This window comes from Ranitomeya variabilis, chromosome 2, assembly GCF_051348905.1.
Source record: "Ranitomeya variabilis isolate aRanVar5 chromosome 2, aRanVar5.hap1, whole genome shotgun sequence".
In the NCBI taxonomy this organism is placed as follows: Eukaryota; Metazoa; Chordata; class Amphibia; order Anura; family Dendrobatidae; genus Ranitomeya; species Ranitomeya variabilis.
Genome location: NC_135233.1, coordinates 1,004,446,105 through 1,004,665,045, shown reverse-complemented (window position 1 = coordinate 1,004,665,045; position 218,941 = coordinate 1,004,446,105). Strand labels below are relative to the sequence as shown.

At 45.8% G+C, this 218,941-nt stretch overlaps 3 protein-coding genes across 3 annotated transcripts; 1 reads left to right on the top strand and 2 right to left on the bottom strand.

Annotated features, from left to right (window-relative positions):
• The first annotated feature begins 10,710 nt into the window (after positions 1-10,710).
• AQP12B (aquaporin 12B) lies at positions 10,711-47,334 on the top strand. Its single transcript, XM_077291223.1, has 3 exons — positions 10,711-11,332; positions 40,206-40,322; positions 46,125-47,334. Exons 1-3 carry the CDS (start codon positions 10,726-10,728, stop codon positions 46,331-46,333), a joined length of 933 nt encoding a protein of 310 aa, XP_077147338.1. The 5' UTR covers positions 10,711-10,725; the 3' UTR covers positions 46,334-47,334.
• Positions 47,335-55,794: 8,460 nt separating this feature from the next.
• LOC143808495 (galactose-3-O-sulfotransferase 2-like) lies at positions 55,795-119,928 on the bottom strand. The gene is made up of 4 exons (XM_077291222.1): positions 119,798-119,928; positions 79,545-79,637; positions 65,160-65,562; positions 55,795-57,083 (listed from the first exon to the last, which is right to left on the bottom strand). The coding sequence occupies exons 1-4, from the start codon at positions 119,821-119,823 to the stop codon at positions 56,208-56,210; spliced, it is 1,398 nt and encodes a 465-aa protein (XP_077147337.1). The 5' UTR covers positions 119,824-119,928; the 3' UTR covers positions 55,795-56,207.
• Positions 103,856-105,305, bottom strand: LOC143809001 (uncharacterized). The gene is made up of 4 exons (XM_077292181.1): positions 105,191-105,305; positions 104,875-105,031; positions 103,912-104,116; positions 103,856-103,870 (listed from the first exon to the last, which is right to left on the bottom strand). Exons 2-4 carry the CDS (start codon positions 105,000-105,002, stop codon positions 103,856-103,858), a joined length of 348 nt encoding a protein of 115 aa, XP_077148296.1. The 5' UTR covers positions 105,003-105,031; positions 105,191-105,305.
• Positions 119,929-218,941: the final 99,013 nt, after the last annotated feature.

The following is a 218,941-nucleotide window of genomic DNA, read 5'->3' as shown; positions in this document are numbered from 1 at the left end:
GGCAAACGGGCTCTCTCCATCTGCCTATCAAAAGGGATGGTGGATTGAGGAAGAATGGAGTGGCACTGACCCTTCCCTTGTGGACACAGCACTCCCGACTCATTGTGAGTACCTGGAGGTGGGGGATTGCACCTCCGCCATGGCGCACCAGCAAGACACAGCCGCTGACCGTGGCCGTCACCGCCGCCTCTGTTGCGATAGTTTCTGCTACTGCAGCCTTCACCGCTGGCCGCGGCCACTAATTTAGTCCCCGGCTTCTGGCTGCGGTAGGCCCAACAACTGCCCATGGTCCTGGCTGGCTTCCCGAGCACTTCTGAATGGGTGGAGACTCGCACTGCATATTCTTCCTGGCCTCCCCTGCCTTTTCCAAGCCCACTGTCGCAATTCATGAGAAGCGCCAATTCTATCGGACATTACTTCCGGCACGTCCTAGGCAGGAAGCTGGTGGGGGACGCCATTACCCTCTCCAGATCTGCGGCACAAGCACTTCTCTGGGAGCACGCAGGACCTGGGTAAGATAGCCACACACCGCTGCAGGTGCACGCTGCTTAACCCCTCCGCCGCAGGCATTCACCCCTCCGCTGCAGGTTCACATAACCCATATGCTGCAGGCACATCCCTGCAGCCTTTCAACAGCCTTTTGCAGCTTCCCTCGGAAATGTGCACTATGTCTCAATCAAAAGCTAATAAGAAGGCGGATAAGACGCACACTGTGATCTTTGCCTCATGTACCTCATGCAATGTTTCCCTATCTCGGAAACACCATAAACCTCTCTGTACAGACTGTGAAGCTTCAGGCTCTCAGAAGCCCCCCGCTACTGTTGAACTCAACGGTGCCAGCTCCCCTGAGTGGGCTTCTTCTTTGACACAGTCCATGGCTTCATGATTCCTCCTCAAGCCAGGGCATCTCCTTACCCCCTGTACAGAGTCCCTCAGCCGCACAAGAGTTTTCAGACGGGCTGGACGGTGACGGAGGGTACACATTCCTCTGGAATTCCTCTAGGAAGCGTACCCGTGACACATCCCCACGGAACTCCGATGCCTCTGCATCCGCTAGCTATGTGTCTCTTTCCTCTTCACCAGGGGTTTTCAGAGAGCATGACTCAGAATACGAGTCAGATGTAGCCCCAGACCTGGACTCCCCTGAGTTCCAGGAGTCTATAGATTCCCTCATCGAGGCGGTTAATCACGCTCTGAAAATAGGTTAAGAACCCGGTGCTAATCAGGATCACCCAGTGTCCTTTAAACTAACAAAACGGCCTCACAGGGTTTTTGCTAACCACCCTCAGTTTACGGACATTGTTAAGAGGCATAGAAGTCACCCAGATAAGCGTTTCATGGGCCTAAAGCCGCTAGAAGCACGGTACCCTTTCGCACCTACTCTAAGACAGTAGATCCACCTATATCGAGACTTGCTTAAAAAACTCTTCTGTCTCTGGCGGACGGATCTTCCATTAAAAACCCCACTGATCGTCAGATTGACAACCTGGCCAGGTCGGCTGCCGGAGCCACGCTATTTCCTTCATTCGCCACCACTTGGGTAGCTAGAGCTATGGTAGCCTGGTCAGAGGCCATGGTGAAAACCAGTAGGGAAAATAGCCTGCCACCCGATGTGTCCAATCGTGCCTACCAGATTGCCCGGGCAGAGGATTACGTAGTTTATGCCTCCCTAGATGGGGCTAATTGTGCCGAACTTGCGGCCGCCAACGCTGTGACCATCAGGAGAGCATTATGGCTCCGAGAATGGCGGGCAGACTCCGCTTCAAAGAAATATTTGACTTCCCTGCCGTACCAGTACGGGCGTTTGTTCAGAGATAAACTTGATCAGATTATCTCAGATGCTACTGGTGGAAAAAGCAAATTCCTCCCTCAGCGTAGGCCTAGTTGCCCCTTTTGGAGCCAATCCCAGGCTCGCTTCCGACCTTTTTGCAATACAACAGACTGGTCATCCACAGCCGCTTCTGCTAGCTTGTCTCGCCACCCAGACAGGGGTTCGCAACCTTCCTTCAGACCTTCTAGCTCCTGGAGAAACAGATCTCCCCGATCCAGACCCAAAAGTGCCCCTTCCTGCAAATTCTCTTCTCAATGACTTCTTGCCATGTCCGGAGGACACAGGCTGGGTAGGCGTCCGTCTGATTTTGTTTCGCCAAGTCTGGTTAATGGTCGTTCACGACCAATGGGTCAGACATCTCGTGTCTTCCGGATTCAAGATCGAATTCCTGTCCCCCCCTCCAACATGTTTCTTCCAGTCTCATCTTCCAAAGTCCAAGGCGCACGCAGTCTCCTTTTACCAGGCCTTACAAGCCCTCCGCAACAGCTGTCATCGTTCCAGTTCCTCCCACGGAAAGGTTCAAGGGCTTTTACTCTAACCTGTTCATGGTCCCAAAGAAGGACGGAACCATGAGTCCCATCCTAGACCTAAAGTTGTTGAACAAATTAGTCTCAGTGGGCCACTTCAGGATGGAATCCCTCCGTTCTGTCATCGCTTCTCTGGAGAAAGGGGAATACCTTGCGTCAATTGACATCAGACGCATATCTCCACATTCCAAACTTCGAAAGTCATCAAAGATTCCTATGCTTTGCGGTCGGAGACAAACATTTTCAATTCAGCTCTCTGCCCTTCGGGCTTGCCACCGCCCCCAGAGTATTCACAAAAGTCATGGCAGGGGATGATCTTGGACGCTTCCCTAGGGTTGGTAATTCTCCCACGGGAAAAGATTTCCTCTCTAACCCGGGGAGCCCAATTGCTATCTCTGGCCCACTCTCACTCCCTGCGGTTCATCATGCAGGTCCTCGGGAAAATCCGAGCGATAAGGCTAGCTCTTCATCAATTCAATCACCTTTTGGCCGGATGTCCCATCTGGATCCAATCAGACAACGCCACTGCTGTGGCGTACATCAATCACCAGGGAGGCATGCGAAGCAGAAGCGCGATGATCGAAGTGACGCACATTCTACAATGGGCCAAGACAAATCAATCACTCATCTCTGCAGTTCATATTCCGGAAGTAAATAATTGGGCGGCGGACTTTCTCAACTGCCAGGGCATAGCCTCAGGAGAGAGGTCTCTTCACCCGGAAGTCTTTCATCAGATTTGCCAGCGTTGGGGCACTCCAGATGTGGACCTCATGGCCTCCAGGCTGAATGCCAAGGTTCCGGCATTCGTAGCCCGATCAATCGATCCGTTAGCCATCGGCTCGGATGCTCTAGTACTTCCATGGAGCCAATTTCGCCTCCCTTACATCTTTCCACCACTTCCGTTGATCCCAAGGGTCGTCTGGAAAATCAAAGCGGAAGGCTTTCGGTGATCCTCATCGCTCCAGAATGGCTTCGCCGAGCTTGGTATCTAGTCGCCGACGTTCCCTGGCGGGTACTGGATCTTCTGGATCTACTCTCCTAGGGACCCATTTGCCACCAGAATTCGAGAGTCCTGAGTTTAACGGCCTGGCCATTGAATCGTGGATCTTAGCCCAGGCCGGGTTCTCGAGTCAAGTGGCATCTACCATGATCAACGCTAGGAAGCCTGTTTCCATGCGTATTTACCATCGCGTTTGGAAAACGTTTTTCTCATGGTGCAAAGATAAGGGTCGTTTCCCGTTGGTGTTTCCCATCCCCTCCATTCTGGAGTTTATTCAAGCGGGATTGGATTCAGGCATAGCGTTGGCCTCTCTCAAGGGTCAGATCTCTGCTCTATCCCAGCGATGGATAGCTTCCAAGATACAGGTTAATACCTTCATGCAGGGAGTTTCGCATCTTGTTTCTCCATACAAGATGCCTTTAGAACCTTGGGACCTTAACTTGGTCCTCAGTGCCTTACAAGAGACCCCCTTCGAGCCAATACAGGATGTTTCTCTCTCTCCTTTCATGGAAGGTTAGATTTCTTGTGACAATAACATCCATCAGACGAGTCTCGGAACTGGCGGCTTTGTTGTGCAAACACTCCATTTCTGATTTTCCACGAGGACAAGGTGGTGCTCAGGGCGTCCCCATCCTTCTTGCCTAAAGTCATCTCGGCTTTTCATCTGAATGAAGACATTGTTCTACCCTCATTCTGTCCAGCTCCAGCCCAATGTACTGAGAAAGCTCTTCACACTTTGGACCTGGTGAGGGCTCTCAGGAAGTACATTTCCAGAACAGCGTCTTCCCGCAAATCGGATGCCATTTTTGTGCTTCCGGAGGGACACAGAAACGGTTTGCCTGCCTCTAAGGCCATGATAGCCAGATGGATTCGTTCAGCAATCCAAGAAGCTTACCATGTCAAAGGTCAGCCTATTCCCGTGGGGTTTAAGACACACTCCACTCAGTCAGTAGAGGCCTCCTGGCCCATTCGGCACCAGGCATCTGCACAGCAAGTGTGTAAGGCTGCGACTTGGTCCAGTCTTCACACGTTCACTAAACATTACAACTTTTACCCTTCGCCACGACAGCACCCCACATGAGAGAGGGATCCGCCCATAGGAACAGGAAACCTACAGAATAAAAGGAGGCGGTCCCCTCTCCTCCTCAGTTTAGGTTTCCTGTTTCTATGGGAACCCGAAGTACCTGCAGTCCAAGAGGATTCCTGGGCCATGCACCCGCCTGCGTCGGTCTCTGTGGGAACGGCAGGGGCTGCGGTACCAGAGGCAGCGGCGGGGGAGCCACTGTTTGCAGCCTCCCCCCTCGTCTGATCATCGCCATGGTCCGGGTTCGGTGCCGCTGGTCCGCCCGGATCCATGAGGACGCGCGTGCTCAGCGGCCGGCTTCTTATCCAGCAGCCGCCGCATGGTAAGGAGGAGCGGCGCGTCTAACCCGGAAGCCGCTGGAGCACTTCCGGGTTGGGTCCGGGGAGGCAGGAGATTCGGCGCCAGATTTAAAAGTGCAGCACTAGCGTCGGCCGGTGTGTGTAAGTATGGCTTCACCGGCCGATGTAGCGCACTTGTCTGCAACAGAGCAGTCTCCCAGTAAGGAGACAAGCGCCAGGAGCAGCACCAAAAGTGGAGATCGATCCCAGGAAAAGCGATCTGCCACCAAACAGAAAGGTCTTTCAGCTAAGAATCCGCCTCCAGAACCGGTACCTGTCAGCTTCACTGGGTGAGTTTTAAAAGAGTCTCTTCCCACATGCTGATATATGTTCCTCCTATATCCCCTTCCTCTAGACTAAGAAAAGGACACATAAAACCAAACACAGAGAATGTGCCTTATGTTTGCAACACCTCCCGGACTCATATACTAAGAGGTTATGTGCAGAGTGCATCGTATTGACCTTACGGCAAGAAAACGTAATGACTCCGTCTGACGTTAGAGCCATAATTCGTGAAGAGATGCAGGGTCTGGCCCATACAAGTAGCACCAGTACCCGTCAGCCTAGCAGGTCCCGATCTCCAGTAAGCTCGGAGTCAGAGGTAGTACAAAAATCCTCTGATGAAGAGGAGTCCCAGCCAAGTTCATCGGAATATGAAGGAGGGCTTTGTCTACCAAATAGTAGTGTAGACAGTTTAATTAAAGCCGTCAGGAGCACGATGGGGTGCCCAGATGAGAAGGGAAAGAAGTCAGCGCAGGACATCATGTTCGCGGGGTTAGGACAAAGAAAACGAAGGTCCTTCCCCGCCATACCCACAATTAAGGAGCTGGTTAAAAAAGAGTGGGAGAAACAACATACAAGAGGATTCTTACCATCCTCTGCTAAAAGACGCTACCCCTTCAGTGACGAAGAACTTAATTCCTGGCAAAAGATACCAAAAGTTGATGCGGCAGTGGCTTCAACTTCTAAACAGTCGGTCTTGCCTGTGGAGGACTCAGGGACTCTAACTGATCCGTTAGACCGAAAAGCAGAAGCCTTACTTAAGAGGTCATGGGAGGCTAATACGGGGGCATTCAGACCAGCCATCTCTAGCACCTGTACTGCAAGGTCACTGCTAGTATGGACAGAGCAGCTGGAGGAACAAATTAGAAGTGGAGCTTCGAGAAATACAATTCTGTCGAAAATCCCTCTAATGAAAGATGCAGTAGCATTTCTAGCCGATGCGTCGGTGGATTCGCTACGTCTAACAGCCAGGTCAGCCGGCCTAGTAAACACAGCCCGGCGAGCACTCTGGTTGAAAAATTGGAAAGGGGACGCACAGGCCAAGGCAAAACTTTGTGCGATCCCCTGCCAGGGTGAGTTCCTATTTGGGAAAACTCTGGACGAGCTCTTAAATAAGGCAGGAGAGCGGAAGAAAGGCTTCCCTAACCAGTACCTTCCCTCTTACAGGAGAGCTTTCAGGAGGCGCCCCTTCACCAGGAACAAACCTACTGAACAAAGGGAGCGCTGGGAAGCAAAGGATCCAAAACAAAGAGGTGCTCTGTTTTCCGGATCCTATAACCAAAAACGTAATAAGTACCGTTAATTATGAAGTGGGCGGTAGATTGAAATATTTCTTTGCTAAATGGAAGTTGATAACATCTAGTCCTTGGATTCTGGACATTATTGGAAACGGATTAAGATTAGAATTTGATAGGATCCCTTGGGATTCTTTTATTGTAACATCTCCGAGAGGTCAACAACAACAAGAAGCTCTGGAATCAGAGATCCTGTCGCTTCTATCTAAAAAAGTATTGATAGAGGTTCCACGAGATCAAGAAGGGAGGGGGTTCTATTCCCCTTTATTCTTGATCAATAAACCAGATGGTTCATTCAGAACCATCATAAACCTCAAAAAACTAAATTCCTTTTTACGTAACCACACTTTCAAAATGGAATCCATTAGTTCTACCATCAAGCTTTTGTTTCCTAGGTGTGTCATGGCCGGGATAGACCTAAAAGATGCTTACTATCACCTTCCTATACATGCCGAACACCAGCAGTATCTAAGAGTAGCGGTCATCCTGGAGGGACAGGTTCGTCACTTCCAATACGTAGCAATGCCATTTGGGCTTTCTATGGCCCCCCGCATTTTTACAAAAGTGATGTTAGAGGTAATGGCTCATCTACGCCAACGGGACACTTTAATAATACCCTACCTGGATGACTTTTTAGTGATAGGGAATTCTGTGGCTCAATGTAAATTGCGGTTGTCTAACACAATCTCATCCCTGCAGGAGTTGGGTTGGATTATCAACTTCGAAAAGTCCAGACTGAATCCAGACACTACTCAAATGTTTCTAGGGATCCAGCTAGACTCCGTAAGTCAAAAAAGCTTCCTCCCGCATTCAAAGAAAACGACTATACAGTCAAAGGTGTCAGAAGCAATAAAAAACCCCTACATGACACTGAGAAAGGCTATGTCCTTACTAGGATCATTGTCCTCATGTATCCCGGCTGTACCATGGGCTCAATTCCATACCCGCCAATTACAGTACGAAGTACTGTCAGCCCAGGGACGGAAAGGACACCTAGAGAGTAAACTAACTCTCTCTAGAGATGTCATAGAATCTCTATCCTGGTGGCTAGATATGGGACACCTTTCAGGGGGTGTACCGTGGATAGTAGATCCATCCAAAATAATTACTACAGACGCCAGCCCTACGGGATGGGGTGCACATATGGAGGATGACATAGTCCAGGATACCTGGAATCAGTCAGAATCATCATGTTCGTCAAATTGGAAAGAATTAACAGCAGTAGGAAAAGCCTTAGATTATTTTCTTCCACAGATTCAAGGAGCAGATGTAAGAGTTTTCTCAGACAACTCCACCACAGTGGCCTATGTAAACTGTCAGGGCGGTACACGGTCAGGAAGTCTGATGACCATCGCAGGGGAGATCTTCCAGTTTGCAGAGACTCATCTTACATCCCTAACAGCCCTACACATCAGAGGAGTAGAGAATACCAAAGCGGACTACCTCAGTCGAAACAGGCTGCGCCAGGGAGAATGGTCCTTAAACAGAACCGTGTTCAGACTAATAACAAGAGCATGGGGAGTGCCTCAGATAGATCTATTTGCCACAAGAGGCAACAGACAGGTAGAAAGATTCGCTTCCCTGAACTCCATGGATCATCCAGACATGCTGGACTCCCTACATCATCCTTGGGAATTCAGACTGGCTTACGCCTTTCCTCCAATGTCTCTAATTCCGCTAGTGATCAGGAAGATCAGGAGGGAACGTGCAAGGGTGATCCTCATTGCACCCTTCTGGCCAAAGAGGCCGTGGTTCTCCTGCCTCCAAAGCATGTGTCTATGCGATCCATGGATTCTTCCATTGGACAGGGAACTACAGTTCCAGGGGCCGTTTTTCCACCCGCAAGTGAAAGGGCTTCACTTGACGGCGTGGAACTTGAGCGGCAGTTACTAAGCTCAAGGGGTTTTTCAGAACAGCTAGTAAAAACCCTGCTACTAAGTAGAAAAAGATCTACCACCCTGATATATAGCAGGGTTTGGAAAAAATTCTTAGAATTTCATACAATACCATTCACTAATCAGGTTCCGATAACACCTATTCTAGAGTTCCTACAAAAAGGTAGAGAATTAGGATTATCAGTGAACACCTTAAGAGTCCAGATATCAGCGTTAGGAGCCCTATATGGATATAATATAGCCGCTGATAGATGGGTCTCCAGATTCATTAAGTCTTGTGAACGAAGTAACCCGGTACATATTCCCCGTCTACCTCCGTGGGATTTAAATCTAGTGCTAGAAGCCTTAACCAGCTCCCCATTTGAGCCTCTAGATTCTATACCTCTAAATGTCCTCACATATAAAGTAGCCCTCTTGGTAGCCCTGACCTCAGCCAGACGTGTTAGCGACATCCAGGCCCTATCAGTAGACCCACCATTCTTACTGATATTTCATGATCGAATAGTCCTAAAACCAGACCCCTCATACCTCCCTAAGGTAGCATCCACCTACCACAGGTCACAGGAAATATTTCTCCCTTCCTTTTTTGATTCTCCTGTAACCCCTGAACAACATAAGTTCCACACCTTAGATGTCAGAAGAGCCATCCTGACTTATATAGAAAGGTGTCAAACATGGAGGGAGAGTAGGGCTCTGTTTATCTCCTTTCAGGGCCACAAGAAAGGACATGGGGTCACGAGAGCTACCATATCTCGGTGGATCAGAGATGCTATCTGCTTGGCCTATACATCAAAAGGCGAGATTCCTCCAGTGGGTATTAAAGCGCACTCAACACGAGCCATGGCTTCCTCCTGGGCGGAACAAGCGGATGTCCCGATCCATCTAATATGTAAGGCCGCAACTTGGTCTACACCTTCTACCTTTTACAACCATTATAGACTTGATCTATCTTCATCTTCTGATTTGACCTTTGGTAGAGCTGTGCTTAGTACAGTAATCCCACCCGAATAATGACTCTCTGAAAGTCTCTCATGTGGGGTGCTGTCGTGGCGAAGGGTAAAAAGCCGGATTACTCACCGGTAATGCTCTTTTAATGAGTCCACGACAGCACCCATTTACAACCCTCCCTGATTATGCACAGCCCTTTCTTTAATTCACAAATAATGGTTGTATAGAGTTTTTAAGATATTTTGCTGAATAAGAATTAATACTAAAGCTTTTGCGGTTCCCTTTTTATACTCTGTAAACTAAACTGAGGAGGAGAGGGGACCGCCTCCTTTTATTCTGTAGGTTTCCTGTTCCTATGGGCGGATCCCTCTCTCATGTGGGGTGCTGTCGTGGACTCATTAAAAGAGCATTACCGGTGAGTAATCCGGCTTTTCATTCTCAAGCCTCTTCAGATGTGGCCCTCGGCAGACAGATTCTGCAATCGGCAGTTTCGCATCTGAAGGCTTCATTTAATCACTCAATCTTTTAAGCATTGTGTGCGCAAGGTTTTCCCACACAGGGACTGCTTTAGGACGTCCCATGGTCCTATGTCTCCCAATGAGGCGAAGGAGAAACAGGGATTTTTGTGTGTACTCACCATAAAATCCTTTTCTCTGAGCCAATCATTGGGGGACACAGCACCCACTCTGTTAGCCCATTGGCTTTTAGTCTGGGTTGGTTTTGACATACTGCAATTCTGTTTTTGAGCTCCTACTGCTTTGGCACCAAATTGGTTCACGAGAGAGCCAACAGAGGGTGTATACTGTGGAGGAGGAGTTAACTTTTTTGTGTATTTGCTTAGTGTCCTCCTAGTGGCAGCAGCATAACACCCATGGTCCTGTGTCCCCCAATGATTGGCTTGGAGAAAAGGGTTTAATGGTGAGTACACACAAAAATCCCTGTTTTAGACTACGCTCTCACAATACGTTTTTGTAAGTTTTTCACTTTGCGTATTTTTGAAAAAAATGCCGGTTTTACTTAATGGGTGCAGAAAATCTGCAACATCAAAAACTCACCAATTGCTCATCGTGGGAGCTTGGCCTTACACACTGGGTTCACGACACTTATTTCTACAGATTTATGTGCTTAATTGCTTATTTAGAATTTTAATTTAATTTATTTTTTAAAAAATGTGGGCATTGGTGAAGTAAATACAGCTTTCGCTGCTGCTTAAACATCCGATTTTACATTACATTGAAATGCATCATTTTTCATTTTGAGTTCCAGTTCTAGAATTATTGATTATTTTATAGAACTGTAAAGCGGTGAGTGTAGCTGATTTCTATAATTCTGCTCAGTGTCATTACTACTGTAATACTTGGGTTAGAAGCGCTTTGATGTGCTGCATGCACAGCTGCGTTGGTTCCCGCCGCTGTCCTTGGTCCAGCTAGTAGCATTGAGCCACGTTTACCAACACTAGACCCGTATAAATACAGAGTCACTTCTTCCTAAGTCTCCTCTATCACTGACCCTCCTCCCTACCACCATGGCCGGACTGAACATAGTAGTAGGCTTCTTTGTTTCAGTCATCGCCTTATCTCAACTTGTTCGTTGGATAAGTAAAAAACTGCTGCCAGTCCGGATTTATGGATGCACCGTCAGTGAGTTTGCCAGTTCTCTGCAGCTATGTGCCTGCTATATGGAAGTCCGCATGCTGTCAGAGATTGGTATGTGGGGTGGTGGATTTGGCCCAGATGTGGTGTCAACGCTTCTCTTCTTGCTGTTTTTGGTGCATGGATTCACTTTTGATGGGTCATCGGCCAATTCTTCCGTCTCTCTTCAGGAGTTCTTGCTGAAGGATAGCCCATTAATAGACACAATAATTAAGTTAGTGGCTCAGATTGGGGGCATGGAGGTTGCCAGATTTTTAACCAGCCACTACTGGAGACTGGAGCTGACTGAATTTCACACAATCCAGATGATGATGATGGATGATTGCAGCTCCTCTTTACAAACCACGGTGGCTCAGGGAATTTTCGTTGAAGCACTGAGCGCCTTCTGCTATCACATAGTGCTACTTCACTTCCAAAACTCAAGGTTGATTTACAGATCACCAATTCTTGCCCTGACTGTCACTTTACTGGCATATGCAGGTAAGTTGTCACTCACCTCTTTTACTGATTTATTATTTGGATTATTGTATTGTTTAACATCAGATTATTGGAGAGAGGGGCCTATCTAGCTGCTTATAGTCCTGACATTGCCTGATTATCCACCAACCTAAAGATTCCTTGTAACCATTATATCAGTCAGCAGAACCATCCAAATTCAGCAGGATCTCCTGACCTTCTGAAGAGTAAGTGAATCTCCTGACTCTACCCTGTCAGATGTTGTTGGGGGTGAAGAAGACATGAAGGATGTTGAGTAGTGTTGAGCGATACTTTCCGATATCGGAAAGTATCGGTATCGGAAAGTATCGGCCGATACCGTCAAAATATCGGATCCAATCCGATACCGATACCCGATCCCAATGCAAGTCAATGGGACGAAAATATCGGAATTAAAATAAACCCTTTATAAACTTGTAGGTTCATTCTACATGAAGGAAAACAACTAAGAATAATGTAGGATGTATTGGGGGACGTGGCGGAGATATTAAAGGGACAGAGGTTTAGCCCAATGTAATAGAATAGCAGGATTTTTATTTTTTTTTTATGAAGTTCGGCGTTAGAAAGAATTTGACTATGTTATTTTTTTTTTTTTTTATGTCAGATATTGATGTTTCACTACTTCCACGCCCTTCACCTTCTTTTTTACTTCTCCCACGCTTTCTTCTTAATTATCCTCATCATCAGCTTCTTTGACATCAACTTCTTCACCTTATTCATCTTCTTCTTCATCTTCTACCTATTATTTTTTGGGTTACATTGTTCATATTCTTTTTATTTTACTATTATCTTCATCATATTCAACTTCTTCATCATATTCTTATTTGTGACAGGCATTCCCGTAGTTGTTATCTATAAAAGTTTGAAGATTACACCTTCCGTTCTGCCTGTCACAAACCAGTTACATTTGTCCGCGTTCAGTTTGGCCTGCAGCATCAGGCTTTATCCAGGGGCACCACGAGGAGGAACGGACTCACCCCCATACACTGCTTAGTCTTCTTCTGCTTATAATTTACATAATATTTTTTTGCTCTGATATTTTGTGTTATGCTTAATGTCCTTCTGCTCTTTGTTCTGCAGCCTCTTGTTCTTCTGCTTCTCGGTCTTCCAGGTCGTCGTCGTCTCCAGGGTCGTCGTCTCCGGGGTCGTCGTCATCGGGGTGGTCTCCGGGGTCGTCGTCATCGGGGTGGTCTTCAGGGTCATCGTCTCCAGGGTCGTCGTCATCACGGTGGTTGTCGTCTCTGGTGTCGTCGTCATCTTAGGGGTGTTCTTCCGGGTCATCGTGTTTAGTCTCTTGAACTTGGAAATGTAGCAGAAGGTACAAGAAGGCTGAGAAAATGCCGAGAACCAGCTGATGGAACTGGAACTCGGATGGCTACCCGAAGGTCCAAGAGCCAATGGAACTACCGAGGACCAGCTGACGTTACTGGAACCCGGTTACTAAGCAGGAGGTACCCGTGCCTGAAAGCACTACCAAGGACCACCTGACGTTGGTGGAACTCGGATACCCAGAGGGAGGCACCTAAGCCAAAGGCTCTGCCCGGAACCAGCTGACGGTACTGGAACCAGGATGGGGAGCAGAAGGTACAAGAGCAAAAGACACTGCCGAGAACCAGCTGACGGTGCTGGAACCCGGATGGGTAGCCGAAGGTCCAAGAGCCAATGGAACTACCGAGGACCAGCTGACGTTACTGGAACCCGGTTACTAAGCAGGAGGTACCCGTGCCTGAAAGCACTACCAAGGACCACCTGACGTTGGTGGAACTCGGATACCCAGAGGGAGGCACCTAAGCCAAAGGCTCTGCCCGGAACCAGCTGACGGTACTGGAACCAGGATGTGGAGCAGAAGGTACAAGAGCAAGTGTCTGCGTGGCTTTTGCAGAAAAACGTTGCCGGCTGCACAGCAGGGGAACAGCTGGCGGTGCTGGACCCCACTGACACATTGGCGAGGTGTTTGGCTCTGTGCAGCCAGCACTTCCGGACAGCAACGAGCGGTGTTGTAGCCCGGGCTCTGCAGGGGGAGCAGAGTGTAGGCCGAAGCCTACTTGAACCAATTTCAAAGGTAACCTTTAACCCCCCCTCAGGGGTTAGAAAGTAGAAGAGCCACAGCTTATGCAGCAGTAGTGCTGCACAAGTCAAAGGTTGCTCTTTTAATTTCGCTCCTTGCACACGCTGAATGAAACACGTATAACATTTAGCCCTTTATACAGTCAAACTGTGTTGGAGGCGCGAGTTCCCTTTGTAATGAGACGCAGCACAGATGTCAAGAATCCCACCTTGGTGCTGGGTGCAGCCTCCTGAGCGTTGTTATTTGCTGTACAGGAGTCTGCGCTGTCGTGTTATCCCCTGGCCTAGCGCCGTTAGCGCTGCCCATCTTCTGACCTCATTTAATGTTGGCCGGTGCGGTTCGCGATGCCCATGAATCACAGCCCCGCAGTGTATTGACATAGTTTAAACACTGCGGGGCTGGGATTCATGGCCTGGCGCAGTACATATGTTCGCCTCTCGCTTGGGTTCTTACACCCGCTTCAGACTATGCGGCGTCATCTGATCCCTTATCGCATGCCACGGCCATGAAGCCGCACAGTCCGAAGAAGGCGGAAGGAGAGGAGGGACAGGCGAACTGATGCACTGATCCTGCCCATCAATCACACCCTCGCAGTCCCAATAAATAAGACACCGAGGGGCGTTGTGTGGGTCAGGGCGGCCGCAGAGGCGCAGGCAGCCAAACCATGATGCCAGAAGACGGGCAGCGCTACCAAGGGGGTTGCAGCGTGTCATTACAAAGGAAAGTCACACCACCGGGACGGTTAAATGGTCACACAGAGGACACATTGCAGACGTGTTTTCAGTTCCACATGTGCGAGGAGAATACGTTTCTGAGCCACCTTGCACACATGCAGCATTACCGCTGTACAAGGTGGCTGGATAACGTAAAAACGCCTGGGGGAGGGGGGACAGGTTCCCTTCAATTTCAGTTCTTGTGTCTGCGTGGCTTTTGCAGGACACGTTGCCGGCTGCACAGCAGGGGAACAGCTGGCGGTGCTGGACCCCACTGACACATTGGCTGGTGTTTTTCTCTGTGCAGCTAGCACATCTGGGCAAAAACTGGCGGTGTGTTAGAGCCCAGGGACAGCAGGAGGAGGAGCAGGAGGAGGAGGAGCAGGGGGAGGGGAGTGTAGGCCGAAGCCTGCACAGGCGGCAGCTTTGGGTGTGTTGTGTCTGCGTGACTTTTGCAGGACACGTTGCCGGCTACACAGCAGGGGAACAGCTGGCGGTGCTGGACCCCACTGACACATTGGCGAGGTGTTTGGCTCTGTGCAGCCAGCACTTCCGGACAGCAACTAGCGTTGTTGGAGCCCGGGCTCTGCAGGTGGAGCAGAGTGTACGCCGAAGCCTAATTGAACCGATTTCAAAAGTCACCTTTAACCCCCCCTCAGGGGTTACAAAGTAGAAGAGCCACAGCTTATGCAGCAGCAGTGCTGCGCAAGTCAAAGGTTGCTCTTGTAATTTTTCTCCTTGCACACGCTGAATGGAACACGTATAACATTCAGCCCTTTAGACAGTCAAACTGTGTAATGGAGGCGAGAGTTCCCTTTGTAATGAGACGCAGCACAGGTGTCAAGAATCCCACCTTGGTGCTGGGTGCAGCCTCCCGAGCGTTGTTATTTGCTGTACAGGAGTCTGCGCTGTCGTGTTATCCCCTGGCCTAGCGCCGTTAGCGCTGCCCATCTTCTGGCATCATGTAATGTCGGCCGGTGCGGTTCGCGATGCCCATGAATCCCAGCCCCGCAGTGTCTTAACATTGTTAAAACACTGCGGGGCTGGGATTCAGGGCCTGGCGCAGCACATATGTTCGCCTCTCACACTCGGGTCCTTACACCCGCTTCAGACTGTGCGGCGTCATCTGATCCCTTATCGCATGCCACGGCCATGAAGCCGCACAGTCCGAAGAAGGCGGAAGGAGAGGAGGGACAGGCGAACTGATGCACTGATCCTGCCCATCAATCACACCCTCGCAGTCCCAATAAATAAGACACCGAGGGGCGTTGTGTGGGTCAGGGCGGCCGCAGAGGCGCAGGCAGCCAAACCATGATGCCAGAAGACGGGCAGCGCTACCAAGGGGGTTGCAGCGTGTCATTACAAAGGAAAGTCACACCACCGGGACGGTTAAATGGTCACACAGAGGACACATTGCAGACGTGTTTTCAGTTCCACATGTGCGAGGAGAATACGTTTCTGAGCCACCTTGCACACATGCAGCATTACCGCTGTACAAGGTGGCTGGATAACGTAAAAACGCCTGGGGGAGGGGGGACAGGTTCCCTTCAATTTCAGTTCTTGTGTCTGCGTGGCTTTTGCAGGACACGTTGCCGGCTGCACAGCAGGGGAACAGCTGGCGGTGCTGGACCCCACTGACACATTGGCTGGTGTTTTTCTCTGTGCAGCTAGCACATCTGGGCAAAAACTGGCGGTGTGTTAGAGCCCAGGGACAGCAGGAGGAGGAGCAGGAGGAGGAGGAGCAGGGGGAGGGGAGTGTAGGCCGAAGCCTGCACAGGCGGCAGCTTTGGGTGTGTTGTGTCTGCGTGACTTTTGCAGGACACGTTGCCGGCTACACAGCAGGGGAACAGCTGGCGGTGCTGGACCCCACTGACACATTGGCGAGGTGTTTGGCTCTGTGCAGCCAGCACTTCCGGACAGCAACTAGCGTTGTTGGAGCCCGGGCTCTGCAGGTGGAGCAGAGTGTAGGCCGAAGCCTAATTGAACCGATTTCAAAAGTCACCTTTAACCCCCCCTCAGGGGTTACAAAGTAGAAGAGCCACAGCTTATGCAGCAGCAGTGCTGCGCAAGTCAAAGGTTGCTCTTGTAATTTTTCTCCTTGCACACGCTGAATGGAACACGTATAACATTCAGCCCTTTAGACAGTCAAACTGTGTAATGGAGGCGAGAGTTCCCTTTGTAATGAGACGCAGCACAGGTGTCAAGAATCCCACCTTGGTGCTGGGTGCAGCCTCCCGAGCGTTGTTATTTGCTGTACAGGAGTCTGCGCTGTCGTGTTATCCCCTGGCCTAGCGCCGTTAGCGCTGCCCATCTTCTGGCATCATGTAATGTCGGCCGGTGCGGTTCGCGATGCCCATGAATCCCAGCCCCGCAGTGTCTTAACATTGTTAAAACACTGCGGGGCTGGGATTCAGGGCCTGGCGCAGCACATATGTTCGCCTCTCACACTCGGGTCCTTACACCCGCTTCAGACTGTGCGGCGTCATCTGATCCCTTATCGCATGCCACGGCCATGAAGCCGCACAGTCCGAAGAAGGCGGAAGGAGAGGAGGGACAGGCGAACTGATGCACTGATCCTGCCCATCAATCACACCCTCGCAGTCCCAATAAATAAGACACCGAGGGGCGTTGTGTGGGTCAGGGCGGCCGCAGAGGCGCAGGCAGCCAAACCATGATGCCAGAAGACGGGCAGCGCTACCAAGGGGGTTGCAGCGTGTCATTACAAAGGAAAGTCACACCACCGGGACGGTTAAATGGTCACACAGAGGACACATTGCAGACGTGTTTTCAGTTCCACATGTGCGAGGAGAATACGTTTCTGAGCCACCTTGCACACATGCAGCATTACCGCTGTACAAGGTGGCTGGATAACGTAAAAACGCCTGGGGGAGGGGGGACAGGTTCCCTTCAATTTCAGTTCTTGTGTCTGCGTGGCTTTTGCAGGACACGTTGCCGGCTGCACAGCAGGGGAACAGCTGGCGGTGCTGGACCCCACTGACACATTGGCTGGTGTTTTTCTCTGTGCAGCTAGCACATCTGGGCAAAAACTGGCGGTGTGTTAGAGCCCAGGGACAGCAGGAGGAGGAGCAGGAGGAGGAGGAGCAGGGGGAGGGGAGTGTAGGCCGAAGCCTGCACAGGCGGCAGCTTTGGGTGTGTTGTGTCTGCGTGACTTTTGCAGGACACGTTGCCGGCTACACAGCAGGGGAACAGCTGGCGGTGCTGGACCCCACTGACACATTGGCGAGGTGTTTGGCTCTGTGCAGCCAGCACTTCCGGACAGCAACTAGCGTTGTTGGAGCCCGGGCTCTGCAGGTGGAGCAGAGTGTAGGCCGAAGCCTAATTGAACCGATTTCAAAAGTCACCTTTAACCCCCCCTCAGGGGTTACAAAGTAGAAGAGCCACAGCTTATGCAGCAGCAGTGCTGCGCAAGTCAAAGGTTGCTCTTGTAATTTTTCTCCTTGCACACGCTGAATGGAACACGTATAACATTCAGCCCTTTAGACAGTCAAACTGTGTAATGGAGGCGAGAGTTCCCTTTGTAATGAGACGCAGCACAGGTGTCAAGAATCCCACCTTGGTGCTGGGTGCAGCCTCCCGAGCGTTGTTATTTGCTGTACAGGAGTCTGCGCTGTCGTGTTATCCCCTGGCCTAGCGCCGTTAGCGCTGCCCATCTTCTGGCATCATGTAATGTCGGCCGGTGCGGTTCGCGATGCCCATGAATCCCAGCCCCGCAGTGTCTTAACATTGTTAAAACACTGCGGGGCTGGGATTCAGGGCCTGGCGCAGCACATATGTTCGCCTCTCACACTCGGGTCCTTACACCCGCTTCAGACTGTGCGGCGTCATCTGATCCCTTATCGCATGCCACGGCCATGAAGCCGCACAGTCCGAAGAAGGCGGAAGGAGAGGAGGGACAGGCGAACTGATGCACTGATCCTGCCCATCAATCACACCCTCGCAGTCCCAATAAATAAGACACCGAGGGGCGTTGTGTGGGTCAGGGCGGCCGCAGAGGCGCAGGCAGCCAAACCATGATGCCAGAAGACGGGCAGCGCTACCAAGGGGGTTGCAGCGTGTCATTACAAAGGAAAGTCACACCACCGGGACGGTTAAATGGTCACACAGAGGACACATTGCAGACGTGTTTTCAGTTCCACATGTGCGAGGAGAATACGTTTCTGAGCCACCTTGCACACATGCAGCATTACCGCTGTACAAGGTGGCTGGATAACGTAAAAACGCCTGGGGGAGGGGGGACAGGTTCCCTTCAATTTCAGTTCTTGTGTCTGCGTGGCTTTTGCAGGACACGTTGCCGGCTGCACAGCAGGGGAACAGCTGGCGGTGCTGGACCCCACTGACACATTGGCTGGTGTTTTTCTCTGTGCAGCTAGCACATCTGGGCAAAAACTGGCGGTGTGTTAGAGCCCAGGGACAGCAGGAGGAGGAGCAGGAGGAGGAGGAGCAGGGGGAGGGGAGTGTAGGCCGAAGCCTGCACAGGCGGCAGCTTTGGGTGTGTTGTGTCTGCGTGACTTTTGCAGGACACGTTGCCGGCTACACAGCAGGGGAACAGCTGGCGGTGCTGGACCCCACTGACACATTGGCGAGGTGTTTGGCTCTGTGCAGCCAGCACTTCCGGACAGCAACTAGCGTTGTTGGAGCCCGGGCTCTGCAGGTGGAGCAGAGTGTAGGCCGAAGCCTAATTGAACCGATTTCAAAAGTCACCTTTAACCCCCCCTCAGGGGTTACAAAGTAGAAGAGCCACAGCTTATGCAGCAGCAGTGCTGCGCAAGTCAAAGGTTGCTCTTGTAATTTTTCTCCTTGCACACGCTGAATGGAACACGTATAACATTCAGCCCTTTAGACAGTCAAACTGTGTAATGGAGGCGAGAGTTCCCTTTGTAATGAGACGCAGCACAGGTGTCAAGAATCCCACCTTGGTGCTGGGTGCAGCCTCCCGAGCGTTGTTATTTGCTGTACAGGAGTCTGCGCTGTCGTGTTATCCCCTGGCCTAGCGCCGTTAGCGCTGCCCATCTTCTGGCATCATGTAATGTCGGCCGGTGCGGTTCGCGATGCCCATGAATCCCAGCCCCGCAGTGTCTTAACATTGTTAAAACACTGCGGGGCTGGGATTCAGGGCCTGGCGCAGCACATATGTTCGCCTCTCACACTCGGGTCCTTACACCCGCTTCAGACTGTGCGGCGTCATCTGATCCCTTATCGCATGCCACGGCCATGAAGCCGCACAGTCCGAAGAAGGCGGAAGGAGAGGAGGGACAGGCGAACTGATGCACTGATCCTGCCCATCAATCACACCCTCGCAGTCCCAATAAATAAGACACCGAGGGGCGTTGTGTGGGTCAGGGCGGCCGCAGAGGCGCAGGCAGCCAAACCATGATGCCAGAAGACGGGCAGCGCTACCAAGGGGGTTGCAGCGTGTCATTACAAAGGAAAGTCACACCACCGGGACGGTTAAATGGTCACACAGAGGACACATTGCAGACGTGTTTTCAGTTCCACATGTGCGAGGAGAATACGTTTCTGAGCCACCTTGCACACATGCAGCATTACCGCTGTACAAGGTGGCTGGATAACGTAAAAACGCCTGGGGGAGGGGGGACAGGTTCCCTTCAATTTCAGTTCTTGTGTCTGCGTGGCTTTTGCAGGACACGTTGCCGGCTGCACAGCAGGGGAACAGCTGGCGGTGCTGGACCCCACTGACACATTGGCTGGTGTTTTTCTCTGTGCAGCTAGCACATCTGGGCAAAAACTGGCGGTGTGTTAGAGCCCAGGGACAGCAGGAGGAGGAGCAGGAGGAGGAGGAGCAGGGGGAGGGGAGTGTAGGCCGAAGCCTGCACAGGCGGCAGCTTTGGGTGTGTTGTGTCTGCGTGACTTTTGCAGGACACGTTGCCGGCTACACAGCAGGGGAACAGCTGGCGGTGCTGGACCCCACTGACACATTGGCGAGGTGTTTGGCTCTGTGCAGCCAGCACTTCCGGACAGCAACTAGCGTTGTTGGAGCCCGGGCTCTGCAGGTGGAGCAGAGTGTAGGCCGAAGCCTAATTGAACCGATTTCAAAAGTCACCTTTAACCCCCCCTCAGGGGTTACAAAGTAGAAGAGCCACAGCTTATGCAGCAGCAGTGCTGCGCAAGTCAAAGGTTGCTCTTGTAATTTTTCTCCTTGCACACGCTGAATGGAACACGTATAACATTCAGCCCTTTAGACAGTCAAACTGTGTAATGGAGGCGAGAGTTCCCTTTGTAATGAGACGCAGCACAGGTGTCAAGAATCCCACCTTGGTGCTGGGTGCAGCCTCCCGAGCGTTGTTATTTGCTGTACAGGAGTCTGCGCTGTCGTGTTATCCCCTGGCCTAGCGCCGTTAGCGCTGCCCATCTTCTGGCATCATGTAATGTCGGCCGGTGCGGTTCGCGATGCCCATGAATCCCAGCCCCGCAGTGTCTTAACATTGTTAAAACACTGCGGGGCTGGGATTCAGGGCCTGGCGCAGCACATATGTTCGCCTCTCACACTCGGGTCCTTACACCCGCTTCAGACTGTGCGGCGTCATCTGATCCCTTATCGCATGCCACGGCCATGAAGCCGCACAGTCCGAAGAAGGCGGAAGGAGAGGAGGGACAGGCGAACTGATGCACTGATCCTGCCCATCAATCACACCCTCGCAGTCCCAATAAATAAGACACCGAGGGGCGTTGTGTGGGTCAGGGCGGCCGCAGAGGCGCAGGCAGCCAAACCATGATGCCAGAAGACGGGCAGCGCTACCAAGGGGGTTGCAGCGTGTCATTACAAAGGAAAGTCACACCACCGGGACGGTTAAATGGTCACACAGAGGACACATTGCAGACGTGTTTTCAGTTCCACATGTGCGAGGAGAATACGTTTCTGAGCCACCTTGCACACATGCAGCATTACCGCTGTACAAGGTGGCTGGATAACGTAAAAACGCCTGGGGGAGGGGGGACAGGTTCCCTTCAATTTCAGTTCTTGTGTCTGCGTGGCTTTTGCAGGACACGTTGCCGGCTGCACAGCAGGGGAACAGCTGGCGGTGCTGGACCCCACTGACACATTGGCTGGTGTTTTTCTCTGTGCAGCTAGCACATCTGGGCAAAAACTGGCGGTGTGTTAGAGCCCAGGGACAGCAGGAGGAGGAGCAGGAGGAGGAGGAGCAGGGGGAGGGGAGTGTAGGCCGAAGCCTGCACAGGCGGCAGCTTTGGGTGTGTTGTGTCTGCGTGACTTTTGCAGGACACGTTGCCGGCTACACAGCAGGGGAACAGCTGGCGGTGCTGGACCCCACTGACACATTGGCGAGGTGTTTGGCTCTGTGCAGCCAGCACTTCCGGACAGCAACTAGCGTTGTTGGAGCCCGGGCTCTGCAGGTGGAGCAGAGTGTAGGCCGAAGCCTAATTGAACCGATTTCAAAAGTCACCTTTAACCCCCCCTCAGGGGTTACAAAGTAGAAGAGCCACAGCTTATGCAGCAGCAGTGCTGCGCAAGTCAAAGGTTGCTCTTGTAATTTTTCTCCTTGCACACGCTGAATGGAACACGTATAACATTCAGCCCTTTAGACAGTCAAACTGTGTAATGGAGGCGAGAGTTCCCTTTGTAATGAGACGCAGCACAGGTGTCAAGAATCCCACCTTGGTGCTGGGTGCAGCCTCCCGAGCGTTGTTATTTGCTGTACAGGAGTCTGCGCTGTCGTGTTATCCCCTGGCCTAGCGCCGTTAGCGCTGCCCATCTTCTGGCATCATGTAATGTCGGCCGGTGCGGTTCGCGATGCCCATGAATCCCAGCCCCGCAGTGTCTTAACATTGTTAAAACACTGCGGGGCTGGGATTCAGGGCCTGGCGCAGCACATATGTTCGCCTCTCACACTCGGGTCCTTATACCCGCTTCAGACTGTGCGGCGTCATCTGATCCCTTATCGCATGCCACGGCCATGAAGCCGCACAGTCCGAAGAAGGCGGAAGGAGAGGAGGGACAGGCGAACTGATGCACTGATCCTGCCCATCAATCACACCCTCGCAGTCCCAATAAATAAGACACCGAGGGGCGTTGTGTGGGTCAGGGCGGCCGCAGAGGCGCAGGCAGCCAAACCATGATGCCAGAAGACGGGCAGCGCTACCAAGGGGGTTGCAGCGTGTCATTACAAAGGAAAGTCACACCACCGGGACGGTTAAATGGTCACACAGAGGACACATTGCAGACGTGTTTTCAGTTCCACATGTGCGAGGAGAATACGTTTCTGAGCCACCTTGCACACATGCAGCATTACCGCTGTACAAGGTGGCTGGATAACGTAAAAACGCCTGGGGGAGGGGGGACAGGTTCCCTTCAATTTCAGTTCTTGTGTCTGCGTGGCTTTTGCAGGACACGTTGCCGGCTGCACAGCAGGGGAACAGCTGGCGGTGCTGGACCCCACTGACACATTGGCTGGTGTTTTTCTCTGTGCAGCTAGCACATCTGGGCAAAAACTGGCGGTGTGTTAGAGCCCAGGGACAGCAGGAGGAGGAGCAGGAGGAGGAGGAGCAGGGGGAGGGGAGTGTAGGCCGAAGCCTGCACAGGCGGCAGCTTTGGGTGTGTTGTGTCTGCGTGACTTTTGCAGGACACGTTGCCGGCTACACAGCAGGGGAACAGCTGGCGGTGCTGGACCCCACTGACACATTGGCGAGGTGTTTGGCTCTGTGCAGCCAGCACTTCCGGACAGCAACTAGCGTTGTTGGAGCCCGGGCTCTGCAGGTGGAGCAGAGTGTAGGCCGAAGCCTAATTGAACCGATTTCAAAAGTCACCTTTAACCCCCCCTCAGGGGTTACAAAGTAGAAGAGCCACAGCTTATGCAGCAGCAGTGCTGCGCAAGTCAAAGGTTGCTCTTGTAATTTTTCTCCTTGCACACGCTGAATGGAACACGTATAACATTCAGCCCTTTAGACAGTCAAACTGTGTAATGGAGGCGAGAGTTCCCTTTGTAATGAGACGCAGCACAGGTGTCAAGAATCCCACCTTGGTGCTGGGTGCAGCCTCCCGAGCGTTGTTATTTGCTGTACAGGAGTCTGCGCTGTCGTGTTATCCCCTGGCCTAGCGCCGTTAGCGCTGCCCATCTTCTGGCATCATGTAATGTCGGCCGGTGCGGTTCGCGATGCCCATGAATCCCAGCCCCGCAGTGTCTTAACATTGTTAAAACACTGCGGGGCTGGGATTCAGGGCCTGGCGCAGCACATATGTTCGCCTCTCACACTCGGGTCCTTACACCCGCTTCAGACTGTGCGGCGTCATCTGATCCCTTATCGCATGCCACGGCCATGAAGCCGCACAGTCCGAAGAAGGCGGAAGGAGAGGAGGGACAGGCGAACTGATGCACTGATCCTGCCCATCAATCACACCCTCGCAGTCCCAATAAATAAGACACCGAGGGGCGTTGTGTGGGTCAGGGCGGCCGCAGAGGCGCAGGCAGCCAAACCATGATGCCAGAAGACGGGCAGCGCTACCAAGGGGGTTGCAGCGTGTCATTACAAAGGAAAGTCACACCACCGGGACGGTTAAATGGTCACACAGAGGACACATTGCAGACGTGTTTTCAGTTCCACATGTGCGAGGAGAATACGTTTCTGAGCCACCTTGCACACATGCAGCATTACCGCTGTACAAGGTGGCTGGATAACGTAAAAACGCCTGGGGGAGGGGGGACAGGTTCCCTTCAATTTCAGTTCTTGTGTCTGCGTGGCTTTTGCAGGACACGTTGCCGGCTGCACAGCAGGGGAACAGCTGGCGGTGCTGGACCCCACTGACACATTGGCTGGTGTTTTTCTCTGTGCAGCTAGCACATCTGGGCAAAAACTGGCGGTGTGTTAGAGCCCAGGGACAGCAGGAGGAGGAGCAGGAGGAGGAGGAGCAGGGGGAGGGGAGTGTAGGCCGAAGCCTGCACAGGCGGCAGCTTTGGGTGTGTTGTGTCTGCGTGACTTTTGCAGGACACGTTGCCGGCTACACAGCAGGGGAACAGCTGGCGGTGCTGGACCCCACTGACACATTGGCGAGGTGTTTTTCTCTGTGCAGCTAGCAGTACCGGGCCCCAACTGGCGGTGTTGGAGCCCAGGGTCAGCAGGAGGAGCAGGGGGAGCGGAGTGTAGGCCGAAGCCTGCACTCGAGCAAGTTGAAAGGAAACCTTTAACCCCCCCCCCCCAGGCGTTTGTAGCTGAAAGAGCCATTGTGTACAGCACTAATGCTGGAAAAGGTAAACTTAGCTCTTTTAATTATGGTCCTTGCACATGCGGAACCTAACAGTTATGAAATGTGTCCCCTCACAGCGTTAAACCGTCCGGTAGGTGGAACTTTCCTTTGTCGTGTGACGCAGCACAGCCATCATTTTTACCCCCTTGGCGCCGTGCGCCGCCTCCTCAGCGTTGTTTTAATCTGTCCCGGAGCCTGCGCTGTTAGGTTAGCCCTTGGCCATGCACACATTTTGCGCTGCCCGTCTTCTGACATCATTTGGTGTCAGGCTGGCTGCGCCTGTGCGGGTGCGCTGGCCGAGATCCCGCCTCGCAGTGTCGTCTAATGTAATCCCACCGCGGGCCTGTGATCCGTGCCCGTGCGCAGTGCATATCCTCTCCTCTCACTCCCCTCCCTACGGCTTTTTCAGACTGTGCGGTGTCACGGCCGTGGCATGCTATTAGGGACCAGCTGACATCGCACAGTCTGAAGAAGCCGTAGGGAGGGGAGTGAGAGGAGAGGATATGCACTGCGCACGGGCACGGATCACAGGCCCGCGGTGGGATTACATTAGACGACACTGCGAGGCGGGATCTCGGCCAGCGCACCCGCACAGGCGCAGCCAGCCTGACACCAAATGAGGTCAGAAGACGGGCAGCGCAACATGTGTGCATGGCCAAGGGCTAACCTAACAGCGCAGGCTCCGGGACAGATTAAAACAACGCTGAGGAGGCGGCGCACGGCGCCAAGGGGGTAAAAATGATGGCTGTGCTGCGTCACACGACAAAGGAAAGTTCCACCTACCGGACGGTTTAACGCTGTGTGGGGACACATTTCATAAGTGTTTGGTTCAGCATGTGCAAGGAGCATCACGAAAAGAGGCACTTTTTCCCTTTGCATCATTACTGCTGCACAAGGTGGCTCCTTCAGTAACAAACGCCTGGGGGGGGGGGGGGGTCAGGTTCCCTTACATTTAACTTGTTGTGCCTGCGTGGCGGTCGCAGTACACGTTGCCGTATACACAGCAGGGGAACAGCTGGCGGTGCTGAACCCCACTAACACATTGGCGAGGTGTTTGGCTCTGTGCGTACAGCACTTCTGGACGGCAACTGGCGGTGTTGGAGCCCAGGGACGGGTGGAGGAGGAGGAGGTTGGAGGAGGTAGGAGGGATTGCCACACACACAGCAGGGGAACAGCTGACGTTACTGAACCCCAATAACAGAGGAGGGACTGTTGACTGTGCGTACAGCACTTCTGGACGGCAACTGGCGGTGTTGGAGCCCAGGGGCAGGTGGAGGAGGAGGAGGTTGGAGGAGGTAGGAGGAGGTAGGAGGGATTGCCACACACACAGCAGGGGAACAGCTGACGTTACTGAACCCCAATAACAGAGGAGGGACTGTTGACTGTGCGTACAGCACTTCTGGACGGCAACTGGCGGTGTTGGAGCCCAGGGACGGGTGGAGGAGGAGGAGGTTGGAGGAGGTAGGAGGAGGTAGGAGGGATTGCCACACACACAGCAGGGGAACAGCTGACGTTACTGAACCCCAATAACAGAGGAGGGACTGTTGACTGTGCGTACAGCACTTCTGGACGGCAACTGGCGGTGTTGGAGCCCAGGGACGGGTGGAGGAGGAGGAGGTTGGAGGAGGTAGGAGGGATTGCCACACACACAGCAGGGGAACAGCTGACGTTACTGAACCCCAATAACAGAGGAGGGACTGTTGACTGTGCGTACAGCACTTCTGGACGGCAACTGGCGGTGTTGGAGCCCAGGGACGGGTGGAGGAGGAGGAGGTAGGAGGAGGTAGGAGGGATTGCCACACACACAGCAGGGGAACAGCTGACGTTACTGAACCCCAATAACAGAGGAGGGACTGTTGACTGTGCGTACAGCACTTCTGGACGGCAACTGGCGGTGTTGGAGCCCAGGGACGGGTGGAGGAGGAGGAGGTTGGAGGAGGTAGGAGGGATTGCCACACACACAGCAGGGGAACAGCTGACGTTACTGAACCCCAATAACAGAGGAGGGACTGTTGACTGTGCGTACAGCACTTCTGGACGGCAACTGGCGGTGTTGGAGCCCAGGGACAGGTGGAAAAGCAGAGGAACACAATGTAGGCCGAAGCCTGAGAAAGTCGAAAGGGAACCTTTAACCCCCCCCCAAGGCGTTTGTAGCTGAAAGAGCCAGCTTGTGCAGCACAAAAGATGCAAAAGGAAAAGGTGGCTCTTTTCATCATGCTCCTTGCAAACACAGAACTAAACACTTATAAAATGTGTCCCCTGCAACCGTAAAACCGTCCCGGAGGTGGGACTTTCCTTCGTAATGTGACGCAGCCCAGCCGTCATTCCTACCCCCCCGGCGCCGCGCACCGGCTCCTCAGCGTTGTTTTATTCCGTCAAGGAGCCTGCGCTGTTATGTTATCCCGTGGCCAGGCACACTTAGCGCTGCCCGTCTTCTGGCATCATTTGGTGTCTGGATGGCTGCGCCTGTGCGGCCGCGCTGGCAGAGAGCCCGCCTCGCAGTGTCTTCTGATTTAATCCCACTGGGGGCCTGGGATCCATGGACATGCGCAGTGCATATCTGAACCTCCACCTCTCACTCATCTCCCTATGGCTTCTTCAGACTGTGCGGTGTCACGGCCGTGGCATGCTGTTAGGGACCAGCTGACACCGAACAGTCTGAAGAAGCCATAGGGAAATGAGTGAGAGGTGGAGGTTCAGATATGCACTGCGCATGTCCATGGATCCCAGGCCCCCAGTGGGATTAAATCAGAAGACACTGCGAGGCGGGCTCTCTGCCAGCGCGGCCGCACAGGCGCAGCCATCCAGACACCAAATGATGCCAGAAGACGGGCAGCGCTAAGTGTGCCTGGCCACGGGATAACATAACAGCGCAGGCTCCAGGACGGAATAAAACAACGCTGAGGAGCCGGTGCGCGGCGCCGGGGGGGTAGGAATGACGGCTGGGCTGCGTCACATTACGAAGTAAAGTCCCACCTCCAGGACGGTTTTACGGTATCAGTGGACACATTTTATAAGTGTTAAGTTCTGCGTGTGCAAGGAGCTAAACAAAAATAGCTACCTTTTCCTTGGGCAGCATTACTGCTGCACAAGGTGGCTCTTTCAGTAACAAACGCCTTGGGGGGGGGGGGACAGATTCCCTTACATTTCAGTTGTTGTGTCAGCGTGGCGGTCGCATGACACATTGCCGGCTACACAGCTGGGGATCAGCTGACGTTACTGAAACCCAATAACACTGGGTCGTATGTTTTGACTGTGCAGACGGCACGTCTGAGCCTCAACTGGCGGTGTTGGAGCCCAGGAATTTAAGTTCAGGTGGTAGAAAGATGAACACAACAGGAGACCTGGATAACGTATACAGTGACCTAATTATTCAATCAGGAGGAGGAGTGGCAAATTCCGGCGAGATCCAGGCCTTGTTCATTTTCAGGAAAGTAAGCCGGTCAACGTTATCGGAGGATAGTCGCATGCGACGGTCAGTTAGTACACCACCTGCAGCACTAAAGACACGTTCCGATAATACACTGGCCGCAGGGCAAGACAGCACCTCCAATGCATACTGGCTTAGCTCTGGCCATGTATCCAGCTTTGAGACCCAAAACTTGAAAGGGGAAGAGCCGTCTGGGAGTACAGCAAGAGGGCAAGACATGTAGTCTGTCACCATCTGACGGAACCGTTGCCTCCTGCTGACTGGAGCCGTCTGTGATGGTGTAGACTTTTGTGGCGGGCACAGAAAACTGTGCCACAGTTCGGCCATACTGGTCTTGCCTTGGGCAGAGGCACTGCTTCTGCTCCCTCTTTGTGCAGAGCCTCCACCACGGCCTGGACGCACTGAGCTGCTTTGGAATGCACTAGCAGCACTTCTCTCAGTTGGAATGGAGAAGATGATGGAATTGACCAGTGTGTCTTGGTACTCCCGCATTTTTCGCTCCCGGTTCAACGGTGTGATGAGGCTTTCTACGTTGTCCCGGTAGCGAGGATCGAGGAGGGTGAACACCCAATAATCAGACATGTTGAGAATGTGGGCGATGCGGCGGTCGTTTCTCAGGCACTGCAGCATGTAATCCACCATGTGCTGCAGACTGCCAACTGCCCAAGAAACGCTGTCCCCTGCTGGAGGCGTGATCTCTGCCCGCTCGTCATCACCCCACCCTCGCTGTACACACTGAGTACTGGACAATTGTGTAACTCCCTCCTCTGGACGGATGTCTTCCTCCTCCATTGACTCCTCCTCATCCTCCTCACAAACGGTCCCCTGCCTACGCGTTTGTGAGGAACCACGTGGCGCTGACTGTCCAGAAGATGATGGAAATGGTGAATCCTCATCCTCCACCTCTTCCACAACATCATCCCTTAGCGCTTGCAGTGATTTTTCAAGCAGGCAGATAAGGGGGACAGTCATGCTGACTAGTGCATCATCTGCACTCGCCATCCGCGTGGAATAATCAAAGGGACGCAAAACCTGGCAGACGTCATTCATAGTGGCCCACTCTGTGGTTGTGAAGTCTGTACGGCGCTGACTGCGACTTTTTTGCGCCTGAAGCAGCTGGTACTCCATTACAGCTTGCTGCTGCTCACACAACCGCTCCAACATATGTAACGTGGAATTCCACCTGGTAGGTAGGTCACATATGATGCGATGTTCCGGCAGGCGGTGTCGGCGCTGCAGAGCCGCAATGCGCGCTTTTGCCGTGCTGGAACGCCGCAAGTGAGCACACTCTAGGCGGACCTTGTGCAGCAGTGCATCAAGATCCGGATAGTCCCTCAAAAAGCTCTGCACGACCAAATTGAGCACATGTGCCAGACATGGGATGTGAGTGAGGTTGCCGAGGCCCAGAGCTGCCACCAGATTTCGGCCATTATCACACACTACCATGCCTGGCTGGAGATTCGCTGGCACAAACCACACATCGCTCTCCTGCTTGATGGCATTCCAGAGCTCCTGCGCTGTGTGGCTACGATTCCCCAAGAAAATTAATTTCAAGACGGCCTGTTGACGTTTGGCCACGGCTGTGCTCATGTCGGTCGTAACAGGTACACGTTCATCACGGGTCCATGTGGAGGTGGACTGTGACGGCTCCTGCAGCGATGATTCTGAGGAACTGGTGTAAGAGGAGGAGTCAATGCGTACAGAATGGATTCCTGCAATCCTTGGAGTGGGCAGGACACGTCCTGCGCCACTCGCACGGTCTGTACCCGGCTCAACGACATTAACCCAATGGGCAGTGAGGGAAAGGTATCGCCCCTGTCCATGTTGACTGGTCCACGCATCGGTGGTGAGGTGGACCTTGCTACTGACGGCGTTCAGTAGCGCGTGTTTTATGTGTCCCTCCACATGCTTCTGCAGGGCAGGGACGGCTTGCCTGCTGAAGTAAAAGCGGCTGGGCACTTTGTACTGTGGGACTGCCAATGACATGAAGTCACGGAAGCTGTCAGTCTCCACCAGCCTGAATGACAGCATTTCCAGTGACAGAAGTTTGGCAATGCCTGCAGTCAGAGCCTGTGCTCGTGGGTGGTTTGACGAGAAAGGCCGCCTTTTCTCCCATGCCTGTACTACCGATGGCTGTAGACTGGGCTGGGAGTGTGTGGATGACTGGGAAAGTGGCGCTGCGGGTGGAATTACAGCGGGTCTCTGGACAACAGGGGCAGAGGTTCTTCCACGGCGATCCTGGGAGGACGCCGAACCAGCTGCGTGTGAGGTAGAGGAAGAGGCAACACGAGCTGAAGAGGTGGTAGCTGCCGCTGTTGGTTGGCCTACCTCTTCAGTGTGTTTTTCTAACTCCGCCGGGTGCCTGTTGCGCACATGTTTCCACATGTTGGAGGTATTGAGGTTGCTGACATTTCGACCTCTTTTGACTTTTTGATGACACACGTTGCATCTGACATAGCAAATGTCATCTGCAACTGTGTCAAAAAAGGACCAGGCACTGCAAGTCTTGGGAGCGCCCTTTTTGGCTTTTGGAAGAGACATGCTCCTAACGGGTGCCAAAGCGGAGGCTGCAGGATCCGCAGTCTTCCCCCTCCCTCTCCCTCTTTGGGCCGTACGGGGAATCTCTTCCTCAGAGCTGCTCCCACCACCTTCCTGTCCCTCACGCCAAGATGGGTCGAGGACCTCATCATCTACACTACCCTCTGCCCCCAACTGCTCCTCCTGGGTAGTCTCAGCAGCAGAGCACGCACCAGTAAGTGGCACCTGAGTGTCATCATCAGCTGATGCGGCCTGCGATGTGGTGACCGGAGCCACTGGCCCACCCGCCTCTTCAGAGGAAGACAGAAAAAGCTGTTGGGCATCACTGCACCCTGCCTCTTCTTCCATTTCTCCAATGCTGCTTGGCTGGCCCCCTGTTTCCAAGCCAAGAGATTCAGAGAACAGAAGTAGAGACGGCTCCTGTCCTGGGCTCTCTGTCTGCCTGGGCAATTTGGCAGGTGGTGAAGAGACAGATGGCTGCTCTCCAGTGCTCTGTGTCTGAGAGGATGTGGCACTAATGGAAGTTGATGCATTAGCTGCCATCCATCCGACAACAGCTTCAATTTGTTCTTCACGCAGCAGCGGTGTACGGCGCTCGGACACAAAGCTTCGCATGAACGACTGTTGCCTGGTGAAAGTGGGTGCTGATGAGTCACCGGTGCCCGCAGCAGGCACAGAATCCCCACGTCCCCTCCCTGCTCCGCGACGGCTCCCACGCCCCCGTGCCTTACTCACTGCCTTCTTCATCTTGGTTGACTGATAAAGATAAGCAGAAAAGTACTAACGGATTTGTGTGCTTATTCCTGAGCAACTCCTCCTAACAGGTATAAGAAGCACTAATTATCTAAAGTGTGGACTAGACACAAATATGAGCTAATGTGGCCTACAGAAATGTAAAGTGGTGTAACTGGTGTGTTTGGTGAACTTTATTATTTATTTATTTTTTGGGGGCTGAACTGACAACAGATAGAGCTGCAGTCACACGGAGACCGTGCAGACAGACGTAAACGGCGCTACAAGGCCCAAAAACCCTCCTCTACTTTATCCTATGTAGTGTTTTTCCACAAATTAGCTGGAGACGGGTGGAAAGACACTAATAGGATTTTTTTGAATAAATTAGCAGCAGACTACACTATTTTGAAAAAAAAGAAAATTGATTTGGCGGTATGACGCAGTGAAAAACCCTGAGCTGGAGACAACCAGGCTATAGCTGCTCACAGATTACAGGGCGAGCTGCAGTCACACGGAGACCGTGCAGACAGCCGTAAACGGCGCTGCAAGGCCCAAAAACCCTCCTCTACTTTATCCTATGTAGTGTTTTTCCACAAATTAGCTGGAGACGGGTGGAAAGACACTAATAGGATTTTTTTAAATTAATTAGCAGCAGACTACACTACTTTGAAAAAAAAGAAAATTGATTTGGCGGTATGACGCAGTGAAAAACCCTGAGCTGGAGACAACCAGGCTATAGCTGCTCACAGATTACAGGGCGAGCTGCAGTCACACGGAGACCGTGCAGACAGCCGTAAACGGCGCTGCAAGGCCCAAAAACCCTCCTCTACTTTATCCTATGTAGTGTTTTTCCACAAATTAGCTGGAGACGGGTGGAAAGACACTAATAGGATTTTTTTAAATTAATTAGCAGCAGACTACACTACTTTGAAAAAAAAGAAAATTGATTTGGCGGTATGACGCAGTGAAAAACCCTGAGCTGGAGACAACCAGGCTACAGCTGCTCACAGATTACAGGGCGAGCTGCAGTCACACGGAGACCGTGCAGACAGCCGTAAACGGCGCTGCAAGGCCCAAAAACCCTCCTCTACTTTATCCTATGTAGTGTTTTTCCACAAATTAGCTGGAGACGGGTGGAAAGACACTAATAGGATTTTTTTAAATTAATTAGCAGCAGACTACACTACTTTGAAAAAAAAGAAAATTGATTTGGCGGTATGACGCAGTGAAAAACCCTGAGCTGGAGACAACCAGGCTACAGCTGCTCACAGATTACAGGGCGAGCTGCAGTCACACGGAGACCGTGCAGACAGCCGTAAACGGCGCTGCAAGGCCCAAAAACCCTCCTCTACTTTATCCTATGTAGTGTTTTTCCACAAATTAGCTGGAGACGGGTGGAAAGACACTAATAGGATTTTTTTGAATAAATTAGCAGCAGACTACACTACTTGGGAAAAAAAAAAAAAAAAGGAACAGTATGAGGCAATGAACCACCCTCCCTGAACTGAATACAACCAACTATGGATGGCCTATGTGGCTGCACTCAGACTGGAGACTGGGCTGCACTCACACACACACACACACAGACCCTGCAGATCGCTGTGAAAACAGCGCTACAAGGCAAAAGCAAGGTGAATAGTAGGTGAACACAGCGGTTGCTAAATTAGCCTTTGGAAAGCACAAAGAAGCAAATCGCTATCTCTAAACTGTCCCTCAGTCAGCAAACAGCGTCCTGTCACTAACTGAATTCACAGCAGAGTGATCGCAAAATGGCGCCAGCGACTTTTAAACTGCATCATGACATCATTACACCAGCCAATCACAGCCTTGCCAGTAGTTTCATGCCCTCCATGCTAAACAGGATGTGCCCACACTTGGAATCAATCTCATTGGCTGAATTTCTGCTTTTTGAATCTTAGAACTTCCGATTCCGGTATCCGATACGCGGCAAGTATCGGAATCCCGGTATCGGAATTCCGATACCGCAAGTATCGGCCGATACCCGATACTTGCGGTATCGGAATGCTCAACACTAATGTTGAGTTTAAATGCCTGATACGTCTGTTCTTGCATGAAATAAGATACTGGAAACACTGCACGTTGCTCCACTCCTCCCCAAATAAAGTATGCACATGTACAAAGGGTCCAACACCTACCTAACGTCTATGGCTCCTAAAGTCCACATTTGTCCACAGGATGAAAAATGGGACGAGTGTAGGAAAAATGCCAGAGATCACTAGTTCTCATTCCTACTAATTGTCTCATTAAAATGAATGCAAGTTAGTCTCATTTTCTATAAAATAGGTTGTTGGTGTCACTACTGCTGTTGGTAAGATGTAGTATTGGCCTCTGGTGTTAATGTCTTTGTAACCAATTTTTGTCCAATCTCTTTAGAAGAGATGAGCTGATAACTGGGCACACACAGAAAAAGCAGCCTAAATTGGTGAATGCATAAACCTAAAAGGAGGTTGCAGTCTTTATTAAGAGCTGTCATGAGATATTTTGGCACCATGTTGTGGAATGACATCCTAGCTTTCTAAGAAATTTGCTTTAGAGGATGAATATTATACAAATGTTGGATTGTGATCTGCTTGAGATGTTTACATGCATTTCGAGTTTCATATATAGATTCCAAGTTCTTTTCTGATGACTTTTATCTATAGTGTACTGATTATTTATTTATACTGTATTTTTATAGGAAGTCAAAGTTCTGATTTCCTGGTACAGAGCCCCAAATTCCCTGCAGGCAAAGGATGTTTATTTATGATAAAATTTAGGCAGTCTGCTATAGGAAAAACCTTACTGCGTATCAATTTTTATAGATTTTTATAGATGATGTTGCTGTAGAGTACAGGTCCTCTTCCTCTCTGAGGAGGCAATTTGCATATTAAATTTCCCAGAGTAGCACGTCAAATAACTTTGTCATGCCAGAGCCAGGATGTCACTCTCCACAAGGAGAAATGTTACCCCTTATCCTCGGTCCAGAGCCTCTCACCTAACCAAATTGGTTCTCATATTTGGCACTGATGAGGGGCAATACCCCAAAACACTGTGTCTGCAAATTGAGATTCTGATTTGACTTTTGTACGAAGTCACATTTCAATGGGTCAAGAATGACTGGTAAGATTGCTGCTTCCCACAAGTGGCGCTATAGAGTTCAATTCCTCTTCCTCTCTGAAGAAGCAATTTGGATATCGATGACTTTGAAAGCAATATTAAGTGCATACATTTTTCATTGAATAGTCGAAGTCAGGGTTGCCAGCTTGACTGTATATTTTTTTCTAGACAGCTTACCATAAAATCAGACTACCGTATTTTGCGTCATATAAGACGCACTTTTCCCCCCTCAAATTCGGGGGGGAAATGAGGGTGCGTCTTATATATAGAATGTACCTTTAGATGGGGTTCGCAGGAGCTGGGACGGAGGTCTGTCAGCGCTGCCAAAGCCGCCGGCGGTGGAGCGGCCACTGCGGGAGCCGCCGGCGGTGTTACAGCAACTGCCTGAGCCGCCGACAGTGGAGCGGCCCTGCCGGAGCTGCCAGCAGTGGAGTCACGGACGCCTGTCCCGGAGCGGCCACTGCGGGAGCCGCCTGCAGTGCAGTGGCCCAGCCGGAGCCGCCGGGAGTGAAGCGGTAGTATGGGAGCCGCCGGCGGAGTTACAGCCACTGCCGGAGCCGCGGTGGAGTCACTGAAGTCTGTCCGGAGCGGCCCTGCTGGAGTGGCCACTACTGCCGCCGCCTGCAATGCAGCAGCCCAGCCGGAGCCGCCAGCAGCGGGGGAGCCTCCGGCGGAGTCGCTGTCTGTCGGCGGTGCAGCGGCCACTGCGGGAGCCGCCAGCAGTGCAGCGGCCCTGGCGGAGCCGCCGGCGGTGGAGCGGCATTGTGGGAGCCGCCGGTGGAGTCGGTGAGGTCTGTTGGTGGAGCAGCTCCTGGAGGTGTCTAGAGCAGCCGCTGTACTGCGGCGACGCTAAACAGGAAGTAGGAGGTCTCTCACATCCGGTCACGTGCTGCAGTGACATACTGGCCCTGTCTCACCAGCTACTGTTGTCACTGCGGCTTGTGATCTGGATAGGAGAACGTCTTCCCTTCACGGTAATTTGAGTTAAAAGTTTAAAAAAAAAACGTTACACTAAAACACTCACACTCCTGAACTCTAAGGCTAGGTTCACATTGCGTTAGGGCAATCCGTTAAGCGCATAGCGCTAGCAGATTGCGCTAACGCACTGTTTGCTTAGGGTCCGCGTTCAGTGTCCCCGCTAGCGCAGCGTCCGAGGTCCATCACAAAAGAACGGCACATCGCTAGCGCGTGCCAAAAATGGCATGCGCTAGCGATGCGCTACAGAGAAAAATCACATTGCTGTCAATGGGTGCGCTAACGGACCCGTTGCATGGCGTTAATTGCGACAATTTTGCCGTGCAACGCAGTCCGTTAGCGTTAACCCATTAACGCAATGTGAACCTAGCCTTACTCCCAGCATGTTACAGGAGCTGCATGTTGGGAGTTAGGGCCTGTTTCCATGTGGCATAATACATCCGGATTTGCTGCGGATTGGAAGCTGCGTACATCCATAGCATCCAATCCGCAGCATCCAGATGTTACAGCATAATGGAGGGGATTTTATGAAATCCCATCTCCACTATGCGTGCAGGGCCGCATACGGCGGCCCTGTGTATCCGGACATGCGGCGCGTCTTTATAGACTGCAGCATGTCTATCTTGCGGAGACGATGTGGTGCTTCCGCATGTGCTCAATGAACACATTCGGAATCACCACGCTTACAACAGGGGGTGATGCTTTGGGTGGAGCGGGGCATCCGCTGCGTCCAAAGCACTGCGTTTCCTGAATGAACGTGGAAACATACGGTACAATAAATGGCACCTATGACATACGGTATTAAAGGTGATGTTTTCTAAATATAGGCTGTCCAATGCGTAGGCAGCATGCATTAGTGTAGCAACAAGCTGTATGACTTTAGCCACTTTTTTCTCTGAAATGCCACAGCATTTCAGAGGAAAAAAAAGTGGCTAAAGTCATACAGTCCACTGTTACGCTAATACCGTACATGATAACTATGCATTGAACAGCCCGTACTTTAAAAGCCACCTAAAGACTAGTCTGACAGGTCCCCATCCGCTCCCAATGAGTGACAATTTTCTTACTGCGTGCTCATACAGGAAGAGACCTGTCAGTGATTGGCAGCAGGAGGGGAAAAGCCAAAGGTACGGTACAGTGTGTTTTTCTCTGAAATGCTGTAGCATTTCAAGTGAAGCATACCATACCTGGCTTTCGGTACGGTAGATCATACTGCCAGTGTCTGATGCATGCTGTCCGTGGATTACGGTAGCATGTATCAGCTGTCAGGTTCCCTTTATACCATAGTGTTTACGGTTCTTCCGCATTGGGAGGTGAGCTGCATTCACATGTGGACAGATGCATGATTGGTACGGTAACTACAGTGTCATGCCGGTGCCTTGGTTCACTTTGATGGTAGGATGTCAGCACTACTCACTTCCCAATCCAGAAGCAAATGGTGCCTGAAAAACCCTTTTAATCCATCAAAAAATGTCACCAATCTGTACACACACTTTTTTTTCATCCCGCCGCATAAAAAAGTGATTGAAAATCATACCGTAAGTACGGTACCATACCAATAATTGGTACCAATAAAAACTCCAGCTTTCTAAAAAAAACTCACACATACGGTGAACTGAAAAATTACCGTACCACAGAGTTACGGTGGTGGTCAATTACGGTATCGGTATTACCGTATTTTTTATTATGCATTGCCTACGGTACCGTATATTGGACTATCCTATTCCACAGCGCTTTACAGACATTATCATCACTGTCCCCATTGGGGCTCACAATATCTCTATCTGTATATGTTGGAAGTGTGGGAGGAAAGCAGAGAATATGGAGGAAACCCACACAAACCTGGGGACAACATACAAACTCCTTGCAGATGTTCTCCTTGGTGGGGTGTTGTTCGGTAAAAGAGTGTAGCACTACCTGTGGCCCTCCAGCAGCAGATCCCCCACCATAACAGTGTCCGCAGCAGGACAAAGTACCGTACTGATACCATAATTTTGTATTTTCTTGCAGAAAGATACCGTACGTTACCGTACTCTCCTGGAAAGATGTCAAAGCAGAGAAGGATTTCATATAAAATCCCTTTTAAACTAGAGGTAGTGAAGTATGCCAAAGAACATGGCAACAGGGCAGCAGAGAGACACTTCGGGCCACCTCCGACTGAAAAAATGATACGGGAATGGAGGAAACAGGAGGATCAGCTGCAGAAAATGGACAAAGATAAAAAATGTTTACGTTGGCAAGCTGCAAAGTGGCCACATTTAGAAGTGGATGTGAAAGAGTGGATCATACGTCACAGGAACAATGGATATTCTGTATCGACAAAAATGATCATTTATGAAGCTAAACGTCTTGCTGCAGAGAAAGGCATTCAGGACTTCACAGGATCACCATCATGGTGCTATAGATTTATGAAGCGATGTGGCCTTGCTATGCGCACAAAAACTAGGATTGCACAAAAAATGCCTAAAGAGTACGAAACCAAGATTGTGTCTTTTCACAAATTTGTACTGGAAGCAAGAAAGAAAAATGGATATGAAATGACTCAGATTGGCAACATGGATGAAGTCCCATTGACCTTCGATGTTCCGTCAAACAAAACGGTTGATGTGAAAGGTGCCAAAACTATAGCCGTGAAGACGTCAGGGCATGAGAAAACCCATTATACAGCTGTGTTGTCCTGCTGTGCAGATGGCACCAAATTGCCTCCACTGCTGATTTTCAAGAGAAAAACCATGCCAAAAGAGGCAATCCCAAAAGGAGTCATTGTCCATGTTCACGACAAGGGATGGATGGATGAAAATGGCATGAAGATATGGATAGAAAAAGTGTGGTCCAAACGTCCTGGAGGGCTTCTGAAAAAAACTGCTCTGTTAGTGCTGGACCAGTTTAGGGCACATATCACTGAAGCCACAAAAAGGAGATTTAAAGAAGAGAAAACCCATATTGCCGTAATTCCTGGGGGGCTTACCAGTCAGTTGCAACCTTTGGATGTTTCCATCAACAAGCCATTTAAAGTTTTCATGAGAGAAGAGTGGAATAAATGGATGGCTGCTGGAAACCATGATTTGACACCAACTGGACGAATGAAGAGGCCCACAATCACCAAGTTTGTGAGTGGGTGAAAACCTCATGGCAGTCCGTTAAGGATGAAACCATTGTAAAGTCCTTCAAAAAATGTGGCATCAGCAATGCCTTAGATGGCTCTGAAGATGACATCCTCTATGAACAGAGTGAAGACAGTGATACTAGTGATTCTGAGGAACCGAGCTTCTTAAATTCGGACAGTAGTGATGAGGAGTTCTTGGGGTTCCCTGATGACTGAGGAGTTTCTGTACTTAAATCAGTAATGGTTGTTAATGTTGCTGCTGAGTTCTGTTTACATTTGCATTAGTGAAATATTATGTTATTTATGTTATTAAATATTTTACCCCGTTATTTGATTCAAAATATTTTTTTTCCTATTTTCAACCTTTAAAACTTAGGTGCGTCTTATGGTCCGGTGCGTCTTATATGCCGCAAAATACGGTATATTATTTTTTGGACATATTAGTAAACTATATTAAATCTTTATGATTGATACATGTCTACAGCCCATAATTCTGAGAAGACATCTTCTCTATTTTGAAACATTGTAATATATCTCACATATTCATTCTCGGGGATGACTGGACCCTGTTAAAAACGACTTGCTTAGGTTGCTTAGGATAAAATATATATATATATCTGTATCTCCATTTTCAGAAAAATAAGGCTAAAAGCCACAGCCAGCTCACCGACAGACCGAAGGTCACTGGTCACTGGGGCTATTTTGGACTCGTACTTCGGTTCTTGAGTTATAGCCTTTTCAGAAGTCTCATTATCCTTGCAGTCAGGAATGCAATGACAGGTGTCACCTCTATACACAGCTGATAGCATATGATCCACCAATCACAATAGGTGATGATGTCGCATCCCCCCCCCCCATGCAGACAAGGATGGGAATATGGAGCCACGCAGACAAGGATTAAGAATAAGGATCATGCAGACAAGGATGGGAATAAGGAGCCATACAGGCAAGGATGGGGACGAGGAATCATGCATACCATGCTTAAACTGACCTGCAATTATGATTCTCCAGGTCATTACGAGTTCATAGACACCAAACATGTCTAGGTTCTTTTTTATCTAAGGGGTGGGAAAAAAAATTACAAACTTTGTTTAAAAATAATAAATAAAAATTGCGCCATTTTCTGATCCCCGTAGCGTCTCCATTTTTCGTGATCTGGGGTTGGGTGAGGGCTTATTTTTTTGTACGCTGAGCTGACGTTTTTAATGATACCATTTCGGTGCAGACACATTCTTTTAATGGCCATTACTGCATTTTAATGCAATGTCACGGCGATCCAAAAAAATAATTCTGGCGTTTTGACTTTTTCTTGCTACTCCATTTATCTACGGCACTTTTAGTTTATTTTGGATTTTAATATGTTCAATAAAAGTTAATTTTTATGGTATTAGTTTTGTGATAAGCCTTCTTTCTACTAATGCCACCTATACAAATTTTCGTTAAACCCAAAGAGTGATATGATTAAAGTCTAGCAGGCTTGCTAAGATGCTGACTGGTGGCTGGGCTGCAACCCCATAGTATCTGTATCACAGCTGATAATAAACGTCCTCTTAGTGAAATGGGCAGAAAATTGGCGCCATTTTGAAAAACCAATTTTTGAAGGCAACACCTTTGCAAAGGATCTAGATTTACTAAGATGACTGTTTTTCACTGGATTTCTTCTTTAAAAGGGGTCATTCACGGCTGAGATGGGAATATCCGTCTTTGTGTGGCAATGACTGCAGTAAATAGCTGAGCATGCTGCGACTACCCTTTTCCCACAACTATCTTTCACATCTATTGAAGTTATGGAGGAGATCAGCTCACTTAGGTAGTCCCATCTCAGTCATGAATGGCTGCTATGGGAATAGTTATATAACTGGTAAAATAATTCCTCTCACATAATGATGACTGTTTTATTCTTAAGTAATTTACTTCTCATTGTGTTTAATTCTTTTCTTAGGTGGTCAGTACACTGCAGCTTACTTCAACCCAATCCTGGCCTATGCCTTGACCTTCAACTGTCCTGGGAAGACGTTACAGGAGTACTCTGTTGTTTATTTTGCTGGTTCTATAATTGGTGAGAAGAGGATTTTCTTTTTATGTGTAGTTAGAAATTTAGTGAAAGTGGTGATTGTGTATTTCTATATAAATTCTATTTCTTAGAATATTTGATAACTCACCGTATATTGCCTATTGGCCATAGATTGATTTCATTTATTGCTTTGAACCAGCAGGTATATTTTTTATTAAGATGCTAGTCCACCGTGGATATTAGGACACAGACCATTAGACCACCAGGAATACTACATATGATTCCACTGGACCTTAAGACATATTAAACCAAGACTGGTAATTGGATGTTCAGGGATGGACTCTTGATTGCTGGTGTTGGAGGCAAATCTACGGGGCCACCAGAGATTAATGAGTTGATCACCTAATCTTTACGTATGGACACTTATTATTTGGACATCCTTGGCTAGATCTACACCAGGTCTTTACATATATATGTATACAGTGTACATACAGTTAGGTCCATATATATTTGGACAGAGACAACATTTTTCTAGTTTTGGTTATAGACAATACCACAATGAATTTTAAACAAAACAATTCAGATGCAGTTGAAGTTCAGACTTTCAGCTTTCATTTGAGGGTATCCACATTAAAATCGGATGAAGGGTTTAAGAGTTTCAGCTCCTTAACATGTGCCACCCTGTTTTTAAAAGGACCAAAAGTAATTGGACAGATTCAATAATTTTAAATAAAATGTTCATTTTTAGTACTTGGTTGAAAACCCTTGGCTGGCAATGACTGCCTGAAGTCTTGAACTCATGGATATCACCAGACGCTGTGTTTCCTCCTTTTTGATGCTCTGCCGGGCCTTCACTGCGGTGGTTTTCAATTGCTGTTTGTTTGTGGGCCTTTCTGTCTGAAGTTTAGTCTTTAACAAGTGAAATGCATGCTCAATTGGGTTGAGATCAGGTGACTGACTTGGCCATTCAAGAATATTCCACTTCTTTGATTTAATTAACTCCTGGGTTGCTTTGGCTTCATGTTTTGGGTCATTGTCTATCTGTAGGATGAAACGACGACCAATCAGTTTGGCTGCATTTGGCTGGATCTGAGCACACAGTGTGGCTCTGAATACCTCAGAATTCATTCGGCTGCTTCTGTCCTGTGTCACATCATCAATAAACACTAGTGACCCAGTGCCACTGGCAGCCATGCATGCCCAAGCCATCACACTGCCTCCGCCGTGTTTTACAGATGATGTGGTATGCTTTGGATCATGAGCTGTACCACGCCTTCGCCATACATTTCTCTTTCCATCATTCTGGTAGAGGTTGATCATGGTTTCATCTGTCCAAAGAATGTTCTTCCAGAACTGTGCTGGCTTTTTTAGATGTTTTATAGCAAAGTCCAGTCTAGCCTTTTTATTCTTGATTCTTATGAGTGGCTTGCACCGTGCAGTGAACCCTCTGTATTTACTTTCATGCAGTCTTCTCTTTATGGTAGATTTGGATATTGATACGCCGACCCCCTGGAGAGTGTTGTTCACTTGGTTGGCTGTTGTGAAGGGGTTTCTCTTCACCATGGAGATTATTCTTCTATCCTCCACCACTGTTGTCTTCCGTGGACGCCCAGGTCTTTTTGCATTGATGAGTTCACCAGTGCTTTCTTTCTTTCTCAGGATGTACCAAACTGTAGATTTTGCCACTCCTAATATTGTAGCAATTTCTCGGCTTGTTTTTTTCTGTTTTCGCAGCTTAAGGATGGCTTGTTTCACTTGCATGGAGAGCTCCTTTGACCGCATGTTTACTTCACAGCAAAACCTTCCAAATGCAAGCACCACATCTCAAATCAACTCCAGGCCTTTTATCTGCTTAATTGAGAATGACATAACGAAGGGATTGCCCACACCTGTTCATGAAATAGCCTTGGAGTCAATTGTCCAATTACTTTTGGTCCCTTTAAAAACAGGGTCGCACATGTTAAGGAGCTGAAACTCTTAAACCCTTCATCCGATTTTAATGTGGATACCCTCAAATGAAAGCTGAAAGTCTGAACTTCAACTGCATCTGAATTGTTTTGTTTAAAATTCATTGTGGTAATGTCTATAACCAAAATTAGAAAAATGTTGTCTCTGTCCAAATATATATGGACCTAACTGTATATATACACTGCTCAAAAAAATAAAAGGAACACTAAAATCCCACATCCTAGATATCTCTGAATGAAATATTCCAGTTGCAAATTTTTATTCATTGCATAGTGGAATGTGTTCAGAACAATGAAACATAACAATTATCAATGTAAATCAAAATGAATATCACATGGAAGTCTGGATTTGGAATGATACTCAAAATCAAAGTGGAAAATCAAATTACAGGCTCATTCAACTTCAGTGGAAATGCCTCATGACAAGGAAAAGATGCTCAGTAGTGTGTGTGGCCTCAACGTGTCTGTATGACCTCCCTACTGTACAACGCCTGGGCATGCTCCTGATGATGCGGTGGATGGTCTCCTGAGGGATCTCCTCCCAGACCTGGACTAAAGCATCCGCCAACTCCTGGACAGTCTGTGGTGCAACGTGACGCTGGTGGATGGAGCGAGACATGATGTCCCAGATGTGTTCAATCGGATTCAGGTCTGGGGAATGGGCAGGCCAGTCCATAGCTTCAATGCCTTCATCTTGAAGGAACTGCTGGCACACTCCAGCCACTTGAGGTCTGGCATTGTCCTGCATTAGGAGGAACCCAGGACCAACTGCACCAGCTTATGGTCTCACAAGGGGTCTGAGGATCTCATCTCGGTACCTAATGGCAGTCAGGCTACCTCTGGTGAGCACATGGAGGTCTGTGCGGCCCTCCAAAGAAATGCCACCCCACACCATTACTGACCCACTGCCACACCGGTCATGCTGAAGGATCTTGCAGGCAGCAGATTGCTCTCCATGGCATCTCCAGACTCTGTCACATCTGTCACATGTGCTCAGTGTGAACCTGCTTTCATCTGTGAAGAGCACAGGGCACCAGTGGCGAATTTGCCAATCCTGGTGTTCTGTGGCAAACGCCAAGCGTCCTGCACGGTGTTGGGCTGTGAGCACAACCCCCATCTGTGGACGTCGGGCACTCAGATCATCCTCATGGAGTCAGTTTCTAACCGTTTGTGCAGACACATGCACATTTGTGGCCTGCTGGAGGTCATTTTGCAGGGCTCTGGCAGTGCTCCTCCTGTTCCTCCTTGCGCAAAGGTGGAGGTAGCGGTCCTGCTGCTGGCTTGTTGCCTTCCTATGGCCCCCTCCACGTCTCCTGGTGTACTGGCCTGTGTCCTCCTGGTAGCGCCTCTGGACACTACGCTGACAGACACAGCAAACCGTCTTGCCACAGCTTGCATTGATGTGCCATCCTGGATGAGCTGCACTACCTGAGCCACTTGTGTGGGTTGTAGAGTCCGTCTCATGCTACCACAAGTGTGAAAGCACAACCAACATTCAAAAGTGACCAAAACATCAGCCAGAAAGCATTGGTACTGAGATGTGGCCTGTGGTCCCCACCTGCAGAACCACTCCTTTATTGAGTGTGTCTTGATAATTGCCAATAATTTCCATCTATTGTCTATTCCATTTGCACAACAGCATGTGAAATTGATTGTCAATCAGTGTTGCTTCCTAAGTGGACTTTTTGATTTCACAGAAGTTTGATTTACTTGGATTTATATTCCGTTGTTTAAGTGTTCCCTTTATTTTTTTGAGCACAGTACATACATATATATATATATATATATATATATATATATATATATATATATATATACACACATACGTACGTTCGTTCGTTCGTACGTACATACATGCATACATACATACATACATACATTCCCAGTGAATAGCATACCTTAGGCCGGTATCTGCCAGTACACTATTGACTTCAAATTCAAGGATGACGACTCCATCACACAATCGCAGGAACCTGGTAGGTTATGGTCATAGCATTCAGAGGACCTTCAGGTGGCCAAATTAGTTCTTTGCTGTGTGGCACATGGATTCCTATGTACACTATTGGGCAGTGGCGTAACTACAAAGTTATGGGCCCCGGTGCGAACTTCCAAATGGGGCCCCCCCCTACCCCCCACCTTCCCCCGCCCCCGCAACCCCCCCACCTTCCCCCGCCCCGCTTCCCCTAGATACGCCTCGGACTGTTGCAGGAATCTCCTGCACTGCAACATGGTGTTGGGTGCCAGCACAGCCCGCACAGTGGTATATCCAGCACAGCCCGCACAGTGGTATATCCAGCACAGCCCGCACAGTGGTATATCCAGCACAGCCCGCACAGTGGTATATCCAGCACAGACCGCACAGTGGTATATCCAGCACAGCCCGCACAGTGGTATATCCAGCACAGCCCGCACAGTGGTATATCCAGCACAGCCCGCACAGTGGTATATCCAGCACAGACCGCACAGTGGTATATCCAGCACAGACCGCACAGTGGTATATCCAGCACAGCCCTCACAGTGGTATATCCAGCACAGACCGCACAGTGGTATATCCAGCACAGACCGCACAGTGGTATATCCAGCACAGACCGCACAGTGGTATATCCAGCACAGCCCGCACAGTGGTATATCCAGCACAGCCCTCACAGTGGTATATCCAGCACAGACCGCACAGTGGTATATCCAGCACAGACCGCACAGTGGTATATCCAGCACAGACCGCACAGTGGTATATACAGCACAGCCCGCACAGTGGTATATACAGCACAGCCCGCACAGTGTTATATACAGCAGAGCCCGCACAGTGGTATATAGAGCACAGCCCGCACAGTGTTATATACAGCAGAGCCCGCACAGTGGTATATACAGCAGAGCCCGCACAGTGGTATATACAGCAGAGCCCGCACAGTGGTATATACAGCAGAGCCCGCACAGTGGTATATACAGCAGAGCCCGCACAGGGATATATACAGCAGAGCCCGCACAGGGATATATACAGCAGAGTCCCCACAGGGGTATATACAGCAGAGCCCGCACAGGGATATATAGAGCACAGCCCACATCTCATCTCATCCCCCCCCCCCCGATAATGGCCCCACAGTCCGGTTAAAAAGAAAAAAAAAAAAAAAAAAACTCTCCTCACCTTTCCTTTTGCCCGCGCTGCTCCTGGCGGCTGAAGTCTGCCCAGGACACTGCAGGTGCGCGATGATATGACGTCATCGCGCACCCGCAGTGTACTGTCAGAGGCAGAGCGGGGAATGATGGGAGAGGAAGCGTCAGGTGACGCTCTCTCCTCCCATCATTGCATTGAACTATACCGGTGTCATAGACGCCGGTATAGTTAAATGCGGCGGCGGCGGCGGCGGCACTGGGGGGGTTCCGGGGGAGGAACAGTGCAGCGGCCCACTACTGGCATCGGCTCTTCTGGCATTTGCCAGAAGTGCCCGATGGCCAGCCTGGCCCTGCTCAGACCTGCCGGCCCGGGGCCCCTGACCTGCGGGGCCCGGTCGCAATGGCGACCGCTGCGACCGCGGTAGTTACGCCCCTGCTATTGGGTATTTGTTTGCGCTACAAAGCAACGGTGCTAACGACTAAGTCACCGAGCTGCCCTACATTGGATAAATCTGGGGCTTATAGCCATCACCACTTTTCAAACATAAAAATGGCATAATATTAACAAATTCACTATAACATCTTTAATTTTGAAGCATTTGTTGACTATTTTCACACTTACTTAACTGTTTGGTTTCTGTGAATATTATACTTGATGTTTTATGAGCGTAAGATTTCTACCACGATAATGGACAATGTATTGTGCCATGGACAACTACGGACGCTCTTTATATTCTACTTCAACTCTTTTTATATGGTTCTTTTCTAGGAATGGTTTTGGCCCTTTTCCTGTATCTGGGACACATCCCGCGTCTCTTCCAAAAGAACCTTATCTACAACCAAAAGAGCAAATTCAGAACCCCAAAGGCAAAAAGTGTTAAGTCAACCGTTTCAAAGAATGTCCCGTCTTCACCAAAAAGCTTGGAGAAAAAAGCTGGAAAAAAAGTGAAGACGGTCACTAAAGAGAAGAATAACTAATCGTACTAGAATATGAAAATCTGAATTTACAATATTTTTCAAAGAGTCAAAAAATGAACAAATCTCATATAGCTACTTATATTGCAGTTCTCTGGGTAATGTAAACGTGCATGGTTACTAAAATATTTAATGCAGCATGAATGATGTGAAACTCATGGGATGGTGAACTACGGGTAACGGCTAGTAATCAGTTAGGATGGTTGCACAGTTCTAGGACCCCAATGCAAATTTTGTATTTCTGTGAATGACTGCTATTCCTCCACTGCACTTCTCATTCATACCTTTGCACCTCTATAGCTGCACTACTTGACTGTCTTCCTTGAGTTATGACAATCTGGGCTCTATAATGACTTTAGGGCTTCCACAAGTTTTTCCAAGGGTCCAAAAGTAATGATTGATACTCCTGACAATTTTTCCCAAAATGATGCAGCATTAGGTTGTGGCTACACAGCGATCTTGGTTGCGACACAGATTGTGTAGCCAAACAGCACTATGTGCCACTGCTATATTGCAGCGTAATGCAGGTGAATGTGGTGAATTATTATTATTTATTATTATAGCGCCATTTATTCCATGGCGCTTTACATGTGAGGAGGGGTATACATAGTAAAAACAAGTACAATAATCTTAAACAATACAAGTCACGACTGGTACAGAAGGAGAGAGGACCCTGCCTGCAAGGGTTCACAATCTACAAATTATGATCCCAGAGACCTGTTTCATGGCCAAAGTTGCCGCGTAGCCCCAGCCTTATATAAGTTATCCCACTAGGACAACTTCTCATGCCCCATGCTCGGCCCCAATAAATAAAAAATTCTACACTCCCCTTCCGTGCTGGCGCCGTGTGGTGTCGGCACTTGCTCTCCCCAGGGCTCCCGTGCTGTTGTTGTGACACTGGTGTCCAGTCGGCGCTGGCGTCACTGTTCCCGCCTCCTGTCTAATTGAGCCTGAAGAGGAAGTCAGGGCTGCAGCTCATCTCAGACTTCCTGTTCATGTTCAATCCATACGAAAGCGGAGACAATGACGCTGGCACAAATTGAGCATTACGTGTCATAACAGCAGCACGGGAGACCCAGAGAGAGTAAGTGCCGACGGTGTCGACACGGGATGTGAGTATAGTCTTTTTTGCTTTATCGGGGCCAAACATTTAGATCAAGAAGGGGTTGCCCAAGTAGTGGACAACCCCTTTAATGTTGCAATTTAAGAACTTGCAGGCAGCAACAGTTGCACCATGCTGATCAGACCTCTAAAGATCATATACCTTTGTAACTCACTACGTTGTCTTTTTTATTTCATCCCTGACTCTACGTATAGCTTATATGGTGTTATTAGGAAAATTAAACATGATGACATATTCTACTCTTTGGAATCATCTTTTAACCCCTTCATGACCCAGCCTATTTTGGCCTTAATGACCTTGCCGTTTTTTGCAATTCTGACCAGTGTCCCTTTATGAGGTAATAACTCAGGAACACTTCAACGGATCCTAGCGATTCTGAGATTGTTTTTTTGTGACATATTGGGCTTCATGTTAGGGGTAAATTTAGGTCGATAATTTCTGAGTTTATTTGTGAAAAAAACGGAAATTTGGCAAAAATTTTGAAAATTTAGCAATTTTCACATTTTGAATTTTTATTCTGTTAAACCAGAGAGTTATGTGACACAAAATAGTTAATAAATAACATTTCCCACATGTCTACTTTACATCAGCACAATTTTGGAAACAATTTTTTTTTTTGCTAGGAAGTTATAAGGGTTAAAATTTGACCAGTGATTTCTCATTTTTACAACAAAATTTACAAAACCATTTTTTTTAGGGACCACCTCACATTTGAAGTCAGTTTGAGGGTTCTATATGGCTGAAAATACCCAAAAGTGACACCATTCTAAAAACTGTACCCCTCAAGGTGCTCAAAACCACATTCAAGAAGTTTATTAACCCTTCGGGTGTTTCACAGCAGCAGAAGCAACATGGAAGTAAAAAATGAACATTTAACTTTTTAGTCACAAAAATGATCTTTTAGCGAAAATTTTTTTATTTTCCCAAGGGTAAAAGGAGAAACTGGACCACGAACGTTGTTGTCCAATTTATCCTGAGTACGCTGATACCTCATATGTGGGGGTAAACCACTGTTTGGGCGCACGGCAGGGCTCGGAAGGGAAGGAGCGCCATTTGACTTTTTCAATGAAAAATTGGCTCCAATCTTTAGCGGACACCATGTCGCACTTGGAGAGCCCCCGTGTGCCTAAACATTGGAGCTCCCCCACAAGTGACCCCATTTTGGAAACTAGACCCCCCAAGGAACTTATCTAGAAGCAGAGTGAGCACTTTAAACTCTCAGGTGCTTCACAAATTGATCCGTAAAAATGAAAAAGTACTTTTTTTCACACAAAATTTCTTTTAGCCTCAATTTTTTCATTTTCACATGGGCAACAGGATAAAATGGATCCTAAAATTTGTTGGGCAATTTCTCCTGAGTACGCTGATACCTCATATGTGGGGGTAAACCACTGTTTGGGTGCACGGCAAGGCTCGGAAGGGAAGGCGTGCCATTTGACTTTTTGAATGGAAAATTAGCTCCAATCGTTAGCGGACACCATGTCGCGTTTGGAGAGCCCCTGTGTGCCTAAACATTGGAGCTCCCCTACAAGTGACCCCATTTTGGAAACTAGACCCCCCAAGGAACTTATCTAGATGCATAGTGAGCACTTATAACCCCCAGGTGCTTCACAGAAGTTTATAACGCAGAGCCGTGAAAATAAAAAATTATTTTTCTTTCCTCAAAAATGATTTTTAGCCCACAATTTTTTATTTTCCCAAGGGTAATAGGAGAAATTGGACCCCAAATGTTGTTGTCCAGTTTGTCCTGAGTACGATGATACCCCATATGTGGAGGTAAACCACTGTTTGGGTGCACGGCAGGGCTCGGAAGGGAAGGCATGCCATTTGGCTTTTTGAATGGAAAATTAGCTCCAATCATTAGCGGACACCATGTCGCGTTTGGAGAGCCCCTGTGTGCCTAAACATTGGAGCTCCCGCACAAGTGACCCAATTTTGGAAACTAGACCTCCCAAGGAACTAATCTAGATGTGTGGTGAGCACTTTGAACCCCCAAGTGCTTCGCAGAAGTTTATAACGCAGAGCCGTGAAAATAAAAAATAATTTTTCTTTTCTCAAAAATGATTTTTTAGCCCACAATTTTTTATTTTCCCAAGGGTAACAAGAGAAATTGGACCCCAAAAGTTGTTTTCCAGTTTCTCCTGAGTACGCTAATACCCCATATGTGGGGGTAAACCACTGTTTTGGCACACGTCGGGGTTCGGAAGGGAAGTAGTGACGTTTTGAAATGCAGACTTTGATGGAATGCTCTGCGGGCGTCAGGTTGCGTTTGCAGAGCCCCTGATGTGCCTAAACAGTAGGAACTCCCCACAAGTGACTCCATTTTGGAAACTAGACCCCCAAGGGAACTTATCTAGATGTGTGGTGAGCACTTTGAACCCCCAAGTGCTTCACAGAAGTTTATAACGCAGAGCCGTGAAAATAATAAATGTGTTTCCTTTCCTCAAAAATATTTTTTTAGCCCAGAATTTTTTATTTTTGCAAGGGTAACAGAGAAATTGGACCCCAAAAGTTGTTGTCCAGTTTCTCCTGAGTACGCTGATACCCAATATGTGGGGGTAAACCACTGTTTGGGCACATGCCGGGGCTCGGAAGGGAAGTAGTGACATTTGAAATGCAGACTTTGATGGAATGGTCTGCGGGCGTCACGTTGCATTTGCAGAGCCCCTGATGTGCCTACACAGTAGAAACACCCCACAAGTGACCCCATTTTGGAAACTATACCCCCCAAGGAACTTATCTAGATGTGTGATGAGCACATTCAACCCCCAAGTGCTTCACAGAAGTTTACAACGCAGAGCCGTGAAAATAAAAAATCATTTTTCTTTCCTCAAAAAATATGTTTTAGCAAGCAATTTTTTATTTTCTCAAGGGTAACAGGAGAAATTGGACCCCAATATTTGTTGCCCAGTTTGTTGTGAGTACGCTGATACCCCATATGTGGAGGTAAACCACTGTTTGGGCACACGTCAGGGCTCGGAAGGGAAGTAGTGACATTTGAAATGCAGACTTTGATGGAATGGTCTGCGGGCGTCACGTTGCATTTGCAGAGCCCCTGATGTGCCTAAACAGTAGAAACACCCCACAAGTGACCCCATTTTGGAAACTAGACCCCCGAAGGAACTTATCTAGATGTGTGGTGAGCACTTTCAACCCCCAAGTGCTTCACAGAAGTTTATAACGCAGAGCCGTGAAAAAAAAAAATAATTGTTCTTTCCTCAAAAATTATGTCTTAGCAAGTAATTTTTTATTTTTGCAAGGGTAACAGGAGAAATTGGACCCCAACAGTTGTTGCCCAGTTTGTCCTGAGTACGCTGGTACCCCAAATGTGGGGGTAAACCACTGTTTGGGCGCACGTCGGGGCTTTGAAGGGAGGGAGCACCATTTGACTTTTTGAATGCAAGATTGGCTGGAATCAATGGTGGCGCCATGTTGCGTTTGGAGACCCCTGATGTGCCTAAACAGTGGAAACCCCTCAATTCTAACTTCAACACTAACCCCAACACACCCCTAATCCTAATCCCAACTGTAGCCATAACCCTAATCCCAACCCTAACCCCAACACACCCCTAACCACAACCCTAACCCCAACACACCCGTAACCCTAATTCCAATCCTAACCCTAATCCTAACCCTAATCCCAACCCTAACCCTAATCCCAACCCTAACCACAACTGTAACCCCAACACACCCGTAACCCTATCCGTAACCCTAACCACAAGCCTAATCTTAACCCTATTTCCAACCCCAGCCCTAATTCCAACCCTAACTCTATTTCCAACCCTAACCCTAAGGGTATGTGCCCACGTTGCGGATTCGTGTGAGATTTTTCCTCACGATTTTTGAAAAATCTGCAGGTAAAAGGCACTGCGTTTTACCTGCGGATTTACAGCAGATTTCCAGTGTTTTTTTGTGCGGATTTCACCTGCGGATTCCTATTGAGGAACAGGTGTAAAACGCTGCGGAATCCGCACAAAGAATTGACATGCTGCGGAAAATACAACGCAGCGTTTCTGCACGGAATTTTCCGCACCATGGGCACAGCGGATTTGGTTTTCCATAGGTGTACATGGTACTGTAAACCTGATGGAAAACTGCTACGAATTCGCAGTGGCCAATCCGCTGCGGATCCGCAGCCAATCCGCTGCGGATCCGCGGCCAATCCGCTGCGGATCCGCGGCCAATCCGCTGCGGATCCGCAGCCAAATCCGCACATGCCATAACCCTAACCCTACCCCTAACCCTAACCCTACCTGTAACCCTAACCCTAACCCTACCCCTAGTTCTAACCCTAGTTCTAACCCTAACCCTAGTGGGAAAAAAAATATATATATTTTCTTTATTTTATTATTGTCCCTACCTATGGGGGTGATAAAGGGGGGGGTTTATTTATTATTTTTTTTATTTTGATTGCTGTGATAGAACCTACCACAGCGATCAAAATGTACTTGTAATGAATCTGCCGGCCGGCAGATTCGGCGGGCGCACTGAGCATGCGCCCGCCATTTTGGAAGATGGCGGCGCCCAGCAAGGAGACGGACCGACACCGGGAGCCTCGGTAAGTATAAGGGGGGAGATCGGGGCACGGGGGGGGGCGTCGGAGCACCGGGGGGTGACATAGGAGCTGGGGGGGAGCGGGCAGGAGGACGGGGGAGCGGAGCACAGGACGGAGGGGACCGGACCCCATAACGGAGGACTGGGGGGGCGATCAGTGGGGTGGGGGGGGGTCACTTCAGGTTTTCCAGCCATGGCCGATGATATTGCAGCATCGGCCATGGCTGGATTGTAATATTTCACCAGTTTTTTAGGTGAAATATTACAAATCGCTCTGATTGGCAGTTTCACTTTCAACAGCCAATCAGAGCGATCGTAGCCACGGGGGGGTGAAGCCACCCCCCCTGGGCTGAAGTACCACTCCCCCTGTCCCTGCAGAACGGGTGAAATCGGAGTTAACCCTTTCACCCGCTCTGCAGCGACGCGATCATTCCATGACGCCACATAGGCGTCATGGGTTGGATTGGCACGGGTTTTCATGATGCCTACGTGGCGTCATGGGTCGGGAAGGGGTTAAAAGAGATGGAATGTTATTATCCAGTGCGACTTAAAAAAAAAAAAACATGAAGGAATCAGATTACATAATTGTAAATTGTCTTAATTCCACATAAATGACCATTATAGCACAAAATAGGGTGAGCAACCAGTCACTCTGACCCTTTATTTTCCTATATGCGTAAAGGAGTTTTCCCACATTCAAAGTACACTATAATTAATAGATCTTAGAATAAATATAATTTCTATAATTGGATGTGTTAAAAATATTGTCCCGGTGCTGAGATAATCTTATAGATGTGCCCCTGCTGTGTACTGTGTAATGGCTGTGTCTTACTGTACAGGAACATGGTCTGATCATACCACAGCTCCTGCGAAGACTTTAAAGAAAGTATACAGACAGGACAGCCGGGGATCACAGCTGACCTTTTTCTATGAAGTTAAACAAGTTTTCAAACAGGAAGGGAAATGTTTTTCCTTACACAAACCAACAGCTGTGATCACGTGCTGTCCTGTCTGTATTCTCTCTTTTGCTTCTCCCCTTCCCAGGAGCTGTAGTATGATCCGACCATGTTCCTGCAGGGTCAGACAGACATTACACAGTACACAGCAGGGGCACATTTATAAGATTATCCCAGCACAGGAACATTTTATTTAAACACATCCAATTGTGGAACTTATTACTATTCCACGGTCTTTTGATTAAAGGGTACTTTGTTAGTGGGACAACCCCTCTGAGAAAAATGGGGTATTTAATCTGGTGATCAACTCATGATTTCTTCTTTTTTTTTCTTCAACTTTTACAATGATATCGAAATTATTCTGGTTGAAATTGTGTGCATTTTACCAGGAAATTTGATTTGCAGCAAAATTATTCTCTGCCAATTGAATTTTCCTTATTATACTGCGAGGTATCTTCAGGTCCAGAACACAAGAGTATAATAAACATAGAGTTTAAAAAATATATATATATTTTCATCTCACTGCTCACTGGTCCTGCCATCCCAGCAGGACACTCTGGGCCTATTCTTTTCCCCTTACCATATTGCAGGCATTCTCTTCAAACTCTTCACTCCAGGCCCTGGCTTTACGTAAGCTTCGTAAGTCATTGCGCACCGGTCTGTTACTTGGGTGATGCTCGCCATAAAGTTGTGACTTCACGGTGTCCCCCATATCATAGAGCACAAAGTGATATCAGAGGCCTAGGTGAGCTGGAAGCCAGGACCCAGACTGAAAAGGTTGAAAGGAATGCGTGTAATGGGGAAGGAAAATGAAGAGGTACAGAGATCGAGATGGCATGTAAGGGAAGTGGTGAGGTATTTTGATTTTTTTTCTCTAACTGTTTGCATGGCGCTCAATGGTTCAGCAAAATAGTGGCAGCATTTGGACACTATTTCCAAAAAATGAATTGCAAAAAATCAGCGTTCTGGAAAATGCTAATTTTGTAAAATTCAAGGAGTGTTCAAAAAAATTAATTCATCTCATTTTTAAAATAATGCCTCCTAATCGATAAGCCATTTTAGTATCCTCTTCAATATTTAGATTTTTTTATTAGGAACTTTGCCTGGTACTCAGTAATGTAAAAAAATGAAAACCAACACAATTTACAGATACAAACTTTTTGGTGGATCTGTGCTTAAAATGGTTGTCTTATGATGTCTACTCCTTTTTCTAAATGAAGCTGGAATGGTGATCAGTTGATTGCCATGACTCTGGCTTATATTAACTGCAGCCATGAATTGTTGTAGTCTAAGAAGGTCACTGCCCATAAGCATCCACATTCATCACTGCATGGTTGCAATCCATGGCTGTCCCTGCATGGATGAGCTGAGTGCATCAAGGCAGGAGTCACCTCCAAGATGTCAGTAAAGACTAATGAGGCATAAACAGAGGAGTTATTCCAAAGAACAATAAAAAGGTGCCAAATTGATCCGTACAGAGCTATAGCTCATGAGTCATTTGAATAATATATATATATACACACATGGTCAAAATTGTTGGTACCCCTCGTTTAATGACAGAAAAACCCACAATGGTCACAGAAGTAACTTGAATCTGAAGGAATTGAGGGTACCCTGATTAAATTTGCTGATGACACAAAGCTAGGAGGGATAGCTAATACTAGAGAAGAGAGAGAAGATTCAAAAATATATAAATAAACTGGAGCAGTGGGCAGCAACTAACAGAATGCTTTTTAACAAGGAAAAATGCAAAGTACTACATCTGGGCAATAAAAATGAAAAAGCATTTACAGAATAGGAGGAATAGGGCTAAGCAACAGCACATGTGAAAAAGACATGGGTATACTAATATATCATAAATAGTGATGAGCGAGTGTACTCGTTGCTCAGGTGGTCTCCGGGTATTTGTTAGTGTTCGGAGATTTAGTTTTCATTGCAGCAGCTGAATGATTTACAGCTATTAGCCAGGCTGAGTACATGTGGGGGTTGCCTGGATGCTAGGGAATCCCCACATGTAATCAAGCTGTCTAGTAGCTGTAAATCATTCAGCTGCTGCGCTGAAAACGAAGTCTCCGAACACTAACTAATACTCGGAGGTCACCCGAGCGTGCGAGTATACTCGCTCATCACTAATCATAAACTGAATGAGTCAACAGTGTGATGCAGCAGCAAAAAGGCAAATGCAATTCTGGGATGTATTAACAGAAACATACAGTCTAGATCACGCAAAGTCATTATTGCCCTCTACTCCTCTTTGGTCAGACCTCATCTGGAATACTGTGTCCAGTTTTGGGCACCACATTTAAAAAAAAAAAATCAACAAACTGGAGAAAGTTCAGAGAAGAGCGACCAGAATGGTGACTGGTCTGCAAACCATTTCCTATGAGGAACGGTTACAGGATTTAGGAATGTTTAGCTTGCAAAAAAAAAGACTGAGAGGAGACTTAATAGCTGTCTACAAATATCTCAAGGGCTGTCACATTGTAGAAGGATCATCTTTATTCTCATTTGCACAAAGAAAAATTAGAAGCAAAGGGATGAAACTGAATGGGAGGAGAAACAGATTAGATATTAGAAAAAGCGTTTTGACAGTTACGGTGATCAATGAGAGGAACAGGCTGCCACGAGAGGTGGGGAGTTCTCCTTCCATGGTAGTTTTCAAACAGAGGCTGGACAGACATCTGTCTGGGATGATTTATTGAATCCTGCTTTGAGCAGGGGGTTGGACCAGATGACCCAGGAGGTCTCTTCTAACTCTACAATTCTATGATTCTGTGATCATATTCTGTCCCAGAAGAATTGGAGGGGCTTGACTCATATCAGATGCTTGGCTAGGTCAATTGAAATCTGCAGGTTTGGATGACTTTTATCTGCGGTGTATGGGGTCTTTTACTTTGAGCTCTAATGTTTTAACACAAGAAAACAATATGAAAAATAAAAGAGATCAAACTGGAAAGTGTGACTGCTCATCAATCATTGCTTACTGTTTTTCTTCAGTGCCCCAGAGACTTTGAATGTATTGGCATAGAGCATGTGTGATCACTTGCGTCTCATAGCAGCGGTCTGCTCCTTAGGGAAATGGAGGTTCAGTTCACCTCAATATGTCAATTAGGAAGAGTCTCTGTGGTTGAAACCATTCTTGATCTAACCTTTATCACCTAAGTGGATGGGTGATAAATACCCTTTTAGTGCAGTCTTAAAAATTAAAGCCGTTATAGTCAATAACTACAACATGGTTCAAGTTTCAGAGTCTTTGCCATATCTTGTTCCTGTGTATGGCCCATTGCTTTAACTTTTCTCTACGTATATGACGTTTTTGTTGGGAAGTCTTTTTGGCTTTAATTGTCCTTTGCCTATTTTGCTTGATAAACAATTGTTCAGTATACTGAAGTTCTGGGGTGACCAGCCTGCGACATAAACGTTCCTCATCCTTTTGGAGTCCTGGCTTCAGATTGTAACCAAGGATTTTATGTATTCCAGCCTGAAATGGTCTTAGGGAGTTGTCTTTTATGTTTGCTGGGTCGTCTACTTGACCCTGTAGACAGATCTCAGATTGTGCTGCTCTCCTCCTCTGAAGTTCCTGCACCTCACTCTGCATCCTGTCTTGTCCAAACTTGTCTACCATCTCCCAAAAAGACTTATTGAAGTAAATATACAGCTGCCAATCAAGCTGGTTCCAAGTTTTAATTTTATCCTGAGTCTCTTCAGAAAGGACTTTTCGGTTGGAGTCATTCCTGCTATTTAGAGGAAAAGACAGGACATCGTCAAAGTTCCAACAAAGGGCATCTTTCAAAAGAATCAATGATTCATCAAAGTACTCTGTGATCAGGACCAAGTTAAACATGGTTTCTATAGTTTTTTGAGCCAGCTTGAAGTGTTTAGGAGTTTCAGGCCCATGTTGGTCAAGGCCAAGATCAAAGGCCATAAGGTTTTTGCCATAACCGCTGTTTATACTTGTTTGGTTGTAATAATTGTAAGGATTATTCAAGAATTCTTCTAAGCTGCGAGCATTAACAAAAATGTCTAAAGTCTTGTAATACGAAAATGATGACTCCATGAGAGACACGGGATTTCTCATTAAGGTGAAATAAAAAGTGTCCTTGGGCATCACTTTTTCCACCTGTAATAAATTAAAAAATAGAGATCAGTAGAGATCAAATTGATATAGGTAGAAATTATATAGGTTGTACCCATATGGGGTGGCATGTTCCCCTTGTGAATGCTACCTAAACCATGATTTGTTGGTAAGAATAGGAAGGAACTGGCATAAGGCCCACAGTGGAATACAACAGACTGGAGATTTATAAATGGTAGTGCGGTTTTTCTTCTGCCAGTTGATTGTGTCTCTTGAATTCATTCCAATGTTTATAGGTACTAGATACACCTGAAATGTGAGTTTCCAAAGTGCATCATAACCAAACTAGGTTTGTGCAGAAGAGGTGCCCAAAAAACAACAAACCCCTTCTCAGACATCACAGTGTTCACTATTGTCTGAAGCTGGACAGAGTTTCTGCTCTTTCCTCCTGCATTCATTCTGCACATATTAATAACAAGTTATTCACGCATTTGCATTATTTATCACAAATCACAATAAATGCATACCTATTGTTAATATACAGACTAAGCCCAACAAAACATTTATTTCTTGTACCTTTGTGCCTTTTTTCATATTTATATGCCCCTGTGTGCATCCAGCTTCACATAGCAGAAGGAATGTCCTATTCGTACGCTGCTGAAACTCACATTTTCCAGTGGAACCCTGCTTCTCCTCAGTACTGCAAACCCCTTCCTCTGTCTCCAGGGTGTTAGTGACTAACCTCACCTCTTGAGTTGATGACTCGGCTGCATCCAACACAGATATTTGTAATGTTATCAAGCTAATCTAAGTGTAATATTCACTTTATTTATATGTGCACGGTGTGGTGTGCTCCTGCAAACAAATCTGCCTGGCCGATATTATCTTTTGCCAGCTACATGAGTACGACTGCCTGTGTGTTTTTACATCATTGTTCTGTTAGCTGTTCCTCAGCAGAGCTTGCTGTCCTGCACTCCTCCACATTGGAGCTTGTAATAACTCAGCTCATCAGAGATGACTCCAGCAGAAGTCTGCCATATACATAGCAGCATTTGCAGTTTCACATCACATCTGTTGCATGCACATTGTGATTAGAGCTTTACACCCCCTTGACATTCTCTCAAGTAGCTTCATCCTATAGTAACCTGGTATTGCTTTCCAACACTCTTGAAGAGGTTCTAAGAGGTCCTCCTGAGCACTTCTTGGATGCTTTACCTTTACTCGAAACCATTTCAATAGGGCTGTGGTCATTGTGGGGGTTATGTCATGTGATTCAGCACTTCATCTCTCTCCTTCTTGGACACATAGCTTTTACATATCCTAATTGTGTATTTTTGGTCATTATTCCATTGCAATACAAATGATGGCCCCACTAAGGGTAAACCAGATGGTATGGCATGTCATTACAGAATGCTATGGAAGCCATGCTGGAAAAGTGGACCTTGAATTTGGAATAAATCATCAACAGTGTCACCGAAAAAGAACACCCACAACAACAGACTTCCCCCTCCATGCTTCATGGTGGGCACAACACATATATCAGCCATCTGTTTACCTTTTTTTTGCGTCTTATAAAGGCATGACAGGTGGTACCAAAAATCTTCAATTTTGGGGCTCCTTTGACAGCATTTCTAATAATGTCTGTATGAACCAGTATAAACTAGAAGAACTTTGTAAGATAGCTTCAACTCAACTGAAGAGGCATGTGTGAAGATTCTAGAAGAAGTTTTATTCTCAGGCTGAATTCTTGTCTTATGTTCAATAGTAACAGCAGTAGCTGCAGCAACTGCAGTAGGTAAAAAGACAATTCTCAACCAGAGATGTAAATAGATCAACCTAGCAAGATGGACGACTAACAATGAGGAGGAAGAAGGGAGGGGTTACTTAAATCAGAGCTGGACTACAGGGAGAGAGATGGGGCAAACTTCTAAAACGTAAATCTCACTGTATAGCAGAATGCCAGCAACAACGCAATGGCAATACAATGAAAATACAATATTGTATGATTCTCAGTCGTGGGACATGGCAATTTATGAGCGCTCTTATCTGATGGGCTACCAAATATTGGTTTCTGAGGTGGGTAACTGATTAACTTATCCTCTGCATCAAAGGTAATTCTTGTTCTTCTTTTACAGGAGAAGTCATCATAAGAAACAGTTTCATTATTGGAATTAATGTTTTTTTTTATAACTGCACTTGAGGATGCCATCAAGGTTCTTTGCACTTTCCAGACTGACTGACCTTTATATCTTAAAGTAATGATGGGCTGTTTATAATAATAATAATCTTTATATAGCGCTAACATTTTCCGCAGCGCTTTACAGTTTGCACACATTATCATCGCTGTCCTCGATGGGGCTCACAATCTAAATTCCCTATCAGTATGTCTTTGGAATGTGGGAGGAAACCGGAGAACACCCACGCAAACATGGGGAGAACATCCAAACTCCTTGCAGATGTTGTCCAAGGTAGGATTAGAACCCAGGACCCCAGCGCTGCAAGGCTGCAGTGCTATTTACTGAGCCACCGTGCTTAGTAGAGTGGTTCTTTCCACAGTCTGATTTAGAACAGTTGTGGAATAGGGCTCAGCAATGTATGGAACTGTGTCCCAACCATGCAAAACCCCTGATGGTCGAAAACCCTTTCTGAAGGCAGATGATTCCACAAATAAGCTCTAGACAAGTCGTACCTGTTCATTGGAAGTCATTTCAAATGACTACCTGATAAAGCTGCTTGAGAGAATGGCAAGGGTGTGTAAAGCAGTCATCAAAATAAAGTGGGGGCACTTTGAGGAACCCAAGGTTTAACATATATCCTGTTTTTATTCACACGTTTCTTTAATCTTTGCTTCCTTATGTATGTTCGTTTGTGGTTTTTCTCCCATCAGTCTGAATCTACAATGTGCACATTTCAGTAAGATCAAGTAAAACCATTGCCTGAAGAGATGTGTAAAAACTGTAAGTGTATACTATTAGAAGACCACATTGTTATTTTGTGAATAATGTGGAAAATATACAGTTTGTGTAGTTACCGACGTGGTGTTTATTTTTTATTTTTATATTTTTTATTAAATATATTTTGTTCATAGTTTACAACTGTAAAACATATTTTTTACTTTTTTTAGTCCCACTAGGAGACTTCAGCATGTTACCACTTGCATGATATACTGCAATATTTCTGAGGTCATGGGGTAATAGAGAAAGCCTCCAATCTCTGCACACAACTTACATGCTGCCGACAGCATTGACCAATATTTTAAGATTGAATTGGTTGAGACCATTGTCTCCTATCCCAGATGGTATAGCAGTTACCCAGCTTTCAGTCCTTGCAGGACTCCTGAAGCAATCCCATAGGCATAGGTCTTCTGCCCCTGTAATCACCATGATGTACATGTCTGCTATTTTCTAAGATATAAGACATGCATCATGTCTTTCACCATATGTCAGCAATGGGTGAAAAGGGGACATAATAAGCTGATTCCTTTGATCTTTGAGACTTAAATGGATAAATTTTGGCATCCACGGACACTTTTGTTATCATGCATAATGGTTCTTGGTTTTATCAAGGGGTTAATAGATTGGAGAGTTGTCTGGTACCACAAACAACTAATCGTGGGGATACGAGGCGCTGGACCTCCACTGATCTGATATTGATGACTTATCCAAAGGATACAGTGGTGATTGAAATACTGTGAACTTTTCACAATTTTTCATATTTCTGCATAAATTTTACCTAAATTTATAGCTGATTCTCACTACAAGTACATATACATTAGAGAACCAAATAAAACAAACGGGTCAAAAATATTAGACTTTTTTTTTTAAATGTGAAAAATGATCCAATATCAAATATCTGTGAGTGGGAAAATTATGTGAACCTTTTGGATTAGCAGATAATTTGAAGGTAAAATTAGATTCTGGTGTTTTCAATCAAAGGGATAACAATCAGGGGTGAGTGGGTGACCTGTTTTAATTTAAAAAACAAGGATGTGTTTAAGACTGAACTTCACAACACATTTGTGGACGTGTTTTGTGACATAAAAAAAGGAGATATGCAAGGACCTCAGATGAAGAGCTGTCGATGCTGTTCATGCTGTAAAAGATTACAAATTAATCCCTAAATAGATTGGACATCACCAATCTATAGTCGAACATATTGTGTACAAATGAAGGAAATTCAAGATTATTATTACATTCCCCAGGAGTGGTGGATCAACAAAGATCACTCCCAGAGCAAGTTATATAATAATCTGCAGGATCACTAAGGAACCCATGGCAATCTCTAAGCAACTAATGGCCCCTCTGACAGGGTCGGCTCCAGGTTTTCATGGGCCCTGGGCGAAAGAGTCCCGGTGGGCCCCTTTAACACATACCACAATTCATAATGCACGGATACGGCAGAGAAATATAGGTATAGTACAATGCCAAAGATTTCACATACTTCTTACATTACATGAGTGATATCTATTGTGCATTCTACATTAGCTCAGAAACAGGACAGTATAGTCCTCTATACAGAATAATGAGCCCCATATATTGCCCCATACAGTATAATGGGCCCATATAGTGCTCCATACAGTATAAACTGGCACCACATAGTCCTCTTTACAGAATAATGAGCCCCATATATTGCTCCAAACAGAATAATGAGACCAATATTATGCTCCATACAGAATAATGAGCCTCATATAATGCTCCATACAGAATAATGGGCACCACAGAGTGCTCCATACAGAATGAGCTGCATATATTGCTCCATACTGAATTGACCCCATATAATGATCCATACAGTATAGTGAGCCCCATATAATTCTCCATACAGTATAGTGAGCCACATATAATTCTCCATACAGTATATGATGGGCCCCATCTATTGCTCCATATATAATGGGCCTCATATAATGCTCCATACTGAGTCCCATATAATACTCCTTACAGAATGGGTCCCATATAATGCTCCAAAAATAATTGGCCCCATAAGATGCTCCATGTATAATGGGCCCCATATAATGCTGCATATATAATTGGCCATATAAAATGCTCCATATATAATTAGTCCCATAAGATGCTTCATATATTATTGGCCCCATATACTGCTCCATATGTAATTGGCCCCATATACTCTCCATATTACATTGGCCGCATATAATGCTCCCTATAGAATTGGCTTCATAAGATGCTCGCTATATTATTGGCCCCATAAGATACTCCATATAGAATTAGCCCCATATAATGCTCCATATATGGGCCCCTTCTGATGGTCCCCATATATTACTCCAAATATTAAAAAAAACAATGAAATACTCACCTCTCGTTGCTTGACTCTGCTCTGCTCTTGACTCCTTACCATCGGCGTCTTCCTGCTCTCTGTGCTGCGACTGCTCAGGCAGAGGGCGCGCACTGGTGACGTCATCGCGCCCTCTGACCTGAACGTCACATTCAGAGGATGGAAGACGCTGCAGCGCTGGAACCAGGAGAGGTAAGTATCGCAAGTGCCGGGGCCCGGAGCAGGCGGGGGGTCCACTCGCGGGGGCTGGCACTATAGCGCGCCAGTGTCCCCGACAGCGAGTGGGCCCCCTGCCTGCTCAGGGCCCCGGCACTTGCCCGGGTGCACCGGGTGCTGACGCCGGCCCTGCGATATTGGCTGATATTAATGTTCATGAGTCCCATCAGGAAGACACTGAACAGCAATGGTGTGATTGGCAGCATTGCAAGGAGACAGCCACTACTCTCCAAAAAGAACATTGCTACCTGTCTGCAATTTGCTGCAGTAAGACAAGCCTAAAAGATATTGAAACAATATTTAGTGGATGGATAAAACCAACATAGAGCTTTTTGGTTTAAGTAATAAGTGTTATGTTTTGGAAAACACTTCATTATTGCATAAAAATCTAATACCATCTGTGAAATATGGTGATGGTAGGCAATAAAGAAGCGGCAAAATTGCAAATTTTGCTGCTTTTTTCTTATGCTACATTTGTCTCTTGTGCATGCTGATAAAGATTAGTGCAAAAAAAATCTCATTCTGTTTAATCAGGTTTTATCATGAAAAATGCTGCAAAACCTGATACCTGCATTTTTTATGTGCTTTGTAAGCATTTTTTTCACCACCTATTACTTTCAATAGGTGAAAAATGCTGAAAGAAGTGACATACTCTATTGTGCAAAAAAAACCATGCAAAGCACAAAATACTAATGACAGAAAAACCAAGTAGAGATTTCTGAAATCTCATAGACTTTGCTGGTACTGTAAAATGCAGCTGAAAATTTGCATAAAAACAGCTGAAAAAATGCCTAGTGTGAACATAGCTTAAACGAACATGTCAGGACATTTGCTAATGCGCTAAAGCTATGTTCAACACATTGTGTTTTTTGCTACGGTTTTTATGCAAGTCATATGCACACACATTGGATTTTTTCCCGACTGAAATGGAAAACTGCTGGGTTTTTGAAAACTGTATCATGTCACTTCTTTCAGCGTTTTTTCAGCAGTATTTTTCACCAATAGAAAGTAATGAGTAAGTTAAAAAATGCAGCAGAAAACACAGGTATCAGGTTTTGCTGTGATTTTAGAGAAAAAAGCATGTACAGCAGTATGTGAAACCCATTTATTTTTGTGATTTTCCTAAGTTGAAACCAAAATGTTTTGGTCTCCTCACCTGAGCATGACACTGAGGATTAATACCGATTAATGAAATTAGTGATGTGTGAAAAGTAAATATTGGCCAACCAAGGTGTGAAATTGAAAAATGCCTGATCAACTCAAGGGCCAACCAAAGTGTGAAAGTAAACAGTCCTACAAACTCAATGCACTGCCAGTGTCTGAGGTAAATGATTCCAGACAAATTAAACCCCCCCCCCCCCCGATGTTACATTTGTCATCCTGTATTTTTTCATGAACTCATGAACTTTTTTGATCAGAATAGTCACTATTTTTCAGTCATAAAAATATTTTTACACTAAATAATTTGATCAAATTGCCCTTTTTTTCCAAAAATGGTTTTACGGTTGCACATATGTCTTGCATTGGTGACCTGCGTTTATGCTTCTGTGCTGTTAGCAGAGCTGAACTTTGGGATCTTGAAAAATGCAGCAAAAAACGCAGTAAAACCTGGCTTTTTGTAAGCAGCTTCTTTACTGCCAGTAGAGCAGGTTTAGCCTGCAGAAAAAAAACACAACGTGTGAACATATCTGCATTCTCCTGAGATTTAGGCTAACGCAATACGAAAATGAGGCAAAGAACCCAAATTTCTCTACAAAAGAATGGTTAAAGAAGAATAAAGTTAATGTTTTGGAATGACAGAGTCAAAATCGTAACTGTCCTATGGACATATTGTGACCTTTCATCCAATGTCCATGTAGAACTGAACACATGATGTAATAGATGCTGCAGAACAGAATAAAACTTTTTCATTATTCTTAAATTTCGCGCCTCTGATGTGGAGATTAGGGATGGGCGAACCCGAACTCTAAAGTTTGGGACCATACCGAACACGCACGGTCCTGAACACGGGTTTCCAATAAAAACGCCAGCTCATGGAGCGCAACAAATAAGCCATCACAAATAAGCCATCATTCAGCCTCAGATCCCCAAAAATGGAACCTCTATGGGTCTTAGAAAATGGCGACAAATGCCACGGCGACATACAAATGTCAGAATTTTTTTTCACAACTTACATAAAAAAATAAACTATACATGTTTGGCGTCTGCGTACTCATACTGATCTGGGGAATCGTATTGCCAGATCAGTTTTACCATATAGTGAACATGGTAAATAAAACCCCCCAAAAACATGTGTGCAGTTGCACTTGTTTTGCAATTTCACTGTACTTGGAATTTTTTTCCCCTTTTTCTAGTATAATATGTAGTAAAATAAATGATGCCATTCAAACGTACAGCAAGTACCCAAAAACAAGCCCTTATATTCCTATATTGATGGAAAAAAAATGTAGGAATGTAGGACTCAGGGGCCCACTGGAGGATCCCCCTGTTCCCCATGGTCCAGTCCGGGTCATCGGGCACGTACATGAATACTCGGAAATTCCCAGTTGTTAGTAGAACATACCATATCTGGAGCTTAGTTCATTTGTCATTATCACTATAGATTCAGAGTGAGCGTACCTCTGTGAGATGGAAGCGCATGTGATGACACATTATATCGTATTTAGGCCGGGTTTTCGTTATGTAGCCTTCCACAAAGTAAGCCTTGAAATAGTAGGGATAAAAGAGCTGGGTTTGGTAATTAGCTGGTAGAGCAAACGTTAAGTTGTGTGATTCCCCAAACCGAAAGAGAATGTTCATGATGGTGCTACTGGCTGTTTTATGGGTTTTCAGGAAAAATATGTGTGTGTGAGGCTGGCAAGATCGCTCCTCTTTTCTTTCCATGTTTGATAGTCTCTTTTCACCCTTTGGCACTTGTTCCGGTGACTGCACCACAAGCTTCTGTATAACACTGACATTCTTCTCATTAACAGGACCAGTGTCTAGATATGCCGAGGATGGCAAAATAGCGTTCTCAGGGTACCTGTAATAAATAAAGCATATTTAGTAATTTTATATAAAGGTTCAGAAACAGAAATTTGTGGACAGTGCCCAGTTTTGAGGCCTAAAATAACTTAAAAAAAAAAAAAAAAAAAATATACATACGCTCACCGGCCACTTTATTAGGTACACCATGCTAGTAACGGGTTGGACCCCTTTTGCCTTCAGAACTGCCTCAATTCTTCGTGGCATAGATTCAACAAGGTGCTGGAAGCATTCCTCAGAGATTTTGGTCCATATTGACATGATGGCATCACACAGTTGCCGCAGATTTGTCGGCTGCACATCCCAAAGATGCTCCATACAAGGCAGGATGGATCCATGCTTTCATGTTGTTTACGCCAAATTCTGACCCTACCATCCGAATGTCGCAGCAGAAATCGAGACTCATCAGACCAAGCAACGTTTTTCCAATCTTCTACTGTCCAATTTCGATGAGCTTGTACAAATTGTAGCCTCAGTTTCCTGTTCTTAGCTGAAAGGAGTGGTACCCGGTGTGGTCTTCTGCTGCTGTAGCCCATCTGCCTCAAAGTTCGACGCACTGTGCGTTCAGAGATGCTCTTAGGCCTACCTTGGTTGTAACGGGTGGCGATTTGAGTCACTGTTGCCTTTCTATCAGCTCGAACCAGTCTGCCCATTCTCCTCTGACCTCTGGCATCAACAAGGCATTTCCGCCCACAGAACTGCCGCTCACTGGATTTTTTTTCTTTTTCGGGCCATTCTCTGTAAACCCTAGAGATGGTTGTGCGTGAAAATCCCTGTAGATCAGCAGTTTCTGAAATACTCAGACCAGCCCTTCTGGCACCAACAACCATGCCACGTTCAAAGGCACTCAAATCACCTTTCTTCTCCATACTGATGCTCGGTTTGAACTGCAGGAGATTGTCTTGACCATGTCTACATGCCTAAATGCACTGAGTTGCCGCCATGTGATTGGCTGATTAGAAATTAAGTGTTAACAAGAAGTTGGACAGGTGTACCTAATAAAGTGGCCAGTGAGTGTATATATAGAGCTGTTCCGTAATTAAAGTGTCTGGAGAAACTGCAAGAAAAAAGTAGGAATGCATGGCCCTGCTCAAATCAATGGGCAGACAAGCCATGGCTTCCAGATGGAAGGCAACATTTTTTTAGCAACTCTCTTTATTTTAGCTGAATTTTTTTTTAATTATATCCATAAAGTGAAACCTCTCTGAGTACAGGTAATGTAGTATTAATGGGATGCAGTTGAGTTCTTTCATGGTCAGTTTTAGGGTATGTGCACACGTTGCAGATTTGTCTGCAGAATTTGCACAAAATCTGCATCTCTTGATCTATTATTTAACAAAAAAAAAGAATTATGTCATTTCTTTTACAACTTCTTCATTTACATACTCCATTGAATAATTATGTTTACACACACAGAAAGATAGATAGATATATCTATAATTAGATAGATATTCAATAGATACAGTACAGACCAAAAGTTTGGACACACCTCATTTAAAGATTTTTCTGTATTTTCATGACTATGAAAATTGTACATTCACACTGAAGACATCAAAACTATGAATTAACACATGTGGAATTATATACTTAACAAAAAAGTGTGAAACAACTGAAATTATGTCTTATATTCTAGGTTCTTTAAAGTAGCCACCTTTTGCTTTGATGACTTCTTTGCACACTCTTGGCATTCTCTTGATGAGCTTCAAGAGGTAGTCACCGGGAATGGTTTTCACTTCACAGGTGTGCCCTGTCAGGTTTAATAAGTGGGATTTCTTGCCTTATAAATGGGGTTGGGACCATCAGTTATGTTGAGCAGAAGTCTGGTGGATACACAGCTGATAGTCCTACTGAATAGACTGTTAGAATTTGTATTATGGCAAGAAAAAAGCAGCTAAGTAAAGAAAAACGAGTGGCCATCATAACTTTAAGAAATGAAGGTCAGTCAGTCCGAAAAATTGGGCAAACTTTGAAAGTGTCTCCAAGTGCAGTGGCAAAAACCTGTTATGACCCCAATGGCGAGGGTCTCAGAGGAACGTGGAAGTCTGCAGAATACAAAAATCCAGCTCATAGGGCAGTGGTAACTGGGTTGACCATATATCTACTCCTAACGCCAACACTAGAAGTAGCCGGGGATCATTCCTACGTTGATTCTAGATGACACGCTCCAGCCGGAGAATCTAGCTACCCCTAGTAGAGGAAAACAAAAGACCTTTCTTGCCTCCAGAGAAGGGGACCCCAAAGCTGGATAGAAGCCCCCCACAAATAATAACGGTGAGGTAAGAGGAAATGACAAACACAGAAATGAACCAGGTGTAGCACAGAGAGGCCCGCTTACTGATAGCAGAATAAAGAAAGGTAACTTATATGGTCAACAAAAACCCTATCAAAATCCACACTGGAAATTCAAGAACCCCCGAACCGTCTAACGGTCCGGGGGGAGAACACCAGCCCCTAGAGCTTCCAGCAAAGGTCAGGATATAGATTTGGAACAAGCTGGACAAAAATACAAAACCAAAACAAATAGCAAAAAGCAAAAGGCAGACTTAGCTGATATAACTGGAACCAGGATCAGTAGACAAGAGCACAGCAGACTAGCTCTGATAACTACGTTGCCAGGCATTGAACTGAAGGTCCAGGGAGCTTATATAGCAACACCCCTAACTAACGACCCAGGTGCGGATAAAAGGAATGACAGAAAAACCAGAGTCAAAAAACTAGTAACCACTAGAGGGAGCAAAAAGCAAATTCACAACAGTACCCCCCCCTTAGTGAGGGGTCACCGAACCCTCACCACGACCACCAGGGCGATCAGGATGAGCGGCATGAAAGGCACGAACTAAATCGGCCGCATGAACATCAGAGGCGACCACCCAGGAATTATCCTCCTGACCATAGCCCTTCCACTTGACCAGGTACTGAAGCCTCCGCCTGGAGAGGCGAGAATCCAAGATCTTCTCCACCACGTACTCCAACTCGCCCTCAACCAACACCGGAGCAGGAGGCTCAGCAGAAGGAACTACAGGCACAATGTACCGCCGCAACAAGGACCTATGAAATACATTGTGAATAGCAAACGACACAGGAAGATCCAGACGAAAAGATACAGGATTAAGGATTTCCAATATCTTGTAAGGCCCAATAAAACGAGGTTTAAATTTGGGAGAGGAGACCTTCATAGGAACAAAGCGGGAAGAAAGCCACACCAAATCCCCAACGCGTAGTCGGGGACCCACACCGCGGCGGCGGTTGGCAAAGCGCTGAGCCTTCTCCTGTGACAACTTCAAGTTGTCCACCACATGATTCCAGATCCGCTGCAACCTATCCACCACAGAATCCACCCCAGGACAGTCAGAAGGCTCCACATGACCCGAAGAAAAGCGAGGATGGAAACCAGAGTTGCAGGAAAAAGGCGAAACCAAGGTGGCGGAACTAGCCCGATTATTAAGGGCAAACTCAGCCAACGGCAAGAATGTCACCCAATCGTCCTGATCAGCAGAGACAAAACACCTCAAATAAGCCTCCAAAGTCTGATTGGTTCGCTCCGTCTGTCCATTAGTCTGAGGATGGAAAGCAGACGAAAACGACAAATCAATGCCCATCCTACTACAAAAGGATCGCCAGAACCTGGAAACGAACTGGGATCCTCTGTCTGACACAATATTCTCAGGGATGCCGTGCAAACGAACTACGTTCTGGAAAAACACAGGAACCAGATCGGAAGAGGAAGGCAGCTTAGGCAAAGGAACCAAATGGACCATCTTGGAGAAGCGATCACATATCACCCAGATAACGGACATGCCCTGAGATAGCGGAAGATCAGAAATGAAATCCATGGAGATATGTGTCCAAGGTCTCTTCGGGACAGGCAAGGGCAAGAGCAAACCGCTGGCACGAGAACAGCAAGGCTTAGCTCGAGCACAAGTCCCACAGGACTGCACAAATGACCGCACATCCCTTGACAAGGAAGGCCACCAAAAGGACCTGGCCACCAGATCTCTGGTGCCAAAAATTCCCGGGTGACCTGCCAACACCGAGGAATGAACCTCGGAAATGACTCTGCTGGTCCACTTATCCGGGACAAACAGTCTGTCAGGTGGACAAGACTCAGGCCTATCAGCCTGAAATCTCTGCAACACACGTCGCAGATCCGGAGAAATAGCTGACAAGATAACTCCATCTTTAAGAATACCAACAGGATCAGCGACTCCAGGAGCATCAGGCACAAAGCTCCTAGAAAGAGCATCGGCCTTCACATTCTTTGAACCTGGTAAATACGAGACAACAAAATCAAAGCGGGAGAAAAACAATGACCAGCGGGCCTGTCTCGGATTAAGGCGTTTAGCAGACTCGAGATACATCAGATTTTTGTGATCAGTCAAGACCACCACACGATGCTTAGCACCCTCGAGCCAATGACGCCACTCCTCAAATGCCCATTTCATGGCCAACAACTCCCGATTGCCCACATCATAATTTCGCTCGGCAGGCGAAAACTTCCTAGAGAAAAAGGCACAAGGTTTCATAACAGAGCAACCAGGGCCTCTCTGCGACAAAACGGCCCCTGCCCCAATCTCCGAAGCATCCACCTCAACCTGAAAGGGAAGTGAGACGTCAGGCTGGCACAAAACAGGCGCCGAAGTAAACCGGCGTTTCAACTCCTGGAAAGCCTCCACGGCAGCAGGAGCCCAGTTAGCTACATCGGAGCCCTTCTTGGTCATATCCGTCAAAGGTTTCACAATGCTAGAAAAATTAGCGATAAAACGACGGTAGAAGTTAGCGAAGCCCAAGAACTTCTGAAGACTCTTAACTGACGAGGGCTGAGTCCAATCAAGAATAGCTCGGACCTTGACTGGGTCCATCTCCACAGCAGAAGGGGAAAAAATGAACCCCAAAAAGGGAACCTTCTGTACACCAAAGAGACACTTTGAGCCCTTGACAAACAAAGAATTTTCACGCAAAATTTCAAAGACCAACCTGACCTGCTCCACATGCGAATCCCAATCATCAGAAAAAACCAAAATATCATCCAGATAAACAATCAAAAATTTATCCAGATACTTCCGGAAAATGTCATGCATAAAGGACTGAAAAACTGAAGGCGCATTGGAGAGCCCAAAAGGCATCACCAAGTACTCAAAATGACCTTCGGGCGTATTGAATGCGGTTTTCCATTCATCACCTTGCTTAATGCGCACAAGGTTGTACGCACCACGAAGGTCTATCTTGGTGAACCACTTGGCACCCTTAATCCGGGCAAACAAGTCAGACAACAGCGGTAAAGGATACTGAAATTTGACAGTGATCTTATTTAAAAGCCGATAATCAATACAAGGTCTCAAAGATCCGTCCTTTTTTGCCACAAAAAAGAATCCCGCACCAAGAGGGGAAGAAGACGGACGAATATGTCCTTTTTCCAGAGACTCCTTGATATATGAACGCATAGCGGTATGTTCAGGTACCGACAGATTAAACAGTCTTCCCATAGGAAATTTACTGCCTGGGATCAAATCTATAGCACAGTCACAGTCCCTATGAGGAGGCAGTGCACTGGACTCAGACTCACTGAAGACATCCTGATAATCAGACAAATACTCCGGAACTTCCGAAGGCGTAGAAGAAGCAATAGACACAGGCAGGGAATCCTCATGAATACCACGACAGCCCCAACTTGAGACTGACATAGCCTTCCAGTCCAGGACTGGATTATGGGTCTGTAACCATGGCAGCCCTAAAACGACCAAATCATGCATTTTATGTAAAACCAGGAAACGTATCACCTCGCGGTGTTCAGGAGTCATGCACATGGTAACCTGAGTCCAATACTGCGGTTTATTTGCTGCCAATGGTGTAGCATCAATACCCCTAAGAGGAATAGGATTTTCTAATGGTTCAAGAGTAAAACCACAGCGCTTAGCAAATGAGAGATCCATGAGACTCAGGGCAGCACCTGAATCTACAAACGCCATGACAGGATAAGATGACAGTGAGCAAATCAAAGTTACAGACAGAATAAATTTAGGCTGCAAATTACCAACGGTGACAGGACTAACAACCTTAGCTATACGTTTAGAGCATGCTGAGATAACATGTGTAGAATCACCACAGTAGTAGCACAAGCCATTCCGGCGTCTATGAATTTTCCGCTCATTTCTAGTCAGGATTCTATCACATTGCATTAAATCAGGTGTCTGTTCAGACAACACCATGAGGGAATTTGCGGTTTTTCTATCACATTGCACCGAATTAGGTGTCTGTTCAGACAACACCATGAGGGAATTTGCGGTTTTGCGCTCCCGCAACCGCCGGTCAATTTGAATAGCCAGTGCCATAGTATCATTCAGACCTGTGGGAATGGGAAAACCCACTATAACATTCTTAATGGCTTCAGAAAGGCCATTTCTAAAATTAGCGGCCAGTGCACACTCGTTCCAATGTGTCAGCACGGACCATTTCCGAAATTTTTGGCAATACACTTCAGCCTCGTCCTGCCCCTGAGACATAGACAGCAAGGCCTTTTCTGCCTGAATCTCAAGATTGGGTTCCTCATAAAGTAAACCGAGCGCCAGAAAAAACGCATCAAGATCAGCCAATGCCGGATCTCCTGGCGCCAGCGAAAAAGCCCAATCCTGAGGGTCGCCCCGTAAGAACGAAATAACAATTTTTACTTGCTGAGCAGAATCTCCTGATGAACAGGGTCTCAGGGACAAAAACAATTTACAATTATTCACGAAATTCCTAAACTTAAACCTGTCTCCGGAAAACAGTTCAGGAATCGGTATTTTAGGTTCTGACCTAGGATTTCTGATAACATAGTCTTGTATGCCCTGCACACGAGTAGCCAGCTGGTCCACACTTGTAATCAAGGTCTGGACATTCATGTCTGCAGCAAGCATAGCCACTCTGAGGTAAAGGGGAAGGAGAAAAAAAAAAACTCAGAATCTTCTTTCTTATAATCCCTCTTCTGCAATGCATTAAACATTTAATACTGGCCTGGCAAACTGTTATGACCCCAATGGCGAGGGTCTCAGAGGAACGTGGAAGTCTGCAGAATACAAAAATCCAGCTCATAGGGCAGTGGTAACTGGGTTGACCATATATCTACTCCTAACGCCAACACTAGAAGTAGCCGGGGATCATTCCTACGTTGATTCTAGATGACACGCTCCAGCCGGAGAATCTAGCTACCCCTAGTAGAGGAAAACAAAAGACCTTTCTTGCCTCCAGAGAAGGGGACCCCAAAGCTGGATAGAAGCCCCCCCACAAATAATAACGGTGAGGTAAGAGGAAATGACAAACACAGAAATGAACCAGGTGTAGCACAGAGAGGCCCGCTTACTGATAGCAGAATAAAGAAAGGTAACTTATATGGTCAACAAAAACCCTATCAAAATCCACACTGGAAATTCAAGAACCCCCGAACCGTCTAACGGTCCGGGGGGAGAACACCAGCCCCTAGAGCTTCCAGCAAAGGTCAGGATATAGATTTGGAACAAGCTGGACAAAAATACAAAACCAAAACAAATAGCAAAAAGCAAAAGGCAGACTTAGCTGATATAACTGGAACCAGGATCAGTAGACAAGAGCACAGCAGACTAGCTCTGATAACTACGTTGCCAGGCATTGAACTGAAGGTCCAGGGAGCTTATATAGCAACACCCCTAACTAACGACCCAGGTGCGGATAAAAGGAATGACAGAAAAACCAGAGTCAAAAAACTAGTAACCACTAGAGGGAGCAAAAAGCAAATTCACAACAAAAACCATCAAGTGCTACAAAGCTCACATGAGGACCGCCCCAGGAAAGGAAGACCAAGAGTCACCTCTGCTTCTGAGGATAAGCTTATCCTAGTCACCAGCCTCAGAAATCGCAGGTTAACAGCAGCTCAGATTAGAGACCAGGTCAATGCCACACAGAGTTCAAGCAGCAGACACATCTCTACAACAACTGTTAAGAGGAGACTTTGTGCAGCAGGCCTTCACGGTAAAATAGCTGCTAGGAAACCACTGCTAAGGACAGGCAACAAGCAGAAGAGACTTGTTTGGGCTAAAGAACACAAGGAATGGACATTAGACCAGTGGAAATCTGTGCTTTGGTGTGATGAGTCCAAATTTGAGATCTTTGGTTCCAACCACTGTGTCTTTGTGCAATGCAGAAAAGGTGAACGGATGGACTCTACATGCCTGGTTCCCACCGTGAAGCATGGAGTAGGAGGTGTGATGGTGTGGGGGTGCTTTGCTGGTGACACTGTTGGGAATGTATTCAAAATTGAAGGCATACTGAACCAGCATGGTTACCACAGCATCTTGCAGCGGTTTGCTATTCCATCCGGTTTGCGTTTAGTTGGACCATCATTTATTTTTCAACAGGACAATGACCCAAAACACACCTCCAGGCTGTGTAAGGGCTATCTGACCAAGAAGGAGAGTGATGGGGTGCTACGCCAGATGACCTGGCCTCCAGTCACCAGACCTGAATCCAATCGAGATGGTCTGGGGTGAGCTGGACCGCAGAGTGAAGGCAAAAGGGACAACAAATGCTAAGCATCTCTGGGAACTCCTTCAAGATTGTTGGAAGACCATTCCCGGTGACTACCTCTTGAAGCTCATCAAGAGAATGCCAAGAGTGTTCAAAGCAGTCATCAAAGCAAAAGGTGGCTACTTTGAAGAACCGAGAATATAAGACATATTTTCAATTGTTTCACACTTTTTTGTTAAGAATATAATTCCACATGTGTTAATTCATAGTTTTGATGCCTTCAGTGTGAATTTACAATTTTCATAGTCATGAAAATACAGAAAAATCTTTAAATGAGAAGGTGTGTCCAAACTTTTGGTCTGTACTGTATGTCTAAAGATAGACAATACCAAGACCGATGATTAGTACTAAACATAATAAAATGTACTAAAGAGTTAAATAAAGACACACACACCCACCCACCAACAAAATCTGCATTAGGCCAGGGTCACACTTGCGACAAACTCGCACGAGTCTCACACCTCAGTACCCAACACTCCGCCAATAGATCTATCTATCTATCTATAGATCTATCTACCTATAGCTATATCTATCTATCGATATACTGTATAAACGCGAGTATAAGCCGACCCGAGTATAAGCCGAGACCCCTAATTTTGCCACAAAAATCTGGGAAAACTTATTGACTCGAGTATAAGCCTAGGGTGGGAAATGCAGCAGCTACTGGTAAACTTCAAAAATAAAAATAGATACCAATAAAAGTAAAATTGATTGAGACATCAGTAGGTTAAATGTTTTTGAATATCCATATTGAATCAAGAGCCCCATATAATGCTCCATACAGTTCATGATGGGCCCCATAAGATGCTCCATATAAAAATATGCCCCATATAATGCTGCACAAAGGTTAATAATGGCCCCATAAGATGCTCCATAGAATAATATGCCCCTTATAATGCTCCATAAAAGTTGATGGCCCCATAAGATGCTCCATAGAATATTATGCCCCGTATGCTGCTCCATAAAGGTTGATGGCCCCATAGGATGCTCCATAGCATAATATGCCCATATGCTGCTGCTGCGATTAAAAAAAAAATTACATACTCACCTCTCATTGCTGGGCGCCAAGTGCGAGGGACCTGAGCAGGCAGGGACACCGACGTGCTATGAGGGCTAGGTCAGGAGTCATCGCTGGCTCAGTCTCCCAGCACTTGCGATATTCACCTGTCCCTGTTCCACCGCCATGCACCGCTGTGTCTTCCGGGTCTCTGCAGTGACTGTTCAGGCAGAGGGCACGCACTGAACATGTCATCGCAACCTCTGACCTGAATGTCACAGCCAGAGGACGCGGAAGACACAGCGAGGAGGTGGAATGGGGACAGGTGAATATCGCATGGCTTACCCTCCCCCATCCTACTCACCCCATCCTGGCGTGGTCTCTCTGCAAGTTCCTGCTTCTCTGCGCCAGCAGCTTGTTCCTGTGTTGAGCGGTCACATGGTACTGCTCATTAAAGTAATGAATATGTGCGCCACACCTGTGGGAGTGGAGTTGTGTCCATATTCATTACTTTAATGAGTGGTACCATGTGACCGCTGAACACCGGTAGAGCTGCAGGCACCATCTGAGAGGCAGGGAGGTGCAGAGACCGCGCCGGGAGGGTGAGTATGATGTAACAGCCACCACTCCTGCCGCTTCCCCTCCGACCCCTGGGACAATGACTCGAGTATAAGCCGAGAGGGGCACTTTCAGCCTAAATAAAGTGGCTGAAAATCTCAGCTTATACTCGAGTATATACGGTATCTATCTATCTATAGATCTATCTATAGATAGATGGATAGATATATCTATAGATAAATGGATAGATATATCTATAGATAGATAATACCAAGACCGAGATTTAGTAATAAACATAATAAAATGTACTAAAGAGTTAAATAAAGACACACACACACACACAAAATCTGCGTTAGGCTAGGGTTACACGTGCAAGAAACTCGCACAAGTCTCGCACCTCAGTACCCGACACTGCCACTGGCATTGGGACCGGAGCATTCAGCTACATAGAAATACATGCAGCTGCACACTCTGGTCCCGAATGCCGGCGGCAGTGCTGGGTATTGAGGTGTGAGACTCATGCGAGTTTCTGGCAAGTGTGACCCTTTAATTTAAAAAAAAATTGAAAAAAAAAATGGTGTGGGCTCCTGCTCAATTTTCTGCGCCAGAAAGGGAAAGACGATGGCAGGGGGCCGATGTTTATAGCCTGGGAAGGGGTTAATACCCATGTATCTTCCCAGGCTATGAATCTCAGCCCGCAGCTGTATGTTTAGCCTTTACTGGCTATTAAAAATAGGGGGACCCCCCAAAAAATGATTTGGGGTCCCCCTATAATTATTAGCTAGAAAAGCTATGCAGACAGCTGCGGGCTGATATTCATAGCCCAGAGAGGGGCCATGGATATTGGTCCCCCGGCTACAAACACCAGCTCCCAGATCCTCATCTGTAAGATGTGCCAATTCAGGCACTTAGCCTTTTTTTTTACACTTGAACACAGTAGTCGGATGATGAGACTACTACTGTCCCATCATCCGATTACCTGTCACTGTAGCAGGCATAGCCTGAAGGAACTAGTAGTCCCATCGGATGATGTCTGACGCACACACACACATAGCCCCGCACACACACATGTACAGCCCCGCACAGCCTCGCACACCCTTGCACATACACACAGCTTCGCACACATACAGCCTCACACACCAAACACACACACACACACACAGCCCGGCACACACACACATACATACAGTCCCGCGCACACACAAACACCCGCACACAGCCCCACACATCTTCTCCGCCCACACACACAGTATCCGCCCACACTCCACGCACACACTCTTCCCCCTCCCAATCTGCAGCGTTTCTTGCAGGCACATCAGCAGCAAAACCGCAGATCTTTTTTAAACCTGCGGTTTTGCTGCGGATTGGCCTGACACAATGGAAGTCAATGGGTGCAGAAATGCCGCAGATCCGCAAAAAGAATGGACATGCTGCGGAAAATAAAACGCTGCGTTCCGCGAGTTTTTTTCCGCAGCAAGTGCACACCAAATGTCAATTTCACATAGACTAACATTGCTTGTGCACTACACTGCGGATTTGATGCCATTCTGCGCGTCCAGAAACGTTGCTGATCCGCATCAAAATCTGCAAATTGTGCACATAGCCTTAGTGTAACGGTACCGTCTCACAGTGGCACTTTAGTCGCTACGACAGCACGATCCGTGACGTTCCAGCGATATACATACGATCTCGCTGTGTCTGACACGCTACTGCGATCAGGGACCCCGCTGAGAATCGTACGTCATAGCAGATCGTTTGAAACTTTATTTCGTCGCTGGATCACCCGCTGTCATCGCTGGATCGGTGTGTGTGACACCGATCCAGCGATGTGTTCGTTGTAACCAGGGCAAACATTGGGTTATTAAGTGCAGGGCCGCGCTTAGTAACCCGATGTTTACCCTGGTTACCATTGTAAATGTAAAAAAAACCAGTACATACTCACATTCTGATGTCTGTCACGTCCCTCGCCGTCAGCTTCCCGCACTGACTGTGAGCGCCGGCCGTAAAGTAAAAGCAGAGCACAGCGGTGACGTCACCGCTGTGCTGTGCTTTACGGTCCTGCACTTAGTAACCCGATGTTTACCCTGGTTACCCGGGGACTTCGGCATCGTTGGTCGCTGGAGAGCTGTCTGTGTGACAGCTCCCCAGCGACCACACAACGACTTACCAACGATCACGGCCAGGTCGTATCGCTGGTCGTGATCGTTGGTAAATCGTTTATGTGCTGTCACGTTCATACCCCTGAAGACATTAATTGCATTATGTGTATTGTGTAGTGTGAATAATGTCTTGCTTCTTTTATATGTATTGTGTAAGGTGCATTGTATTGTATATGTGTGAAGTGATGTCTGATAGGTACAGGCACCTCCTGGTTCCTATATTTTTCTGTTTAATGGTGATATTCCTCTCTTTTTATATCACGTTAAGACTTTAAATAAAGGTTATATTTAAGTACAGCATTTTACACGGTGAATGAAAATGGAATAATTAAAAACGTTAGCTTGGCACGCAAAAAATAAGCCCTCACCCAACCTGAGATGATGAAAAATGGAAACGCTATGGGTCTCGGAAAATGACAAAATTTATTTTTTTTAACAAACTTTGTTTTTTTTTTCCACCATTTAAATATTAAACAACCTATACATGTTTGGTATCTACAAACTCGTAATGACCTGGAGAATCATAATAGCAGGTCAGTTTTAGCATTTGATGAACATGGTAAAAAAAAATCCAAAAACCGGTTGTGGAGTTGCATTTGTTTTGCAATTTCACCACACTTGGAATTTTTTTCTCATTTTGAGTACATGCTATGGTAAAACCAATGGTGTTGTTCAAAAGTACAACTCGTCTCACAAAAAACAAGCTCTTACATGGCCATATTGACAGAAAAATAAAAAAGTTATGGCTCTGGGAAGAAGGGGAGCGAAAAACAGATACACAAAAAACGAAAAAGGGCTGCGGCGTGATGGGGTTAATACCCTGTCTTGACTTATTCTTGTTGATTTTTATACCTGAAGGCGGCTTCCAAATCAAATTGAGATAAAGTGAGAAAATATACCTTGCAATAAATTCACACTGATAAAATGTTATCAGAATATGTTTGAATGAACAATGCAATTATTAGGACCACGCAGCAAAAATAGAAAATCTGATGAGCATGAGGTAGTAAAACATATAGGTAGAAAAACCTTCATGAAAGATGTTCAGAAATAATGGTTCTCTTTTATGTGACGGCATTCTTTGTTTTATTTTTTTTACAAATAATTTTCAAAAATTAACCATAGCGATATTTAGCACCCATAGAGATGCACCACGAAAGTGAAAGGGGTTATCTGGTGAAAACGAGTTGGATAAGTGATAACTGACTGATCGATTTTGGTCTGAACTCTGAGACCTTCACCAATCGGCAGAACTGGGAACGTTTATCCCAGTTAGATTAGAGCGGCACTGTACATGATCTACCGCAGCTCCAATAATTTCCTATGGTGCTACCGAGCGCTGTGCTTTTTTTTACGAACACCAAATAGAGGATGAATGGAGCAGTGCTTTGGCATCCGACCTGCCAGTCCATTTTGTAATGGGGATACAAGTTTGCCAATGGGGATACAAAAATCCTGTTCTGCAATTGGTGCAGGTCCCAACGGTCAGACGCCACATCAATTACCGGTAATAGGTAATAGGTGATCATTTGTTTTCAGCAGACAACCCTTGTAACTTTGTGTTGCTTAATAACACTAGATAATACTACCAATAATAAATAATACAGCAATATGGATGTGAAAGATCAATTATAATAGTCTAATATAGATAAAACAATGCATAGAAGTAGATTTTTGCAACAAAAATCATTAAATTCTCTAATCTAAATTCAATTTTCTCAAACTACTCACCTTGTCAGATTCTGGAATAAAATCACAATGGAGATAATTCCAGAGACGATAAACACAATATACAATTGCCTCAGATGTTTGATTTTCCTTTTCCTGTAGGTAAGATAAAAAGTTAATTCAAATCCAAGGAAGGTAGATGACCTGATATGGGGTGGGTAGGTTATATGGTGACTGTTGGGAGCTGGATTATCTAGTGTCTACTGGGGTATGTTTGTAACGCGGGGCCGTAGCCGTGGATGAGGTACTCCTCTTCCATGCTCCGCCATGCTGCATGAAGACGGGAGTCCTGAATGGATGTTCGTGGTGGTATTACTAATGTGGACACCTTCAGGTTCAGCTCTGCCCCAATTTGTGCAGCGCTGAAACCATTTATACCCACGATGAGGAAACCAGACAAGTTTGTAAAAATAAAGCCCTTTTTACTGACAATAAAACTTATGTACAGAGGGTAGTAGGAAATAAGCTTGCTGTTTTCTTCTGCATACTACAGAGGCACATTCTTATCGATTTTGGACGGTGTCACCTTACTTGTGGTGAACATTGCAGATGATCAACAGGACAAATTAGGTAACTGCATCTTCCTGGTACAGGGCCACATGGGTCAATGTGTTTCGTTGTGGCCACTGCACTCATGTGAAACAGTGTAAGGGAGCTCTCACTAGCTATCACGTTATTGACGTACCCCAGCCTGGCTGACTCTGGCTTCCTTGATGACTGGTCTCCAGGTCTGCTAACACCACTGCTTCCTTTAGGTTTTCTAGTACCTAATTGCCCCCAGCTTGCCTGCTATGAGAAACTGCCACCACTGAAGATCTCTTGCTGAAACTTGCTCCCTTTTCTTGTCTCTTCTCACACACACACACACACACACACACACCCAAAGATGGTAGTCGTCTTTTGAGCGTGTCCTCTATTCTCTCTTGCTCATTAATGACTCGATCACCGCAAGAACTAACACACAGGTCCCTATTACTTCCCCTCAACTGTAGGCCGGCCCTATAGTTAACCCTGACCCCCTAACAGGAACTGCCACCTCTAGAAGAATAACACATACAATAGAGTAGATTTTCATATATTTAAAACAGGGGTCTTCAGAGGGGTGTTACGCCATCTTCTCCAACCTTTACAGGTTGATTAATTCTGTTATGTTTGTGGGGGATTATTGGTAGATCTTAACATCAAAAGGTTATTCCAGCTTTGCTGACTTCTGTATCTACAGGTGACAGTGATGTCACAACTACAAATACCTGCCGGGACACACTCTACAGTTATAGTGCAATTATTATAATCACCAGAATAATACAGGAGCAGACAAGCAGAATTTCATTGAGCCATTCGCAAATCAGTTTTAAAAACGGATGTGTCTCCGGTTTGTGAGACTCTGAGCTTGTCCTATTCTCATCTGTTCTGATGATCAGACTCGGCCATTAAAGTCTATGAATATCCATGAGAAATGGATGACAGATTGAAGACAGACTTTGTACTTCAGTGTTACATTTGGGTTCCTTTTGTTTTTAACTGATACATTAAAAGGCAGTGAATGTAAAATATAATATATATATTATATATTACATTATTTATACTGTATAATATAAAATATAAGTCTACCTGCTTCAGTGAAAAAAAGATGAAGACAAAAAAATGGAAGCAACTATGATGACACCTCAGATCCATTTCTCTCAGATGGTAACAATCACATGGATTTGTGAATCTAAACTCAGGCCGAGTGTATAAAAAAATAATCCAACTTTGCGCAAGTCCAAAATGGAAGATGGATGAGAAGATTGTTGGCTCTCTTGCTTATTGGTCTACATACATCTCAATTAATCCTATGGATCCTCACTCAAAGAGGAACACTACTGCTAGTCTAGTGAAAAGTGTCAACGGTATCACAAAAATGAGCAATTGTTGATAACATAATATAGTTTCGCCGTAGTCCTAAAAGGGAACCTGAATTGTTATAAAGGCAAACTGATCTGCCAGCAGCAATTTATGTAAAGGAGGTCAGCAAATAGCAGATTAATAAAAAGTTTTGTGCAAAAAGATTCAGTAACATTTATAAAGTATTGATTGAAATCTCCGTTGATTTTTGACTTGTGAGTCCAGCGGGCGGTCTTATCAGTAATTATTAGCTATCAATGAATACATGCTCACATAGTGATGGTTGTCAATCATTGAGTGACAACGCTCATAGACTTCTTAGCCAAGAAGCAGCAGAGATTTCAAGAAACTATTAATAAGTTAGGACACGTTCACATGGCAATATTGTGGATAGAAGTTAAAGCTAGGAGTTGAACAGAGTAATTTATAATGGAAAGGCTTAGTTCACACAGGTGTGTTCTCGGTCTGAGTGCCGTCAGTAAAAAATATTCAAGTCTTTCCATGGGGCGTGGAGTGCAGTGAATATTCATTTCTCTTTAGTACAGGCACAGGAGTTAGGAAACAGCCACCGGCTCCTGCCTCCTGTGACCCGCTCCTCCACCCCTGCCGCGCCCCCACCTCATCCAGAGCAGGTACATCAGGACTATAAGACGCACCTCCCATTTTCCTAGACATTTTTGTAGGAAAAACCTGCGTCTTATAGTCCAAAAAATACGGTAGGACTAAGTGGTGGAAAATGATGTTCAACAGAGAACAGATTGTCTCTGTCTGCATTATTATAGTCACTGGCCCTGTTAGTGCATACGATGTTTTCCAGGGCTTTAAATGTAGGTCCTGAAAGTGCCCCTGATGTGGGGATCACAGTAATTGCAAAAAGGCTCACCAAAAATACGGAAAGGAGGATTTCAGTGAAAGGTGTGCCGCAAAAGCTTGCAAGATATTTCATCCTTCTCATTGCGTAATAGAAATGTGGTTTTACAAGTGAGGTTAGATTATAAAGCATGCCAACACTATAGATGTGACATATAATTTTTGCTAGTAGAACAGGTAAAAAAATGTGACCCTAAAGCTATGATTTGGAAAGAAACCTCTAGAGCATGAAAGCAATTCCCAATGACAACCAAAGTGAAAGACATTTGAAATAATACTTGTTTAAAAAAGTCTCCATGAGTCCAAGCATTATTGTTGTATCATATCATAGCGGTCTATCAATTGTCACTGTCAAAGTTTCCCTGTAGTCACATGGAGCATTCTGAGGCTCTACCATGACAGGGCAAGATCAGGGTCTGTAGGGCCCTCTCCCAATGTTGTTGACTAAGGCCGGCGTCACACTCGGCGTAAGACAATACGGTCCGTTTTTTACGTCCGTACTACGGCCGTAATACGGAGAAATGTTCCCAAAATAGTGATCCGTAGTCAGGGTGTGTCAGCGTATTTTGCGCATGGCATCCTCGGTATGTAATCCGTATGGCATCCGTACTGCGAGATTTTCGCGCAGGCTTGCAAAACCGACATCTAATGGATTTATGTGCTCAAATGTTCGGGAAAACATATATACAGTGTATATATATATATATATATATATATATATATATATATATGTCATTGAGACACATATATATATATTCTGTATTTAGATTTCATTCAGCGCGATATCTGTGAACAGCCGGTAATTCAATTACCGGCTTTTCATTTCTCCTGCACAAACCCGACAGGATATGAGACATGGTTTTCATACAGTAAACCATCTCATATCCCCTTTTTTTTTGCATATTCCACACTACTAATGTTAGTAGTGTGTATGTGCAAAATTTCAGCGCTGTAGCTGCTGAAATAAAGGGTTAAATGGCGGAAAAAATTGGCGTGGGCTCCCGCGCAATTTTCTCCGCCAGAATGGTAAAGCCAGTGACTGAGGGCAGATATTAATAGCCAGGAGAGGGTCCATGGTTATTGGCCCCCCCGTGGCTAAAAACATCTGCCCCCAGCCACCCCAGAAAAGGCACATCTGGAAGATGCACCTATTCTGGCACTTGGCCACTCTCTTCCCACTCCCTGTAGCTGTGGGATATGGGGTAATGAAGGGTTAATGCCACCTTGCTATTGGAAGGTGACATTAAGCCAGATTAATAATGGAGAGGCGTCAATTATGACACCTATCCATTATTAATCCAATTGTTGGAAAGGGTTAAAAAACACACACACACATGATTTAAAAGTATTTTAATAAAATAAACACAGCGGTTGTTGTAATAATTTATTGTTCTCTCAATCCATCAGGAACACCCTCGCTTGGAAAAATAATAAACGCACAAGATACATACCTTCTGGTGAACCGTCTCATCCCACGAAGTAATCCATCTGAAGGGGTTAACTAATATTACAGGCAGGAGCCCTGCTAAATGCAGCTGTGTGCTCCGTGCCTGTAATCCCCGGGTGCTGAAAGGAAAGCAGTGATCTGTACTTACATTGAGTCGCGGTGATGCGCCCCTGCTGGATGTTCTCATGAACTGCAGCCTGGGAATTTTTTCCCACGCTCCAGGTCATATGAGGACATCCACCAGGGGGCGCATCACCGCGACTGAAGGAAATGTAGGTCAATGACCTACATTTCATTCATTCGCCGGGGATTACAGGCACGGAGCACCGCTGCATTTAGCAGGGCTCCTGCCTGTAATATTAGTTAACCCCTTCAGATGGATTACCTCGTGGGACGAGACGGTTCACCAGAAGGTATGTATCTTGTGCGTTTATTATTTTTCCAAGCGAGGGTGTTCCTGATGGATTGAGAGAACAATAAATTATTACAACAACCGCTGTGTTTATTTCATTAAAATACTTTTAAATCATGTGTGTGTTTTTTAACCCTTTCAAACAATTGGATTAATAATGGATAGGTGACATAATTGACGCTTCTCCATTATTAATCTGGCTTAATGTCACCTTACAATAGCAAGGTGGCATTAACCCTTCATTACCCCATATCCCACCGCTACAGGGAGTGGGAAGAGAGTGGCCAAGTGCCAGAATAGGCGCATCTTCCAGATGTGCCTTTTCTGGGGTGGCTGGGGGCAGATGTTTTTAGCCACGGGGGGGCCAATAACCGTGGACCCTCTCCTGGCTATTAATATCTGCCCTCAGTCACTGGCTTTACCATTCTGGCGGAGAAAATTGCGCGGGAGCCCACGCCAAATTTTTCCGCCATTTAACCCTTTATTTCAGCAGCTACAGCGCTGAAATTTTGCACATACACACTACTAACATTAGTAGTGTGGAATATGCAAAAAAAAAGGGGATATGAGATGGTTTACTGTATGTAAACCATGTCTCATATCCTGTCGGGTTTGTGCAGGAGAAATGAAAAGCCGGCAATTGAATTACCGACTTTTCACTAACACCGCTGCGTATTTCTCGCAAGTCACACTGCAGGTCCGTGTGGAATCCGTATTTTTCTCGCCCCCATAGACTTTCATTAGCGATTTTTTTGCGCAATACGCTGACAAACGCAGCATGCTGCGATTTTGTACGGCCTTAGAAAGCCGTATAATACTGAACCGTAATATACGGCTAATAGGAGCAGCCCCATTGAGAATAATTGTGCCGTATGTAATGCGAGTTTTACGGACGTAGTTTCTGCGCTCTTACGTCCGTAAAACTCGCTAGTGTGAGGCCGGCCTAAAGGGGAGGAAGAAGAACTCTGGAAAACTGGGCAGAAGGTGAACATTGGAAGTGACACAGCTAAAGTACGTAACTATCCTGGTCATCACAGCAATTTTCTCACTCTCAACTCTTGCACTTTAAAGAGGATCTGTCAGTAGGATCAACCCTTCTAAGCTGTCTACATGGGTCATAGGAAGCTGAATAAAATTATACCTTAATATCTGTGATCCAGACAAATCTGTATTTTTCTTATATGTTAATATAATTAAATGTAATTCCAAAACGTGTGTCGGGGTGTGTGCCGTGTTAGGAACAGGCGGACCTTAAAGGTACAGGCCCTCTCTTCTTTCTTCATTGATCCTATATTGTTATCTTTTGCACTTCATGCACAATACGTGCTGCATTATATTTTCCCTGTTTTGATTATTCATTACCATACATATTTTTTCTTACACTTTGTGCACCGTATGTGGTGCATTATATCTATTTAACTCTTTTTACCTATGCACTTTAATTACCTCACTATTATGTATATTTACCTTCTAATAACCATGTTAGGTGTTTTGTACTAACTTTGATATATATTACTTCCTCCCCCTTTTTTATTTCTATATTTTTTCATTTTTTCTTTTTGCTTTTTTCTTTTTCGCTTTTTCATACTTCACAGTCACAAGCACATATGTAGCCTTCAGGCACAATTTTCATTTTTATTTATTATTTATTATTTATTTTTTATATGTATGTTTTTTATTGATTTATTTTTCTAAATAAATTTAAAATTAAATGAAGAGGGGCTCTGTGTATATGATCATAAATTTATTTGACATTGTGTCGCTTGTGTGATCACAATTGATTGGATATATATGTTTTTTTTTCCATATTCTCCCTTTTTTTGGTCTGCTGCTTATAATTCTATCTACTATATAATTGTCTAAGGGGTACTTCCGTCTTCTGTCTGTCCTTCTGTCTGTCTTTCTTTCTTTCTGTCACGGATATTCATTGGTCGCGGCCTCTGTCTGTCATGCAATCCAAGTCGCTGATTGGTCGTGACAAAACACCCACGACCATTGCCATGACCAATCAGCGACACGCACAATCCGGAAGAAAATGGCCGCTCCTTACTCCCCGCACTCAGTGCCCGGCGCCCGCATACTCCCCTCCGGTCACCGCTCACACAGGGTTAATGCCGGCGGTAACGGACCGCGTTATGCCGCGGGTAACACACTCCATAACCGCTGCTATTAACCCTGTGTGTCCCCAATTTTTTACTATTGATGCTGCCTATGCAGCATCAATAGTAAAAAAAAATGTAAGGTTAAAAATAATAAAAAAACAAAAACCCTGCTATACTCACCCTCCGTAGTCCGCCGAGCCGCTCGCGCCGGCCGCCATCTTCCGTTCCCGGCGATGCATTGCGAAATTACCCAGAAGACTTAGACAATGTGGCGGACCGCCGGCAGCAAAAAACGTTACATGTAACGTTTTTTGGTGCCGACGGTCCGCCATTTCCGCCCCCACCTCCCCGCACCTCACAATGGGGCAGCGGATGCGTGGAAAAACCGCATCCGCTGCCCCCGTTGTGCGGCGCTTGCACAGTATGCGTCGGTACGTCGGGCCGACGCAGCGCGACGGCCCCGTACCGACGCTAGTGTGAAAGTAGCCTTACTCAAAACTATACCTATAAAGAGAAAAATCAGACAAATTGAACATTTTGCAGTGGTCTCTTAATTTTTGCCAAAGCTGTATATCCGTCATTCTGATATATATGTCCCTTATCCTGGGCCGCATCCTGGTATAGATATCCGCTATGCTGGTATATATGTTCCGTATCTTGCCTGGACCCCAGTCTGTTATATATATCCCCCATCCTGGTATATGTTCCCCGTTCTGACGCTGTTCATTAATGCATAGAAAAAAATAAACAATTATACTCGCCTCTCATCCGCTCCTCAGCTGTGCCGCGTCCTCTTCAGAAGCTGATGTCAGAGTGCAAGAAACGGGAGCGCATGAAGTCACTGCCATGCGCCCCCAGTCACGTGCACGCCCATGTCATATTCTGGCTTCTGATTGGCACACATGGACCCGACAGATCTCTGCGCAGCAATACAATCAAATCATGCATTTTATTACTATATGAATTGCATTAAAATGAATCTGTCACCAGGTTTTTGCTACCTAATCTGCGAGCTGTATAATGTACAGACAGAACCTGGATCCAGCGATGTGTCACTTACTGGGCTTCTTTCTGTAGTTTTTATAAAATCACTGTTTTGTCAGCAGGAGATTATCACTAGAGGACTAGTAAACGTGCTGCCAGGCAGTCATCCATAATTATAAGCTTTGAATAACCCCAACCCACCACTGATTGGCAGCTTTCTGCCTATGCACAGTGTACATAGAAAGCTGCCAATCAGTGGTGTGGGCGGAGTTACACAGAGCTCGGCATTTAGAGAACTTCTGGATCTGCACCAGAGAAAACAGGGATTTTATCAAAATGACAAAAAGAAGCCCATTAAGTGACACATCCCTGGAATCAGGGTCTCTGCCCCTACATCATCCTGCTCACAGATGGGGTAGCCAAAACATTGGGAAAGATTCAGTTTGACACATTTCCGGTCTCATCAATGCTTTTAATGCATTCTTTTAAAAAAAAGTCAGATCAAAAGAAACACTGCACCAAAGGACACAGCAGAGATAATTTGTTTGGGTCGTTTCCTCTTCCCACATTAGCATCTTTTCCTTGACAGTAATATTATTATTTGTCAGACAGGCTTTCTGATAATAAAAATATATGGTAAAATATTGAGGTCTGGTGGAGTCCACCAAAGCGGTGACCCTGGAGCTGCAGGAGTTCTAAACAGGGAGTAATGATTTTTTTAATCAACTTCACTTCACTCAGACAATTGCTTTTTTTAAAATCTTGAACAGCCCCTCTATGGAATAATACAGTGGAGCGCTCCCCTTTACCACTAACTAATGACTGTTATGTATCTGCACGTATACTTGGAGGTCAGCAGTCACTATTGAGGGGGCAGAAGCATCACTCCCATAATGGCCGCAGAAGACATATAATTATTAATTACGTATTCTTTGTTACTTGCTATTAGCCAAATGCCACAATGTTTTTTCTGCTATTTTTTTTTTCTGTAATTACAGAAGTCCAGTCCCTATACGATACTGCTCTTACAGAGGACACCATAGTCAGATAACAGGTCATCTAGAATATCCCTATGTTATTTTACACCAGACCCATGAACATGAACATGTACTGTACAAGGGCGCACTCAGATGGCAGTGATTTTCCCATATATGTAAAAATGCACCATTTCCATTAGCGTTTTCAATCAGATTTCCATCAGCTTTTGGTCCATGGGTCAGTTTTTTTTACTTTGTGCAGAAGAAGTTTTCTCAAGCTTCTCCTATCAAACATGAAAATCGTACGTCACACTGATGGCACCCGCATGTCATGCCATGTTCATTAAGAGGTGAGTGCCACTTATTGGATTTGGCGCATCTTGCCAGTGACGCACCTCACCACAAATGTTACTCAAATCAAGAACCGGAGTAACATGTCTGGAGTAAGTAACGACGGCACTTTTGATGAATTTGTCAAGTTGGTGTTATCACGACTTGTCCCTATCCATCCGCCCCAAATCAAACCACATTGACAAAGCTGGCAGAAAGTGCCATTAAAATGCTAAAAATTGCAGTTTTCTTGAACTTGACGTTGTGCAAAATTTTTGCAACTTTTCAAAGTTTTTTTTGCCATCATTCTGGCATAAATACTTTGATGAGTTGGATCCAGAGTTTTGCATTGGCGGGTTTGATCCATGAATCAGATTAAAGTCGGACATGTGTTCATGTTTTGGTGTGGACTCGGTCTGCTAAAATACAAGGACACGTGACAGCCCTGTAGGCTATCACAGGAACGAGTTCTGGCAGGGAAAGACTTTGAATTTTTAGCCCTAAGGTTGCTTGATGCATGCGGGTTTGTGGTTCAGTTGCTGAATGTTTCCATAAAGAACAATTTTGCTATTATAGATCATACGCCATTATGTGTATGCAAATATTACACATCACAGGTGTAAAGGAATCTGCAATAACCTTTCCTCTGTCCTCAGTACATTCAAATATGCTTCTCCAGATACTTTATACAAGCAAATTCACCCCATTTGTGTACGGTATGTTCTCATTTTTGTGCTTTCATTTTTCTCCTCTTCTTCCTAAATACATACCTTTTTAATTTTCCAATTGATATAGCTACATGAAGATTTGTATTTTTAATTACACCATTTATTTTACTCTATAGCGTACTGAAAAATAGGACAAAATAAAGGTTTTGAAATGATGACAAAAATACAATTTTTCATTGCTTTTGGGGTTTTCTTTTTTTATGGTGTTCAGTGGGCTTTAAAAAAAAAAAAAATGACCTGGTAACAATATTCTCCAGGTCGTAAACTGATGGTGATGCAAATCTTGAATAGGCTAGATTATTCCAATAAGGAAAAGAAAAATGCAGTGTTGGAGTCATCTGATGGCTATGGCTGCCATAATAAACCATCAGATTGCCTGGTGGTGGGGTGAATGATGACAGCGCACAAGCAGCAGAAAAATCTGAATATTGTTAAATAGAGTCCTATGTAAATCTGGAAAAGCGTTGACTTGTAAACCGATGAAATAAAAATCCTTTGATTTCATCCGGCCATCGAGCTTTTATCAGCAGCAGATTGAATGACCGCTCCTTCCTGCTCTTCATTTTCTCTGGGTCCATATGTGACCGGTGTCCTGCAGGAGCTGTAATACCTGCTGCTTATCTCATGTTACCGAATTTCACCGCACCAGGTGAGTGGCTTCACGTTTTTACTCTTCGTATCATCGGATAAGACCCTGTCGTGTTCTTTTGTCTCTTAGTTTATTCCTTTCCATTTAATTAATTAGCATATTTATTTTACTCATTTATATGTCGCCATTAATTCCACAAGATATTATCTTATTAAGCCTCACAGTTTCTAAAATATCTTGTACTTTGAGAATGACCTCTGGAATATTTTGCCATAATAGCTCTTCATAAATATTAGCTTTAGATAAAGAGGCAGATACCCAAAATGATTTATTACGGGCCAACGACAATATAGTTATCTTGATCTTTTTGTTCTCAAAGTCATGTTCCTTAAAGGTGAAACTGTCAGGTTGTATACAGCTCCGAAACTGCCAGCGATATTCCACAGAGCCCCATCTCTGTGAGCTGCAAAAAGCCCACCTTGGTTTCACCAGTCATAGTTACATAGTTACATAGTCATTAAGGTTGAAGGAAGACTGTAAGTACATCTAGTTCAACCCATAGCCTAACCTAACATGCCCTAACATGTTGACCAGAGGAAGGCAAAAAAACCCCATGTGGTAAAGAGTAAGCTCCACATTGGGGAAAAAAATTCCTTCCCGACTCCACATACGGCAATCAGACTAGTTCCCTGGATCAACGCCCTATCAAGGAATATAGTATATATACCCTGTAACATTATACTTTTCAAGAAAGGCATCCAGTCCCCTCTTAAATTTAAATAATGAATCACTCATTACAACATCATACGGCAGAGAGATCCATAGTCTTACTGCTCTTACAGTAAAGATTCCGCATCTGTTATTATGCTTTAACCTTTTTTCCTCCAGACGTAGAGGATGCCCCCTTGTCCCTGTCTCAGGTCTATGATTAAAAAAATCATCAGAAAGGTCTTTGTACTGTCCCCTCCTATATTTATACATTAAAATAAGATCACCCCTTAGTCTTCGTTTTTCCAAACTAAATAGCCCCAAGTGTAATAACCTATCTTGGTATTGCAGACCCCCCAGTCCTCTAATAACCTTGGTCCCTCTTCTCTGCACCCGCTCTAGTTCAGCTATGTCTTTCTTATACACCGGAGACCAGAACTGTGCACAGTATTCTAAGTGTGGTCGCACTAGTGACTTGTATAGAGGTAAAATTATGTTCTCCTCATGAGCATCTATGCCTCTTTTAATGCATCCCATTATTTTATTTGCCTTTGTAGCAGCTGCCTGACACTGGCCACTGAATATGAGTTTGTCATCCACCCATACTCCCAGGTCTTTTTCATTGACGGTTTTGCCCAGAGTTTTAGAATTAAGCACATAGTTATACCATACCTCCCAACTTTTGAAGATGGGAAAGAGGGACAAAGTTTGTGGCGCGCAACGCGCGCCGCGGCAAATTTTAGGCCACTCCTCTGACCACACCCATTCATAATTAGTCACACCCATATCCACGTCCCAACCACACCCATTTAGCACTGCTGATCACACTGTTTCATATACAATAATTAAACAAAAAAATATGGCCACACAGTGCTCCATACCGTATAATGGCCACACATGATGCTCAATACTGTATAATGGCCACACATCATGCTCAATACTGTATAATGGCCACACAGTGCTCCATACTGTATAATGACTGCACATGATGCTCCATAATGTATAATGGCCGCACATGATGCTCCATACTGTATAATGGCTGCACATGATGCTCCATACTGTATAATGACCGCACATGATGCTCCATACTGTATAACGACCACACATGATGCTCAATACTGTATAATGACCGCACATGATGCTCCATACTGTATAACGGCCACACATGATGCTCAATACTGTATAATGCCCACACACAGTTCTCCATACTGTATAATGATCCCACATGATGCTCAATACTGTATAATGACCCCTGTCATGATTCTCAATGGCGAGAGAACATAGCCCAGCATATATGAGAACTAGCTCTTGGAAGATGGAAACTATACTGACCATGAACTAAACCTGCCGCACAACTAGAAGTGGCCGGGTAGCATGCCTACGTTTTTTATCCCTAGATGCCCAGCGCCAGCCGGAGAACTACCTAATCCTAGCAGAGGAAAAGACAGTCCTGGCTCACCTCTAGAGAAATTTTCCCAAAAGGCAGACAGAGGCCCCCACATATATTGGCGGTGATTTTAGATGAAATGACAAACGTAGTATGAAAATAGGTTTAGCAAAATTGAGGTCCGCTTACTAGATAGCATGAAGACAGAAAGGGCACTTTCATGGTCAGCAGAAAACCCTATCAAAACACCATCCAGAAATTACTTTAAGACTCTAGCATTAACTCATAACACCAGAGTGGCAATTTCCGCTCACAAGAGCTTTCCAGACACAGTAACGAAACAGCAGCTGTGAACAGAAACAAAATGCAAAAACACACAAGGACGAAAGTCCAACTTAGCTAGGAGTTGTCTAGTAGCAGGAACATGCACAGAAGGCTTCTGATTACATTGTTGACCGGCATGAAACTGACAGAGGAGCAAGGTTATATAGCGACTCCCACATCCTGATAGGAGCAGGTGAACAGAGGGGATGATGCACACAAGTACAATTCCACAAGTGGCCACCGGGGGAGCCCAGAATCCAATTTCACAACAGTACCCCCCCCTCAAGGAGGGGGCACCGAACCCTCACCAGAACCACCAGGGCGATCAGGATGAGCCCTATGAAAGGCACGGACAAGATCGGAGGCATGAACATCAGAGGCAGTGACCCAAGAATTATCCTCCTGACCGTATCCCTTCCATTTGACCAGATACTGGAGTTTCCGTCTGGAAACACGAGAGTCTAAGATCTTTTCCACAACGTACTCCAACTCACCCTCAACCAACACCGGAGCAGGAGGCTCAACGGAAGGCACAGCCGGTACCTCATACCTGCGCAACAATGACCGATGAAAAACATTATGAATCGAAAAGGATGCAGGGAGGTCCAAACGGAAGGACACAGGGTTAAGAATCTCCAATATCTTGTACGGGCCGATGAACCGAGGCTTAAACTTAGGAGAAGAAACCCTCATAGGGACAAAACGAGAAGACAACCACACCAAGTCCCCAACACAAAGCCGAGGACCAACACGACGACGGCGGTTGGCAAAAAGCTGAGTCTTCTCCTGGGACAACTTCAAATTGTCCACCACCTGCCCCCAAATCTGATGCAACCTCTCCACCACAGCATCCACTCCAGGACAATCCGAAGATTCCACTTGACCGGAGGAAAATCGAGGATGAAACCCCGAATTACAGAAAAATGGGGACACCAAGGTGGCAGAGCTGGCCCGATTATTGAGGGCGAACTCCGCCAAAGGCAAAAAAGCAACCCAATCATCCTGATCCGCAGACACAAAACACCTCAAATATGTCTCCAAGGTCTGATTAGTCCGCTCGGTCTGGCCATTAGTCTGAGGATGGAAAGCAGACGAAAAAGACAAATCTATGCCCATCCTAGCACAGAATGCCCGCCAAAATCTAGACACGAATTGGGTCCCTCTGTCAGAAACGATATTCTCCGGAATACCATGCAAACGAACAACATTTTGAAAAAACAGAGGAACCAACTCGGAAGAAGAAGGCAACTTAGGCAAGGGAACCAGATGGACCATCTTAGAGAAACGGTCACACACCACCCAGATGACAGACATCTTCTGAGAAACAGGCAGATCCGAAATAAAATCCATCGAGATGTGCGTCCAAGGCCTCTTCGGGATAGGCAAGGGTAACAACAATCCACTAGCCCGAGAACAACAAGGCTTGGCCCGAGCACAAACGTCACAAGACTGCACAAAGCCTCGCACATCTCGTGACAGGGAAGGCCACCAGAAGGACCTTGCCACCAAATCCCTGGTACCAAAGATTCCAGGATGACCTGCCAACGCAGAAGAATGAACCTCAGAGATGACTCTACTGGTCCAATCATCAGGAACAAACAGTCTACCAGGTGGGCAACGATCAGGTCTATCCGCCTGAAACTCCTGCAAGGCCCGCCGCAGGTCTGGAGAAACGGCAGACAATATCACTCCATCTTTAAGGATACCTGTGGGCTCAGAATTACCAGGGGAGTCAGGCTCAAAACTCCTAGAAAGGGCATCCGCCTTAACATTCTTAGAACCCGGTAGGTAAGACACCACAAAATTAAACCGAGAGAAAAACAACGACCAGCGCGCCTGTCTAGGATTCAGGCGCCTGGCAGACTCAAGGTAAATTAAATTTTTGTGGTCAGTCAATACCACCACCTGATGTCTGGCCCCCTCAAGCCAGTGACGCCACTCCTCAAAAGCCCACTTCATGGCCAAAAGCTCCCGATTCCCAATATCATAATTCCGCTCAGCGGGCGAAAAATTACGGGAAAAAAAGGCACAAGGTCTCATCACGGAGCAGTCGGAACTTCTCTGCGACAACACCGCCCCAGCTCCGATTTCAGAAGCGTCGACCTCAACCTGAAAAGGAAGAGCAACATCAGGCTGACGCAACACTGGGGCGGAAGAAAAGCGGCGCTTGAGCTCCCGAAAGGCCTCCACAGCATCAGGGGACCAATCAGCAACATCAGCACCCTTCTTAGTCAAATCAGTCAATGGTTTTACAACATCAGAAAAACCAGCAATAAATCGACGATAAAAGTTAGCAAAGCCCAAAAATTTCTGAAGACTCTTAAGAGAAGAGGGTTGCGTCCAATCACCAATAGCCTGAACCTTGACAGGATCCATCTCGATGGAAGAGGGGGAAAAAATGTATCCCAAGAAGGAAATCTTTTGAACCCCAAAAACACACTTAGAACCCTTCACACACAAGGAATTAGACCGCAAAACCTGAAAAACCCTCCTGACCTGCTGGACATGAGAGTCCCAGTCATCCGAAAAAATCAGAATATCATCCAGATACACAATCATAAATTTATCCAAATAATCGCGGAAAATGTCATGCATAAAGGACTGGAAGACTGAAGGGGCATTTGAAAGACCAAAAGGCATCACCAAATACTCAAAATGGCCCTCGGGCGTATTAAATGCGGTTTTCCACTCATCCCCCTGCTTGATTCGCACCAAATTATACGCCCCACGGAGATCAATCTTAGAGAACCACTTGGCCCCCTTTATACGAGCAAACAAATCAGTAAGCAGTGGTAACGGATATTGATATTTAACCGTGATTTTATTCAAAAGTCGATAATCAATACACGGCCTCAAAGAGCCGTCTTTCTTAGACACAAAGAAAAAACCGGCTCCTAAGGGAGATGACGAAGGACGAATATGTCCCTTTTCCAAGGACTCCTTTATATATTCTCGCATAGCCGCGTGTTCAGGCACAGACAGATTAAATAAACGACCCTTAGGGTATTTACTACCCGGGATCAAGTCTATGGCACAATCGCACTCCCGGTGCGGAGGTAGTGAACCAACCTTGGGTTCTTCAAAAACGTCACGAAAGTCAGACAAGAATTCAGGAATCTCAGAGGGAATAGATGATGAAATGGAAACCAAAGGTACGTCCCCATGAGTTCCTTTACATCCCCAGCTTAACACAGACATAGCTCTCCAGTCGAGGACTGGGTTATGAGATTGCAGCCATGGCAATCCCAGCACCAAAACATCATGTAGATTATACAGCACCAGAAAGCGAATAACCTCCTGGTGATCCGGATTAACACGCATAGTCACTTGTGTCCAGTATTGTGGTTTATTACTAGCCAATGGGGTGGAGTCAATCCCTTTCAGAGGTATCGGAGCCTCCAATGGCTCCAAATCATACCCACAGCGTTTGGCAAAGGACCAATCCATAAGACTCAAAGCAGCGCCAGAGTCGACATAGGCGTCCGCGGTAATAGATGACAAAGAACAAATCAGGGTCACAGATAGAATAAACTTAGACTGTAAAGTGCTAATAGAAACAGACTTGTCAGGCTTCTTAGTACGCTTAAAGCATGCTGATATAACATGAGTTGAATCACCACAATAGAAGCACAACCCATTTTTTCGTCTAAAATTCTGCCGCTCGCTTCTGGACAGAATTCTATCACATTGCATATTTTCTGGCGTTTTCTCAGTAGACACCGCCAAATGGTGCACAGGTTTGCGCTCCCGCAGACGCCTATCGATCTGAATAGCCATCGTCATGGACTCATTCAGACTCGCAGGCACAGGGAACCCCACCATAACATCCTTAATGGCATCAGAGAGACCTTCTCTGAAAATCGCCGCCAGGGCGCACTCATTCCACTGAGTAAGCACAGACCATTTGCGGAATTTTTGGCAGTATATTTCAGCTTCATCTTGCCCCTGAGACAAGGACATCAAGGCCTTTTCCGCCTGAAGCTCTAAATGAGGTTCCTCATAAAGCAACCCCAAGGCCAGAAAAAACGCATCCACATTGAGCAACGCAGGATCCCCTGGTGCCAATGCAAAAGCCCAGTCCTGAGGGTCGCCCCGGAGCAAGGAAATTACAATCCTGACCTGCTGTGCAGGGTCTCCGGCAGAGCGAGACTTCAGGGACAAAAACAATTTGCAATTATTTTTAAAATTTTGAAAGTGAGATCTATTCCCCGAGAAGAATTCAGGCAAAGGAATTCTAGGCTCAGACATAGGTGCATGAACAACAAAATCTTGCAAATTTTGTACCTTTGTGGCGAGATTATTCAAACCTGTAGCTACACTCTGAAGATCCATTTGAAACAGGTGAACACAGAGCCATTCAAGGATTAGAAGGAGAGAAAGAGAGGAAGGCTGCAGCATAGGCAAACTAGCAAGTGATTCAATTAAGAGCACACTCAGAACTAGAGGAAAAAAAAAAAAAAAAAAAAATTGTAGCAGACTTCTTTTTTCTCTCCTTTCTCAGCCAGTAATTTAACCCTTTTTTGGCCGGTCAAACTGTCATGATTCTCAATGGCGAGAGAACATAGCCCAGCATATATGAGAACTAGCTCTTGGAAGATGGAAACTATACTGACCATGAACTAAACCTGCCGCACAACTAGAAGTGGCCGGGTAGCATGCCTACGTTTTTTATCCCTAGATGCCCAGCGCCAGCCGGAGAACTACCTAATCCTAGCAGAGGAAAGGACAGTCCTGGCTCACCTCTAGAGAAATTTTCCCAAAAGGCAGACAGAGGCCCCCACATATATTGGCGGTGATTTTAGATGAAATGACAAACGTAGTATGAAAATAGGTTTAGCAAAATCGAGGTCCGCTTACTAGATAGCATGAAGACAGAAAGGGCACTTTCATGGTCAGCAGAAAACCCTATCAAAACACCATCCAGAAATTACTTTAAGACTCTAGCATTAACTCATAACACCAGAGTGGCAATTTCCGCTCACAAGAGCTTTCCAGACACAGTAACGAAACAGCAGCTGTGAACAGGAACAAAATGCAAAAACACACAAGGACGAAAGTCCAACTTAGCTAGGAGTTGTCTAGTAGCAGGAACATGCACAGAAGGCTTCTGATTACATTGTTGACCGGCATGAAACTGACAGAGGAGCAAGGTTATATAGCGACTCCCACATCCTGATAGGAGCAGGTGAACAGAGGGGATGATGCACACAAGTACAATTCCACAAGTGGCCACCGGGGGAGCCCAGAATCCAATTTCACAACAGACCCCCCCTCCTGTATGCATGGCTCATCTCCCTCCCATCCCATATACATGGCTCATATCCCCCCTCCTGTATGCATGGCTCATATTCCCCCTCCTGTATGCATGGCTCATATTCCCCCCCTGTATGCATGGCTCATATTCCCCCCCTGTATGCATGGCTCATATTCTCCCCCCTGTATGCATGGCTCATATTCCCCCCCCCCCGTATGCATGGCTCATATTCCCCCTGTATGCATGGCTAATATCCCCCCCTATGCATGTCTCATATTCCCCCCCCTGAATGCATGGCTCATATTCCCCCCCGAATGTATGGCTCATATTCCCCCCCCCCCGAATGTATGGCTCATATTCCCCCCCCCTGGATGCATGGCTCATATCCCCCCCTGAATGCATGGCTCATATTCCCCCCCTCTGAATGCATGGCTCATATTCCCCCCCTGAATGCATGGCTCATATTCCCCCCCCTGAATGCATGGCTCATATTCCCCCCCTGAATGCATGGCTCATATTCCCCCCCTGAATGCATGGCTCATATTTCCCCCCCCTGAATGCATGGCTCATATTCCCCCCCCCCGAATGCATGGCTCATATTCCCCCCTGAATACATGGCTCATATCCCCCCCCCCTGAATGCATGGCTCATATTCCCCCCCTGAATGCATGGCTCATATTCCCCCCCCTGAATGCATGGCTCATATTCCCCCCCTGAATGCATGAATGCATGGCTCATATCCCCCCCCCTCTGAATGCATGGCTCATATTCCCCCCTGGATGCATGGCTCATATTCCCCCCCGCCCCCGCTCCCATCTTGCATGGCGCGCCTTCATCCCCCGTCCCCCCGTCCCATACTCACCTGTGCCACACTGCACAGCCGCGCCGACATCCCTCTCGCTCTGTCCCAACTCCCGGCGCAGCACCTTCTTCCTGCGTGAGCGGTCACATGATACCGCTCATTAAGGTCATGAATATGCGCATAATTCATGACCTTAATAAGCGGTACCACGTGACTGCTCATTCAGGACGAGCTGTGTACACCGAAACCAGGCATCGCTGGAGCAAGGTGAGTATCGTCTTCAAGGAGGGCAGGTGGGAAGGAGGCGGGCGGGAGGGCGGGGGGGGGGTGTGTTGGTCAGTCGGGAGGTGACCCAGGACTTGGCTTAACACAGGGGCGTGGCTTAACACAAGGGGGCGTGTCGGTTCGCTTTTCCTGCTGTCTGCGGGATCAGAGCGTCCCGTGCGGGACTGCGGGGCAAAGCATCAAATCCGGGACAGTCCCGCACAATGAGGGACGGTTGGGAGCTATGGTTATACATCTTATTATTTCTACCCAAGTGCATGACCTTACATTTATCCCCATTAAAGCTCATTTGCCATTTATCAGCCCAAGCTTCTAGTTTACATAAATCATCCTGTAATATAAAATTGTCCTCCTCTGTATTGATTACCCTGCAGAGTTTAGTGTCATCTGCAAATATTGAAATTCTACTCTGTGCTAATTAGCCAGAACCAGTCCTGCAGGGAGTCGACATCCCCTTCCAAGTCCCGGCCTCGGGTGCTGTAATCATGGCCTCTCAATGTGATTAACGGCTTTTTTTTAGTGAGCCCAGTTATAGCCTCATTGAAGGACGTTGTGCCCCTGTGTGTCTCGTCCTGCACTGAAGCTTTGACTTGGCGCTAAGCTTGAAAGAAAAATAGAACTACTGAGTAATGATTTCATCATGTCTGAATGATGAGTATTAGAAATATTAGTATTCGGAATTAAAGATAATAGTACTAAATATAAATGACTACTAATACTACAACTACTACTGCTAGTACTACTACTACTACTACTGCTAGTACTACTACTATTACTACTGCTACTACTACTACTACAGCAAATACTGCTGCTATTACTACTAATGCTGCTACTACTACTGCTATTACTAATGCTACAGGTATTACCTATAATACTACTACTGCTATTAATACTGCTACTACTGGTATTAGTAATACTAATGCTACTACCACTGTTACTTTTACTACTGCTATTCCTACTACCACACCATACTTCTACTACCATCATTACTACAGCTATTATTGTTGCTACCACTGCTATTACTAATGCTACTGCTATTACCTATATTACTACTGCTATTATTACTACTACAAATACGAATGCTACTACCACTGTTACTATTACTACTGCTGTTACTACTGCTACTACCATACTTCTACTACCATTATTTCTACTGCTATTACTGCTATTACTACTTCTATACTACTACTATTTCAACTAGTGCTATTACTAATTGTACTGCTATTACCACTATTACAACTAATGCTATTACTACTGCTATTACTTGTACTTTTCCTATAGCAAAAAATATTTCTGCTGTTGCTACTGCTGATATTAACACTATTAAAACTTCAACTACTACTGCTACTGCTATTACTACTACTGCCATTACTCCTATGACTACTGCTACTATTACTGCTATTACTAATACTACTACAATTATCACTACTCTTACTACTATTACTACTGCTATTACTACTAGTATTGATACAATGAAGAAGGATAACACTACTATTAATAATAGCATATTATGTACCTATGCTAGGGCTTCTTAGGCTACTTTCACATTAGCGTTTTAATCTGCAGCGTTTAATCCGCAAACGCAAGGACACGAAAAACGCATGAAAACGCGTGTAAACGCAGCGTTTTTAAAACGCTTACGGTTACCGCATGCGTCATTAAAACGCAGCGTTTACATGCTTTTGCTTGCGTTTTCTATGCGTTTGCGTTTTTTGTGCGCATGTCGCAAAAAATTACCAGAGAAAAATTCTAGATGCAAGAACCAGCCAATGGGACTACAGAGGGCGTGTATTATGTGAAATCTATATATAGACCCTAGGACAGCTGAAATCTTCAGATTTTGCTCCTGTGTCCTGTGAGAAGATGGATCTTCACATGGATAGCTATTACTTCAAACTGGATCTGAGCATGAAGATTTTTCTGGCATGTGCGTTTGCTTGGGAGCAACACCGAAACCGGGAAAGACAGAGAAGGACAAGGCGTAGGCGGTTTTGGCAACACCCCATTGTAGAACTGCGTGAGAGCCGTGGTGCATATCACACCCTGTATGGTGAGCTCAATGAGAACCCAGAAAAATTCCCGGAATATACCAGGATGTCACAAGACTCTTTCCGGGATTTGCTTGATCGTGTCCAAGGAGCCATCCGGAGACAGGACACACAGCTCCGTAGAGCCATTCCACCAGCGGAACGTCTCCTGGTTACCTTAAGGTACGTAATAATTCTAAACAAAAGCTAACCAAAATTTTTTGCAGGTCTGATGTTTTTTTGCCTATTTTGTAAATTATTTATTCTTACTACAGATTTCTTGCAACTGGAGAGAGCTTGTCATCCCTTCATTTCCAGTACCGCCTTGGGATTTCCACGCTGTCCGGAATTGTTTTTGAAACCTGCCGGGCTTTATGGACCATTCTCCGTGAGGAATTTATACCCATACCCACGGAGGACATGTGGAAAGAAATTGCTGACAAATTTTGGACTGTTTGTGATTTTCCCAACTGTTTGGGTGCGGTGGATGGGAAGCACATCCGGATTACCAAACCAGCCAGAACGGGATCACAGTTCTTCAACTACAAAAAATATTTTTCAGTAGTTCTTATGGCAATAGCCGATGCGGACTGTCGCTTCATTGCTGTGGACATTGGTGCTTTTGGCCGTGGCAACGATTCACAGACTTTTAAAACCTCTGATATGGGCCGACGTGTTTATGGCAAAAATTTTAATTTCCCACAGCCACGACCACTCCCCTACACTCAAGGCCCACCGCTGCCATTTGTAATGGTTGGGGATGAGGCCTTTCAGATGAGTGAAAATCTCCTGAAGCCCTATTCAAGTCGGGACTTGAACCGCACAAAACGGATCTATAACTACAGACTAACCAGGGCACGCAGAACAGTAGAGTGTGCCTTTGGGATTATGGTGTCCAAATGGCGCATTCTAGCAACTGCAATAAATCTAAAAATGGAGACAGTGGATGAGGTAGTTAAAGCCTGTGTGGTTCTCCACAATTTCATTCTGGCTAAGGAGCGACCCACCATAGAACTTGATGAACCTGTTGCAAACCCTTTGCCTGATTACCGTCATCACCCGCTGCGGTCAACAGTTGAAGTAGGCCACATGCGGAACCAATTTGCAGCGTTTTTTGATTCTGACATTGGACGTGTGCCATGGCAGGACAATATGGTGTAAAATGTACTGCTGGTTTCGGGTCTGCAAATTTATGTTTGGAATGTTAATGTTTTTTCAAATAAAATAATTGTGATTTACTTTCTTCACCATTTCTCCTATCTATTTCCTTAACAAACCACTTTGGGTTTTTGGGCTTAGGTTGTTGACGTAATTGAGTCCTGTCTTGGTTCACCATTAGCTATTTGCCGCAGACTGTATAGACGATGTCCGTTATTGTCGCAGTATTTGTCCAGTACTTAACATCAGTATTTGTAAGCCAAAACCAGGAGCGGTAGTTAAATTCTTTTAGTGGTGCATATCTGTTTAATGTACTTTTCCTCACATAGTTCCACTCCAGGTTTAGGCTTACAAATAGTGCTGTAAAATGCAGAGCGAATACTGACAGTGTGACGGCAGCCTACACCAGAGATCTATAGTCATCAAGTCAGGTGTCTGAACTAATGAATTCATGATGCTATTTGCTCTTGAATTCATTTTTCCTGACACTTGTCCGGGTGAGTATAGATATGCCATGTATGACGTACATTGTTCCTTCACTTTGTGTGAAATATATGTATATGTACCAATAAGATAAAATGGAGGTAATACAATGCATTTCTAAAATCAGCAGGTCAGGGGTCATAAATAATGTTTCTGATAAGACACGACCTGTTGAGTATAGTTGTGCTGTGTATTACCACCATTTTGTCTTCTGTGTGCGACCAAAAGTCACGGAGTAAACAGAAAGAACTGTTTTTGGAGAAAATACAAGTGTTATTTTTGGGGGCAACCTCATATCTCTCAACCAAACACACACCAAGCTTCAGTGTTCTGCTAAGTAGGTACTGGAGGTTGGAGGTGGCCCCCAAAAAAGTGTTTGACGCATAATTTGTTATTGGCGCATGCTGTGTGGTGACGGCGGCGAAATACACAATTAACCAAACCTTATTGGGGCAAAACACAGGTTTATTAAACACACACAAACCAAAAACTTAACTGCGCCTGCTTGGGGTTGAGTGCCGATATTGTGGGGTGTTGAGTTGTGAGGTCTGGCTTACTGTAGCCGACATAGGGGTGGCAGGAGAAGGCGCTATGAAACTACTGGGGTCAGGATATTCAGGGATAGGGCTAGACACATGAGAGGGTTGAGACACACTGGAAGGGTGAGACAAACCAGACATTACAGACACATTGGGAGGTGAGGGGGGAGGGATAGCTATGGTTTTTTGTTTTTTTTTGCCTTTCCCCTTCCTTGTTTTGCGCGGGCACGTTGTCGTGGTGGCAGGGAACGCCAGGGCAGGGTCCGGCAATGGCAGTCTGGTAGTGGTGGTGCCAGGAAACGCCAGGGCAGGGTCCGGCAATGGCAGTCTGGTGGTGGTGCCAGGGAACGCCAGGGCAGGGTCCGGCAACGGCAGTCTGGTAGTGGTGGTGCCAGGAAACGCCAGGGCAGGGTCCGGCAATGGCAGTCTGGTGGTGGTGCCAGGGAACGCCAGGGCAGGGTCCGGCAATGGCAGTCTTGTCGTGGTGGCAGGGAACGCCAGGGCAGGGTCCGGCAACGGCAGTCTGGTGGTGGTGCCAGGGAACGCCAGGGCAGGGTCCGGCGGCGGCAGCATGCTGGTGGCAGTGGAGGAGGCCCAAGCAGGAGCAGCAGTTGTCATGGTGGTGGCGGTGGGCTGACCCACTGCACTGGGCATGGTGGTGGTGCTATAATACGGTCCGGAAGTGTTTGGAATGGAGGTGGCCGTGCAGTGGTATGCAGCAGATGTCGGCATTGATGTAAAGCGTGACAGTGTGGGCACTGTTGGAAATGCCCCCACTGTCTGCTGAAAATACCGACTCTGCTGCATAGCCTGCACGTAAGCAGCATTGCAGGCCTGCATAACAGTAATCTGGAGCTCAGGACTAAGGTGTTCCGACATGCCCTGTTCTATCTGATTAAAAAAATGATGTGCTGGCCTCTGGAGGTCGGCTTTCACTTGGGCAAGGGCTGTGGTTACCTCCTGGATACGTGTGCTCATATGACTAATGGCAGTATCCAGTCGGTCACCCATCGCCTTGAGTCCCTCATGGAAGACCGAGCTCAAGTGCAAAAACTCGAGCATGAGTGACCTGTCCGTGGCCCTCTGCCGCTGCCGGGAGGAGCCCATAAAAAATTGGCTAGAGGCAGAGGACTGGGGAAGGGGAACATCTGATGGACCAGCTTCCTGGTCTCCAGGTTGTGTGGCAGGCCCACTTGCTGCAGCGCTGGAGGATGGCTGGGACGGGTCCGTGGCTGACTGATGAAGGACCGCTCCAGAACCTGGGCCAACAGTGGAGCTCCAAGTGCTGCGGAAAAAAAAAAAAAATATTACAAAACATTTACAAAAAGATAACTGAACAGTTAGATACACATTCAGATAGGGAAAGGTCACACTAACACTATTTGTAGTGAATTTTACATCAGAATTTGCAAGCCAGGAGTTCAACAGTAGGAATAAAAGTTTCATAAAACAACATGCTATACTTCTGCATGCATCGACCAGTCCTTGGGGATTAAAAAAACTGATGTAAAATATGAAGAGACGATGGAGGCAATACAAGCCATATCTCTATACAAGGTATTGGTAAGCCAAAACCTGGAGAGGAACTATGTGAGGGAAAGTATTCAAAGAACACGTACCCCACTTCTGCATCTATCAACCACTCATGGTTTTGGATTACAAATACTGATGAGAAATACGAATTGACGACAGAGGACATACAAGCCACCTGTATACTCACCAGGACAAGTGTCAGGAAAAATGAATTGAGGAGCCATTGGCATCCTGAATTCATTATTTCTGACACCTAACTTGCTGAGTATAGATCTGTTGTGCAGGCTGCCGTCACACTCTCAGTATTTGCTCAGTATTTCAAATCAGTATTGGTAAGCCAAAACCTGGAGAGGAACTATGTGAGGGAAAGTATTCAAAGAACACGTACCCCACTTCTGCATCTATCAATCACTCAAGGTTTTGGATTAAAAATACTGATTTGAAATAATGACCCCCAAAAAATTGCATTATACACCACTTTTTTTTTTCTTTTTTAACCAATATACTTACGTTCTTCGTGCAAGGACCGGTCTCAAAAACGCAAGGATGCGGTGGTACTTGTATTTGCGTATCCTTGCTGCAGAACCACTTGGAAGCTGGCTCTCTTGGCGCAGGTCCTTGTTGAAGCGGTCCTTCATCGATCTCCAACGTGTTTTCACTTTTGACACTGTTGGCAAAACAAAACATAATAGTTAGGACAATGGTCTTTTGACCATGGTCACACAACTGTATGTGCTGTGAAAAAGTAATGACTTTCTCACATCATACACAGTTGTGTGAGCATGGCCAAGGTATTGACTACATCACACTGCATTGCGATACTTACCAAATGCAGAACGGACCCGAGCCGGGGCATTGGCCCAGCCATCCCACAACGCTGCGGCCACCTCATTCCAAAGCCTCCGGATCGTCACATTGTTGGCGTGCAGTGGATCCCGGGTGTCCCACAATTCGACTCGCTCGTGAACCAGGGAGATGAGGTGTTCATTCTCAATTAGGTCCTCATCCTCCTCTGGAACCTAACAACAAAAAGTACATTAATATAGGAGGCGTTCACATACGGAAGACAGAAAACAGAATCAGAGGAATGGCATGAATATTGAAGTAAAAAAAAACACTGGTGCTGAAGCAAAAGGGAAAGAAAGAGAGAAGTAGAAAGAAATGAAGATTCAAGAATTATAAAGTGAGGATACAATACACATTCAGCCAGCTATACTTACACGATGCCGCCGTCTTGCCCGGCCGTGACTACGCTGCTCCTGCCCAGTCTCCTGCCCAGTCTCTTCCGCTGTAGAAGAAGTGGTCTGAAAAAGGGAAAATATACATTGTCATATGTGTAGATGTGACAGTGAATACAATCTGAGGAGGTGAATACTCACTTCGCTGACATGTTCCCCTTGTGCAGGCCCAGGCGTTTCCTCATCAGAAGAAGAAGACATTCTGATGTGTGCAGAAAGAAAGGAATGACAGAAATTAGGGCACATAGACACAGATTATAGAAAAGAAATGCATTGGATAGGATATACTCACATAGTTCTGAGGCTTGTTTGCTGATCCAAGGGGCTGTGGGGCGTCTCGTCTGCAAGGCAGTCTAATGAGTAGTGACCTGCAACTGTCCACACCCTCCCTTTATCACCTTGTATGTGGGGGGTGGCTTATCAGTGTCTAGACATGTTTTTCTCAATTGAGACGCATGCGTCGGCAAACGCAAGCAAACGCATGTACTGAAAAACGCATGCGTTTACATAGACTACAATGCGTTTTTTGGGCGCAAACCTTGCGCAATCAGCCGCATACGTTTCCAGGCGGCAAAATGACGCCTCTAAAAATTACTACATGTTGCATTTCCGCGCCAAGACGCAGACGGCTAGACGACGCATGCGTCGTCAAACGCGGCAAAACGCGAACATAGAAAAACGCATGCGTCGATAATGTTAAAGATAGGAATACACAACGCATGCAGATATTTGCGGAAGAAACGCTGCGGACACAACCGCAAATGTGAAAGCGGCCTTAAACAGGGGTGTTTGGGTTGATTACTGGGGGCCAATACAATTATGTGAAAGAGTGGTGGACAATAAGGGTATGTGCACACGCTGCGGATTCTGCTGCGGAATTTTCCGCAGCGGATTTGGAAAATCCACAGTGCAAAACCACTGCGGTTTTCACTGCGGATTTTCACGCGGTTTCTACTGCCGATTCCTCAGCGGTTTTTCAACTGCACTTTCCTATTGGTGCAGGTTGAAAACCGCTGCGGAATCCGCAGAAAGAAGTGACATGCTGCGGAAAATAATCCGCTGCGTTTCCGCGCGGATTTTTCCGCAGCATGTGCACAGCGTTTTTTTTTTCCCATAGGTTTACATGGTACTGTAAACTTTGGGAAAACTGCTGCGGATCCGCAGCATCAAATCCGCTGTGGATCCGCAGCAGAATCCGCAGCGTGTGCACATACCCTAACTGTTGCGTTCTTACCCCTGAATACCCCAATCGCGTTATGTGTTGTATTGTAATGTGAATAATGTCCTGCGCCTTTGTATGTATCCTGTATCGTGTACCCGTGACAAAGGAATTTGATTCCAAAACGCGCGTCGAGGTGCGCGTTATCAAGACCTGACGGCTCTTAAAGGTATACTCCCCTTGTTTTTAATTTTATGGCATCGTAAAGCACTTGCACTTTTTATATGCTGCTACTTATTTTGACACTTGTGCACTTTAGTTTTTATCCCTATCTGTGCCCCCCATTTTTTTTTACTGATTTTCAATTATTTTTTACACTTGTGCACTTTAATTATTAATTTTTATTTATTTTACTGTCACATGTTTTATATATATATATATATATATATATATATATATATATATATATATATATATTTAGATTGTTAGCCTCATATTGGTGCAATTTGGAGGGCTTTTATTAATTACTAGATGGTGGCCCGATTCTAACGCATCGGGTATTCTAGAATATGTATGTAGTTTATTTATGAAGTTTTCAGAATAATGCAATTTATACACAGGATTCGGCCATGACCAATTAGCAAAGCGTGGTTCAAATTCCTTGCCAATTTGCGAGCGGACTGCACCTGTCGCTAATTGTTCGCGGCCAGGCGTGACTAATCAGTGAAGCCAGGGCCGGCTCCAGGTTTTTGAAGGCCCCGGGCGAAAGAGTCTCAGTGGGCCCCCTCTTCAACACATACCACGATTCATGATGCATAGATACAGCAGAGAAGTATAGCACAGCCAAGTAGTGTATAACACAGCCCACGTAGTATATAACACAGCCCATGTAGTATATAGCATAGCCATATAGTATATAACACAGCCACGTAGTATATAGCACAGCCACGTAGTATATAGCACAGCCACGTAGTATATAACACAGCCCACGTAGTATATAACAGCCTACGTAGTATATAGCACAGCCACATAGTATATAGCACAGCCCACGTAGTATATAGCACAGCCCACGTAGTATATAGCACAGCCCACGTAGTATATAACACAGCCCATGTAGTATATAACACAGCCCACGTAGTATAGAACACAGCCACATAGTATATAGCACAGCCACATAGTACTGTATATTGCCCAGCCACATAGTATATAGCACAACCCACATAGTATATAGCACAGACACGTAGTATATTGCACAGCCACGTAGTATATAACACAGCCCACGTAGTATATAGCACAGCTGCGTAGTATATAACACAGCCACATAGTATATAGCACAGCCACATAGCATATTGCCCAGCCACGTAGTATATAGCACAGCTCATGTAGTAAATAGCGTAGACACGAAGTATATTGCCCAGCCACGTAGTATATTGCCCAGCCACGTAGTATATAGCACAGACACATAGTATATAGCACAGACACGTAGTATATTACCCAGCCACATAGTATATTGCCCAGCCACATAGTATATAGCACAGACACGTAGAATATAGCACAGACACGTAGTATATTGCCCAGCCATGTAATATATTGCACAGCCATGAAGTATATAGCACAGCCACGTAGTATATAACACTGCCAACGTAGTATATAACACAGCCCACGTAGTATAGAACACAGCCCACGTAGTATAGAACACAGCCCACGTAGTATAGAACACAGCCACTTAGTATATAGCACAGCCACGTAGTATATTGCCCAGCCACATAGTATATAGCACAACCCACGTAGTATATAGCACAGACACGTAGAATATAGCACAGACACGTAGTATATTGCCCAGCCATGTAATATATTGCACAGCCATGTAGTATATAGCACAGCCACGTAGTATATAACACTGCCAACGTAGTATATAACACAGCCCATGTAGTATATAACACAGCCCACGTAGTATAGAACACAGCCACTTAGTATATAGCACAGCCACGTAGTATATTGCCCAGCCACATAGTATATAGCACAACCCACGTAGTAGATAGCACAGACACATAGTATATTGCCAAGCCACGTAGTATATAGCACAGCTCACGTAGTAAATAGCATAGACACGTAGTATATTGCTCAGCCACATAGTATATTGCCCAGCCACGTAGTATATAGCACAGACACATAGTATATAGCACAGACACGTAGTATATAGCACAGACACATAGTATATTGCCCAGCCACGTAGTATATAGCACAGACACGAAGTATATAGCACAGACACATAGTATATTGCCCAGCCACCTAATATATTGCACAGCCATGTAGTATATAGCACAGCCACGTAGTATATAACACTGCCCATGCAGTATATTACACAGGGCACGTAGTATAGAGCACAGCGATGTAGTATATTGCCCAGCCACGTAATATATACCATAGCCACGTAGTATATAGCACTGAGACTTAGTATATAACACAGCCCACATAGTATATAGCACAGAGATGTAGTAAATAACACAGCTCACACAGTATCTAACACAGCCCACGTAGTATATAGCAATGTGGGCACCATATCCCTGTTGAAAAAAGAATTAAAATACAAAATAGTTATATACTCACCCTCCGTTGGCCCCCCCGGATCCAGGCGAGGCGTTTACCGATGCTCCTCGTGACTCTCCAGTCCCAAGAGTGCATTCCGGTCTCGCGAGATGATGACGTAGCGGTCTCGTGAGACCGCTACGTCATCATCTCGTGAGATCGTAATGCATGGAGAGGTCACCGGAGCGTCGCGAGGAGCGGGAAAGGCCTGTTCTGGATCCAGGGGGCCGACGGAGGGTGAGTATATAACTATTTTTTATTTTTTAAATTATTTTTAACATTAGATCTTTTTACTATTAATGCCACATAGGCATCATCGATAGTAAAAAGTTGGTCACACAGGGTTAATAGCAGCATTAATGGAGTGCGTTACACCGCGGCATAACGCGGTCCATTAACGCTGCCATTAACCCTGTGTGAGCGCTGACTGGAGGGGAGTATGGACGGGGCACTGACGGCAGGGGAGTAGGGAGCAGCCATTTCGCGGCAGGACTGTGCCCGTCGCTGATTGGTCGTGGCCGTTTTGCCGCGACCAATCAACGACTTGGGATTTCCGTGACAGACAGAAAGACAGACAGAAAGACGGAAGTGATCCTTAGACAATTATATAGTAGATTAATTTGTATTTACCATATATCATCACACTATACCTTTAATCCGCCACTTATAAAATTGTTTTTTAATATACACAGTGAAAAATTGTATATTTTCTTTTTTATGCCATATGTTTGTAGCTTTAGGCTACTTTCACACTAGCGTTAACTGCAAACCGTCACAAATCGTCTTTTTTCAGAAAAAACGCATCCTGCAAAAGTGCTTGCAGGATGCGTTTTTTCACCACAGACTTGTATTGGCGACGCATTGCGACGGATTGTCATACGTCGTGTACGACGTATGCGTCAAAATTTGGCGACACGTCGTCGGCAAAAAACGTTGATTGTAACATTTTTTGTCTCCGCCTAAAAAACGTGTCGCGACGCATCCTGCGGCATGCGTCGCTGGCTACAATGGAAGCCTATGAGCGACGGATGCGTCGGGACACGTCGTATGACGCAATGCAGCACTGCAATACGTATTTTTACACTGAGCATACTAAGAAGCAGGATTTTGTTGCCAATTGGCCAGACACCCCCAAATCTATATAAACCTGGCCTGGGCCTTCAACCCCACATATGCCAGCAAGAAGACAAAGAGAGGAGAAGCCTGCCAGCAAGACTCCAGACTGCCAGCAAGACTCCAGACTGCCACAAGACTCCAGACTGCCACAAGACTCCAGACTGCCAGCAAGACTCCAGACTGCCACAAGACTCCAGACTGCCACAAGACTCCAGACTGCCACAAGACTCCAGACTGCCAGCAAGACTCCAGACTGCCAGCAAGACTCCAGACTGCCAGCAAGACTCCAGACTGCCACAAGACTCCAGACTGCCAGCAAGACTCCAGCCTGCCACAAGACTCCAGACTGCCAGCAAGACTCCAGCCAGCCTGCCACAAGACTCCAGCCACCATAGAGCCAGTGTGAGTATTGCAATTCTTGTGTGCGTCTGTGTGCCTGTGCATTTGTGTGTTTATGAGGTACTGACTACAGCAAGAGCTTAAAACCTGAAGAGAACCAGAGGCCTGCCATCGTCCTGCAACAGCCAGTGCCATGCTAGAGTCTAGATCCACCCTGATGACAGCCACTGTGAAGACATGCAGCTCCAGCCACAGGATTGTCAGCCTTTTTTACGTGTGTGTGTATGTGTGTGCGTATGCGTCTTCTGTTTGGGTCCGCCTTTGTGCCTTTGTACATATGTGTGTTTGCATAAAGCTTATGTGCTTTTGTGTGTGTGTGTGTGTGTGTGTGTGTGTGTGTATATATGTGTATTTTCGTACGGCTGTGTGCTTTTGTATGTATGTCTTCATGTGCCTGCACCTTATTATGCCTTTGCCAATCTTATGCCTGTTCATGTGTTATGCTTGTATTATGACTGCGCCTGTGTGCTTACAGGCATGTTTGTGTGCGTCTTGTTGATTGCATGTGCATTTGTCCATGCCTTAATTGGTTAATTGCCTTTTTCTGATGTATTTACTAAGTATAGTGGTCTGTGCAGCATGTGGTTTAAATGTGTTTTTTTTCTTTTCTCTTAAATTTTTATTTTTTTTTTTAAATCGGATGTATTTTTGCAAAGTCTAGTGGTCTGCAGCTTGTGGTTTGAATGTGTGAGCATGTGTTTTTTTTTTCTATTTAAAAGTGTTGATTTTTTTTATTACTGTTGAAACCATTCCCAGTTGATGTACTTGTATTTAAAATAAAGAGCATTTCAGCTCCTAATTGTGATGTAAAAAAAAAAAAAGAAAATAATAAAATGTTTATTAAAAAAATGTCCGTAGTATCATTTCAGAAAGGTAAATTTAAAACTGGTGTATGTACCAATGGTTACACATGCAATACAGAGTTGGTTGAGGGCTCATTTTTTAATAAAGGTTATACTTTAAAGGTTTTTTGGGGGAGGTGATTTTTGAAAATAAAATGTGGTAAATATATTTTTACATGGTGGGTTCACATTTCAAAATATTTTTTTTTGGACATGGAAATGAATGGTATAACGTGCACCTGTTTTGGGGTTTTGGTGTTCACCTTAATGAACATTTCTAACATCATTTTAGCAGGGTGTTTATCGTTAAACATTACCTAGTTCGGGGGGTGGTCTAACTATAAATCCATTATATTTATTACAGATACACCAGGGACCACATCCACGGACCAGCCCACCAGGACCACATCCTCACATCTTTAAAAGTAAGTTTTGAAGACCCCAAATCTGCTACTTCAATGTGTAGAGCAGATTGCAAGTGTCTTTTAACTTACAGAGACACCAGGACCACAGCCACCGGCCTTCCCACCGCCACAATGTCCTCTTCTGACAGCCCTCCTCCACAGCAACAGCGTGTATCGGTAAGTTAACACAAAAATTGTTTTGTTTTTTTTTTTTGGTTTTTTAATTTACATTTTTGTTGATCACTACATGCATAAATTATGTTTCAACAGGAAGCTGAATCAGATGAGGAGCTGTCAGAAGGGGGCGAGACGGGGGGAGAGATGCAAGTGGAGGGGGAACCAAGTGTAAGTAGTGGTGAAACAGTTGCTTCACACATCACACTGCACCATACACAAAACAGATTTTCATACATAACTAAACACAGAAAACATATGCCTACATTAAAGAGAATTTTTTTCCTTTATTTCAGTCTCCTGCTGCTGCTGGCCATTCAGCAAACCGTGAAGGTTCTCCCAGCCACTCCCAGAGTCGGCGGAATCGTCGCCGCGGTCGGCCATCAGTGAGTTTTTTTTTTTGGGGGGGGGATTCTATTGGTACTTTTGTGTTTCAGTGTACTAATTTTTTTGTTTTTCTTCTTCTTTTTTTTACACAGGCTTCACAGCGTGCTCCCGCCGAAGACTTTGATGACAACATTGATATAGACTGTCTCATTGAGGAGGTTCGCGAGCGGGAGCCGCTGTGGAACATGGCTGACCGCAGGCATGCCGATAGCAGTGTTACCCGTCGGCTCTGGGACGAAGTATGCCATAACATCTTTCCGAGGTGGGAGGACCTTCTTCCACAGCAGCAGAGCAAACTATGTAAGTATTCACTTTTCAGTGATGTTTTGAGCTGAATGTAATGTATTGTATTTAACAATTTTTTTTTCTTTTCATTCTTGTCTTCACAGGTGGAAAGGTTAGGAAGCGGTGGCGGTCACTGAGGGATCGCTTTAAGAGGGAATTTAACGAGGAGATGCAGGCCCCGAGTGGCTCAGCAGGAAGGAAGAGGAGCAAATATAAACACGGCCCTGCCTGTTATGATTGAACTGGTGGTTAGGAGCACTAGAAATGACCCGATGAGCAAACTAATAATACAGGACGAGCTCTGGGAAGTGGGAGCTTTGCTGACCGCAACCCCTAATCCTATCAAAACAACTAGAAATAGCCGTGGAGCGTTCCTGACTCTGCCTAGACGCCTCTTCACAGCCTAAGAGCTAACTACCCCAAAAGAGAAAATACAGCCTACCTTGCCTCAGAGAAATTCCCCAAAGAAATAGGCAGCCCCCCACATATATTGACTGTGAGTTAAGATGGAAGTCACAAACACAGGAATGAAAATAGGTTTAGCAAACGAGGCCAGACTTAACTAAATAGACTGAGGATAGAAAAGGTATCTTTGCGGTGAGCATAAAAAACTAACAAAAAAACACGCAGAGTGTGCAAAAGAGAGCACCGCACCGACTCACGGCGCGGTGGTGCCACTCTGCATCCCAGAGCTTCCAGCTAACAAGACAAAATCATAATAGCAAGCTGGACAAAAACATAATGGTAACAAATAAGCTAGCAGGGACTTAGCTTTTGCTGAAGCAGACAGGTCATCTGAAAGATCCAAGAAAACTGAACCAGTACTAGGACATTGACAGCTGGCATCAGGTAACGATCTGACTGGAGTTAAATAGAGCAGCCAGCCAAGGCCTAAACGAGATCAGCTGGAGAAGGAACCTCAGAACCAGCAGCTCCACTCACAGCCACCAGAGGGAGTCCATGGACAGAACTCGCCGAAGTACCATTCATAACCACAGGAGGGAGTTCAAGAACAGAATTCACAACACCTGCCCTCTCCTTCCTGAGGCGAACCATGCTGAGTAGAGTGTAAGTATTCTACAGCCCACTAATAACCATGTTAACCTGTCTAACTAGTTTGGTTTCAGTCAGGGCTTTTTCATATCAATATATTAATTGTTTTTGTTTTTTCTTTCACAGCACCTTCTCCAGCCACCGGACGCCTGCATCTTCCTCTGCGCCCTCTGGGGCGATCCCTCCTGAGTCCGCCACCGAGGGCCACGTCGGTAGGCCCCACACCTCTGACCCCTCCTCTGACCCCTCTGTCCCCTCCACTTCATCCGCCCCAAGCACTGGAGCATTATTGCAGCCTTCCTTACTCGAATCTGATGCTCAACAGATAGCGTTCCCTTTACCCCACCCCTCTGATCCTGCCACCTCTAGACCACCATTAGGTTCGTGGCGGCAGCGACAGAGGGGTCAGGAAAGGAGCTATGCTCCTCAGTTCTTACATCTGAATGCATCCTTCCAAAGCTCTTTCAAAATTTTGGTAGAGAAAGTGACTGCTGGTTTCAACATGGTGCAATCACGCATCAGTGAAACAAGCCATGAAACCAGCAGTCGCTTGGATAGGCTGCATTCAGATGTAAGTCAGTCTCCGGCCAATCTTTTTTTCCAATCCATGCTCAGGAGCATGGAGAAGCTTTCTTTTGAGCAACAGATGCGGGTAATGAATACCTGCCATAATGCTCTACTTAAGGCCCTTCACGAACCCCAATCTACCCCCACACCTCCCCACACATCCACTACATTTCCACCCCAGGCCCCACCCCAGGCCCCATTTCCACCCCAGGCCCCACCCCAGGCCCCATTTCCACACCATGCCCCACCCCAGGCCCCATTTCCACACCATGCCCCACCCCAGGCCCCATTTCCACACCATGCCCCCCATTACCCAACCCAGTCCCAATACCCACGCCAGCCCCAATACACAACCCAGCCCCAATACCCAACCCAGTCCCAATACCCAACCCAGTCCCAATACCCATCCCGGCCCCCAAACCAAATTTCTTCCCCAATGTTTTCTTCTTTGCCCAGCTTTTCTTCCCCATTAAGTATTCCCCCTACCCCAACACCACCCCCCTCTGGTCAGCCTCCTGCTTTTACCCCCCCTTCCACTGCACCCCAACCAAGTAGGGTTTCCCCACCTATCGACGTGGTCCAACCTTCCAGCCCCTCCTCCCCTCGTATCTCAACCCCACACTTTGAAGATTTGTAACATTATGTACAAATGTTAAATTTTGTAAATTTTATAAAAAATTTTGAAAAGTTAAGAAAAAAAAAATTGAAAATAACAAATATCTCTATATGTTTTTTGCAAAGAAAAAAAAAATTAAAAAAAGAGTTCAAATAAAATTCGGTCTGATTTAAATTCTACTCTTTGTGTGTGTGGATTCATTAAGGTAATATGGTAACTAATAAAAAAGGTAAAATAAAAATAAACACCAGATGTTTGAAAGGTATAACATATTGGTTTTATTACCAAGAAAACCACGCTTTTGGAACTTTTTTGGGGGGAGAAACACAATTTTTACATAAACAAAAACCATGAAAAACATGTCACACAATGATGTCTTGCCATGGAATCCGCCCAACAGGTGACACAAAATAATCCGCAAACTGGCCCTCATCCTGGTAACAGAACCTGTGGAGCGAACAGAGCTGCTGCGGTAGTCCCACAAGGTTGTCTCCAATTCTTCGTCATCCAAGGAAACGGGCTCCTTTGAAAGGACAAAGTTATGGAGCACCACACATGCCTTAACAACCTCGTCTACAGTTTTGGTTTGCAGTTTGATTGCCGTCAGCAGAACTCTCCACTTTGCCGTCAATATACCAAAAGAACACTCTACTACTCTTCTTGCTCTAGTAAGGCGGTAATTAAATACCCGTTTGGTATGGGTTAAGTCCCGGCTACTATATGGTTTCAGTAGGTGCGGCGAGAGTTGAAACGCTTCATCACCTACACAAACATATTGCATGGCTGGTTCACTTGTTCCTGGGAGTGGTCTGGCTGGCGGTAAATCGTAGGTCTCTCCATACAGGCACCGACCCATTGGAGAGTTTTTAAAAACTTGAGAATCGTTGGACCGGCCATAGGCTCCTATGTCCACAGCAAGGAACTTGTAGTTGGCATCTGCTATAGCCATGAGTACGATGGAGAAGTATTTCTTGTAATTGTAGTACTCAGAGCCTGTTCCTGCCGGTTTCGCAATCCTTATGTGTTTCCCGTCAACGGCACCAACACAATTTGGGAAATGGCAAATTTGCTCAAACTGTTCTGCACTTCTCAACCAGATGTCCATGGATGGTTGGGGGATATACTCCGGCTGTAAAGTGTCCCAAATAGCCCGACATGTCTCCTTCACTATTCCGGAAATAGTGGAAATGCCCAGCCGGAATTGGTAATGGAGCGAAGTCAGAGATTCACCCATAGCTAGGAAGCTGTAGAAAAAAAAAATGTTAGAAAAAATTGCACAGACCAACAACATTTTGATTTTTTTGGTTTCCTGGTAAAGTTTCAATAAATGGCACTGTGAATTTTTTTTTTAGGACGGGACGCACAATAAAACCTGCATGAAACAGGTGTAAAATAGTGGAATGGCCTCAAACAATACAAAAATTACATGCAGCAGAAAATGGTACGCAATGTGTCAGCGCAGTATTGTCTGCAGCATGTAATATAACATTAAATATGAGCAATGACATAAAAAAAAGCAGTGGAATGTCCACAAACAAAAAAAAAAAACATTCTGCAGAAAATGCAACGCAATGTTTCAGCGCAGTATTTTCTGCAGTATGTTATATGACATTCAATATGAGCAATGACATAAAAAAAGAGGCTTACCGCAGGGTCACCATCAGCCGCTCCGCCGGTGTGATGGCAAGCCTCATCCGTGTGTCCTGCCTTTGGATGACATCCCCTAGTTTTTCAAGCAAATAGTCAAAATGTTCCATCCTCATCCGTACGTAATTGTAGAATTTGTCTGGGTTGTGCTGCAACTCCAGGTACAGAGTGGACTGGACACCCCGGGTCATCCGCAGTTCATTTATCGGATGTATCCAGAGTCGTCTCCGTCTCCGTTGCTGCAGAAGCATCCTTCGTCTTTCTGCTGCCGCCTCCTTCTCCCGCACTATAATATCCAGGCGATTCGTCTCAAATATAACGTCAGTTACCAAACTCGCAATCCTACCAAGTACACCTTCCATCTCTGCCACTAAACTAAAGCCCTCAAAGATGGGCTGTAAAAACAGTCACTATATAGTTTTCCATATTTTCCAGTAGCCAATCAAATTTGGGAGCCTCCCATTTTAAAAACGGATCCGTCGTAAAACGGATGCAACGGATGGTAAAAACGGATGCAACGTATGCAACGCATCCAGTATTTCGACGGAACCGTTTAGCGGATTTGCGACGGATCCGTCGAAATCCTGTATGCGTTGCATACGTTTTTCACTTTTTTTGACGCATCTGTTTTTTCTGAAAAAAGACGATTTGTGACGGTTTGCAGTTAATGCTAGTGTGAAAGTAGCCTTATACGTGCACATTACATTGTGCCACTCTTATGTCAATTCTTGGATTTTATTGAATAAAGATATATCTTTTTATTATATATTTCCTGTCTGGTTATCTCTTGGCCTGCCATGCTTTGAGTCCTTAATTGCGTTCTTACCCCTGAATACGCACATTGCGCTATGTGTTGTATTGTAATGTGAATAATGTCCTGCGCCTTTGTATGTATCGTAAAATAAAGTACTTGGCACTCAACTTAGTATGTCATTGCAAAAGGATTTTTTATTATTTTTGCAGTCTGTAAACGTTTCGGTCTTATCTAGACCTTCATCAGTCCGACTGCTTGTCAAAGATAGAATGTGGTGTAAAATTGTATACACAGGATTGGAGTAATGAGCTCCTCAATATGTTTATGAATTTCGGTAAAGGAGTTACTCCTATCAGAATTCACATGTAGAGAATAGGTATAACTGTAGTAAGATAGCATTTGGTAGACCTTATTGGGTTGCAGTCTTAGTACTGGCATAGAATGTTCCTATAATAGGATCACAGTCCTGGTGCCACAGGGGCTTAATGTGCACCCTATAAAGGGAAGCATGGTTGAAAAGCAATGTCCGACTTTCATTTGTTCATTTTCATAGATCTTTTATTTATTATTACTTTTGTCAGATTCAAGTTATTTCTGTCACCATTGTGGGTTTTTCTGTCATTAAACGAGGGGTACCAACAATTTTGACCACGTGTGTATATGTGTATATTTGGCGACAGGGTAACTTAGGAGTTAATGTTTGGGACTAGCCAATAGTTGGAGAGTTTAGGGTTAGGAAAAAGTGACTGCTTCCTGTTAGTTGGGAGAGTTTTGGAGTGCAATGTGAGCAGAGCTGAAAAATAGTGACTCTGAGTGAACAGAGAGTAAAAAGAAGGGATAGTGTGATCCTGAAGAAAACTGGAAATAAAGAGGCAGAGTGGCCTCCCAGAGACTAGGAGAAGGCACCTAGCCCTGAGACTTTCACTTGAACAAAAGTTAATAGGACTGAGATGGAGACTAGTGAAGGGTCCCGAGCGGTAGATCCAAGGTGCCAGTAGTGGAAGAGATATGATACAGAATGGCTAACCTAGGAAAGGGAATTTCTGACTCATGACTGTGGCATTAAAGCTGGCTTGTGGTGAAGTAGGGAGAAACAGTGTGCCTTCAAAACCCTGGAGTATACTACAGAGGAAGGATGCTGTGTGGAATAATGCTTCATTCTGTAAAGGATGCGTCCATAAGACTTTGTATCCGCTATCCCTTGTATATAACCATTACCAAGTTACCATTCAGTAAAGAGTATACTATGGAGTAGTGGTCTCCCTCATTAAACTGTGCAACATCTGGTCCTGGTCAGCCCACAACAGCGGTTACATGTAGCCTGCACTGGTGTAAGACCCCCACAGCACAAATCCACACACCTAGCCAGGACCTACACTTTCATGTAATGTATCGGGACGCTGAAGATGAGTGCCTCGCCCAGGGCTCCCGCCCCGCGCCACATTACTTATGGATGGAAGCAACAACTTTTCATACCCAAAGAAAAATCTGCAGATCTTCACATATCCCAATAGCTAAATCACTCTACATGACAAAAACGATATTAAGACATTATTCTGAGAAAAGGACCCAAAGTGTTCATATAAAAGAGCCCATGATGTACAAAAGCTAGGAGCCACTGGCGTACAGTTTATATACAGTAGATACTAGTAAGCAAACTGCAGCCAGAAATTCTAAATCTTGCCACTCTTAGAATCACCACTTATCATCTATACATTATACATAGGATATGTAATGAATGTCTGATCGCTGGAGGTCACACCTCTGAGACCCCTATGATTCTAAAAGCGGGAGACCCCTACCATTCACGTGAAAAAATAGGGCTCCTGGCTAAATCTATCAGTCTAACAGGTTTTAAGTAGATTAACAATGTAGCTGCAAATCAATTTAAACAGGGGAAGGGACCTTTGAATCATTATTAGTGGGGGTCCCAGCAGTATTACCCTCCCCGCGATCAGCCCCAAGCTGTCTTGCGTATGGCAAGGATCACAGACTGTTTTTCTGTAAAAACTAGGCTAGATTTGAAAAGATAAGACAAGATTTATATTTGCTGACTCGGTAACATTTATCACGTTGCTTCCTATAGTATAGGAAGGTAATATAGTATAAAATACTACAAAACTCAAGATATATTTATCCCAAACCTGCACAGTTCCATTTACAAGATGCTCATGTTTCCTGTTCCCCCAGTTTGTGTACTCACCAGTACTGCCATCTCAGCACGAACATCACACTTATAGGGCCAGCAGCGAACACGTATTACCCTAAGTGCACATCGGGGATCACTGAACCAAGTGTTACTTGTCTACCTGTTCTCTTCTCTGGATATTTGACTGCAGGCTGCTTTTAAGTTGTTCTGTGCTGTGCCCTCCCCAGTGCTCACACCACTCCTCCTGCTCCAACCAGTGTAGTAGTACAGGTGAGAACTGCAGCCTGGAGCAATACTGTCTCCAACTGTGCTACACCAGAGTTAGGATGAATATTCAATATATTCAGTGCATTTTCCCCAAAATGAATACCAAGTATTAGAGCAACAGAAAGGGAAAAGCTGTCATTTTTTTACTTTCTTGGAAGGAAACAAGACCCACAGTGCAAACATTTTACAGAACCAGACTGCACTGTTTTATTCTTGTGAAAAATTTCATCCGTCAAATAAATATCAAGAACATTATTGGTAAACCTTAAAATCTGTCCATTTTTCAGTTTTATTTTTTCCTCTTTTTCTTCCAGGAGACATAATAGAACCATTTCATTATTGTATCGCCTCTAGTGATGGGCGAACCCCACGATGTTCATGATCGGCGGGTTTGCCCAAGTTTTTTTGTAAAGTTCGAGTTCGGGGCCGGACACGACACGAACTTGCATCCAAACCCCAAACTCGGACTTTACATATATGGCATGGGGCGAAGGGGAGGGTTGTAAAAAGAAAAAAACAGAAAATTAATAATAAACATTACAATTATACTTACCTGTCCAGCGACGCGTCCTCCCGTCCCGCTGACTCCCGGCTGCATCTGCTTCCAGGACCGCTCATTAACTGCCGGCAGTATTCACTGCACTCGGCAGTCTTCAGCTTTTTCCGGCAGTGTTTGTAAGGTGATGCCACCGCATGAACACTGCCGGGAAAAAGCCGCAGACTGCCGAGTGCAGTGAATACCGGCAGAAGGTAATGAGCGGCCCCGGAAGCAGATACGGCCGGGAGACAGCGGGATGGGAGGACGCATCGCTAGACAGGTAAGTATAATTCTAATGATTATTATTAATTTTCTGGGTTTTTTTACAGCCTGAACTGGACCCAAACTGTAACACGGGTTTCCCATGGAAACCCGTGTTCAGGACCGTGTTTATTATAATTATTATTATTTATTTTTATATACCATTAATTCCATGGTGCTGTACATGAGACGGGGTTACATCAAAATACAAATATCACTTACAGTAAACAAAACTACCAATGACAGACTGATACAGAGGGGCGAGGACCCTGCCCTTGCAGGCTTACATTCTACAGGATTGTGGTGAATAATATTATCAAGTGCCCATAAATAGTAAAGTGCATACCTCACGATAATCATATCAAACCAATTTCCTCATCCAAAGTAAATGAAGAAAAACGAGGTTTTTAGCATTAATTTAAAATATATCTTTTATTAACAATACATAAAATAATAAATATAACAGAAAAACCTCTTCATTAAAACAAAGCTGGGAGCAATCACTCAGTGCGAGAAATACAAAAAATAAGCATTAAGCTATAAAGGCTAACTGTACCAATATGCACACCCACAGCACTTATACCAATAAGAATAATAAAGGATTGGGAATAATGAATAATATCAACGGACTATAGTGGAAACATAAAATCTCCTACACGTTCCATGGCTGTGTAAGCCTATGTGTGAATGTCCCAATACCTAGATTGAGCTAGATAGAGCTGGAAAAAAGTGCATTGTGCTTGTAAAAACTGGACAGTGCCCAAAAGTAACGCAAAATAGTATAACTTACATGAATGTAAACTCGCAACAGGGAGTGTTCCACAGCGACCCCGACAGTGCCGTTTCGCCTGACTGGCTTCCTCACATAAGGGGCGTAAGTGTCTATCACCTGCTACTCTACCTTATATATGTCAAATGCACAGCTGTTTTAAGCGTCGGTATAATGGAGGGACAGTTGCGCATGCGCCCGCAATATGACGCCACCAGAAAACCGGGACTTCCGTAGCCCTGCGCTTGGAACGCAAGCGTGACACGCTTCGCCCTCCTATGTGCGCAAAGCAGGAAGTCACCGTGACATCATCAGCTCACGCATGCGCAGCCCATATACAGAGGCTGGAGGAAGAAAAAGATGCCGATAAATGAACACAAGGGGCAAAGAAGGAAAAGAGATAATATATGTATGAAACGGCCCTACTAATGACCTAACTAATGAATATGTGCACCAACTTTAAACAGTCTTATATTAATTAATGACAATAATATATCAATATAACCCTATAATTACCAATGAACAGTGAGACATGTAAAAATAAATAGCGCTAAAATTGATGAAACTTATTAATATAAACATTAACTCTCTCCACATCCCCTTAATGTAAGCAATCTATGAAACCTAGACCAATATGTTCTAATAAAGTGAATAGTGTATAAATAGTATAATAATAATAAGTGTAAATGAATTAATAAATATATCAATAATTAACATATACAGAAAAGCTAGTGTATATTAGATAAAACACCCAATAGATATATAACAAACTCTAAAATATTTAATCTATAAACATCATCATGTAAATTTATACTGCTAATACTACTTTTCCATTCTTCTCAGTATCTTGTCTTTTCTTCTATTTTCCTCTTTCAGCTCTTTTATTCTCATCGACTACAGCCAAAGGAAAGGAACACAACGAACCAAAAGGACAAAGTGCCATAAGGTAAGTAGCTGCCAAAAGATGTCCTATATTTTTTGTATTTCTCGCACTGAGTGATTGCTCCCAGCTTTGTTTTAATGAAGAGGTTTTTCTGTTATATTTATTATTTTATGTATTGTTAATAAAAGATATATTTTAAATTAATGCTAAAAACCTCGTTTTTCTTCATTTACTTTGGATGAGGAAATTGGTTTGATAGGATTGTGGTGAAGTAGACAGTAGGTCGGGGGTTGCGGTAGTGACCGAACACTGGTCCCGATCTTTACAGTTTGGGTTCGCCCATCCCTAATTGCCATTATTTTTTTTTGTTAGACTTGATTTTTTTTTTTTATCGCTATAGTCATCTTTCCATTTGCACCTTTTTTTAACCCCTTAAGCCCCGAGGGTGGTTTGCACGTTAATGACCGGGCCAATTTTTACAATTCTGACCACTGTCCCTTTATGAGGTTACAACTCTGGAACGCTTAAACGGATCTTGGCAATTCTGACATTGTTTCCTCGTGACATATTGTACTTCATGATAGTGGTAAAATTTCTTCTATATAACTTGCGTTTATTTGTGAAAAAAACGGAAATTTGGCGAAAATTTAGAAAATTTCGCAATTTTCCAACTTTGAATTTTTATACCCTTAAATCACAGATATATATCACACAAAATACTTAATAAGTAACATTTCCCACATGTCTACTTTACATCAGCACAATTTTGGAACCAAAATTTTTTTTTTGTTAGGGAGTTCTAAGGGTTAAAAGTTGACCAACAATTTCTCATTTTTACAACACCATTTTTTTTAGGGACCGCATCTCATTTGAAGTCATTTTGAGGGGTCTATATGATAGAAAATACCCAAGTGTGACACCATTTTAAAAACTGCACCCCTCGAGGTGCTCAAAACCACATTCAAGAAGTTTATTAACCCTTCAGGTGTTTCACAGGAATTTTTGGAATGTTTGAAAAAAAGTTAAATGTTCATTTTTATTTACACAAAATTTATTTCAGCTCCAATTTGTTTTATTTTATCAAGGGTAACAGGAGAAATTGGACCCCAAAAGTTGTTGTACAATTTGTCCTGAGTACGCTGATACCCCATATGTGGGGGTAAACCACTGTTTGGGCGCATGGGAGAGCTCGGAAGGGAAGGAGTGCCGTTTGACTTTTCAATGCAAAATTGACTGGAATTGAAATGGGACGCCATGTTGCGTTGGAGAGCCCCTGATGTGCCTAAACATTGAAACCCCCCACAAGTGACATCATATTGGAAAGTAAACCCCTTAAGGAACTTATCTAGATGTGTGGTGAGTGTTGTGAATTCCATTCTGGAGCTCCCTCCTGTGGTTGCTAATGGTATTTTTGTGAGTTCTGCCCTTGGGCTCCCTCTGGTGGTTTCGAGTGGAACTGCTGCTCCTTTAGGTAGCTGTGGCAGCTGCCTTCACTAATCGCCTTGCCTGGGTTTGTTATTTAAACCTGCTCTGGGCTTTAGTTCATGCCAGCTGGCAATGTTCTTGGTTGGATTTGGTTCTCTCCTTGGATTTCTCATATGGCCTGTCCTTGTCAGCAAAAGATAAGTTTTTGCTAGTTTTTGTTTGTCCATTTGCTTGGACTCCATTGCTCTGCAAATATGTCTCTTTTTGTCCAGCTTGTCACTATGTCATATTCAGGCTAGCTGGAAGCTCTGGGAAAGCAGATTTGCCCCTCCACACCGTGAGTCGGTGTGGAGTTCATTTTTGTAAACTCTGCGTGGATTTTGTAGTTTTTTAATACTGACCGCACAGTATCCTTTTCTCTCTGTCTATCAAGTTTAGTATTGGCCTCCTTTGCTGAAATCTGATTTCATTTCTGTGTACGTCATTTCCCTCTTCACTCACAGTCAATATTTGTGGGAGGCTGTCTTTCCTTTTGGGGTTTTCTCTGAGGCAAGATAGCTTTCTATTTCCTTCTTTAGGGGTAGTTAGTTCTTAGGCTGGGAAGAGGTGTCTAGGGAGAGTCAGGAACATCCCACGGCTATTACTAGTGTTGTTGTTAGGATTAGGGACTGCGGTCAGTAGAGATACCACCTTCTCAGAGCTCGTCCCATGTTGCGTTTTAGCCACCAGGTCATATCAGTGTGGCCTCTTAACCACCAGGTCATAACAGTACAGCTGGCCCACAATGTGTTAAATGCATCTCAAAAGAGGGAAAAGAAAGTTCTGAGCCATTTTTTTTCCTTTGCAGCTTGTTTTGTCTTTTTTTCCCCTTAATCTCTGGGTGGTTCAGGATTTTGGTGCTGATATGGAGGTTCAGGGTCTGTCCTTGCACGTGGATCAACTCGCTGCAAGGGTACAGAGTATCCAAGATTATGTTGTCCAGACTCCGGTATTAGAGCCTAGAATTCCTATTCCTGACTTGTTTTCTGGGGATAGATCTAAATTTTTGAACTTTAAAAATAATTGCAGATTGTTTTTTGCTCTGAGACCCCGTTCCTCTGGTGACCCCATTCAGCAGGTGAAGATTGTTATTTCTTTGCTGCGTGGCGACCCGCAGGACTGGGCATTCTCCCTTGAGCCACGAAATCCTGCATTGCTTAATATTGACGCATTTTTTCAAGCGCTCGGATTGCTGTATGACGAGCCTAATTCTGTGGATCAGGCAGAAAAACTTTGCTGGCTCTGTGTCAGGGTCAGGAAGCAGCAGAGGTATACTGCCAGAAATTTAGAAAGTGGTCTGTGCTCACAAAATGGAATGAGTATGCCCTGGCAGCGATTTTTAGAAAGGGTCTTTCTGAAGCCCTTAAAGATGTTATGGTGGGGTTTCCTACGCCTGCTGGTCTGAATGAGTCAATGTCTTTGGCCATTCAGATTGATCGGCGCTTGCGCGAGCGCAAGGTGGTGCACCATATGGCAGTGTCCTCTGAGCAGTCCTGAGCCTATGCAATGTGATAGGATTTTGACTAGAGCAGAAAGGCAGAAATTCAGACGTCAGAATGGCCTGTGTTTTTACTGTGGTGATTCTGCTCATGCTATTTCTGATTGCCCTAAGCGTACTAAGAGGGTCTCTACGTCTGTTACCATTAGTTCTGTACAGCCTAAATTTCTCTTGTCTGTTACCCTAATTTGCTCATTGTCGTCCTTTTCTGTTATGGCATTTGTGGATTCTGGCGCTGCCCTGAACTTAATGGACTTAGAATTTGCCAAGCGCTGTGGTTTTTCCTTGGAGCCTTTGCAGAGCCCTATTCCCTTAAGGGGGATTGACGCTACGCCATTGGCCAAGAATAAATCTCAGTACTGGACACAGTTAACCATGTACATGGCTCCAGCACATCAGAAAAATATTTGCTTTTTGGTGTTGCATAATTTGCATGATGTTGTTGTGCTGGGTTTTCCATGGTTACAGGTACATAATCCAGTGCTGGATTGGAGATCTATGTCTGTAACTGGTTGGGGTTGTCAGGGGATACATAGTGATATTCCTTTGATGTCCATTTCCTTGTCCCCTTCTTCTGAAGTTCCTGAATTTTTGTCGGATTTCCAGGATATATTTGATGAGCCCAAGTCCAGTTCCCAGCCTCCTCATAGGGACTGCGATTGTGCCATTAATTTGATTCCTGGCTGTAAGTTCCCTAAGGGCCGACTTTTCAATCTGTCTGTGCCAGAGCATGCCGCTATGCGGAGTTATGTAAAGGAGTCCTTGGAGAAGGGGCATATTCTCCCGTCTTCGTCACCATTGGGAGCGGGATTTTTTTTTGTTGCCAAGAAGGATGGCTCCTTGAGACCCTGTATAGATTATCGCCTTCTCAATAAGATCACTGTCAAATTCCAGTACCCTTTACCTTTACTTTCTGATTTGTTTGCTCGGATTAAGGGTGCCAGTTGGTTTACTAAAATCGACCTTCGAGGGGCGTATAATCTCGTGCGTATTAAACAAGGTGATGAATGGAAAACAGCATTTAATACGCCCGAAGGCCATTTTGAATATCTTGTGATGCCATTCGGGCTCTCTAATGCTCCATCGGTATTTCAGTCCTTTATGCATGATATCTTCCGGAATTATCTGGATAAATTCATGATTGTGTATTTGGATGATATTTTGGTTTTCTCCGATGATTGGGAGTCTCATGTGAGGCAGGTTAGGATGGTATTTCAGGTCCTTCGTGCTAATGCGTTGTTTGTGAAGGGGTCTAAGTGCCTTTTTGGAGTTCAGAAGATTTCTTTTTTGGGTTTCATTTTTTCTCCCTCGGCTATTGAAATGGACCCTGTTAAAGTCCAGGCCATTCATGATTGGACTCAACCTACATCTGTAAAGAGCCTTCAGAAATTTTTGGGCTTTGCCAATTTTTATCGCCGCTTTATTGCTAATTTTTCTAGTGTGGTGAAGCCTCTGACCGATTTGACGAGGAAGGGCGCTGATGTGATGAATTGGTCCTCTGCGGTTGTTGAGGCCTTTCAGGAGCTTAAACGTCGTTTTACTTCTGCCCCTGTGTTGCGTCAGCCAGATGTTTCTCTCCCTTTTCAGGTTGAGGTTGATGCTTCTGAGATTGGGGCAGGGGCCTTTTTGTCTCAGAGAAATTCTGATGGCTCTTTGATGAAACCATGTGCTTGCTTCTCCAGAAAGTTTTCGCCTGCTGAGCGTAATTATGATGTCGGCAATCGGGAGTTCTTGGCTATGAAGTGGGCATTTGAGGAGTGGCGACATTGGCTTGAGGGAGCCAAGCATCGCGTGGTGGTCTTGACTGATCATAAGAATCTGATTTACCTCGAGTCTGCTAAGCGGTTGAATCCTAGACAAGCTCGGTGGTCTCTGTTTTTCTCACGTTTTGATTTTGTGGTCTCGTATATTCCGGGATCTAAGAATGTGAAGGCTGATGCCCTTTCTAGGAGTTTTTTCCTGATTCTCCGGGAGTTCTTGAGCCGGCTGGGATCCTCAAGGAGGGGGGTGATTCTAGATTGATAGATTGATAGATGGACTAGCAGGGTAATTTCTGAGGTTCATTGTTCGGTGTTGGCTGGTCACCCTGGGATTTTCGGTACCAGAGATTTGGTGGCTAGGTCCTTTTGGTGGCCTTCCTTGTCGCGGGATGTGCGTTCGTTTGTGCAGTCCTGTGGGACCTGTGCTCGGGCTAAGCCTTGCTGTTCCCGTGCCAGTGGGTTGCTTTTGCCTTTGCCTATTCCTGAGAGGCCCTGGACGCATATTTCCATGGATTTTATTTCTGATCTTCCTGTTTCTCAGAAGATGTCTGTCATCTGGGTGGTTTGTGACCGGTTTTCTAAGATGGTCCATTTGGTACCGTTGCCTAAGTTGCCTTCCTCCTCTGATTTGGTTCCATTATTTTTTCAGCATGTGGTTCGTTTGCATGGTATTCCGGAGAATATTGTGTCTGACAGAGGTTCCCAGTTCGTTTCTAGGTTTTGGCGGTCCTTTTGTGGTAGAATGGGCATTGATTTGTCTTTTTCTTCAGCATTCCATCCTCAGACAAATGGCCAAACGGAGCGAACCAATCAGACCTTGGAAACCTATTTGAGATGCTTCGTGTCTGCTGATCAGGATGATTGGGTGACCTTTTTGCCGTTGGCCGAGTTTGCCCTTAATAATCGGGCTAGTTCGGCTACCTTGGTTTCACCTTTCTTTTGTAATTTTGGTTTCCATCCTCATTTTTCTTCAGGGCAGCTTGAGCCTTCTGACTGTCCTGGTGTGGATTCTGTGGTGGACAGGTTGCAGCAAATTTGGACTCATGTGGTGGACAATTTGACGTTGTCTCAGGAAAAGGCTCAACGTTTTGCTAACCGTCGTCGGTGTGTTGGTCCCCGGCTTCGTGTTGGGGATTTGATCCGGTTGTCTTCTCGTCATGTTCCTATGAAGGTTTCTTCCCCTAAGTTCAAGCCTCGCTTTATTGGGCCTTATAAGATTTCTGAAATTATCAATCCGGTGTCTTTTCGTTTGGCTCTTCCAGCTTCCTTTTCCATTCATAATGTGTTCCATAGATCCTTGTTGCGGAGATATGTGGTACCTATGGTTCCCTCCGTTGATCCTCCTGCTCCGGTGTTGGTTGAGGGGGAATTGGAATATGTGGTGGAGAAGATTTTGGATTCTCGTTTTTCGAGGCGGAAGCTTCAGTATCTGGTCAAGTGGAAGGGTTATGGCCAGGAGGATAATTCTTGGGTTGTGGCCTCCGATGTTCATGCTGCCGATTTGGTTCGTGCTTTCCATTTGGCTCGTCCTGATCGGCCTGGGAGCTCTGGTGAAGGTTCGGTGACCCCTCCTCAAGGGGGGGGGGTACTGTTGTGAATTCCGTTCTGGAGCTCCCTCCTGTGGTTGCTAATGGTATTTTTGTGAGTTCTGCCCTTGGGCTCCCTCTGGTGGTTTCGAGTGGAACTGCTGCTCCTTTAGGTAGCTGTGGCAGCTGCCTTCACTAATCGCCTTGCCTAGGTTTGTTATTTAAACCTGCTCTGGGCTTTAGTTCATGCCAGCTGGCAATGTTCTTGGTTGGATTTGGTTCTCTCCTTGGATTTCTCATATGGCCTGTCCTTGTCAGCAAAAGATAAGTTTTTGCTAGTTTTTGTTTGTCCATTTGCTTGGACTCCATTGCTCTGCAAATATGTCTCTTTTTGTCCAGCTTGTCACTATGTCATATTCAGGCTAGCTGGAAGCTCTGGGAAAGCAGATTTGCCCCTCCACACCGTGAGTCGGTGTGGAATTCATTTTTGTAAACTCTGCGTGGATTTTGTAGTTTTTTAATACTGACTGCACAGTATCCTTTTCTCTCTGTCTATCAAGTTTAGTATTGGCCTCCTTTGCTGAAATCTGATTTCATTTCTGTGTCATTTCCCTCTTCACTCACAGTCAATATTTGTGGGGGGCTGTCTTTCCTTTTGGGGTTTTCTCTGAGGCAAGATAGCTTTCTATTTCCTTCTTTAGGGGTAGTTAGTTCTTAGGCTGGGAAGAGGTGTCTAGGGAGAGTCAGGAACATCCCACGGCTATTACTAGTGTTGTTGTTAGGATTAGGGACTGCGGTCAGTAGAGATACTACCTTCTCAGAGCTCGTCCCATGTTGCGTTTTAGCCACCAGGTCATATCAGTGTGGCCTCTTAACCACCAGGTCATAACAGGTGAGCACTTTGACCCAACAAGTGCTAAACAGAAGTTTATAATGCAGAGCCGTAAAAATAAAAAAATCATATTTTTTCACAAAAATGATCTTTTCGCCCCCAATTTTTTATTTTCCCAAGGGTAAGAGAAGAAATTGGACCCCAAAAGTTGTTGTGTAGTTTGTCCTGAGTACGCTGATACCCCATATGTGGGGGGGAACCACAGTTTGGGCGCATGGGAGAGCTCGGAAGGGAAAGAGTGCCGTTTGACTTTTCAATGCAAAATTGACAGGAATTGAGATGGGACACCATGTTGTGTTTGGAGCGCCCCTGATGTGCCTAAACATTGAAACCCCAAACAAGTGACACCATTTTGGAAAGTAGACCCCCTAAGGAACTTATCTAGATGTGTTGTAAGCACTTTGACCCACCAAGTGCTAAACAGAAGTTTATAATGCAGAGCCGTAAAAATAAAAAATCATATTTGTTCACAAAAATGATCTTTTCGCCCCCAATTTTTTCCAAGGGTAAGAGAAGAAATTGGACCCCAAAAGTTGTTGTGCAATTTGTCCTGAATGCGCTGATACCCCATATGTGGGTGTAAACCACTGTTTGGGCACATGGTAGAGCTCGGAAGGGAAGGAGCGCCATTTGACTTTTCAATGCAAAATTGACTGGAATTGAGATGGGACGCCATGTTGCGTTTGGAGAGCCCCCGATGTGCCTAAACATTGAAACCCCCCACAAGTGACACCATTTTGGAAAGTAGACCCCCTAAGGAACTTATCTAGATGTGTTTTGAGAGCTTTGAACCCCCAAGTGTTTCACTACAGTTTATAACGCAGAGCCGTGAAAATAAAAATTATTATTTTTTTTCACAAAAATGATTTTTTAGCCCCCAGTTTTGTACTTTCACAAGGGTAACAGTATAAATTGGACCCCAAAAGTTGTTGTCCAATTTGTTCTGAGTACGCTGATACCCCATATGTGGGGGGGAACCACCGTTTGGGCACATGGCAGAGCTCGAAATGGAAGGAGCGCCATTTGGAATGCAGACTTAGATGGATTGGTCTGCAGGCGTCACGTTGCACTTGCAAGGCCCCTGATGTACCCAAACAGTAGAAACCCCCATAAGTGACCCCATATTGGAAACTAGACCCCCCAAGGAACTTATCTAGATGCGTTGTGAGAACTTTGAACCCCCAAGTGTTTCACTACAGTTTACAATGCAGAGCCGTGAAAATAAAAAATCTTTTTTTTCCCACAAAAATGATTTTCAGCCCCCCAAATTTTTATTTTCTCAAGGGTAACAAGAGAACTTGGACCCCAAAAGTTGTTGTCCAATTTGTCCAGAGTACGCTGATACCCCATATGTTGGGGTAAACCCCTGTTTGGGCGCAGGGGAGAGCTCGGAAGGGAAGGAGCACTGTTTTACTTTTTCAACGCAGAATTGGCTGGAATTGAGATCGGATGCCATGTCGCGTTTGGAGAGCCCCTGATGTGCCTAAACAGTGGAAACTCCCCAATTCTAACTGAAACCCTAACCCAAACACGCCCCTAAGCCTAATCCTAATGGTAACCCTAACCACACCCCTAACCCTGACAGACCCCTAACTCTAATCTCAACCCTAATCCCAACCGTAAATGTAATCCAATCCCTAACCCTATCTTTAGCCCCAACCCTAACCCTAACTTTAGCCCCAACCCTAGCCCCAACCCTAACCCTAGCCCTAAACCTAACCCTAACCCTAGCCCTAACCCTAGCCCTAAACCTAGCCCTAACGGGAAAATGGAAATAAATACATTTTTTTAATTTTACTATTTTTCCCTAACTAAGGGGGTGATGAAGGGGGGTTTGATTTACTTTTATAGCGTTTTTTATAGCGGATTTTTATGATTGGCAGCTGTCACACACTAAAAGACGCTTTTTATAGCAAAAAAGTTTTTGCGTCTCCACATTTTGAGACCTATCATTTTTCCATATTTTGGTCCACAGAGGCATGTGAGGTCTTGTTTTTTGCGGGATGAGTTGACGTTTTTATTGGTAACATTTTCGGGCACGTGACATTTTTTGATCGCTTTTTATTCTGATTTTTGTGAGGCAGAATGACCAAAAACCTGCTATTCATGAATTTCTTGTGGGGGGAGCGTTTATACCGTTCCATGTTTGGTAAGATTGATAAAGCAGTTTTATTCTTTGGGTCAGTACGATTACAGCGATACCTCATTTATATCATTTTTTTATGTTTTGGCGCTTTTATACGATAAAAACTATTTTATAGAAAAAATAATTATTTTGGCATCGCTTTATTCTGAGGACTATAAGGGTATGTGTCCACGTTCAGGATTGCATCAGGATTTGGTCAGGATTTTCCATCAGTATTTGTAAGCCAAAACCAGGAGTGGAACAATTAGAGGAAAAGTATAAAAGAAACATATGCTCCACTTCTGTATTTATCAGCCACTCCTGGTTTTGGCTTACAAATACTGATGGAAAATCCTGACCAAATCCTGATGCAATCCTGAACGTGGACACATACCCTAACTTTTTTATTTTTTCGCTGATGATTCTGTTTGGTAGCTCGTTTTTTGCGGGACAAGATTATGTTTTCAGCGGTACCATGGTTAATTATATCCGTCTTTTTGATCGCGTGTTATTCCACTTTTTGTTCGGCAGTATGATGATAAAGCGTTGTTTTTTGCCTCCTTTTTTTTTTTTTTTTTTACGGTGTTCACTGAAGGGGTTAACTAGTGGGACAGTTTTATAGGTCAGGTCGTTACGGACACGGCGATACTAAATATGTGTACTTTTATTGTTTTTTTTATTTAGATTTAGATAAAGAAATATATTTATGGGAATATATATATTTTTTCTTTATTTAGGAATTTTTTTTTTTTTTTACACATGTGGAATTTTTTTTAAAACTATTTTACTTTGTCCCAGGGGGGGATATCACAGATCGCTGATCTGACAGTTTGTGTTGTGAATTCTGCTCTTGGGCTCCCTCCGGTGGTTGTTGGTGGTAGTGCAGTTTGTTGTGTATCCGCTTTTTGGGCTCCCCTGGTGGTTGTTGGTGGTACTGGTGACTTGTTTGCACTTTGCTTCTTCTGTTCACCTGCTTCCATCAGTGTTTGGGAGTTTCCTATTTAGCCTTGCTCTCCAGTCATTTCCTTGCCGGTCATCATTGTAACCAGAGCCTTCGGTTGCATGTTCCTGCTACTAGTCTGCTGATCAGCTAAGTGGATTTTGTCCTTTTGTTTTGTACCTTTTGTCCAGTTTGCAGTTTTTGTAATTCTCTGTAGCTGGAAGCTCTTGCCGGCTGAAATTGCCACTCCTGTGTCATGAGTTGACACAGGAGTCTTAAAGTAATTTCAGGATGGTTTTTGAAAGGGTTTTCAGTTGACCGTGAAGTCCTCTTTTGTATCCTTCTGCTATCTAGTAAGTGGACCTCTCTTTGCTAAATCTACTTTCATACTGTGTATGTCTTTTCCTCTTAATTCACCGTTATTACATGTGGGGGGCTGCTATCATCTTTTGGGGTATTTCCCTAGAGGTAAGCCAGGTCTGTTTCTTCCTCTACCAGGCGTAGTTAGTCCTCCGGCTGGCGCGTGGCATATAGGAAGCCGTAGGTATGCTCCCTGGCTACTGTTAGTTGTGTGGTAGATTTAGCTCACGGTCAACTCGAGTTTCCATCACCCGAGAGCTCGTTCGTTACTTATATGTTTCTTACGTTCCCTTGCCATTGGGAACCATGACAGTATGACCGGCCATGTGTTAAACTTATTGGCAGAAGAAAGGAGAGAAAAAAGAAGTCTGTAAATTTTTTTTTTTTTTTTTCCCTTTTTCCTCTATGCTTGCGCCATAGTTGGATCTGTTGTCTTTCAGCTTTAATTACAGCCTTTGCCTTTCTCTCCTTATAATCCTTGAATGGCTCTGAGCTCACCTGTTTAAAGATGGATCCTCAGAGTTTGGCTGCAGGTTTAAATAATCTTGCTACGAAGGTTCAAAATTTACAAGATTTTGTTATACATGCTCTTATTTCTGAACCTAAAATCCCTACACCAGAGGTGTTTTCCGGAGATAGATCTCGGTTTTTGAATTTCAAATATAATTGTAAATTATTCCTTTCTCTCAGACCTCACTCCTCAGGAGATCCTGTCCAGCAGGTTAAGATTGTAATCTCTTTGCTGCGAGGTGACCCTCAAAATTGGGCATTTTCATTGGCACCAGGGGATCCTGCGTTGCTCAATGTGGATGCCTTTTTCCTGGCGTTAGGGTTGCTTTATGAGGAACCTAATTTGGAGATTCAAGCTGAAAAAGCTTTGATAGCCCTATCTCAAGGGCAAGATGAAGCGGAGATATACTGCCAAAAATTTCGTAGGTGGTCTGTGCTTACTCAGTGGAATGAGTGCGCCTTAGCGGCAAATTTCAGAGAGGGCCTTTCTGATGCCGTTAAAGATGTTATGGTCGGGTTCCCTGCGCCTACTGGTCTGAATGAGTCCATGACAATGGCAATTCAGATTGATCGGCGTTTGCGGGAGCGCAAACCCGTGCACCATTTGGCGGTATCTTCTGAAGAGACGCCAGAGAAAATGCAATGTGACAGAGTTATGTCCAGAAGCGAGCGGCAGAATTATAGGCGTAAAAATGGGTTATGCATCTATTGTGGTGATTCTGCTCATGTTATATCGGCATGCTCTAAGCGTACTAGGAAGGTTGACAAGTCCATTTCAATTGGCACTTTACAGTCCAAATTTATTTTGTCTGTAACCTTGATTTGTTCATTATCAGTTATTACCGTGGATGCCTATGTGGACTCTGGCGCCGCTCTGAGTCTTATGGACTGGTCCTTTGCCAGGCACTGTGGGTTTGATTTAGAGCCTCTGGAAGTCCCTATACCTCTGAAGGGTATTGATTCTACACCTTTGGCTTGTAATAAACCACAGTTCTGGACGCAAGTGACTATGCGTATGACCCCAGACCATCAGGAGGTGATTCGCTTCCTCGTGTTGTACAATTTACATGATGTTTTGGTGCTTGGATTACCATGGTTACAGTCTCATAACCCAGTCCTTGACTGGAAGGCTATGTCTGTGTTAAGCTGGGGATGTCGGGGGGCTCATGGGGACACTCCTATGGTGTCCATTTCGTCATCTATTCCATCTGAGATTCCGGCATTTTTGTCTGATTATCGTGATATTTTTGAAGAGCCTAAGATTGGTTCACTCCCTCCTCACAGGGATTGTGATTGCGCCATAGATCTGATTCCTGGCAGTAAATTTCCAAAGGGTCGTTTGTTTAACCTATCTGTACCTGAACATGCTGCTATGCGCGAGTATATTAAGGAGTCCCTGGAAAAGGGACATATTCGTCCTTCTTCATCACCTTTAGGAGCCGTTTTTTTCTTTGTCTCTAAAAAGGATGGCTCTCTGAGGCCTTGTATTGATTATCGTCTCCTGAATAAAATTACAGTCTAATATCAGTATCCGTTGCCTTTGCTGACTGATTTGTTTGCTCGCATAAGGGGGGCTAAGTGGTTCTCTAAGATTGATCTTCGTGGGGCGTATAATTTGGTGCGAATTAAGCAGGGGGATGAGTGGAAGACCGCATTTAATACGCCTGAGGGCCATTTTGAGTATTTGGTAATGCCTTTCGGCCTTTCTAATGCACCTTCTGTCTTTCAGTCCTTAATGCATGATATTTTCCGTGAATATTTGGATAAATTTATGATTGTGTACTTGGATGATATTTTGATTTTTTCTGATGACTGGGAGTCTCATGTTCAGCAGGTCAGGAGGGTTTTTCAGGTTTTGCGGGAGAATTCTTTGTGTGTAAAGGGTTCAAAGTGTGTTTTTGGGGTTCAAAAAATTTCATTTTTGGGGTATATTTTTTCCCCTTCTTCTATTGAGATGGACCCTGTCAAGGTTCGGGCTATTTACGACTGGACGCAGCCTACTTCTCTGAAGAGTCTCCAGAAATTCTTGGGCTTTGCTAATTTTTATCGTCGATTTATAGCTGGTTTTTCTGGCGTTGCTAAACCTCTGACGGATTTGACTAAAAAGGGTGCTGATGTTGCCAATTGGTCCCCTGCTGCCGTGGAGGCCTTTTGGGAGCTTAAGCGCCGCTTTTTGTCTGCCCCTGTGTTGCGCCAGCCTGATGTTTCTCTTCCCTTTCAGGTTGAGGTCGATGCTTCCGAGATCGGAGCGGGGGCGGTTTTGTCGCAGAAAAGTTCCGACTGCTCAGTGATGAGACCTTGTGCGTTCTTTTCGCGAAAATTTTCGGCCGCCGAGCGAAACTATGATGTTGGTAATCGGGAGCTTTTGGCCATGAAGTGGGCATTTGAGGAGTGGCGTCATTGGCTTGAGGGTGCCAGACATCAGGTGGTAGTTTTGACTGATCACAAGAATTTAATTTATTTGGAGTCTGCCAGGAGCCTGAATCCTAGACAGGCACGTTGGTCGTTGTTCTTTTCCCGGTTTAATTTTGTGGTCTCGTACTTACCGGGTTCTAGGAATGTGAAAGCAGATGCTCTTTCTAGGAGTTTTGAGCCTGACTCTCCTGGGAATTCTGAACCTGCTGGTGTCCTTAAGGATGGAGTGGTTTTGTCTGCTGTCTCTCCAGATTTGCGACGTGCTTTGCAAGAATTTCAGGCGGATAGACCTGATCGTTGTCCGTCTGGTAGACTGTTTGTTCCTGACGAGTGGACCACTAGAGTCATCTCGGAAGTTCATTCTTCTACTCTGGCAGGTCATCCGGGAATTTTTGGCACCAGAGATTTGGTGGCTAGATCCTTCTGGTGGCCTTCCCTGTCTCGAGATGTGCGTGTTTTTGTGCAGTCTTGCGATGTGTGTGCTCGGGCCAAGCCTTGTTGTTCTAGGGCTAGTGGGTTGTTGTTGCCCTTGCCTATTCCAAAGAGGCCTTGGACGCACATCTCTATGGACTTTATCTCGGATCTCCCTGTTTCTCAGAAGATGTCTGTCATCTGGTTGGTGTGTGACCGTTTTTCTAAAATGGTTCATTTGGTGCCATTGCCTAAGTTGCCTTCCTCATCTGAGTTGGTCCCTCTGTTTTTTCAAAATGTGGTTCGCTTGCATGGTATTCCGGAAAACATCGTTTCTGACAGGGGTACCCAGTTCGTGTCTAGATTTTGGCGGGCAGTCTGTGCCAGGTTGGGCATTGATTTGTCCTTTTCGTCTGCATTCCATCCTCAGACCAATGGCCAGACGGAGCGAACTAATCAAACTTTGGAGACTTATTTGAGGTGTTTTGTGTCTGCGGATCAGGATGATTGGGTTGCCTTTCTGCCATTGGTGGAGTTTGCTCTTAATAATCGGGCTAGTTCTGCCACTTTGGTTTCTCCTTTCTTTTGCAATTCAGGGTTTCATCCGCGTTTTTCATCTGGTCAGGTTGAATCTTCGGATTGTCCTGGAGTGGATGTGGTGGTGGATCGGTTGCATCAGATTTGGGGACAAGTGGTGGATAATTTGGAATTGTCCCAGGAGAGGACTCAGCAGTTTGCTAACCGTCGTCATCGTGTTGGTCCCCACCTTCGCGTTGGGGACTTGGTGTGGTTATCTTCCCGTTTTGTCCCTATGAGGGTTTCTTCTCCCAAATTTAAGCCTCGGTTCATCGGTCCTTATAGGATTTTGGAGATTCTTAACCCTGTTTCCTTTCGTTTGGACCTCCCGGCATCTTTCGCTATCCATAATGTGTTCCATCGGTCGTTGTTGCGGAGATATGAGGTACCGGTGGTTCCTTCTACTGAACCTCCTGCTCCTGTGCTGGTGGAGGGTGAATTGGAGTACGTCGTAGAGAAGATCTTGGACTCCCGTATTTCCAGACGGAGACTTCAATATCTGGTTAAATGGAAAGGCTATGGTCAGGAAGAAAATTCTTGGGTAACTGCCTCTGATGTTCATGCCTCGGATTTGGTTCGTGCCTTTCATAGGGCTCATCCAGATCGCCCTGGCGGTTCTTGTGAGGGTTCGGTGCCCCCTCCTTAAGGGGAGGGTACTGTTGTGTATCCGCTTTTTGGGCTCCCCTGGTGGTTGCTGGTGGTACTGGTGACTTGTTTGCACTTTGCTTCTTCTGTTCACCTGCTTCCATCAGTGTTTGGGAGTTTCCTATTTAGCCTTGCTCTCCAGTCATTTCCTTGCCGTCATCATTGCAACCAGTGCCTTCAGTTGCATGTTCCTGCTACTAGTCTGCTGATCAGCAAAGTGGATTTTGTCCTTTTGTTTTGTACCTTTTGTCCAGTTTGCAGTTTTTGTAATTCTCTGTAGCTGGAAGCTCTTGCCGGCTGAAATTGCCACTCCTGTGTCATGAGTTGACACAGGAGTCTTAAAGTAATTTCAGGATGGTTTTTGAAAGGGTTTTCAGTTGACCGTGAAGTCCTCTTTTGTATCCTTCTGCTATCTAGTAAGTGGACCTCTCTTTGCTAAATCTACTTTCATACTGTGTATGTCTTTTCCTCTTAATTCACCGTTATTACATGTGGGGGGGCTGCTATCATCTTTTGGGGTATTTCCCTAGAGGTAAGCCAGGTCTGTTTCTTCCTCTACCAGGCGTAGTTAGTCCTCCGGCTGGCGCGTGGCATATAGGAAGCCGTAGGTATGCTCCCTGGCTACTGTTAGTTGTGTGGTAGATTTAGCTCACGGTCAACTCGAGTTTCCATCACCCGAGAGCTCGTTCGTTACTTATATGTTTCTTACGTTCCCTTGCCATTGGGAACCATGACAGCAGTTGTCTTGGGGTTGTAATCCGGGCAGGTGTTTCTGCTGATTGCAGCTCTATTAGGTATTTAGGTGTGCAGGATACATGAGTCCATGCCAGTTGTCCATTGTACTTGGAGGGATTGCATCTCTCTCTGGCTCCTCATGCCCTGCTGCCAATTCATCTAAGATAAGTGTCTGGTTTTTTGTCTCTGTGCACACATGCAGTGTGCTTTGCAATTCAGTACAATTCATTGTGTTTTTGTCCAGCTTAGACTTTGTTTGGATTTTTCAGTCATGCTGGATTCTCAGGAGATGCAGATATACTTTCTATGTCTTTAGTTAGATGTAGAATATTTGTATTATCTGCTGTGGATATTTTTAGGATTTTAATACTGACCGCTTAGAATTCTGTCCTATCCTTTTCTATTTAGCTAGAAGTGCCTCTTTTGCTAAATCCTGTTTTTCTGCCTGCATGTGTTTTTCCTCTTATACTCACAGTCAATATTTGTGGGGGGCTGCCTATCCTTTGGGGTTCTGCTCTGAGGCAAGATAGAATTCCCATTTCCATCTATAGGGGTATTTAGTCCTCCGGCTGTGTCGAGGTGTCTAGGACGTGTTAGGTACATCCCACGGCTACTTCTAGTTGCGGTGTTAGTTTAGGGTTTGCGGTCAGTACAGGTACCACCTACTCCTGAGAAAGTCTCTCATGCGGCTCCAAGGTCACCGGATCATAACAGTACAACTGGCCAACAATGAGTTAAATGCATCTCAGAAGAAGGGAAGAAAGAGCCATTTTTTTTTCTGTAGCCTGCTGTCTTTTCTTCCCTCTTTTCCTCTGGGTGACTGAGGAGTCTTGTGCTAGCATGGATGTTCAGGGATTAGTTTCTCGTATAGACCAGCTTGCTGCTAAGGTACAGGGTATTTCGGATTATATTGTTCAGACTCCGCTTTTGGAACCTAGGATTCCTACTCCTGATTTGTTTTTTGGGGACAGGTCCAAATTTTTGAGTTTTAAAAACAATTGTAAACTGTTTTTTGCTCTGAAGCCTCGTTCCTCAGCAGGTTAAAATTGTCATCTCCCTGCTGCGTGGATTGGGTGTATTCCCTGGAATCTGGGAATCCGGCCTTGCTTAATGTAGATGCCTTTTTTCAGGCTCTAGGATTATTATATGATGAACCAAATTCTGTGGATCAAGCGGAGAAGACCTTGTTGGCCCTGTCTCAGGGTCAAGAAGCGCCAGAATTGTATTGTCAGAAATTTAGAAAATGGTCTGTGCTGACTAAATGGAATGAGGATGCTTTGGCGGCAATTTTCAGAAAGGGTCTTTCTGAATCTGTTAAAGATGTTATGGTGGGGTTTCCCACGCCTGTTGGCCTGAGTGATTCTATGTCTCTGGCCATTCAGATTGATTGGCGCTTGCGGGAGCGCAGAACTGTGCGCGCTGTGGCGTTGTCCTCAGATCAGATGCCTGAGCCTATGCAGTGTGATAGGATGCTGTCTAGAACGGAACAACAAGGATTCAGACATCAGAATAGGTTGTGTTTTTATTGTGGCGATGCTTCTCATGTCATTTCAGTCTGCCCAAAGCGTACAAAGAGAATCGCTAGTTCAGTTACCATCGGAACTGTACAACCTAAATTTCTGTTATCTGTGACCTTGATCTGCTCATTGTCGTCATTTTCTGTCATGGCGTTTGTGGATTCAGGCGCCGCTTTGAACTTAGTGGACTTTGAATTTGCCAGGCGTTGTGGTTTGCCCTTGCAGTCTTTGCAGAACCCTATTCCTTTAAGGGGCATTGATGCTACACCTTTGGCTAAAAATAAACCCCAGTTTTGGACACAGGTGACCATGTGCATGGCGCCAGCCCATCAGGAAGATTGTCGTTTTCTGGTGTTGCATAATTAGCATGATGCTATTGTGCTGGGTTTTCCATGGTTGCAGATACATAATCCTGTGTTGGATTGGAAGTCTATGTCTGTGACTAGTTGGGGTTGTCAGGGGGTTCATAATGACGTTCCTGTGATGTCAATCTCCTTTTCCTCCTCTTCTGAAGTTCCAGAGTTTTTGTCTGATTTTCAGGATGTATTCGATGAGCCCAAGTCCAGTTCCCTTCCACCGCATAGGGACTGTGATTGTGCTATTGACTTGATTCCAGGCTGTAAGTTTCCTAAGGGCCGACTTTTCAACCTGTCTGTGCTGGAACTTACCGCCATGCGGAGTTATGTTAAGGAGTCTTTGGAGAAGGGGCATATTCGGCCATCTTCTTCACCGTTGGGAGCGGGATTTTTTTTTGTTGCTAAGAAGGATGGCTCCTTGAGACCCTGTATTGATTATCGCCTCTTGAGTAAGATCATGGTCAAGTTTCAATACCCTTTACCTTTGCTTTCCGATTTGCTTGCCAGGATTAAGGGGGCTAGTTGGTTTACTAAATTTGACCTTCGGGGGGCATATAATCTTGTTCGTATTAAGCAGGGTGACGAATGGAAAACTGCATTTAATACGCCCGAAGGCCATTTTGAATACCTTGTGATGCCATTCGGGCTCTCTAATGCTCCATCTGTTTTTGAGTCCTTCATGCATGATATCTTCCGGAATTATCTTGATAAATTCATGATTGTATATTTGGATGACATCTTAATTTTTTCCGATGATTGGAAGTCTCATGTGAAACAGGTCAGGATGGTATTTCAGATCCTTCGTGATAATACTTTGCTTGTGAAGGGGTCTAAGTGTCTCTTTGGAGTGCAGAAGGTTTCTTTTTTGGGCTTTATTTTTTCTCCCTCATCTATAGAGATGGATCTGGTTAAGGTTCAGGCCATTCATGATTGGATTCAACCCACATCTGTGAAGAGCCTTCAGAAATTTTTGGGCTTTGCTAATTTTTATCGCCGTTTCATTGCTAACTTCTCCAGTGTGGTTAAACCCCTGACCGATTTGACGAATAAAGGCGCTGATGTAACGAATTGGTCCCCTGTGGCTGTCTCTGCCTTTCAGGAGCTTAAACGCCGATTTACTTCTGCCCCGGTGTTGCGTCAGACAGATGTTTCTCTTCCGATTCAGGTTGAGGTTGATGCTTCTGAGATTGGGGCAGGGGCCGTTTTGTCTCAGAGGAATTCTTATGGTTCCTTGATGAAACCGTGTGCCTTCTTTTCCCGTAAGTTTTCACCTGCTGAACGCAATTATGATGTCGGCAATCGGGAGTTGTTGGCTATGAAGTGGGCGTTTGAGGAATGGCGACATTGGCTTGAGGGAGCCAAGCACCGTATTGTGGTCTTGACCGATCATAAAAATCTGATTTACCTCGAATCTGCCAAGCGGCTGAATCCTAGACAGGCTCGATGGTCCCTGTTTTTCTCCCGTTTTGATTTCGTGGTCTCGTATCTTCTGGGTTCTAAGAATGTTAAGGCTGATGCCCTCTCTAGGAGTTTTTTGCCTGATTCTCTTGAGGTATTTGAGCTGGTCGGCATTCTGAAGGAAGGGGTGGTCCTTTCTGCCATTTCCCCTGATTTGCGACGGGTTCTGCAGGAATTTCAGGCTGACAAACCTGACCGCTGTCCAGTGGGGAAACTGTTTGTTCCTGATAGATGGACTAGTAGAGTGATTTCGGAGGTTCACTGTTCTGTGTTGGCTGGTCATCCTGGTATTTTTGGTACCAGAGATTTGGTTGGTAGGTCCTTTTGGTGGCCTTCTTTGTCGCGTGATGTGCGTTCTTTTGTGCAGTCCTGTGGGACTTGTGCGCGGGCCAAGCCTTGTTGTTCCCGTGCTAGTGGGTTGCTTTTGCCTTTGCCGGTCCCTGAGAGGCCCTGGACGCATATTTCTATGGATTTTATTTCAGATCTTCCGGTTTCCCAGAGGATGTCGGTTATCTGGGTGGTTTGTGACCGGTTTTCTAAGATGGTTCATTTGGTGCCTTTGCCTAAATTGCCTTCCTCTTCTGATTTGGTTCCGTTGTTTTTTCAGCATGTGGTTCGTTTGCATGGTATTCCGGAGAATATTGTGTCCGACGGAGGTTCCCAGTTTGTTTCTAGGTTTTGGCGGGCCTTTTGTGCTAGGCTGGGCATTGATTTGTCTTTTTCTTCCGCATTTCATCCTCAGACAAATGGCCAGACCGAGCGAACTAATCAGGCTTTGGAAAGTTATTTGAGATGCTTTGTGTCTGCTGATCAGGATGATTGGGTGGCGTTCTTGCCATTGGCCGAGTTTGCCCTTAATAATCGGGCTAGTTCAGCTACCTTGGTTTCGCCCTTCTTTTGTAATTTTGGTTTTCATCCTCGTTTTTCTTCGGGGCAAGTTGAACCTTCTGATTGTCCTGGTGTGGATTCTGTGGTTGACAGGTTGCAGCAGATTTGGGCTCATGTGGTGGACAATTTGGTGTTGTCTCAGGAAGAGGCTCAGCGTTTTGCTAACCGTCGTCGGTGTGTTGGTTCCCGGCTTCGGGTTGGGGATTTGGTCTGGTTGTCTTCCCGTCATGTTCCTATGAAGGTTTCTGCCCCTAAGTTTAAGCCTCGGTTTATTGGTCCTTATAGGATTTCTGAGATTATCAATCCGGTGTCTTTTCGTTTGGCCCTTCCGGCCTCTTTTGCCATCCATAATGTTTTCCATAGATCTTTATTGCGGAAATATGTGGTGCCTGTTCTTCCCTCGGTTGATCCTCCTGCTCCTGTGTTGGTTGATGGGGAGTTGGAGTATGTGGTTGAGAAGATTTTGGATTCTCGCTTTTCGAGGCGGAGGCTTCAGTACCTTGTCAAATGGAAGGGTTATGGCCAGGAGGATAATTCTTGGGTTTTTGCCTCTGATGTCCATGCTGCTGATTTGGTCCGTGCCTTTCATCTGGCTCGTCCTGATCGGCCTGGGGGCTCTGGTGAGGGTTCGGTGACCCCTCTTCAAGAGGGGGTACTGTTGTGAATTCTGCTCTTGGGCTCCCTCCGGTGGTTGTTGGTGGTAGTGCAGTTGTCTTGGGGTTTTAATCCGGGCAGGTGTTTCTGCTGATTGCAGCTCTATTAGGTATTTAGGTGTGCAGGATCCATGAGTCCATGCCAGTTGTCCATTGTACTCTTGCTCCTCATGCCCTGCTGCCAATTCATCTAAGATAAGTGTCTGTTTTTTTGTCTCTGTGCACACATGCAGTGTGCTTTGCAATTCAGTGCAATTCATTGTGTTTTTGTCCAGCTTAGACTTTGTTTGGATTTTTCAGTCATGCTGGATTCTCAGGAGATGCAGATATACTTTCTATGTCTTTAGTTAGATGTAGAATATTTGTATTATCTGCTGTGGATATTTTTAGGATTTTAATACTGACCGCTTAGAATTCTGTCCTATCCTTTTCTATTTAGCTAGAAGTGCCTCTTTTGCTAAATCCTGTTTTTCTGCCTGCGTGTGTTTTTCCTCTTATACTCACAGTCAATATTTGTGGGGGGCTGCCTATCCTTTGGGGTTCTGCTCTGAGGCAAGATAGAATTCCCATTTCCATCTATAGGGGTATTTAGTCCTCCGGCTGTGTCGAGGTGTCTAGGACGTGTTAGGTACATCCCACGGCTACTTCTAGTTGCGGTGTTAGTTTAGGGTTTGCGGTCAGTACAGGTACCACCTACTCCTGAGAAAGTCTCTCATGCGGCTCCAAGGTCACCGGATCATAACAAGTTTGCACAGCACTCTGTCAGATCAGCGATCTGTCTTACAGCGCTGCAGGCTTACCAGCGCCTGCTCTGAGCAGGCGCTGTGAAGCCACCTCCCTGCAGGACCCGGATGCAGCCCCGCGGCCATTTTGGATCCGGGCCTGCTGCAGGGAGGAGGAGGTAAGAGACCTCGGGGCAACGCGATCACGTCGCGTTGCTCTGAGGGTCTCAGGGAAGCCCGCAGGGAGCCCCCTCCCTGCGCGATGCTTCCCTGTACCGCCAGAACACTGTGATCATGTTTGATCTCAGTGTGCCGGGGGTTAATGTCCTTGGGGCGGTCCGTGACCGCTCCTGGCACATAGTGCCAGATGTCAGCTGCGATAGTCAGCTGACACCCGACCGCGATCGGCCGCGCTTCCCTCGTGAGCGCGGCCGATCGCGTATGACGTACTATCCCGTCACTGGGAATTAAGTCCCAGGTCACCTTGATGGGATAGCACGTCATATGGGATTAAGGATTTAATATCTATATATATAATTGTCTAAGGGGTACTTCCGTCTGTTTGTCTGTCTGTCTGTCACGGAAATCCCGAGTCGCTGATTGGTCGCAGCCGGCTGGGCGCGACCAATAAGCGACAGGCACAGTCCGGCCGCGAATTGGCCCCTCCCTACTCCCCTCCAGTCAGCACCCACATAGCATTTTTGGACTCCGTTACACCGCGGCATAACGCTGCCATTAACACTGTAAGTGTGCCAAACTTTTTACTATTGATGCTGCCTATGTAGCATCAATAGTAAAAACATATAATGTTAAAAATAATAATAAAAAAACAATTATATTCTCACCTTCCGCCGTATATACTACGTGGGCTGTGCTATATACTACGTGGTCTGTGCTATACACTACGTGGCTGTGCTATATACTACGTGGGCTGTGTTATATACTGCGTGGGCTGTGTTATATACTGCGTGGGCTGTGCTATATACTATGTGGCTGTGTTATATACTGCGTGGGCTGTGCTATATACTACATGGCTGTGCAATATACTACATGGCTGTGCAATATACTACGTGGCTGTGCAATATACTATGTGGCTGTGCTATATACTACAGGTCCTTCTCAAAAAATTAGCATATAGTGTTAAATTTCATTATTTACCATAATGTAATGATTACAATTAAACTTTCATATATTATAGATTCATTATCCACCAACTGAAATTTGTCAGGTCTTTTATTGTTTTAATACTGATGATTTTGGCATACAACTCCTGATAACCCAAAAAACCTGTCTCAATAAATTAGCATATCAAGAAAAGGTTCTCTAAACGACCTATTACCCTAATCTTATGAATCAACTAATTAACTCTAAACACATGCAAAAGATACCTGAGGCTTTTAAAAACTCCCTGCCTGGTTCATTACTCAAAACCCCCATCATGGGTAAGACTAGTGACCTGACAGATGTCAAGAAGGCCATCATTGACACCCTCAAGCAAGAGGGTAAGACCCAGAAAGAAATTTCTCAACAAATAGGCTGTTCCCAGAGTGCTGTATCAAGGCACCTCAATGGTAAGTCTGTTGGAAGGAAACAATGTGGCAGAAAACGCTGTACAACGAGAAGAGGTGACCGGACCCTGAGGAAGATTGTGGAGAAGGACCGATTCCAGACCTTGGGGAACCTGAGGAAGCAGTGGACTGAGTCTGGTGTGGAAACATCCAGAGCCACCGTGCACAGGCGTGTGCAGGAAATGGGCTACAGGTGCCGCATTCCCCAGGTAAAGCCACTTTTGAACCATAAACAGCGGCAGAAGCGCCTGACCTGGGCTACAGAGAAGCAGCACTGGACTGTTGCTAAGTGGTCCCAAGTACTTTTTTCTGATGAAAGCAAATTTTGCATGTCATTCGGAAATCAAGGTGCCAGAGTCTGGAGGAAGACTGGGGAGAAGGAAATGCCAAAATGCCTGAAGTCCAGTGTCAAGTACCCACAGTCAGTGATGGTGTGGGGTGCCATGTCAGCTGCTGGTGTTGGTCCACTGTGTTTCATCAAGGGCAGGGTCAATGCAGCTAGCTATCAGGAGATTTTGGAGCACTTCATGCTTCCATCGGCTGAAATGCTTTATGGAGATGAAGATTTCATTTTTCAGCACGACCTGGCACCTGCTCACAGTGCCAAAACCACTGGTAAATGGTTTACTGACCATGGTATTACTGTGCTCAATTGGCCTGCCAACTCTCCTGACCTGAACCCCATAGAGAATCTGTGGGATATTGTGAAGAGAAAGTTGAGAGACGCAAGACCCAACACTCTGGATGAGCTTAAGGCCGCTATTGAAGCATCCTGGGCCTCCATAACATCTCAGCAGTGTCACAGGCTGATTGCCTCCATGCCACGCCGCATTGAAGCAGTCATTTCTGCCAAAGGATTCCCGACCAAGTATTGAGTGCATAACTGAACATTATTATTTGATGGTTTTTTTGTTTGTTATTAAAAAACACTTTTATTTGATTGGCCAGGTGAAATATGCTAATTTATTGAGACAGGTTTTTTGGGTTATTATCAGGAGTTGTATGCCAAAATCATCAGTATTAAAACAATAAAAGACCTGACAAATTTCAGTTGGTGGATAATGAATCTATAATATATGAAAGTTTAATTGTAATCATTACATTATGGTAAATAATGAAATTTAACACTATATGCTAATTTTTTGAGAAGGACCTGTACGTGGCTGTGTTATATACTACGTAGCTGTGCTATATACTATGTGGCTGTGCTATATACTATGTGGCTGTGCTATATACTACGTGGGCTGTGTTATATGCTACATGCGTTGTGAGACGTACATATGTTCTTTCGCCTGGGGCCCTCAAAAACCTGGCCGCGAATTGACGCGGGATTTGAACCACGCTTCGCTAATTGCTCGCGCCCGGCCGGCCGAATCCTGTGTATTCATTGCAATATTCTAAAATCTTCATAAATAAACTACATACATATTCTAGAATACCCGATGCGTTAGAATCGGGCCACCATCTAGTGTGTTCTATAATCTGGGCACAGTTTAGGGCATTCAGAGCTTTTCACCTGATATGTCATTTATGATTTTTCAATAAGTCGCAAAATGTGTCGCAAAAATCTGCTCCAGTGTCATCGTGGAATAATTTTGTGAATGCCAATTAATTTGGCACAATTTTTTGTGCCACTGAGGGAAAGTTTCAATTTTCAACATTTAACCTTTTTTGCATCTTCTTAGCACAAAAAAAGATTAAATGTTGAAAATAGACTCAATTCCACCTTTGCTTTTTGGGGTTTGTTTGATTACAGTGATCCCAAACGTGTATAGTTTTGTTTTCTAGAGGAGTAAAAAAAATTCTGACATTTATCTGGTTTGTTTCATCATTTTCTGAAGCCCTTAACATTCTTATTTTTCTGTTGAGAGACCTGTAACAGGACTTGTTTTTTTGCATGGCAAATTGTAGTTTATCTTGTTACCATTTTTTGGGTACATACAACAATTTAATTTTTGGGAGAGGTTTGGTGACCAAGCACAATTTAAATTTTCTTTTTTCTTTACTGCATTTACCTTTAGAGTTCTTTACTTTAAGAAGGGAAAAAGGGGGTTCATTTAAACTTTTACATTTAAAAAAAATCTTTTTTATTACATTTAAATGTAGATTTTTAGTCCTCATGAGAACCTTGTTTCTTTTAATCGTTTGATCCCTTTTCAATATACTGCAACACACTAGTATTGCAATCTACTGCCTAAGGCCGGGGTCGCACTTGTAAGTGTGATGCGAGAAACTCGCGTGAGTCTCTCGCATCAATACCCGGCACTGCCACCGGCACTCAGGACCGGAGTGTGCGGCTGCATGTATTTCCCGAGTGCCGGCGGCAGTGCCGGGTATTGATGCGCGAGTTCCTCGGATCACACTTGCAAGTGTGACCCCGGCCTAATACAAATCATGGACTTCTATAAAGCCTAGCCTGTGACTTAGGGGATACTGACATCAGAGCTTACATCAGAGCTGGGCTACAGGGAAAGAGGGAGGACAAACTTCAAAAAAGGGCACACAAGTACATAGCAAAGTAACAGCAACAAAATAATACAATACTCTGTGATTCCCAAGTCATTGGACAAGAAAGACTGAGATTTTATTTCTAATCAGCATTTCTGGAATAGATTTTCTGATATTATCTTTCAATATGCCAAATAACACAACACTCTCAGATATAGGAGTGGAGTTTAGCTGAGCAGGTGTTTCCGAGGCCAGTCTCTATGTAGCTTTTTGAGCCATGTGGTTGTGCACCTGGTTTCTCTATCTTGGATTAAATTATCCCTAATTTTAAAGTGGTTGTCCAGTCCACTACTCGGACAACTCCTTCTCAGTTTATTATCTTTCCATCAAGTAGAATTATAACAGCTATACTCAGCTATACATAGTGCTCCATACAGAATAATGGACCCCATATATTGCTTCATATAGTATTATAGGCACCACATAGTGCTCCATACAGAATGAGCCCCATATATTGCTCCATACAGTATTATGGACACCACATAGTGCTCCATACAGAATAATGAGCCCGATATATTGCTCCATACAGAATAATGAGCCCCATATATTGTTCCATTCAGAATAATGAGCCCCATATATTGCTCCATACGGAATAATGAGCCCCATATATTGTTCCAAACAGAATAATTGACCCTATATAATGCTCCATACAGAATAATGAGCCCCATATATTACTTCATACAGTATTATGAGCCCCATATAATGCTCCATACAGTATGAGCCCCGTATAATGCTCCATACAGGATATGATGGGCCCCATATATTGCTCCATACAGAATGGGCCCCATATAATGCTCCATACAAATTAAGCCCCATAAGATGCTCCATATAAAATGTGCCCTATATACTGCTCCATATGTAATTGGCTCCATAAGATGCTCCATATATAATTGGCGTCATATACAGCTCCATATATAATTGGCCCCATAAGATGCTCCATATATTATTGGCCCTATATACTGCTCCATATATAATTGGCCCCATAAGATGCTCCATATATTATTGGCCCTATATACTGCTCCATATATAATTGGCCCCATATACTGCTCCATATATAATTGGCCCCATATATTGCTCCAAACCTAAAAAAATAATACAAAACATACTCACCTTTCCACGTTGCCCGCTGCTCTGCTCCAGACTCCTCGGCATCTTCCAGCTGTCTGCACTGTGACTGCTCAGGCAGAGGGAACACATTACTGATGTCATTGCGCCCTCTGACCTAAACATCACAGTCAGAGGACGGAAGACCCCGCAGCACAGAAATAGGAAGAGGTGAGTATTGCAAGTATCGGGGCCTTGAGCAAGTGGCGTGGGGCACTGGCACACGCATCAGCGAGTGGGCCCCCGCCTGCTCAGGGCCCTGGCACTTGCTCCGGTGCGCCAGATGCTGAAGCCGACCCTGGTGCTGCCACCAACATATTTGACGGTGGGAATGGTGTTTTCAGGGTGATGTGCTGGGTTAGTTTTTTGCCACATGTAGCGCCCCCACTGCCGCAGGGCCGAGGGGTACCCGGTACCGGGCCTCTGAGTCTCTGCTCTGGGGTTGTCACGGTGGCTAGACCCGGTCCGTGACCCTGCTGAGGGGCGCACAATGATAGGTGGTGGTATGGTGCTGATGTTATGGTGCGGTGTAGTGCCGGTCGCGGTCAATAACGAGGACACCAGGTTGCAGTCTCTTTACCTCTTTACTGAAGGCTTCTGAGTCCTCAGTCCGGAATACGGTTAACCGGGCTGCGCAAGTCTGGCCGGTCCGATGGCACCTCCAGAGTTCCCTTTGCAGGTGGAAATCTGTGCCTACCTTCCTGCGCTTGTGTGTTGTGGTCCTCCCCTGCTGTGCTTACGGGATAGTCCCCACAACTGTTGTGTCTGTTTCTCGCGTTCCCTCACAACTCGATTCTGATGTTCTCCCTCTACGTCCCCCTGATCTTACGGTTAGGACGCACCCGTTTGACGGGGAGGCTCGGAGCTCTTCCGGGACTCCAGCGTCGCCCCACTCCTGTTGTTACCCCCCTGTGTCTTCCTGGGTCTGGGTGAGACAGCCCGCCTGTAACTGACTGTCCTGCCGTAGGTTTGAAGTTTGGCTTGGAGCTCTATACTTCCTCGGCGTTCCGGCCACCGGTTATGCGCCTCAATAGGATGTTGCCTCGTCTTACAGCACGACTCCTACTGGTATTCTCCTTGTTGCATTGATCTCGTTTCTCACTCAGCACAATATACCTCGCTTCTTATCCTTTCTTGGGGTACCGCCGCTGTTGTGAAATTGGATTCTGGGCTCCCCCGGTGGCCACTTGTGGAATTGAACTTGTGTGCATCATCCCCTCTGTTCACCTGCTCCTATCAGGATGTGGGAGTCGCTATATAACCTTGCTCCTCTGTCAGTTTCTTGCCGGTCAACAATGTAATCAGAAGCCTTCTGTGCTTGTTCCTGCTACTAGACAACTCCCAGCTAAGTTGGACTTTTGTCCTTGTGTGTTTTTGCATTTTGTTCCTGTTCACAGCTGCTGTTTCGTTACTGTGTCTGGAAAGCTCTTGTGATCGGAAATTGCCACTCTGGTGTTATGAGTTAATGCTAGAGTCTTAAAGGTATTTCTGGATGGTGTTTTGATAGGATTTTCTGCTGACCATGAAAGTGTCCTTTCTGTCTTCTTGCTATCTAGAAAGCGGACCTCGATTTTGCTAAACCTATTTTCATACTACGTTTGTCATTTCATCTAAAATCACCTCCAATATATGTGGGGGCCTCTGTCTGCCTTTTGGGAAAATTTCTCTAGAGGTGAGCCAGGACTGTCTTTTCCTCTGCTAGGATTAGGTAGTTCTCCGGCTGGCGCTGGGCATCTAGGGTTAAAAAACGTAGGCATGCTACCCGGCCACTTCTAGTTGTGCGGCAGGTTTAGTTCATGGTCAGTATAGTTTCCATCTTCCAAGAGCTAGTTCTCATATATGCTGGGCTATGTTCTCTCGCCATTGAGAATCATGACACGCCGCTATATCGTGCAGGCGTGGTCCCGTAACGTTCTCTCTGGTTGCTAGGCCTCTGTCAGGATCCCACCCCTGACAGGGACCCCTCCGAATCTTCCCCTACAACACCCTCTGCCACAAGGTGTTGCCTGGTTCCAACCCAGTAAGCTTTCTCCCTAACTTCCTGCCTAACCCCGTTTTACCAGATTGTGAGGAGTGGCCTAATAAATAGAACCCTTAGCTCCCCCTGGAGGCCAGACTGTGAAATGTATTGGTGATACCTGGTCAGATGAACTCCTTCAGTGCCATCAGACGTACCATAGCCCCCCTTAGCGGCGGAGCAACAGTACTGCAACGACCAGGACTCTGGGGCGCTGCACCACACATAACATTTTGCATTTAGCCCAAAAAGTTCTACTTTGGTCTCATCTGACCAGAGCACCTTCTTCCACTATCTAGATGTGTCCCCTATCTGGCTTTTTGCTAACTGCAAGCAGGACTTCTTATAACTTGTTTTTTTTTTTTAAGTTTTCTTCTTGACACTCTTCCATAAAGGCCAGAAGAGTATATGACTAATAGTTGTCCTGTGAACAGATTCTGCCACCTAACCTTTGGATATCTGCAGCTCCTAGAGAGTGACCATGGGCCTCTTGGCTGCTTCTTTACATAGTGCTCTCCTTGCTCGAGATGTCAGTTTAGGTGGACAGCCATATCTTGGTAGGTTTGCAACTGTGCCATATTCCTTCTATTTTTGGATGATGGATTGAACAGTGCTGAGTAACATGTTCAGAGGTTGAGCTATTTTTTTTTTATACCTAAGCCTGCTTTACTCTTCTCCACAACATTATGGCTGAGCTTTCTGGTGTATTCCCTGGTTTTCATGATGCTGTTTGATCTATAATGTTCTCAAACCAACCTCTGAGACCTTCACAGAACAGCTTGAAACTATATCACCAAAACACAAACCATATTCAAAGATATAGGCATAGTAAGGACCCTGTGCCTGACTATAGGGACCTAATCAATTAGTCAACATGGACACTCCAAAACTGGAATGAATACTGAAAACATGGAGTATAACGTCCAAGCTGTTATTTAAAAAGATTTATTAAACATACAAAAGACATGTGCATATATATATATATATATATATATATATATATATATATATATATATATTTACATATATATATATATATATATATATATATATATATATTTACATATATATATATATATATATATATATATATATATATATATATATATATATACAGTTATATATATATATACAACACCAGTGCCCTGACCAACGCAGTTACTGTGAATGCTGACCTAACGAACAACTTGTGAACAAATGCTTGTGGACAGGGACCCTACTTTTCTTTTACAACTGCTTCCATATGTACACAAGAATGGACATAGCAGGGGAGATATAACCAAAGAACCCTAACAGGTTGGGTTGCCTAAGCCTGACCCGGAATGTCGGCTGGCCCATAAATTTGGGAAAGTGCTGCACAATGTGTTAATGCTTTTTAAATAAAAATTATTATTATTATGGCCATCAGGTGGCCTCAACCAGAACTTTAGGAGGGCCATCAGGCGGCCCTCACTCATTTATTTGGGAGGGTCATTTTTGGATACAAAAGCTGCAAGTCCAGCAGGTATCATTTTCTGGCAGATTAGCATTCACATTGTTGCAATCACTATACATGATCTGCCTCAAAGGCTTTTTGCTAAATTTGATATGTTATTTGATATGTTATATGCAGTTTGTCCAAAACTGATTCCTGGTTTATCCTTCTCGACCCACACTCCAAGGAGAAATCATAAATACAATCCTAAATTTTGGGGGGCCCTCTACCATTAATTTGGGAGGGCCCTCAGGCGGCCCTCTACCATTAATTTGGGAGGACAACCAGACGGTCCTCTACTATTAATTTGGGAAGGCCCCCAGGCAGCCCTCTACCATTAATTTGGGAGGTCTTCAGGCGGCCATCACACAATTTTAAGAGGGGAGGACCTTATATTTTTGAAAAAGCTGTAATTTCAGCAGGAATCATTTTGTGGCAGAACAGCAGTTCACAGTGTTGCAATCATTATTTGCTTCACAGTCTTTTTGGCAAGCTCCATGCAGCCAACACTTCCCTGTTCTCAACATAATGATGACCTTCCATCTCCTCCTCACTCTCTTCCTCCTCATTCCCATCCTCAGTCCATCCATGTAGGAAAAACGTGATGAAGGTTGTTTGGCTACTAGCTTCTGTTGTGCTAGGCACCAGGTACTGCTACTCCTCTTCCTCCTCCTCTGCGTCCACCTCCTTATTGATATCCAACGCTGCGCTGAGCAGATGAGATGAAGCTGGGCTCCATCCACACCTGGTCCACTGTTGTGAATTCTGCTCTTGGGCTCCCTCCGGTGGTTGTTGTTGGTAGTGCAGTTGTCTTGGGGTTGTAATCCAGGGCAGGTGTTTCTGCTGGTTCTGTCGCGCCCCCTCCACCGCCGCAGGGCCGAGGGGTACACGGTACCGGGCCTCTGAGTCTCTGCTTCTGGGGTTGTCACGGCAGCTAGGCCCCGGTCCGTGACCCTGCCGTGGGACGCACAGTAGAATGCAAGGTGTGGGTGTTGGTAGTAATGATAGCGATGTAGCGGTGCAGTTGTGGGGTGCAGGTCGCAGTAAATAACAAGGACACCAGGTTGCAGTCTCTTTACCTCTTTACTGGAGATCTCTGAGTCCTCAGTCCAGAACACGGTTCACCAGGCTACGCAAGTCCAGCCGGTCCAATGGCACCTCCAGAGTCCTCCTCTCAGGTGGAAATCTGTGCCTTCCTTCTAGCGCTATGTGTTGTAGTCCTTCCCTGCTGTGCTCACGGAAAGTGACCCCACAACGGTTGTGTCTGTTTCTTAAGTTCCCTCACAACTCGATTTGATGTTCCTCTGTAATCCACCCCTCCCTGTATTCAGGTTGGAATGGCACCCGTTTGTCAGGTAGGCCTGGAGTTCTTCCGGGACCCTAGAGACGCCCCTCTCCCGCAATTGCCCCCCAAGACTTCATAGGTGATATGTGGTAGACAGCCCGCCTGAGACCGACTGTCCTGCCGCTGTTTGGAGTATGGCTTGAAGCTGTATTCTAATCCACTCCCTCGGCGTTCCGGCCACCGGTATTGCGCCTCAGCAGGGTGCTGCCTCTTTCAACAAAACCCCTGCTGGTATTCTCCTTCTGCTTGATCTCGTTTCTCACTCAGCACAATCTGCCTCGCTTCTAGTCCTTTCTTGGGCACCGCCGCTAAGCTGAGCAGGCACGGTCCCGTTACGTTCTCTCAATGCCAAGCCTCTGCCAGGATCCCACCCCTGGCAGAGACCCTACAGTCTCTCCCTTCACAACACCCTCTGCCACAGGGTGTTGCTCTGTTCAATCCCGTCAGCGTTCTCTCTCTAACTTCCTGCCTGACCCCCAGTTTACCCACTATGGTGGGGAGTGGCCTAATGAATAGCACCCTTAGCTCCCCCCGGAGGCCCTGCTGTGAAACATATTGGTGTCTGTGATACCTGATTGGAGGAACTCCTTCAGTGCCATCGAACGTACCATGGCTCCCCTTAGTGGCAGAGCCACAGTACTGCAACGACCAGGACTCTGGGGCGCTGCACTCCCCCCTGGTTAAACACAGTACTCCGGGACTGGGAAGAAAAACAACAATACAGATTAGTAAACAGACATACAATTTTGTTGAGTGCAAAACAATAAGTATACTTGAACAGGCTTCCCTTTATGGGAGGTGAGGACACTTTTAACGTTACAAACATAGTCAACATTATAAATTACAGGCTATACATAACTCCTGTTACCCAACCGGGTATTCTACTTAGTGCAAATTCTGGAACAATAAATCAACATTGCCTTTAAGAAACATACACTCTTAGTTTACCAAAGGCCTTCCTATAATCACATTACAGGGTAGGGTAACTTCACATTCTCCTACTTTGAACCTGCAGGACCGCCTGTCCCTATGGCACCAGACCTACTGCTTCTCCTTTCTTTTACAGGACCGCCCCGTTCAGCCAGGGCCTACTGCCTTTCGCTACTATACATAGTATAGACATAACATTCCTTTCGTTTAAAGAACTCTGAGCCAGCTCTACTCGGCTCCTTTAAGGACTCACTCTCTAACCCCTACGGGTTCGCTTTCTGTCCTTAGTAACAAAGTAACTTTCTATGGGGACGCAGGGTTTACCTTCTATCCTCACCTTCATCATTACTTCTTTACTTTCAACTATGCAGATCTCTACTTCTACCCCTGCGGGCTCTCTGCATCTTTTCCTTTCACAAAACATTATTTTCAGATTTCACAATTCAAACAATTTAAACACATATAACTTTTCATGTAAAACAGTTACATTCTTTCTCAAAGCATCATCATATTACCGTTCTAAAACAGTATCGCTTTCAAGTTCAATTCCACGCATCCCCTTTAAGAGGGGACCAAGCCTTTCTGAGGTAGCTCGTCTTCTCAGCCTACCAGTCCACGCAAAGGCTCCGGAATGGCATCTTCGCAAAGTGTCTTTTAACTAAAACCAGTAGGAAAGGTATCTTCGCAAAGTGTCTTTTAACTAAAACCAGTAGGAAAGGTATCTTCGCAAAGTGTCTTTTAACTAAAACCAGTAGGAGGCACCCTTAAGAAGGTGCAACTATTTACAAGGAAGTTCGAATCATGCACAGTCCATGATTACTGCAGTTTGTGTAAAACTTCTGGAAAACAACAATAGTGACCCCGGGTCAACAAAGGGGTCACCTTTTAAAGTTTACCCTGGACGGGTTTAGCAACAAACAATCAGGAACAGTTGAAGGAAAACTATTTACATTTTTATAAAGCAATAAAATCTTACTGGGGTTCTGCGGAAGGCGACCTCTTATCCGGCCTCACCAGGCCAACAGATCGCACCGGTGAGCCAGGACGCCGTTCCGGTCCCAGTAATGATAAAATCCCTCGCCGGGAGGTCCTCCTTGTCGGCAGGTGCACCCGTCCTTCTGGGGCGCGGCGAGGCTGTGCTTCTCGTGATTCCGCGGGGCCGGGTCCCGCTGCCTTCCCTACGGGATCATCCCCTTCTTGTGTTCCAGCAGCCTGGAGGGCAACGCATCGCTGAACACCTCGGGCGAACCAGCCCGTCTCGCCAGTGTCCTTCCTCCACCTCGTGTAGGTGATGGCATCTCCTGGCTCCAGGTCACGATCGAGCCTCCCGCTGCAAGGCTCCACCTCCTCCCGATCCACGCGGACCTGCAGCGGCTCTCCAATTTCCTGAATCACCCCTCTTCCATACCGGGGATTGAAGGCCACCACTACACCCCAGTGTGAGGACGGAATCTCTGGAACACTGACCAGATCAATTTGCTCTGCAAGTTGGGGCCGGCTCCGCCATGCTGCCATCAGACGCCGTAGATGCTCGGCGTCCGGCATGATCTTTAAATCCGGTGTTGATAGCGTACTTCCAGCCGCTGTCAGTTGGGAGGGGACAGGAGACGCTGGAGTCAGACGGATCTCCGTGGGCTCACCTAACCGGGTGAGCACTCGGGCAGCGGCCTTCAGCCGGCGGCTTAGCTGTCTGGCCTCGGCTGCAGCCACACATTCCTCGGACAGCGGCAAAGGGGGTCGACCGATCGGTGGCTCTGTGGGGATCAGACCCCGCAGTGTTGGCGTCCCCGGGGTTATTTCAGGCTGTGCAGGCTCAGGCCGAACCGGGTCGGCGCCGCGTGGTGCCCCGGGTGTCGCCATTTCTCGTTCTTTTCCCGCGTCTTCCTCCCGCGGTCTCTTCCGTGGGCGGCCCCGTCCCCATGGTCTCCACCCTCCGACCAAGATCAGGAGGCGTACCTCGGTTGTTGACGGGCACGTCCTCAGGACACAGAAATACTTAGACTGGGCGGCCATTGCTGTTCGCGCTCTCCAGCTTGCCTACGCCCCCTTCACGCCCCTCTTCTCTTCCTGCGCTCTCCTCAGCGCTACAATGGCGGCGGATTTTGGCGGCAAATGGCACAACACACAGTCCTCTCAATAAAGTACAGTTCAAGCACAGTAAATCACAGTCTCTAGGCACACATGACCTGATTCTTCAGGCTTAAGTAGATCCTGTTCGTGACGCCAAGTTCTGTCGCGCCCCCTCCACCGCCGCAGGGCCGAGGGGTACCCGGTACCGGGCCTCTGAGTCTCTGCTTCTGGGGTTGTCACGGCAGCTAGGCCCCGGTCCGTGACCCTGCCGTGGGGCGCACAGTAGAATGCAAGGTGTGGGTGTTGGTAGTAATGATAGCGATGTAGCGGTGCAGTTGTGGGGTGCAGGTCGCAGTAAATAACAAGGACACCAGGTTGCAGTCTCTTTACCTCTTTACTGGAGATCTCTGAGTCCTCAGTCCGGAACACGGTTCACCAGGCTACGCAAGTCCAGCCGGTCCAATGGCACCTCCAGAGTCCTCCTCTCAGGTGGAAATCTGTGCCTTCCTTCTAGCGCTATGTGTTGTAGTCCTTCCCTGCTGTGCTCACGGAAAGTGACCCCACAACGGTTGTGTCTGTTTCTTAAGTTCCCTCACAACTCGATTTGATGTTCCTCTGTAATCCACCCCTCCCTGTATTCAGGTTGGAATGGCACCCGTTTGTCAGGTAGGCCTGGAGTTCTTCCGGGACCCTAGAGACGCCCCTCTCCCGCAATTGCCCCCCAAGACTTCATAGGTGATATGTGGTAGACAGCCCGCCTGAGACCGACTGTCCTGCCGCTGTTTGGAGTATGGCTTGAAGCTGTATTCTAATCCACTCCCTCGGCGTTCCGGCCACCGGTATTGCGCCTCAGCAGGGTGCTGCCTCTTTCAACAAAACCCCTGCTGGTATTCTCCTTCTGCTTGATCTCGTTTCTCACTCAGCACAATCTGCCTCGCTTCTAGTCCTTTCTTGGGCACCGCCGCTAAGCTGAGCAGGCACGGTCCCGTTACGTTCTCTCAATGCCAAGCCTCTGCCAGGATCCCACCCCTGGCAGAGACCCTACAGTCTCTCCCTTCACAACACCCTCTGCCACAGGGTGTTGCTCTGTTCAATCCCGTCAGCGTTCTCTCTCTAACTTCCTGCCTGACCCCCAGTTTACCCACTATGGTGGGGAGTGGCCTAATGAATAGCACCCTTAGCTCCCCCCGGAGGCCCTGCTGTGAAACATATTGGTGTCTGTGATACCTGATTGGAGGAACTCCTTCAGTGCCATCGAACGTACCATGGCTCCCCTTAGTGGCAGAGCCACAGTACTGCAACGACCAGGACTCTGGGGCGCTGCAATTGCAGCTCTACTAGGTATTTAGGTGTGCAGGATCCATGAGTCCTTGCCAGTTGTCCATTGTTCTTGGAGGGATTGCATCTCTCTCTGGTTCCTCTTGCCCTGCTGCCAATTCAGCTAAGATAAGTGTCTGGTTTTTTGTCTCTGTGCACACATGCAGTGTGCTTTGCAATTCAGTGCAATTCATTGTGTTTTTGTCCAGCTTAGACTTTGTTTGGATTTTTCAGTCATGCTGGATTCTCAGGAGATGCAGATATACTTTCTATGTCTTTAGTTAGATGTAGAATATTTGTATTATCTGCTGTGGATATTTTTAGGATTTTAATACTGACCGCTTAGAATTCTGTCCTATCCTTTTCTATTTAGCTAGAAGTGCCTCTTTTGCTAAATCCTGTTTTTCTGCCTGCGTGTGTCTTTCCTCTTATACTCACAGTCAATATTTGTGGGAGGCTGCCTATCCTTTGGGGTTCTGCTCTGAGGCAAGATAGAATTCCCATTTCCATCTATAGGGGTATTTAGTCCTCCGGCTGTGTCGAGGTGTCTAGGACGTGTTAGGTACATCCCACGGCTACTTCTAGTTGCGCGTGTTAGTTTAGGGTTTGCGGTCAGTACAGATACCACCTACTCCTGAGAAAGTCTCTCATGCGGCTCCAAGGTCACCGGATCATAACAGTACAACTGGCCAACAATGAGTTAAATGCATCTCAGAAGAAGGGAAGAAAGAGCCATTTTGTTTTTCTGTAGCCTGCTTTGTCTTTTCTTCCCTCTTTTCCTCTGGGTGACTGAGGAGTCTTGTGCTAGCATGGATGTTCAGGGATTAGTTTCTCGTGTAGACCAGCTTGCTGCTAGGGTACAGGGTATTTCTGATTATATTGTTCAGACTCCGCTTTTAGAGCCTAGGGTTCCTACTCCTGATTTGTTTTCTGGAGACAGGTCCAGTTTTAAAAACAACTGTAAACTGTTTTTTGCTCTGAAACCTCGTTCCTCTGGTGATCCCATTCAGCAGGTTAAAATTGTCATCTCCCTGCTGCGTGGCGACCCTCAGGATTGGGCATTTTCCCTGGAATCTGGGAATCCGGCCTTGCTTAATGTAGATGCCTTTTTTCAGGCTCTAGGATTACTATATGATGAACCAAATTCTGTGGATCAAGCGGAGAAGACCTTGTTGGCCCTGTCTCAGGGTCAAGAAGTGGCAGAATTGTATTGTCAGAAATTTAGAAAATGGTCTGTGCTGACTAAATGGAATGAGGATGCTTTGGCGGCAATTTTCAGAAAGGGTCTTTCTGAATCTGTTAAAGATGTTATGGTGGGGTTTCCCACGCCTGTTGGTCTGAGTGATTCTATGTCTCTGGCCATTCAGATTGATCGGGGCTTGCGGGAGCGCAGAATTGTGCGCGCTGTGGCGTTGTCCTCAGAGCAGATGCCTGAGCCTATGCAGTGTGATAGGATTCTGTCTAGAACGGAACAACAAGGATTCAGACGTCAGAATAGGTTGTGTTTTTATTGTGGCGATGCTTCTCATGTCATTTCAGTCTGCCCAAAGCATACAAATAGAATCGCTAGTTCAGTTACCATCGGAACTGTACAACCTAAATTTCTGTTATCTGTGACCTTGATCTGCTCATTGTCGTCATTTTCTGTCATGGCGTTTGTGGATTCAGGTGCCGCTTTGAACTTAATGGACTTTGAATTTGCCAGGCGTTGTGGTTTCCCCTTGCAGTCTTTGCAGAACCCTATTCCTTTAAGGGGCATTGATGCTACACCTTTGGCTAAAAATAAACCCCAGTTTTGGACACAGGTGACCATGTGCATGGCGCCAGCCCATCAGGAAGATTGTCGTTTTCTGGTGTTGCATAATTTGCATGATGCTATTGTGCTGGGTTTTCCATGGTTGCAGATACATAATCCTGTGTTGGATTGGAAGTCTATGTCTGTGACTAGTTGGGGTTGTCAGGGGGTTCATAATGACGTTCCTGTGATGTCAATCTCCTCTTCCTCATCTTCAGAAGTTCCAGAGTTTTTGTCTGATTTTCAGGATGTATTCGATGAGCCCAAGTCCAGTTCCCTTCCACCGCATAGGGACTGTGATTGTGCTATTGACTTGATTCCAGGCTGTAAGTTTCCTAAGGGCCGACTTTTCAACCTGTCTGTGCCTGAACATACCGCCATGCGGAGTTATGTTAAGGAGTCTTTGGAGAAAGGGCATATTCGGCCATCTTCTTCACCGTTGGGAGCAGGATTTTTTTTTGTTGCTAAGAAGGATGGCTCCTTGAGACCCTGTATTGATTATCGCCTCTTGAATAAGATCACGGTCAAGTTTCAATACCCTTTACCTTTGCTTTCCGATTTGTTTGCCAGGATTAAGGGGGTTAGTTGGTTTACTAAAATTGACCTTTGGGGGGCATATAATCTTGTTCGTATTAAGCGGGGTGACGAATGGTAAACTGCGTTTAATACGCCCGAAGGCCATTTTGAATACCTTGTGATGCCATTCGGGCTCTCTAATGCTCCATCTGTTTTTCAGTCCTTCATGCATGATATCTTCCGGAATTATCTTGATAAATTCATGATTGTATATTTGGATGACATCTTAATTTTTTCCGATGATTGGGAGTCTCATGTGAAACAGGTCAGGATGGTATTTCAGATCCTTCGTGATAATGCTTTGATTGTGAAGAGGTCTAAGTGTCTCTTTGGAGTGCAGAAGGTTTCTTTTTTGGGCTTAATTTTTTCTCCCTCATCTATAGAGATGGATCCGGTTAAGGTTCAGGCTATTCATGATTGGATTCAGCCCACATCCGTGAAGAGCCTTCAGAAATTTTTGGGCTTTGCTAATTTTTATCGCCGTTTCATTGCTAACTTCTCCAGTGTGGTTAAACCCCTGACCGATTTGACGAAGAAAGGCGCTGATGTAACAAATTGGTCCTCTGTGGCTGTCTCTGCCTTTCAGGAGCTTATAAAGTAGAATAATCACTGCACTCATATGGTTTTTTGTTTGCTTCAAGTGAAAAAGTTTATTTAGACAATAGTGGTGGTGAAGCGATAGGCACAAAAACGTTTCGGCCAACTCGTGGCCTTGATCACAATATCGCTGTAATAAAATAGAAAAATAATAATCAAATTACAAACTATATACAATATATACAATTATAGAGGCCTATATACATACTAAAGAATACATGTCATGGATAATCACCATAAACAAATAAAGATCCCAAAATAAAGTACATGTTACATCTGTTTAACATTGTATAATGCCTGGACATGAGAAGGATGGTTTCCAGAGACAGAACATATAATCCCCAGATCGGTAAGACAAATGAACATACCCTATTGGGACGTTTCACTAGACTAGGTATACTGTGAGGCCGTGATGATTATTGTTATGGACACAGTTGTATGAACCTGTCAAGGATGATACAGAGTAATAGACAATGAGAGAGGTATATATATGGTACACATGGATAATCAAGGAAATTAGAATCTCACCCACTATGGGGATGAACATGCAGAAGTGTAAAAATAGCAGTTCTTTATTATTATTTGAAGTGAGGCAAATATCGTTCCCCCTCAATCCATGTTATTTGTGTTGTGATAACATGGGGTAACTAGTGCTGTGGAGTCATATACTCTAAGTATAGTGGAGGTATAGTGCCTCTATACTTGCTAAGGGTGAATACGACTGTGAGGTTCTTAGTGACATGATTAGATACTTGCCAGTGTATTGCTGATGTAGCTCAAGCCAAGTACACAGTAGTATTAGTTTAGTATTAGATGGTATAGCTGTAAAGAAATGATGGTATAGATTATGATATCTATGGTCAGGTAGCACAAGTTGCCAGTGTATAAGTAAACTATAGATATGTAGTACCTGTCTCATATGAGAAATGTAATATGCCAAATGTGGCTGGAGGGTTCCTGTGTCATTTTTTATGTGTCTCCAAAGAAACAGGAGAGGATAGAGCTATAAGACAGAAAAAAAGGTGAGGCTACAGTGTAACGCAACAAGTGACTTATCTGATGGTGTGTTGAAGTCTCACATCCGTCGGTAGATAATTTCGGTATGCTGCACAGGGAGCCAACGTGGGTGGATTGGTGGGAGCAGGCCGACACAGTCCGTGTCTAGGCTGTAGGAGCTAGTGCTAGATGAAAAAACGCCGCTTGTTATAGGGCTCCAGCCGGTCATGTGACCGGATAAGTGTTGTGCACGCTGGCAGCTGCGCAGTGTGTACTAGGAAGAGGAGAGCAGGATCACTCCCCTGGCATCTGCGCACTGTGTTCTGGGGAGAGGAAAGCAGGGTCATGTGACCAGAGCATTGTTGAAAGTGCTGGCACCTGCGCAGTGAGTCATAGGCAGAGAAGAGCAGGATCGCTCCCCTGACATTTGCACAGTGTATTCTAGGGAGAGAGGAGCAGGATCGCTCCCCTGACATTTGCACAGTGTATTCTAGGGAGAGAAGAGCAGGATCGCTCGCCCAGCGCCTGCGGAGTATGCTATAAATAGGAGAGAGCAGAAAACGCCACTCAGGGAGTCACATGTAGGTGCATGCGTGGTGTGTACTAGAATAGGTACTGTAGAGAAGAGAACAGTGATATCCCTGAATGTTTCACTGATTGGCCAAATGTGTGAGCGCTTAGATAAGGATGGCTAAATCAATATTGTCTTCTGTCTCCACAATATAGGCTAAACCGAAATGCGGACTGGATGAATCATAGGTGACAGTTGCGCACATGCCCCTATTCTGGTTGGGGATATAATGTTATAGTATAGTATTGCTGCATATCAATCCATAGTGTGGTAGTACCTGTAGGCTATCAGAAATTAATTTTAACCCCTTCCTGACATCTGACGTACTATCCCGTCGAGGTGGGGTGGGCCCGTATGACCGCCGACGGGATAGTACGTCATACGCGATCAGCGGCGCTCACGGGGGGAGCGCCGCCGATCGCGGCCGGGTGTCAGCTGATTATCACAGCTGACATCCGGCACTATGTGCCAGGAGCGGTCACGGACCGCCCCCGGCACATTAACCCCCGGCACACCGCGATCAAACATGATCGCGATGTGCCGGCGGTGCAGGGAAGCATCGCGCAGGGAGGGGGCTCCCTGCGGGCTTCCCTGAGCCCCCCGCAGCAACGCGATGTGATCGCGTTGCTGCGAGGGTCTTACCTCCCTCCCTGCAGCTCCCAGACCCGGATCCAAGATGGCCGCGGATCCGGGTCCTGCAGGGAGGGAGGTGGCTTCACAGACGCCTGCTCAGAGCAGGCACTGTGAAGCAGCCTGCACTTTCCTCAGATCGGTGATCTGTCAGAGTGCTATGCAAACTGACAGATCACCGATCTGAATTGTCCCCCCCTGGGGCAAAGTAAAAAAGTTAAAAAAATTTTTTTCCAAATGTGTAAAAAAAAAAAAAAAAAAATATTCCAAAATAATGAAAAAAAAAATAAAATATTATTCCCATAAATACATTTCTTTATCTAAATAAAATAAAAAAAACAATAAAAGTACACATATTTAGTATCGCCGCGTCCGTAACGACCCAACCTATAAAACTGCCCACTAGTTAACCCCTTCAGTAAACACCGTAAGAAAAAAAAAAAAAAAACGAGGCAAAAAACAACGCTTTATTACCATACCGCCGAACAAAAAGTGGAATAACACGCGATCAAAAAGACGGATATAAATAACCATGGTACCGCTGAAAACGTCATCTTGTCCCGCAAAAAACGAGCCGCCATACAGCATCATCAGCAAAAAAATAAAAAAGTTATAGTCCTGAGAATAAAGCGATACCAAAATAATTATTTTTTCTATAAAATAGTTTTTATCGTATAAAAGCGCCAAAACATAAAAAAATTATATAAATGAGATATCGCTGTAATCGTACTGACCCGACGAATAAAACTGCTTTATCAATTTTACCAAACGCGGAACGGTATAAACGCCTCTCCCAAAAGAAATTCATGAATAGCTGGTTTTTGGTCATTCTGCCTCACAAAAATCGGAATAAAAAGTGATCAAAAATGGTCACGTGTCCGAAAATGTTACCAATAAAAACGTCAACTCGTCCCACAAAAAACAAGACCTCACATGACTCTGTGGACCAAAATGTGGAAAAATTATAGGTCTCAAAATGTGGAGACGCAAAAACTTTTTTGCTATAAAAAGCGTCTTTTAGGCTGGTTTCACACTTGCGTTTTTATCTGCATGCGTTTTTTAAAAAAACGCATGTGTGAAAAAACGCATGTAAACGTGGTAAAACGCATGCGTTTTTAGACGCATGCGTTTTTATAGAAAAACACAAGAAAACAAACAAACAAAAAAAACCCTACCCCTAACCCTACCCCTAACTTGAAATACGTGGCACTAAAATATACGTTTATATACGTATATAAGTGCCACGATATTTCAGTGGCCACGTATATAAGTGCCACGTATATAAGTGCCACGTATATAAGTGCCACGTACATAAGTGCCACGTACTTAAGTGCCACGTACTTAAGTGCCACGTACTTAAGTGCCACGTATTTACGTGCCACGTATTTACGTGCCACGTATTTAAGTGCCACGTACTTAAGTGCCACGTACTTAAGTGCCACGTATTTACGTGCCACGATATTTCAGTGCCACGTATAACCACATAGTTATAGTATTTATAGTACGTGGCACTGAAATACGTGGCACTGAAATATCGTGGCACTGAAACACGTGGCACTGAAACACGTGGCACTGAAACACGTGGCACAGAAACACGTGGCACTTAAATATGTGGCACTTAAATACGTGGCACTTAAATACGTGGCACTTAAATATGTGGCACTTATGACTGTCAGAAAATGTTCATTAAACGGTTAGAGGTGAGGTTAGGGGTAGGGTTAGGGTTACCGTTGGGATTAGGGTTAGGGGTGTGTTTGGGTTAGGGTTTCAGGTAGAATTGGGGAGTTTCCACTGTTCAGGCACATCAGGGGCTCTCCAAACGCGACATGGCGTCCGATCTCAATTCCAGCCAATTCTGCGTTGAAAAAGTAAAACAGTGCTCCTTCCCTTCCGAGCTCTCCCGTGCGTCCAAAAAGGGGTTTACCCCAACATATGGGTTATCAGCGTACTCGGGACAAATTGAACAACAACTTCTGGGGTCCAAGTTCTCTTGTTATCCTTGGGAAAATAAAAATTTGGGGGGCTAAAAATCATTTTTGTGGGAAAAAAATATGTTTTATTTTCACGGCTCTGCGTTGTAAACTGTAGTGAAACACTTGGGGGTTCAAAGTTCTCACAACACATCTAGATAAGTTCCTTGGGAGGTCTAGTTTCCAATATGGGGTCACTTGTGGGGGGTTTGTACTGTTTGGGTACATCAGGGGCTCTGCAAATGCAACGTGACGCCTGCAGACCAATCCATTTAAGTCTGCATTCCAAATGGCGCTCCTTCCCTTCCGAGCTCTGTCATGTGCCCAAACAGTGGTTACCCCCCACATAGGGGGTATCAGCGTACTCAGGACAAATTGGACAACAACTTGTAGGGTCCAATTTATTCTGTTACCCTTGTAAAAATACAAAGCTGGGGGCTAAAAAATCATTTTTGTGAAAAAAAAAAGAATTTTTATTTTCACGGCTTTGCGTTACAAACTGTAGTGAAACACTTGGGGGTTCAAAGTTCTCACAACACATCTAGATAAGTTCCTTGGGAGGTCTAGTTTCCAATATGGGGTCACTTGTGGGGGGTTTGTACTGTTTGGGTACATCAGGGGCTCTGCAAATGCAACGTGACGCCTGCAGACCAATCCATTTAAGTCTGCATTCCAAATGGCGCTCCTTCCCTTCCGAGCTCTGTCATGCGCCCAAACAGTGGTTACCCTCCATATATGGGGTATCAGCGTACTCAGGACAAATTGGACAACAACTTTTGGGGTCCAGTTTATTCTGTTACTCTTGTAAAAATACAAAAGCTGGGGGCTAAAAAATCATTTTTGTGAAAAAAAAAAAGAATTTTTATTTTCACGGCTCTGCGTTATAATCTGTAGTGAAACACTTGGGGGTGCAAAGCTCTCAAAACACATCTAGATAAGTTCCTTAGGGGGTCTAATTTCCAAAATGGTGTCATTTGTGGGGGGTTTCAATGTTTAGGCACATCAGGGGCTCTCCAAACGCAACATGGCGTCCCATCTCAATTCCAGTCAATTTTGCATTGAAAAGTCAAATGGCGCTCCTTCCCTTCCAAGCTCTGCCATGCGCCCAAACAGTGGTTTACCCCAACATATGGGGTATCTGCGTACTCAGGACAAATTGCACAACGTTTTTTGGGGACCAATTTCTTCTCTTACCCTTGGGAAAATAAAAAATTGGGGGCGAAAAGATCATTTTTGTGAAAAAATATGATTTTTTATTTTTACGGCTCTGCATTATAAACTTCTGTGAAGCACTTGGTGGGTCAAAGTGCTCACCACACATCTAGATAAGTTCCTTAGGGGGTCTACTTTCCAAAATGGTGTCACTTGTAGGGGGTTTCAATGTTTAGGCACATCAGGGGCTCTCCAAACGCAACATGGCGTCCCATCTCAATTCCAGTCAATTTTGCATTGAAAAGTCAAATGGCGCTCCTTCCCTTCCAAGCTCTGCCATGCGCCCAAACAGTGGTTTACCCCAACATATGGGGTATCTGCGTACTCAGGACAAATTGCACAACATTTTTTGGGGACCAATTTCTTCTCTTACCATTGGGAAAATAAAAAATTGGGGGCGAAAAGATCATTTTTGTGAAAAAATATGATTTTTTATTTTTACGGCTCTGCATTATAAACTTCTGTGAAGCACTTGGTGGGTCAAAGTGCTCACCACACATCTAGATAAGTTCCTTAGGGGGTCTACTTTCCAAAATGGTGTCACTTGTAGGGGGTTTCAATGTTTAGGCACATCAGGGGCTCTCCAAACGCAACATGGCGTCCCATCTCAATTCCAGTAAATTTTGCATTGAAAAGTCAAATGGCGCTCCTTCCCTTCCAAGCTCTGCCATGCGCCCAAACAATGGTTTACACCCACATATGGGGTATCAGCGTACTCAGGACAAATTGTACAACAACTTTTGCAGTCTATTTTCTCCTGTTACCCTTGGTAAAATAAAACAAATTGGAGCTGAAATAAATTTTGTGTGAAAAAAAATTAAATGTTCATTTTTATTTAAACATTCCAAAAATTCCTGTGAAACACCTGAAGGGTTAATAAACTTCTTGAGTGTGGTTTTGAGCACCTTGAGGGGTGCAGTTTTTAGAATGGTGTCACACTTGGGTATTTTCTATCATACAGACCCCTCAAAATGACTTCAAATGAGATGTGGTCCCTAAAAAAAAATGGTGTTGTAAAAATGAGAAATTTCTGGTCAACTTTTAACCCTTATAACTCCCTAACAAAAAAAAATTTTGGTTCCAAAATTGTGCTGATGTAAAGTAGACATGTGGGAAATGTTACTTATTAAGTATTTTGCGTGACATATGTCTGTGATTTAAGGGCATAAAAATTCAAAGTTGGAAAATTGCAAAATTTTCAAAATTTTCGCCAAATTTCCGTTTTTTTCACAAATAAACGCAAGTTATATCGAAGAAATTTTACCACTATCATGAAGTACAATATGTCACAAGAAAACAATGTCAGAATCGCCAAGATCCGTTGAAGCGTTCCAGAGTTATAACCTCCTAAAGGGACAGTGGTCAGAATTGTAAAAATTGGCCCGGTCATTAACGTGCAAACCACCCTTGGGGGTGAAGGGGTTAATGCAGGTAAATGATGAAAAAGGGGTTAGAATCAAACGGCCAACACATAGTATACATATACATAAATTCATAGTGAATAAATTATGGTAGGAGTCCAACTCTTATAAAAGAAACAATGAAGAATAAAAGAAAAGAAATGAAAAGAAATGGGGGGAGGGGGGAAGAAAATAAACATAAAAAGGAAATGAAAAAATGAATGAAATTGGGAAAAATGCAAAAATGAATGAAAAAACTGATGGGATTAAAAATAATGAAGGGTGGTAAGGAAGGGGAAAAGAACTGAATAAACTAAAAAAACTAAAAACTGAAAAAACTGAAAAAGTAAAAAATGAAGCTTATATGGGGTCTAGTGGGTATGGGTCTTACCGTCTTGGGTATGCAGGTTGTAGCGGTAATATGTGCAAGGGGTCAGTTCATCTAGAAGGAATATAATTAGGTTAGCCAATCTATTTCACGGTTTAGGCCTCGTGGATGAAGGGTATCAAGAGTATAAATCCAAAACGTTTCGCGTTGTTTGAGTAACTTAACATGGTCACCACCTCTCCTGGGACGGGGGACTTTTTCCACGACCTGAAACCTAAGTTGAGCCACATTGTGTTTCGCCTCCTTAAAATGTAAGGGTAGGGGAAGCCATAACTTCTCACAACGAATCGTAGATTTGTGGCTAGATATGCGATCTCTTACTGCCTGGGTGGTCTCCCCTACATATAATAGCCCACAGGGACATTTTATAATGTAGACCACAAAGTTTGTCTCACAGGTGTAATAGTCCTTGATTGGATATGATTTGCCAGTCCGGGGGTGCACCACTTCATTACCTTTGATCACATTCGAACAACTCATGCAGTTCAAGCAAGGGAAGGTGCCTGTACGTTTTTGTCCAGTCAATGTCCTGGTCAGTGGTGTTTTTTGTGTACCCAGGTCTGCCCGTACTACCCTGTCCCGTATGTTTTTTGGTCTTCTAGTACACATGAGTGGCGGTTCCTTGAAGATGGAAATAGTGGGATAGGCCTTACTCAAGAGTGGCCAATGTCCTCGAATTAGGTTGTGTATCCTCTGCATTGTCGGGTGGTGGTTGTGTACAAAGGGAAGTCTGGGATTTTTTGGGCCTACTGTCACGTTCTCAGTTTCATTGAGGGCTTTAGTGGACTCCGTATTGAGGAGGTTAGTGGGATAATTCCGGGCCTTAAACTTGTTGGACATCTCTTGTATCCTATTGGCCCTCACTGAGGGATTGGAAACTATTCTGGTTACTCTTTTGAACTGAGATCTGGGAAGACTATTTCTCGTGGATCTAGGATGACAGCTATTATACAGTAGGAGGCTGTTGCAGTCGGTCGGTTTGGTATATATATCTGTACTCAGGTTACCATTGGAATTCTTGAGTATTTTAGTGTCTAAGAATGTGATCTCATTGTTATGGTATAATAATGTGAACGATAGTTCAGGTCTGATGGTGTTGATGGCGTTGTAAAATTCATGGAGGCTGCCATGGTCACCCCGCCATATGCAAAAAATGTCATCGATGTACCTGTACCATGTTAATGCATGCTGTTGGAAAAGGGAGTTAGGGTACACATATTCACGTTCGAATCGATCCATATAGAGATTAGCATATGCCGGGGCCACGTTTGACCCCATAGCGGTCCCGCATGTCTGTACAAAAAAATCGTCCTCAAATAGGAAAAAATTCTCCCTGAGTACCAGGTTCAATAGATCAAGACACAGTCCCTGGGAGTCCTGGTCGATGTTGGCTTCTTGTAAAGTGAGTACGACGGCTTCAATACCCTTGTCATGTGTAATGGAGGTGTACAAGCTGTTAACATCCAGTGTACACAAAAGGCTATCTGGGGGGATGTTGGCAATATTGTGGATTTTATCCAGGAAATCACCGGTATCCAATATGAATGATCTAGTCCGCCGGGTGTATGGTGTAAGTAGCTTCTCCAGAAATATGGAGAGGGGATTGAGTATGGAGTCGGTTGATGCCACTATAGGACGGCCAGGGGGGTTTTGAAGATTTTTGTGGATTTTGGGAAGAATGTACAGTACCGGAGTTACAGGGTGATGGTTAATGAGAAAAGTTTTTGTTTTGGTGTCAATAGTTTTGAGGTCCACATATTTGTTGACCACCGTGTTGATTTTTTGTCGTATGGAATACGTGGGGTCAGTCTGTAGTTTTTTGTAGGTGTTTGTGTCAGAAAGTTGTCTCCTGACCTCTGTTGTATAGTGTTCCTTGTTCATAACCACGATGGCTCCCCCCTTGTCGGCTGGTTTGATAACGATGTTTCTATTCTCACTAAGTGAATCTAAGGCCTGTTTTTCGTGGGAGTTAAGGTTATGGCACACAGGGAGGAAGCCAAGGCGCTGATCATGTATAGTCCTTTTGATGTCTCTGTCGAGGAGATTGACAAAGGTCTCCACGGCATGATTGGATTTAGGTGGAACAAAGGTGCTTGGGTTCCTAAGGCCCAGAGTCCCTATAGTAATTTTAGGTTCATCTCTATGGTCTGACAATGTACCTATTCTATTAAGTATAGGATTGGGGGTTTCCTCAAAGTGTACTTTTAATCTTATGTTTCTGTAGAACCGCTGAAGGTCTTTCTCTAATTGGAAAGAATCCCATCTGGGGGTTGGGCAAAAAGATAGCCCCATGTTCAGGACCTTCAATTCAAGGGGAGAAAGTATATAGTTAGAGATATTCACTACAGAGTTGGAACTCCTACCTGTGATCGCAGCGTCATGTGACGATCCCCGTTTCTTCTTCCTTGCCCTCCTTGTTGGCGTGCGTTTTGGCCTAAAAAACGTGGAGTTGCTGTTTGGGCTCCACCAGTCTCGCTGCCTGATCCTGCCGAGGAGCCCCCGGTTGGCGAGGAGCCCCCTGAGGGGTAGTTCCCCCCTGGTGTGCGTCGGTATCTTGGTCTTGTTCGTCGGGGAAATGGGTCCTCCCATTTGTACACTCTATTTGAAAGATAGTCCTCAGTATCTCTTTGGAATTTCGTACGTTTTCTCTCTTCTAGAGTTCTTTGGTGTGTTGCTAGTATGGAGTCCACTTTGCTTTTAAGTGTAGAGAATTCAGAGTTACTGAGGGTAGATGTTAGTTGTGTCTCGATGCTAGTGATTTTCTCCTCGGTACTTTTAATCGCTTCCTGTAGATATTCAATAGTCAATAGGATAATGTCCAATGAGCATTTGTTCAAGATTTTCTGAAAAGTGGCACAGTATTGTTCATTGTCAGCGAACAAGGTTGGGCGCAGGTTGCAACGTAAACCTCGTGGAATTTTGGCTTGTCGGTGATATTCCCCTAGGGTTGCACAATGTAGATCATACCCAATGAGTTTCTTCCTCTCCTTCTCCCAATCCCTCGATTTTATGTCCTTGCTTGGTAGATGGAGAAAATCTGTGTTAGTCTTTATTTTGGATAAGATGGTAGAACTTGTGTTGTCATCATAGGCGTAGGTCTCGGTTGACATGGATTCGGACGGTGCTTAGAGCTCAAAAGTAGATACTGTAGAGGGCGTAGAAAGCTAGCACTCGACTAATGTGGTTCACGGTGCCAGTGAAAAGGGGCCTTAGGTCCCATAAATCATAAAGTAGAATAATCACTGCACTCTAGTGGGTATGGGTCTTACCGTCTTGGGTATGCAGGTTGTAGCGGTAATATGTGCAAGGGGTCAGTTCATCTAGAAGGAATATAATTAGGTTAGCCAATCTATTTCACGGTTTAGGCCTCGTGGATGAAGGGTATCAAGAGTATAAATCCAAAACGTTTCGCGTTGTTTGAGTAACTTAACATGGTCACCACCTCTCCTGGGACGGGGGACTTTTTCCACGACCTGAAGCCTAAGTTGAGCCACATTGTGTTTCGCCTCCTTAAAATGTAAGGGTAGGGGAAGCCATAACTTCTCACAACGAATCGTAGATTTGTGGCTAGATATGCGATCTCTTACTGCCTGGGTGGTCTCCCCTACATATAATAGCCCACAGGGACATTTTATAATATTTCAGGAGCTTAAACGCCGATTTACTTCTGTGCCGGTGTTGCGTCAGCCAGATGTTTCTCTTCCGTTTCAGGTTGAGGTTGACGCTTCTGAGATTGGGGCAGGGGCCGTTTTGTCTCAGAGGAATTCTGATGGTTCCTTGGTGAAACCGTGTGCCTTCTTTTCCCGTAGGTTTTCGCCTGCTGAACGCAATTATGATGTCGGCAATCGGGAGTTGTTGGCTATGAAGTGGGCGTTTGAGGAATGGCGACATTGGCTTGAGGGAGCCAAGCACCGTATTGTGGTCTTGACTGATCATAAAAATCTGATTTACCTCGAATCTGCCAAACGGCTGAATCCTAGACAGGCTCGATGGTCCCTGTTTTTCTCCCGTTTTGATTTCGTGGTCTCGTATTTTCCGGGTTCTAAGAATATTAAGGCTGATGCCCTCTCTAGGAGTTTTTTGCCTGATTCTCCTGGGGTACTTGAGCCGGTCGGCATTCTGAAGGAAGGGGTGGTCCTTTCTGCCATTTCCCCTGATTTGCGACGGGTTCTGCAGGAATTTCAGGCTGACAAACCTGACCGCTGTCCAGTGGGGAAACTGTTTGTTCCTGATAGATGGACTAGTAGAGTGATTTCTGAGGTTCATTGTTCTGTGTTGGCTGGCCATCCTGGTATTTTTGGTACCAGAGATTTGGTTGGTAGGTCCTTTTGGTGGCCTTCTTTGTCGCGTGATGTGCGTTGTTTTGTGCAGTCCTGTGGGACTTGTGCGCGGGCCAAGCCTTGTTGTTCCCGTGCTAGTGGGTTGCTTTTGCCTTTGCCGGTCCCTGAGAGGCCCTGGACGCATATTTCTATGGATTTTATTTCAGATCTTCCGGTATCCCAGAGGATATCGGTTATCTGGGTGGTTTGTGACCGGTTTTCTAAGATGGTTCATTTGGTGCCTTTGCCTAAATTGCCTTCCTCTTCTGATTTGGTTCCGTTGTTTTTTCAGCATGTGGTTCGTTTGCATGGTATTCCGGAGAATATTGTGTCCGACAGAGGTTCCCAGTTTGTTTCTAGGTTTTGGCGGGCCTTTTGTGCTAGGCTGGGCATTGATTTGTCTTTGTCTTCCGCATTTCATCCTCAGACAAATGGCCAGACCGAGTGAACTAATCAGACTTTGGAAACTTATTTGAGATGCTTTGTGTCTGCTGATCAGGATGATTGGGTGGCTTTCTTGCCATTGGCCGAGTTTGCCCTTAATAATCGGGCTAGTTCGGCTACCTTGGTTTCGCCCTTCTTTTGTAATTTTGGTTTTCATCCTCGTTTTTCTTCGGGGCAAGTTGAACCTTCTGATTGTCCTGGTGTGGATTCTGTGGTCGACAGGTTGCAGCAGATTTGGGCTCATGTGGTGGACAATTTGGTGTTGTCTCAGGAGGAGGCTCAGCGTTTTGCTAACCGTCGTCGGTGTGTTGGTTCCCGGCTTCGGGTTGGGGATTTGGTCTGGTTGTCTTCCCGTCATGTTCCTATGAAGGTTTCTTCCCCTAAGTTTAAGCCTCGGTTTATTGGTCCTTATAGGATTTCTGAGATTATCAATCCGGTGTCCTTTCGTTTGGCCCTTCCGGCCTCTTTTGCCATCCATAATGTTTTCCATAGATCTTTATTGCGGAAATATGTGGTGCCCGTTGTTCCCTCTGTTGATCCTCCTGCTCCTGTGTTGGTTGATGGGGAGTTGGAGTATGTGGTTGAGAAGATTTTGGATTCTCGCTTTTCGAGGCGGAGGCTTCAGTACCTTGTCAAATGGAAGGGTTATGGCCAGGAGGATAATTCTTGGGTTTTTGCCTCTGATGTCCATGCTGCTGATTTGGTCTGTGCCTTTCATCTGGCTCGTCCTGATTGGCCTGGGGGCTCTGGTGAGGGTTCGGTGACCCCTCTTCAAGGGGGGGTACTGTTGTGAATTCTGCTCTTGGGCTCCCTCCGGTGGTTGTAGGTGGTAGTGCAGTTGTCTTGGAGTTGTAATCCAGGGCAGGTGTTTCTGCTGATTGCAGCTCTACTAGGTATTTAGTTGTGCACGATCCATGAGTCCTTGCCAGTTGTCCATTGTTCTTGGAGGGATTGCATCTCTCTCTGGTTCCTCTTGCCCTGCTGCCAATTCAGCTAAGATAAGTGTCTGGTTTTTTGTCTCTGTGCACACATGCAGTGTGCTTTGCAATTCAGTGCAATTCATTGTGTTTTTGTCCAGCTTAGACTTTGTTTGGATTTTTCAGTCATGCTGGATTCTCAGGAGATGCAGATATACTTTCTATGTCTTTAGTTAGATGTAGAATATTTGTATTATCTGCTGTGGATATTTTTAGGATTTTAATACTGACCGCTTAGAATTCTGTCCTATCCTTTTCTATTTAGCTAGAAGTGCCTCTTTTGCTAAATCCTGTTTTTCTGCCTGCGTGTGTCTTTCCTCTTATACTCACAGTCAATATTTGTGGGAGGCTGCCTATCCTTTGGGGTTCTGCTCTGAGGCAAGATAGAATTCCCATTTCCATCTATAGGGGTATTTAGTCCTCCGGCTGTGTCGAGGTGTCTAGGACGTGTTAGGTACATCCCACGGCTACTTCTAGTTGCGGTGTTAGTTTAGGGTTTGCGGTCAGTACAGGTACCACCTACTCCTGAGAAAGTCTCTCATGCGGCTCCAAGGTCACCGGATCATAACAGTCCACATACAAAGATTTAAGTTTAATTGTGAGTGGCGACTGTTCAAGTAGGCACAGAAGTGGGATAGTTGCACTGACTTTGGCATCATTGCCTCTCACCATCTTTGTGGAGTCCTCAAAGTCTTGTCAGACATCCATGCCCACTTTTCAGTTGTGATGTACGGAGGTTGACCAGATTACCAACGGGTGTGTTGTAGCTGGTGCTCAACCACTGGCCTCTGCTGTCACAAAGCCTTGCCAGCGTGTGCAGTGTGTAGTTCCCGCACGTGGTGATGTCGCACACCAGTCAGTGAACAGCTGCAGCTGTAGCTGACTTGCGACTTGACCAGAAGCTCTGGCAATTCTGGGTAGGTTTTCAGAAACCACTGAACTATCAAATTGAGCATATGTGTCGAGCATGGAATGTGTGTGAGCTTACCAAACTTCACAGCTGCCACCAGATTACTCCCATTATCACACACAACTGTCAGGAGACCAGGGTGGTAGTCTAGGAAACAGGGGTTAGCGTTCCCTCACCTTGGCGCCTCACAGGTGAAATATAAAGTTCCTTCAGCTGCACATGCAACATAACACAGTTTCTGCTACTTTGGCTTCAGGGTTTCAAGTTCCAGGAATCACTGCAGAGTCACAGTCCTTTGCAAATGGAGCGGCCCCCAAGCGCAGGGCAGTGGGGTACTCGGTACCGGGTTTCTCGGTTCTGGGGATGTCACGGTGGCCTGACCCGGTCCGTGGCCCTGCTAAGGGGCACCCAATTAAAGATTTAGGTGATGGTGTAGGTCGCAGTAAATGACGAGGACACAGGATTGCAGTCTCTTTACCTCTACTGAAGGCTTCGGCATCCGCAATCCAGATCACTGCTAACAGGGCTGGCTGAGACTGGCCGGTCCGAAGGCACACCTAGAGTTCCCTTTGCAGGTGGAGATCAGTAGCCTACCTACTAGCGCCTAGGTGTTGTAGTACTTCCCTGCTGAGCACCACGGGATAGTCCTCACAACTGTCGTGTATGTTTCTGTTCTTTCTCTCCGTCCCCCAGATGATATGGATAGGACGCACCCGTATGACGGGGTAGGCCTGGAGTTATTTTATAGGGACCCTAGAGACGCCCCTCTCCCACAATTGCCTCCGTTGTCTTCATTAGGTGTAAAAGGTGAGACAGCCAACCTAGAGTTAACTGCCCTGCCTTAGTTCAAAGTAATGCGTAGAGTCTATTACTTCCTCGGCGTTCCGGCCGCCGGCTACGCGCCTCAGAAGGATGTTGCCGATCTCGGGGCATGACTCCTTCTGGTTCTATCGCCTTTGTGCTGTGATCTCGTTTCTCACTTCTCCACAATATACTTCGCTTCGTGTCCTTTCTTAAGATGCCGCCGCAATGAGGTGCAGGCATGGCTCCGTAACGATCTGTCCTTTGCTAGGCCTCTGTCAGCATCCCACCCCTGACAGGGACCCCCCTGAATCTTCCCAAGTAACCTCTCCTCTCACTAGATGTTACCTGGGCAAAACCCAGTCAGCTTCTCTCTAACTTCCTATCCAACCCCCAGTTTTACCAGAGTGTGAGGAGTGGCCTAATACATAGAACCTTTTGCTCCCCCTGGTGGCCAGAGTGTGAAGTGTAATGTGTGACTGTGATACCTGGTCAGGTGAACTCTTTTAGTGCCATCACACGTACCATCACTCCCCTTAGCGGCAGAGCGATGTTACTGCAACGACCAGGTCTCTGGGGCGCTGCACAAACATTTCAGCTTTACTGGAAACACAGGCACATAACACTTTGGCCGCACATTTCAAACAAGGTTTCATCTCCTCTCCTTTCCATGTCTTTCAGTCGAACTTCAATACTCCTGTGACCTCTCCTTCCATTCTCTCAGTAATCCCAGCTGCATCTGAGGACACTTTGTCCTGTCTGTCCTTTCTGCACCAGCTCCTTGTAATCCCCTTATCTGGGTTCCATAGGAAAAGGTGCCGGGAATACTATTATAGCTGCTCCCATCCCGGTCATAGACCCCGGATCTTTCCTGGAGATAGTTCCACTAAGCTGGTGCCTGTCCACACTGTTCCATGGCCTGAGGCCCTTCTCCTCCATGGTAGCTCTATCTTCACAGCCTGAGGCTGTCCCATAAACAGCATGCTCCCTGCCCTTGGCTGCAACATTAGTGATATGTCGTCCGCGAATGATCCGACATAAAGAGCCGGCTCCGAGCCTTCTTCGAAACGTGCGTTGGAGTGGTGTGTGCGGGGGCTGCGGCACGTCATTTTGGTTGGTACACATGGCTGTTTTTTTTCATTGATCATTTCCTTATATCCTCATAGTATTTCAGTATATGTGCATCACTGCATTTGTAAATTTCATACTTTAACCCCTTAACGACCGCCGATACGCCTTTTAACGGCGGCCGCTAAGGGTACTTAAACCACAGCGCCGTTAATTAACGGCGCTGTGGAAAAATGAATAGCGCCCCCCAGAGTCAGATTTTCTCTGGGGTCTCGGTTGCCGAGGGTAGCCGAGACCCCAGAGAACATGATTCGGGGGGTTTTTACCGACCCCCGAGTTGCGATCGCCGGTAATTAACCGTTTACCGGCGGTCGCAACAAAATAAAAACAAAACGCAATTTGCCATTTAATTTCTCTGTCCTCCGATGTGATCGCACATCGGAGGACAGAGAAATAGTGTCCCCGATGGCCCCCATTAGCCCCCCAATACTCACCTATCTCCCCCGGTGCTCCTCGTGGCTCCCGATGGGCGCCGCCATCTTTCTTCCGGGAAAAAATGGCGGGCGCATGCGCAGTGCGCCCGCCGCCCGGCACCCGGAAGATCTTTGGGGTCTCGGCTGCCGGGGGTAGCCAAGACCCCAAAGAACATGATCGGGGTCGGTTTTTACCGACCCCTGTTTTACGATCGCTGGTAATTAACTGTTTACCGGCGACCGCAAAAATAAAAAAAAAGCGATCTGTAATTCTCTGTCCTCTGATGTGATCGCACATCAGAGGACAGAGAAATAGGGGGATTCGGGGACCCTATCATACTCACCCGGTGTCCCCGGGTCCTCCTGCTTCTCCTCTTGCCGGCCGGCTTCTTCCTCTGCAAAGAAAATGGCGGGCGCATGCGCAGTGCTAGGGTTAGGGCTAGGGTTAGGGTTAGGGTTAGGGTTAGGGTTTGGGCTAGGGTTAGGGTTAGGGTTAGGGCTAGGGTTAGGGCTAGGGTTGGGGCTAAATTTAGGGTTAGGGTTGGGCTATTTTCACACTAGCGTTTTTTGGCTTCCGTCGCAATGCGTCGTTGGAGAAAAAACGGATGCGTCGTGCTTTTGCAGACCGTCGGCACAAAAAAACGCTACATGTAACTTTTTTTGTGAGACGTGTCCGCCTTTTCCGACCGCGCATGCGCGGCCGGAACTCCGCCCCCGCCTCCCCGCACCTCACAATGGGGCAGCGGATGCGTTGAAAAAACAGCATCCTCTGCACCCGTTGTGCGGCGCTTACAACGCTAGCGTCGGTACGTCGGCCCGACACACTGCGATGGGCCGAGTACGACGCTAGTGTGAAAGTAGCCTTAGGCTTCTTTCACACTTGCGTCGGTACGGGGCGGTCGCAATGCATCAGCCCGACGTACCGACGCACGTTGTGAAAATTGTGCACAACGTGGGCAGTGGATGCAGTTTTTCAACGCATCCGCTGCCCAGTCTATGTCTTGGGGAGGAGGGGGCAGAGTTACGGCCACGCATGCGCGGAAATGGCGGACGCGACGTACAAAAAAAGGTTACATTGAACTTTTTTTGTGACGACGGTCCGCCAAAACACAACGGATCCAGTGCACGATGGACGCGACGTGTGGCCATCCGTCGGTAATACAAGTCTATGGGCAAAAAAGGCATCCTGTGGGCACATTTGCAGGATCCGTTTTTTGTCCAAAACGACGGATTGTGACGGATGCCACACGACGCAAGTGTGAAAGTAGCCTTAGGGTTAGGGTTGGGGCTAAAGTTAGGGCTAGGGTTAGGGTTAAATTTAGGGTTAGGATTGGGGCTAAAGTTAGGGTTAGGGCTAGGGTTGGGGCTAAAATTAGGGTTAGGGTTAGGGTTGGGGCTAAAGTTAGGGATAGAGTTGGGATCAGGGTTAGGGTTTGGATTAGGGTTGGTATTAGGGTTACGGTTGGGATTAGGGTTACGTTTGGGATTAGGGTTGGGATTAGGGTTAGGGTTGGGATTAGGGTTAAGGTTAGGGTTGGGATTAGGGTTAGGGGTGTATTGGGATTAGGGTTAGGTTTGAGGTTAGGGTTGAGATTAGGGTTAGGGGTGTGTTGGATTTAGGGTTTTGATTAGGGTTATGGTTAGAGTTGAGATTAGGGCTGTTTTGGGGTTAGGGTTGTGATTATTGTTAGGGTTGTGATTAGGATTATGGATCGGGTTGAGATTAGGGTTAGGGGTGTGTTGGAGTTAGGGTTGGAGTTAGAATTGGGGGGTTTCCACTGTTTAGGTACATCAGGGGGTCTCCAAACACGACAGACAATTTTGCGCTAAAAAAGTCAAATGGTGCTCCCTCCCTTCTGAGCTCTGCCGTGCACCCAAACAGTGGTTTACCCCCACATATGGGGCATCAGCGTACTCGGGATAAATTGGACAACAACTTTTGGGGTCCAATTTCTCCTGTTACTCTTGTGAAAATAAAAACTTGGGGGCTAAAAATCTTTTTTGTGGGAAAAAAAATATTTTTTTATTTTCACTACTCTGCATTATAAACTTCTGTGAAGCACTTGAGCATTCAAAGTTCTCACCACATATCTAGATAAGTTCCTTAGGGGGTCTAGTTTCCAAAATTTGGTCACTTGTGGGGGGTTTCTACTGTTTAGGTACATCAGGGGCTCTGCAAACGCAACATAACACCCACAGACAATTCTATCAAAGTCTGAATTCCAAAATGGCGCTCCTTCTCTTCCGAGCTCTGCCGTGTGCCCAAACAGTGGTTTACCCCCACATATGGGGTACCAGCATACTCAGGACAAATTGGACAACAACTTTTGGGGTCCAATTTCTCCTGTTACTCTTGTGAAAATAAAAACTTGGGGGCTAAAAATCTTTTTTGTGGGAAAAAAAATATTTTTTTATTTTCACTACTCTGCATTATAAACTTCTGTGAAGCACTTGAGCATTCAAAGTTCTCACCACATATCTAGATAAGTTCCTTAGGGGGTCTAGTTTCCAAAATGTGGTCACTTGTGGGGGGTTTCTACTGTTTAGGTACATCAGGGGCTCTGCAAACGCAACATAACACCCACAGACAATTCTATCAAAGTCTGAATTCCAAAATGGCGCTCCTTCTCTTCCGAGCTCTGCCGTGTGCCCAAACAGTGGTTTACCCCCACATATGGGGTACCAGCATACTCAGGACAAATTGGACAACAACTTTTGGGGTCCAATTTGTCTTGTTACCCTTGTGAAAATAAAAACTTGGGGGCTAAAAAATCTTTTTTGTTAAAAAAAAAATATTTTTTATTTTCACGACTCTGCATTATAAACTTCTGTGATGCACTTGGGCATTCAAAGTTCTCACTACACATCTAGATAAGTTCCATGGGGGGGTCTAGTTTCCAAAATAGGGTCACTTCTGGGGGGTTTCTACTGTTTAGGCACATCAGGGGCTCTCCAAACGCGACATGGCGTCCGATCTCAATTCCAGTCAATTTTGCATTGAAAAGTCAAATGGCGCTCCTTTGCTTCCGAGCTCAGCCATGCGCCCAAACAGTGGTTTACCCCCACATATGGGGTGTCGGCGTACTCAGGACAAATTGTACAACAACTTCTGGGGTCCACTTTCTCCTGTTACCCTTGGTAAAATAAAAATTTGGAGGCAAAAAGATCATTTTTGTAGAAAAAATGCAATTTTTTTATTTTCACGGCTCTACGTTATAAACTTCTGTGAAGCACCTGGGGGATTAAAGTGCTCACCACACATCTAGATAAGTTCCTTAAGGGGTCTAGTTTCCAAAATGGTGTCATTTGTGGGGGGTTTCCACTGTTTAGGCTCATCAGGGGCTCTCCAAACGTGACATGGCATCCGATCTCAATTCCAGCCAATTCTGCATTGAAAAAGTCAAACGGTGCTCCTTCACTTCCAAGCTCTGCAGTGCGCCCAAACAGTGGTTTACCCCCACATATGGGGTATCGACGTACTCAGGAGAAATTGCACAACAACTTTTGTGGTCTAATTTCTCCTGTTACCCTTGTGAAAATAAAAATTTGGGGGCAAAAAGATCATTTTTGTAGAAAAAATGCGATGTATTATTTTCACGGCTCTACGTTATAAACTTCTGTGAAGCACTTGGGGGTTCAAAGTGCTCACCACACATCTAGATAAGTTCCTTAAGGGGTCTAGTTTCCAAAATGGTATCACTTGTGGGGGATTTCCACTGTTTAGGCACATTAGGGCCTCTCCAAACGCGACATGGCATCCGATCTCAATTCCAGCCAATTCTGCATTGAAAAAGTCAAACGGCGCTCCTTCACTTCCAAGCTCTGCGGTGCGCCCAAACAGTGGTTTACCTCCACATATGGGGTATCGACCTACTCAGGAGAAATTGCACAACAAAATTTGTGGTTAAATTTCTGTTTTTACACTTGTGAAAAATAAAAAAAATGGTTCTGAAGTAAAATGTTTGCAAAAAAAAGTTAAATGTTCATTTTTTTCTTCCACATTGTTTCAGTTCCTGTGAAGTACGTAAAGGGTTAATAAACTTCTTGAATGTGGTTTTGAGCAGCTTGAGGGGTGCAGTTTTTAGAATGGTGTCACACTTGGTTATTTTCTATCGTATAGACCCCTCAAAATGACTTCAAAGGTGATGTGGTCCCTAAAAAAAACATGGTGTAAAAATGAGAAATTGCTGGTCAAATTTTAACCCTTATAACTCCCTAACAAAAAAAAATTTTGTTTCCAAAATTGTGCTGATGTAAAGTGGACATGTGGGAAATGTTATTTATTAACTATTTTTCGTGACATATCTCTCTGATTTAAGGGCATAAAAATACAAAGTTTGAAAATTGCAAAATTTTAAAAATTTTCGCCATATTTCTGTTTTTTTCATAAATAATCGCAAGTAATATCAAAGAAATGTTACCACTAGCTTGAAGTACAATATGTCACGAAAAAACAATCTCAGAATCAGTGGGATCCGATAAATCGTTCCAGAGTTATAACCTCATAAAGTGACAGTGGTCAGAATTGTAAAAATTGGCTCGGTCATTAAGTACCAAATTGGCTCTGTCACTAAGGGGTTAATAGTGTTTACTTTTATTAATTATTTCTTTTGCACTGTGCACTTTTGAAATTTATGTTTATTCATTTACCATTTCTTATATCTCATATAGCAGTCACTACATCTATTGCATTCATTGACTACTACATCATCATCACATACACATCTATATACCTTTTTGGGCATAATATTACTGGTTGCACAGTAGTATTTTTTCATTATTTTTTCTAAAAAAGTTTTGTATTTTGGATTTCATTCACACATTAATCACATTTTCCACATTGGATTGTATTTTGATTATCATTTTAGCACTGATTCCCATTGCACTTTTATTTTATTTATCTTATATATTTTTCATCACAAATATCAATTTTTTGGACAGTACTATAATCCCTCATTTCACTATTCTTATTTTTCATTATTTTCACTATTTATTGGTTTTTCATTCACATTTTTTTATTTAATTTACACTTTTTCAACATTGTTTTTCTATATATATATATATATATATATATATATATATATATATATATATATATATATATATATATACACTCACCGGCCACTTTATTAGGTACACCTGTCCAACTTCTTGTTAACACTTAATTTCTAATCAGCCAATCACATGGCGGCAACTCAGTGCATTTAGGCATGTAGTCATGGTCAAGACAATCTCCTGCAGTTCAAACCGAGCATCAGTATGGGGAAGAAAGGTGATTTGAGTGCCTTTGAACGTGGCATGGTTGTTGGTGCCAGAAGGGCTGGTCTGAGTATTTCAGAAACTGCTGATCTACTGGGATTGTCACGCACAACCATCTCTAGGGTTTACAGAGAATGGTCCGAAAAGAAAAAAAATCCAGTGAGCGGCAGTTCTGTGGGCGGAAATGCCTTGTTGATGCCAGAGGTCAGAGGAGAATGGGCAGACTGGTTCGAGCTGATAGAAAGGCAACAGTGACTCAAATCGCCACCCGTTACAACCAAGGTAGGCCTAAGAGCATCTCTGAACGCACAGTGCGTCGAACTTTGAGGCAGATGGGCTACAGCAGCAGAAGACCACACCGGGTACCACTCCTTTCAGCTAAGAACAGGAAACTGAGGCTACAATTTGCACAAGCTCATCGAAATTGGACAGTAGAAGATTGGAAAAACGTTGCTTGGTCTGATGAGTCTCGATTTCTGCTGCGACATTCGGATGGTAGGGTCAGAATTTGGCGTAAACAACATGAAATCTTTGGGATGTGGTGGAACGGGAGATTCGCATCAGGGATGTGCAGCCGACAAATCTGCGGCAACTGTGTGATGCCATCATGTCATTATGGACCAAAATCTCTGAGGAATGCTTCCAGCACCTTGTTGAATCTATGCCACGAAGAATTGAGGCAGTTCTGAAGGCAAAAGGGGTCCAACCCGTTACTAGCATGGTGTACCTAATAAAGTGGCCAGTGAGTGTATATATATATATATATATATATATATATATATATATGCACTTTAAATATTGTATGCAATTAGCAACTAAAATATACTAATGCACTTTATTGCTATGTGAAATATTGGGTTCATTTCTTTTGTGTTACATTTATTATTATCATTTATTTATCAGCTATTTATCAGATATTATTATTATATTTTTTCCTATACCAGTCATGTGAAATTGTTTATATTATATATTTCTATTAATTTCATTATTACTGTATTTTTTATTATATTATTAATTATTATTATCTTATTAATTATTTTGATTCAACACCTCCTCCCCTTTTTTTTTACCAATTAGTCTGACGTGCCCTACCCCCCACATACTGATTTTTATTGTATTGATTTTATATTAATTTGTAATAAAACAATATTTTAAAAGAATTTTCTTGGATTGTGTCATATTGCCTTTTTATGTCAATAAAATAAAGTAATATCATTGAATTTATTGATTCATTTTTTAGTAAATTTGTTGGGGATATATGTTTATTGGTAATATTTACTATTTGGTTATTTTTAAAATATTATTTGGTATTTCTTTTTTATATAGGATTTCTTTTCTATTCTATGCTTTTACCCTGCTCTATTGTGCCCCCCTTAAGCTAACCCCACTATTATCCTTTACTAACCTCTACCCTATCTTATCCCTAATCCTAGACATAGGGTACTGTCACACAGTGCAATTTTGATCGCTACGACGGCACGATTCGTGACGTCGCAGCGTCGTATGATTATCGCTCCAGCGTCGTAGACTGCGGTCACACGTTGCAATCACGGCGCTGGAGCGATGCCAAAGTCCAAAGTCACCGTACATGCTCACCATCTGATGTCCGTCAGGTCCCTTGCCGTCCGCTTCCTGCTCTGACTGAGATCCGGCCGTACAGTGAGAGCAGAGTGCAGCGGTGACGTCACCGCTGTGATCTGCTCTCACTTTCCGGCCGGCAGACAGTCAGAGCGGGAAGCGGACGGCAAGGGACCGGACGGACATCAGATGGTGAGCATGTACGGTTTGTTTTTTTTTACTTTTACACTGGTAACCACGGTAAACATCGGGTTACTAAGCGCGGCCCTGCGCTTAGTTACCCGATGTTTACCCTGGTTACCAGCGAACGCATCGCTGGATCGCTGTCACACACAACGATCCAGCGATGACAGCGGGAGATCCAGCGACGAAAGAAAGTTTCAAACGTTCTGCTACGACGTACGATTCTCAGCAGGGTCCCTGATCGCAGTAGCATGTCAGACACTGCGAGATCGTAACGATATCGCTAGAACGTCACGAATCGTGCCGTCCTAGCGATCAAAATTGCACTGTGTGACAGTACCCATAGTGAATACACCACATTACAATGCATGACACACATGAATGAACAATAGGGGTCAGCACATTACATTGACATCACAGTATAAACATTACATGTGCATAGCAACCAAAGGAGAGGAGGCATGTGACGTACCGAGTCAACCCCTTACACAACCATGCCTGGTTGGAGTTTCAACAGCAAAAACAGATCTGTCTGGCTTGTTATTCCTTTAAGTAACTCTGCTGCGGTGTGCTGTTTGTCTCCTAGTCAAATTAGGTTCTGTGACACCCCAGGAATCCGGTTGTCACAGTGGTATTGCCTGCCTCCCGGGGAGGGCGATGCCATGCCTGGAAGTGAGAAGGAATCCCCTTGGCAGGTAACACTAGCATACAACACTTTCCTGTCTCCAGGCCAGAAGGGGGAGCTCTACACTCGGTTTCAGGGTAGCTTCCCTATAAGTTATGGTCTAGAGGAGGAGTTAGTCAGTCTGTGTGAGATAATGAAGGGAGAGGAAGCAAAGGAGAGAGAAACTGGGAGTGGACCTGCAATTGAGCTCACCCCCAGGAGAAACTGGACACCGGGGTGTGAGGTTGTGTGGGAACTGTATGCCCCACAGCACAAACCAGAGGGCAGGAGATTGCAGGTCTCCTGGCCACAACAGACATCTGAAGGCACAGCAGCAGACTAGAGCCCGGAGTCACCACGAGAGAGGGACACCTGTAAAAAGGCTTGAGCTGCCTGCCATGCAGGTAGTGTTCCACCTGAGGGACAGATTGAGAGAGGGACTTGAGGAAAGCTAAGGCATCAAGAACCTAGAATTCAGCGCAGAAGGATGGCTTCCAACATCACCTGGCTAGGGGGATTCCGATCCGCTTCCAGGCTGCCCGCATTTCAAAGATCACCTGTAACCTGTGCCCTGGACTGCAATTTCACCAGTAAATGGTAAAGAGACTGCAAATCCTGTGTCCTCCAATTATTTCCTGCACCCCAACATCTACAACCCCTCATAGACTGTCCTGGTAGCCATGGGGCCTCCGCTCCACCTGTGGGGAGCAAAACCATCTAAGCTGCATTACCATCTGCCCCAGCAGATCCCTTTAAGCAGCGTCGGCCATCTCTGGCTGAGTACCACAGGTGGCGTCACGAACATTACTACATTAGACTTTATTTGCCACAACACTTTATCCCCTTTAATTGGACGCCCAGGGCCATAGACCGGGTCGCTACTGCCATGACTTCCCCTTTAAGAACTGTGCTGACCCGGTACCGAGTATCCCATGGTCCTAGCGCGTTCTCCACTTCAGCATAGCCAGTTGCCACTTTGCTGAGGCAGTACTAGAGAGTTACTGGCTGATGTGGATGATGTGCTCTGAGATAGCACATGGGAAATATAAGATGAGGAGCAGGAAGGGGTGCAGGAACTGCTGTAGGAGGTGGAGGAAACCCTGATCAAAGTAGGGCCAGCAATCCTCGGCGTCAGGAGCACATGTACCATGCCAAAATGTTACTCGGCCTCAACCTCCACAAGGTTCACCCAGTGTGCCGTCAGGGAAATATAGCATCACTGGCCACAAGTGCTTGTCCATGTGTTGGTCATTAAGGGGACAATTCCGCTAAGTGCGTTGGTAAGGGCACGTTTGATGTTCCCTACGACACGTGCTGGTACAATGCGGAGATGCCAGACCGGGAGAAAAAATGGCAGCAGGGGATTGAGTACCAAGGGTCAAGAGGAAATTAGTGAGCTGATTCTTTAATAGAGAGAGGATCCTGCTGACCATAAGAGCTTACACTCTACAGTAGAGAGAGAGCCCCGCTTACCAAAAGAGCTAACAGTCTACAGTAGAGAGAGGACCCCATCCTACTATATAATTGTCTAAGGGTTACTTCCATCTGTCTGTCTGTCTCGGATATTCATTGGTCGCGGCCTCTGTCTGTCATGGAATCCAAGTCGCTGATTGGTCGTGGCAAAACGCACACGACCATTGCCACAACCAATCAGCGACGGCCACAGTCCGGCGGCAATATGGCCGCTCTTTCCTCCCCGCAGTCAGTGCCCGCTCCATACTCCCCTCCAGTCATCCAGTCAGCCCTCACACAGGGTTAATGCCAGCGTTACCGGAGCACGGTGTAACGCACTCCGGTTACGCAGCTATTAATCCTGTGTGGCCAAGTTTTTACTATTGATGCTGCGTATGCTGCTGGGCAATATACTACGTAACTGGGCAATATACTACGTGGCTGGGCAATATACTACGTGGCTGGGCAATATGCTACATACTACGTGGCTGGGCAATATACTACATCACTGGGCAATATACTACGAGGCTGGGCAATATACTACGTAACTGGGCAATATACTACGTGGCTGGGCAATATACTACATACTACGTGGCTGGGCAATATACTACGTAAATGGGCAATATACTACATACTACGTGGCTGGGCAATAGACTACGTTACTGGGCAATATACTACGTGGCTGTACAATATACTACATGGGCTGTGCAATATACTACGTTAACATGCATATTCTAGAATACCCGATGCGTTAGAATCGGGCCACCATCTAGTTCACCATAAGAGCTTACAGTCTACAGGAGAGACAAGAGACACCGCTGACCGTAAGATGGCTATGGCATTACAGTGATGTGCAGGCCATCCCCGCATGCTTATTGGCTGTGTAACAGGCACCAAAGATGCGGGACGAGGACTCGAGTTTTACATAGAGCAAGTGCCCATTATTCGCCGAGTAACGAGTATATCCAAGCGCCGTGATACTTGAGCGATAACTAAGTATCACCGAGCACGTTCACTCATTCCTATTTATCAGCCTTGGGCTAGATCTCCAGCCATGGCGACCTAATGGATGAATGATCTATAGGAAGATCAATCTTGTGCCAGCCTAGACAGGTCCACCAGGGTTTTTGCTACCGATATGTTGATAATGGGGGAAGCCACATTAAACCCATAAATGACATATGAATGATATATATAATTTATGGCTTTATTGTGGTTCTCCCCATTGTCTTCAGTAGAAATAACTCTTTTCTATATATCACATATATCACACAATAACTATATAAACGTTGAGATGCAGACTTTAGCTGCACATTATGAATTAGCATTTTTTCTTTGCAATATGTTTCCATAAAACGATTCATTAGTTTTGATCATCTTCAAATCCATAATCCGATTATATCATAATCTGTAGGACAATCTGCATTAATTTAGGTCATAATGTTATGTACCTGGTAATTTAATACTTTCCTCGTGTGGCCACTAGATGGTGGTATAGTAAAAGGCATTAGATTAATTTGCTTCAAAATCCTGGTACGCAACTGTAATCTACACTCTTCAACATTGAACTTGCATCACCAAGAAGGAAAAATATTGAAAAGATGTAAATCAAAGAATGCATAGACATGTTAATGATGTGCAAATATTAAAAAATGAAAGCTAAATTTTCAAAACATCTTGATTTATTCAGCATCGAGTATTAGCGCAGAAATCCCCACACTTGTACAGTGGGTACGGAAATTATTTTGGACCCCTTTACATTTTTCACTCTTTGTTTCATTGCAGCCATTTGGTAAATTCAAAAAAGTTCATTTTTTTCACATTAATGTACACTCTGCACCCCATCATGGAAAAAATAGACATGTAGAAATTTTCACAAATGTAATAAAAAAGAAAAACTGAAATCAGACCCTTTACTCATATTTAAATCACATGCTGTCCATTTCCTTGTGATTCTCCTTGAGATTGTTCTTTTTTGAGATTGGACTTTTTTGAATTTAACAAATGGCTGCAATGAAACAAAGAGTGAAAAATGTAAAGGGATCTGAATACTTTCCTTACCAACTGTATACATTGACTGCTATCAAAGAAGATTTTAATGGTTGTCTGAGGAATGTTCTTCCATGTTGAAAGCACTTTAGTAGATCGGCAAGATCTGCTGCTGGCAGCTTTCTGAGCAATTTCCAAACCAATGTTGTCCCAGATGTAATCTATTGGAGAAAAGTTTGGAGGTGCTGCAATAATGGTCGCTTTGGTCATGGACAGCTCTGGCAAAAATTAAGAGACCACTACAAAATTTTCAGTTTCTCTGATTTTTCCCTTTATAGGTATATTTTTGAGTAAAATGTAAATTGTTCTTTTATTGTATAAACTTCTGACAGCATGTCTCCAAAGTTCCAAGCAATAAATTTTGTATTTAAAAAAACGCATTGCTTGCAGACCTCAAATAATGCAAAAAACAAACAAAAAAAACAACAACAACTACTTCATAATCATTTAGAAACAACAATACTAATGTTTAACTCAAGAAGAGTTCAGGAATCAATATTTTGTGGAATAACCATGATTTTTAATCACAGCTTTCATGTGTCTTGGCATGCTTTCCACCAGTCTTTGACACTGCTCCTGGCGCAAAAATGTAAGCAGTTCTTCTTTGTTTGATGGCTTGTGACTATCCATCATCATCTTGATTACATTCCAGAGGTTTTCAATGGGGTTCAGGTCTGGAAATTGGGCTGCCGATGACAGGGTTTTGATGTGGTGGTCTCTTAATTTTGTCCAGAGCTGTGTAATATAGCCGGTATCTGCTGTGTGTGGAGGGAGCAGAGCTCCAGAGTTCTCTTCACATGAGGTCAGCCACCCAATCATGTACATGATATTGTGCTAGAGGGTAAAAAGAGAAAAAGCAATGACATGTATACTAAAAGTTTGCTTTATTAGGGTCTGTCCCTGCAGATATTTTTTACATGGATTTTTCAATATTTTCTGTTGCCAATTGTTTCAGCCATGGACATGTTTTTCACTTACGATAATAGGAAGTGCTTTTAAGGAATATTTTAAGTTTGTTTTTTTTATGCGTCCTTCGAAGCAGAATCCACATGAAAAACCCCATTTGAGCATGAGCTGTGTGAGCATGTGGAGCGCCCCCATAGGGCCGTGGGGTACTCGGTACCGGGTCCTTCGGTTCGGGGGATGTCACGGTGGCTGACCCGGTCCGTGGCCCTCAGGGGTGTCCAGGAAAAGAGTTCATATATGGGAAAGGTCGTTAAAGTGGTAGTTCATGACGCCACCTGTGGTATTCGGTCAGGGTGACCGATGCTGCTTTAAGGGGTCCACTGGGGTGATGTTATGGCAGCTAGATGGTATACCTTCCCACAGGTGAAGTGTAACCCCATGGCTTCCCAGAAGTGTAGTTGGTGAATGGTGAGAGGCACAGTAAAGAATGAGGACACAAGGTTGCAGTCTCTTTACCTTTACTGAAGGCTTCAGTGTCCACAGTCCAGGGCACCAGATCATGGGATAGGCAGTGTTAGGGGTCAAGTTCTCGCCTCTGTACACGGGGAGTCTCAGGCCATCTCCGCTGCGGTCTCCCATTCTTCTCCTGCCGCAGTGGAGGCTGCTCAGCGGAGACATCGGTCCCAGCATCTCGCTCAATCTGACTCTGTGAGGAGGATTACTGCTGCTTTTCCAGCTTCTGCCATTGAAGTCAGTGCTGGGCAGCGGCGAGCAGACGCTTTTGGGACTAAGTCCTGCTTTTCTCCTTCTGAGCATGCCCAGGGTAAGATCTCTCTTTGGAGATCGAGGGTCACATGCTCAGATACTGCAGCAAAACCCATTGGTTCTCCAGGAAGGTCCTGAAGGTGCTCAGGCTTTGTGGCAGCTTCTCATTGGTCCTTCTAGGAAGGTCTTGTTCTGGCTGCAGATATAAAAGGCTCGCATGGCCGCACGGCCATGCGCTAGTATCTTTCTAAGTTATGTGCTTTGCGCCAGTGTGGTCATGTAAGATTGTGTTCAGGGACCCGGCTGAAATAAGCCCCTAGAATGCTGGCACCTCCGGCGAGGAGTGTTGTGTGCATGCATGACCACTGACTGCTCTCTGTTGGGCAGTTAGCCTGTGCTCCTGTGAAGTCTAACAGGGCGCAGAGCTTTGCTTTCACGGCTGTTCTGTGAGTTATCAGAGCTAGCCAATACCGCCATATAGTGCTGCCATTTGCTAGCAGCAGGTTTTCCTGCACGGTGGACCCCGGGCTGCGAACGCATCAATAACAATAAAAAACTATATTTTCTTGGTGCGTTCCGCTAGCCCTAACAGTATACTAGCGCCAGGGTCTGGCTAGTAAATGGCGGACGATCAGGGTCTACAGCGGTACATCCAGCAGCTGGAGGGTAGGTTGGCGGCTCTAGAGCGTACAACCTCAGCTGTGGACGTCACTGCTGTCGCTGTTCAGGCTGCAAGTGCAGCTGCAGCCAGTTTATCCGCAGCCACCCCTGCTCCGACTATATCCCATCTCCCGCTTCCAGACAAGTTTGCTGGTGACAGTAAGCTATGTCAGGGATTCGTGAGCCAGTGCTCCATACATCTCGAGCTCCTGGCTGCACGTTTTCCTACGGAAAGGGCGAAAGTGGGATTCATTTTGTCTGTTTTGTCGGGCAGGGCGTTGGAGTGGGCAACGCCGCTTTGGGAGCGCAATGATCGTGTGGTGCAGAGTGCTCCTCTCTTCCTGGACGCTCTGAGGCAGGTCTTTTTGGGACCTCGTGTCACTCACGATACCGCGCTCCAATTGTTGGCAATTACTCAGGGTTCGTCCATGGTCAGCCAGTTTGCCGTTCTATTCCAGACTCTAGCCTCTGAGCTAGAATGGCCAGATAAAGTCCTTATTCTGGTGTACTGGAAAGGACTGGCTGATCATGTAAAGGACGCCTTGGCCACCAGGGAGATTCCCGCCACACTGGAGGAGCTCATTTCAGTATCTACCCGCATCGAACTCCGTTTTAATGAGCGGAGGTTGGAGCGGACCCAGTGTAGGCAGAGGTTTCGGCTGGCTCCCACCTTTGCCAAACCTCTAGAATCTCCTGTTCTGGTGTCCGACTCCCATGAGGCCATGGAGGTTTCTCGAGCGGGACCTAAGTCTCAGACCGCTCGAGTACCTGTGGTGTGTAAAAATTGTCAACAACTGGGACATTACGCTAACAAGTGTCCACAGCGGTCGGGAAACGATCGCGTCTAGTGACCATAGGAGGAGGTTCACTAGACACAGCGGCCTTTTCCTCCAAGCTGTCCTTTAAAGGGACAATTCTGTTGGGCTCATCCACTCTTGCAGTTGAGCTTTGTGTGGATTCAGAAGCAGAGGGAAATTTCATGTCCTCTGCTTTTGCTCTGCGCCACGCAGTACCTCTGGTGATGCTCACCAAACCAGTAACTGTTAGAGTGGTGAATGGGTCGACACTTCCGTTACAAATCACACACCAGACTGTCCCTTTCACATTAGCCATGTCCCCATCCCACCAGGAGATTATTTCCCTTCTTGTCCTTCCCGAAGGAATGGATGAGATTCTGCTGGGAATACCCTGGCTCCGTTTCCACTCTCCACATATTGAGTGGACCTCTGGGAGGATATTGGGTTGGAGTGAATCTTGTAAGGGCAGATGTGTGAAAGAGTGCGTTCAGGTTTCCACCACTGAGATACCCGCAGATCTCTCTTCTCTTCCCGAATGCTATTGGTCCTATGCAGACGTTTTCTCCAAAAAGGCTGCGGAGACCCTTCCGCCTCACTGTCCCTATGACTGTCCTATAGATCTCTTGCCTGGAGCAGAACCTCCTCGGGGACGTGTCTATCCCCTCTCTCTCCCGGAAACGGAGGCTATGTCCCAATACATCCAGGAGAATTTGGCAAGAGGGTTTATTAGGAAGTCAGTGTCACCTGCAAAGGCGCGATTCTTTTTCGTTCAGAAGAAGAACGGAGAGTTACGTCCTGCATAGATTACAGGGGTCTTAACGCCATCACCGTTAAGAATAAATACCCGCTGCCCCTGATTTCTGAGCTTTTTGATAGGCTACGGGGAGCAAGGGTATTTACCAAATTAGATCTGCGGGGTGCTTATAACCTGATTCGCATCCGTGAGGGGGACCAATGGAAGACGGCGTTTAACACCGGAGATGGGCACTATGAATATCTGGTGATGCCCTTCGGACTCTGTAATGCTCCAGCCATTTTCCAAGACTTTGTCAACGACATCTTCCGGGATATGCTCTCCACCTCGGTTGTAGTCTATCTGGATGATATTCTCATCTTTTCTCCAGATATTGACTCCCACCGGAGAGATGTTGGCAGAGTCTTCGACCTCTTACGGGCAAATTCTCTCTATGCAAAGTTGGAGAAGTGTATGTTTGAGCAGGAGTCTTTTCTTTTCCTGGGCTATATCATCTCAGCCCAGGGATTGGCTATGGATGCTGCCAAACTACAGGCTGTGATGGACTTTCAAGAACCCCATTTTCTTAAAGCGGTGCAGAGCTTTATGGGGTTCATTAATTATTACCGCCAGTTCATTCCCCACTTCTCAACTTTGGTAGCTCCCTTGGTAGCCCTCACCAAGAAGGGAGCAAATCCCAAATTGTGGTCAGACGAGGTCTCCAGGGCCTTCTCTTCTATTAAGTCTCATTTTGCTAGCGCTTCCATTCTACATTGTCCCGATGTAGATAAGCTGTTTATCATGGAGGTGGATGCCTCATCCGTTGGTGCAGGAGCAGTCCTCTTCCAAAAGGATGCTCAAGGTCGGAAGCATCCTTGCTTCTTCTTCTCTAAGACCTTCACACCAGCAGAGAAGAATTATTCCATCGGGGACAGGAAGTTGCTAGCGATGAAGTTGGCTTTCTCTGAGTGGAGACATCTCTTGGAGGGGGCTCGTTTTCCCTTTCAAGTCTTCACGGACCACAAAAATGTATTATATTTACAAACAGCTCAGAGGCTAAATTCTCGCCAGGCGAGATGGTTCTTCTTCTTCTCCCGGTTCTATTTCACCCTCCATTATCTCGCTGGGGAGAAGAACATTCGTGCTGACGCTCTTTCTCGCTCTGTTGTGTCATCTGAGGAGGAGGAAGTGTGAAGGGACAAATTAAGAAAGATTCTCCATTTTGTGCTTTTCGACTCCATTTTGTTGTTTTGATATAAATTTTGCTAGTAGGCTAAAGTTTACAGCTGTTATGAGACCTTGATGAGACCTTGATTGTTGCAACCTGGGCAGAACATGAGACTGAGGGTGCACATTGTTCTACGAGACTTTGACGTCCAGACCGTTCCTGTATTCTTATAGGTTAAGAACTGTGAACGTGTTCTTATGCTGATTGGTTGAAGTATAATTTCTATGACTATGAAAAGTTATACACAATAAACGGGGGGTGAGAGATCTGCTTGATCCCCCCAAACAGAGACACACGTCTCCGTCTGGTCATTTTCAGTTGCCGGCTACGCCCTGTAGATTAATTTGGAAATCACTGAGTTAACCGTGAAGGATCACTTTAGATCCTCCCTCAACAGAAGGAGAGCCTCGGCTTATTGTCCCTTCCGAGAGTCTGAGAACCGTAGCTCCAGTTTCGCTAGAGTCTGTGCCTCTGGGAAAGACTTTTGTACCCATTAATTTGCGACCGGAGGTTCTCTCTTGGGCTCATTCGTCCAGGGTGGGTAGACACTTTGGGACAAAGAGGACATCTGAGCTGTTGGCGAGGACGTACTGGTGGCCACATATGGTCCGTGATGTCAGAGATTATATTCAGGCGTGTGTCTCCTGCGCCAAAAATAAGTCTCCTCGACAATGGCCAGCTGGGTTACTCTATCCCTTGCCGGTGGCAGACAGGCCCTGGGAAATGGTTGGGATGGACTTTGTGGTGGGTTTGCCCAAGTCTCGTGGCTGGGTTATCACTGATCATTTCTCCAAAATGGTGGATTTGGTGCCGCTTCCATGGTTACCTTCTGCACGGGCCTTGGCAGCGTTGTTCATAAAACACATCTTCTGCCTACATGGTATGCCAGACAAAATTGTCAGTGACCGGGGTCCCCAGTTTGCATCTCGGTTCTGGAGAGAGCTTTGTTGTCTTCTCAGCATTGAGTTAAATCTCTCTTCCGCATATCATCCCAGGACGAATGGGTTGGTAGAGAGGGCCAACCAGACCTTGGTCACATATCTGCGACATTTTGTCTCAGCCAGGCAGGATGACTGGGCATCTTTGCTACCGTGGGCAGAGTTTGCGCTGAACAATGCTGTAGCCGACTCCACTGGACAAACCCCATTCCTCCTCAACTATGGTCAGCATCCGCGGGTACCTGTGCCTATGCCCATGTCTTCCGCCGACTCCAGGTTGGCAGACTGGGCTGTGGAAGCATGGGATATTTGGGACCGCACTCAGGATGCCATTTGGGCCTCCAAGGAGAGAATGAGGTCCTCCGCCGATGCACATCGGCACCCCGCTCCGACCTTTGCTCCTGGTGACTTGGTGTGGCTCTCCGCCCGTAACATCAGGCTGCGAGTTGAGTCCACTAAGTTTGCACCTCGCTACTTGGGTCTTTTCAAGGTCCTCAAACAGGTTAACCCTGTGGTCTATCGTTTAGCCCTTCCGCCATGCCTGGGTATCACCGACACCTTTCATGTGTCCCTCTTGAAACCCGTATACATGTCCCGGTTTTCCGGGAGTCATCTGCTGGGATATCGGGTTCGTCTATGGATGATTACGAGGTGAACGCTATTTTGGGGTGCAAGGTGGTACGTGGCAAAAAGTTATATTTGGTGGACTGGAAGGGTTATGGTCCTGGGGACAGGTCTTGGGAGCCTGCTGAGCACATTCGGGCTCCGCAGCTCATTGCTGCCTTCGAGCGTAGCGAGGTCCAAGGAGGGGGGGTAATGTTAGGGGTCGAGTTCTCACCTCTGCACAGGGGGAGTCTCGAGCCATCTCCACTGTGGTCTCCCATTCTTCTCCTGCCGCAGTGGAGGCTGCTCAGCGGAGACGTCGGTCCCAGCGTCTCGCTCAATCTGACTCTGTGAGGAGGATTACTGCTGCTTTTCCAGCTTCTGCCATTGAAGTCAGTGCTGGGCAGCGGCGAGCAGACACTTTTGGGACTAAGTCCTGCTTTTCTCCTTCTGAGCATGCCCAGGGTAAGATCTCTCTTTGGAGATCGAGGGTCACATGCTTAGATACTGCAGCAAAGCCCATTGGTCCTCCAGGAAGGTCCTGAAGGTGCTCAGGCTTTGTGGCAGCTTCTCATTGGTCCTTCTAGGAAGGTCTTGTTCTGGCTGCAGCTATAAAAGGCTTGCATGGCCGCACAGCCATGCACTAGTATCTTTCTAAGTTATGTGCTTTGCGCCAGTGTGGTCATATAAGATTGTGTTCAGGGACCCGGCTGAAATAAGCCCCTAGAATGCTGGCACCTCCGGCGAGGAGTTTGTGTGTATTCAGGGACCTGGCTGAAATAAGCCCCTAGAATGCTGGCACCTCCGGCGAGGAGTTTTGTGTGCATGCATGACCACTGACTGCTCTCTGTTGGGCAGTTAGCCTGTGCTGCTGTGAAGTCTAACAGGGGGCAGAGCTTTGCTTTCACGGCTGCTCTGTGAGTTAACAGAGCTAGCCAATACTGCCATATAGTGCTGCCATTTGCTAGCAGCAGGTTTTCCTGCACGGTTGACCCCGGGCTGTGAACGCACCAATAACACTATAAAACTATATTTTCTCGGTGCGTTCCGCTAGCCCTAACAGGCAGAGTCTGGCCGGTCTGAAGGCAAAACCAGAGTCTCCTTATCCAGGTGGAATGCAATAGCCTTCCTATGCGCACAGTAACACAGTAGGTCCTCACTTGCTTAAGCTCTAATGAAGTCCTCACTGTTATTACTCTTCTCTCTCTCTTTTCCCCGTGGTCGGATAGAAGAAAACCCGTATGACTGATGGCCTGAGGCTTGTTTATAGGGACCCTAGAGACGCCCCGATCCCCACAAGTTGCCACCTGTCTTCTTAGGTATTTTAGGTCGGGCAGCCAACTTGGAATTGACTGTCCTGCCGGTCTCTGAAGCAATGGCATAGAGCACTTTACTCCCTCGGTATTCTGGCTACCGGAACGCGCACCAGAAGGATTCAGCTCCTCTCGTCTACTATTCTCTCTGGTATCCACTTGTTGCTATGCCTTTGTTTCTCACTCACTAAAACACGCTTCCTTTCAATGTCTCTTTCTTAGGATGCTGCTGCATGGGGTGCAGGCGCAGCTCCGTGGACCCTCGTCCTCCTCAGACCGCAGTCTGGATCTGACTGGACCTTGCTCCAGCCAGCTCAGTCTGGAGACCTTTCTCTCTCGGTCTCCAGCCAGGAACTCTCTCTCTCCCTTTCCCTCCAACTACCAGTTTTACCTAACTGTGAGGAGTGGCCTAATAGATAGAACCCTTTGCTCCCCCTGGTGGCTGGAGTGTGAAGTGTGTGGTGTGTTTGTGATACCTGGACAGGAGATCTCCTTTATTGCCTCCAGATGTAATATCACTCCCCCAGGTGGAGGAATAATACTACTGCAGCAACCGAGACTCTGGGGCGCTGCACTCCCCCACCGTTAAATCCAGTACTCCCGGGCTGGGAAAAGAAAACATCAATACATTAGCAAAAAGACATACAAAATTTTTGAAATGCTTTTAAACAAATTAATATAACAGTGCTTCCCTTTATGGGAGGTGAGAACACTTGAACGTTGCAAACAATAACATATTTACATTGTGCACGCGACTTTAAATAACAATTATTAATTAACTAACTATGAATGACAATTACCCATACGGGTATTCTATCTATTAAATGCAAGTGCAAAACAGTATTTTTCCTTTAAATGCGAGTACCCTCTAAGGGCATACTATAAAACTTCAAAGCGCCTTATTCTCACTTTTTCTACATATGCAGGACTATCTGTCTACCCCTCACGGGCCCACTGCATTTTTCCTTCAGTCTATTTCTATAAAACCTAGCAATTACTTTAACTTCAATTTTATTCAAAGTACATCATTAAACATTTTACTCTCGGCTACATACTATCACTATGTAAAAACATTATTACTATCTATCTTTTTAAGGCAACATTATCACTTTTAGGTGAAGTGCAACAACTCACATTCCCTTTAAGAGGAAACCAAGTCTTTTCTGAGGTAGTGCAAACAATCAACTTGCAAGTCAATTATTAACGGTGAAGCAGCAAGAACTTTCACGCTGTCATCAGGAACAGTTTCTTCAAAAAGCTCTTTCTTTGTAAAACCAGTAGAGGGCACCTTTAAGAAGGTGCACACTATGTACAGGAACAGTTTGTGAATCATTCACCGTCCATGATTCAAATGTTCTTTTTGGGGAAGTAGAAAACTTGTGCAAAACTTGAAACAACAGGGATCCCGGGTAAACAAAGTGATCCCTTTAAGAGTTAACCCAGGATGGGTTTTAGCAGCAAAACAAACTGGAAAAGTTTTTAAACTATATACAACCTTCAGATCCTTTGAGGTTTATTGGTGCCACTCTGGGGATAGTACCGGTGGGGGTAGTCCTGCTGGATACGGGCGACCACCTGGTACTACATAGAGTGCATCTGCGCTCTGAATTGGAGTCTGTGTGCTCACAGTTCTTTGCTCCAATAAGGCACCAGCACATCTGGAGCACAGAACGACAGGTGCACTTTCAGGAATAGCGGCGGTTGTTGCTTCTCTCACCTGGCCAGATGAGGGCGCTGTTGGGCAACGTGGAGCCTCTGGTGACAACGGCTCTGAGTCTCTAGGTGGCCATGGCAAGGAGTCGATGGGCATCAGGAGGGTCTTATCGGTGGCCGGGCAGGTTCGGATTGCTTACCTGCCGCTGCGGCGTCTCCGGTGCCGGTCTCCTCCGCTGCAGGTGGTGGCTCCGTCGGCTGGCTGCGCTGCTGCTTCTGGACGCTGGCAGCTGTGCGGTACGATTTCCGAAGCTGGCGGCACAGCTCCTCGACTTCCGCGCCGAGAACCTCCGGGTTCATACATGGCGGCGGGGCCTCTTCGGCTTCTGATTGGCGGACAGCACTGCAGGTATTCTTCCCCTCCTCCTCTTCTGGAGCGCGGTTCCTTCTTCCTCCACCATCCCAGATTAGGAGGTGTGTTATGATCCGGTGACTTTGGAGCCGCATGAACTTTCTCTGGAGTAGGTGGAAACTGTACTGACCGCAAAACCTGAACTAACACCGCAACTAGAAGTAGCCGTGGGGTGTGCTGTTATGGACCTGGTGGTTAGGTGCACCAGGAATGACCTGATAGTTAAACACGGAATCGGGACGAGCTCTGGGGAAATGGGAACTCTGCTGACCGCAAACCCTACTCCTATCAACACAACTAGAAATAGCCGTGGAGCGTGCCTGACTCTGCCTAGACGCCTCTTCACAGCCTAAGAGCTAACTACCCCTAAAGAAAGGAAACAAAGCCTCACTTGCCTCAGAGAAATTTCCCCAAAGGTAAAAGCAGCCCCCCACAAGTATTGACTGTGAGTTAAGAGGAAATCACAAACACAGGATGAAATAGTGAAATAGTGAAATAGGCTTTAGCAAAGAGAGGCCAGACTAACTAAACAGATTGAGGATAGAAAAGGGATCTTTGCGGTCAACACAACAAACTACAAAAACCACGCAGAGTGTGCAAAAAATACCCCCGCACCGACTCACGGTGCGGTGGTGCCACTCTGCAACCCCAGAGCTTCCAGCTAGCCAGGCAGTTTCATGATAGCAAGCTGGACTAGAACTTAGCAAGAAAAACCATAAGTAACAAATGAACAAGCCGGAACTTAGCTTTTGCTGGAGTAGTCAGGTCCTCAGAAAGATCCAGGAGAGATCTGAACCAGTACTAGAACATTGACAGCTGGCATGGAGTAATGATCTGAGTGGAGTTAAATAGAGAATCCAGCCTAGCCCTAAACGAGGGCCGGTGGGGAAGGAATCTCAGAACCAGCAGCTCCACTCACAGCCACCAGAGGGAGTCCACGGACAGAACTCACCGAAGTACCATTCATGACCACAGGAGGGAGTTCGAGAACGGAATTCACAACAGTACCCCCCCCTTGAGGAGGGGTCACCGAACCCTCACCAGAGCCCCCCGGCCGATCAGGACTTGCCAAATGAAAGGCACAAACTAAATCGGCAGCATGGACATCAGAGGCAACAACCAAGGAATTATCCTCCTGACCATAGCCCTTCCATTTGACCAAGTACTGAAGTTTTCGTCTCGAAATACAAGAATCCAAAATCTTCTCCACCACATACTCCAACTCCCCCTAGACCAACACCGGAGCAGGAGGATCAACGGAGGGAACCATAGGCACCACATATCTCTGCAGCAACGACCTATGGAACACATTATGGATGGCAAAAGAAGCAGGAAGGGCCAAACGAAATGATACAGGATTAAGAATTTCAGAAATCTTATAAGGACCAATGAAACGAGGCTTAAACTTAGGAGAAGAAACCTTCATAGGAACCAAATCCCCAACACGAAGTCGGGGACCAAGGAAGATCTGAAATAAAATCCATGGAAACATGCGTCCAGGGCCTTTTCGGGACCGGCAAGGGCAAAAGTAACCCACTGGCACGGGAACAGCAGGGCTTAGCCCGAGCACAAGTCACACAAGACTGCACAAAAGAACGCACATCCCGCGACAAAGAAGGCCACCAAAAGGACCTAGCCACCAAATCTCTGGTACCAAAAATCCCAGGATGACCAGCCAACACCGAACAATGAACCTCAGAGATAACTCTATTAGTCCATCTATCAGGGACAAACAGTTTCTCCGCTGGACAACAGTCAGGTCTATCAGCCTGGAACTCCTGCAGCACCTGCCGCAAATCAGGGGAGATGGCAGACAGAACCACCCCCTCTCTGAGAATACCAGCTGGCTCAGGAACCCCAGGAGAATCAGGCACAAAACTCCTTGAAAGGGCATCAGCCTTCACATTCTTAGAACCAGGAAGGTACGAAACCACAAAATTGAAACGGGAGAAAAACAGCGACCGACGAGCCTGTCTAGGATTCAACTGCTTGGCAGACTCGAGATAAGTCAGATTCTTGTGATCTGTCAAGACCACCACGCGATGCTTGGCTCCTTCAAGCCAATGTCGCCACTCCTCGAATGCCCACTTCATAGCCAACAACTCCCGATTGCCAACATCATAATTACGCTCAGCAGGCGAAAACTTTCTTGAAAAGAAAGCGCATGGCTTCATTACAGAGCAATCAGAACTTCTCTGAGACAAAACAGCCCCTGCTCCAATTTCAGAAGCATCAACCTCGACCTGAAAAGGGAGCGAAACATCTGGCTGACACAACACAGGAGCCGAAGAGAAACGACGTTTCAACTCCTGAAAAGCCTCAATGGCCGCAGAGGACCAATTCACCACATCAGCACCCTTCTTGGTCAAATCAGTCAACGGTTTAACAACACTAGAAAAATTAGCGATGAAGCGACGGTAAAAATTGGCAAAGCCCAGAAATTTCTGAAGGCTCTTCACAGATGTAGGCCGAGTCCAATCATAAATAACTTGGACTTTAACAGGATCCATCTCCATAGTAGAAGGGGAAAAAACAAAACCCAAAAAGGAAACCTTCTGAACTCCAAAGAGACACTTAGATCCCTTCACAAACAAGGAATTAGCACGAAGGACCTGGAACACCATTCTGACCTGCTTCACATGGGACTCCCAATCATCCGAAAAGACCAAAATATCATCCAAATATACGATCATGAATCTATCCAGATACTTTCGGAAGATGTCATGCCTAAAGGACTGAAACACAGAGGGAGCATTAGAAAGGCCGAATGGAATCACCAGGTACTCAAAATGGCCCTCGGGCGTATTAAATGCTGTTTTCCATTCATCGCCCTGTTTAATACGCACGAGATTATACGCCCCTCGAAGGTCTATCTTGGTGAACCAACTAGCCCCCTTAATCCGAGCAAATAAATCAGACAGTAGAGGCAAAGGGTACTGAAATTTGACCGTGATTTTATTAAGAAGGCGGTAATCTATACAAGGTCTCAGAGAACCATCCTTCTTGGCCACTAAAAAGAACCCTGCTCCCAATGGTGACGACGACGGGCGGATATGCCCTTTCTCCAAGGACTCCTTTATATAACTCCGCATAGCAGCGTGTTCTGGCACAGACAAATTGAAAAGTCGTCCCTTAGGGAACTTGCTACCAGGAATCAAATTAATAGCACAATCACAATCCCTATGAGGAGGTAGGGTACTAGACTTGGGCTCATCAAATACATCCCGGTAATCCGACAAAAACTCAGGGACTTCAGAAGGAGTGGAGGAAGAAATTGACAACAATGAAACATCCCCATGTACCCCTTGACAGCCCCAACTGGACACCGACATTGATTTCCAATCCAATACTGGATTATGGACCTGCAGCCATGGCAAACCTAACACGACCACATCATGCAGATTATGCAACACCAAAAAGCGAATATCCTCCTGATGCGCAGGAGCCATGCACATGGTCAACTGGGTCCAATACTGAGGCTTATTCTTGGCCAAAGGCATAGCATGAATTCCTGTCAAAGGAATGGGATGCTGCAAGGGCTCCAAGAAAAAACCACAGCCCCTGGCAAACTCCAAGTCCATCAAATTCAGGGCAGCGCCTGAATCCACAAATGCCATAACAGAATAGGATGACAAAGAGCAAATCAGAGTAACGGACAAAAGAAATTTAGGCTGTACAGTACCAATGGTGACAGACCTAGCGAACCGCTTAGTGCGCTTAGGACAATCAGAGATAGCATGAGTGGAGTCACCACAGTAAAAACACAGCCCATTCTGATGTCTATGTTCTTGCCGTTCAGCTCTGGTCAAAGTCCTATCTCATTGCATAGGCTCAGGCCTCTGCTCAGAGGATACCGCCAAATGGTGCACAGTTTTGCGCTCACGTTAGCGCCGATCGATCTGTATGGCCAAGGACATTGATTCATTCAGACCAGCAGGCGTGGGGAATCCCACCATAACATCCTTAAGGGCTTCAGAAAGACCCTTTCTGAAAATTGCTGCCAGGGCACACTCATTCCACTGAGTAAGCACAGACCACTTTCTGAACTTCTGTGTTATGATCCTTAGTGGTTGAGGATCATAAATTACTCCAGCTAAGTAACAAACATAGGACAAGCTCTAGGGAGGTGGCAAACTGGACTGACCGCAAATCTGAACCTATCCAAACACACTAGAAGTAGCCGGTGAACGTGCCTAAAAATCCTGGACGTCTCGAGCCAGCCTGAGGAACTAACTACCCCTAGAGAGAAAGAAAGACCTCTCTTGCCTCCAGAGAAATAATCCCCAAAGATATAGAAGCCCCCAACAATTAATAACGGTGAGGTAAGAGGAAGGCACATACACAGGGGTGAAAGCAGATTCAGCAAAAGAGGCTCACTAATACTAGATAGCAGAAAATAGAAAAGGGAATCTATGCGGTCAGTAAAAAACCCTTACAAAATATCCACTCTGAGATTTCAAGAACCCCCACACCAACTAACGGTGTGGGGGGAGAAACTCAGTCCCCTAGAGCAACCAGCAAGCGAGGAAATCACATTTTAAAGACAACACTACACAGTACCGCTTGTGACCACTAGAGGGAGCCCAAAAATAGAGTTCACAACAGTACCCCCCCCTTGAGGAGGGGTCACCGAACCCTCATCAAGACCCCCAGGGCGATCAGGATGAGCCGCGTGGAAGGCACGAACCAAATCGGCCGCATGAACATCAGAGGCGACAACCCAGGAATTATCCTCCTGACCATAGCCCTTCCACTTAACCAAATACTGAAGCCTCCGTCTAGAGATACGAGAATCCAAAATCTTCTCCACCACGTACTCCAATTCGCCCTCGACCAGCACCGGAGCAGGAGGCTCAACAGAAGGAACCACAGGTACCACATACCTCCGCAACAAAGACCTATGGAACACATTATGAATGGCAAACGATGCTGGGAGATCCAAACGAAAAGACACCGGGTTAAGGATTTCCAAGATCTTATAAGGACCGATGAAGCGAGGCTTGAATTTAGGAGAGGAGACCTTCATAGGAACATACCGAGAAGACAGCCACACCAAATCCCCAACACGAAGTCGGGGACCCACACCGCGGCGGCGGTTGGCAAAGCGCTGAGCCTTCTCCTGTGACAACCTCAAATTGTCCACCACATGGTTCCAAATCTGCTGCAACCTATCCACCACAGAATCCACCCCAGGACAGTCAGAAGACTCAACCTGACCCGAGGAAAAACGAGGATGGAAACCAGAATTGCAGAAAAAAGGTGAAACCAAAGTAGCAGAACTAGCCCGATTATTAAGGGCAAACTCGGCCAAAGGCAAAAAAGTCACCCAATCATCCTGATCAGCAGAAACAAAACATCTCAAATAAGTTTCCAACGTCTGATTAGTTCGCTCGGTTTGGCCATTAGTCTGAGGATGGAAGGCCGATGAAAAAGACAAATCAATGCCCATCTTAGCACAAAAAGTCAGCCAAAACCTGGACACAAACTGAGATCCTCTATCAGACACAATATTTTCAGGAATGCCGTGCAAGCGAACCACACTCTGAAAAAATAGAGGAACCAAATCGGAGGAAGAAGGCAGCTTAGGCAAGGGCACCAAATGGACCATCTTGGAAAAATGATCACACACCACCCAGATGACAGACATTTTCTGAGATACTGGAAGATCCGAAATAAAATCCATGGAAATGTGCGTCCAAGGCCTTTTCGGAACAGGCAAAGGCAAAAGCAAACCGCTGGCACGAGAACAGCAAGGCTTAGCCCGAGCACAAATCCCACAAGACTGCACAAAGGAATGCACATCCCGCGACAAGGAAGGCCACCAGAAGGACCTAGCCACCAAATCTCTGGTACCAAAAATCCCAGGATGACCCGCCAACACCGAAGAATGAACCTCGGAAATAACTCTGCTGGTCCATCTATCCGGGACAAACAGTCTCTCTGGTGGACAACGGTCAGGTCTATCCGCCTGAAATTTCTGCAGCACTCATCGCAAATCTGTGGAAATGGCAGACAAAATCACTCCCTCTCTGAGAATACCAGCCGGCTCAGAAACTCCCGGAGAGTCAGGCACAAAACTCCTAGAAAGTGCATCAGCTTTCACGTTCTTCGGACCAGGCAGGTATGAGACCACGAAGTTAAAATGGGAGAAAAACAACGACCAACAAGCCTGTCTAGGATTCAGGCGCTTGGCAGATTCAAGGTAAATCAGATTTTTGTGATCAGTCAAGACCACCACACGATGTTTAGCTCCTTCGAGCCAATGTCGCCACTCCTCAAATGCCCACTTCATAGCCAACAACTCCCGATTACCAACATCATAATTCCGCTCGGCAGGCAAAAACTTTCTTGAAAAGAAAGCACATGGCTTCATCACAGAGCCATCAGAGCTTCTCTGCGACAAGACAGCCCCTGCTCCAATCTCAGAAGCATCAACCTCGACCTGGAAGGGAAGAGAGACATCTGGCTGACATAAGACTGGAGCTGAAGAAAACCGGTGCTTCAGCTCCCGAAAGGCCTCCACGGCCGCAGGAGACCAATTAGTCACATCAGAACCCTTCTTGGTCAAATCCGTCAAAGGTTTAACCACGCTAGAAAAATTAGCGATGAAACGACGGTAAAAATTAGCAAAACCCAAGAACTTCTGAAGACTCTTAACAGACGTGGGCTGAGTCCAGTCATGAATAGCCTGGACCTTGACTGGGTCCATCTCCACAGTAGAAGGAGAAAAAATAAAACCCAAAAAGGAGACCTTCTGTACTCCGAAGAGGCATTTTGAGCCCTTCACAAATAAAGCATTAGCACGCAGGACCTGAAACACCATCCTGACCTGCTTCACATGGGACTCCCAATCATCAGAAAAGACCAAAATGTCATCCAAATAAACAATCATAAATTTATCCAGATATTCTCGGAAGATGTCATGCATGAAGGACTGAAACACAGAAGGAGCATTAGAGAGTCCAAAAGGCATCACTAAGTACTCAAAATGGCCTTCGGGCGTATTAAATGCTGTTTTCCATTCATCTCCCTGCTTAATGCGCACAAGGTTATACGCACCACAGAGATCTATCTTGGTGAACCAACTGGCACCCTTAATCCGAGCAAACAAATCAGACAATAGTGGCAAAGGATACTGAAATTTGACTGTAATTTTATTCAGAAGACGATAATCTATACAAGGTCTCAAAGAAACGTCCTTCTTGGCCACAAAAAAAAAACCTGCACCAAGAGGGGAAGAGGATGGGCGAATATGTCCCTTCTCCAAAGACTCCTTTATATAACTCCGCATCGAGGCATGCTCTGGTATAGACAAATTAAAAAGTCGTCCCTTAGGGAATTTACTACCAGGAATTAAATTTATAGCACAGTCACAATCCCTATGAGGGGGCAGGGCACTGGACCTGGGCTCATCAAATACATCCTGGTAGTCAGACAAAAACTCAGGGACCTCAGAAGGAGTGGAAGAAGCAATAGACACCAACGGAGTATCGCCATGAATTCCCTGACAACCCCAACTTGACACAGACATAGCTTTCCAATCTAAAACTGGATTATGAGCTTGCAGCCAAGGCAGACCCAAAACGACAACATCATGCAAATTATGCAGAACGAGAAAGCGAATCACCTCCTGATGTACGGGAGTCATGCACATGGTCATTTGCATCCAATACTGAGGCTTATTCTCAGCCAATGGCGTAGCATCAACTCCCCTCAGAGGAATAGGAAATTCCAAAGGCTCTAGGACAAAACCACAGCGCCTGGCAAACGACAAATCCATCAGATTCAGGGCAGCACCCGAATCCACAAAAGCCATAACCGGGTAGGACGACAAAGAACAAATCAAAGTAACAGACAAAATAAATTTAGGCTGTATAGTACCAATGGTGACAGGTTTAGCGATTTTTGTTAAGCGTTTAGAGCATGCTGAGATAACATGAGTAGAATCACCACAGTAAAAGCACAACCCATTTTGACGTCTATGACTTTGTCGCTCAATTCTGGTCAGAGTTCGGTCACATTGCATAGACTCAGGTCTCTGTTCAGAAAATACCGCCAAAGGATGAGCAGATTTGCTCTCCCGCAAACGCCGATCAACCTGAATGGCTAAAGCCATAGAATCACTCAGACTTGCAGATGTGGGAAACCCCACCATAACATTCTTAACGGCCTCAGAAAGACCTTCTCTGAAATTTGCAGCCAGGGCACACTCATTCCATTGAGTAAGCACCGACCATTTTCGAAATTTTTGACAATACACCTCTGCTTCATCCTGACCTTGAGAGATAGCCAGCAACGCTTTTTCTGCCTGATTCTCAAGATTAGGCTCCTCATAAAGCAGTCCAAGAGCCAGAAAAAATGCATCTACATTAAGCAATGCAGGATCTCCTGGCGCCAGAGAGAAAGCCCAATCTTGAGGGTCGCCACGCAACAAGGAGATAACAATTTTAACTTGTTGAGCGGAATCACCAGAGGAACGAGGTCTCAGAGATAGAAATAACTTACAATTATTCTTAAAATTTAGAAACCTAGATCTATCTCCAGAAAACAACTCAGGAATGGGTATCTTTGGTTCTGACATAGGGCTATGAATAACAAAATCCTGAATACTTTGCACCCGTGCAGTAAGATGATCCACACTAGAAGTCAGAGTCTGAACATTCATGTCTGCAGCTGAGCTCAAAACCACCCAGAGTTCAAGGGGATGAAAGAAGCTAAACAGACTGCAGCAAAGGAAAAGCGGGAGGAAGAAAAAAAAAAATGTACTCAGGTCTTCTTTTTATCCCACTTCAGCGATGCATTAAACACTTTTCGGCCTGACCACAAATCTGAACCTATCCAAACACACTAGAAGTAGCCGGTGAACGTGCCTAAAAATCCTAGACGTCTCGAGCCAGCCTGAGGAACTAACTACCCCTAGAGAGAAAGAAAGACATCTCTTGCCTCCAGAGAAATAATCCCCAAAGATATAGAAGCCCCCAACAATTAATAACGGTGAGGTAAGAGGAAGGCACATACATAGGGGTGAAAGCAGATTCAGCAAAAGAGGCTCACTAATACTAGATAGCAGAAAATAGAAAAGGGAATCTATGCGGTCAGTAAAAAACCCTTACAAAATATCCACTCTGAGATTTCAAGAACCCCCACACCAACTAACGGTGTGGGGGGAGAAACTCAGTCCCCTAGAGCAACCAGCAAGCGAGGAAATCACATTTTAGCGAGCTGGACTAAAAACATAATGAACGCTGATAATCAAAAAATGATCAAACAAAAACTTAGCTTGTCTTGGAGAGACTGGGAGCAAGGTAGCCACAAGGAATCTGAAGAGCACTGAATACATTGATAGCAGGCAAGGAACTGAGTATCCAGGTGAGCTAAATAGGAAACCAACCAAGGATAACGAACCAGCTGATGCTGCAACCTGCAGAAAGACAACACTACACAGTACCGCTTGTGACCACTAGAGGGAGCCCAAATATAGAGTTCATAACTAGTGTTGAGCATTCCGATACCGCAAGTATCGGGTATCGGCCGATATTTGCTGTATCGGAATTCCGATACCGAGATCCGATACTTTTGTGGTATCGGGTATCGGTATCGAAACAACATTAATGTGTAAAAGAAAGAATTAAAATAAAAAATATTGCTATACTCACCTCTCCGACGCAGCCTGGACCTCACCGAGGGAACCGGCAGCGTTCTTTGCTTAAAATGCGCGCTTTTCCTTCCTTCCGTGACGTCACGGCTTCTGATTGGTCGTGTGCCGCCCATGTGGCCGCGACGCGACCAATCACAACAAGCCGTGACGTAATTTTCAGGTCCTTCTAGGCATTCAGTATTTTAAAATTACGTTCCGGCTTTGTGATTGGTCGCGTCGCCCATGTGACCGCGACGCGACCAATCACAAGCCAGAACGTAATTTTAAAATCCTGAAGGACCTGAAATTATGTCACGGCTTGCTGTGATTGGTTGCGTCGTGGCCACATGGGCGAAGCAACCAATCACAAGCCGTGACGTCACGGGAGGCTGGACACACGCGCATTTTAAAATGCGCGCGTCTCCTGCCTCCCGTGACGTCACGGCTTGTGATTGGTCGCGTCGCCCATGTGACCGCGACGCGACCAATCACAAAGCCGGAACGTAATTTTAAAATACTGAATGCCTAGAAGGACCTGAAAATTACGTCACGGCTTGCTGTGATTGGTCGCGTCGCGGCCACATGGGCGGCACGCGACCAATCAGAAGCCGTGACGTCACGGAAGGAAGGAAAAGCACGCATTTTAAGCAAAGAACGCTGCCGGTTCCCTCGGTGAGGTCCAGGCTGCGTCGGAGAGGTGAGTATAGCAATATTTTTTATTTTAATTCTTTATTTTACACATTAATATGGATCCCAGGGCCTGAAGGAGAGTTTCCTCTCCTTCAGACCCTGGGAACCATCAGGGATACCGTCCGATACTTGAGTCCCATTGACTTGTATTGGTATCGGGTATTGGTATCGGATTAGATCCGATACTTTGCCGGTATCGGCCGATACTTTCCGATACCGATACTTTCAAGTATCGGACGGTATCGCTCAACACTATTCACAACACTTCTGGCAATATACCTCCGCTTCATCCTGACCCTGACACAAAGCCAGCAACATTTTCTCTGCCTGATCCACAGAATTCGGTTCATCATAAAGCAATCCCAGCGCCAGAAAAAACGCATCTACATTACGCAATGCAGGATCTCCTGGCGCCAGGGCGAATGCCCAGTCTTGAGGGTCGCCACGCAACAAAGAAATAATGATTCTCACTTGCTGAATAGGGTCACCAGAAGAGCGGGGTTTCAGAGCAAGAAACAGTTTACAATTGTTTTTGAAACTCAGAAATTTAGATCTATCCCCAGAAAACAAATCAGGAATTGGAGTTCTAGGCTCCAACATAGGATTCTGAACTACATAATCTTGAATGCTTTGTACCCTTGCAGCGAGTTGATCTACACTAGAGGACAGACCTTGAATGTCCATATCCACACCTGAGTTCTGAACCACCCAGAGTTTAAGGGGAAAAGAAAGGAAAAACACACTGCAGAGAAAAAAAAAATGGTCTCAGAACTTCTCTTTTCCCTCTATTGAGATGCATTAACACTTTGTGGGCCAGCTGTACTGTTATGGACCTGGTGGTTAGGTGCACCAGGAATGACCTGATAGTTAAACACGGAATCGGGACGAGCTCTGGGGAAATGGGAACTCTGCTGACCGCAAACCCTACTCCTATCAACACAACTAGAAATAGCCGTGGAGCGTGCCTGACTCTGCCTAGACGCCTCTTCACAGCCTAAGAGCTAACTACCCCTAAAGAAAGGAAACAAAGCCTCACTTGCCTCAGAGAAATTTCCCCAAAGGTAAAAGCAGCCCCCCACAAGTATTGACTGTGAGTTAAGAGGAAATCACAAACACAGGATGAAATAGGCTTTAGGAAAGAGAGGCCAGTCTAACTAAACAGATTGAGGATAGAAAAGGGATCTTTGCGGTCAACACAACAAACTACAAAAACCACGCAGAGTGTGCAAAAAATACCCCCGCACCGACTCACGGTGCGGTGGTGCCACTCTGCAACCCCAGAGCTTCCAGCTAGCCAGGCAGTTTCATGATAGCAAGCTGGACTAGAACTTAGCAAGAAAAACCATAAGTAACAAATGAACAAGCCGGAACTTAGCTTTTGCTGGAGTAGTCAGGTCCTCAGAAAGATCCAGGAGAGATCTGAACCAGTACTAGAACATTGACAGCTGGCATGGAGTAATGATCTGAGTGGAGTTAAATAGAGAATCCAGCCTAGCCCTAAACGAGGGCCGGTGGGGAAGGAATCTCAGAACCAGCAGCTCCACTCACAGCCACCAGAGGGAGTCCACGGACAGAACTCACCGAAGTACCATTCATGACCACAGGAGGGAGTTCGAGAACGGAATTCACAACAGTGTGCCTAACAAACCCTAGACACCTCGACACAGCCGGAGGACTAAATACCCCTATAGATGGAAATAGGAATACTACCTTGCCTCAGAGCAGAACCCCAAAGCATAGGCAGCCCCCCACGAATATTGACTGTGAGTAGGAGAGGAAAGACACACGCAGGCAGAAAACAGGATTCAGCAAAAGAGGCCACTCTAGCTAAATAGGGAAAGATAGGACAGAATACTAAGCGGTCAGTATTAAAACCCTTCCAAAAATATCCACAGCAGATAATACAAAAAGTTCCACAATCTAACTAAAGACATGGAATATATATCTGCCACTCCAGAGAATCCAACAAGACTGAGAAAATACTGACACAATCTAAGCTGGACAAAAAAAACACTGAATAGCACAGAATTATTAAGCACACAGCATGTGTGCCACAGAAACCAAAACCAGACACTTATCTTTGCTGATTTGGCAGAAGGCAGAAGGAACCAAACCAGGACCAAAACCTCCCAACAACCATGGACAACTGGCAAGGACTAATGAATCCTGCACGCCTAAATACCCCAGTCAGAACTGCAATCAGCAGATACACCTGACCAGGACTGCAACTCAGGGACAACTGCATTACCACCTACAACCACCGGAGGGAGCCCAAAAGCAGAATTCACAACAGTACCCCCCCTTGAGGAGGGGTCACCGAACCCTCACCAGAGCCCCCAGGCCGATCAGGACGAGCCAGATGAAAAGCATGAACCAAATCAGCAGCATGGACATCAGAGGCAAAAACCCAAGAATTATCCTCCTGGCCATAACCCTTCCATTTGACAAGATACTGAAGCCTCCGCCTCGAAAAATGAGAATCCAAAATCTTCTCAACCACATACTCCAACTCCCCATCAACCAACACAGGGGCCGGAGGATCAACAGAGGGAACAACGGGTACCACATATTTCCGCAATAAAAATGTATGGAAGACATTATGGATAGCAAAAGAGGCCAGAAGCGCCAATCGAAAAGACACCGGATTAATAATCCCAGAAATCCTATAAGGACCAATAAACCGAGGCTTAAACTTAGGAGAAGAAACCTTCATAGGAACATGACGGGAAGACAACCAGACCAGATCCCCAACCTGAAGCCGGGAACCAACACACCGACGACGGTTAGCAAAACGTTGAGCCTCCTCCTGAGACAACACCAAATTGTCCACCACATGAGCCCAAATCTGCTGCAACCTGTCAACCACCGAATCCACACCAGGACAGTCAGAAGGCTCAACCTGCCCAGAAGAAAAACGAGGATGAAAACCAAAATTACAAAAAAAAGGCAAAACCAAAGTAGCCGAACTAGCCCGATTATTAAGGGCAAACTCGGCCAATGGCAAAAAGGCCACCCAATCATCCTGATCAGCAGACACAAAGCATCTCAAATAAGTCTCCAAGGTCTGATTAGTTCGCTCGGTTTGGCCATTTGTCTGAGGATGAAATGCAGAGGAAAAAGATAAATCAATGCCCAGCCTAACACAAAAAGCACGCCAAAACCTAGAAACAAACTGGGAACCTCTGTCAGACACAATATTCTCCGGAATACCATGCAAACGAACCACATGCTGAAAAAACAACGGAACCAAATCAGAAGAGGAAGGCAATTTAGGCAAAGGCACCAAATGAACCATCTTAGAAAACCGGTCACAAACAACCCAGATAACCGATATCCTCTGGGAAACCGGAAGATCAGAAATAAAATCCATAGAAATATGCGTCCAGGGCCTCTCAGGGACCGGCAATGGCAAAAGCAACCCACTAGCACGGGAACAACAAGGCTTGGCCCGCGCACAAGTCCCACAGGACTGCACAAAAGAATGCACATCACGTGATAAAGAAGGCCACCAAAAGGACCTACCAACCAAGTCTCTGGTACCAAAAATACCAGGATGACCAGCCAACACAGAACAGTGAACTTCAGAAATCACTCTACTAGTCCATCTGTCAGGAACAAACAGTTTCCCCACTGGACAACGATCAGGTCTGTCAGCCTGAAATTCCTGAAGAACCCGTCGTAAATCAGGGGAAATAGCAGAAAGAACCACCCCTTCTTTCAGAATGCCGACCGGTTCAAGGACCTCAGGAGAATCAGGCAAAAAACTCCTAGAAAGGGCATCAGCCTTAATATTCTTGGAACCCGGAAGATACGAGACCACAAAATCAAAACGGGAAAAAAACAAGGACCATCGAGCCTGTCTAGGATTCAGCCGCTTGGCAGACTCGAGGTAAATCAAATTCTTATAATCGGTCAAGACCACAATACGGTGCTTAGCTCCCTCAAGCCAATGTCGCCACTCCTCAAATGCCCACTTCATAGCCAACAACTCCCGATTGCCGACATCATAATTGCGTTCAGCAGGCGAAAATTTACGGGAAAAGAATGCACACGGTTTCGTCAAGGAACCAACATGATCCCTCTGGGACAAAACGGCCCCTGCGCCAATCTCAGAAGCATCAATCTCAACCTGAAACGGAAGGGAAACATCCGGTTGGCGCAACACCGGAGCAGAAGTAAATCGACGTTTAAGCTCCTGAAAGGCAGAAACAGCCACAGAGGACCAATTCGCCACATCAGCGCCTTTTTTCGTCAAATCGGTCAAGGGTTTAACCACGCTGGAAAAGTTAGCAATGAAACGGCGATAAAACTTTGCAAAACCCAAAAATTTCTGAAAGGCTCTTTACGGACGTGGGTTGAATCCAATCATGAATGGCCTGAACCTTAACCGGATCCATCTCAATAGATGAAGGAGAAAAAATAAAACCCAAAAAAGAAACCTTCTGCACCCCAAAGAGACACTTAGACTTCTTCACAAACAAAGCATTGTCACGAAGGATCTGAAATACCATCCTGACCTGTTCTACATGAGACTCCCAATCATCAGAAAAAATCTAAATATCGTCCAAATATACAATCAAGAATTTATCAATATAAGTCCGGAAGATATCATGCATGAAAGATTGAAAAACAGATGGAGCATTAGTGAGCCCGAACGGCATCACAAGGTATTCAAAATGGCCTTCGGGCGTATTAAACGCAGTTTTCCATTCGTCACCCTGCTTAATACGAACAAGATTATACGCCTCCCGAAGGTCAATCTTCGTAAACCAACTAGCCCCCTTAATCCTAGCAAACAAATCGGAAAGCAAAGGTAAAGGGTATTGAAACTTGACCGTGATCTTATTCAAGAGGCGATAATCAATACAGGGTCTCAAGGAGCCATCCTTCTTAGCAACAAAAAAAAATCCCGCTCCCATCGGTGAAGAAGATGGCCGAATATGCCCTTTCTCCAAAGACTCCTTAACATAACTCCGCATAGCGGTATGTTCCGGCACAGACAGGTTGAAGAGTCGGCCCTTAGGAAACTTACAGCCTGGAAACAAATCAATAGCACAATCACAGTCCCTGTGTGGTGGAAGAGAACTGGACTTGGGCTCATGGAATACATCCTGAAAATCAGACAAAAACTCTGGAATTTCGGAAGAGGAAGAGGAGGAGATGGACATTAAAGGAACATCATTATGAACCCCCTGACAACCCCAACTAGTCGCAGACATAGACTTCCAATCCAACACAGGATTATGTACCTGCAACCACGGAAAACCCAACACGATAGCATCATGTAAATTATGCAATACCAGAAATCGACACTCTTCCTGATGGGCTGGCGCCATGCGCATGGTCACCTGTGTCCAAAACTGGGGCTTATTTTTAGCCAAAGGTGTAGCATCAATGCCCCTTAAAGGAATAAGGTTCTGCAAGGGCTGCAAGGGGAAACCACAACGCCTGGCAAACTCAAGGTCCATTAAATTCAAAGTGGCGCCTGAATCCACAAACGCCAAGACAGAAAATGATGACAATGAGCAGATCAGGGACACTGATAACAGAAATTTAGGTTGTACAGTACTGATGGTTAAAAGCACAAAAAGAGGATTCAGAGATCCTCCAAAAATGAGAAAAAACAGCAAAACAAGGCAGAGATGCTTACCTGCCTAGGCCTCCAAACAAATGCACTATCAGGATGCAGTGGACCCATGTGGTCAAGATGAAAAAAACACAGGTGCAGCATAACCGATGAGGCAGCCACTCACGGCCTACCAAACTAATGGAGGGGGTGGCTGCTTGGCACATTGCTGCACATAAAAAACTTGTATGTGGCGCTGTTCACACAATGGAGATGCACAGCATCCAGGCAGGCCTAGTAGTGACACCCTTCTATTAGATCAGGCGGGCCTGCCCAGCGCTATCCAAATGCACCCCATGTGAACAGACACCACAGTTTACAAGAGAAAAATGGGCCCAACTGCACCCCGAAAAAAAGTGCAAAAAACACATAAAAAAATATATTTTTATGTGAGGTATTAGTTGATAGTTTGGCCAAAATAAAGAAGCTCATGACCCACGTCAAGGGTCCCCACGCTCATGAGTCCTAACTCTAAAATAGCTAAAAGCACAAAAAGAGGATTCAGAGATCCTCCAAAAATGAGAAAAAACAGCAAAACAAGGCAGAGATGCTTACCTGCCTAGGCCTCCAAACAAATGCACTATCAGGATGCAGTGGACCCATGTGGTCAAGATGAAAAAAACACAGGTGCAGCATAACCGATGAGGCAGCCACTCACGGCCTACCAAACTAATGGAGGGGGTGGCTGCTTGGCACATTGCTGCACATAAAAAACTTGTATGTGGCGCTGTTCACACAATGGAGATGCACAGCATCCAGGCAGGCCTAGTAGTGACACCCTTCTATTAGATCAGGCGGGCCTGCCCAGCGCTATCCAAATGCACCCCATGTGAACAGACACCACAGTTTACAAGAGAAAAATGGGCCCAACTGCACCCCGAAAAAAAGTGCAAAAAACACATTAAAAAATATATTTTTATGTGAGGTATTAGTTGATAGTTTGGCCAAAATAAAGAAGCTCATGACCCACGTCAAGGGTCCCCACGCTCATGAGTCCTAACTCTAAAATAGCTAAAAGCACAAAAAGAGGATTCAGAGATCCTCCAAAAATGAGAAAAAACAGCAAAACAAGGCAGAGATGCTTACCTGCCTAGGCCTCCAAACAAATGCACTATCAGGATGCAGTGGACCCATGTGGTCAAGATGAAAAAAACACAGGTGCAGCATAACCGATGAGGCAGCCACTCACGGCCTACCAAACTAATGGAGGGGGTGGCTGCTTGGCACATTGCTGCACATAAAAAACTTGTATGTGGCGCTGTTCACACAATGGAGATGCACAGCATCCAGGCAGGCCTAGTAGTGACACCCTTCTATTAGATCAGGCGGGCCTGCCCAGCGCTATCCAAATGCACCCCATGTGAACAGACACCACAGTTTACAAGAGAAAAATGGGCCCAACTGCACCCCGAAAAAAAGTGCAAAAAACACATAAAAAAATATATTTTTATGTGAGGTATTAGTTGATAGTTTGGCCAAAATAAAGAAGCTCATGACCCACGTCAAGGGTCCCCACGCTCATGAGTCCTAACTCTAAAATAGCTAAAAGCACAAAAAGAGGATTCAGAGATCCTCCAAAAATGAGAAAAAACAGCAAAACAAGGCAGAGATGCTTACCTGCCTAGGCCTCCAAACAAATGCACTATCAGGATGCAGTGGACCCATGTGGTCAAGATGAAAAAAACACAGGTGCAGCATAACCGATGAGGCAGCCACTCACGGCCTACCAAACTAATGGAGGGGGTGGCTGCTTGGCACATTGTTGTGTTTTTTTTCATCTTGACCACATGGGTCCACTGCATTCTGATAGTGCATTTGTTTGGAGGCCTTGTTTTGCTGTTTTTTCTCATTTTTGGAGGATCATTTTTCTCTTGTAAACTGTGGTGTCTGTTCACATGGGGTGCATTTGGATAGCGCTGGGCAGGCCCGCCTGATCTAATAGAAGGGTGTCACTACTAGGCCTGCCTGGATGCTGTGCATCTCCATTGTGTGAACAGCGCCACATACAAGTTTTTTATGTGCAGCAATGTGCCAAGCAGCCACCCCCTCCATTAGTTTGGTAGGCCGTGAGTGGCTGCCTCATCGGTTATGCTGCACCTGTGTTTTTTTCATCTTGACCACATGGGTCCACTGCATCCTGATAGTGCATTTGTTTGGAGGCCTAGGCAGGTAAGCATCTCTGCCTTGTTTTGCTGTTTTTTCTCATTTTTGGAGGATCTCTGAATCCTCTTTTTGTGCTTTTAGCTATTTTAGAGTTAGGACTCATGAGCGTGGGGACCCTTGACGTGGGTCATGAGCTTCTTTATTTTGGCCAAACTATCAACTAATACCTCACATAAAAATATATTTTTTTATGTGTTTTTTGCACTTTTTTTCGGGGTGCAGTTGGGCCCATTTTTCTCTTGTAAACTGTGGTGTCTGTTCACATGGGGTGCATTTGGATAGCGCTGGGCAGGCCCGCCTGATCTAATAGAAGGGTGTCACTACTAGGCCTGCCTGGATGCTGTGCATCTCCATTGTGTGAACAGCGCCACATACAAGTTTTTTATGTGCAGCAATGTGCCAAGCAGCCACCCCCTCCATTAGTTTGGTAGGCCGTGAGTGGCTGCCTCATCGGTTATGCTGCACCTGTGTTTTTTTCATCTTGACCACATGGGTCCACTGCATCCTGATAGTGCATTTGTTTGGAGGCCTAGGCAGGTAAGCATCTCTGCCTTGTTTTACTGTTTTTTCTCATTTTTGGAGGATCTCTGAATCCTCTTTTTGTGCTTTTAGCTATTTTAGAGTTAGGACTCATGAGCGTGGGGACCCTTGACGTGGGTCATGAGCTTCTTTATTTTGGCCAAACTATCAACTAATACCTCACATAAAAATATATTTTTTTATGTGTTTTTTGCACTTTTTTTCGGGGTGCAGTTGGGCCCATTTTTCTCTTGTAAACTGTGGTGTCTGTTCACATGGGGTGCATTTGGATAGCGCTGGGCAGGCCCGCCTGATCTAATAGAAGGGTGTCACTACTAGGCCTGCCTGGATGCTGTGCATCTCCATTGTGTGAACAGCGCCACATACAAGTTTTTTATGTGCAGCAATGTGCCAAGCAGCCACCCCCTCCATTAGTTTGGTAGGCCATGAGTGGCTGCCTCATCGGTTATGCTGCACCTGTGTTTTTTTCATCTTGACCACATGGGTCCACTGCATCCTGATAGTGCATTTGTTTGGAGGCCTAGGCAGGTAAGCATCTCTGCCTTGTTTTGCTGTTTTTTCACAGTACTGATGGTAAATGAACTAGCGATCATCATTGTCCATTTAGGGCAGACTGAAATGACATGAGAAGCGTCGCCACAATAATAACACAACCTATTCTGACGTCTGAGTCCTTGTCGTTCTGTCCTAGACAGAATCCTATCACACTGCATTGGCTCAGGACTCTGCTCTGAGGACAACGCCACAGCGCGCACAGTTCTGCGCTCCCGCAAGCGCCGATCAATCTGAATGGCCAAAGACATAGAATCACTCAGATCGACGGGCGTGGGAAGCCCCACCATAACATCTTTATCGGATTCAGAAAGACCCTTTCTGAAAATTGCAGCCAAAGCATCATCATTCCATTTAGTCAACACAGACCATTTTCTAAATTTCTGACAATACAATTCTGCCGCCTCTTGACCCTGAGATAGGGCCAACAAGGTCTTCTCCGCTTGATCCACAGAATTAGGTTCATCATATAATAGTCCTAAAGCCTGAAAAAAGGAATCTACATTAAGCAAAGCCGGATTCCCAGATTCCAGGGAAAATGCCCAATCCTGTGGATCACCTCGCAGCAGGGAAATGACGATTTTAACCTGCTGAATAGAATCCCCAGAGGATCGAGGTCTCAAAGCAAAAAACAGTTTACAGTTGTTTTTAAAACTCAAAAATTTGGACCTGTCACCAAAAACCAAATCAGGAGTAGGAATCTTCGGCTCTAAAACAGGAGTCTGAACAATATAATCAGAAATTCCCTGTACCCTAGCAGCAAGCTGGTCTACACGAGAAGCTAATTCCTGAACATCCTTGCTAACACAAGACTCCTTAGCCACCCAGAGAAAAAGAGGGAAGAAAAGGCAAAGCAAAATGCAGAAAAAAAATGACTCAACACCTTTCTTCCCTTCTTCTGAGATGCATTTAACTCATAGTGGGCCAGTTGTACTGTTATGATCCGGTGACTTTGGAGCCGCATGAACTTTCTCTGGAGTAGGTGGAAACTGTACTGACCGCAAAACCTGAACTAACACCGCAACTATAAGTAGCCGTGGGGTGTGCCTAACAAACCCTAGACACCTTGACACAGCCGGAGGACTAAATACCCCTATAGATGGAAATAGGAATACTACCTTGCCTCAGAGCAGAACCCCAAAGGATAGGCAGCCCCCCACGAATATTG

Coding starts and splice junctions, on each gene's coding strand:
- AQP12B (XM_077291223.1), top strand. CDS start 10,726: ATGGCCGGACTGAACATAGTAGTAGGCTTCTTTGTTTCAGTCATCGCC. Junction 11,333..40,205: donor CACTTTACTGGCATATGCAG/GTAAGTTGTCAC, acceptor TTCTTTTCTTAG/GTGGTCAGTACACTGCAGCT. Junction 40,323..46,124: donor TTTTGCTGGTTCTATAATTG/GTGAGAAGAGGA, acceptor GTTCTTTTCTAG/GAATGGTTTTGGCCCTTTTC.
- LOC143809001 (XM_077292181.1), bottom strand. CDS start 105,002: ATGAAGGACCGCTTCAACAAGGACCTGCGCCAAGAGAGCCAGCTTCCA. Junction 104,117..104,874: donor CCGGTCCTTGCACGAAGAAC/GTAAGTATATTG, acceptor TTTTTTCCGCAG/CACTTGGAGCTCCACTGTTG.
- LOC143808495 (XM_077291222.1), bottom strand. CDS start 119,823: ATGTTCGTGCTGAGATGGCAGTACTG. Junction 65,563..79,544: donor TTATTCCAGAATCTGACAAG/GTGAGTAGTTTG, acceptor TATTTATTACAG/GTACCCTGAGAACGCTATTT. Junction 57,084..65,159: donor TGCGCTTCCATCTCACAGAG/GTACGCTCACTC, acceptor AATTTATTACAG/GTGGAAAAAGTGATGCCCAA.